Raw genomic sequence first — 266218 nt, forward strand, 5'->3', positions numbered from 1 at the left:
GGTGGAGGGGGCCGACCTGCACCCCACGGACACCCTGGGGGCTCCCCCCCCCCCGCCCCACGGCCCCCTGGCAGGTGCCGGGGCCACGGCAATGTCACTCGGCAGCCGGCTCAGGGGGGAACCCGGCTGCTCCCGGATCCCCGGGGCAGGCGGATGCAGGAGCCAGGGAGGGAGGCGGGAGAACCCCCGGGACAAGCGAGGCGGGTGCTTCACCCGTGGGTCATTGTCCGGCCAGGCTGGACTGTGACATCAGGGGACCCCGCGACACCAGGCAGCTGGCACAGGGCGTCCGGCGCAGGGTGCACAGCACAGGGCGTCCAGCTCGGGGTGTGCAGCACAGGGTGCGTGGCACAGGGTCCTGGCTCGGGGTGCACGGCTTGGGGTGCGTGGCACAGGGTCCCAGCTTGGGGTGCACGGCGCGGGGTCCCAGCTCGGAGTGCATGGCACGGGGTGCACGGCACAGGGCGTCTGGCTCAGGGTGCACGGCGCGGGGCACCGGCATCGGGCATGTGTCACCCCGCTGCGGCACAGGGCTCCCGGCACGCCACCCTGCCCCGTGGCCCCAGCGCCCAGACGCCGGTGAACGGCAGCGGGGTCCTTCCCTGCCGCAGCGGCGCTGCAGGCCAGGGTGACACAAACCCGCGGTGCACCTCGCGCCGTGCCCCGCACGAGGCGCAGGGGCTCACCCGCGCCTCCCCTCCGCACCCTCGCAGGCACGGACGGCACCATGGTCCGGCTGCCGCGGGCACCCGCCGGCACGGCCCTCCGGGAGGCCGGGGGGTCGCTGTGGGCCTGCAGGATGGTGCAGGGCGTCCTCGACGGCGCCGGCATGGTGCTGTGCCTCGCGCTGGCCCTGGCGCTCTGCGCGCTCGCCGCCTACGCCGGGCTCCTCTGCTCGACGCTGCTGGCGGCGGCGGCGCGCGTCCTCGCCGGCAGCCCGCTGCCCTCGCTGCTGCTGCTGGGCCGGTGCCTGCTGGCCGCCCTGCTGCTGCTCTCCTGCCCGCAGGCGCTGCGGCAGCTGCTGCGCCGGGAGCCGAGCCGCCCCTGACGCCGCCGGCGCAATACAGGGCTGCGGCTGCCCCGCTGCCTCCGTCCCGCTGCCTCCCTGCGCCGCTGCCTCCGTCCCGCGCATCCCGCAGAGGCTCTGGATGCTGGCCGGAGTGGGGAGCAGGGTGGTGGGATCCTGTGCGCCCTGGCCAGCCGGGCTGAGCCCTGCAGAGCTCGGGTCCACCCGGGGGGTGCTGCCGGGGGGGGGGGGCTCTGCCAGGCCCTGGGGGGGTCTCGGCCTGGGGGGCTTCAGCCCTGGGGAGTCTCTGCCTGGGGGGAGGTCGTGCCGGGGGGGGTTCATAACTGGGGAGGGGGTCCCTACCTAGGGGGTTCATCCCTGGGGGGTTCATCCTTGGTGGGGGGCTTCATCCCTGAGGAGTCTCTGCCTTGGGGGATCCATGCCAGGGGGGTTCATAACTAGGGGGGGTCCCTACCTAGGGGGTTCATCCCTGGGGGGGTCATCCTTGGGAGGAGGGTTATCCCTGGGAGGGGGTCTTCATCCCTGGGGGGTTCCTATATGGGGGAGATGATCCCTTGGGGGGGGGTCCTGCACGGTGGAGGGCCTTCATTTCTGGGGGGGTTCTTATATGGGGGGTTCATCCCCAGGGGGTTCATCCCTGGGGGGGGTCAGTCCCTGGGGGGGTTCCTATATGGGGGGGTTCATTCCTGGGATGTTCATCCCTGGGGGGGGTCCCATATGGGGGGTTCATCCCCAGGAGTTTCATCCCCGGGGGGGTCCATCCCCAGGGGGGGTTCATCCCGGCCCCCCCAAGTCGTGTCCCCCCCCCGGCAGCCCGTTGCCGTGTCATTGTGACGCGGGGGGGCCCCGGCTCAGACCCCTGCCCCAGCGCTGCCGCCCCAGCGCAGCCCCTGGTGCCATGGTCCACTACATCTGCTACCTGAGCCGGGGCTGCCGGCCGAGGCCTCGGCAGCACCGGGCGCCCTGTGGCTGCCGCCGGAGCTGCCCCCAGCACCGGAGACGCTGGCGCGGCCCGCGAGGTGAGACGTGGGGCCGTGCCGTGCCGGAGCATGCCAGAGCGTGCTGGAGCATGCCAGAGTGTGCCGGAGCACCCCAGAGTGTGCTGGAGCATGCCGGAGCATGCCGGAGCGTGCTGGAGCATGCTGGAGTGTGCCAGAGCGTGCCGGAGCGTGCCGAGGCGCGCTGGCACTGCTGACCCTCTGCCCTCTCTCCTAGCCCGGCGCCGCTACCACTACCGCCGCAGCGTGATCTTCTAGCGCCGCGGGAGCCCCGGCGCCGCGGCAGGGACCCGGCGAGGGCCGGCGCGAGCCTGGCACCAATAAACCCGTCTGCAGCGCCGGGCCGGGCGGAGGCGCGGGAGCGAGTGCGGAGGCGTTTAATGGCAGAGCATCCCGGCGCCCGGGGGGTCTCCGAGTTCGGCGGCGGCTGGTCTTGGCCAGGTCACTTTTTTCTCCTGTAGTAATACACGGTGCGGACGCAGAAAGCTGCGGGGAGAGAGGGGAGCGTGAGGATCCGGGGCTCCCATGGCTGCACCGGCCGCCCCCGGCACGCGCTGCCCGCCCCGCTGCCGCCGCCGCCGCCGTCACCTCTCCTCCCCGCCGTCCTGCAGCCGCTGCGGCGCCTCGGGCGCCTGCGGCAGGGGCAGCGGCTCCTCGGGCGGTTCCTGCGCGTGGGGGGGGGGGCAAGCAGACGCGGCGGCTCATGGTGGCGGCGACGCGGGGCCGCGGCGCTGGAGCTGCCTGCCGCGCGGCACGCCGCTGTCTGCCGGCCTCGGGGACAGGGACGGGGACGGCGCGGCCCCGGCTTCGTGTTCCCCGGGGCGTCACCGCGTAGCCGTGGGGACGCTGCGGGGCTCTGTGAGGTCAGATGGGCTGGTGGCACCCATGGGGGGGCCCCATCCCATGTCCGCATCCCGTTTCCCCATGGAACCCCGCGGGTGCTGGGGGGATCTCACCCCAGGCCAGGTGGCACCAGGGGTCAGGTGTCCCCAGGGCTCAGAAATGCTCCCCGTGGGAGTTTTATGGCAGTTTGGCACATGGGGCCTCCCTGCTGCATGAGGGTCCCGGCCGCAGCCGTGCATCCCGCACCGACCCTGCATCCCACACAGACCTTGCATCCTGCATGGCTCATGCATACCGCACCAACCCTGCATCCCGCACCAACCCTGCATCCCGTACAGACCTTGCATCCCACACAGACCTTGCATCCCACACAGCTTGTGCATCCCGCAGAGACCCTGCATCCCACACAGACCCTGCATCCCGCACAGACCTTGCATCCTACATAGCTCATGCATCCCGCACAGCTCATGCATCCCGCACAGCTCATGCATCCCACACAGACCCTGCATCCCGCACAGTTCGTGCATCCCGCACAGCTCATGCATCCCACACAGACCCTGCATCCCGCACAGACCTTGCATCCTACATAGCTCATGCATCCCGCACAGCTCATGCATCCCACACAGACCCTGCATCCCGCACAGTTCGTGCATCCCGGCCAGCAGAGCTTAGCAAGGACATTGCAAACACAGTGGGGTGCAGGGACACAGCAGGGACATGGTGGTGTGGACCGGGATGTGTGGGGACACCCGGCAGCAAGCCAGGCATGAGCTGCGCCTGCTCCAGCAGCGCTTCCCAGGGGGAAACATGCCCAGGAGCGGAGCGTCCCGGCCCCTCCTGCTGCCCCATGCACAGGTGCCGCCACTGCGCCAGAGCAAGGCAGGGCGAGACAGGTTTCCCTGCAACAGAGGGGGACGTCTGCCGAAAAACACTCGTGCGACAGCACATTGCATCCGGCAGGAAAAGCCCACGGGGGCAGCGGCTTGGCAAAGCCTCCAAACGAAGCAGCGCGTCCCCAAACCGCACACGCAGCCGCCTGCGAAGCGTTCGGATTTGAGAAGCGGCCGCTCTGGTTTCTAGGAAACACAGTGTTCTGGGGCGGGGGGCGCCGGGGCGACGGGCGCCCGTCACAAAGGGCCTCGCCCCGGCAGCCCCCCATAAAGGCGGCGTGGTGGCGGCGGTGGCGGCAGAGACCCGCCGGCAGCCCAGGGCGCCCATCGCATCCCGTCGCATCCCGTCGCGCCCCGCTCGCCCGGCCCCCGCCATGGCCCGCTACCGGCGCAGCAGGACCCGCAGCAGGAGCCACCGCCGCCGCCGCCGCCACCACCGGCGGGACCACGGCCAGCAGCACCGCAGGCGCCGCCGGCACGGGCGCAGCCGCCGCCGCCGCCCCCTCCGCCACCAGCACCAGCAGTCGCGGCGCCGGCGCGGCAGGCGCAGCCGCCACTGAGCCGTCCCGCCGAGCGAGCGAGCGAGCGAGCGACCGGCCAACTGCCGCGGAGCCGCCGGCCACCACCGCCGCTGCCACCAGCAGCTGCCAATAAAGCTGGAAATGTCCCCGTGGCTCCGTGTCTGCGTCTCTGGGGATGGGGCTGCGTGTCTGGGGATGAGGCTTTGTGTCCTGGGATGGGGCTGCGTGTCCAGGGATGGGGCTGCATGTCCTGGGATGGGGCTGCGTGTCCAGGGATGGGGCTGCGTGTCCGGGGATGGGGCTGCGTGTCCTGGGATGGGGCTTCGTGTCTGGGGATGGGGCTGCATGTCCAGGGCTGCGTGTCCGGGCTCGGGGGGCTGCGTGTCTGGGGATGGGGCACTCCGGTTCCCCTTTGCACCCGTCCCATCGGCAGTGCGGCAAAGAGGTCCCACGGTTCCCCTTTGCAGGGAATGACCCCAGCACCCTTTCGGGGCGCAGGGCAGGGGTCCCCGGTTCGTGGCAGGCGCAGGGTGGGCACTGCTCGGAGCAGCGCACGGTCGAGACGCGGCTCCTGTCCCCTCCAGCCCCACAGCCTCCCCGCAGCGGGACCCACTCACGCGCACAGCACCCGGGGGAGCAGGAGCCGCAGGAGGTCGGGTCCGTGTTTGCTCAGGGCCGGGACCGGGCCAGGACGCAGAGGGCGGGCAGGAGGTAGACGAGGTGCCCGAAGAGCAGCCCGCCGCGCAGCAGCAGGTAGCCGGTCCCCAGGGACACCAGCAGGTCCAGGAGGCCGCGCAGGCACTGCAGCACGTCGCTCCGCAGCGGCACCGCGCCGGCCTCCAGCTCCTGCCCGGCCGCCGGCCACGTGCCCCCCTCAGCCGTGCCGCTCGTCCTGCGGGCACGGGGTGCTGAGCGGCACGGCCGGGGGGCGGCGTTGGGCCGGCGCGGGGCCCTGTCCCGTCCTACCTGCTGGCTGCGCCAGAGGCAGCGGAGGCGAGGGGCAGGGCAAGCAAGAGGCTGGAGATGCTGGCCGCGGCCAGGAGGCGCAGGGCGGCTGCCGGGGGCCCCCGCTGCCACGGCATCGCCGGGGCGCAGCGAGCCGGACCGCAGGCCGAGGGATGGAGCCTGGCTCTGTGCCTGCCTCGGCACACCGGGGTGCAGCCCCCCTGCAGCCCCCGGGACGCCCACACTGCCTGCCGCCTGCGCCGGCGTGCCCCAGCCCAGCCCTGTCCGCGGCCGATGTCACAAACGCGGCTGGCACGGCATGGCATGGTGCAGCACGGTGCAGCACGGCATGGCATGGTGCAGCACGGCATGATGCAGCAGGACATAGTGCAGTGCGGCATGGTGCAGCACGGCGTGGTGCAATACGGCATGGTGCAACAAGGCATGGTGCAGCATGGCATGGTGCAGCATGGCATGGTGCAACACAGCATGGTGCAGCATGGCATGGCACAGCACGGCGTGGTGCAGCGCGGCATGGTGCAACACAGCGTGGTGCAGCATGGCATGGCACAGCACGGCGTGGTGCAGCGCGGCATGGTGCAACACAGCGTGGTGCAGCATGGCATGGTGCAGCACGGCATGGTGCAGCACAGCATGGTGCAGCATGGTATGGCAAGGCACAGCACAGCACAGTGCAGCACAGCGCAGCACGGCACAGCAGGCAGGATGGCGGCCCTTCCCCCAGTGTCCCCGCATGCACTGGGGGCACTCGGCTCCAGATGGGATTGCTCTCGGAGAGCGCCGTGCTGGGACACCCCTTGCACCCCACCACGCACGACGGCCCTTGTCGGGATGCTGCCCATGGCGATTGCTGGAGACCCCGATGCCGGAGCTGGCCCCGCTCACAGCCTCCCCCGCCAGGACCCCAAGCTGGCCTCCGTCGTGCTGCCGCGCAGCGGCCGGGGACCCGCACCCAGCAAAGACACCGCACCAGCAAGGGAAGGGCTCTGTGTTGAGCAGGACAAGCAAGATTCGGTGCCATCCTCATCCTCCGATGGGCTCGTCGAAGAGGAAGATGAGGGGCAGGAGCAGCAGCAGGTAGAAGAGGAAGAGAGTTTCTTGGAGGAAGAAGTAGATGAGGACTAGGCACGCCAGCGTGTCCAGGAGCGCCTGGCTCTCGCGGCGCCGGTCCATGGCCCGTGCGCAGCCCCGCAGTCGTGGTGTCTGCCCTGCAGGGACACGAAGCCGACGAGGCATCGCCCGTGGGAGACCCCCCCGTGGGAGACCCCTGGCACCCGCAGCCCGCGCCGGCTCAGCCCGGTGCTCGCACGGGGCTGGCGCTGACGCTTGGCCACGCTCCCGTCGGGGTCCTGGCTGGCGACGTTCCCCCGGCTCAGTGCTGGCAAGGCCGCGGCGGAGCCCCGCATGGGGCGATGTCACAACCGGGGAGCCGGGGGTGACGCCAGGGGGTGCCGGAGCCGGGGGGCCGGGGCCGTGGCGGGAGCTGGGACTGGAGGCCAGGCGGCGCCGAGGTTCCCCGGCGCAGCCGCCAGCCGAGGGTGCCGGCACGTTGTGCAAGGAAGCCCTCGCTGAAGCACCAAGGAGCCCCTTGCTCGGGTACTCGCCCAGCGCTTGAGCCTGGAAGGGACCTTTAGGGATGGTCCAGTCCAACCCCCTGCTCAAGCAGGGTCACCTGGAGCAGGCTGCCCGGGACCGTGTCCGCACGGCTTTTGGATATCTCCAAGGATGGAGACTCCACAACCTCCCTGGGCAGCCTGCTCCAGGGCTCCGTCGCCCTCACGGGAAAGAAGTGTTTCCTGAGATTCAGACAGCTCTGCCTGCATTTCAGTTTGTGCCTCGTGTCCTGTCGCTGGGCACCACTGAGAAGAGCCTGGCCCCATCCTCTTGACACCCTCCCTTAAGATACTTATACGCATTGATAAGATCCCCTGAGCTGTCTCTTCTCCAGGTTGAACAGCCCCAGCTCTCTCAGCCTTTCCTCGCATGAGAGGTGCTCCAGGCCCTTCATCATCTCAGCAGCCCTTCACTGCACTCATGGTCAACTTGGTGTCCACCAGCACTCCCAGGTCCTTCTCCGCAGAGCTGCTCTCCAGCAGGTCAGCCCCAGCCTGTCCTGGTGCACGGGGTGATTCCTCCCTAGGTGCAGGACCCTGCGCTCCCCTTCGTTCATGAGGCTCCTCTCTGTCCATCTCTCCAGCCTGTCAAGGTCCCTCTGGATGGGGCACAGCCCTCAGGTCCGTCGGCCACTCCTCCAGCTTTGCATCATCAGCGAACGTGCTGAGGGCATTCGGTGCCTTCACCCCGGTCACTGTGAATGAGCCGATCAGGATCAGGCCCAACGTTGACCCCTGGGTTCCCGAACCCGAATGACCCTGCACCAGCCCTGCACTGGCTCCATCCCAGCCGGAGGCCCAGCTCTCCCTGCCTTCTTCCCTCGGTCCTGGTGGGGACAGGCTGGGCGCCTGGGAGGGCGAAGCCCACCCGCCCCTGCGTTGCGCCGCACTGCGTCCCCCCGCCCCAGCGAGCGCGAGCCCGGCTCCGCCACGCGGCTTGGCACAGAGCCTCGCGGCCGGCCGGGCTGCGCCCGCGTTTGCCTTGGCAGCCGGCCACGGCCACGGCGGCCGCCTGCGGTCCCGGAGCCGGGGCAGCCCGGGGCAGCGAGCCAGCTGGCCCTGGGGCGCCGGGCACCGGCACAGCCCTGTGGAGCTGGGGCACAGGAGCTGCCAGCAACCCGGCGCCGACGGCACGGGGCTGCCGGCCGGCCCAATGTGCCGGGGCACCGCGGCACCTGGCATCCCCGGGGGCCTCTCCGGACCCACGATCCGGCTGCGAGGTGCGGTGGGGGCCACAGCAGCTGCCCGGTGGGATCCCGTGCTGGGACAGCGCGGTGCCTTTAAGGCGCCGGGGCGGCAGGAGGGGACGCTGGCAGCCGGCCGGGCGCGCAGCTGCGGCCGGCTTGGCTCCGCTCCAGGCTGCATGTGGAAATTCATGGAATCCCTGGAAGTGCTGACTGGGGCTGAATCAGAGCGCCGGAGCCTGCCGAGCCTTGTGCCCGGAGCGGCCGCGGAGCGGGGCCGCCCGCAGCCCTGCCACTGGCGCCCGGAGCGTGCCGAGGGCTGCAAAGCCCGAGAGCCCCAGGCCACGGGGGCTGAGCTGCGGCACCGGCAGCACCGTACGGGCCAGGAGCGGCGGGTTCATCCTCCCTGGAGGCCGCAGCTCGGCTGGGATCGGCCTGCCCGGCCAGGCGGCAACACCGGGCTCCTCGGTGGCGGCGAGGGCGCAGGGGACCACTGCCGACGCCGAGGGGACCAGGAGGGCGAGCCGGGCGCAGGGACGCCAGGGCCCCATCGGCGCCGTGAGCGGTGCCGGCGCAGGGCCCAGCCCGCTGCCTCCCCCCTCGGCCCAAACCCCGCCGCAGGAGGCTATAAAAAGTCCTAATAAAAAGAATTAAAAGTCAGGCCCGGGAAGGCCCTTTTGGGGTGGAAAATGAGGTCATGGGCGGCTGGCGGGAGCGCCGGGAACGGCCGTGCCGGCCTGCGTGCGTGGCGGGGGGGCGAGAAGGGCAGAGGGCGCGGGAGCTTCCCACCGCCCCGGGGGCTCGCAGCGCCCGGGCGCTGCGGAAGGAGGCAGAGACACGTGTGCGCCTGGCCGGGGCGGGAAGGAGAGTGGGAAAAGCCTGCGGCACGAAAGCCCGGCGGGCACCGGGACCCGGCCGCGTGCCGGAGGCTGCACAGGGGGTCTCAGTGCAGCCGCTCCCCTCCCCGCGCGCCAGGATTTACAGCTTCCTCTGATGGGAGATTCCCGTGTTTCTCAGCCCCCCGCGGGATGCGCCGTCCCATCCCGCTGGCCCCAGGATCCTCGTCAGCCCCCGGGGACGAGGCACTGCCCCCCCCCCGCCCCGCTCGCGGCAGGGCTGAGCTGGCTTGGCCGCGCTTTGCTGCCGGGGGCCCCGCGGCGGCGCCGGGGCAAGGGCGCACGTAGGGGCCAGGGAACACGGCGAGCGGATCGCTCCGGCCTGAGCAGGGCCGGTGCCCCAAGCGCCGTGTAGTCGGAGCTCCGGCGTTCCTGCAGGGAAGAGCAGCGATGAACCCCGTGTGCAAGCGGTGCTGCGGGAACGTCCCCGCGCTCCCCGCTGCGGCCCCGCGCACCGGCCCCGTCCCACGCGACCCCTCGGCGCCCGGCCTCGGTGCAGCGTCCCAGCACCGCGGCCCCGTCGTGCTGCCACATGGGAAGGGACCACATGCATCCGCCGGGACCAGGATCGGGGCCAGCGAGCTGCCGCGAGCCAGCCGGCCCCACAGTGCATCCTGTCCGGAGCCCAATCCCGGCACCGAGCACCGTGTATGTCCCCGAGGAGCAGACAGGGACACCCGGGCTGGCTGCCAGGCTGGTGCCAGGGGACAGGGGACGCTCCAGCCACCAGGCTGTCCGGGTGCAAACGTTTGCCAGCGCCGTCCAGGGAGCCCGGGCAGCGCTGGGGGTGGGGTGGGGTGGGGGGGTCGCGACGCCCCCAGCAGCCCGGGGAAACTGAGGCACGGCCGCGGCCCCCGCGTCGCGTCGCGTCGCTGCGCCGGGCCGGTGCTCGGCGCTGCAGGGCCGGGGGCGGGGGCCGGGGGAAGGCGGCGAGCGGGAAGGGGCGGCGAGAGCGGCGGGGGAGGGCCGCGGCGGCGGGGCGCGGGCAGGGGCGGCGGCAGCGCGGCGGCGGCGGCAGCGGCGGCAGCGGACGGCTCGGCTCGGCTCTGCTCGGCGCCGCGGCCCCGCCATGCTGCGGCTGCCCCTGGCCCTGCTCCTCCTGGCCGCGGCCGCCCCGGCCCGGGGGGGCGGCCCCGACGGCGCCCCGCGCCCCGCGCCGCCGCGCCGCTCCCAGCCCCCCCCGGCGGCGGGGCTCCCCGGGGGGGCCGCGGCGGGCACCGCGCAGAGCACGGGGGCGGGCACCCCGCCGGCCTCCACCGGCGCCCCCCGGGCCACGACGGCGAGCACCCCCCGGGGCACGGCGGGCCCCCCCCGGGCCACGACGGCGGGTCCCCCCCGGGCCACGACGGCGAGCACCCCCCGGGGCACGGCCGGCCCCCCCCGGGGCACGGCCAGCACCCCCCGGGCCACGACGGCGGGTCCCCCCCGGGGCACGACGGCGAGCACCCCCCGGGCCACGACGGCCAGCACCCCCCGGGGCACGGCGGGCCCCCCCCGGGGCACAGCGGGCACCCCGGCAGCGGGGCGCCCCAGCACCGCGGCGCCCACAGCCGCCGGCCCCGAGGGGGCGGCCCGGCGGCGGCAGGGGGGGGACCCGGGTACGAAAGGTAGGAGCCGCGGGGGGGGCCGGGATGGGGCTGCCGGGGGGGGGGTGTGTGTGCACGGGGGTGAGTGTGTGTGCACAAGTGTGTGTGCATGCACGGGGGGGTGAGTGTGTGCGTGTGCACACGTGTGCAAGTGTGTGTTTGCAAGACTTTGTGTGCACATTAGTGTGTGAGCACAAGGGGTGAGTGTGGGTGTGCACAATGTGTGTGCAAGTGTGTGTGTGTGTGTGTGTGCATGCACAGGGAGTGTGGTTGTGTATGCGCGTGTGTGTGTTTGCTTGCAAGACTCTGTGTGTGTGTGTGTGTGTGTGTGTGAGCACCCAGGGCACGTGTGTGTATGCACTAGTGTGTTTGCAAGACCCGGGGTGCGTGTGCGTGTGAGCACAAGGGGTGCGTGTGTGTGCACAGCTGCTGGGGGGGGTGAGTGGATGGGAGTGTGCTTGTGTGCACGAGTGTGTGAGTGTGCGTGAGTGCAGATGGAGGAGTGAGAGTGCTCGTCTGAGAGAGCCCGAGTTTGGGGCAGGTATGTGTGTGCGGTGTGTGCGTGTGTCTGTGTGTGCGCGTGTGGTTTATATGTGCGTCTGTGTGTGTTGGTGTGTCTGCGTGTGTCCTTTTTGTGAGCCTGTGGTGTGTGCGTCCGCATGTCTGTGGTTTGCATGAGTGTCTGTGTGTCTGCATTGTCTGTGTGATTCATACCCCTGTGCTGGCGGGGGTGTGTGTGTGTGTGTGTGTGCAGATTTCTGTGTGTGTGTGTGTGTGTGTGTGTGTGTGCATGCACACGCGTGTGCTTGGCATGTGCATGCAGCTCCCGCAGCACACTCCCCCGCAGCCGCCGTGCCCTGGCTGTGCCGGGCCGGATTGCCGGGTACCGCCAGGTTGCGGAGCCGGGGTGCTCGCGTGCACGCACCCGGGCTCTGCTATCGCCCAGCGTGTGGGCACCCCGGGGTGTCCCCACGCACGAGGGCAGCATGGGGTGCTGGGGGCCGCCCCCCCCCCGGCACGGTGCTACAGGGGCAGCTGCGAGTGCAGGCGCAGTTTGGGCAGTGGTTTGGGCAGCGCCCCAAGCCCCTGGTCTTGCAGGGTGAGCGCTTGCCTTGCACAGCACCCATCTGCACCGCACACACCTGCGCTGCACCCACAGCACCCGCATGCACTGCACCTGCACACACTGCACCCGCACACACTGCGCCCACATGCACTGCGCACAGAGAGCAACTGCACATGCAACACCTGCGCACAGAGCATGCACACACATTGCACACACACACATAGCCCCCACGTGCATTGCACCCGCACACACTGCACCCACCTGCACTGCACGCACGTGCCCAGCACCCGCACGCGTTGCACCCGCGCAGCACGGGGGAGAGGAGCCGGGGTGCGGAGCCGGGCGGGAGCACACAGGACCGAGCCGATGCAGCCAGCTCCCTCGGGGGGGACAGGGACCCCAGCCCCGCGCTGCTGCCGCGGGACCCCGCTGCCCACCGGCGTCCGCTTTGCCTCCCTCCAGCCCCGGTGCCCAGGAAAAAGATCGTGCGGGTTAAAGTGATAAAGAAAAAAGTCTTGAAGAAGAAGCCCAAGGCAGCGGCCAAGGAAGCGGCTGCCCAGCCGGAGCCGGGTAGGTGCCAGCAGCGTGTGGGGGGGGGGGAGGCGGCGCGGAGGGGCCCCGTGGAGCTGCCCCCGTCCCAGCACGGACTCGCACACGCGCATGCAACACCAGCCCCCAGCCCCGCGCAGCCGGCAGTGTCACCGCGCACCCGTGCTGGGCCCCACGCTGCACCGGGCGAGCGGCGGAGGCACGGTGCACGTTGCCTCCTCGGCACTGGCTCGCGGGCGCGTGGGGAACCGATCGCGCCCTTCCCGGCGCTCGGGAGGACGCGGCCCCCCACCCTGGGCAGGCACGTGCCGTCACGCGCCGCCGGCACACGCGCCCCAGATGCACGCGGCACCCTGCGCACGCGCCCTGCACGCATGCATGCATGCATGCGGCAGCACCCCCGTGCACGCTGCTGCCTGCACTCGTGTGCACACGCATCCTGTTCACCCGTGTGCACACGCACCACCATGGCCCCCTGGGATGGGGCCGCTTCCCTGGGCAGCGGATGCACCAGCCCCTGGGTGGATGCGCTGGGTCCGGGGGCAGCAGGGACCAGGAGCCCCCAAAGCCCCCCGAGGAGCGGGGCTGGCTGGGGCACCCAGGGCTCGTGGCCCCCGTCCTCCGCCTGCTCCCCATGCTCCCTGTCCGGGCGCTGCACCGGAGCGAGCGGGACGGGACGGGGAGCGCTGGCCCTCGCCGCGCGGGACCGGGAGCGGGAGCGGCCCCGCAGGGCCCTGCGGCCAGCACGGTGCTTGCGGCCGCAGGGCTGCCGTTCCTGGGCGGCCGCATTCCTGCGCCAGGGAGGAGGCTCCGCATCTCACCACGTGTTTCGGGTCTGGCCCCGCCGGGGCGCGCGGAGACGGGGCTGCTTCGCCCGGCCACCTTGGCACAGCACGGCACCCCGGGGGCTCCGCTGCTTCCGTGGGCATCCTGCTCCAGCGGGGGCCCCTGCGCGGGGGCGGCTGAGCCTGGCCCTCTGCTCTGTCGCCAGCGTGTCCCCCGCTGGGGCTGGAGTCCCTGCGCGTGCTGGATTCCCAGCTCCGCTCCTCCAGCGACAAGCGCTACGGCCTGGGCGCCCACCGCGGGCGGCTCAACATCCAGGTAGGGCGGGCAGCGCCCGTGTGGGGTGCGCGGGGCGCACAGGGGCTGTGCGTGGGGTGCACGGCGGCTTGCGCAGGGCACGTGGGGTGTATGGAGTGTACATGGGCCATGCACGGAGTACACGGGGCATGCACGGGCTATGCATGGGATGCATAGGGTGCACGGGGGCTGTGCACGGGGTGCATATGGGCCATGCACAGGGTGCGCGGGGCCCATGGGGCATACGTGAGCTGTGCACGGGGCACATGGGGTGCACATGGGCCATGCACGGGATGTGTGGGCCGTGCACAGGCTGTGCACAAGGTGCACAGGGTGCATGGGGCATGTGGGGTGCACTTGGGCTGTGCATGGGGTGCACATGGGCCGTGCACAGGCTGCGCACAAGGTGCACAGGGTGCATGGGGCATGTGGGGTGCACATGGGCCATGCACGGGGTGCATATGGGCCGTGCACAGGCTGCGCACAAGGTGCACAGGGTGCATGGGGCATGTGGGGTGCACATGGGCCGTGCACAGGGTGCATATGGGCCGTGCACAGGCTGCGCACAAGGTGCACAGGGTGCGCGGGGTGTGCGGGGTGCACATGGGCCGTGCATGGGGTGCACATGGGCCATGCATAGGCTGTGCACAAGGTGCACAGGGTGCATGGGGCATGTGGGGTGCACATGGGCCGTGTACGGGGTGCATATGGGCCGTGCACAGGCTGTGCACAAGGTGCACAGGGTGCATGGGGCATGTGGGGTGCACATGGGCCGTGCACGGGATGCATATGGGCCGTGCACAGGCTGCGCACAAGGTGCACAGGGTGTGCGGGGTGTGCGGGGTGCACATGGGCCGTGCATGGGGTGCACATGGGCCGTGCATAGGCTGTGCACAAGGTGCACAGGGTGCACGGGGCGTGTGGGGTGCACATAGGCCATGCATGGGGTGCACAGGGGCAGCCAGGGCTCTGCTCCCCGCCAGCCCCCACTGCGGCACGTCCCCTCGCCCCTGGCGCCGGGCAGGACAAGCCACGCTGCATTTTCACCTGCATTTGCACGGCAGCGGGGGGAACCCTGCCGCGGCCCCAAAAAGGGTCCCGTTAAACCCCCGTGGGGTCCCGTCCCCATCCCCGCGGGGTCCCCACGCCGCCGGCTGACCCCCTCCGTCCGCAGTCGGGGCTCTACGACGGGGACTTCTACGACGGCGGCTGGTGCGCAGGGCACGAGGACAAGGAGCAGTGGCTGGAGATCGACGCCCGGCGGCTCACCAACTTCACCGGCGTCATCACGCAGGGCCTCAACTCCATCTGGACGTAAGGGCGGGCGGCGCGGCGCGGCACCCGCGGGATGCACCCACGCCGGCGCCCCCCGACCCGCCGCCCCTGTGCCCCTCGCAGGTACGACTGGGTGACGTCCTACAAGGTGCAGGTCAGCAACGACAGCCGCGCCTGGCAGCCGTGCCGCAACGGGAGCCGGGAGGCGGTAGGTGCCGGCACGCGGGAGCTCCCGGCCCCGGCGCTGTTGCCTTTGGCCGCCTCTCGCGGACAGCGTCCTCCCACTCCCCCCGCAGCCCCGGCGCCGGCACAAAGGCGCCTTGTGCTTGCCGCTGGCCCGGCCCCCTGCGCGTGGGGGGCGCAGAGCGGGTGCACGGGGTGCACGGGGCTCAGCGAGTGCATGCGCGTGTGCACAGGGTGTGCACATGGGTGTGCATGGGGCTCAGTGCATGCGTGAGTGCGTGTGCACAGGGCGTGCACACGGATGTGCATGGGGCTCAGCAAGTGTGTGTGCGTGTGCACAGGGCGTGCACACAGGTGTGCACGGGGCTCAGTGCATGTGTGTGTGGGTGCACAGGGCATGCACATGGGTGTGCACGGGGCTCAGTGCATGTGTATGCATGTACACAGGGCATGCACACGGGGGTGCACGGGGCTCAGCAAGTGTGTGTGCATGTGCACAGGGCGTGCACATGGGTGTGCACGGGGCTCAGTGCATGCGTGTGTGCGTGTGCACCCTGCACACACACGTGTGAGCACAGGGGAGCGCAGGGCATGCACCCAGGTGTGCACAGGGCTCAGCGCGCACGTGCGTGCGTGTGAATACATGTTCTCTGGCATGTGCGTGCGTAAGCTCACGTGGGGGGGGGGCCGGCACGGAGGCGTGTGCATGGGCGAGGGTGCTGCTCTGGGGGCCGGCGCGGGGCTCAGCTCCCGGTGCCGGGACGCAGGGCGATGCAGCCTGGTGCCGCGTCCCCCCCGCTGGAGCCGGCTCCGGCACCACGCGGCTGCTTCTCACTGGGGGCTGGAGGGGAGCCGGGGGAGGCCGGGGCGAGGAGAGTGGGGGGCGGCCAGCGTGCAGGGGGGAACGGGGGGGCGTGCAGGCAGGGACGGGCTGCGGGGCACCCCCCGGCTGACGGGCTGCAGCCCCTCGTGCAACGGGCTGCAGAGTTGCAGCTGAGCCCCGACGCAGCTCGGCTTGGCTGCCTGTGCCTAGGGGCGGGCAGGATGCGGTCAGGGTGCAGGCAGGGTGCGGGCAGGGTGCGGGCAGGGGTGGGCAGCATGCGGGCAGGGGTGAGCAAGGGCAGGCAGGGTGCAGGCAGGGTGCGGGCAGGGGTGGGCAGCATGCGGGCAGGGGTGAGCAAGGGCAGGCAGGGTGCAGGCAGGGTGCGGGCAGGGGTGGGCAGCATGTGGGCAGGGGTGAGCAGCATGTGGGCAGGGTGCAGGCAGGGTACAGGCAGGGTGCAGGCAGGGTGCAGGCAGGGTGCAGGCGGGGGGGGCAGTGTGCGGGCAGGGTACAGGCAGGGTGCAGGCAGGGTGCAGGCGGGGGGGCAGTGTGCGGGCAGGGTACAGGCAGGGTACAGGCAGGGTGCAGGCAGGGTGCAGGCAGGGTGCAGGTGGGGGGGGCAGTGTGCGGGCAGGGTGCGGGCAGGGGTGAGCAGGGGCAGGCAGGGTGCAGGCAGGGGCGGGCAGCGCCGCGGCCCCCGGCAGCCCCTCTCCCCCCAGGTGTTCCCGGGCAACAAGGACCCCGAGACGCCGGTGCTCAACCTGCTGCCGGCCCCGGTGGTGGCGCGCTACATCCGCATCAACCCCCAGACCTGGTTCCCCAACGGCACCATCTGCCTCCGCGCCGAGATCCTGGGCTGCCCGGTGCCCGGTGGGTGCCCCTGGCGCGGCCCTGCGTTCCCACGTCCCCGCCGTTCCCGCGTCCCGGCCATTCTGCGTCCTTGCGTTCCCGCATCCCCACCGTTCCCACGTCCCAGCTGTTCCCACATCCCAGCCACTCCCGCATCCCTGCGTTCCCACGTCCCCGCCGTTCCCGCGTCCCGGCCATTCTGCGTCCTTGCGTTCCCGCATCCCCACCGTTCCCACGTCCCAGCTGTTCCCACATCCCAGCCACTCCCGCATCCCTGCGTTCCCGCGTTCCCACGTTCCCACGTCCCTGCCCTTCCTGCATCCTCATTATTCCCACATCCCCGTCATTCCCACATCCCTGCCATTCCCATGTTCCTGCTATTCCCATGTCCCTGCCATTCCCACATCCCTGCGTTCTTGCATCCCTGCATTCCCATGTCCCTGCCCTTCCCATGTCCCTGCCCTTCCCGCGTCCCAGCCATTCCTGCATCCCTGCCGTTCCCACGTCCCAGCTGTTCCCACATCCTGGCTGCTCCCGTGTCCCCACTGTTCCCACATCCTGGCCGTTCCTGTGCCCTGGCTATTCCTGCATCCCTGCCATTCCCACATCCTGGCTGTTCCCACACCCTGGCCGTTCCCACACCCCTGCATTCCCATGTCCCAGCTGTTCCCACGTCCCTGCTGTTCCCACATCCCTGCGTTCCCGTGTCCCTGCATTCCCATGTCCCAGCTGTTCCCACGTCCCTGCTGTTCCCACATCCCTGCGTTCCCGTGTCCCTGCATTCCCGTGTCCCTGACGTTCCCGTGTCCCTGTGTTCCCGTGTCCCAGCCATTCCCACATCCCAGCTGTTCCTGCATCCCTGCTGTTCCCATGTCCCTGCGTTCCTGTGTCCCTGCTGCTCCTGGGTCCCTGTGTTCCCCTGTCCCGGCCATTCCTGTGTCCAAGCTGTTCCCACGTCCCTGCTGTTCCCGCGTCCCTGCGTTCCCGCGTCCCGGCGTTGGCCCTGACTTCCCCCCATCCCCGCTCCCGCTCCCGCCCCGGCCCTCGGCTCCCTGCAGATCCCAACAACATCTACTACTGGCCCAGCGACCCCATCCCCACGGACGAGCTGGATTTCCGGCACCACAACTACGACGAGATGAGGAAGGTTCGTTCCCTTCTCGCCCCGGCCGTGGGGCAGGGGGTCCCGCACCCCTGGGACCATCCCGGCCGTGGGGCAGGGGGTCCCGCACCCCTGGGACCATCCCGGCCGTGGGGCAGGGGGTCCCGCACCCCTGGGACCATCCCGGCCGTGGGGCAGGGGGTCCCGCACCCCCGGGACCATCCCGGCCGTGGGGCAGGGGGTCCCGCACCCCCGGGACCATCCCGGCCGTGGGGCAGGGGGTCCCGCACCCCCGGGACCATCCCGGCCGTGGGGCAGGAGGTCCCGCACCCCTGGGACCATCCCGGCCGTGGGGCAGGGGGTCCCACACCCCCAGGACCATCCCGGCCGTGGGGCAGGGGGTCCCACACCCCCGGGACCATCCCGGCCGTGGGGCAGGGGATCCCGCACCCCCGGGACCATCCCGGCCGTGGGGCAGGGGGTCCCGCACCCCCGGGACCATCCCGGCCGTGGGGCAGGGGGTCCCGCACCCCCGGGACCTCCGGGCACCGCAGCGGTGATCCTGGTGGCACCACCACGGTGATCCTGGTGGCCCCCGCGGGGTGGCAGCCCCGGGGGGCAGGGGGTCCCCGCAGCCGTGGGGTGGCAGCCCGGGGTGTGGGGGGGGACGATGACGCGAGCGCGTCGCCCTGGCAGCTGATGCGGCGGGTGAGCCAGGAGTGCCCCGACATCACCCGCGTCTACAGCATCGGCCGGAGCTACCTGGGCCTCAAGATGTACGTCATGGAGATCTCCGACCACCCCGGGCGCCACGAAGTGGGTAGGTGCCCGCCGGGAGGAGGGATTTTATGGGGGGGGGGGGTGGCACGGCACCCACCCTCCGGCCGTGCCCGCAGGAGAGCCGGAGTTTCGCTACGTGGCCGGGATGCACGGCAACGAGGTGCTGGGTCGGGAGCTGCTCCTCAACCTCATGGAATACCTGTGCCGGGAATACCGGCGGGGCAACCCGCGCGTGGTGCGCCTGGTCACCGAGACCCGCATCCACCTGCTGCCCTCCATGAACCCCGACGGCTACGAGACCGCCTACAAGCTGGTACGGACGCGGGGCGCCCCATCCGGGACCCCCCCCCCCCCGCCTTGCTCCCGGTGCCACCTGCTCATCCCAGCCCCCCGCAGGGCTCGGAGCTGGCCGGATGGGCCATGGGGCGCTGGACCTACGAGGGCATCGACCTCAACCACAACTTCGCCGACCTCAACACGGCGCTGTGGGACGCTGAGGACAACGACCTGGTGCCCGACCGGTTCCCCAACCACTACATCCCCATCCCCGAGTACTACACCTTCGCCAACGCCACGGTGAGCCCGGTGGCACCACAGCGGTGAGCCTGGTGGTACACCACAGTGAGCCTGGTGGCACCACCATGATGAGCCTGGTGGCACCACCACAGTGAGCCTGGTGGCACTGCCGCGATGAGCCTGGTGGCACTGTCATGATGAGCCTGGTGGCACCACCATGGTGAGCTTGGTGGCACCACTGTGGTGAGCCTGGTGGCACTGCAGCGGTGAACCTGGTGTCACCACCACAGTGAGCCTGGTGGCACCACCATGATGAGCCTGGTGGCACTGCCACAGTGAGCCTGGTGGCACTGTCATGATGAGCCTGGTGGCACCACCACAGTGAGCCTGGTGGCACTGCCGCGATGAGCCTGGTGGCACTGTCATGATGAGCCTGGTGGCACCACCACAGTGAACCTGGTGGCACCACCATGATGAGCCTGGTGGCACCACCATGGTGAGCTTGGTGGCACCACTGTGGTGAGCCTGGTGGCACTGCAGCGGTGAACCTGGTGTCACCACCACAGTGAGCCTGGTGGCACCACCACGGTGAGCCTGGTAGAACCACTGTGATGAGCCTGGTGACACCACCGTGATGAGCCTGGTGGCACCACCATGGTGAGCCTGGTGGCACTGCCGTGGTGAGCCTAGTGGTACCACCATGATGAGCCTGGTGGCACTGCCACAATGAGCCTGGTGGCACCACCACGGTGAGCCCGGTGGCACCACCGCATGGGGACGCCCAGGGTTGTCCCGACCCCGCGGCCGCGGCGAGAGCCCCGGAGCCGGGTGCCCGTTCCCACGGCCGGCGCCGACGCGGTGCCCCCCCCCCCAACACAGGTGGCCCCCGAGACGCGCGCCGTGATCGACTGGATGCAGCGGTACCCCTTCGTGCTGAGCGCCAACCTGCACGGCGGCGAGCTGGTGGTCACCTACCCCTTCGACATGACGCGCACCTACTGGAAGGCGCAGGAGCTGACGCCCACCGCCGACGACGGCGTCTTCCGCTGGCTGGCCACCGTCTACGCCACCTCCAACCTGGCCATGGCCCGCGAGGAGCGGCGCCTCTGCCACTACGACGACTTCGCCCGCTCCGGCAACATCATCAACGGCGCCAACTGGCACACGGTGCCCGGCAGTGAGTGCACGCGGCGGTGACGGTGACGGCGGTGACGGTGGTGGCACCCGGCCCCTGACGCCCGTCCCCGCCGCCCGCGCAGGCATGAACGACTTCAGCTACCTGCACACCAACTGCTTCGAGATCACGGTGGAGCTGTCGTGCGACAAGTTCCCGCACGCCTCCGAGCTGCCCGGCGAGTGGGAGAACAACCGCGAGTCCCTGCTGCTCTACATGGAGCAGGTCGGGGGCACGGGATGGGGGACATGGGACTTGGGGTCCCGTGAACATGGGGCTCGGGGACATGGGGCGTGGGGACATGGGGCATGGCGATGGGGGACATGGGGCTGCGGGGATGGGGGACATGGGGCTCAGGGACACGGCGTGTGGGGACGCGGGGCGCGGGGATGGGGGACATGGGGCTCAGGGTCCCGTGAACATGGAGCTTGGGGACATGGGGCTTGGGGACACAGGGCGTGGGGATGGGGGACATGGGGCTCAGGGACACGGCGTGCGGGGACACGAGGCATGGGGATGGGGGACATGGGGCTCGGGGTCCCGTGAACATGGGGCTTGGGGACACGGGGCTCAGGGACGCAGGACTTGGGGACATGGGGATGTGGAGTTTGGGGACACAGGGCTCGGGGACATGGCACGTGGGGCTCAGGGATGTGGGGTCCAGGGATGTGGGACGTGGGGCTTAGGGATGTGGGGCTTGGGGATGTGGCACTCGGGGACATGTGACATGGGGCTCAGGAACACGGGGCTGAGGGATGTGGGGTCTGGGGACGTGTGCCTTGGGGACATGGGATGTGGGGCTCAGGGACACGGGACTTGGGGACGGAGGGCTCAGGGATGTGGGATGTGGGGCTGGGGGATGCAGGGTCTGGGGACACGGGGACACACAGCTCAGGGAGGCAGGGCTTGGGGACAGGGGGCTTGGGGATGTGGGGTTTGGGGACGGGGGCTCGGGGATGAGGGGTTTGGGGACAGGGGGCTCGGGGATGTGGGATTTGGGGACACGGGGCTCGGGGATGTGGAGTTTGGGGATGGGGGCTCGGGGATGAGGGGTTTGGGGACACGGGGCTCAGGGATGTGGGGTTTGGGGACAGGGGGCTCAGGGATGTGGGATTTGGGGACATGGGGCTCAGGGATGAGGGGTTTGGGGACACGGGGCTCAGGGATGTGGGGTTTGGGGACGGGGGCTCGGGGATGAGGGGTTTGGGGACACGGGGCTCGGGGATGTGGGGTTTGGGGACGGGGGCTCGAGGATGAGGGGTTTGGGGACACGGGGCTCAGGGATGTGGGGTTTGGGGACACGGGGCTCAGGGATGAGGGGTTTGGGGACGCAGGGCTCAGGGATGTGGGGTTTGGGGACACGGGGCTCAGGGATGAGGGGTTTGGGGACGCAGGGCGCAGGGATGTGGGGTTTGGGGACGCAGGGCGCAGGGATGTGGGGTTTGGGGACACGGGGCTCAGGGATGAGGGGTTTGGGGACACGGGGCTCAGGGATGTGGGATTTGGGGACGGGGGCTCGGGGATGAGGGGTTTGGGGACACGGGGCTCAGGGATGAGGGGTTTGGGGACGCAGGGTGCAGGGCTGGGCCGGCTCCCTCCGCTGCGCTGGGTCTCTGCCCGCCACGCGGGGCTGGGAGGGGGCCGGGGCGCAGCAGGGGAGGGGCAGAGCCGGGGGACCCAGGCGTCCGGGCCCCGCCGCTCCGGCCCCCAGTCCAGCCCCACTGCGGGGGGGTCAGCAGGTGCTGGGGCTGCACGTGCCGTGGGCGCCGTGCACGGTGTGCATGTGTGTGCGGGGGGGGGTGTGCATGGTCTGCATGTGCAGGGGATGTGCTGGGTGTGCACGGTGTGCGCGTGCAGGGGGTGTGCACCGTGCTCGGTGTGCACAGTGTGTGTGTGCAGGGTGTGTGCACTGTGTGCATAGTGTGCATGTGCAGGGTGCGTGTGCTGTGTGCACAGTGTGTGCATGCTGGGTGTGTGTGCTGGGTGTGCATCGTGCTCGGTATGCATGTGCTGGGGGTGTGTGCTGGGTGGGCACGGTGTGCACGTGCAGGTTGTGTGCACTGTGTGCACAGTGTGCATGTGCAGGGTGCATGTGCTGTGTGCACGGTGTGTGCACGCTGGGTGTGTATACTGCGGTCACAGTGTGCGTGTGCTGGGGGTGTGCACTGCGTGCACGGTGTGCATGTGCAGGGCGAGTGTGCAGGGTGCGTGTGCTGGGCGTGTGCACTGCGTGCATGGTGTGCGTGTGCAGGGTGAGTGTGCTGGTGGTGTGCACTGCGTGCATGGTGTGCATGTGCAGGGTGAGTGTGCAGGGTGCGTGTGCAGGGTGTGCGTGCACTGCGTGCACGGTGTGCGTGTGCAGGGTGAGTGTGCAGGGTGTGTGTGCAGGGTGCATGTGCACTGCATGCACGGTGTGCGTGTGCAGGGTGAGTGTGCAGGGTGCGTGTGCAGGGTGCGTGCACTGCATGCATGGCCTGCGCGCGATGGGGTGCCCGGTGTGCACCGTGTGTGGAAGGTGCGTGCGCTGTGCACTGTGTGCAGCCTGCAGCATCTCTGCCCCCCCCACGGTGTGTGCGTGTGCAAGGTGTGTGCATGCCAGGCAAAGCATGGGTGTGCAGGCGCTGGCGTGTGCGTGCCGTGCAGCCGTGCCACACTCTGAGCCCTGGTTTGGGCACAGACAGGGACTGCTGCTGCGTCCCAGCGCCCACGTGGCCTTCCCCGGTGCTGGGTCTGGTGGAGGGTGGCGCGCATGTGTGTGTGCGTGTGTGTGCATGCATATGTGCGTGCGTGTGTGCATGCATGTGTGCGCATGTGTGCGCATGCATGTGCATGTATGTGTGTGCAGGCATGTGCACACATGTGTGCATACATGTGCAAGCCAGGGTGGGCAGGCACGTGTGCATGTGTGTGCATGCATGTGGGTGTGTGTGCATGCGTGTGCATGTGTGTGCACGCGTGTGGCCACATGTGCACACACAGCAGCACCCCCCCTGCATGGCCCCAGCCTCACTGACGCCCGCGGCGGCTGGCGCTTCCCAGGTGCACCGCGGCATCAAGGGGGTGGTCCGCGACGCCGACACGGACCAGGGCATCGCCGACGCCATCATCTCGGTGGACGGCATCAACCACGACGTCCGCACGGGTAGGGCCCGGGGGACGGGATGGGACGGGACAGGACGGGGCCGAGCCGCGCACCACCAGCGCTGACCCCGCGCCGCCTCCTCCGCCAGCCTCTGACGGCGACTACTGGCGGCTGCTGAACCCGGGCGAGTACGAGGTGACGGCGCGGGCGGCGGGCTACGAGGAGGCGCGGCGGCCGTGCCGCGTGCCCTTCGAGAACGAGCCGGCGCCCTGCAGCTTCCGCCTGGCCAAGACGCCGCGGCAGCGCCGGCGCGAGCTGCTGGCCCGCGGCGCCCGCCCGCCCCCGGACCCGCCGCTGCGCCTGCGCCGCCGCCGCCTGCACCGCCTGCGCGCCCACCGCCGCCCGCCGCCCTGAGCCGCGGCGCCGCGGGGTGCGGGCCGGCTCCCGCGCCCACGGGGACGACGACGACGGCGGCGGCAGCGGTGGCGGCGGCGCCGTGGGGCGGGTTGGGGTTGGGCCCCCCCCCCCCACTCCATGTGCCTCCCAGTAAAGCGGCTGTGCTGCCCCCCGCCCCCACCCCGCGTCGCCTGCTGCCTCTGTCCGCCCTCCTGCCCCACGGCTGGGATGGGAGACGTGGGGGGGACACGGCCTGGATGGGGGGGGACGACACAGCCAGACCCTGCCCCACAGCTGGGATGGGGGCACGGGTGGACATGGCCGGGCCCTGCCCCATGGCCGGGATGGGAGACGTGGGGGGGACATGGCCTGGATGGGGGGGGACGACACAGCCAGACCCTGCCCCACAGCTGGGATGGGGACACGGGTGGACATGGCCGGGCCCTGCCCCATGGCCGGGATGGGAGACGTGGGGGGGACACGGCCGGCATGGGGGGACACGGCTGGGCCCTGCCCCACGGCCAGGACAGGGGGACACAGCCAGGCCCTGCCCCACAGCCAGGACTGGGGGACATGGCCGGGCCCTGCCCCATGGCCAGGATGGGGGGACATGGCTGGGCCCTGCCCCACGGCCAGGATGGGAGACATGGGGGGGACACGGCCGGCATGGGGGGACACGGCTGGGCCCTGCCCCACAGCCAGGACAGGGGGGACACGGCCAGGCCCTGTCCCACATCCAGGATGGGGGGACACAGCTGGGCCCCGCCCCACATCTGGCCTGGCCCAGGGTGAGCGGGACAGGGACGGATCCTGCCCCGCGCCCGGTCCAGTTTGGACTGCCCCGCCCCCGGACAAGCCCCGCCCCGAATTAAGCCCCGCCCACTGGCTATGCCCCGCCCCCTGTCCTGAAGGTCAACGCGCCCCTGCACGGGGATAACACGCCGCTGTTGCCCCGCCCCGCCCCTCCCCCCGGCGCGCCTTCCCCGTGGCCCCGCCCCCTTCCGCGTCGCTCCGTCCTCCCCGTGCTTCTTCCAGCCCCCTCCCGCCCTCCGCCGGGCGCCTATTGGCTGTTGCCGCGGGAGGGGCGGTCCCCCGGGAGGAGCGGCGGCCAATGGGCGGCGAGCCCTGCTGGCGTCAGGCGCCAGCAGTAGTGGCGGCGGCGGCGGCGGCGGCGGCGCGGGTGCCGGGCAGAGGGCGCGGTGAGCGGGGGGGAGGGGCGGGGCCACCGCGGGGGGGGGGTGAGGGGTGCGGGGGGGTCCCGAGGGGGGGGGGAACATGGGGGGCTGGGCAGGGCCCCGGGGGCCGTGGGGCAGCTGCGGGGCCCGCAGGGTGTGAGGGTCCCATGGGGGCAGGGGGCTCGGGGTGCCCACGGTCCCCGGGCTGCAGGTCTGTGGGGGGGTCGGTGAGGGGGGGCCCAAAGGTCAGGGGGGGTCGGTGGGGTGCGGGGCAGGCCCCTGGGGGGCTGGGGGTCCATGGGACATAAGGGGTCATCCCTAGGGGGTGAGGGGGGTCCATGGGGTAGGGCAGGTCCAGGGGGTGCAATGAGAGGTCCATGGGGCAGGGCAGGTCCATGGGATACAGGGAGCCATGGGGAGTTGGGGTGGGTCCATGGGGCAGGGCAGGTCCATGGGATACAGGGAGCCATGGGGAGTTGGGGTGGGTCCATGGGGCAGGGCAGGTCCATGGGATACAGGGGGGCCATGGGGAGTTGGGGTGGGTCCATGGGGGACAGGGCAGGTCCATGAGGTACAGGGGGGCCATGGGGAGTTGGGGTGGATCCATGGGGTGCAGGGGGGTCATGGGGTACAGGGGGGCCATGGGGATTTGGGGTGGGTCCATGGGGTACAGGGCAGGTCCATGGAGTACAGGGGGGTCATGGGGAGTGGGGATGGGTCCATGGGGTACAGGGCAGGTCCATGGGGTACAGGGGGGCCATGGGGATTTGGGGTGGGTCCATGGGGTGATGGCAGGTCTAGGGGATACAGGGGGGCCATGGGGAGTGGGGATGGGTCCATGGGGTGCAGGGCAGGTCCATGGGATACAGGGAGCCATGGGGAGTTGGGGCGGGTCCATGGGGTGCAGGGCAGGTCCATGGGGTACAGGGGGGCCATGGGGAGTGGGGATGGGTCCATGGGGTGCAGGGCAGGTCCGTGGGGTACAGGGGGGCCATGGGGAGTGGGGATGGGTCCATGGGGTGCAGGGCAGATCCATGGGGTACGGGGGGCCATGGGGAGTTGGGGTGGATCCATGGGGGACAGGGGGCCATGGGGAGTTGGGATGGGTCCGTGGGGTGCAGGGAGCCGGGATTCGGGCAGCGTGCGGGGGCCGCGCAGCCGCTGAGCCCTGCTCCCCCGTAGCCGGAGCGCACCATGGCGGATTACCGGATCCGGGCGTACCGCGACGAGGACTACGAGGCGGTGCGCGAGGTGTTCGCCGCCGGCATGAGCGAGTACGTGCCCTCCTTGTGCCTGCACGTGCTGAAGCAGCCGTGGGTGGTGCTGCTGCTGGCCTGCACCTTCTGCCTGCTGCTCGCCAGCTCCCGCTCCCTGCTGCTGCCCGTCCTCGCCCTCACGCTGCTCCTGGCCGTGGGCCGGCAGCTCCTGGGCTCCTGCTGGAGCGCCTACATCGAGCGCTGCCTCGCCGACGACCTGCGCGACATCCGCGCCACCTACATGCAGAGCGCCCGCTCCCGCTTCTGGGTGGCCGAGGCGGACGACCGCGTGGTGGGCACGGCGGCCGTGCTGCCGGCCCGCGCCGGCCGGCGGGAGCTGGCGCTGAAGCGCGTGTCGGTGCGGAAGGACTACCGGGGCCTGGGCATCGCCACGGCGCTGTGCCGCACCGCCGTCGCCTTCGCCCGCCAGCAGCAGGGCTGCGGCGCCCTGGTGCTCAACACGCTGATGGTGCAGCGCGAGGCCCGCGGCCTCTACGAGCGCCTGGGCTTCCGGCGCGACCGCCGCTACGTGCTGCCCACGCTCTACGGCCGCCTGGCCAACTGCACCGTCACCGAGTACCGCTACGAGCTGCCCGCGCCGCGCTGAGCCGCCCCGGCGCTGCCGCCGTGCAAAGGGGGACCCGCGGGGCGGCACGGCGGCCTCCTCGCCCCGGGGGGCGTGGGGCAGGCCCCCAGCCCCACGGCGCTGGCCCGCGGCCCCGGAGAGCCGAGCCGAGCCTGCTCCTGCCGCGGGGACGGGGGGGGTCGCGCCGGCCCGGTGCCTCGCTGCGGGGAGACGCCGGCGCCGTGTCTCAGGGAGGGCGTCTCGGGCGGGGGGTAGGGACCCTCGCGCCGGGGAGCCCTGGCGAACGCGGGGAGCCGTGCTCGCACCGGAGGCCTCGCGCTCCTCCTCGGGGACGCCCCGGACTCTTGGCTTCGGCCCCCCGGCGCCGTGCTCCGCTGCTCCGGGGCTGCCGCGGCCCCGCGCGGGGCGGCACGTCCCCCCGGCCCCTGCCCTCGTCCGCAGGTGCAGAAATAAACGCCCGTCCGTCCGCAGCGCTGGCCCGGCTCGTTCTTCCCGCGCTGGCGGGGGGGGGGAGCCGCGCGCGGAGCAGCCTGCGAGGGACCTGGCACGGGGCCGTGGAGCCGGCGGAGGGGACTAAAGCGAGTCCCAGCCCCCCTTGGGCCGGCGCCGCCGCCGCCGCAGCACCCGGAGGCGGCAGCAAACCCCGCGCAGCAGGCGCAGGGAGCCCGGAGCGGACGGAGCGACGCGGCAGCAGCGGCGGCGGCGGAGCACTTCCTTTGGCGCGCTTCCCGTGCCGACGTCGCAGGCCGTGCTGCGGGTGCCGAGGCCCAGGCCGCTCTGGGCGCAGGTAAGGGCCGCGGCGCCGGGAGCTGAAGGGCGTTGGCAGAGCGCTCGGCGCCAGCCCCTTTCCCGGCCCCGGCACAGCCAGAGGGGGCGGATGCTGCCAGCACAGCGCGGGGGCAGGAGGCCTGTGCAGCCGGGGCTCCCGGGTCCCTCATGGGGCAGCTCGGCCCGGTGCACCTGGGCTGCCTCCGTGCCCCTCACCCTGGCCTCCGGCTCCTTGCGCCGCGAAGGCTGCCAGCAGCGCAGGGGCAAAGGACGGGCTCCAAGGTCCAGGGTGGCCGCCAGCCTCTCCCTGGCCTTGGCTCCGCCGCATCCCGTGGCCACGGAGGCTCGTGCAGGGAGCTGGGACTGCCGCTGGCAGCAGGCACTGGTGAGTGCCGGGGCTCCTGGGACCCTACCGGGGGCTGCGGCGGGGTCGGGCACCCCCAGACCCTGCCCAGGACCCCACGGCACCTCCCGGGCTTCCCTCCGCCCCAGCGTGGTGCAGCCGTGAGAGGGGCATTTCGGCACCCTGCTCCCTCCCCCCCCCAGCACCACCGTTCCCAGCCCAAACCTGACTGCAGCGCATGCCGCAGCCCTGGGGAAAGGGGGTGAAACTGGGACGGAGCGGGTAAAATTGCAGTGCAGTGGGTAAAATTGTAATGCAGCAGGTAAAATTGCAAAGCAGTGGGTAAAATTGTAATGGACCAGGTAAAATTGCAGTGCAGTGAGTAACATTGCAATGGAGCGGGTGAAATTGCAGTGCAGTGGGTAAAATTGCAATGCATCAGGTAAAATGCAACGGAGTGGGCAAAACTGCAACGGAGCGGGGAGGTGGCTTAAGGAAAGCCAAGGGCGCGGGGCGAGGCGGTGCGGGGCGAGGGCGGAAGCGCGGTGAGCGGGATGCCGGGCGCCCGTCCCCGACGCCGCCTCGCCTCGCCCCGCGCCGCAGGTGCCGGCGGCCCATGGCGCAGTACCGCATCCGGCAGTACCGGGACGGCGACTACGAGGCGGTGCGGACCCTCTTTGCCCGCGGCATCCTGGAGCTCGCGCCGGCCGCCTACCGCCGCCTGCTGACGTGGGGGCGGGCGCAGCTGGGGCTGCTGGCGCTGGCGGCGGGGGTGCGGGCGGCGGCGGGCGGCTGGGCGCCGGCGCTGGCTGCCGCGGCGCTGGTCCTGCTGGCCGCCTGGCCCCTGGTGCGCTCGCTCACCACCTCCTACGTGCGGGACGCGCTGGGTGCCGACCTGCGGGACATCCGCGCCTCCTACCTGCAGGCGCCCGACTCCGGCTTCTGGGTGGCGGAGGCCGGCGGGGCGGTGGTGGGCATGGTGGCGGCGGTGCCGGCGGCGGAGCCGGCGGCGCTGGAGCTGAAGCGCATGTCGGTGCGGCGGGACCAGCGGGGCCGCGGCATCGCCCGGGCGCTGGCGCGCGAGGTGCTGCGCTTCGCCCAGGCACGGGGCTACGGCGCCGTGGTGCTCTACACCTCGGTGGTGCAGACGGCGGCGCAGCGGCTCTACGAGGGCCAGGGCTTCCGCAGGGTGGGAGCCTTCAGCCCCTCACTGCTCGCCAGCCTCCTGCACTTCCAGGTGCTGCACTACCGCTGCGAGCTGCCCGCCGCCCCGCCGCCAGCCCCCTGACGCGCAAACGGCGCTTTTGGTGCAAAATAAACACAGCCTCGTGGGACGGCAGCGTGTGCCTGCACTCCTTGGTGCGCCTGCACGGGCGTGTGCAGTCTGGGTTTGGGTGTGCGTGCGTGTGGGCGACTGCTGTGCATGTGCGTGCATGCAACTCTGCGTTTGTGTGTGTGCATGTGTGTGTGTGCCTGGGCCTGCTGCTGTGTGTATGCACGCGTGTGTGCAAGTCCGCACGTGCATGTGTGTGATTGTGTGTCTGGGCCTGTCACTGTGTGTGTGTGCGCACGTGTGTGCAAGTCCGTGTGTATGCATGTGTGTGATTGTGTGTGTGCATGTTGCTGTGCATGTGCATGCACATGTGTGTGCAAGGCTGTGTGCGTGTGCCTGCATACATGGGCATGTTGCTGTGCGTGTGCACACATGTGTGTGCAAGCCTGTGTGTGTGTGCATGTGTGTGATTGTATGTTGCCGTGCACATGCACACACGCGCGTGTGCAAGCCTGTGCATGCGTGTGTTGGTGTGTGCATGTCCCCTCGGCGCTGCCCCGCCGGGACGGGCCCTGCCCTGGCTCCGGCCGCCGCGGCCGCTGGGTCCCCTCGCGAGGGACCTTCCCGGCTGCCGGGCACGGAGGGGGCGCGCGGGGGCACAGGACGGGCCCGGCTCCGCCCCTGCCCTCACTGAACATGGCGGCGGCCATGGCGGCGTCACGGAACGGGCGGAAGCGAGGGGCGGGGCGGGCGGAAGCAGGAGGAAGCCGGGCGGAAGCGGGGGGAAGCCGGGCGGAAGCGGAGGGAGGCCGGGCGGAAGCGCGGGGCGGGCGGCCTGGAGGCCGGGCCCGAGGCGGAGCGGAGCGGGATCGCCGCCGCCGCCGCCATGGACTGCTACACGGCCAACTGGAACCCGCTGGGCGAGGAGGCCTTCTACCGGTGAGGGGCGGCACCGGCACCGGCCCTGGGGGCGCCTGTCCCCGTCCCCCGGCACCGGCCCGGTTGTGATCCCCGTCCCCTAGCACCGGCCGGGGGGGATCCTGTACCCTGCCCCTGGCCCGGGGGGGTCCCGTCCCCCGGTACCGGCCCCGTTGGGGTCCTCGGTCCTTGGTACCGGGCGGGGGGGGGAGTCCCCGTTCCCCGCCACAGGGGGGTCCCAGTCCCCGTCCCCCGGTACCGGCCCGGTTGTGATCTCCGTCCCCCGGTACTGACCCGGGCGGGGGGCGGGGTCTCGGTCCCCATACCCCGGTACCGGCCCAGGAGGAGTCCCAGTCCCCATCCCCCAGTGCCAGCCCAGTTGTGATCTCCATCCCCCGCTACTGACCCGAGGGTAGGGTCTCGGTCCCCGTCCCCCAGTACCGGCCCGGTTGTGATCTCCATCCCCCGGTACAGACCCAGGCGGAGGGGGGTCCCAGTCCCCGTCCCCCGGCACCGGCCCGGTTGTGATCTCCATCCCCCGGTACAGACCCAGGCGGGGGGGGGGTCCCAGTCTCTGTCCCCCGGTACTGGCCCAGGAGGAGCCCCAGTCCCCGTCCCCCAATACTGGCCTGGGAGGCTCCATCCCTGATCCCTAGTACCGGCCCAGGAGTGATCCCCCTCCTTCACAGGGCTTGGGGCCAGCCGTGGGGCTCGGGTCCAGCCACAGGGTTTGGGACTGGCCATACTTTTCGGGACTGTTTGTGGGGTTCGGGGCTGGCCGGGGGGCTTGGCGCCGTCCGCAGCCCCCCGCCCATGTCCGTGCGGCCGCAGGAAGTTCGAGCTGTACGCCATGGAGTGGAGCCTGAAGGAGGACCTGCGGGACTGCCTGGTGGCGGCCGCCCCGTACGGGGGGCCCATAGGTAGGGCAGGGCCCCCACACACCCCCCCCACGTCGCCGGGGGACCCTGATCGGGGGCCGGGGCCGCCCCCGCCGTGGGGGCTGCACGGGCAGCAGGTGCCACGGGCTCAGCTGGTCCCATCCCGCCTGCAGCTTTGCTGAAGAACAGCGGCAGGAAGGAGAAGTCTCCCAGCGCCCGCCCGTTGCTGGAGATCTACTCGGCCTCGGGGCTGCTCCTGGCCAGCATCCCGGTGCGTGTGCGGAGTGGTGCAGCGCGGTGAGCGGGCACCGTTAGCTCTCGGACCCAGCCACCCCCTTCGAGCTGCCCCCTGGGCCCTTCTTGGGGACTTGGTGACAGGCCGGAGAGCTTGGGACAATCCCAGCTGCATCCCGGGCAGGAGGCGCCGGCTGACGCGAGCCATCGGTGCCTGCGCCGCGTGTCCTGTGCCAGTGCAGGCTCAAGCTCGCTAGGCGGTTGCAGCTCTCGGACCCTTGCAGCAGCCTGGACGAGCCCCCAGGCAGCGGGGTGGCTGTGGAAGAGCTCGCAGAGCGCTAGGCACTGGCGGCACCGCGGGGGAGGCCCGGGCACCCTGCGGAGGAGGTGGCACCTGGGTGCTGCAGACGAAGCACTGGGCTGTGAGACCTGCGGTCGCTCCTGCCCGTGCCATGCGCTTATCACGCGCCCTTGGGCAGCTCCTCTAATCTCTGAGCGGGGAAGCAAGATGCTGCCCTGTGCCCTTAACACCCGAAGCTCTCTGGTGCGGAGACTGTGCAGCTCCTGCAGTCGCCGTTGGGCCCCCCGGCAGCTTCAGAGAAGCTGCTCAAAAGCAGCGGTGCACGCGAGGGGAGAGAGCTGTAGGGAGAGGGAAGCCACCCGGTCCCTGGGAGAAGGGGATAGCAGCAGCGCCAGGAGCGTTGCAGCCACAGGAGCAGCCTCCCTTCGCCGTTGTGCAGAGCTAAGGCGGACACGGAGCAGTGAGGGTGCAGAGGAAGAGCAGGAGGGGGAAAAGTTGCCAGGACCTGGCAGAGCCAGGACGGCCGGGGCGTGAGAGCTGCCAAAGCCAAGAGAAGGCCACTGGCTTCACAAACGTCTCCTGGCGAGAGGCTGCGGCTGGGACGCTGCCCTGCGAGGCGCGAAGCCCTGCTGCGCGCTCACGCATCCTCTCCCGCCTCCCGCAGTGGAAGAGCGGCCAGCTGGTGCACCTGGGCTGGACGGCCAGCGAGGACCTGCTGTGCATCCAGGAGGACGGCACCGTTCTCATCTACAACCTCTTCTGCGAGTTCAAGCGTCACTTCAGCATGGGCAACGTGAGCGGGGCCGTGCGGGCCGGGCCGAGCTGGGTGTCCGTCGCGCGGCGGCGTGGCCAGCGGGGCCCTCGGGCCGGGGCCAGGCGCTGGGAGCATGGTCCTGTCAGAGCAAGGAGGCCTTCAAGGGTGACACAGCCCTCGGGCCATGCTCCCGCTGCGCCTGCCCTGAGCTCTTCACGGGGAAACGCCTTGAGTTGGGTTTATGCAGCTGGGAGAAGCACGTGCTGCGCGGCCTCCGAGTGCTCCCCCAGCCCTTTTGGGGGCAGAGCTGAAAGCGCGGGGCTCTCCCAGCCTCGCTTCCTTTGAAAAATTGCTGACAGACGTCCCAGTGACGCATGGGGCCGGAACGATCCTTTGCTCCGCAGGAGCAAGGCCTGTCGGAGCAGGGACGCAGGGCAGTGCTGTGCAGGGCTGGACTCGGTATTTCTGTTGTTCCTCCCGGGGGCGGTTTCATTCCCAGAGCAGTGTTTCACCGACAGCACCATCCCTCCTGGCAGCCCGGTGCTGAGCTCCTTGCTGCGCCCGTCGCGGGCTGCCCCTGCGGCCCCGGCCTGCCCTCAGCTCTCTCTCTCCGTGGCCCAGGAGGTGCTGCAGAACCACGTGCTGGAGGCGAAGGTCTTCCACACGGAGTACGGCACCGGCGTGGCCATCCTCACCGGGGCGCACCGCTTCTCCCTGACCACCAACATCGATGACCTGAAGCTGCGCAGGATGCCCGAGGTGCCAGGTGCGTCCCCTTCGCCCTCCTCCCCGCTCCCGCCAGGCGCGGAGCCCTGATCCCTTGTGCCCGGCAGGTCTGCAGAAGCCGCCCTCCTGCTGGGCCGTGCTCTCCCAGGACAGGGTGACCATCGTCTTGCTGGCGGTCGGCCAGGATCTCTACCTGCTGGACAACACATCCTGCTCCGTGGTGGTGAGCAAGCCGCGGGCGGTCGTCGGTGGGGAACGGCGCCCGTCTCCAGCCTCCCGCCCTCGCTAGCAGGTCCTTCCTGTCCCCTGTCTGCTCCACGGGCATCCCCTCTTGCTGGGCAGGCGTGGGCAGCAGGGATGCTGGCCCCACACTGGCCGGGGCAGAGCGGGGAGGATTGAGCAGGCACGAGGTGGCCGGTGGAGTGGGAAGGGACGGTCCAGCTTGGCCCTGGGCTACTGCTCACCAGCTTCACACCCTCACCTGCAACCGGCTCTCAGCCCTTTAGGCAGCATCTGTGCCAGTGTGCGATACGTGTGGTATCCCCAGGTTGGCCCCCAGGTGTAACCGTCTCCTTTTTCCCGTCCCAGACCCCACCTGGCATGAGCCCCGCTGCTGGGGCCTATCTGCGGATGGCCGTGTCCTTCAACTACCGCTGCCTGGCGCTCTTCACCGACACGGGCTACATCTGGATGGGGCTGTCGACGCTGAAGGTGAGTGCTGGGCTCCGGGCTGGGCCTCGCCGCGCCGGGCAGAGCGGGCTCAGCCACGGAGGCGACTTGGGGCAATGCTGGTCTGACCCACGCTCTGGCGCAGGCTGGGTTGGAGGAGCTGAGGGCTGTTCATTATCACGTATAACTATAAAACTATCAATTATCAATCTTAAACCTTAAAAATCATGTATATTTACTACTGAGTTACATTTCTATTTCCCTTCCCTCCCCACTACTATTAGAGCGTAAGTCTATCCCTCCTTACTCTGCCCTCTCGCACCAAGTCTCCCAGACGCTGATGATGGAGAGCGCGGTGGGGTGTGAGCAGGTTCCCCCCGGGGTCCTGCTGGGCTGGGGTCTGCAGGTCAGCGTCGCCACCACCCGTAGGCATCTGTGCTTCTGCTGTCGGAAGACCCACCCTGTTTTGTTTTTTACTTGGTTTTATACCTTATTGCCCATTTTTTCTGTCTCTGGACCCACCTTTTTACTGCCCTTGCATGTCCCTTGTTCTGCCCAAACTCCTCACAAATAAACAACTTGTTCCTAATCACTTTTTCCCCACTGGTCCCAATTCTGTTACACCCGTACCCAAATTTGGTAGTTCTAATATCGTTTCCTCGGCAGTCTCAGCGTTATTACCATTACCGATGTGGTCACTTAGGTCTAGGTGGCCTCGTAAGATTCTGCACTCCCAAATTCCCCTCTGCTTATGTGGTTCATACTAGTGGCATATTGGTTACCTCTTGCACTCTTTGAAACAGATCTTTCTCCTTTAGCCTTGGTTCCCCCACCTGGTTTCAGTCAAGCACAAGCAGTTTCTTGCTCTTTGGGCAGACGGGTTGCGTACTATAGCAATGGAGGAACAGGCTTTTCACACTCCGTTTTTGTTCCCCGGTTCCCGGCAGAGGCCGGAGCTGGTGACGAGGTCGGGTGCTCCCAAGGGACCTCTTGCTCACAGGCTGGCACCAGCGCTCCCGGGGCCAGAGCGCTCTGCGCTGCTCGTCCCCTGCAGGCGCTGCCCTCAGCACGGGCTCCCGCCGCACGTGCCTTTCCCTGCGCTTCCTCCTCTGTAACTCTGCTCTTTCCCGCTCCAGGAGAAACTCTGCGAATTCAACAGCAGCATCCGATCTCCGCCCAAGCAGATGGTTTGGTGAGTGGTCTGTGGGTTGGCTCCCTCTGCCCCGGGCTGTGCCCATCCGGAGACCCCGGATCCTTGTACCCCGTGTTGGCCTGGCTCCGCTGGAGCATCCTCGTGCCCCTGCTTCAGCAGGGTCCGCTTGGCTCCGGGCTGCTCTGGCGCCTCCCTGGGATGAATGTGACCTTCTCTCGCGTTCCTGGTCCAGGAGCGTGGGGACAGGCCCCGCTCTGGGGGGCTGCGGGACCAGACCTGGCGCTGGAGCAGGGCCTCGGGGGTAAACGCTGCCCCTGACGGGGCTGGGGGTCCCCGGCAGGTGCATGCGTCCCCGGAGCCGGCAGCGTGCCGTGGTGGTGGCCTGGGATCATCAGCTCATGGTGGCAGGGAACTCCACGGAGTGCATCCAGTATCCTTTGGGGAGGAAGGACAGGTGTCATTGGTGTCATTTTGAAGGCCAGCCCAAACCGTGGGCCTCAGCTGGCCTCCCTCCGGCTGTCGCTGTCTCTGTCACAAGCATCGGTGGTTCTGCAGCCCTGGCTCTGCCTTTGCTGTCAGCGGCCCCCAGGATGGTCAGATAAGGCTGAATTTGTTCCTCTCCGCTGCAGTTCAGCCACAATTCCCCCTTTCCGGCCACGGTCAACTCAGTTTTGTGCAGCAGTGAAAGCACCTTCCCTCTCTGGACCCCCCAGGCCCTTGTTCCCCTTCTCCTAGTCTCCCAGCTCCCTAGGGACAGGACCCAGCCTTCCTCCTGGCTTGGAAAGGAGGCCGGTGCACCAAGCTGGGAGCTGCTCTGCCCTTCCATGATCCTCTCCTGATTCTCAGAGGACAAGGGCTGCCGTGAGCGGGAGGATTGCTCTCCCTTCCAAGGGCTGATCCTGTGCCCCGCTGTCTGCCTGGAAAGTGGGGTCACGAGCCGCAGCCCCGTGGGGATGGTTGCTGTCGGGGTTTCTCGGTGGCTTGGCTGTGGCTGGCCTGGCCCTGGGCAGAACTGGGCTTGCAGCCGGGAGCTGCCTTCTTCCCGTGAGTCCTTAGTGGGGAGCACAGATTTGTTCTGGATGAGGACTCCTACTTGGTGCCAGAGCTGGATGGGGTCCGGATCTTGTCCCGCACCTCCCACGAGTTCCTGCACGAGATCCCAGGTGAGATGTCCCCTGGGTGGCGAGGCCGCGGGTCTCTCCCTGCGGCTGGGGAGGCAGGTCACCCCTGCGGCGCTCGGTGCCCAGGCTGGGGCCCCCGGGGCTGCGGGAGGAGGGTGACGGATGGCAGCGCGGGTTGGCTCCCCCGGATCGTGCCCAGCCCTGGGGAGCTGTAGGGAGGGACAGCGTAAGAGCAGATGCCCAGCCGGGTGCGGGCGACTCGCTCCTGGGTTGGGGCAGCCTCTCACCCTCGCTTTTTCTTCCCTTCTCCGCAGAGGCCAGCCAGGAGATCTTTAAAATTGCCTCCATGGCCCCGGGGGCACTGCTGCTGGAGGCGCAGAAGGAGTACGAGGTACGGCACGCTGCCCTGCTCCGGCACACTGCCCTGCCTCCCCCCTGCCTTCCCTGGGGAGCACCGCACGGTCAGGGCGGCTCCGATGCGATGCAGACCGCTGCCAGTGTTATCCCTGCTCCGCGGTAACGGGAGGGAAGAGCCCGGAGGTGATGGGGACCCAGCCAGGGCCACTCGCTCTGAGGCTCTTTGCAGCAGCCGCGGCCCCGGGGTGTGAGCTGGGCTCTGCTGGAGCCCGGACGCCTGGAGCGGGTCTCCCAGCTTGGCGTGCAGTTCGGGGCGCCTGGGTGGGCACGAGAGGCAGCGCCGCCTGCCTGGCAGCACAGGGAGGGCAGGGAGCACAGCCCGGCTGGAGGAAGAGCCTCTTCCCTGGAGACCTCGGCAGCCGCTCGGCGGCGCGGGGTGTCTGAGCGGCTCATCAGTGCAGGATGCGCAGGCACATCGCTGTGACCCTGGGGCCACGCTCCACCGGCTCCCGAGAGGGTGACAGCCCTTGCCCGCACGCTGCTGTAGGGTGACGAGCTGGGCGGCGCAGTGTCATGCGGTTGTGTCCCTGCTGCTCCGAGCCCTGTTCGGAGGAGCCGGGCACCCAGGCTTCGTGCTCGCTGCTGCTCTCCGGTCTCCTGCGGGCTGTGCGCAGGGATCCAGTCCCAGGGACGCCGGGGTGAGGGCTCGCTGAGTGCTGCCCACTACCCAGCGCCCGCTGGGCAGAGCAGAGGGAGCGTGGGGAGCGAGGCGGTCCGTGCTCCTGCTGGGAGACATCAGCTCCCGGATCCTGAGGTCTCCCTGTGGGCTCTGCTTCCCTGTAGAAGGAGAGTCAGAAGGCAGACGAGTACCTGCGGGAGATCAAGGACCAGAAGTTGCTTCCGGAGGCAGTGAGCCAGTGCATCGAGGCAGCCGGCTACGAGCATGAGCCTGAAACCCAGAAGTCCCTGCTCAGGGTGAGTGTAGGAGGCGGTGGGAGAGTTTGGGACGAGGCTGACAGCTTTTCCCTGCTCTGCTCAAGGCCTCTCCCGTGACTCACTCCGCCCCAGAGACCGCACATCTCTCCTGCAGGCCGCCTCCTTTGGGAAGTGCTTCATCGACAAGTTTCCCCCGGAGAGCTTCGTGCGCATGTGCCAGGACCTGCGGGTGCTCAACGCCATCCGGGACTATCAGATCGGCATCCCCCTCACCTTCACCCAGTATCCTCTGTGGGACGGGCGCAGGAGCGAGGACTGCGGGCGGGGAACAGGATCTGGCTGCTAGCACACGAGGCCACTGGAATCGGTGCTGGTCTTGACCCGGGGATTTGGGGCTCCGGGCTGCTGCTGGGACTGCAGCAAGATGGGAGGAGTGGGATGCTCTGCCCCTTAGCAGCCAGCTCCCTGTCTTCCGGGCAGCAGCCGTCTCCTGGGCCCCAGAGCAGGGGTCTGTTGCTGAGACGCTCATGCTCATCACACGCTGCTGGGCCTGACCTGGCTCAGTGTCGCGTGCCGGGTTTCCCTCCGTGATCGCGAGCCGGCGGGCTCTGGCGGCCCGCAGAAATGGCCTGTGCTGCTTCCAGAGCTGAGCTGGCCCTGCCGCCACGTGCACCGGGGCGGGCTCAGCCCCGGGCACGCGTTGCCTGCGCTCTGCGGGGCTCGGTCCTGCTCGGCGAGCTGAGCTGTCCCTTGACTGTCCCCGCAGATACAAGCGGCTTACCATCGAAGTCCTGCTGGACAGGTGAGGATCCCCCCGCGAGCTGGACACGACAGCGCCTGTCCCCCGAGCCAACCTGGCTGGCGGGACTGAGGCCGTGGGTCCGGCTGCGCTGCGGTCTCTGCACAGTCCCGTACCTCCGCCCGGGGGCTGAGCAGGCTCCGAGCGCTCCGGGCCTCCCCGCGAGGCCGGCTGTGCTGCGCTCCCTCGCCGTGCTGCTGACCTTCCGTGTGCTCCCGTGCCAGGCTGGTTCTGCGGCGGCTCTACCCCCTGGCCATCAGGATCTGCGAGTACCTGCGCCTCTCGGAGATCCAGGGCGTCAGCCGGATCCTGGCGCACTGGGCCTGCTACAAGGTGAGGAGGCGCCTGCAGGGAGGCAGGTCCGAGGGCTCTGCCTGTCCTGGGGCCGTGCAGAGACCTCTCCGCTCCCGTCCAGGTGCAGCAGAAGGACAAGTCGGATGAGGAGGTGGCCCACGCCATCAACCAGAAGCTGGGTGACACGCCAGGCATCTCGTACTCCGAAATCGCCGCCCGGGCTTACGACTGCGGCAGGACGGAGCTGGCCATCAAGGTCTGCTGGGCCGGAGGCTGGGGCTGGGGAGGACCCGGCAGGGCAGCAGGGGAGGCGTCGTGGAGGCCCCCATCATCGGGGAAATGCACGGGGCGGCCGCGCACCGACGGCCTCTCTGCCTGTTGCAGCTGCTGGAGTACGAGCCACGCTCCGGGGAGCAGGTCCCGCTGCTGCTGAAGATGAAGCGGAGCAAGCTGGCCCTGAGCAAAGCCATCGAGAGCGGGGACACGGACCTGGGTAAGGGCGGGCAGCGTCAGGGCTCCCCACACGCGCCCAGGGAAGGGCTCTGCAGTGGGACAGGACCATGCAGCTCCCGGCACTGTGGCGTCTGGCCAGCCTCCGGGCTGCAAACCTCTCCTGGGAAGGACCTGGACTCTGGGGGAGCCCGTTCATGTCTTCAGGAAGCGCTGGGCTCTGCCCTGCGCTTCGCTGTCCCCTGCTTCCCTCCCCGTGCTTTGGGCTGGCTGCTCCCCCGGACCTGCCGTGTTGGAGGGAAGGGTCTCTGTCCCCCTGTCCTGAATCCTGTCCTCTCTCTGCCCCAGTCTACACTGTCGTGCTCCATCTGAAGAACGAACTGAACCGCGGCACTTTCTTCATGACGCTGCAGAACCAGCCGGTGGCCCTGAGCCTGTACCGCCAGGTGAGGGGCCGCCCCGGCCGCTCGGCCCCGCGTGCCCCGTGCCGCTGCCTCGGGCAGGCCGTGCAGACCCGTGAGCCGGCTTGGCAGCAGCAGGGTCTGAGCAAGCCGGGCGCGGTGCGACGGAGGCAGCTCGCCGTCCCCGTGTGCCCTAACCCCTGCCCCTTGCTCCCCAGTTCTGCAAGCACCAGGAGCGGAAGACGCTGAAGGACCTGTATAACCAGGACGATAATCACCAGGAACTCGGCAACTTCCACGTCCACTCCAGCTACTCGGAGCAGGTCTGTCCCCGGCAGCGGGAGGAGGAGTGCAAAGGGTGGATGGGTGCCTCCTCCTAGTCAGCTGATCTGTTTGGCCAGGGAAATCCAGCACACTGGGCTCCGCATGCCGCACGCATCCCCATGGCGCACGTGAACTGAGCGGGGAAGGGGCTGCTCGGTGGCTGTGTCTGTCCCCTGCAGCTCGACAGCATGAGCCAGGCATTTGCAGCCAGGGGAGTTTCCACCCTCCCCTTGCTCAGGGTGGGCTCCGGGTGCAGGAGGGAAACTCCCGGGCTCACAGCTCAGTGCCGTCGTCACCTGGGGGCTCCGCGACACCCAGCCCGTGCGCCCCATCCCCTGCAGCCTGGCGTGGGGTGACGTAGCTGTGCTCTCTGTCCCCAGCGCATCGAGGGGAGAGTAGGGGCTCTGCAGAACGCCGTGGACGCGTACTACAAAGCCAAGAACGAGTTTGCTGCCAAGGTGAGCACGGCTGGGGCCAGGCAGGGGCTGCTGGGACCCTCCTGTTCTCGGTGGGGCCGGCGCTGGGCAGGGAGCAGAGCTGGGCTTCGCTGGCTGGCCCCGGCGTTCGGCTGAGCCACGTCTGTTGGACACGGCGCTGCCAGCACGGGAGGGCGGCGTGCAGGTCCCCTGCCCCACTGCCGAAGCCAGGTGGACCATCGCCATCGCTCGCAGGGGCCGGGCTGGCGCAAGGACCCCTTTACCCTGGCGCTTTGCTCCGCAGGCCACAGAGGATCAGATCAAGCTCTTGCGGCTCCAGCGACATCTCCAGGAGGACTTCGACAAGCCCTACCTTGACCTCTCACTTCATGACACCGTCTCCAACCTGATCCTGGACGGCCACCACAAGCGGGCCGAGCAGCTGTACCGGGAGTTCAAGATCCCCGACAAGCGGTCGGTCCCACGGGGGAGCAGCCTGTGCCTGGGGGGGCTCCTGCAGCGGGGCAGGGGCAGAGCTGCCCCCCATCCCTGGCCGCGCACGTGCGGGCAGAGCTGATGCTGTCCTTGGCCAGCAGCACCCTCAGTGGTTCACCCTGAGCAGGAGATGTGAACCTCAGCTTGGCATCCCGAGCATCACCTTTTTGGGGTGCCAAGCATGAGCTTTGCTGGAGCAGGTGCTGGCCAGGGCTGGGCAGAGCTAGGAAGAGGAAGAGCAGTGCATGACCAGGAGCCTTCCTCTCCTGGTCCCCTTCTTTCCTGGGGTCCCTGTGCTGCGGGGCCAGGGCCCGGCCGTTGCTTGGGGGGCTGCAGGGCGCTGGCAGCTAAATGAGCTCTTTTGGTCTCTGTCCCCAGGTACTGGTGGCTGAAGATCAGCGCCCTGGCCACCCGCGGAGACTGGGAGGAAATGGAGAAGTTCTCCAAGAGCAAGAAGTCGCCCATCGGGTACCTGGTAAGAGGTTTCGCTGCTGGAGGGCACCTGGCCCTGCCCAGTGCCAGCAGTTTGCCCCATCCCAGGGCACGTGGCAGGGCCCCAGCAGCGTCACAGGGTGGGTGGCCGTGGGCTGCAGCCGGGTCTGGGCGCACAGCAGCACATTGGGGTGCACCGGAGCAGGAGGCTGCCCTGTCCCGGGAGCAGGCTGGCGTGGGGCAAAGGCTGAAGGATGGGGCTGGGAGGGAGCCAGCAGCGAGCCTGCCCCCCTCCTCTCCCAGCCCTTCGTGGAGATCTCTGTGAAGCACCACAACCGCTACGAGGCCAAGAAGTACGCTCCCCGTGTGACCCCGGAGCAGCGAGTCAAGGCCTTCATCCTGGTGGGGTGCGTCGGCTCTGCCCCAGCCCCGTGGGGAGGGTGGGGGGACGCGGGATCCCCCTCCCCGCGGAGGAGCTATGGGGCACAGCCCCCCCAGGCTCCAGGGAGGGAAGGGGAGGAACCCCGAGGTGTTACAGGATGGGGGGCCCCCAGGAGCATCCTTGCAGCTGGCTCCGGTGCCAGGCGGGCAACGTGCCGAAAAGGGGGCTGGGGGCGGCGCTGCCCCCTCCACCCCTCCCCGCGCCGCCCCCAGCTCCCTCCGCTCTCGCCGCAGGGACCTGGACCAAGCGGCCGACGCTGCCATCGAGCACAAGAACGAGAACGAGATGAACTTTGTCCTGTCCAAGTGCACCGCCAGCACCGACGTCGCCGTGGTGGAGAAGCTGAACCGGGCCAGAGCCCAGCTCCTGAAGAAGTGATCCCCACGCTGGGCGCTGCCCCCCCCGGCCCTGCCAGCACCGATGGTGCCTGGCCCCGGGCAGGGGACCTCCACCACCGGCACCGGGCTTGGCACAGGGCAAGGGCTCGTGCGGCCGTGATGCTGCCCTGGGGGCGACACGGTGGCCCCGGGCAGGGGCGGGGGGGGGGGTTGGCGCGCGCCGCTCCCCCTCCGCTCCCCGTTAATAAAGTGCAGAGCCGCTGCTTCGCTGTGTCCTGGTGCCAAACTGCCCCTGGCCCCCCCCGGCCACCGGAGCTGAACTGCGGGCCGGCTGGGTCTTGGGGGGTGGGGGGGGGCGGGCGGCAGCTTTGGGGTCAGGATTGCCCAGTTCGGGGGTCGGGCAGCCCGACAGGAGCACTGGGGTCTGGACATGGGCCTGCTGGAGGTGTCGCTGGGCCCAGTATGGGCACTGGGGGGGTCCTGGGGGGGGGGGGTCTCTGGGGGGTTGCTAGGAGGGGGCCCTGGGGGGGCCCCAAAGGGTCCCTGGGGGGTCCCTCAGGGGTCTCTGGAGGGTCCCGGGGGGGGATCCCGGGGGGGGTGTCGAGCGCTGCGCTGCCCCCGCCTGGCGGCTGGGGGGCGCTGCCGCGTGCGGGGGGGGGGGGGGAACTGCTCGGGGGCGGGGCCTGAGGGGGCCACGCCCCTTCCGCCTAACGCCCTTCCCCTCGCGCTGCCGCAGCCGCGGTGCATTGTGGGGCTGCGAGATGGCGGCTCTGAGCGCGGGACGGGCGGCGGCCAGGGTGAGGGGGCCGGGGGGGCCCGGGAGGGTGTTCTGGGGTGGGGGGGGGAGTCTGGGGGGTGACGAGGGTCATTCTGGGCTGGGGGGCCATTCTGGACTGGGGGGGCAGGCCGGGGCGTGGGGGTTGTTCTGGGTCGGGGGGGATGAAGGGTCGGTCTGGGCTGGGGGGGGGTCAGTCTGCGCCAGTGGGTAGGTGAGAGGTTGGTTGGGGGGGGGGTGCAGGGGTCAGTGTGGGCTGGGGGGGCTGGTCTGGGTTGTGGGGGTGTGGGAGGGTCAGTGTGGGCCGGGGAGGCTGGTCGGGGCTGGGGAGGGTGTTGGAGGGTCAGTGTGGCCCGGGGGGGTTGGTCGGGGCTGGGGAGGGGGTCGGAGGGTCAGTCTGGGCTGGGGGGGGTAATGTTGGGCTGGGGGCACCCTGCCAGCTCCCAGGGTCTCATCCTTCCCCCCTGCCACCTCCTGTCGCAGGGTCTCCTGTGTGCCCAGAGCATCGGCGCATGGAGGGGCCTGGGTGCCTCCGCTGCCCTCCAGCAGATCCCGCGGGCCAAGGTGAGAGAGGGGGGCTCGGTGCTCCCCCCCAGACCCACCCTGCAGGGCTGCCTCCCCCCGGCCCCGCAGTCAGGCCCCTGCGCTCAGTGCGGGATGCTGGGCATGTGCTGCCGTGCCGGCTCTGCAGCACCGAGCCAGAGCGGGTTGGTGGGTTAGAGCACATCTCTGCGGCCGGGTTTTGCACTACTGAGGCTTCAGGACTCGGAGAAAGCAGCACATCACCAGCACAGCAGTGGGAAGAGGGACACGATTCCCTGGCTACCTCTCCCTATCTGCCCGGCCCCCGGCACTCTGAGCGGGAGCCAGTGTGGGAATCGTGCAGGATCAAGGATGGGTGGCAGTGATGCCGCAGCCGGGAGGCGGTGTGGATGGAAGCGTGGTACTGCTTCGGCTTTATCGCTGTCTGGTGTGTGCCGTAACGTTTTGCACTTCCCCGTGAAGGTGCTGAGCTTGCTGTGGCAAAGAACCGAGTCACTGTTGCTTGGGAGTGTGGAGAAGAAGCTTATAACACATAAATGTTGAAGGCTAAGCAAGGCAAAGAAAAGCACTTCTAAGTTCTTTTTTGGGGTGGAAAAACTCTTGCTATTTTTAGGCTATGGCTGTGAGTGCTTGTGGCCTGCGAGGTTGAGGTCACGAGGAGGCCAGAGAAGATTCATCCTCAGAAGGACTTATGTGTAGACAGAGGACACAGAAAGCCATAGCAAGACCACTTTCACCACCTAAAATTACGGAGACACAGGACTGTGTCCGTGAGTGGGATTGGGCTTGCTTTGTTCAGGACTTTTCTGCATCTCATGGGTGTGCTTAGAAAGCAGCGTGCTTCCCCTCCCGGCCGTCTGCTCCCCCTGTAGGCTCCCAGCTTGGTGAAAGCAGCATTTCTCACTCTCTGACTAGCATGTTCTGAGACTTTGCTCCCTCATTCCTGGCAATTCTGGCTCTTCTCCCTCTCTGGCTCACCTGCACGTAAAGGTTTGCTGGCAGGATTATGCTGACAAGCATTTCTCTACTGGTATAGCTAAAACGACTAGCCCTGAGTGCAGTACTATGGTAGTGGAAGCCTTTTTGGTCTAGTTCTTACCATTTAATCCTAACTTTAATAGATTTAGATATAATAATTAACCTAAAAATAATATAGGAAATAATATATGATAATTATTAGAGATTGAATAAAGTAAAAGCAAGTAGTAGCTTAGCACATATGAACATCTTTTAGGCTTTATGATCAGGAAATGAGAACTGTGATGGAGAGACAAGGTGTTGCTTTCTACGGGTGTAAGGATAGAAGAAACAGCTGGAGTGCCACCTCCTGGATTAACGTAATGTTTATTCTGTTTAGACTGATGCATAGTGCTCATGTCTGGTTCCCTTATATAAGTTAAGATGTCTTATATTATTATTTAAGACACTAAAAGGAAGGGTTCAGCACTGAGATTGCATTCTTCTGACCCTGAACCTGGGCTCATGCAGAAATTCCCTCTGCAGATGCTTTGGCCCTTCTTGAAACTTAGTTGCTGAATAGTAGGTAAGTGTTTCTGCCCTGCAACTTAATTCCATGGTTGTGTTCAATGAAATACTCAAAATCAAAAGTGAAGACTAACTAGCCCTCCTTCTTACACTTGCTTTTTCATTTTACACCATTTGACCATTTGCCTACACTTCATATCACTGAAGTACATGCGTTTTCCATGTCATATGGCATTACTTTTAATTTACTCATTTTATTGCATGATTGAATTGTTAAGTGAAGTTCTTCTTGTCTCTCACTGTGAATACCCAGTCTCTGAGTCTGGTTCTGTGAAATCTGATGTCTGGAGGTCAATTTTGTCCAGGGAATTACTGGCTAGAGAAAAAGGGGATTAGTAAAAGAACTGTGTGAAAATAGGAGCCAGCTAAGATGGGAAAACAGGCAGTATCAAAAGACAAGCTATTGATTTGGCAGTGGATTGCTAGTAGAACGTCTCAAAGATTATCTTTGAGAATGATTTTGCTTAAGACTTCTATCCTCAAGAGAAAAATGTGGATATATCATGATAAAATACATATTTAATAAAAAGTTGCAAGACTGTGTCAGTACAGCAGAAGGATGAAACTGTCACACGGGGAGGACTTAGATGGCCCTGAGGACATGAAGTAGAAATGAGAGAAAATGTAATAATGCAAGATTCTGCACTTAGCTTCTAGTAACAAGAATTTCTGTTGTGCAGAGGGAGAGATCATAACTGGAAATGTTATGGAGGAAATGGCCTTTAGGTTACTACTGAATCACAGCATTTTGGGTTCCTCTCCTGTGCAGTGTGTTCACGACCAAACATCGTCCTCAGATCTGGGAAAGGAAGCAGTTCTAATGCCGTCGTGCAAGGTACTCGCAGGGCTTCGTCCGTAACGCAGGGTGCAGGTCTCATTCCCCGTGCTCGAGGCGGAGCAGGAGCAGAGACTATGAGAGAAGACTACGAGCGAGGCATGTTTAGCCTGGTAACGTGAAAGCTGGCAGGGGTTATGCTTGCTTTCAGCAGGTGCCCTGAAGCAGTAGACGTACATAGGAAAGAGGAACAGGAGGGCTCTCTAGGTTAAAGCTCAGCACTAGTACAGCAGTAAATGTGTGTTGTGGATGTGGATATTCTCCTTCCTGTAGTTTGCTGCTTGCAGGTTAGGGGACCTATCTGAATTATGAGTCTGGGCATGCCACCGAAGGTCTAACTGTTTTCTGTTTTCTGTGCAGTCAGAAAATGCGAAGTCTGAGGGCACGTTCCAAGTCACCATGCTGCCCGGAGATGGGGTGGGCCCAGAGCTCATGCACGCAGTCAAGGAAGTGTTCAAGGTAACGGCTCCTGCTTCCCCTTGAGACTGGATGAAGGATGGAGAATGGAGGAGTAGCAGTTGCAGAATTGCTTGAAAATGTTTTTCATTCTGAGACCCTCCAAAAACCAACTTGTGTGTTTCCTCTAGAGCACGAGAATGTTGAAGGTAACAGAAAATATGTCATTATTCAGTTAGAATTGTTAGAAGAAGCAACCCAGAGGTCCAGGTTCAGCATGTCATGAGTTCAGTACCCTGTTCTCCCTGAGGAGACAGTCTGGCTGGTTTAAGGTTTCGTGTCCCAACTCTCCGAGCCATTCAGTCAGTGAGCCCTTTGCCGGGCGTGTGTGTGTGTTAGTTATAAGTGAGTCTCTGATCTGACTGGACGATGATCCTTTTCTTGCATCTCTCATGCAGGCTGCCAGCGTGCCTGTGATCTTTGATGAGCATCACCTGAGTGAGGTGCAGAACATGGCATCAGAAGAAAAACTGGATGAGGTGGTTGATTCTATGAAGGAAAGTAAAGTGGCCCTTATCGGTAAGGAGTTACATTAGCTCTCTCTTCAGCAAAGCAGAACTCTTCACTCTGCCTGAAGGAAATGTTGCCTTATCTCAAACCCCGTTAGATGCTTTCAGAGTGCAGGAACTTCTGTGGTCTAGGTCCTGGAGAAGGAAATATGGTCTCTTTAAGCTAAGAGACAAATTGCCGCTGCTTAGTTTACTTAGCTTATCAGAGAGGAAGCTATTTCCAGTTTCTGCTTTTTGAAACAGGCTCTCATAGTAAGTGGCCCAGGGAAACCAAGGAACCCATCTGGGTCCCATGCAGTGAGAGATCAGTCCCCGTGCTTGGGTGAGGTTCTGCCAAAACAACCCATCTCTGATGCTGGCTGTCCTGTGATCTGGGTTCAGGCAATGTTCTTGGTAGCTGTTGGTGGGCTCTGTACTGTGCGCCTTACTCCTTCTGCTCAACCTCGTCCCTGCAGGGAAGATCCACACCCCCATGGATTACAAGGGAGAGCTGGCTTCTTACGACATGAGACTCAGGTAAGCTCAGTCCCCTGCTCAACTGTCAGTGCTGAGCACCGACACATCAGTCGCTGGAGAAACCATACTGCACTTAGTCGTGGTATTCTGCCGCTGAACCATGGGTTGAGGAAAGCAAGTCCAGGACAGGTGTGATAATCATGTGTCATGAGGAAGCAAAAGCTTCTGAGAAACTGTCAGTGGCCAGAATCTGCCTCTCTTAATTGCGATTGACTGTGTGTTTTCTTTGGGATCCTGGAGATCCAAAAGAGGGGTGTGGATGGATGGAAAATGGACAGTGGTGACCTGCCTTGACAGAGCATTGTAGAAGCCATGCTTGGAGGTGTGATTGGCTTATGGTCCATGAGAAAGTAGATAGATACGGGAGGACATCTTAAGAGGTGGAGAACTGTGCACCGTCATGTTACCCCAGCACTTGCAGTGAAGAGTATCTGCCCCAGAAATAGCTCATGATGAAATGCTGACCCTGCTGCTGCTTTTGCAGGCGCAAATTAGACTTGTTTGCCAATGTTGTCCATGTGAAGAGCTTACCAGGCTATAAAACACGCCACAACAACTTGGACCTCGTGATCATTCGTGAGCAGACGGAGGGGGAGTACAGCTCTCTGGAACACGAGGTAAGGGAGCCTCCCTCCAGCACGTGGGCGCTCTGGTGCAGGGTCACTGCTGAGCTCGGTGTCTGTATCAGAGCTCACTGTTGAAGGACAAGGAAACTCGCCCAGGATTTGGAGCTTCCTTGCTGTTGGGGGCCCTGTCCAGCGTTATGGCTGGAGCAGAACTTAGGTAGCAAGTGACAGTAACGGACATAGGAAACAGGATGAAGAGTGCTTACATGACCTGAATACACAGAGACCCCAAGGAGGGTGGTGAGGGGCTGCCTTAGGGGTGATGCCAGAAAAAGGCAAACGAGGACTGGGTGTTAAGGAACCTCTTGATGGGAGATGTTCCAGCATTAGGCAAAGACTCCTCGTCTCTGTCTCAAAGCACGTGAGCTGTCAGAGTGGTGTGGGGCAGCGAGGTAGAAAAACGGTGAGGCAGGGCACTGGGCTGCATGACGCATGCCGTGGCTGCTCACGCTCCCTTTTGTGTCCAGAGTGCAAAGGGAGTCATCGAGTGCCTGAAGATCATCACCCGGGCCAAGTCGCAGCGCATTGCCAAGTTTGCCTTCGACTACGCCACCAAAAAAGGGCGCTCCAAAGTCACAGCTGTGCACAAAGCCAACATTATGTGAGTGCCACAAGAGCGGGTTTTGGGGGGTATCTGCTGATTATGCTGAGACACACAGCTACTGTCACATCTCAGACCTTGTTGCGCTCTCAGCTTTTGATCCTGATCAGAGCAATACTAGCCTGATCCCAGACAGGCTGGAGTTTCCCGGGCACTAGTGTTATTTTTTTTTCCCTGTTTATGGTCTCATCTCTGGCGTGAGCATAGCTGAGGCCTGAAGGTCAGCTACATCGTGAAGGCTGTCAGCTGAGAAGGGGGAAAGCTCTGGCACTGAAAGCTGCTCCTTCATTGCTCCCCTTAGGCCCAGACTTCACTGTCTGTTTGGCTTTGGGTGTGCTGTGGTGTGAGGTGCTCTAGGCTTGCCTGCCTTTGTGGGCCCTGTGGTGGTGGGACACCAATTGCTATCGGATCACTTGGTTCTGTAGTGGTTCTGCTGCTGTCCTGGTGAGCAGACCTGTTAATGTGCTGCTTGTCTCTCAGGAAACTAGGCGACGGGCTGTTCCTGCAGTGCTGTGAGGAAGTGGCAGAACTGTATCCCAAGATCAAATTTGACACCATGATAATTGACAACTGCTGCATGCAGGTGAGGACCTGGTCTCCCTGCCTTACCCCTGTCCCAGATTCATGCTGTACCTGCTGCTGAGCCCTTTGAGTGAGGGGATAAAGAACGGTTTAAAACATGAAAAGCTACGGCTGCTCTAGAGCTTCCTGACAGCTCACAAAGTTCTTGTTGTTCATCCCTTTCTCCTAAGCTGGGGTTTGCTCCTTGAACAAACTGGAAACCATTGGCCTTCTCCCTGCTCTGCTCCAGCCAGAAGCAGGAGCTGCAGGTATTGAGGCCATCACGGACATTTAAAGCTGTCTGATTTGGGCTTGCAAAACTCCGCCAGGGAAGTTAGTCTGTGGCAGCTGCCCGTGATCCCCTTTTGAACAGGGCTCCCTGCTGTCACTTGAGTGCAGTCTGGGGATGTTTTCAGACATGGGACATTCTGCTGCTCCAGCTGGTTCACCTGGCACTGCCCTGTCCTGAAGGCTGTCGGGCTCCCTGCTGTGCGTGTGCCAGCCCGTGTTGGGCAGGACTGGTGCGCAAGGCCTCACTTCCTCCTGTTCCCTCTGCGCAGCTGGTGCAGAACCCCTACCAGTTTGATGTCCTGGTCATGCCGAACCTCTACGGGAACATCATTGATAACCTGGCGGCTGGCTTGGTGGGCGGCGCCGGCGTGGTTCCCGGCGAGAGCTACAGCGCGGAGTACGCCGTGTTCGAGATGGTGAGGAGTCTCCTCCCTGCTCTCGGCTCCCTGGAGTCTGTCGCTTTGCCCCTTATCGGCACGCTGGGTTATCCAGGGAGCTGCTCGGGACGGGAGCGTGGAACGCGGTCCCTCACTGTGGCTTCTCCTCCCGCAGGGTGCCCGCCACCCGTTTGCCCAGGCCGTGGGCAGGAACATTGCTAATCCCACCGCCATGCTGCTCTCGGCTGCCAACATGTTGCGACACCTCAAGTAGGTGCCTCCGGTGGGCGCGCGGTGGGATGAGGAGGGGATGCCCACCGCAGTGCCCGGAGGGCAGCGCTGCCTCGGCCTTGCTTTGGGCCGCAGACACGTCTGAGGGGCGGGCGGGGGGGGCTCGCAGGCTGCTGTATGGAGGAAGTGACCGTGGTGGCTTTCCTTTTTCTAGCTTAGAATTTCACTCCAATTTGATTGCGGATGCGGTGAAGAAGGTGATCAAAGTCGGAAAAGTGAGTACTGGGCAACCGGCCTTGTTGCTTCTCTGTAGCCTCTGTAGGAGCGTTCGTGGGTAGAAAAGCTCCGTGTTCTCCCTTACGGACAAGTGCGAGCCTCGGACACAGGTGCTGTCTCAGCACCTCCACACCTATTTCCAGCCCAGTGAACAGCTCAGGAACCTGTGCGCTTGCGGCTGTTGCTTTATTCAGTCCCTCTCTGCTTGTCTCAGGGGATTGCTGCTGCTGCTGCTGCTGCTGTTCTGAGTGGTGTTTGCTGGCTAGGGGAGGCCTGGCAGGGCTGGGGATGTCAGACGGCCTCTTTCTAGCTTGCAGCCCGGCTGGGGTCTTTGGCAGGGTGCGTAGAGGGAAGCTGCTCTCCTCTCCCTTCTCGTAATCATTTTGCTTGGTTCACGACCACCTTTCTCCCTTGTTTCTCCCCTTCCCTGTGTTGGATTTTTAGGTTCGGACACGGGACTTGGGCGGTTACTGCACCACTTCTGACTTCGTGAAGTCTGTGATTGACAACCTGCACCCCCACTATGGTGTCTAGGAACCCCGCTCGCCCGTGGGGAGTTCTGGGACTTCACTGCACCCTGCAGCACCTTTCTGTAGCTTAAAACCTGAAAGAGCTTCCTCCCCCCCTCCCCTTGCTGGCACAGCTCTGGGCTGCTGGGATCCCCTGGTGCCTCCAGGGAGGCTCTTCCTCTTCCCTGCCCCAGAGATCCCAGTAACCTTCCAGAGTCGTGGCCAGTGCGAATTGCCAGAGGCACAGAGACCAGGTCTCCCTCCAGGAGTGAGGACGCCTGGGTGCACCTCTGGTTCGTTTAGGTGGCGTTTCCACTTTGCCCTCCATGAGATGACTGTAGTGCTGGTCTCGGGCCGTGAGCGTCTGCTGGGATGACTCGGAGCTGAGCAGGCAGTGCTCAGAGCGTCCCCGGGCAGGCAGCTCCCAGGGATATCGAGGCCAGTGCGGTCCGTGGTTGCTGTAGGAGCCTTCCCTGACCACAGAGGCTTTAGCAATAGGACCGCAGGGCTGAGGACTTGCATCCAGAAATACTTGCTCAGAATGAGAGGCCCCTCTCTGGGAGCAGGAAAAGTCCACATAGCACAAGGAGGCTTTAAAACAACTCCTGCCCTGGGGGAGCTGGTGCAGGACAGGGGTTGCTCTGTTCCCCTCCCTAGTAGGAGTTTGTCCTGTGGCTTTCTGAGATCAGGAGCAAGGCTGGGGAGAGCTGAGCCCCGGCCTGAGCAGGCACCCTGGCACGCAACCTGCTCGCAGGGCCTTGCAGGCCCCCTGCGGCTTTGGGGACCAGTCTTGTGTGTCAGCGCGGCCCCGGGAGGTCTCTGGCTGTGCGGGGCCAGGCTGAGCCAGTGCCGTGCTCCCCGGGGGCAGAAAGGCCTGGCCCCAGAGCAGGGGGCTGCGGTGGGGCTGGCTGAACCTCTGCTCCCCTCCCCGCGGCACAGCTTGCTCCTTGCCCAATGCTGCAGCAGCCTGGAGGGCAGCGCGGGGGGTTGCAGACGTGCTGGTGGGACCACTAGAAGCTCTGCAGGTGCAGTGCCGCGGGCGCCTGCCCTGCTGTCGCAGGGTGCTGTGAGGGTTGGGGGACGATGAGGGGGGAAACATATTTATTACAGTATTTTGTATTTGTGTTTGCAAATAAAGGGTCCTGCATGCCCCCCACCCCCCCATCCTGGGCCTTGTTCTAGGGCTCTCAGCGGCTGCCTGTGCCCCACAGCGCGGTGGTGAGGGTCGGGCTAGGTCGAGGCTTGGCACTGTAGTGCGGCTGCACCAGCCCTGTGCCGCTGTGGCCAGCAGGACGGGCGCGTGGAGGCAGCTGCCGCTGGAGCTGTGGTGCTCGGTCTGGCCGTGCTGCTCCTGCCCTGCGCAGGGCCGGAAGAGGGGCTGTGTGTTACCGCGTCCCTCTGCAAGGCAAGGGCCGGGGCAGGGGTGCAGGGAGGGCGCGGGCTGGGGGCTCAGCACCGCTCCCGGGGTCACGCTCATCACAGGCAGCCGTCGCTGCGGCCAGGCCGTGCTCGCCGCCTTCAGCCTGCTGGGTCAGGAGAGCCCAGGGCGCTGCGCTGCCAGGGGAGGCAGCGGGCAGCTGTGATGTTACGGCACTGATCCCCTGCCGGCTTTTACCAAAACCTGCCGGGAAGCAGCAGCTGGCAGAGGGAGCCTGACTCGGCTACTGCAGCCCTTGTTCTTGCAGTTGCTAACAGCCCTTTGCTCTAGGGTTGGTTTGTTTTTTAATCTGCAGCCTCTGTCGTTGCTCAGTGGCACCACTTTAGCAGAGCACCACCGCACCCACGGTAGCTGTTTGCTGCCGGCGCTCCCACACTTGTGTGCATGTGCGCCCGGCCCTGCGAAGGGATGAGGCACATCCCGGGCAGGCAGCGGAGCTCGTGCTGGAAGCGGGGCAGGCGGCTGCACCAGCCCTGACCAGGCTGCTGAACCCAGAGCTGCCCCTGGCAGGGGCTGCCACCGCCAGCCTTCGCTTCAGAGGTGGCCGGGACTGCTGGAGGGGGCATAACCCACCTCCTCCCAGGGACCGGGGGGGGCCCCTGGAGTCTCCCACAACCTGGAGCAGCTGCTTGTGGCGGGGCGCCCTCTCCCCTCCCTGCGGCCCAGGGACACCGGAGCTGGGGACGCTCCAAGCAGGGGGCTGTGACAGGCCTCAGGGGGCCAGGTCCTGCTGCCACCCAGCCCCACAGCCCAGGTCCTGCCGCAGGGGCCGCTTTCCTGCCTTGCTAACGCTCCGCTCTTGTTGCAGGTGCGCACAGCGGACATGGGGGGCTACGCCACGTCCCTGGATTTCACCCAAGCCGTGATAGCTGCCCTGGATGCCTAAGGCCCCTCTTCTCTTCTCCGGCTCCGGCAGCCCAGGTGCTCTCGCTTTGCCTGCGTAGTAACTTATTGCTTCCCAGCAGCGCTGCTGCCCCCAGCCTGCCGTCGCGCCTAATAAAGCAGCCTCTGCCCCACCCCGGAGGTTTCTGCTGTGAGTACTTTGAACAGAGATGGGGGGTCCTGCACGTTCAGCCGCAGGCAGGGCTCAGTGCTCTGCGCTGCACCTCCCCAATCCTGCCTGCCCTATCCTGGTCCTCCCTCTGCCTCCGCTGCCCCTTCCCAGCGCAGCAGCACCTGCCTCACTTGTGTCCACGCTGTGAACCCACCTCCTTCCCGTGGCAGTGGGAGCCTCACTCACACAGCAGCTGGAGCACTGCTGCTGGCTCCACAGGAGGTGCCCCTGCCTCCCCCTCGGCACCCTGCGCCCCACCAGCGCTGCTGCCCCACGTCGCTGCCCCGCTCCCTGCGGGCAGCCAGCAGAGCTGGGCTGGGAGGATGGCGGTGGCAGAGCGAAGGTACCGCCATCGTGCTGCTCCGTGCAGCCCCAGGGCCAGAAGGGGGGGGACAGCACACGGTCACATCTTGTGCCTGCAGCAGAGGATGCAAAACTGGGGCCTCCTGGCCGCCAACCCCTCTCCCAGGCGGCTTCACGTGCTTTCACCCCCATCCGCTGCAGCAAAACACAAAACAGGAGAGGATCAACAACAGCCTCAACCATTTATTGAGGTTCAGTCACACTGTGAGCGGTGTCCTTGCCCCCTGCCCCGCTCTGAGCGGGGTCTGGAGCTCTGCCCGCACCGCGTGGGCTGCAGGCGTTGCCACAGCGGCAGACGTTCCCCCAGACTGCGGCAAAGCCACACCGCAACCCCAAGCCACCCCCACGGGGCCTCACAGGCAGCCCCGGGAGCCAACGCTGCGTCGAAGGTACAAGGAAGCTCAAGCATTCGAGCGCTGCCCCAGAGGACGTGTGTGGCCTGGCCTGGTCATGGGGCAAACGAACTCACCCGGGACACGAGGTACCAAAATTCATTTAATGGCGGCCGCCCCGCTGAGTTACATTCTAGGACATGCAGCTGCCATGAAATGCTGGACACAAGACGACGAGCCATCTACAAAGCTGCGCCGAGCGAACCACCACTGCTACGCGCAGGCCCTGCTCCAGCTCCTCCTCGCTTCCCTAATCCTCCTCCACATCCTTGGCCTTTTTCTTCTTCTTTTTGTCCAGTTGAACAATCTCTCCTGATAGTTTCCTCTTCTTCTTGGGCAAGGCCTCTTCCTCCAGGCCATTCTCCTCCGGCTCTGAGGCAGCCTCCAGCTGCTGCTTCTTTTTCTTCTTCTTTTTCTTGAGCTCTGTCTCATTTTCCTGAAGGAAATGGGAGCCCGTGAGAGCCCTACCCACCCCAGGAGGTGCTGAGTCCCCGTGCCGCGCTGACCAGACTGGGGCTGCCAGGGCCGCGCCTGGGAGCGAGCCGGAGTCACAGCACAGAACTGGGTGCTCTGCGCTAGGCCCGGAGCAGGGAAGCCCACAGACTGCAGCCGTCTGTAAGACGCAGCACCCAAAAGCAAAGCAGGCCGAGTCTCAGGGCTCGGCCAGACACCAGGTACCCATGCGAGTCCTGCCCCCTTAACGGCTGTTGCTGAAGCCATTTCAACCTCTCCAGCCTCAATTCTTCCTTCTGCCTGCCTCAATCCCAGGGCAGGGTCACCCCAAAAGCAAGGGGACACCAAGGCTGATCCCCTCCGTGCCACAACTGAACGCCAAGAGCTGGCAATGGGCGTTCAGCTGTGACGGGCTAGGAATGAGCCCCAGGACCGGCCAGCGCTGTCCCAGCCTGGCCCGGCCAGTCAGGAAAAGCGGGAACAGCGCCGGCCCCAGCACCGCTGCTTCGCCTGCGTCACCATCAGCCAAGCGCACAACGGGGCCAAGGCTGGGCATGGCCACCCCCGTCGCGGTGCCCCTTCCGCAGGGGTCTCCCACCCTGAGCGGCCCCTGCCCTCACCTCTGTCTCCAGCACCGAGTTCTCCATCTCCTCCGCAGCCGCGGCCAGCGCCTCCAGCCGCCGCTTCTCCCGCTTCTTCTTCTTCCTTTCTTTCTTCTCCTGCTTCTTCTTGACTTCAGCCACCACCTCGTTGGCCTGCCGAGGGACAGAGGCAGCTCCGTCAGCACCAAGGGAGGCGCCCAGCCCAGAACGCATCCCCGCTCCGCCCATCCCCACGGCACCCGTCGGATCAGCCTCATTAAATCAGTTTTTTTTTTGCCTCCAGCGGTGGGTCAGGATGGCAATTTTGCATCACGTCCGACAGCGGGGCCGAGCCCAGCCCCCCCCCCCCCTTGCCCAGCGCGCCTCACCTCCACCATGGCCTCCTTCATGACCTCCAGGTTCTTGCGTGGCGGCTCGCCGGTCTCGTAGAAGGCCAGCCGCTCCTCCACCTGCTCCCGGAGCTTGTCCCCAAAGACGCTCGTGGGGACTTCTGCAGAGACGGGACGGGCTCAGCACCGCTCAGCCCTGCCCGAACCACCACCCCACACACCTCCCCCGGCCCCGGCGCTCTGCTCAGATCACAGGAGTCACCATTCACCCAGTGAAATGCTGTTGACGAAAAATATTCCCATCATCGCAGACGCCGCCGGGCGCGGAGCACCGCAGCCGGCTGCCCCTTCCCGGGCCCCGCCGCACCCCGGCCCCGCCGGCACCTGAGAAGCAGTCGATCCTGGAGGCGATGGTGCACTTGTTGGCCAGGTAGCGGGAGATGCGCCCCTTGTTCTTGGCGGCCGCTCGCCCGATGAAGGTGGAGTGGAATATGAGCCCGTACTTCGGGGTGTTCCCGCGCGTCTTCAGAGCCCTGGAACCGGCCCCCGGCGCCGTCAGAGGGTGGCACAAGGCAGCCCCGGGGCCAAGGGCGTCCTCCGGACAGGAGTCACGCACGCAGAGGGCCGCGGGGACGCCCAGCACGAGGGGACAGGGCTTCCCCCAGCCGCTCCCCACCCCAGCTCGAGGCGGCGCTGACCTCCAGGGCGGCTCCCTGGGCACGGACCCGCCATCAGGCGCCCGCGGCACCCGCGAGGCAAGACGCGAAGCCACGGTGGTCGCTCAGAGGCTGGGGCTGGCTGATCACACGCGGCCGAGGCCCGGTGCGTCACACCCAGCGGCCCAGGGGCCTGCCATCACCGCAACCACCCTGCAGCGGTACCTGAAGAGGGCTTTCTCAGCCCCCAGGATCTGCACCGTCGAGGCCGGGTACTTGGCCAGGTTCGTCAGGCTGCCGGCGTGGGAGATGAGACGAGCGCCCACCTGCGAATGGACAGGGCTGGCGTTACCGCCGCCGCCGTCCCCAGGAGCGTACAGAGTCCGGCTCCGCCGGGAGCAGGTGGTGCAGCCCCCCCAGGCCACGGATCAGCAGTAAGAGGTGTCAGCAGGGCTACTCAGTGGATTGACAGATTCACTCAGACATCACCTCCGCGGCCTGGGCGAGCCCGGGACAGGCACTCACCACTTCTCCGATGAGGGCCGAGAGGCTGGGAGCCACCTGGCTCATCTTGGAGCGGAGATACTCCTGCAGGCCCTTGCGGTACTCGGACAGCGAGATCACGCGGCTGGAAAAACTCTCGATGTTGATGAGGTCGATGGGGGAGATGTCCATGCCTAGGAGAGAGGGGCGTCAGCAGCCAGGCCAGGCGGATCGCACGGCTGAGGGACGGCGCAATGGGGGCCCCGTCCTCAGCCAAAATGCTCCCTCTCGCCTCAGCTCATGCCCTAAAAAGGCCAGCGCTCCACCAGAGCCACCGCTGCCAGTCCCCACTCACCCATGGAGGAGCGGGAGGCTTCCAGGATCGCCTGCGCCTTGGCGCTGTCCATGACGATCTCCTCCAGCCCCTCCAAGCTCTCCTCGCTCAGCTCCTTACGGTTCCCGATGAACTTGGCGAGGCGGCAGTACGTGTAGTTCTCCGAGACGATCTTGATCAGCTCGGGGAAGTGGTAGCCGTACCACTCCCTGCGGGGAAGAGCGGTCAGGGAAGGAGCCCGCCCCCCGCGCGGAGCCCGAGCCCGCTCGCGCGCCGTGTCCCCCCGCTCACAATCCAGCCAGGGCACCATCTCCCAGGCCGGGGTGTATCGAGGCGATGCTCTGCCTCCCCGTTCTGTACAGGCAGCCGGGAGGGGCGGCTGCCTGCGGTAAGCGTGGGGAGGAGGTGGGACCGCGCCGCTCCGCCGTTGCCCCCAGCTCACCGCACGCGCATGGAGAAGGTGTTGATGTCCTTGTCCAGCTGGTCCAGCAGGCTGATAGACTGGATGATCATGTTGTCCACGCGGTTCACGTTGAACTTCACCTTGGCCCGGGAGTAGCTGTGGCCGAGGCCCAGCTGGGCCTTGGAGGCCGACTGAGCAGTGAGGCCCTTCACCAGGGCGTGGAAGTGCAGGCGGATCCCTGCATGGGGACGGTTCCGTCACCCCGTGCTGGAGCACGGCGCCAGGGCCCACGGAGCTGGGAAAGGCTCTGCTCCCAGCCCGCGGCACAGGCAGCCCAGCTCCGGCTATTCCCACTGCCAGGAGCCGACCCGCAGGGCTGGACCAGCTCCCAGGGAAGCTCCCAAAGGGATTCCCCGGCCCCAGCCCAGTCCCAGCCTGGCGGGAGCGGAGGCGCCGCGTGGAGCACCCGCGGTGCCGCCTCCCGCAGCCGCCTCGCGCTCACCCCGCAGGATCTCGGCCACGACGCCGCCCGTCTGGCACTGGTAGCCCAGCTCCTCCAGGATGGCGGCCCCGATCTTGGCATCGGCGACTCCCAGCAGCGCCTTCTTCTTCTTGGCGGGCATGTGGGTCTCGAGGAGCAGCCGCAGGTCCTCGTGGAGGACACCTGCGCGGGGAGATAGGTGAGCGGGGCCGGGCGGGGGGCAACGCGCGGCCGCGCCGGGGGCGCCCGGCTGCCACTCACCCTCCGAGACGGCATTGATGTTCTCCAGGGCGCTCTGGGCCGACTTGAAGGGTGAGAAGGCCACGAGCTTCACCACGTTGTGGAACTTGCCCACGTTGAGGACGCTCTCCTCCACCTGCCGGGGGGGGGGCGCCGTGAGGGAGAGGCACCGCGAGCCCCCCGGGCCCGGTACCGAACCACCCGCCCCGGTACCGGCCCAACCCCCGCCGACCCCTCCACCCGGTCCCTACCTGCTCCATCCCGATCCTAGCCTCCGTCCCGGCCCAGTCCTGGTCCCGGCCCAGGCCCCGCCATCCCGTCCCCCGCTTCCCCCCCGTCCCGGTCCCCGGATCCTCCCGCACCCGCGGCCCGGTCCCGTCCCCCGCTTCCCCCCAGCTCGGCCCGCTCCCGGTCCCGGTACCTGCGGCAGCAGCAGGCTGATCTCCTCCACCTCGCGCACGGCGAAGAGCGCGTACCCGGCCGCGTGCTCGAACAGCGCGTGCAGCAGCACCTGCACCGGCTCCGGTCACCGGGGAGGCCGCGGCTCCGGCGGCCGGGCCCCCCCCCACGCTCCTTCCTCCCTCCCTTCCTCCCGCGCCGCCATCGCCGCCCCAGCGCCGCCCCGGGGCTCCTGCCCCGCCGCCCCGGCCCCCCCCGGCCGCTCCCGCCCCCCGATGCCGCCGGATGCGACCCCGGCGCGGCCCGCGCTCACCATCCTGCCGCCCCGTCGCTGCTCCCGCCGGAACTGGGCAGAGCCCCGCCGGAAGCCCGCCCCTCCCGCCAGCGGCCAATCGGCGGCCGCGCCCCCGCGGCTTCCCGCCAATCACCGGAGGCCGCCGCCAACGAGGCTGCCCCTTCGGCCAATGAGAACGCGGACTAGGCGGAGCCCGTCTCCTGCCGCCGTCTCCGCCAGTGCGGCGCGGGGACGCCCGCGGACGCCCGCCCCTTCCCGCTCCCGGCCAATGAGAGCGGCGCCCCGCCCCCCTCGCGTCACGCGATTCGACGCGAGGTTTCGCGCCGCCGCGCGGGGCCGCACGTGGCTGCAGGGGCCGCACGTGGTCCGGGCCCCCGGGGCCGGTCCTGCAGCAGGCGCCGCCCCCGGCCCCCCTCCGCAGCAGCACCCCCAGTCCCGGCCCCCTGGTCCCCGGCTCCCCCGGCCCCGCTGCAGGAAAGGAAGGAGCACGGCCCGGCCGGGCGGGGTGAAGGGGCAGCTTTATTCTAGAGCTCGAGTGCAGAGAGGCCGCGAGTGCAGCCCGCGGGTCCGGCCGTGACGGGAGCCACCCCCCCGCCTGCGCGTCCAGCAGCGAGGGGGCCCCAGGCCCGGGCTGCCTGGCGCTGAGGAACGAACCCCGGGGCAGGGGGAGCCGAGCTCCCCACGCTCACGGGTCTGGACGGGCTGGGCTGGGAGGGAAGGGGCTGTAGTGTTGGGAGTGTGACCCCCGTGGCCCCCGGGCTGTGCCAGACGCAGCTCCCTGCTCAGGCCACGGCAGAGGAGCCCAGCAGCACACGGGGACATTGCCAGGGCCTGCTTTGGGCAGTTACCTGGACAGGCCAAGCTGGAACAGGTTTTGATGCCTCGTGCAAGGCACCAGCTCCCTCCTCAGCCTCCCTCTGCCCCATGGCCAGGCTGGTCACAAGCAGCAGAGGCCGCAGAGGAGGAGCAGCAACTGGCTCTAGTGTTAAACAGCATTTGCTTGGAAGGGGCCAGCAGCACGTGGTGCTCTGAGCTCTTGGTTAGCGTCCTGGTCGCTCACCCCAGGAGGAAAAGCAGCTCACACGCTCGCCCCCCAAGCAGGGCCAGGGGAGGAGAGGCGATGTGGCGAAAGCAGCCAGCGTTTCCTCTCCACGGCCAGGCCAGGCGAGGGAGAGGAGAGCAGTGGTTTCAGTAACGGGGACACAGCACCCGGCAGAGCAAGGCCGACGGGCGCTGCCGCGGCCCGGGGTACACACAGGTTAGCATCGCCGCCCCTAAGGGCTGCCTGGCACAGGGGACAATTCAGCAACAGCCTGGGGAGGGGATGTGCAATGAACCTCAGTCTGTACAGAGCTAGGTGGCTCCTGCCTTAGGAGATGAGGCGGCTGTGCAGCTTGTGGAGCTGCTCTGGGGTGAGGACGAGCTTGTGCACTTGGCCACGCCCAGGCTGGCAGGGGAAGGTCACTTTGCCGAAGTAAACCGTGTCCTCCTCCTTCTCCTCTTTGGCCTGGAAGAGCAGAGCAGCAGTGAGAGGGGCAGGTCGTCCCCGGCGCAAGTCAGGGCTCAGCACAGAGGCTGTGCGCAGGCACAGACCTGCTCCGGCAGCGCGGCTGCCCAGCGTGACTGTCCCCTCCGTATTCCAGCCAGGGGACGTCTCCACAGGGAACCCCTGAGACTGCTGCCGGGTGTCCTCCGGCACCAGCACGGCCCCAGAGCGAACGGGCTGGAGCACGGAGGCTCCTGATCCACCCTCTTTCAGTCAGTCCCACCAGTCTGGAGCGGGGCCCCGAGCAAACACCACCGGGAAAGTGGGTCTCACCTTTAGGAAGGAGGAGGAGGGGAAGGTGGCGAAGTCCGTGGGGACGTTGGCCCCCGGGTGCTGCAGAACCGTCTCTTTCATCACCTCATCCTGCAGGGGAAGACAGCGACAACGTCCCCTCCAGAACTGCGCCGCTCCCCGCTGCCCTCCGTTCGCTCATGCCCACGCAGCCGTACAGAGCAGCTCCCAGCGTGATGCCCAGTGGGGAGAAGCCAGAGGGGTCAAATCTGGCTTGGTTTCAGGGAGGTGGCAGTGTTTAGCCCCCCTCCGCTCCAGCCCGAGGTGCCCCGAGCTGGCAGCACCAGCGCAGCGAGAGCAGCTGGCTGGGCCTGCCCGTGTTGAGGGACACGTCCATCCATTTCTCCCCCCTTGGCCCCCTGCGAGGGCTGCGAGGTCCTGCCGCGGCCGGCGGGGAGCCTGCCAGGACCCCCATCCTCCCGCACCAGCACGTTCGCCCCAGCAGCAGCCGAAAAGCTGCCTGCACGGGTGTGGGAGGTGCGAAGCCACGCGGGAGAGCAGCAGCCTGCCTTACCCTCAGTTTGTCGATGCTGTCACTGAGGGACTTCAGGCGGGCCGTCTGCTCCAGCAGCCGGGCTGCTGGGCTCCCTGCTGCGGAAGACAGGAGGTGAGAAAAGCAGGAGCCCCACAGGGCTGTCGCAGCAGGAGAACAACGCTGCGGGGGGGGTCACGGCACCGCTGGCCTCTGCCCAGCGCTCTTCATCCCCGGACACCTATCAGGAGCACAAGGCCGTTCCCTGCCGCGCAGGAGGAAACCGGGCCAGCACGAGTAACCAGGGATTGCTGACTCCAGCCCAGATCCCTCACAGGGAACTCTCACACCGGGAAGAGGAGGAGCTGTACAGCCCTGAGCACCGATGTCTCGGACGCTGCCTATACGCTGAAGGAGCGCCTGGTGTGATACAAGTACGGGGAGCTTTATAAATGCAGAAGCTGCAGGAACAGGGTCTCAGCCTCCGAAAAGGGGTAGGTCAGAGCTCTGTCCTAGAGCAAACCCTGCTCCTGGATACTGGCTGGACAGAAAGGAGGTGCCTGCTCCTCCCCAGGACAAAGGGAAGATGCAGAAGTTGCTCACAGGCCTTGCACAAGCTCTCTCCAACTCACAAGTTGCTCATGACCAATCTCCTCCCCAGATGCTTCAACCAAGCAGTGTTTTGTGTAGGACCTACCTGACTTTTTCCGTGTAATGTCCACAACCTTGGCATTGGCACTCATCTGGTAGAGGGTCTCCAGGAGCTGGCTGGTCTTGCGGTAAAGGGTGCCTGAGGCCACATCTTCTCCCTGTCTATCCTTGGGGAGGGAGAGCTTGGGTACATGCAAAGGTGCCAGCCCTGCTAGCTCCATCTTCATCTGGGCTCCCTGGGACCAATGGGGAAAAAGCAATTAGGGGCAGGCTGTTTATTTGGGAGAAGTTTGAGTGCAGAAAAAGAGGTACAAGGGCAGAGGAAAAGAGGCCTCAAGCTCAAACAAAACAAAAAAAAAGGAAAATAAGGCATAAAATTAGTCTAAGAACAATAGAGGGTGGATCTTCCAACAGTGGGATCCCTACAGACAGAGGTGACATCCCCAACACTGGGCCCAAATGCACCAGGACACTGGAGGGAACCCCCTGGGAAACCTGCTAGACTCTCCATGCGGTCTGTGTCTGTAAGACTCGGCGTGGGGGGAACAGGCTTGCGCCTCAGTGCTTATACAACCGTAATTCAATAGCGGCCATGTTGGTGACTCATTAGATTTAAGAGCTATAATTAACAGCTTTGCAGTTGTGCATACTAGTCTGCATAATTATATAAGTGTGAGTTAATATTAGTGGAATATTAGTTAATTAGATTATTTTGCCGCTTTGCCAGTTTCCTTATAGCGCATTCCTTAATCAACAGACATCTTAGACTGCATCAGATAATGTCTGAAGTCACCGATGTAAAGAGGGAGTCCAGGCTCGGCAATAACGTGCCGTCAGTCCCACCACCTCGGCCGGCTGCTCCTGCTCTCAGCCACCTGGCTCTGAGCCTGGACTCAGACCAAGCAGGGACCTGGCCCCTTCTCCGGCCAGCACATCTCCTCGCATATTAGGAAAACAAGAGAAACCAAAGGAGCCCAAATCCACCACTCAAGGGAGAGCCAGCTGCACCACAGCCAAGCTGCGTTCTCGACCTCTTCTCGCCTGTGGTGCTCAAAACCTCTCCCTCCAGCTCATCCCACCTGAACTGCAGACCCCTGGGGCCCTTCCCTGTCCTCCTGGGACACTACTTTCCGCAAACACCGTCAGCTGAAGCAAGGTAACACAGTGTCCGACTCCACACAAAGCCACAGCCCAGAGGCTGCCGTCACAGGAATGCAAACGCCAAGGACAGTGTCCCAGTGGTGCAGGATGGCCCTTCCCAAGGGCTGATGTGCTCCTAGACCCAACGGCCTGCAGGGAAAAGCCCGAGCCATCAGCAGCAGGAACAGGAACTGTGTAATCCTGTCCTTGCCAGGGTTTTCACATAGCCCTTCTCGGTAAAGCTGTGTCCAACACCTCTGTCCGCACCGGTTCACTCTTTGCTTTCATGGGGAAACCCACAGCAACAAGCAGGGCTGGCCACAGCCACGGCACGAAGGTGCACAGGGTGCAAAGCTGCTCCCTGGTGCTGGCGGGAGCACAGCGCTGCAGGCAGCGCTGGGAGGACAGGGAGCCTAAGGCATCCTGCACGGCGCCACCGCAATCCCCCGGCACCGCACAGCGGCGTCACACTCCCCTCAGTCATCCTGGGCTCCTCTTTCACCTTCAGACCAGGCTGGCGTGCTCAGCTGTCCGAGGGTCACCCTCCCTCTCCTGCACGTCTCCTGTTCATCCTCCAAAGGTACGGCGCATCCAAGCTCCAGCCCGCGGGAACCCGCTGTGCTCAGCCCATTGCTGCGGACACCCACGAGACCCACGCAGGGCGAGGGAATTCCCTAAACCTCACCTTGAGCCGGTTGTTCTCGTTTTTGAGGTGCTTGATGGACAGCCGCATGGCATCGATCTGCTGGAGAAGAAGAGGCGAGTCCTTCACCTGGACCGGCCCTGAGCCTCCTCCCATCACCTGGCTGGCGCCGACACCTGCAAACAGGCAAGAACAGCAGCAACATGAAAGACCGTGATGTCCTGGCCCGCAGCAGCTTCGGACAGGATGGCTACGGCAGGCGCAAGACATGCAGACGGGGCTCAAAGGCACAAGAGGTGCAGTGTGCGCGACGCCGCAGGGAGCAGCGGCAGCGAGGTCTGCCCAGGCGTGCCAGGCACACACTGAGCCACCACGAACATGCAGCACCTCACATCTCGCTCAGAGAAAAAGGTTAAAGTGTCGCCTGTCCCGGGCCAGCATCTTACACCCACGCCTCCTACAACAGCCCCGGCCCCGGGGATTTCTCCTTCCTATTTCCTGAAGACACAGGATTTCTCCCTGGGCTCCGGGCACCTCCAGGGAACCATTTCCCCGTTGCTGGGGTGGCACCAGTCTGCATCGCCAGCAGTTTCATGCTCTTTACTCTCTTCCGGGACTCCCAGGCTGTCCAGAATGCCTTAGCTGCAGCTTCCCCTGCACCACAGGCCACTTGGCACCTGAGGTGAGAAGAGCTGCTCTCGGGCAGGACCTGCCACCCTTTCACTCCAGCCCTTACTCCCAAACCAAGCCTCGTCCCAGGGCCATGCTTGGATGCCTACGGGACACCAGTCCCTCCTTGCATGCACTTCTGGGGGCCGGACGAGGCGGGGAGCACTCGCATGCCGGGGTGCAGTACTGTACCTCTCTGCTGTTCCTCTGCAGTACAAGGAGAAGAGGCAGAGGAAAGACAAGAAGAAGCAGAGTTAAAGCTGAGGATCAAGTCTGAGAGGAGCCACGGCCAGAGGAGCTCTGGTCACCCGGAGCTGCTCCTGTGCCGACCCCTTTCCTCCGCCTTTTCACTCAGACGGGAGCGACCACCCGAGGCAGCCCTGGCTGTGGGAGTGGGGCCCCCCGTACCCGGCTGTGGGCCCTGGCCGGGGAGCCAGCACACCCACTCACCCCGACTGTGCGCGGCCGTAAGCAACCCAAGCAGGACACGTGCACCCCCACAGGCTGCTCCTCCAGAGCCTGCCCGGAGCGGCTGTTCCTCGGTCTGGATCTCGGGACATGCTGAGCATCTGCACTTCCCTCCGACTCCAAGATGCTCAGCCTGAGCCTCCAAATTCAGGGGGAGAGAAATTGCTCCCAGAGCCTCACTGCATCCAGGCTACACATCTGCAGGCTGGGCCCCCCCTCAGCCTTTGCTCCGCTTCCTTGTGATTTGGAGCTCTGACGCAGCCCCGGCTTCCCCGTTCTGGACACGAAGCGCTCATGAGCAGCCTGGCACTGGCACAGGGCTCAGAGCACAACTGCTGCATACGCTGTCCAGGACCAGGCACGCTGGACCCATCTCGGGGGACCTGGAGAGCACGAGTTCAAGGTCCCAATGGCTCAGGTAGAGCCTGTGGCTCCGCTGCAGGTCAGGAACTGCCACCTCCAGGAACCAGACTAGATCCTCACTGGGCATTTCAGGGGCAGACTCATACCAAAGGCACCTGCCTCACAGGGAAGACGGCGTTCATGGTACACCCAGAACAGACCCAAGACATGAACTGCCGCCCTCTTTGTGCAGAAGAGTTACCCACTCAGGACTGAGCCAAAAGGGTGAGGAATCTAGACCAAGCCATTACCACACTGGGGCCAGAGCACCAGGTTGCTCCACAGCCTCCCTGTCACAGTCCTAAAGGACACTTGAGCTCTCCAGTCACAAGGTCACACGTTGTCCTACAGCCCAAGCTCCTGACAAAGAGGCCAGCACATTTCCCTCACCCCACCAGTTCCCTGCCTCACCACTGCTCCCCTGACCAGGGATTTCTCGTAGGAAGTGTGACAGGAAGACCTGAACACCCAGACTAGCCAGCATGAGGACCTCCCTCTTCAGCAAGCACCTTTCCCTCACCATCACCCATCCCTTGCTGCTGGGCTTCAGAAAAGCCCGTGAGGTATGGAGAAGTTACATCTCCCATTCACTGAGCCAGCTAGAACAGAAGAGGCTCATCTGTGTCCTGGAGTGACAAGGGAGAGGAGGTAGGTGCTGCGCAGAGCAGCAAGGATATACCAGCAGGCAGCATGGACTGCTGTCTCCCCACTGGAATATCCCGGTGGGAGGAAGGGCCTGGCGGCACCGGCACTTGCCAGCCCCAGGGGGCCACAGCAGGTATGCTCCATCACCGAGGGGCAAGTTGCAGGGACCCCCCGGGCCGGCTCCACGAAGGTGCCCTCTGTTCTGCCTGCACAAGCACGGAGCTGCTGGACACTGCTCAGGGAGCTGCAAGCTCTCTGCACTCCCCACTCGTGGTTACAAGCCCAGAAGCCTCCTGCCCCCTCACAGATGTCCTGGCTCTCTGAAGGAAGGTCAGGCAGGCAGAAGGAGCAGGGTGTAGGAGCACCACTTCCCAGCGCTGCTCCCTCCAGCAGGCAGTCTCTGAGCTCCCACACTGCCTCCTGGGGTCACACCACACAGACACTCTGCTGGCATTCCCCTAAACAGCTCTTAGCCTCTGTGTCAGGGAGAGGGAGTGCGGAGAGGAGGCCCCAGGCTCCCTTTCCAGCCAGCAAATACCCTACCAGTTGCAGAAGCACTGAGCGCTTTGGGGGCACTGGTTACGCACCTCCTGCAATGCCAGACACAATGGAGGCGACTCCGGAGGCAGGGGCACCACGCAGACCCTCAATGGTTCTCTTTGACTGGTTGTTCAAGCGCTGCTTCAGCTCCACTTTTTCTGACTCCAGCTGGTCGATATCTGCCTGAAGAGCATCCATGGTCTCTTCAAACTCCCTGCGGAAGGGAACAGAGTCATGGGTCTAACTGGAGATGTTCCTCCCGAGGAAAGAGATAAACAGCTCAGGATGTGAGAGCTCCTAGCTTTGACACACGCCCTGCTACCACCAGTTGCCACCATTAAAAGCTCCAAGCACAAGCCTGCTGACTCAGGGTTTGGAGCCCCACCAGTTCCTGCTGCAGGTTACAATACCATGCACAAAGGAAGTATTTATCAGTACTGAGCCCACCACCTCCTCAGCTTTCCTATGTAGCCCAGCTTTTATCTTGCAAGACAATCCTCTCTCTCTCCCCCTTGTAGGTTTGCATTTCCCCGCTTGTCAGCAGGTTTGCTCTGCCAACAGACTACCTGTGGCAAGAGAAACTTGGAGCAAAGTGATGGTGGTAAAAACATGCAAAGAGAATAGACCTTTCCATAAAGAACATTGGAACAGGTCCTCTCCCAAGACTCGTGCTCCCATCCTGTGCTCTGCTGTGCACCATTAACACGTGTAGGTTCCCCTGCTCATCTTCCACTAACATCACTCTTCCAATAACCCGGAAATGCTCCCAGACCGTCCAGCCAACACAGGCAGTCTAGTTTTCATCAGGGACTCTCCAATAGCCAGCCCTGTTCTGCAGACCCCATCTCACACTTACTTCTCCTTCTTTTTGAGCAGTGTCTGGGTCTCATCCAGCTTTGTCTGTATCTTTTCCACTCGGTCATCTGCATCCTTGGATGCGCTGTCAAGCTTCTTCTCCAGGAGACTGAGACGCACATTTGCTTCGCTGAGCTCCTCGCCCTGGAGCAGCAGGAAAGAAAGCAGACTGCTCCAGGCCCCTGGGGATGGCATGCACTCCAGAAAGCCCCTTGCAGCGCTTGGGGAGAGCCTGCCCAGAAATCATAACCCCTACCCCGCTGTGCGTATGGTCGGTAGCCTGACACACACCCACTGCTGTCCCAGAACAGCAGGGGAGAAAGGCCAGGACAGTCCCTAGCAGGGAGTCACCAGGCTGTGGCCACATGGCAGCCCGCACCTCCACGGCAAGAGGAACAACATTTCCAGGAGCAGATCTGATTGGGACTTGAAGCCATCAGCTCCACAGACAGCAAGCCACCTGGTCCACAAACGCGACCACTCCAGTGGCACAAGGGCAGCTCTTCACTGACCAGCCAAGAGGGTTGAGATCGACTGAAGAACAGCTTACCTTGATCTTGAGAGATTTTTTCAGCTCTTTGATGACTGTCTCCCTGTCCTCCAGCTTAAGCCCCAGCCCCTCAGCATCAGTGATCTCTGCCCGAAGAGCTGCTGCCCTAAGGTCAGCAGGTGGGGTGGGCTGCAATGGAGACCAAAGGAACAAGACACAGAGTTGGTATTGTGAGAAGAATCCCAGTAACAGCAAAAGGGGTCACTCAGCAACTGGGGGACCATTCCCTGCCTCCCTGTATCCTGCAGGCATCTCCTGCACCTCCCCAAGCCTCGGGCCCCCACCGCACCCAGAAGACATAGTCTCCTGCTGGGGGAGGCAGCGGCAGGATTCCCAGGAGCACTGCCAGGTCAAGCAGGCAGCCAAGTACACCAGCAAGCCCAAGTCAGGCCTTCGGGCAGCTACCTCAGAAATCCCACTCCTCCCAAGCCAACAAGGGGTTCCCTCCTGGACCACCAGCCTCCAGTGAGCACTCACTCAGTGTGCTAGCACCACGTCCAGCACCAAACTCGAGGAGTCACACCTCAGTATTTATTCTCCTGAGAGTCACCATTTCCTATGTCTTCATCAATACTTTTGTCAGCCACCTGCCTATGGGGAAACCTAGCAGGCACCAAGACCATGCAAAGACCATCCTGTCTCTCTTAGCAGAGATCCTCAGGATTGTGGAGGATGACACAGCAATTCAAATGCTCTGGCTCTGCCTGAAACTCCTGCCATACCCAAAGCCCACCTTGGTCTGTGGCCTGTCAGCATCGTATTCTCCCTCCTGCATGGCCGTGGCCATCTTGTTCATGGTCGCAATGAGGATGCTGCAGGACTGGCGCAGACACTCGTACGGGTTGACGCCCTGGGTGCCGTAGATCTGCAAAGGACAGGAAGAAAGTTGCAGGTGCCCCCACAGCTGGGCTCAAAGCCACTGTTACAGCCCCTTCCTGCCTCCCCACAACATGCCACAGGCCTTCAGAGGCCGCAGGCCCTTTGACAAGGCAGCTGCAGAGCAAGGCCGGCTGCCGGGAAGGACAGCGCAGAACAGGAGACCACAAAACTCTCTGCATTTTGACATTCACTGGCCATATTCCCAGGAGTTCATTCCCAGTCTCCACAGGGGTGTCCTAGACTCCATCCAGAGCTGCCCCCAGGCAGGTCTGTAGCACTCAAGTTAGAGGATCTGTGAGGATAAGCCTATCCCAGACTTTATTTCACTGCAGCAGGCGATGAGGGGTGGCTGAGAACAGTTTCCCACCTGCTCGCTCGCTTTGAAGGCCAGATCCTCCAGCTTCACCGCCAGCAGTCCCTCATTCTCTGTCAGAGGGGCAATCATCTGGGCCCCAGCAGCGGCCACCTCCTGCAGCACGGCCACCACCCACGTCAGGTGCTTGCGGCAGTCCAGCAACGTGTCCGACACCTGGGAGTCGAGCAGACACGGGGTAGTTAGGAAAGGCCAGAGCCAGCCAGGAACACCGACAGAGGCAAACGAGCTACTTTCCCACTCGCCTCCCAGACATCACAGCTCCTGGCTGCACAACGCTTCCTTCGCCCTAGTCCAACGACTACTGAGATTTTAACATCCCTCTGAAGCATCATGGGAAGACAAGAAACATGAGAAAAGAAAGAAAAAAACTCAAGCTTGGAGAAATTAGGTTATAAAGTCCATCTGTCTCCATCCTGACTAGAAACATGCAGCCCAGAGACACTAGACCAAGTATCAGCTCACACTGTTTCCCTCTGCCTGAGCAGCAGGCTGCGGCTTGGCTTAAGCAGGGCGCTCCCTCCCTGCAGCCAGCGAGGAGGACAGCAGTGGTCTGCGTTTTATGCCAGCCCAGTACAGCCCCCTGCTCCCAGTATACTGCTCAGAAGGCCCTGCACAGGGCAGGGCGAGGGTGCCCTGGCCCTGTGGGAGCCTCCGTGCCGGCCAGCTCACCTGCTGCCCAAAGCCGAGCGCTGCAGGGATACCAGGAGCGTCTGTCCCCGGCATGCGGCGCCTGATCTTCTTGCAAAACTGGCGAATGTCACTGCACGAGGTCTCCAAGTCCTTGAGGAGGATGGCGAGGTCGGATGCCTCTTGCCCAGCCTAGGATTCAGAGATAGCACCTCAGAAAAACGGACAAATGGATCACCAGCAAAGGAATCTGGCACAGCTTCAGCAGAGCAACCCACAGAGCACGTCCTACCTGGAGGAAGGATCGCAGTCTGCCCACCTCCACGCCCATGCAGTCCAAGGCACTCTGGGTGAACTGCAGAGCACAAACACAGGCACCATGAGTTCAGGGCAAAGCAGAGACCAGGCAAGACAGCTGCCCTTTGTACACCATGCTGCCACAACTCCCGGCTTTACAGGAGCAGCAGAAATGGCTGAGGCATTCACTTGGCTTTTGTTTTACTCTGTGGGGCACAGGATGCAGTGCAGCCCCCTTAAAGGCTTAAGAAAGTACAACACGCCCTCTCAGGCACAAGGTTTTCAGCACTTTCCTTGCTGCTCTTCTCTTTCTTGCTTACCTGGATGTCTGCAGGGCAAATGGCCCACATCTTTTTCCCCTTTCCCTAACCGGGGAACCCACATAACTTATGTGCCACAACACCCAGTGGGTGCAGGAGAAAAGGTGACTGCAATACGGAGGCCAGAAGAGGTACTTCAACTCACAAAATTTCAGGGGAGCAAAAGACAAAAAGGCAGAAAACATGCAACAAAGAGCCAAATTATTTTGCTACACTTCACCTTAATGTGGTCGGCCAGCTGCATCGTGCAGTCTTCAGCCTGGTCAGCCAGGTGGATGCTATACAGGTGCTACACAAAAAGAGACATCAACACAGCAGAGATCAGCATCCTTCAAATGTTTCCACACATCCAAGCAAACAAACCAAACCAGGAAACACATAACAAAACAAACACTGAAAGTTCGGCCTAATTTTTTACTGGAAGTGAAAACTGTTGCGATGACATCCCAAACCAGATGCCCTGTGAACACCTCGCCCTCTAGAAGAGCATTGGTGGCCCTTAGTTCTACAAGGTCAACAGCCTCAACCCCCAGCACAGAGGTACGGGAATCTAGGACAGGAAAATCACATCCTTTCTGCCTTCGCCCTCCCTCTCTTCCTCCCAGGGACAGAGGACACAGCCTCTAAGTAACAGAGCCACAGGCGTAAGTCCTGCATGCTCAGAAGGTGAAAAACATACAAAGGGAATTGCTATCAGTAGGCTTATTGATGGTTTCTTAATGCGCCATGTGAACGATGTATCGAAGGGCAAGACTTCCAGCTGCTGCACATGCTGGAGAGATTCCGCCAGTTCCATGCCCTGCAGGTCAGAAACACCCTGAGCCCGGCCAAGAGCCTGACGCTCTTGGCTCCACAGATCCTACCTGATAGTATTTGATAGCTTTGGTCAGCGGCTCCACATTGACCGTCTCATCCAGCTGGTCCTTGTGCAGCAGCTCGATCAGGAAGTCCAGGGAGCGTTCATGGACACTCATCTCAGGGTACAGCATCCCCACCTTCTTATACACCTCAACGCTGCATTTGCTCAGGGCCCTGGTAAGGAAATGAAGACACAGTCAACTTGTCTGGGAACAGGCATATGGTCCAGACAGCATCAGTGCAGGGCCTTGCTTCTGGGTGCTGATCTCAGACCACTTGAATTGCCCGACCCTGTTGTCTGGACCCCGAGCAGCAGGATAGCTAGAGAGAGGTTGCTGAGGGTTAGAACATCTGCAGGAAACCAGGGCATGAAATTGGTTGGCTGCCTGGGAGCTACAGGAAAGGGAGCCTCAGAACAGAAAAACACTTCAAGTATCTACGCTATCATGAATTTCTGAACCAGAATCCAGTGCTGGAGGCAGAGGAAGATTTACCATCTAGCACCAACAGCATGTGATATGATTTAATGAGCTCATCAGTCATGTTGCTGTAGGAGCAAAGGGATCTTTCAGTGCTCTGCTCAAACTGAGCCACTTTCCTGGGAAGCAAAGCCTAGCAGGGGTCACAGTGATTATTCTCCCTAGTGCAGCTCCTTTGGTCTCCAAAGGAATTTCCAGTCTCTACAGAAAGCACTCTTTCCATGAGGTTGTCATGGCATTGGCCAGCGACTGGATCATATTAATCAAGCATTTAGATTCCTCGACACTCCATAAAACCTTCCGCACATGACTAAGCACTGGGCATTCACGAAAGAGGGAACTGGGCTGCAGGGGAGAGTCTGCTCTTTGGTCTGAAGCCCAGTATGAGTCCCAGGCACAATCAAACTTAGCAGGAAAGCGTGATGCATCTCCTGGCAGGATCAGATGGAAAATCAACGTGCCAGGGCTACTTCTGGCCTAAAGACATGGTCACAGCTGAAGAATGAGCAACTCATGCTAGAGAGCTGGATCCCTTTACAACCCAATTCTTGGGAGGAAAACAAGGAAGGAGTTACAAGAGAAGTGAACACTACCAGCACAAGGCAATAAAGGGAATCCCTCAGATTTTTTCCAGCCTAGCTGCCCAAGTATCTGCAACTCCAGCACAAACCGGGCCCTCCTTTGAGACTGCAGAGCTCAGCGCTTCTAGTCGGTGAAGCAGGTGAAAACCAAGGGTGACACGGTGATGGAGCAGAACGGTTAGATACTCACTGTTCGTATTTGTGCAGCGTAGCCTGCAGGAGACTTAGAGAATACACCAGGCCGGCAGCAAAGCTCAGCTGCTCTCCCTGAGCGCCCCTGAGGCCGGTGCGCTCTGCACAGTTTTCATTCAGATCAAACTTCTCCTGAGCCTGTTTGCTGATGAGCTCAGCCTGTCGTGGAAGAGGGCAAACAATCAAAGTCTTTCCACACTTGCTCTGATCCTTCCCCACTTAGCCACAGACCAGCCAAACCCAGGCGCAGCTTGCTTGCACAGCTTCATTAGCCCTTCCTGCACTGCTGCCACTTATTCAGGCTCAAGGTCCATTTCCATCAGCCTCACTGCCAAGTCACCTACGCTGTTCACACTGCTCAGCTCAGCTCCCAGCCCTCTCCAGGAAATCCTCCATGACTCAGCCCCAAGGTTTCCCTGACCAGCACTTTCCTGTGCTTCCCTTATCCTTGAAGCTCCGTGACTGGAGCAGGAACTTTTCAATGAAAAGCAGTGATTTGCTGAAACTAAAGTTTACAAGGAAATGAGTTGCGTGTGTGTGCGTGTGTGTGTGTGTATTTTATACATACATACACACATACATATGTATATATAAAAGGTTTTCCTGGGAAAGGTGTCGTGAGTCCAGAAGGGGTATAAGAGGGACAGCTGGCAGCGGGGTGCCAACCACCCCTGGGCAGTGCTGAAAGAAACCAAGGCTCATATGCCTGCCCCAAGGGGGCCTGAATCGGACCCTTGGGCTTGACCTACACATACCACAGCTGAGTACTCCAACCACTGATCTACCACTATCCGGACGCAGGTACCTCTGTTTCCTTCTCCCCTCCCGCTGCCCCAATAATTTTGAAAAATTTCAAACAAGTAAACATTAAAAATTCCAAATTCACCTGGGGCAGAAAAGAAAATATACGTTTCCCACAGAGCTGTGGCACAGCTCCTGGTTGGCCCAAATGGCACAGTGGGTTTGAAGATGACACTCCAAACCCCACGAGTCCAGCTCAGGAGATAAGGCCAGCTCTTCTTATGGGCCAGCTCAAAGCTTCAGTGGAAGAATTAACACAAGCTCTTCACATGGGTCCCTCTCTCCAGCCAGTGATCAAAGCCTAACACCCAAAGCCATGCAGGAGCCGAGGCACCCATCCCACCTTGCAGATGAGCCGGGGGATGAGCAGCAGCACAAGGATGCAGTCGTGGTCCCCTCCGTGGCGCAGAAAGCTATCTGGCATGAACGAAGTGAGGAGGGAGACATGCCGGTTGGCCTGCTGCACCTCCATCTGGCGCAGCTCCATCTCGATAGCCTGCGGGAGACATGCACAGTCAAAAGGAGCCCTGCTTGGTCCTCTCTCCAGGTCAGCACATCCTGTACAGGACAGGAGATGTGCTGTCAGGTCTGTTCAGTGTTAAGAGTCAGAAACTCTTTCCTCCTGGGGCACAGCTAACACCATGCTCCACAGCTGTTGCAGGGAACACTTCTTTATTATTACCATCTGGCTGCTCTGTGGATTGGTCTGGATCAGACCCTGAGCTCCGATCCAGCCACAGAGAGGTCAGAGCACACCATGTATCCATGCTCACAAGCATTCTTTCTTTCTAGCCAGCATTCGCAGCATGATAAAACAATGCTTCGATTGTCAGCTCTGAGAACACACTTCCATAAAAAACACCCATTTTTGCACAGCAGGGAGTATCCAAGTAAGTCTGATGTTTTTCTTAGCACAACGGTACACTGCTGCCCCCAGCACTAACAGCTCACAGTCCTGCACTGCTTCACATCTCACTTGCCTTCCCAGCTCCCCTGCCAACTAGCAAGCGCTCAGTTCCGCCGAGGCAATGAAAGTCTCATGGCCGCTGGGGTGCAGCAGAGCTAGGAACAGAGCAGGGGAGTCCTTGCACAGGCCCATGCCTACCCACTGGCACATGAACCACACTGAAACAGAGGCAGAGATGTTTTTCATCCCAATTAAACTGCTCTGCTTGATTAAGCCTTCCCCGCATGCCTTCGCAGACACAGTGGTGACCATTTCTTTGTGCACCACATGCTGGCATCTTCCTCCCTCCCATCACGTACCCTGTGTTCCTTCCAGCTCCCGACAGTTGTCTCAGTCTGTTTCTACTAGTGGCAAGAGCACCACAAGCCTAAAGCGAGAGCTGTGTCCCAGCATCAGCCTCACCACACGGCGACTGCAGTGCACTCAGGGCACCTCCCCAAGGCTGGCACCCCACGCACCTACGCCGTGTCTTAGTGCTACCACGTCAGCAGCCTCGCACACGGGAATAGATGCACGCACCCAGTACACGGCTCTCCTGCTAGCTCTACCTTAGCATGGGCTTTTGTCTCTGCAAATTTAATCTTGAAGTCAAACATTTCTGGAGGAGGCTGCTGCTGTTTCTCGGCAGAAGCTTCTTGCTGACTCATGAGTTCGCGGTTCACATCCTGAGCACAGAAAGAAGCTGCAATTAGAAGTATGGAAAAACACCACAAAAGAGAACTGTAAACCCACACCCTCTGCAGTACATCCACATCTAACGCCCGATGCCCCTTTTTTGGGAGGTGGGGTTGGGGGATCCTTGTGCTACAAGGGAATAATAGGATGAAAATGAGGAAGAGAAACACAAGCCTGTCCCAAACACTCAGCTGACAGCAAGTTGTATTAAAGCCAAGGAATCCTTGCAGGCTTATTACCAATTTATTTTCTACCGTCAGCAAAGCCAAGGAGAATCAAGAGCAGTGCTGGAACAATCCCATGCTACCCTGTCTTTTCCAGGGCACAGTTCCCAAGCCTGTAGCATAAGCAGCACAGCTGCATGAAAGGCTGAAACACCCATGTGTTCAGAAGCACTTTACAGCACTAATTTCAGCAGCCTTCAACTGATACTCTGCCAATGAGTCCCATCTGGACATAGGCAGGACAGCCAGGACTGACAGAGGTCATGAGAAGCATGAGCACTCTGGCATTGCTGGATGTCCTCAGAGAAATTCGGTTAGAAACCCACTCCCCAGGGCATCAGCCATCTGTTTTCTGCTGCATTTGCAGTGCCATCTCCACACAAGATTAGGAGACAACATGATGCCCCCACCCCCAGGCCCACTCCCTTTAAGAACACTCTTGCCTAAATATGCTCGGTCTCCTCATCATCAAGGTCTGCTCCCAAAGGAGCGCTGCTCCAGGGGGATCTGCAAGCCTGGCCGGAGGCATCTGCCTCCCGGCCCTGCCCTGCTGCAGTACACAACAGGGCTGAAGGACACTACCTGAAGGTGTGCAGTCAGCTCTCGGTATTTTTTGATGGTCTGCTGGTAGTCAGCCACGGTCTCCTGTGCAGCCTCCACACGCTTCTCCGCCTCGCGGACCCGTGCTGTTGCCATATCCAGCTGCTCCCGTAACTCCAGCTCAGTCTCCCGGGCATTTTCCTGCAGCTCGTCATTCATCTCATTCATGGCTTCCTAGAAACAAGGAGGTGGCATGGGATGCAGTTACCCCACGGCCTAGCAAGTGAGGACAGTTGGGCATTTTCAAAGCAGAGCAGAGAGCCACCCCTGGGTGTAAAGGGCATATTCTGCACAGATGAAGGACAAAACACTCGGAAGCAGGACCAAGTGCGATGGCTTTAGAGAGGTTCCCCAGTCCCCTCTGGCACTGTCACCAGTACATATTAGCACTGCTGCCTTGGACAGCCACAGTGTCGAGCAATCAGCCCAATCGGCCTCACGTCAGCCCAGCCACACACCAGGCATAAAGGAAGCAGCACAAGCACTCCAGTGCCACCCCTTACTCCACGGGAGCGCATCTTACCAGGTCTCCAACAGTCTCACGCAGCTCCCGGACCTTCTCTTCCAGGTCTAAGTTTCTCTCCGTCAGAGTCTCCACCATCTCTTCAGCACCCAAAGCAGCATCAACCTGCAAACACACATCACATCACAGTCCAACCCAACTCTCAAAGCACTGCTACCAGCAGCTTAAAGCAGGATCATTCTGGCGGGCTGTGGGACATGACTGACACATCTTTCTCCCCATCCTGAGGTGACTGCTTGGGCAGGAAGTGCATAGGCTCCCTCCCGATAGCAGAGGGCAATATCCATCAGGACAGCAAGCGACTCAAACCAGAATAGCCAGCAACATGTCCAGCAACTCAAGGGAAGGGCATGTTAAAAGAGAGGCTTGGCTTTGCCTCTTACAGTTGTTACTGAGTCTTTAGCTGCAGCATTAGGGAATGATGTTGAACTGTTTCAGGTCAGTGTAAATGATGTTGACCCTTGGGTCGAGTCTTTGCAGACTCATGACAGTGCCTTCCAGGCTCTCTGTCCTCCCCAAGGACCTAGGGGAGTGGTTATAAGCTCACAATATTAACAGAGTAATGGGCATTTCAGTCTTTGTGTTAACAGGTATCACTTCTGCTAACAGCCCACCTTTTATAAAACCCAGGCTAATGCTCAGATAGCGTGTAGCCTGCTTCCCTCCACAGCCGGAGTTCAAAGGAATTGCACACACTGCTCTGCAGTGAATAAAGATCCTTCCCAGGGACTTTCTAAGGACTGCTCCTCACCTGCAGCCTGGCTAGGAACAAGCCTCATGAAGACGGCTCAAGCAGCAAAATTAGAAGGAACAGAACTTAGCAAGCAGCAAACATGGATCGCCCCTACAAAGCACAACATACAGCACGTGCCTTATGTTCAAGACCCACCTTAGAACCACAGTTCTAGTGCTGGTACGGGGTTTGCTTTTGGACATGGGCCCAGTGGTATCAGTCCCTGCAGTAGTATCGCCAAGTGTGGCTCTCCAAGAGTGATTGCCATGATGAAACACCTCCATGCCAGAAGGTGACCCTGACCTGCCTGACAGCAGTTGCCCAAGGCCCAAAACAGCCCAAATCCACCCCCAGATGGACTCACCTGCTCCTTCAGCTCATCAACCGTTTTCTCCGCTTGCTTCACCTCCTCCTGCAGTTTCTCCCTCTGCTGACGCAGGGACTCTAGCTCCGTGTTTTTCTTCTCCATTTGCTTCTGAAGCTTCACGTGTTCCTGCTTCTCTGATGCAGACAAGTCCCGCATCCTTACAGAGAGCAACCAGACTCAGCACAGGCCAGTGGAGAGACAGGTACTACAGCAACGGAAGCCATTCCCTTCCCAGACATCGCTCTTTGCAGGCATCAGCAGTCCCTTCCCATCAGCAGGGCCAAGACCCCTCTCTTCGGTTGGCCCTGGCCACCCAGTGGTGGTACAAGCAGAGCTACCAGGCACTCCTGGAGAGCCCCAGTGGACTCTGCATGTGCCAGGCTGGCACAGAAGTGACTTTCAAAGCTTGGGAGTGGGAACACACAGATCTTTTTAAGGCACTCAAGCAGAGGTCACACATTTTAGGGACAAACTACTCCCACCTCTAAAAGTAAGTACACGGTCTGCAATTCAACTCACGAACTGCCCCCATCTCCACTTAAAGGAGAGCTGCCCAGTGAGACTGTGGTGTCTTTACAGTCTCCTACTTTGGTGCGCTCGGGCAGCCATTCCCCAGCCTTCCCCCCAGGAGATACAAGCAATGTCCCCAGAGAACAACTAATAAACAGTGAGGAATGGAGATGAATCAGTGCCTGAAACGGCATCTTCCTCTGAAAGAATCAGAGCTATTGGAGAGAATAGAGAAGGAGAAAATAGGAAAATGAACAACAGAGAGCATGGGTGGGACAGGCAGGAAAGAATAACTGTAAATGGAAGAGTCTAAAGCACAGAAAGGAGGAACTAAGGGATCAAAAAAAAATAACACATTCACAGTTTTTCACAGTGCAAGGAAGAGGGTCAACAGCAGAAAAAAAAGCACAGAGTACAGACAAGGTAAGGTGTTTCATCATGGCAGTGAGAACAGAGCTTTGCTTATGTGCATGCAGACCCTGGTCTGAACAGCTCTGTTTACAGACAGTAAAGTTCCTCTGCTCACTTAAATTTGAGGACTGGGAGTTTCTCTCACTTAGAATGGCTTCTTTATACTTCCTACCCCAAACATACGCTGGTTTGGAAATCCTCGCAAAGTAGTTTCTTATGTTTTGTATCAGTAGGGAATGCTTCCACAGTGAGGCCACCTCCTACATCTCCTTTCCTTTACCTGTTTGTGGCCTACAAATCATAAATGTCTTTGAGCAAGGACCATTCTCTGCACAAAGGGCAATATAGCACCCTGCATACACTGAATCATAGTCACAAAGGAATTAAGGTGTGACAGTGAGCAATGATACGGTTACCAGAGGGACCCAACTCAATCCTTTAGGCCAGAGGACATGCAGCTTTCGGAAAGAAAAGCCCCGACGCCCTGGCACATGGCCGTACACAGAGAAAGGCAACAACCAGCTTGGCCAGTGGGCTCAAGAAACCTCAAGCAGGACCTGGCTGGGATGTGCCTGGAGAACTATCCTATACAGGCTGCTTCAATAAACCTGCAGCACAAAAACCTGCTGCTGTTCTGGAGAAGCACAGTACTGCATACACAGAGAAATGAAATACAGCACAAACTTCCTGGAACGGCTCATTTTCTCCTTATATACATTATTCTCCAGTAACAAGGGACTCTTCTTTCTATCTTGTTTAAGCATCTGCAGGCTTAAAGGAGCACACAGAGCTCAAACAGCCCAGGAGCCTGTTAGCAGCTTTTACACCATCTGCCCTGGAGAATAAGCGTTTGGCTCAGTGCTCTGACACAAGCTGTCACTAGGCCAACAGAGCACGAGCTTTCATAGCAAGGATCTGCACAGGCAGTACCCCAGCCTTTCGTGAAGCCATAGGTGGTTTCCTACCTTACAAGAGCTTCCTTGAGTCTCGCGTTTTGCTCTTCTAGCTGTTTGACTTGGTAACTGGATGCTGCTCCATCTGAGCCTGGTGTGGAAAGGAAGCATCATTCAGCTTGTGCAGAAATGGCAGCTGCTAACCAGATACATCTCTCTCAGCACTAAGTGACATTACAAACACTATTAAGAGGATGGCTAAGTCCCAAAGGGAAACGGATCAGTCCCTCTGCTGCAACTGAGCCAAACACAAGGCTGGTGCATGATGCTGGTGCTCCTACGTTGAGAGATTAGTTCAGATGAAGAACCATTGTATCAACTTGCAGACCACATCCAAGCAGCAGCCGGGTTATGACAGAGCTACACTTAGCTGGATATAGCGCGCGTGCCTAGCTCCCTCCAGGCGCTCAGAATTCAGTGAAAACAAACTCAAATAAAAGATACCGCTCATCAGTAAGTTCCTCATCTCCCTGCAGACTATTCCTTTCCTCCCCACACTTTTTTCACTCCCTCAATATGCTATCTGTCTTTCTGTCACATCCCTCAGCCTGCCTACCTGATCATCTGCTCCTTCTATGGGCTTGGTTTCTTTCAGGTGAATGCTAACGCTACAAGGGTTTCATGGCTGCTCATTTCCTGCTGTGTGTAATTTGTAAAGCTCACCTTGAATACAAAGGGCTAAAAAGGCCACAGTGGAATCAAAAAAAGGGCAATAAACTGGTTTTGAAGATATGCTCAGTGCAAAGCTGAGCAGTTGGATCTAAAAAATCAGCAAGCAACAAAAGCAGTTTTATGACCTTCCACAAAGTCTGTCCCACTCAAATACCTTTTGGGGTGGGATCCACTGTCCCCAGTGAGAATGACAGGCATTAAAATTAAGCCTCTGGCATTAAATCCAAGCTCCTCCAAGCCTAGGACAAGAACACTCTTGTCCCCAGCCTCACAAGTGCAGCAGCCACATTTTTGTCTTCTCAGCGAGGCCTGGTACCTGACTGAACACAAAGCTAAGCTGCTGCCTCCTGCTGACCTGCCCCTGTAAAGGTCCTACCTGTGCCCTGGAAAGGTAGCAGAATGCCTCAGGGGCTGCCAGGTGGGAACTGCAGAGGCAAACCCTGAGTCCCACCACAATTAGCGGTAAGGACCCACCACTGCGGCTAAACAGTCAACCTCCTCCCCAGCGATAAGCTTCCCTGTGGAGTGGCCCTAGCTGAGACCACTCTAAAGCTGGCCCTTTCCCACATCCTCTCCCACCTTTCTCTTCTATCTCATGCTTCAGGATCTCCAGGTCCATTGTGAGATATTCCACCTTCTCTTTCAGGGAGTCCACCTCTTGCTGCAGGGATTCTGCTCGCTCTTCTGCCATCTCCTTGTCCAGGGTTGCCATTTCAATTGCATCAGCAGTGTCTGCCATCTCCTCCATGTAGCGCTCCTTGGCTTCCAAGGCATCTTTGGCTTCCTGCAGTCAAGCACAGACAGGTGAGAAGACCACGTCCTGGAAGCCCAAGACCAATCGTTAAGAGACCCATCTCACAAGCAGCGAGCCTCAGACAGTTATGACTGTCACAGCTCTGCCAAAGGAGAATCAAGTCCAATTAACAAAAGCTTATCCAGGCTTAGAGGGGAAGGCCCACTGCCAACGCTCCAGAATATCCATTTTCCCTCTCTTGGGAATCTCTCCTCTGCTTTGCAGCAGCTGCATTTCAAACCTCCTCCCATCGACAAGACGGCCCAGCAGAAACACCCAAATACAGAATGATCTGCAGGCGAAGGAGAGATGGATGCGAAGACAGAAGAGATGCAGGCTTGTCACTTGTACTGGAGCAGGTAAGCAAATAAAACACTGGGGAAACAAACCGAGAAGCCACCCTTGACAAAACGGGCCAGAGAGCAGAGAGAAGTGAAAGGTCACTGTCGGTGCTCCAAGTGTCCCGCTGTCTGCCTGAGAGCACTATGCGTGGGTGTGAAGAGCAGAGCACCTAACCTTGGCAGGGGGATAGAGAAAGAGCTAAATTGGTAAAGTGAAGCAGGCATTTTAAATGACATTCAAAGGCAGGACTTGGCAAGGAGAAATGGTACCATAACTCAGGTGAGGGAGGAGACAACGTGCAAACCAGCTCAAGGGAAGGCTGAGAGAAGACAGTTACCCAAGAAATACCATTAGAAGGACCATAAGCCTCAAGAGGAGGAACAGGAGGATTCAGAAATACCTTATGGAGGAGAATAAGACATCAAAGGACAGAACACCAGCTGTGAGCTGGCACAGCGGTTTGCTAGTACTGTGTAAATCCAGGGGACTCAAAGCGTTCCCCCGGTGAGCTAAGACAGCAATAGCAGAGCCACCACAGAAGTGCTTCTCTATACAATGTGCAACACTAGGATTCATTAGCTCCAAGGGCCAGTGGTTTTTACTGGCAGTGACTCATACTAACCAATCCTGCAGAGCAGCAGCTCAAAAAAATATATCAGTTTGTTAAAACTATTCTCCCTTTAGCTAAATTAGAATTAAAATCTACAGTGGAAAGTCATGATCAGAGCCCGCTGGGAAGCCACCGTGGAAAGAAACAATTCCAGACTAGGCCAGGAAAGAAAAAGGAGCAATGGGGACACCCATTTATGCCCTCCAGTCACTGAAGCAGGGAGGACAGTTCCCCCTTCTAACACAACCACAGCATAGGTGGGGTTGGAAGGCACCTCTGGAGACCATCTAGTCCAACCCCCGCTCAAGCAGGGTCAGCTACAGCAGGCTGCCCAGGACCTGTCCCGTCGGGTTTTGAACATCTCCAAGGATGGAGACTCCAGAACCTCTCTGGGCAACCTGCTCCAGTGTTTGATCATCTTTACGGTAAAACAGTTTTTGTTGTGTTTAAACAGCATTTTGTGTATTTCGGCTTGTGCCCACTGCCTCTCATCCTTTCACTGGGCATCACCGAGAAGAGCCTGGTTCCGTCCTCTTTTCTCCCCCCAACAGGAATTTATACACATTGATAAGATCCCCCAGGGCCTTCTCAGACACCTTTGAAGATGTGCTCAGCTCAGATTAGGCTCCAGAGGACTGTGTCATCTAATTGCCATTTAAGAACAGCCCCGAGATGTTCCAACTTGCTTCAGCTCAGTTCCTGAGCAGACTCAGTACAACAAAGCAGCAGCTTACATTAATGCTGTATTTAAAACAAAACATTGGGATGCAACTCCTTCAAGTGACGAATACTGTAAGTGAATATATTGGTCAGTTAAAGAGCATGTTGCTTTAACATTACACAGAAACAAGCAAGAAGAAAGACAAGCTGCTTCTTCACAAACCCTGGAGAGAAAAATAAGTGCACAGGAAAAAAAAAACAAAAAAAACCCAAAAAACCCACAACCTTCCTCCACACAGGAAATTAAGAGAAGCACAGTAGTTTAAAAAAATAAAATAAATAATAATCTTTCAAGACATCCAGTTCTTGGGACATCAAAAAAAACTTAGGCCTGCAAGGTCAGCATCAGCAAAGAGGAACAGACCCAGCAGTGTTAACACTGAGCATATTCCTCTGCTGCTGGCTCTTGCCATCATAGCAGAAGCTTCAAAGTGTGGCCCTGTTTTCAAAACCACAACTGCTGGGATACATTGATTTTTGAAGTAATTTGCAAGATTTCCAGGAACTTGACTCATGACTTTGAAGGTGGGACTGGCAGTCTATCAACAGCTCTGGAATTTAAAGAGCACCACTCCCACAGCGCTGGCAGATACGCAACCACAGATTAAACTAGAGAAATGGGGCTGCTGCCGTACTCAGATTTTTATCTTGCAAGCTGAGGAGACGTGTGACTTGTTCCTCAATTACCATATATTTCTCCATCTATTAAAGCAAACTATCCCTAGCTTTGACTCTTAATCAGCACAAGACTGAAAATTGCATCAATACAGAAATTAATTCATAGATAGATCAGATGTTCCTGCCTCAAAGGCCAAACTGTCTGTTTCAGGCAGCAGAAAGCACAGCAAATCCCAGGATGCATGAAGTCTCCGGTATCTTGACAGGATTGTGCAAAGTCCACCCAAAGGCTCTGTCTGCTCAGACATCTACTGCAGCTGAAGGAAGAAGCTGTAAATTCAGCTCCAGGACAAGCTGAATGTGCTACTGCCATGATGCACCAGATATAGTTGGAGCTCACGCTCGCACGGTGAATTAAACACGCGGCGTAGTCTGACTGTATTTGGCATTTGCACTGGCAGCTCAATAGCTAAATCAGTATTTACATTGGACAGAACAGAGCCATGTGAGGTCGGAGGACATTTTAGGACCTTTAGATATTAAAAAGACAAGATTCAGGAGAGTACAGAGTTTAATGCCAGCTGATGATATTTCAATCAAAAAAAGAAAAAAAAAGAAAGAACTATATAATTGGATTTTTAGCAACTGAATTAGGCCTGGCATCACTTCCTCCCTATGCAAGTCACAGTTTCTGATCTGCACAGCTCTCCAAGAACACTCACCTTTTTGGCCTCCTTTAAACGTTTTTGAAGATCAGCCTGTTGTTCCTGCATTTTGCTTTTCCATTCCTGCACCTGTTCCAGCTGGATCTTGTACTTCTCGAGCTCTTTAAGTTTTGCTTTGTCTTCATTTCTCTTTATCTTCAGAGTCTCTAATTTCTCCTCCAGGTCCCTGACTTGAGCACGCAAGTTTTCCTCCTCCTACAAAGTGATGTCAAGAATTACCAGCAGGAGTAGCAATATCCTTTGGAAAGAGCTCCAAAAATATTAATTTCATGTATAGTTAGCAAAACCTTAGAATCTGGCCCAATCAACTAGCCCTTCTTTTGGCATTATTATTGGAGGAGTTTTTGAAGAAAGTATCACCATATAGTTGCAGCTGCAGTCTGTCATTCTAATCTCTTGATTTTCACTACACACACAACATATAATAAGTGTTCCTTAACAGACTGAGAAAGCTGGCTTGCAAAAGGTGCTAAGCACCTTGCCACTGATTTCACTGGGATCTATGCATGCTTAAATAAAAAGAATTAAAAAAAAAAAAAAAATCAAACAAATAACACACCCAAATCCACCCTCCAATATTTTTTTTCCTCCTACTGTTAGGATCAGAATGGAGCAGTGGCATGCAAGAAACATTTTCTTAAAGAGAATCAGAGTTTATTAAAAAGAGTTTTAACAAAACAACCTACACAATGTTATAGACTTACAGCAACCAGGGTTTTATGTTATTAATGTGTAATTCAAAAACATGCAGATACACACAAACAGGGCACACCACAAACTGTGCATTCATGCTGCGAGTGTATCGTATCCTGGTCCAGCTACTCCCCCCTTTCATCCTTCCACAGTCCTCTCTTGATATTTACTCTTCTAGAGCAAGGCAGTTATTTGTAAAAAAGAGGGTTTTGACCACATTCGGGGCTGTGCATATTGCAACCCACAATGTGTCAGGCCTGGAGCAGCTCTACAAGGGAAAGCCCAGCAGAAGTCCAGAACCTGGAAATTCTTCAGTCTGACCAGGATAGCACATGACAAATCAAATCCTACAACTACCTCCGAAGTGAACCTCAGATTAGCTCGCAAGCGCAACTGCAAGACCCTCTTTAAGGTTTTTCCAGCCTGTTAACCGCACAGAGGCGGCTCCAGGCCCTTCCCGCAGACCTGCTAGGTAACCGGCACCAGCCTGAATTTGCTTCACTCTACTGTAGGTGAGTGAGGGCTGTAGTATTTGGGCTCCACTGTGAATCCAACTTCATCTTTAGTTAAAGATACAGCCTGAAGAGGATACTGATACCAGTATGCAATGCCCCACTTTAATTCAAAAAAGGCTGCACAAAGATACAGCACTGTAGCTGCGGCCTGCAGCAGCAGCTTAAGACCAAAGCCAAAGGTGACCAAAATTAGTGCTGGCGCATGAAAAAGGGACGCGGACTTAAGACTTCCAACAGGAGGCAAATGCACCCCCATGGGAGCATGCGAATACACCCCATCCCACCCAGCTATAACATTTCTCTTGGAAAAAGCCTCATATGTTCAAAGCGGGAAGATATGTCTGACTGTCCTTAAAATACAGACAAGGTTAGCACCATGTTTCTACACCAGACAGCTATGTTGCAACTGGTGAGCTGCCTATGCAGGAAGGAAAATATCACTCAAGCAGCACCAAGTCATAAAGGTATTGTGCAGCCACGCGTGAGTTTTTAACTGAAGGGTGAGTTAGAGATCTAGGCAAAACTCCCAGCTCCCAGTTACTGAGCTGACAAGGACGATTTCAACATGCACGCTCATCAAACCAGAACGCTGGGACAGCAGTCACCTGGCCTTCATGAACAAACTGAGATGCTGCTGAGCTGTTCTGGAGACAGAGAATACCTTCAGTTACAATTGCCTGCCTTGAACACAGATCGTACATCCAAAACACAGTATTTTTTCACAGAATCATACAATAACTGAGGTTGGAAAAGATAACTGGAGGTCTCTGGTCCACGTCCCTGCTCAAAGCACGTCCAACTAGATCAGGTTGCTCAGGGCCTTGTCCAGCCAAGGTCTGGATATCTCCAAGGACAAAGATCCCACAGCCCCTCTAGACTCATCCCAGCATCTGACCACCCTCACTGTGAAAATTTTTCCCAAATATCCCATTTCCTGTGTTGCAGCTTGTGTCCATCACCTCTTTCCCTGTCACCACACACCTTTGAGGAAAGCCTGGCTTCCATACCATTTAAAGATGACCCCAATTCCACCCAAAGTTCCATCTTTTTTTTATTTAACTTTGTAAATAAGTTGGTGCTCTGTAAAGGATCCCAAGCTCCACCCAGTACCTGGAGTTTCTGGTCACATTTTCCCACGCTCACACTCGCAGCTGCCTGCCTGTGCAGCTCATGTGAGAGCCCACGCAAAGAACAGGGCAACTGCCCGAGGCCGTGGTTATTCAGTCACGAAGGGGCACAAGTCTGGGGAGCTACCAGAGATGGTCCGGTGCTCCTTGCCAGTGCCCACTCGACCCCACAGTAGTGCTCACGTAACCTCATGGTAAGCCCTGGCCAGGGAAAACTGAACTTGTATTTGTCAGGCTCTTTTTTTGGCCAGATCCGTTCCCATGGCCAGACAAATGCTGATGCCAGCACAGAGGTACCTTGAATAAAGGGCTGGGAAAAAGGGTAGGAGGAGGGGAAAGGATCCCCCCTCGCCACCTTTTGGCAGTAGCACAACTTTAAAGCAGCCTCACGACTATAGGTTAAAATCATGAAGCTGAGGTGATATTAAAGACCAGATTTTGAAAAAACCCTACAGGTTGCCAAACAGCATAGGAAAACCAAACAGATTTCTCCTCTACTGCTTTCCCACCCCTGGACATACAGGTGTCACTAATACTATCTAGCAAGCAGATTTGCACACACTATATAAACCTGATTTCGCAGTCCTCAAAACGAGCCAGGACTCAGTGGGAAATGGGAATACCCTTTCCTCCCACCAGGTGGTGATTGCTCCAGCTCCTTCCCTAACACACAGCCTCCAATAGCAGGTTTTTTGTTCTCTTGTGCTATTATTTCTTTGCCCTCGTGCCCTAAATCTTTCACAAGCTCTAATTTTAACTAATTAATACAAAGCAGGACGGAAGTAATGAAAAACTATTTTAAAGAGCAAAAATGGATTAACTGTGCCAATATAATTATTAGAAACATCCAAGTTAGAGACAGACTGGATGGTTCTAAGGGGCCTGTGTATCTCAGGGCAGGAGCGTTTCCAAAGTGCACCTACTACATGTCTGTCCACTCTAATTCATCTAATACTAGTGGGCGGATAGGGATAACGTTTTTAAGTCCGTCCTTGGACTGAAGGCAGACACAGAGCCTTGATCTACTATCATGTTCACCTGTGAAATTGGTCTGATGCCACGCATATCTCATGGGGACCTGGGAAGGCAGAACATGCATCAAGTACGGACTTAAGCTACGGCATTCTTAGCATCTGAAGTGTCTTTGCATGTTTAGTGTTGACCCTTATATTAGTCCCTGGCCAATGACCTGCCAAGATATCTGCCTCCCTCTTCCAAGTCCCCAGTCATTTGGTTGCTCCGCTCTGTTTTCCTTCAGACCGTGGTAGCCAAATAAAGCACTCCCTTCTGGGTGCTCACACGAGCCCTGCGGAGTGACCACCACTGGGACCCATCAGCGGACTCCTCGCTCCCCTTTTCCTCATACATCTCCTACCAATGTTCGTGGCATGTTTCCTTTCCTTCTTTACTTAGGAGCTCGCTACCTTCCATACTTGCAAGAGCCTACGGCAACAGCTCACCTTTGTGGGTGACGGAACCGGAGGTGCCACCGGAGAGGTCAGGGAGGGAGTTGGAATAACCGGGGCCACCAGCGGCGTCTGAGCCGGCGTGCTGGGCTCGCTGCTGCTCATCTCCCCCCCGGAGGCCGAGGCTGAGCCGGAGGGCCCGGCCGTACCGCTGGACGCTGCAGAATTGGTGGTCCGGGTGGGCTGCAAAACAACACGTTCAAGGGAGGAAGTTAGATGGGCATGTTTTGAGACACATGACGCTGCCCAGGCTGGTCCATCCCCCCGCACGCTCTCTCTGAGATCACTTCGGTCCTCTGTCTTCCTTCTACCATGATTTTTGTCCACTGACAACTACTGTCTCTCAGAGATTCACATTTCCATCACAGATAAAATCCAGGGAGTAAAATTCCAGAGGTGCCTCTGGCTCCTCTGGAACACGTGGAGTTTGTACCTACCTGCTGGGCTAAGAACCGAGAGTGGGAATTTGAATTGAACACACTAACCAGGGGCGGAGGGGACTGCAGTCGGAAACAACTCACCCAGGAGACAAAAAGGGGTTTGTTTCACCAAGGAGAGAGCAGTGACATCAGGGAGAACAATCTGGCTAAACTGAGCATATATCTATGCCCACATGTTACTGAGATTCGCAATAAGCAGAGGACAAAACAGTCCTCCAAAGGCCTTCCAGCGGTGTGAACTCTGTGGATTTTATGCTGCTCTGGGAGGAGTCTGGCTTGGCCAGAATTCAGATAAAATTTTACCTTTCCCTAGAATAATTGATTACTACCCACTGACATAGCTAAGAAAACCAAATCAGACCTTTTTCCGAGCACACAAGCTCTTCCTCAGACCTGAAACAGCAGCAGAAGTTTGCCCATTTCCTCCCTACCCCAATAACGGGGAGGATAAAAGATTGCCTCTCCCTGCGGACTGCGCCACCTTTACCTCCTTACACTATCGCATCCGCAATACTGCCGTGATTACGGACTAATCGCCTTGTTCTTAACGGTTCCTGGAGTCCCAGGACACGAGAGCAGCGCTGTCCATCAGGCTGTGCCTGCCAAGCGGGCTGCTGGCTGGATCAAGGACAGGACTAACCAGGGTCCTTCCAGAGCGTTCACAGAGCGCAAACACGTGCCTGGAGGTTTCATGGCCCAGCTCCAGAGGATGAGACAGCAAGATCGACAAGCAAGCAAAGACAAGAGCCGGAAGGGTTTCACCACTGTCCGTTTTCCACATCGGATGAGCCTACGAGCCATCCTCGCTGTTTCCGCATTTGGAGGAGCTGCACTGGCCGTGCACCCGAATTCGGGTGCTGCTGTGCCTGCACTGCCAACGCACGCGCGCTAGTGGCACCGGCGGCTTGTCGGGGACACTGCGGGCAGCGGCAGGCTGGAGCTCGGGAGAGCTTGGAAGGCTCCGGGTCTTCATGCTCTGTTTGCAATTACACAGTTGTGGGGATGAAGCACTGAGTTTTAGGGGAACAGGGAGAAAATAAAAGAGTAGCAAAAGAGTTCATCAGAGTCCAGGGGGAAAAAAAAAAAAAATCAGTGGAGCTTGAAAGTAAAAAAAAAACTTTACAGCTGTGAAGACAAACAGAATGGCTCTAAGCCCATAAAATTTGTGAAGTCATCCAGACTTCTGCTTGAGACATAAAAAAAAATACAGGGAATTAAGACATGCAAGTCTAAGGACTTCTGGAACTAGTCAACAGAAGACAAAAATTTGTATAGGTTTTTTTCTTTAATTATTATTCCATGTAATCTGTGGAAATTTTAGGAAACAGCTAGATACCTGTTAATTTTAGTCTGTATATTTTCTCATTTTAGTTTTGTTTTTCCCTGCATACCATTACAAATTTGGTTCCTCCTTCTCAGAAACAAACCTGTCCCTTTTACTATATGGCAATTTGTTTCCAGATTTTACGGTATAAGGGTTTGTAGCCTTTCTCTCAAATGAACTGCTGAAGTACTGGTTCTTTTGGCAAGGAATCCCCCAAAAGGCCACACTGAATAATAAAGGAATGCTATGTGTATTTTGACAGATGCTAACATAAACCAAGGGACTCAACCCTCGGCAGAGATGCGTTCATCAGTGCTTACGGAGCAGTTAACTGCTGCCGACGAGAGGCCACAAGCAACGAGACCAAGGGAACCTGCTGTCTGAAGGAAAGTGCCAGGTTCATCAGAACCTCCGTTGTTCACCCGAGCAGCCCTTCCCCGACCTGTATTTCTGAAGCACCGTCTCCGTGGAATCTAACGCCGTGCAAATTAATTTCCTGACTCTATTTTATTCCTCAAGATCGGCTTTTTGGTGCGTTGCAGAGTCTAGCACGGCCCATCCTCGAGCCGCCAGGCAGGGACTAGGCGGGACAGCGCTTGGCACGTGCAGGGGCACCGCTGGGGCAGGCGCAGCACTCGCACTGCTGCACCCACCCGCCTGAGCGCAAACAGCACGCGGCAATCGGGCGATCCCTCGCCACGCTGCAGAGACAGATCTTCTGCCGAGTCCTAGGCGTGTTTTGGACAAATCTGACCTAAAGTGACTGCAACAGCTGAAGTGCAGTACGGACAAGCAGGCAGCTCAGCCTTCCCCCCGAAGCGAGATCAGCAGCTCTCCTAGGACTGTGCAAGCCCCTGCCTGGGAACAGTCTCTGTGGCACCATCCCCAAGGAGCACGCCACTCGAAACAAGGAAGTTCTTGTTCCTATCGCTTTAGGGATTTAAAAACCCTTACAGAGTGTTCAGCTTCTGTGGGAACGGAGCAGCATCACCAGGGGACATACCTGGTACGGCTGCACCACACACCACACCTGAAGTGTCAGAAATGTTTGGGGATTCCTCTGATAGCCACCTGCAACGTGACCTTGGCGGCCAGGCTCAGGGAAGGCCTGGAGGACGCGCTGTGCCCACGGCCAGTTGAACTGCAAGCCCCGTTCAGAGGGTCAGATGCCACCTTTCCGACACAAGTCCCGGGGGAGTCCTGCTCCAGGATACCGGCATGCCAAAGTGACTGACAGCATCTCCTCCTTTTTCAGAAAGGGACAAGACGCAGCATGCTCTGGCATTTCCTAGAGCCCTCTGCATAGCTACCGGGCAAACTGCATTAACGGTTCCTACTGAAAATCCATTCCCAGTAACGCAGGAAGGTCAAGCCCCCAGAGAAAGAGATCTGCCAGCTGACCATACCTGTTGTGAAGACATTTGTGAGCCCTATCAAAATAGGCTGCAATGGCTGGAGAGGGGCCCTCGTCCCTGCAGAGCGCCAGACTGGCTCGTCAATATGGGCAGCAGCTCTGATCCCAGCACACGTGCACGGATGCCTTCGACTCCTAACTTCCTGCTGAGCGCATATGTAAGGTCAAAGGAGCAGAAGAAAGTCAGGTAGGACATCCACTCCTCGTCACCAGCACAGGTGGAAGGGAAGACAAGAGCAGCACTGGCACCGAGGCAATGAAAGGAGCAAGGACCCCCGACCAGCCGAGAGCGCGCTGGGGTTTGCCCCGCAAGGGGAAGGCTCCAGGTGGAACTGCAAACTTTGGCTCCGGATCCACACCAGCGAGCGAAAGCTGCCGAACTTGAACTCACTGCTCTGCCTCACTGCTAGCAGCCAAACGTGTCATACGGACTCGCAGCAAAACCCATACCACGTCTCAAGCATTCGGGGAGGAGACATTTCAAGGAGATTTTTACCTAGCCTCAGAGCACTAAGGTCAGTGAGAGCGTGAGTGGCGAATTCTCCTCCTTATATTGCAGACTATGTTCACGTACTTCTGCCATATTTTTTTTTTTTCCACGAGGCCCTAACTCAGACTGGGCTCTGGCCTTACAATGCCAAAATGACAGCAAAAGAGATTTTTCACGGGGCAAAGCTGGGTGCCTGGCAGCTGGAATCCCAGTTGCCTTGGGACAGAATAAATCAGTCGCTGCCCTGGTTGGAGTTCCTTGAACAAGCCACGGAAAATAAAGCCCTCCCTGCAGTGTGCCCCTCCATAAAAGAGGGAAAATTATTCCCCATTTACAAACCATAACTTGTCTATTATAGAGATTTTAGATGATTTATCTCCCTGCTTTGTTCTCCTCAAACCATGTCCTCCTTTGCAAGGGAAGTCCCACTTGCTAGGGGCAGACCTCAAAACACAAAAGAATCAAAATGCTGGAATGAGTACAGTCCTAAATGACATCTCTTAACTCTTACCTCTCTCCTCCAACAGCTAATCTCAAGTCCCTGCTGAAAAGTATCCCATATAAGAAAGCAAACAGCAGCTGGTGAGAAGCAAGTAATGCCATTAAGAGGGACACCAAGAGGAGTGTTCTGCCAGCGAGATGGACTTGGCATTACTGCATCACTTTTATGCTCTACTCTGTTAGATGAGCTCTGGCTAAGAGCATAAAGTTTTATATATACATTTTGCCCAAGTAGATTCTCACCAGTGATTTAGACACATTCTAGAGAAACACACCAGTCTTGCGAACTCCTTCGGATTCTACACGAAGAGATGGGAGGAGAACAGAAAATGCACTTTGGGATTAGCACTCAATTAGTTCATATTAAAAAAAACAAACAAACAGACAAAAAAAAAAAAATCAGGTGATCAGTGCCCACTGATCACAGCTGCTGGTTCTCACCTTGGGCCGCCGGGTGGTGGTCTGGAGGGCAACAGGAGTAGAAGGCAGAGGAGGAGAAACATTCATACAGGGAAAGACAGGAGCAGAGATACAGACCGCAGCAGCACAGCAGCAGATGCAGCAGAGAACAAGGTAAAGGAAACAAAAGACATCACTGCAATTAGTGTGCACAGCATCAGGTGTACGTGCTCATTAACCCGCGCTCCCGGGACAGCTCCAGGTGAAGCCCCGCGGCAGGCAGAGCTCCTAAGGAAACGGAGCCCTGCAGCAGCTCAGCCCCCATCCAGGTTTCCTCGCTCAGGCCAAGGAGCACTGGCAGCGCTCGAGCCCATTTCCACCCCCTTGATCACGGGGCCAGGACCACAGAGCTGTCTGCGGCCTGGGGTCTTCCGCCGCGAGCAAGGCGGCTTGCCTGCATCCGTCACAGGGAGCCAAGCCCCAGCCGACACCGCGGGGGCAGATGCTCCATTTGCTTCTTAAGAGACCTTTGAGCTTCAAAGGCGAAATCTGGGCTGCCCTGGGTCAGCCTGGAACCACCCAGCTACGTTACCGCTGTCTGTGCTGGTCAGGGTCCGCAAGGGTTCTGCTTGCAAAAAGCTGGGTTTAATTCAACACACCTGTTTTCCTAGAGAGGTCACTGAAGTATGAGATTGACTTCTCCCCCCACGGCACCCCCCTTTTTTTTTTTGCAGGAACTGGAGCATCACCAAACCAGCTGCCCGCAGAGACACTAGAGTCCCCGGGCTCTGTTTCTTTAGCCACAAAACTCACAAGGCAGCATCTTGTGAAGCTTCTTCTCAAGCACATTTTCTTCTCATTTCTGGAACAAATGTGTCTGCAGACTTTGAGGCAGGAGTCCCCCCAAAACACACCCACCGTTTGCACAAGCATCATAGCAGTAAAACAACCGTCGCCGACTTAGTGATCTCCTGCTGAAGGCTGGGGAGGTCACACCGTGTATCTCGGCATATCCTTGCTGCGAGGTTAAACATCAGTGGGGCAATTTTCTCATTAACAGATATTCCAACCATAACTGACACTGTAACAGATAAAAGTGAACTTGGAAGCGCTCCTCCGTCAGCCTGCAGCGAGCGGGGAGAGCCCGAGGGGCACTGGAAGCTCATGAACCCAGGCGAAGGGAACCACTTGCAGGGGCTGCAGTTCTAGAGTCTAGGCAGGGTCACCGGAGCCTATTTTAAGGCTTTTCACTCTGCTTCATGTTTTACTCTGTTAAACGCAGCTTAACGTAACCACAGCTCCACAGCTTAAAGTAACCAAGAACAGAAGCGATCAATAAAAATGCTGCCAGGCGATACGATGCAAGGAAGCTGTCATGAACAGGACATCTGATCATACAAAGCCCATTAGCAAACATCTCAGAGGCAGACCAGCCCCAGGCCAACGCAGCATTGCACCCAGCAGAGCAGCTTCTCTTTCAGCTGGATCTCAGAAATAGCAGTACCGAAAGCACTGCTGTTCACAAACTAGCGCTCTACTGATGTATCGCAAGCAATGGTGGCACTTGCACACAAGGCCTTGATTAACCAGCCAACACAGATCTTATAGCTACTCTTCTCTTAAAAATTTGAATTTGACAGATCGTCACTTCAAAACAGCCGATACCTATTGTATTATTTAGGCTAAATCCTGTTTTGCTCGCTTCCAGTGTTTTTAGAAGACTGAACTCAATAGCAGGCCCATTTCAACACTGAGTGAAAGATTTACATCTTCCAGAACTTCTTCTGCCTTGCAAAATATTAGCCAGGAAAGCATAACAAAAATAGTAAAAGCTTAAAACCCTCAGATAAATGCAGTGCTGATTTAGGAGCAGTAGTGTAAGCTCCTCCAAAGTACTTCAGCATCTTTCAAAAGTTCTACTAAAAAAAAAGATTAAATCAAGCAACACTCGGAATATCTGAAAAACACTCTGAAAAATCCCCTCCCTCAGGGACTTAGCAAGCCATGCGCGTTAAGATGCTCTGACTCCTTGCCAAACATGTGACTCCCAATACAGCATGTAAAAGAGGAACTCCACAAAGTCCTTATTGTCAGAGAACAGTGCTTCCAACGTGGTTCCTGCTGTCCTATTATGAAGTGTTTAGCACCAAAAGCACCACAGCAGCGATGGAAACGCCAGCTGCATGGGCTTGTTGGCTCACAGGCGAGCACTTACAGAGAGCCCTTGGTGCTTGGCAAACTTTAGTAACCAAGGGCTAGGACATTTTAAACTAGCAACCAATTTTCTGCATTTGAAATACAGCTTAGCACTGCCCATTCCAGCAGATGGATGTCAAGAGAAACAGTCAACAAGCAATTATTAAGCCTTTCTCATCTCATACCAAGCAGCCCTTGACTAAGAGCTTCTGGTCTATGCGGGGTGGGGGAGAAGCTAACATCTTCCCTAACTCAAAACATACCAAACCCTTAATAGAAGGGGAAATCTGGTAACATTCACCAAAAGCTGTCCACGTTAAATGAGACAGACAGGCAGGTGGGATTAATCCTGGTTACATGCCTCCTCTATTAAGGTCTAGCGTGATGTGGAAGGTCATTTTGCTCCCAATCCACGCAACACTGTGTAAAGATTATAAAAAGCTGAAGTGTCAGCTCTGAGATTCACTGGGTGAACGGCTCATTGGCGAGGGAAGGTCAAGAGAACGGTCTGCTGATCTCTGGAAGGGCCTGAAGGCCACCAGGCTCCCTGCTCTTTCAGCTGTCCTTCTCTCCATCTGTCCCTCTGTCTGTACAACGTGCCTCATTTCTCCTAATGAAAGTGTCATAAAACGCGTAAGTGCTCCCCTCCCTGGAGGAAACTGGAAGGTGCTCTGGAGCCTCGGGGATTCCGAATGGAAAGGCCACTCGGAATAAACCTAACAGACCATTTCGTCTCCTTAGGGAAAGGCAGGTGTTTAACTTTAGAGCAGCAATTCACCAGCTGTGGTCTATAAGCCATATATAACTGGCTCCCAGAAAGGTGGCTAGACCGAGATGCTCGTTTCTCCTCACTTCTAGCCATTAAGGCCATTAAAGAGATAAGGTATGTCAAATACTTTTCTCAGCACCCACTTCCCGAGCAGTCAAGCGCACCAGATGGCAAGGACGCTCAGCTGGCCGAGGAGATAGCTGTGGGAGAGAGGCAGCGGGGCTCTACCGATAAAGCAGCTCACCGCCATGAAGTCGTCTAGGAATCTCTGCTCTGGAGCCGGGATCAGAGACTCCAACTTTTACAAGGCTCCAGAACAGACTGATTATATAGGCAGTAGCTTAATACAAAAACTTTGGGACCTCCTGGATCCCAGAATGCTCCGCATCAGCCAATTATGGCCATGAATATTTTATTATTTGGTGGTTCTGAACTGTTCTGCAGAATGCTGCTGCATAAATATTTGATAATATTATGTAACTTTCGTTCCTTCCAAAGGACCCACACTCAATAGCAAGAAGAGTGTCCACGGTTCAAAATAGACTCGCTCATATTAAAACTTCACCTCTAGCAGTAAGAAACCTGGCAAAACACCTTCTGGCTACCTACAACTGCTGCATGGCTGGCAGAGAGAGCTGGCATTGCCTGTCTCTAACACGAAGTTCCCACCAAAACTGGTTCCACCTTGAGTGGAAAAACCTCGATCCAGACTGAGCTGACAGCGTTAAACATTGGCGCTGTCACGTATATAGTGCAACTTGGCACTCAGGACAAGCACACTTGTATTAACTTTGTTTTATACCGCGTAGGGTTGGTACTGTATCGCTAAATTCTTCTGTTGGACAAAGTTTGAAGGTTTCTAAACCAAAAGAGGAGAAGTCATTCTCAGGCTACATTTTTTTTAGCAATTTTTTCTACAAAGATTTCCCACATAGTTTATGCGAGGATTTCTAGTACAGAATGAACAAGCCCAGTCTGCATCTCCTCATGACAGGAGCTGGCAGCTGCTGAAGATATGTGCATTAACTAAGCAAATGCTACAGTTCAAGGCTGTTAATCCCTGGGAGCTAGGACCCAATTCCAGTTACAGTTAGAGAACTCAGGCTTTCGAAAGAATTGAGCCTTCTCCAGAGGATGCTCAGTCAGACAAAACCTGTTGGCATTAATAATGTTACTACCTACATAGCTTCCATCTACAGAATTACAAGCTCCCTATTTTTTTTTCCGGTAGGCATATCATGTACATTATTCCTGGATATATTTACAAGAAATTTCACAATATATTTTAAACAAGTGGTAACACCTTGTGCATGAACTTTCTCGCAGCAGTAATCACACACAGAGAAAGTATATGCAAGGAAAAGTAATGACAACAGAAAAATCAAGATTAAGTCAGGTGATGTCAGATTTATAAAATTCCTTGAAAGAAATGGAGGCTGCCCTATCAAAAAGCCTATCACCAGCAGAAACCGATGTGTACCCAGGTTGGTTCGCAGACCCAGTCAGAGCTTCACCTTTCTGCTGGAGGCAGAAAATTAGCATTTGTAAAACTTTTAATTTGGAAGCGGATTAAACAGAAGCTTTTTAAGTAATCACACATAACCAAGTATTTCACTATATTTGGTCAGCTTAAGAAACCATATACATAAATCATGTGCGTTTACTGTAACACAACACTACAAAGTCTTCTAGCCGCTGCAGCATGGTCAGAGTTGTACATTTGTGCCTTTGGTTATTTTTATTTTCACTTCTCCGAGATCAGGCAAAAATTTTCAGGATTTCTCTTTAAGCTGAACAGTGATATCCTGGTTATGCTAAAAATAAACATATAGGACACTACAAGAGCACAAATCAGAGTCCATGCTGTAACCTAGAGAAGACGTTAGCTCGGCAGCACATCCATGTAAGACATCCATTCGGAGATTTTAAAGGCAGGCAAAACTCAAGCTGCGTAAGCTTGCACGGCCGAAGCAGGTAGAAGGGAGGCTCTTATTAACATGCAACTTTCATCGAACGAGCACCATCATCCGCGAGCAGCGGCGAGCCCCCGAGCCCCGCTCTCGGGGGCGAGCTGCAGAGACACCGCATGCAACACAAACGCCAGGCGGCCGGGCGAGATGGAAAAACGACTCCGACGGAACTCGAAAGGAGAGGCTAGAAATTAAAAGACACCGCTTCCTCGCTGAACGGTCTCCTCCCCACCCTGCCTGTACCCCCGCGCACCTGAAACCGAGTCAAACTCAAAATTAAAGCTCAGCGGCATTAAACGCGCAGAAAGGGAGAAGAGCAAAACAAGGCAGGCTCGGCAGCAGCGCTAGGAACGGCGGCGGGGGGAGCGCAGCGGGTTGTACCTTGCGTGTCGCCGGGGCCTGCCTCATCATTGCAGAAAAGACAGACGGAGGGAGAGAGAAAGAGAGAATAGGGAGGCAGAGAGACTGTTAGCACACTTGGTCGCACAACGCAGCCCTCCGCCGCGCTGCAGATGGCCGCGGCTCTCCTCTAGCCGCTCTCCATGGACCCGGCGATCCGGCGCGCGCCGCTCCCGCAGCACCGGCCGCCGATCACAGGGGCTGCCGCCGGCCGGGGCCCATCGCCGCCGGAGCCGCTGCGCCGTTCTCCGCCGGCGTCGCCAACCACCGCCCCGGCTCCTCATTACATCACCGCGCACGGGCTTCGTTCGCCCTCCCTCCCGGCGCGCCGGGCGGGCGGGCGGGCAGGCGGCGGAGCGGGCACCGAACCCGCGGTCCGGCGCCGCTTGCTCGCTCGGGGGGACCGGGAGCTGCTCCACCGTAGCCTAGCAACGTCCTGGGCTCAGCTGCCTCCCGGGATAATCGGAGGCTTCTCCATCCCCGCGCGGCGGTGGCGGATCTACGCATGCACGCCGAGCCCGCGAGCCGCCGGAGCGTCCGGGGCGCCCGCCGCGGGGCCAACTCGCTCCCAGGGCGAGGCGATGTCGCCCAGTCGAGACGTCGGGGTGGATTTCTGCGGATTCCCCTGGATTCACCGCCCGGAACGACTCCGGCTGCCCGGCCGGCTCCCGCTGCTGCGAAGGCGGCGGGCGCTCGGGGAGCCTAGCGAACGCCCGCTGCCCAGGGAAGGCGGCGAGGCTGGCGCGGAGGGACCGGCCGCAGAGGGTCTCCTGCCCCCCGACGCGAGAGCTAACGCCCCGCGCGGCGGCAGCGGCCCCCCGGCCGTTTCTGGGGCTCGTTACGCTGCCAGACCTAAACCTGAATTTCCCAGGATCTTGTTTGCTCCTGGACTAAGTTTGCTGAGCGTGCGTACCCCTTGATGAGAGAGGCAACCCTCCGTCAGAACTGCAAAACATGAGTTTAAAATGTCACAGCAACCGGGAAAATTTATAGTAAGATCTTATCACAAATTCTGTCCTTCTTTATGAACCTCAATGTCCTAATCCCACCATACACTGAAAACCCCATGCATTCAGATTTATTTATTTTTTAAACATACACGCATCTTCTACTCCGCAGATTTGTACTATATAATAGCGCATATATGTGTGCATGGACCTTCTAACACAGACAATTTACATTTTGATTCTATTATTTGCCAATACTTCAAAACTAGGGAACAATGAAGGCCAGGAGCTCGCACTGACCAGGAGTTGCTTATACTGGTACGTGTCCTTCTCAAGTAGCATGTGTATACGCAAACATCTGCATGTAAGGTGGCTGCTTGGTGCAACGCTTGGGATCTCTTAGAAAGAGCATCCTTAAGGGCCACTTCCATCACCGGGTTAAAACTCCCCGGAGACTTGAGGTATGTCCCTCACAGTTTACCGTGCCATGGATAGCTCGCATCCAACTGCAGGAGCCATCATCTGCAGTAGATTTAGATCACTGCATAACTTCTACACTAGGGAAAATGAACTCTGTCCAAGGTACCTTGCACACTTGCTTTCCTCCAGGACTTCCACTCTGCACTGAGTTTTTGAAAGTTGAGAGCATTAAAAAAAAAAATAGCATTTTCTGAAATCGAAATCTGCATTTTTATGAGACTCTCTTAGAAGTCTTTTAACAACAGAGCAGCCACCCCCTTGCAGGGCCAGTTAACATCATTTCTTCCAGAGACAAAAGATGGGATTTTCAGACTACAAAGTAGCATTTGAGAAAGAGAAGTTGGAGTTGATGAGAAAGTGGTAAAAAAGGAAACTATCACCCTTAAGGTGCCTGTACCCATGTTCCAGGCACCAGAATATGTTTCAGCACCACCACCCGTGCTCAACAGGCAGCGGGGGAGCAGCTGGACACGTCTTCTCCCAGGCCCCCACGCCGCAGCGGCGCCCAGCCCTTCTGCCGTGAGAAACACCGACACGAACCACCTGCGGCGGCAGCTCCCGCGTGCTCCGACCGGTGTCCCAGCAGACACCTCCGGCACAGGACGGTTACCGGAGGGACATGGTGCCCTTCCCACTCCAGCAATATCTGGGTGAGGAAAGGGAAGATCTGCAGCTCCTTTAACCTGCACGCAGGGGAACACCACCGGTTTGCTTAACCTTGCCCTGGACCGCGGGGATAGACGAGACCTTCTGCAGTTCCTCTCGGCCCCACGTTGCCATGATGCTGTAGAAAGCCACCAGGATGACCCTGCGAGAGCACGTCAAGCACTTAGCCTGCCCGAGCCACCCAAGGAAGGGCTGAGCAGAGATTCGATGGCTTTGTAATTACATCTGGGGGCAGACATCAACAAAGGGGAAGCTACTCAAGCTAAAGGGCAATTTGGCATACAAACAACGGATAATAACTGGCCATGAGCAATTAGGCTGGGAAATAGAAAATTTCTTAACATCCACGCAGCTCCGAGACAGCCTTGCGGTAGCAGTCACAGGGACTAGACGCCCTGGCTTCAGGAGGGAGGCCGGTACCTTTACGAGAGGACCTGCAGGAGACGGGGTCTGCGTGCCACAACCACATCCTTCCCACGAAGCAACCCGACAGGCAAGAGCGAACCCTGGGGCACGAAGGTCTGGCTACGGGGGTTTGGGGAAGCGTGGGGGGAGAGGGGTTGAGTAAATCAAAGCTCCCCCTTGATTCTTCCACCCTCTCCCTGTGGCCAAAGTTCAGAAATCAGGAATATCTTCAAAAAAAAAAGTCTCAGTGGACACTCCCGAGTCCAAAATTCAGTAATTAAGTATACATTTAGTATTTCCTACCCTGTAAGGCTCACATTCAAAACATACATATCAGGGTTTTATCGTCTGATGCACTAAGAACACTTACAGCATTTTCTCTCTGAAAGCTATTTAAATACTTGTCAGTGCAAACAGCACATCCAAACTCTACGTCAATACTTCTGAAAATACACCCCTCCGGGGTCCAGCACCATCATAGCAGGTGGTCCGCATCTGTGTTATAGAAATATAGGCTAGAGTAGACTTTTCAGTTAAACTCTGCAAAGATTTCACAGCAGTTCACAAAAAAAAAAAAAAAAAAATCTGGGAGTTGACTATCACCCATTTGCCCAAAATAGTTCAGGCACTGCTGCTCCGTAATGCCTTGAAGGCCAAAAAGGAGACTGTTTGCAACGGCACTGCACAAAGTGCACAGCCAAAAGCTGAATCAGACACCACTCAGCCCACATTCTCATTTTATTATCTGACTTAACCCAAAGTCCTTGGGGTAACTTAAAAGCACTGAGTCGTGCGATGAGTTCAGATTACATACTCCGATCGATGGTCTAAAAAGGATAGCAGAGTCCGGATTCTGTTACATACTAAAACTGATTAGTGCTAGCTGGAGATGAGCTGCACACCAGCACCCTCAAATCCCGAAGTACAGCCCTCACGTCTTCGGGTCTGATGAGGCAGATTGCTGAAGACCGCTCCTGTTAATTAGGGTGAAAGCTTTTTTCTCGCTAGATTTTACCCAGTCAAAAGAAAGGGGGACAATTTCCTGTATCCAAAACGCCTTCCAACCCAACTAGAACTTTTAACCTGAGGCCAGATTCAGCCTCACTTTGTCCCTTCCATCCCAAGGCAAGGCAGTCCTTGTCTGTATATGTGAAATGTATACTTATTTTTAAATATAAAATGTATATTTTATATATGTGTGTGTGCATACATCTATTTTATATATAGATATATATAGATATATATAGATATGTAAAATGTGTGTGTCATTTACTATTTCAAACATTTTCTCTACTAGCAGTTAAGATCACCGGTATCTTCAGTGACACATCCATTCCTGATCTATGACCTGGAAGTCAGACCCTCTAGGACTACTGGTCCTGGGATCCAAATTGCCCATATTTTAAAGTCAAGATCTTTTATAACACGCATGGTCTGTAGTTTCCATGGGTGACACTCTTACCCAGGATGAAGGCTGCTGTCCTCTGCCTTGGGCAATTTAGACGTGGCCATCTGCCTCCTGGCAGGCGGCCAGAGCATCCACCAGGCCACTTATCCAACCTTACTGGTGAGCAAGTCAGAACTTCAGCACTGTGAAGGGAATGATTTGAGAAGCCCCGTGCAGACGACACAAAGCTGGGCCAGGGGTGAGGATCCTTCTCCATTTCTTTTGCTGCTGCAGCACCTCAAAGAAGGGTGAATGGCTGAACTGGTAGATCTGAAGTGAGTAAATATAAGTTTTGGCTCATGTGCAAGTTACTTTTATCCCCATCAATAAAAGCACAGGCGGGCTTTCACCAGCCTCCGACCATTTAAGATGGTATCTCCTCAGTAAAATAACCAGTGTCAAGAATTTTCGGACTTCTGGCAAATCTGGAAGCATCCTTCTTGGCATTTCTCCTTTAGGCAGCATCCCTCCCACACCAGTGAGGAGCACAGATTTAAGGTTGGGCTGCGCCTTTGGTATGTAGGTATCTCTTGGAAATGCTGAAGAAACAGTCAGGTAAGTAACCTCCCAACCCCTTCTGCTGCAGAACATAGTCAAAAAACTATCCAGCATTCACTCACGATCCTGGCAACAGCAAATCCATACATGCTGAGGCACTCTTACCCCAATCACTGCTGTCTCAGACATCAGGCTCTCCTAGGGGAGCCAGGAGAGAAAGCAACAGTATCCACATAAAGAGATATGCTTTTTCCCTACCTGGAGCAGGGACAAAAGGCACCTTCTACAGTTTTACCTGCACAGCAAATATTTGCAAATTTTGCAAAACATGTTCTGTTGCAAAAAATACATGACAACTGTATTCTAGATGCATTGTAGAAGCCACTTTATACACAGGGTGCTCTTGGCCAACACACACGGCTACATCGACCTTGGAAAATTCCTAAAGTACTGAAAAAAAAAAAAAAAAAAAAAAAAAACTAAACAGTTACAGTAGTTAAACTGCAGAAAGACTGGTGCCTCCAGCATGGAGTCACTTCCTGCTAGGGAAATACCAGCCTCTAAGACCTTCCGTATAAGACAGGCAAAAAACAATGATAGTTCGCAAGAAAGTGTCTCTGCTCCCACAGCAATTTACTAAAGCAAGTCAGAAAATATTCTAATGAGCTGAGAGATGGCTAAATACGCAGATCAGGAAAGAATCAAAAAGAAAGTGCTTAGGCAAGCTCTCAAGAGCTGAAGCACTGAGACAAAACAGCAGATTTCAAAAGTTAACTGAGAGCGGTAATTTCAAGAGTTAAGGCCATTGCAAGGCTACAGGAAACTACAGCGCTCCATACTGCACCACTGCAGGTACAGCTAGTGACAGCAGAGACCTGTACCATACCCAGCGTGAGGAAGAGAATTAAGATATTTCTGCCTGTGTCAAAAAACAGGTGACTGAAAGCCAGGAAGGGATAGATGCAGGCTGTGGCAAAGCCACCACTGAGTTCCCAATCAGTGGAGTATCCTCAGGTCGCTGCCCCAGCCCCGGAGCTTACTAGCGACGTCCTAGAGGCGAGAACCCTTTGGTGGGGGGGAACTCCACCCCTCTCTCCGGGGAGCGAACGTCCTGTGCAAATGTCTAGGGAAGAGCTAAGCACCCTACCTCTCAGGTTAGCAGGATGGGCATATTACACATCTTCTTCACCGGCAAACAAGAAATTGCTCCTATTTGCAGGAAGTTGAATAAGAACAAAATTATATTTATCCAGACAGTGCTACTGTAAAAACTAGGCTAACTTGGTAGGTATAACTTTCACATAAGCCTAGATTAAAATCTTCCCTTTTCAGGCAAACAGCAATTTTCTGTTGTTCTAAGGAAAATGGCAGGCTGCACTGAGTGACCTCAAAGGAAATTGCTGCTGCAGAATTGATGAGGTGTCCCCAGAGAGATCCAGAGATATGTCATGCCCTCTACACACACACAGCACCACAGAGTCGCTCTGCAGCACAGCCCTGCTCCCAAAAGACATTCGCAGCAAAGGGCAACAGGGACCCTCCCGTTCCTGTCTGCCTCCAGGCAGACCCAAGAGCTTAGGCACACGAATGCTGTCTCCCTGACTTCCACTTCCCCAGAAGCAGACTGAACACAGCGCCAAACTGGATTTGTCCTTCTGAAGCACAGAACTCAACAAGACTTTGACCACAGTCCACGTTAGAAAAGTCAACAAATACTCCACGAACCATCGAACTTGCAGAATCCTTTAGCTATGTCAAGGACTCAGGATAGTTACCCATCCACATAATACCTTAGGACTCGCTTTTATCACCAGTCTAACCACAGAGTATTCTAAATCCCAGCGGAGCCCTTCTATCTCACTGTGCCAGGCAGTTTTTCCTGTTGTCGATAGTCTGAGGAAATGACAGACACTCACGAATTTGGGGCACTGAAGTAGAAAGCATCTGTCTCAAGCTCTCTGCTCTCACGTGGGCTACACAGTCACCTCTCTCTTGGCTTGCACTTGGTTTTTCACTCTCAGGTCCATTCCTAGCTTGCAGCTGCCAAACCTGCAGTTGGTGGGTATACCTTAGTGTGGCAAACCGTTGTGCGAGACATCTCCTGCTGTGATAGTATTGTGCAAGGATCTGCTTGTTATCAGGTTTAATTCTTCTCCTCAAAGATGCTCAGAGCTCAGTTTGGGGAACTTCATCAGCTTTCTGAACCCTTCTATGCTTGGGCTGATTAGTCTGCTAATTTTGGTCACACATCCCCAACAACAAAGAAGCTGGAGGCCAAGTTACACTCCCAACCAGTCCACACCAGGCTTGCTCACTGGCCCCATCACTAGTGACCTCCTTCCTCCTCCACTTTGATGATACTTCAGGGCTAGCAGAGAAAGAGCTTATTTTGGATCAGTCAGCCAATTAGTCCACGAAGGATGGAACTGTCAGATAAGACGGTGCCATTTCCACAGAAACAACACTCAGGATAAGGCACATCTATTATTCAAACCTAACTACTTTTTAGTTTCTCCTAACTGGCTAGGACTCCTATGGGCAGTAATAAGTTGTAAACAAATCTATTCATCCTCAAGAGCTAAAATCCAGGATCCCACCACATTCCCCCCCAACAGGTCTTCCAGTGGGCGCAGACGAGCTACTGGTGCTAGCAGCGGAAGGGTTTTCAAACGGCATTTTTAAAAGAGCTAATGCTAAGAGGTTAATGAAGAACCACTGAGTCTGAGCATGTCACAGTAAAGTCAGTTTGTATCAAGAGCTAATTTTATGCGCAGATGTGGCTTTCAAGTTATCTGAAGGCATTAATAGTTCCAGGAGAGTATCTCTTTATATCGGTCCTTTGCCACCCCCCTGGATTGGTCTAGAGGACAGAGGCTTTCCTCCATTTTGCAATTTCAATCAACCGTTACCCAAATTCTTCAAGAAAAAGACCCATCTAGATATTAAATATTCTCAGACAAAAGCAACCTTGATTTATGGCTGTAAGCCCCTTAGCGAACAAAGTGCTATATATATATTGCTAAAGGAGTCGCATGAAAGCTTACGCAGATTTAATATTCAGTTAAGAGAATTAAGAATATTACAGTAAGAGGGGTGAGGCAGTAGCTGTTCTAATGAACCAACACCTCTCCTAGCCCAAATCTTAAATTTTCTAAAACTGGAATATATGCATTTTTTCCAACAACCAAGATTCTATAGGTATCAACAAGGAACTGGCTGCACCTTCTGAAGTTGCACTGTTAAGCAGAAGGAGCAGATGAGAAAAACACAACTTTATAACTGAAAAAACAGATGTTAGATGTTTTAGCCCTGTCCTTTTTAAAAGTTCAGTGATATGCAAGAAAGTGTACTTGACTTAAAGTAACAAGGTGCTGTTAAGACCAACACAGATGAGATTGCTAAAGCTTATCTCAGTTCAGGAACAAGACCAGCTCACGATGGTGCCAGGGTTAACTTCCTCTCTTATACGCGGTACGACCAGCTTGTGGCACCAGACGCTGCCCTGCTGCAACTCAGTGGGTACACTGGCCTCTCCCTTGATTAACAGCAAAGCAACCACCATTCTGCACCACAGACCTTGCCACAAGCACCCATGCTTGTCCCTTAGAGGAACTGCCATTGCAATTTGCCAGCTGGCCAAGAGGACTAAAAGCCATGTAAAAATTAGTGCCCAGGTTCATTTCGACCCTTTTGTAAGACATGTCTTCTGCAGTTATTTGAGGCACGTTTTATGAGATAATCGGATTACTCCTTCCTTTAAAGGATTAATAGGGCTTGGGTTGGCCCCTTTTCTTTAAAAAGAAACCATCTGGAATCGGATAGCCCCATGCCCTCATCAAGCTGAAAGAGGCCATCTGCTCCACAAATGGAGACACTGGTGCTGAACACACCACTCTAGAAAGAAGCTTAAGAACTGACACGGTGATAAGCAAGAGGACAAGAGAGGGACAAAACAAGATCAGCTGCACAACAGAGGGGGAGATGAAGAAGCCACATTTGTTACAGATCTGTTATACTTAGGCTCAAAACAAAACACTTAAAAATCAGCTCCAGCGCACTGAATGCCAGCTGGAATGATAAAAGGAATGGGAACGTTACCGAATTTGGGACAGAGCCAATCCGTTAGAAAAACCCAGGCATCAAACTGGCTTTAAGCTTATGCTGTTACAGGACAAGTGAACTGTGGTAAGAGACCCTTCATTCAGCATCCTTGAAAAAGGAAGTTATCATCATCTTCATACAGATCAGGCTTAAGGGGGACAGCATCAATGGATGTTCCCGCTCCGTAAGGGGGCTCGTTTCCATTCACGCTTGCAGCTTCCTGCAAACACCATCAACAAAGTGGCTATGGGACTAATCCAATCTACGATCCGTTGAGAAATAAGTCCCTATTTTAACTAATCTGGGTTTCTCCACATTCCGTGTATCAGCAGGGCCTCCAGAAAAACCACACCGTTCAGCTCGCCCAGCTGCATTTTAAAGGCTCTGCCCCACAAGAACTGCGGAGTACAACAGGGACCTCACGGATGAGCCCGCTTTACCTGTAAGCGGCTCCCTGTTCTAGCACAGAAACGTGCATGGCAGGTTTCAGTTCCAGCTGAAGTTTTCCAGGATCCCTGGAAGCAAGTGTGCAAACGGTGCCAGTCAGTACTGGACAGTAGAGGCCAAGCCATGCAGCTGGCACAGCTATGTAAGACAGAGACAAGGTAAGACCAGACCAGGTAAAGCAGATGGACAATTCCCAGGACTCAGGCAGCAAGACAAGGCAGAAGCATGTCCAGACACTGGTCTCCTACTCCCAATATCCTCACAAGTAAGGCAGAGCTCATGGTATAGGAAGCCGTGAAACAAGGCATTCCAGCAGGGTCTTCTGGGCAGAAGACACAGCTAGCTCTTGACCATATTCCCACCAAAACGACTGTGCTACAGCTGATCAGCTGAAACGCCTCCAGATTCCTGCCTCCAACCCCACCAAGCCACAGCTCCCGGGGTTTTGGGGCTGTGCTGCCAATCCCTGCGCAAACGAGCGGCCACCCCATCCTTCGCGGAGGGCCTGCGGCACCAGCCAGAGCCAACGGCACCGCTGCACCCGGGGCTGAAGCTGGAGGCTTTCACCAGGAACACAGTGGCCAGGCTATACTAAACCAAAGGCCAGAGCAAGACACCTAGGGAAGAAAAACACAAGTAATTTTTTACTCCAACTATTCTCCCAGGCTCCAAGCACTTGTAGTTCAAGGACTCCCTGGGTCAACTGTAATTTCTGTGCATTTCTGTGCATTTCATATTCCATCATGGGTTTCTCTTCAGAGAGTACATCCAGCCTTTCTTCGCATCCCTTAAAATACTTACCAACCCCAACATCCCATGGCAGGAGTTCCACAGCTTCATTACACATCGTATGACAAACTACTTCCTTCTGTCTGCTCTGAGCCCACCCAGGGAGCTCTTTTATTTAACAGCCTGGGGGAACAGATCAAGTGCCCCTGTTCCACTGAAAGGTGCCACTGCGGTGACAGAATATAATCCCAGGTATCTCAGCAAGACAGAAGACACATTGACTGCACAGTTGGTGAAACATGGAACCAGGTAGCACTGGGGAGATAAAGGAGCACAGAACTGTAATTTCACTCCAGATTTTAGGAGAGAAACTCTCCCTTACTGCTATTTTTCTTCATCCGGTGTAACAGCAGTTTCAGCACTGTGCTGCTATACTCGTCCGAGACAAACCAGAAATTCCCTCATTCTTCACTTGTGCCAGAGGAGCACAGCCTGGACCACCAGCATCCGACCTGCTGCTGGTACCCTTAGAGAGAAGCTGAGGAAGATGTGCAGGGTGGATGCACAGGGGAGAAGGAGGACATCCCCTGATACCATATACCCTTGTGCTACTGTGCAGCTTCGCAGATAATGATCAGAACCTCCCTGCTTCTTTCAACCCCAGAGGTGAAGCAACAGGGATCTGGCCAGCGGCAGCTGTACAAAACCACCCACGATGGTCAGGAGCCCCGACGAGCTGCCTACCAGGGGCGACAGCACAGCCCATGCCACCAACCAGCGAAGGCCACCGAGCAGCCGTGACCTCAAGGGCAAGGGGCCGCCTATTCCGCTGCTCTTGCTGAATGTCAGGGCCAGGGGGGCAGAAGAGACTCAAAGACAGTAGCCAAACCAAGGCAAAGAGCACAAACAGAGCGGGGCACAATAGCTCAGAGGACAAGGACCATCTGGCACAAAAAAGCAGCAAGAGGAAGCAGCTTTTAACCCGATTAAAGCCTATATTTAACTTGCAAAGAGCTACCTTAATCTCATGAATAAGGATTTACCTGCTAATAGTGTTAGTTATTTTGCGATCATACCAACTGGATCGCAATTTTCACACACTTGTACAAAGTCAAGAGTTGTAGAGAAGGAAGGTGGAGAGCTGGCAGGTTTATTAAAGGCTTCCACCTGAAAAATTAAATTCTGAGGTGACATCGGAAAATCCGTGGCACAAGACTGTCGTTCTGAGAAAAGCTATGACGTACCTGTCTGAGCTTCATCTCCACGCAACACCAGTCAGGAATATTCTTTTGTGATATAGGTCCTCTGGACAGCTATTACCATACGACCACTTCTTTTAAAAGCAATAGACAACTAAAGCTCTGAACAGATGGTAGCATATGTACCATGACCTGCAATCAACCTAACCCCCGGGAATCACAATGAATGGGAGACTGGAGAGTTAAAAAAAAAAAAAACCCACAACATTCAAAACCAGAAGTTCTTCCCGTCAACATAACAGAGCCATGAAAAAGATGGATATAAGTAAGAGTTGCATGCAAAACAGCAAGGGTAATAGCTAGCAGGAGTGAAAAAGCAGGGCAAAATGCATGCACACAAGTTAAGTATCAGACGCATGCAGAGACTTTAGTCTAGAGAGAGGTTGTAGAAGAGGTTAGAAGAGAAAAATAGTCCAGTAGTATTTGTTCCCGGCCATCCTTCTAGTGTCTCTGCAGATCAAGTTTTAAATGGAACATATAGCTTTTCCTTCTGCTTCTTCACTGCTCCTCATCTGTGGGCTTTCTGAGGAAGGACAAACGCTGTTCTTTGGATTATCTCTCCACCCAAAAATCGAAACAAAAGTGGCTGGAAATAAAAGATCCATCGCAGATACCACTAACTGGCATCTTGTATATAAAGGACTAAGCAGGTACTGTCTCACTTTTTTTTTAGTGCTTGTATTGTGCCTATTCCAAGCATTTGAGTGGCCATGTTTGCTTTTTTCTTGGCAGGATTTCCATGTCAAAATAATATTCCCCAAACAGTCTGTAAGAAACTATTATTCTTTGCCAAGACCTATGAGTTTTAGTTCATTTTGGTAATAGATCATACAATTTTTTTGCTTTGATACGTATTAATTATGAACAAGCTAGCTGTGGGGTGTTTTTACCTTTCTTTCTGATGTTATCTGGAGGAAACACAGGAAGCAGTATTCCAAGGAGAAGGCGACTATTACATACACGCAAAACAGTGACTTGTCTCCAAGACACAGAAGCACGTTTCTTAGCAGCACTGTACCTTTTTCCAAACCCTTGGGTTTTGTTCTTTTACTACAGCTGCTCCCTGTTTTACCACTGCTCAATGCTAAATTAAAACTGCTCATAAGAAAACTCATAATGTAACACTACCTTGTGTCTTTTAGAAAACTGCTATATATTGATCAAACAAGGGCTACACAGTGGCCCAGTAAGAGCATACCTGGTTACCAAGACAAATCTATACATTTCTAAATGTTGCCCGTTAAGACAGTAAGCGTGAAGGAACATAGCTCATATTTCCCACAGTGAGTAACTTACTTAGCATTTAGCTGGTACTTACACAACCCATATATAGGAGAATGCACACTGTATAAAAAGGTAGTTAAAGGAAAGAGAAGGCACAAGAACCTGAAAGCCGAGCTGAAGAGTCAGTCAAGCATTCGTGTGGATACCTGTGCAATACCTGTGTTGTCTCTTTGGTGCTCAGGATTTAAACTAAGTTGATGTAAAAACTTTCCATACACATGTCGAGAGAGACACTGGGCGCGTTCCACAAGTGGCACCAAATGCCGACATGAAAGCTCGACTGTGATTAACTGGAACAGCAGAAAACTCTCAGAATTGTGCCTAAAGCAAGAAAACCTTGGCTGCTGAACCTCTGCACCTCCCTGGAGCAGCGTCAGGGCAGAGACACAGTAATGTAAACCCTTTCCAAGTCTAGCTCAGAAGCAATCGTTTTTACTGCATTTACCTCGCATCCTTTGAGCGAGCCGGGTCAGGCTGGGGCTGGAGAGGGGAACACATGCAACGAGCAAACATGCAACCGTACTATGAGGGCACAGCAGCAATGAGTGACAATGAACTGGGATGCACTGGAAGGCATTTCATGCGGCCGGGAGACTCTGCAACATACAGATTAATTGCCAAAAAAATGCACCACCTTTTTAGGTTTCACTCCACGCTGCATGAGGAGGGAATAAAAGGTTAGAAAATTAGAGCTTGCATCATACGGACAATGATGATAAAATTGCTATCAGTTCAAACAACACTGAGAAATGTACTCTTTCATGAATAGCTCTAAAAATCGGTGAAGTCATTGGCCTGCAGTAAAATAAGTACAATCAGAGAGGAAAATACATCCAGGCAAATTTAAACAAGCGTAAAATGGCTTAACAGAGGAAAGCAGACAACAGAGCTTATTTTCAATCCTGTGATGTACTAGCTTTACTCCCAGCGGGGTTAATCCAGTGCTATTCTTCCAGCACCAAGATCTTTTGAGGTTCCAGGGCATTTTGGCAGGAGAATGATTTCACTTAACGGTTGTCATTAGCACTTGAAAAGAAGAGTTAACCAACCTACTTAGCTGACTGAAACCCGGAATCCCAGGGAACTAGCTCCATCCCAAATCAGCTTTCACAGATCCTGCTCCCCTCCCACACCGCCCCTGCCTTGGATAAGGCACTGCAAAGGGAAGAAGTCATTGCATCCATATATTTCTTTCCACCTTTTCTGTTAACGCATTTCCAGCTATTAAGAGCGAGTGAAACGAGCAGCCATGCCTCAGGTAGCAAAGGCTGCTTACAGCTGACAGTAAGACAATATTTCACTTTTAAAATGCAGCTCTTGACTACACAAAGGCAAAGCCCTGCCCGGGCTGCTCTCCCCATGGATGATTTTCCCTGGCTGCTGAACGTTTACATAATCATGTTGGGAAGAGATATATTTGATCTGAAGCGTGCAGGAAATCTGTTCCAATTTCTCTCCATTCTCACAAACCAGGGTCCCCTCCGCATAGAGGGGAGAAGGTCTTTTCTCTGTATCAGAACTCACAGTGCCACAATCATTCGATAAAGTGGATTTAACAGCTTCCCAGATAAAATCTGCAAATGCGGAGCATCATGCTTTTGACGGCAGCATCTCCCAGGCCATGAATGAAGAAAGGGGGAAGGGGGAACCGCAGGGACGAAAGGCCTCGAAGGGGCTGGGGACACATAACCGGGAGATGCCGCGATTCGGGGCCGGTCCCCAGCTCTCGGGAGCCGCACCGTGGTCCCTAGGAGGGGGACAGCAGCGCTGCCGCTCGCGGCGTTTCCCCGGCCTGCACTGACATCTACCGGCAAAGCCACCGCCAACCCGCGCCAACCCCGCGTGCCCAGCAGCACCCGGAGCGGCACCCAGCACCCCGCGGCCTCCCGCAGGGTCTCGGTCCCCTCTCGCGACCGAGCAGCACCGGCGCTGCTCGCGGCAAGCCCACCGCCGAGCGGAGCGGCTCCGGGCGCGAGACAACCGAGGCAGAGCTTCGCCTCTCCGCCCAGGGCCGTTGGCGAGCGCGGACAGACTTCGGCTTCCTCGCAGGAAGGACCGACTCCTCGCTCCGGTGCTTCGTGGGCCCGATTCCCCTCAACGTAGATGGGGCACGAAGCGATCCTCGAAGAGCGAGAGACTTGGGTTCGGATTTGGTGAATCTTCCTGCAAGTGTTTTATCATTTCCATGCTCCAGCACTAAGGGGACTCCCCCGCTGCCTCGCTGCTGAACACCCTCCGCAGCCAGCTCACACCCCGACAGAGCCAATTTCGACTTCCCTCGTTTTTTTCCAGACGCCGCCCCAAGACCCGCTTTAGATAACGTCGCAACCCAGGACACAAACATATTACTCAGAGCACCGTAAAGGTGATCTGACTAAACGCAGTGTGCTGCTGGGCTAACCACGGGTATAAATTATCAACAGCCTGTGGTTTTGCCCTCACTAGTCCCTTTCTTAAAGGGCTCGGAAGATGCCAACAGAGCTGGGAAGTCCTGGTGTCTCAGAGCTCCATAAAGGCCCCACCTGGACTCGATTCCCTACCCCAGGGCGCAGAGGTGGGAACGCCAATGAGCGATGCAAGAGCCAGCGGAGGCCAAGGGCTGTAGCTCCAGAGGGATGTCCCAGTTCCCTAGGGATTTACACCCAGAACACCAGCAGCCTGCCAGTGACCAGCAGCAGCTTGCGGAAGGCCGTACTCCCGCCCTGCAACGCAGCGGTGCCCGAAGCCGCGCACTGGACCCGCTCTAAACAGCGGGCCCTCAAGAACCTCTAGTGCGGAAGGAAATCAAGAGCTCTTGGTTAATTCTCTAGTTTCAGAGAATAGGATAAGGTACCACAGAAAACACACCCTTTGCTGCAGTGTTAAGTACGCAGTCAAGATAGAAAACACCCAAAATACTGCACGGCAAAGGTTTTGCTCTCAGAAAATATCAGTTCTCACAACCGTCACAATTTAGTCAAGCCCGCACGCGCAAGGATAGGCAAAAGAAGAATTGAGAGGACTGCAACCAGCCGCAGCGCTCTCAGGCACCAGGGTCTCCGGAGCTCTGCCGGTTTTAGAGGGGCAGCAGCCAGCCCTTCTTGGCAAGGGACAGGTTGCTGCCGCTCATTGCTGTGAAGTTCTCTACTCGTGACTGCTCAGCTTTAGCTAATGCCACAACTCGCTCCCTTCTTCCCCACCACTTCCCAGAGCAAAGCGTGCACAGGTAGCAAACAGAAGGGCTTGCCCACCACGAGACGGGACTCTTACTGGAGTCCTCACTCACACTAACCTCCCCTAACTCTCAATGCTCGGACTACAACAATTTCAGTATCGTTTTCAACAAACTGCAACACCATGCAAGAGTCAGGACAAGAAGTGGTGCTGGAGAATGCTTATCCTAAAGCTCAGGCTTTGCAGGGGGTGAAATTTTAATCTCAGGTATTTGTTTGCCTAGAATCACTGCAACATCTCTGGAAGGAGCATGCTCCCTTCCTCTTGGAGACGTGTGCAGTCTCTCAAGAACCAGCATCGCTTTTGTTCCTTTTGCCAGTGTGCTATTACGTTGGCGTGAAGCCAAACCGTTAAGCGTTTGATCAGACTTGCCACATACAGAAAGAGGGAAGATTTATGCTGTCAGCATATAACACAAAGGACTAACCTGAACCCATTCCGCGGATCTCAGATTTGACAGGCAACTAGCCTGTGAGCCAAACGTTCAATAGAGTAAAGATATCTATTTGTGTTAAAATCCTAGACTGTAGCTCAAAGCACTTCTCCAGCACCTAATTTCCATGTTTCTGTCTGGCAGCTGTAGCAGTTCCTGGGAAAAGCTGTGTAATCAATGCAGACAAACAGCAGAGCCCTAATTCTCTTTTTCAAAGCCGGTTTCTAACATGGAAGGCAAAAGACAAATCTGCGTGTATCCTGATCTCTCTCTGATGCATCGCTCAGAATACTGCTGGGAGTCTATCACACTAGCGATAGCATTTAAAATGTAGCAGAACGTAAACTTTGAACTCTAGCTTTTCAATCCAGAAAATGGTAGACAGAGTGCCCCCACAGCACAGCAGCACAGCACAGCAGCAGCATCTCCAGCCCAGAACGGGACACTGCTCCATCTACCAAAATAGTTTGCTTCCAACAACGGCCAGCACCAAATTCTTTGTAAAACAGCAGATGCAATCTCTTATGCAGAGAAAGTGTGTTGTGCTTATGACCAGAAGGTACCATTAGATATTTAATCTGGTGTTCCTTAATCCTTTTGGGTGCAACCCCTTTTGGTTCATCTGCCTTCCTACAACCTTCTTGGAATCTGAACAGCATAAAGCATTTAAAGAAAAAAATACTTCTTTTAGCATCCTGATTTCATGAATGCTAAGATTTTTTCCCCTTCACAAACATTGTATTTGTCTTTTATTACATATGTTTTGAAACAATTTTAAAAGTTTTCTTCTAACGCTTCATGGCTCCCTTTTGCACTGCACATTTTCAGAAATGGTAGTCTAGCGTGACTGCCTTTACAACACACACTGTTGAGTTTCACCTAGCAACTCATGTCTTAATTCCAGTGTATAATTAAACCAGGAGACTAAAATGTTATTCATTACAGGCAGAAAACACAAGGGGAAAAGATGCCACCAGTGCCGGAGGCGCTGCAATGGAGGAGACCAGTCAGGCAAGACAAGCCAGTAGGTAAGTCATGCCCATTCAGCAGAGAAATGCAACCCCTGCAAAGTCACTATAAATATTACGGGGTGCAGGAGCGGGGATTTCTTCCCCAACCTCTGCTCTGGCAGTCAGCTTGACTCAGAGCGCAGGCAAGGCGCACCCGCTGGGCATCCGGGAACGATGTGCCTCAGGACCAACTCAGAGCACTGGTCCATCGCCCCATTTCCAGCTGGGCCAAACTCTGATGCTGCACAGGCAGAGCAGGACTCAGAATAGAGCTGTGCATCACGGGGGAAAACCATCTTTCCTGCTCCTGGCAATTATCTGAAACCTCAAAGCATGAGATTCGACTCGGTAACTGTCCTAGTGCAGAACTGCAGGTGCTAAGTGCACAAGAGGGCAACATGGAGCCTCCTGTGCGTTTCAAGTCCATAAACAAAGAGAATAAATAGCAGTGCTCAGGTTCAGCAGTTTCAAGCCTAGAAAGTACCACTCAGAACCAAGCAGTCAGAGAGAGTCAAGCTTAAGCTACCTCGGACTGACCAGTCAATCAGTGCAAAGATATTAAACAAAGGCAAGTTTATCATCTTTCTTCAGAAAAAGGTTTCAAGATTAAATTGCTTTCACTGAAATAAAAAACAACTTCCACGCAAAGGTGAAATTATAAGTTGAGATTGCTGCACTGTCAACAAGAGTGAAAACACCCTTATCCATAGATAGGCCACAACTGCCTACCCAGAACAAGGACTAGTCCATCCCTGAGAAACATCCAGCTTCTGTCCTAAAGCGTGCACAAACCAGACTCACCGTATCATCCAGTATCACCACAGATGTTGACAGTATCCACATAGAAATTTGGCCATTTTTGTGTTTTTAATCTTAATTAGCTATTTAATTGAGCCTGTTTGGGGGTCAAAAGTACCTGAAAATACAGCTCCTCCTGCTATATACCTGTTCCAATGTTTTGTTACTCATGAAATACACATCGTATACTTGGATACAAACATGTACCCATTTATGTATCAAGAGTCATAGGGATTCCTAAATAATGATACTCAAAGAAGCACACACACAGTTTATCTGTAAGCCATACATATAAGCCAGAGAATGATTGTTTCAAATTTCCTGAAAAGTACACTCTTCCTGCGGGATGTAAAGGTCAGGATTTTTAAGGAACACCGCCAAGAAGCACGCAGGGCTCACACTTTGCAGTATCGACTGAACTTATGATAAAAATCTGTAATACAGCTACTGCATTGGGATTTGATTCCTTAACTGCAGAAAGGTAGGTGGCAGATCATATCTGTAACTTACTGGTTTCTGGTCATTAGCTGAAGAAGTTACTTTTTATGTGGCCTTGTTTCCCACGTGTTTCAGAAGAAATGTATTTTACCACTGGCTTTATTATTACAGAGTACAGAACTGAAAAAGCAAAATAAGAGACAGGCTGGCAAAACGCTGTCCTTTCTGCATGTTGTGTGTGTGTGTGTGTGTGTGTGTGTCCATGCAGTTTTTCTGTAGGGTTGAAAAATGAAGCTTTTAGAGAGGTGATAGAAGTTAATGAAGAAAAACCAATAGAATAGCGTGTGTGAGCCTGCCTCTTCCACTAATCATATGCAGCAAAGTAAATTTATTTCAACGGCCTGCAGTTACAGGCTCAGCACTCACCAGTTTGCTGGCTTTGGCAGCTTCCAGGGAATCTGCAAAGAAAAAGAGAAACAGAACCATAAGCCTTGGCCCAAAGGACCCCTCTGCCCTAACGTGCGTACCAAGAGCCTCTGCAACCCAGCAAGAGTTGAGGCATATTGAAAGGACCATTTACACATGTTCTTAAAGGAGTGGGAGTGAAGCAGAGATGATGGAGAACCGGATAAATCAGGAGATGGTGGCACAACAGGGTACAGATGAGGTAAGGTTTGTAGGAAGCAGCGCTCCCTTATTAGACCAGATGGCACAGCTGGAAAAAAACAGACAAACATTCAGACATATGCCCTTTAGAGGAAGGTCACGATACCTGTCTTGTCTTTAGTTAAATAGCTGCAAAACTTCAGAGCGCCTTGAGTCACCTTCAAAACATCCTCTTTATCAGAAATGCATGGCAATCTAGCTGCCCATATGACCACACCTAATCACCTGGATGCCAGGTGAGAATCAAATGTGATTGTGAATAGAAATATAGGTCCAGAGATCATTTACTTCACTCAGGAAACAAAAATACGTTTCCATCTGGGACTGTATGCAGCCAGGAATCTGAACACCCATAAGGAAAACGTACACACACAAGAGACCAACTCTCTGAGCAACCGAGACAGCTGCTCAGAAATACTTCCAAACTAACCAACGACAGTTCTGCTCTACCTCTACTAAATAGCTACCTCAGCTCAGCAAACTGCGCACGTGTCACTTGTTAAAAAGGGGCATCAGCAGTCCTAGAACCACAGTGCTGCCAGGTCTCAGCCTAAGAACATGGGTCCTTTCCATTTCTCAGAAAGATCTCCTGCGGTGTGCAAGGTCCCCGTCAGAAACATCCACCAACTCCTCAGCTGCTGGCCTTCCTCCAGGTCACTAAGCTCGCAGGGCTCCAGCTGCTGCGAGCTGCTCCCGTTTTGTCATCCTAACAGGGCACCCACAAAACAGAGGGGGAACTAAGCACGTTGCCACGGAATTCTGACCACGAGAGCAGGATGGCAAACATCAGCAGGGAGCTAAAATCCGCTTCTCGGGTAAACCCGCCTCCCTTGCACTCAGGATTCCTCCCTCGCTCTCTGGGTTGTTGGTGTGCAGTTAAACAGTGGAGCGAAGGGCATGGATGCGAGTGTGGAGGCACCATCAAATTGCACAGTCGTGGAACACATGCATCGAAGATGCAGGCAACCAAAGCAGGTTTTGCTAAATTACGTCCTTTGTTCCATTTCCGGATGTGTGATGGGTCCAAGAGAGCAGCTCACAGCCACAGCGGCCGTTTGCCCATCTCTTCTCACGGCTGGAATTCTGGAGTTCGGTACTTTGCACAGTGGCACCAGCTGCCCCAGCGAGACGCGCTGCAGAAGCGTCTCGTAAATGAGAGATCCGAGCTGCCTCCGCTGCGCATCTTGCACCTGCGCTAGTTTGGGAGGGAAGGTGCCGCGTTCCCGGGAGCCTCGGCGTCGCGCACTGCAGTCAGCCTGCAGCAGCCGGTGCTGCGGTTTCCATGGAAACCCCTGGCACGAAGCCCCGCTTCCCAGCGCCGGTACTTCATCACGCCAAGGAGCGCCGAAGCCAGCAGCGAACCTGCCTGCTCACCTTCCCCCGCGCCAGGCGGCACGGCGGCCCTTCCACCACGCGGCTCCCGACCTCGCCTGCGGAGCCCCCTTCCCTGGGAGCCGGTTCATGTCCCCCGCGTGCAGCTCCGGCGCTGCCCCTCGCTCCCGCAGCGTTCGCTCCCTGGCCAAAGCCCCAGGCCGGCCATCAGCCGTCACTCTAGACCAGGTGCGTGTCTTGCCTCTCCACGCAACGCCCCTACCCCACGGCACGGGCGCCACGTCACGGTGCTCAAGGCCAGCTATACTGCTACCTGCACGTAGCGGAAACGACCGGCTACACCCCTCTTGCAACCTCCAAACTTCCACCTGAGCTAAAAAGACCGGTTTCTCCTCCTCTATGGAATTTGTGGGCTCCTTCCCGGAAATAAGCACAGAGCAGCAAGGGGCAGATGAAGCAATGCTGACACTTACTACGCACTGGGAGGGAAAACTCGAACTGCTTGTGTTTTATTCTTTTCTGTATTTGAGTGCAAGAACTCAGGAGCTGGGGAAAAAGGCCAGCACATCACCATGGGAAGTTCAGCGAACACTGCTGGGCAGCAACAATAAACCTCAGAGCGGGTCAAAAAGGGAGAGACCGTGCTGAAAATATCACGGTGGCATGATTCGAGTAAGCAGGCCATGCACTTCTGGATGCCACCGTCACTTCTGGTGATCCCAAGACAAAGAGGTTTTAGAAGAAACGAGACAACTCTGCAGAAGACAGTGGTGATTACAGCCTTGGAAAGTCTTTCACATAATGAGGGGGGAGACATAGCATGCGATGTAAAGCATCATCATACTGACACACACAGATCTAGTGAAATTAAAAAGCAGCAACATTTGCTAGAGAGACATGATAAACCTGGAGGCTTGATTCGTTCCTTTTTCCAAGGCTACCGTATCTCCATGTAGCTACATTTCTTGCCTCTATTTATGCATCTGTCAGCCTGCTTAAGAAAGCATAAGCCTACTGCTGAATTCTCAGGACTTTATGTGATGGTCTAAAGAGCATTTGTCTTCTCTTTCTGCTTAGCTCCTAGTAACTGAGTGATAAGAAAAGCGACAGCAGATTCCCAGCTCTAGAAGGCTTGTAGCTTTTGCCTACATCAGCACTCAAATGGCTCATGTCCATTAACATACATTCAGAAAGCCAGAAGCAGTGAAAAAATGCTTGCATGCTTCCGTGCAAGCTCCTTCTCCTAAACGAGTACAGAAATGTAACACGAAAAACTGAAGCTTCTGTTGGAAAGTCTGAACTTCAAGAGCTACAAGAAAGAATGAAAGAAGTCATAACAACACTAAAGAATATTTTCATTTACTATTAATATCAAGCACATAAAAAAGAGCAGATTGAAGTTGCACGTGAAAAGCTGGGCTTTTTAGCACTCTGAGGTAAAAAAAAACCCTCTAAGTTCTTCAGTTAAGAAAACCCTTAAGTTTCTACCTCTTTTAATAAAAAAAAAAAAAAGAGAGAGAGAGAAAGAAAGAGAGAGAGAGAGAGAAAACAAATCAGCTAAACTCAAACTGGCTTGCTTTAAGTGTTTTTCTGTTCAATTGCACATGCTAATTGGGCAATTCAAACCAAAGATGAATTAAAGCGGTTGGGATTATACCAAACCCAAGTCTCTGCAGTGACAGCGAGCTGCTAAGAGTTCAGAATCCTCTTAAGGACAAGGTGAAGGCAGAACGCCAAGAGACACGAATGCCAATTCAAATTTCCCTTCCACTCATAGGATGGACAAAATGAATGCCTCATGGGAACATCCCACTTCTGAGCCTAACCATCACCCCATTCCGGTGCCTCCGGGCATGCTTTATGCAGTCAAAGGGGAGGTTGCACTTTGCCAGGTAAAGGGGAATTTTAGCTTCTACTGGCCAGAAATAACAAGTATTATTCTGAAATGTCAAGCGTGCATTCAACAAACAGTTCATAAACAAGAATTCCTCAGTTTGGCACATATTGTCTGCAAACGGTCCAGGACAGGAAACTATCAGCATTTTTTCCTAAAGCTCCTATCATCCCTAGATTACCACAAAATAATTCCTTAACAAAAACAAACCCCAGTGGGAGGCAAGCATGTCAAATGAAAGAAAAGCACAACCCAAGAGGTAGCGAAACACAGAAAGCTATTACAAATTGGCCTGACAAAGGAAAAAAATGCAAAGAACACTCGCACTACTGAACAGGAAGCATTCTCTACCAAAGAGGTGAGAATCACACGCAGCATCTAGCAGCTACTGACCTATAAGCTGTAATTTCACAACTTCAGAGCAGTTCAAGTCTTTCTTCCACATGCCCCACACTTTGAAGAAGGATTTCTCACTTTGTTTTTAGCTTAACTCTGCTTCCTGCTAGGCAGATTTCGTGGTAAAGACAGAACTGCCTGGAGCAACTTTTGTTCGAGGTGCTTCCTTCTGCGATTCACGGTGACCACAACCCACCGAACGATGACCACGACCTACCGACCTACCGTGCAGAGAGGACGACAGGAAACGCGGGATCAGCCCGGGGGAGACTAAGGTGTACCTGAACCAGAGACGCAGCGTTAGGAGCTCCCGGGCAGCAGGAGCCTGCTTCCCCAGGGCCGGGACTCCCCGCAGCGCTGGATGTTTGGCCGTGAAATCCTTGTCTGGTCTAGACCGAGGGAGAGACGAGGGTTCACAGCCCAAACGCACCAGACATACCTCTTTTCGGGACTTTCAAGGCAGAAGACTCCGGTGTTTCTGGGGATGTTGTATCAGCTCCATCTTCAAAAACCTGGATCTGAAAAAAGTTTAACAACTCTTATTACAAGAAAGGAAGAGAGTGATTATGTAGCAGGTCCATTTCTGCAGCAGATTTAAACAGAGTAGACTACATTTTTTGATGTAGATTTTTAATTCACTTATTCAAGCTCAAATATCTGACCATCCTCCTTTCCCAGGCTTCCTGAAAAGAGCCACATATTCAAGTAGGGAATAAGGAAAGCAAAAACTCAGGATTCAACAGCCCAGAAAATCTTTAACAGATTTACAATCACTCTACACAGCAATCAGTTTATGAACTTTGGTCTGTCAATTAATTTAAGTTACTGACACTTGAAGGAAAGCTAGAATTTTTAAAAATGTTTTTATCTTAGAAAAAGTGAATTAAAAAATTTATTCCCCCTTTTAAGGAAAATTGCTTTTCTCTGGAATACAGTAACTATAGCAATTCAGAATGCCAACACAGTCAGGTAGTTTCCTTGTCCCCCGTCCCCCCCCTTTTCTTAACTGAATGCTGCCAAGCTCTCTGGGGAATCCCAGTAGGCATAAACAGAAACACTTTCAGGTTCGAGCTAAGTTATTTAAGGGCTGGGGGGTTAGGTTTTGTTTCTGTCCACTATTTTTGGACATACTTTTGCTTGATAATGTAGAAAACAGGATTGAAAAGGATGAGATCACTTCTTGAAAACCATCCCTTCACCCCAGAAAGTCAGCACTACCTGAATTGCTCCTGACAGGTACTTGCCCTATTCATTGTCTAAAAACCTTGAGTATGGGAGTTCAGTTAAAAAATAAATAAATAAAATCTGTACACCTGTCAGTCACGGATTCTATTCCGCAAAGATGCCCAAGTACCAGGAACAAATTCTTAAATGAAAAGGAACAAGGAGACGGAATGAAATTATGCCACAGAAATCACGACAACTGCACCAGTGTGACAGCATTCCGACCACAGTTTAAAAAAGGAGGAAAAGGAAAGTGTCCCTTAGATCATGCCGAAAGTGCATCTCCAACGGAGCCAAGTACACCTGACCTTTTAGGTGACTTCAGCAACGCAGAGATTTTCATAGCAATTCACTGAGTCAGGACAACAGCATGCAAAAATATTGACAAAAACACATCTGAGGACTAAAGAAACGCGATGCTGGGGGAATTGCTACACCACGCCACACAGAGGAGTTCATCCAAACCGAGCATAAGATTTTGAGCGATCTTGTGGTTCTCTGCCAGGTACAACTCGGGGCAATATCAGATTTACTGGGAGATGGAATCACAAGCACCAACATCAAGATTACAGGGTTTATTTTATCCTGAAATGTCTCTCCAAAGAGACAAAACAGGCGACAAGTATTTCATTATCCCACGGCACTTCCCACTGCAGTCCCAGATCCAACACATCAGCTTTCCTTCCTAAATTCCCTCTTCGACCTCAATTAAATGCAACGATCTTCACTCCTCCTTCAACACCGCCACTGTATAATGATGCCGTAACAGAAGGATTGCTATGTTCCAGTCCCAGGGAGGTGCATTGGCTGTTAAACGCCATATGTAGCCTATAGCACATTTTGGGGTCTATCAATAGTCCAAGACTAATGACACAGAGAAGAAAAGCAGGAATTAGAATAGGGCTTGCTTTTGGTTTAGCTTGGAGAAATGCAACAACATACAAGTCATGCTGCAGAGGCAGAATTAACCTGATGAGCTCTTCCGCCAAGCAAGAGCAGGAAAGCAGCCCCACTTGACGTCGAAATGAATGCTAAGGTTTCCACGTGGCATATGGGAATACTCCTATTCAAAACTAGCGGCCCAAATGGAAGCCCTAGGCAGGCAAAATTTTAAAGTTGCCAAAAGATGATGAGTAAACACTTGGTTGGAAATGCCTGTCCATATTGACACAGCTGCATGAAGCAATATTCCCGTCCTCTGCTAACTGGAGAAGAAATAGGGAAGGAATGGTCAAACAGAGAGAGCTATAACAGCTTCTCCCCATCCTGTTTCCATGTTTGGCTTGGTATCTGCAGTCCTCAAGGCAAACGGAAACACTCAAGGCTCGTTTGTACAACCTAAGGCAGTTTCCATCACTGCTGCATCGAACTCCAAACTCCCTGCAGTCTCCTTCTCTTCATGCCGGCTGGGAGGCATGAGGACGCTGCTCCCACGGGGAGAAAGCGACGCAGCTCATTTGGGACAACAGCCCCGCCAAGAAACGTTAAAAATGGATATACACTCCTCAGAGCTATTGCACTTCGAGTCTGCCTGCTCCACTGCGTCCACAAATGCTTTATCAACCCTCACCTAGAGATACCTATCCACGGGAAGCTGTTATAGGCTGCTTTAAGTATGGGCATAACAACGGGAAACGATTTGGCAATTATCTTAATTCTTTTGGATTTCTGCTTCCCTTTGAACAAGGCCAGGAACTGGTAGGACGCACGCTTCAGCAGACAGCACACGAGGTCCGTTCCTTCCTTAAGGGATTAGAACTTTCTTATAGACATAAGCATGGCATCACACCCTGCCTGGGATCCAGTTTCCTGAATGATTGTATGAAACAGGAAAAAAAAAAAAAAAACCTCTAAAATCTTTAAAGTTTCCCTGCCAGTATATTTTTAAGGCTAAAATTCCACAATAAATTAAAGAGCCCTAGAATTCTGCTAAGTTTTATTGATGCTGCTATTACTGGTGCTCATTTTTGGAGATATATCTTTGGGTGGAGGGGAGAATAGAAAGTTACTTGATCCTATGGAAATTCCTACATAGATTTAATGAGATGTGCTTGTAGGGATGCAGTCAATCTGCTTCAAAAGCAATGCGTGCCATAAATTGTTTTCAGGACAAATGATTTATTATTCAGTTCATATTCAGTGGTCTAACACCACGTGTAACCACAGGAAAGCCACCCACCATGTTACAGAGACCCAGAAATGAAATATGGGAGGAAGCTGCAGACAGATTTACAGCCGAGAGCACAAGCAGAACATTAACTCTGCTAAAAGGGAATCTTGCCATTTCCCATTTATTTCTTAGAACCAGATCTTGAAAAATTAATCCCCAGACGCTAATGGTCACTTTGGTTTAAGCCAAAGGCCGGCATTTCAGTTTACTGCGAAGAGCCTTGGCAACTCCGTCCGACCGGGCGGCAGAACAACCAGCCCGAAGCAGCGCGCGGGGCAGAGCGGCAGCGCCAGCGCGCCGCGTCTCGCCTCTTCCCGGCGAGCGGACACCTAAGCCGCAGCAAACCGCCGCTCGCCGACAACAGCATTGCTATAGCAACGGTGCTCCGCTCCCTAGCAGCCTCGGAAAAACGTCCCTATTGAAAACCGGGAACAGGAAGTTCAGCCACCCGGACTCCGGCAGCCCCCTTTGTGCCAGATCCCCCCCCAAGACGGGGGCACGCGCACGACCAGCGCTCTTAACCAGCTCGCTGCCGGACGGGCCAGGCCGATGCCACGGCCAGCTTTCGCCTCCACCACCGCCGCCGCTCCTTAGCCTCTGCCGCAGGCTGATTCACCGGCCTTCGGAGCCCTCACGCTGGAATCCTTCTGGGAAGCCGCGCTCCACAAATCAGAGCTTTATGAAAAAGGCAGAGCAGAGCAGAATTACAGTCCTGCACCTTTTCTTACAGCAGCGAGCTGCCGCTGCACGAGGCAGACACTAAAAACTGCTGATTTGCAACTCCAACTTCCATTTTAGTCAGGCTCCTCAAACACCTCCTTTTTTTTTTTCCCTGCTGAGAAACTCTGCAGTGCTGTTTTCATAAGCAATTATGCTCCCTTCTGCTTGTCAAATTCACTTTCCCATATAAATCAAAGATTCAGATCTAGAGGGACAGTCAGCACCGCTAGTGCTAGTTCATCTCCGCACACGTATCCAAGGGATTTGCTCTTTCACAGGTGAGAGCAGGCAGAGACAAACTACTTGTACTGCGGAGAAGCACCTCATTTTTAAGAATGCGTTGTGTACCTCGGCTGAGGGTAAGGCGAGACAAAGACCTAAAACATTCCAGAGGAGAAGGAAGAAAGGTGGGAGAGCAGTGACAGATGGCCGTGACTCCTGGAGCGAGGCTCAGCCATACCTGCGCAGAGCTCCTGAACGGACCGTTTCCTGGAACGGAGCAGAACGTTAAAGTCCCAGGGGAAGACACTGTTAGTGGATCCCTCATTTGAGCCACAAACATCCCAATGCAAAGCTGTATATAGGATAGGAACCTCTTCATCACCACTCGTGCTACCATCGGTAGGTGACACGGAAGCTCCTCTGCAAACCTCAGGGTAGATGCAGCAACGCTAATTGGTTCACGCCAGCGCCGCCAGTCCGACCGCACGCCACGTTTCCACCACTGCATTCACCAGCAGGCACAGTGCAGTCCTCTGCGCTCGCTCTGACCGCAGCGCAGTAACGGCCCTTGTCCTCCCTCCCAGGCTGACGGCACTGGTATCGCACGCCTGCTCGAGGAGCGGAGACCTACCAACAGACTGCTTTGTGTGCCAAACTTGTTTCCATCCCCCTGGTCTAGGGGCCACTCTTCCTGGACCCGTAGACTAAAATTTTTAATTGTAAACTGCTGTATTTTCTTTTCCAGCTGGTAGGCTAGGCTGAGACACAGACCTGGTAAGTCAGCTCTGTAAGTGCCAGTAAAACAGCCACAAGAGAATATTCAACTGATTGTCAAGGAAATATACTCTCGTATTCACTGATCGTACGTGGATTGACGCCCTTCTCGTCACTGGGACAGAGGAGGCTGGAATCCACCTCACAACTCCTGCTCCCAAAAACATTTATTCGGTGTTCGGCTTCTCTGTACTTCCTCAGTCACACACTGTCAACATCCTGGACGCGAGTCACCATGTCTAGGGCAGCAGGGTTTGTGGAAACGGAAACAAGCTTCTGCTTCTCAGATCCTACAAGGTCAAATTTAAAAAAAAAATCATTTGCTATTAAGGGAAGGAGGAAAGGAGCCAAACATCTCTCACTGTGCCATCACACTTGGAGCATACCTACCTGCGGGACTAAAGAACACTGTGTCTTTGCTGTGCTTGTACCTTTTGAAGGTTACACAGAAGAAATTAAAATTGAACAGACTTGTTTATGCATAAGCGAGATCCTTGCTCCTGCCTATGGTACATGAATAACAAAAGCTCAATAACTAAACCCAAGTCAAAATTATATACACTTTTAAGGTAAACGTTATCTAATTAAAATTCTCTGACTTTACTTCCAGACTTCAGTCCCAAACTTTATTTGCTGCAGATAATGTAGTTAATAATTCCCTGAGGCAGCATATAAAAGCCAGACTTGTACAATTCATTTTGGAGGCAAAATAAAACCATTTCATGCTCTCTGCAATGCATTTTATTGCACCCAATTCATCTGAAAATATTTCATGACAACCCCATAAACTGGGCTAATCGAGACACTTGATGAAGCACGCAAAGACGACAAGACTGTCAGATTAAAATTAACTAAGCTTCTGACATGGGCACTGCCTTCTGCAGAGGCTTCTGTGTTTGGAGCTGTTCTGTTTCCTTGTGCAATGGAAGATGAAGAAACACCATTGTCTCTGGGAGCGAAGGAAATGCATTTTCTCTCTCCCCCATCGGTAGGTACCGAGAGTCATTTTCCTGTATTTAACTACGCACCTTTCGCAGTCCATGAGCTACACACACCCAGGACAAGCCTGGCAAGCAGAGGCCACCCCAGAGCACATTCATACGGGGGAAGCGTACCTGCGACTGCCGCACAAAGATGCCGTGGTTCTCTTCGCAGGTGAAGTATTTTCTGCCCTGCACAGTCCCGTCGTTCTTGCCCTTTGCTTCATCCAAGATGACACCAACCCACTTTCCGGTGGCAAACAGGGTGGCACCAACATAAGCCACCGTTCCACGGTGCCCTTTCCCGATGACTTCTACTCTGGAGCCCACCTTCAGGGGCTTGCCACTCGCTTCCACACTCATCCTGGTTCCGGTGCTGGATGCCTGAAGACAGAGAGGAAAAGAAAGGCAAGTTAAAGTTGGTGCAAACAGATGGAAAAACGGTTTAGAAGTCTGACGTCTTATTCCCTGCAGAGCTGGCAAGAGCAGCACACGGTGTGACTTCCAGTGCCCTTCATCTCCGGATCCCGCGCTGGGCCACGTGAAGTCCGAAGGGGTCAGTCCCAATGCAACTCTACCATTCTTTCAAGAGCTAACAAAATATAACTCCTTCCATTGCAGCTGTCAAACAGTAATCACAGACAATAGCAAAACACCATTAACTACTGTTCTTCAGCTTGACAGACACACTGGACTCACAAACCCAACTTATATATTTTTAGAAGATTATGGAGCAGCTTTGGAAAAGATTAACTGTTAAGAGGCAGATGTTAGGGAAATTCATATTTGTCTTAAATATATTTGCTCTGTTCTTTTTCCATTATATCAGAAACTGCCTACAGCTTTCTAGTCTCTTGCATTACATGCTCAGGGACAGAAAGACCTTTTCCACTAGAGTTTGCTTTCCTGTTCCTTTTTATTGCCATATTTTAGGAGGAATTGGTGGAGGAATTAGACGGCCCACCTCCATCAACCTCTCCTTGCATTTATGAGACCACCTCTGAGCCAGGAACTCCTAGGTACAAATTTTAATAGAGCTTCCTATCAGGATGTTGATGAGCAGAAAATATTGATGGTAAATTTATTAGGCTTTCAAGGCATTAACATCCTAAATATTTATCCAAAATTAAAGTTCAGTGTGCATCATTAGATCTCAAGCATGCCATCCTAAATAAGTACCTCTCTGTTTAGGTAAAACTAACAACATTGATGAGGTGACGGGTGTAAGGAACTCTATTAAAGCATTTCAGATGCCCAGTTTTACTTAAATTGCATAATCTTAGTGCAGTTTTGTGGCACATTTCTCCCTTTTATAAGGGGGCAGGCAAGTCAGTGGTTGGTTCCTCTCTGCCCCAGCACCAATGCCTCCTCTTTTAAAATAAATTCAAGAAAAACAGATGAAATTTATACTAAATTGCCATAGATCTAAATTAACCATATATTTTAATTGTTTCAAAAAGTAATGCTATACTAATATTCCCTCCTCAAATTTTAATGCCTTTAAAATATTTATATTTAAACATATATTTAAATATAAATAAGATGGGAAAGGGATATATGACTCTTGGTCAATTTAAGTTTCATAATTCAGCATAATACTGTGGTGTTGTCCTCATGCCAGTCTTTAAAATGAAGCAAATCTTGGCATTTACATCATCCCATTTGTCAGTAGGCTCTGTTTATTGTGTAGAAAATATTTTGTTTTGATTACTGCTGGGTTTGGCTTAAGTGAAAGAATATACTCTTTATTCAGACAAGTACACTGAGAGATGCAAGCTGGGGGATGAAAGGATACAAGGCTTCTTTCACTCTTGCAAGCTATGAAATAGAAAATAGACGAGAAAGGGCGATCGAAATCTGACGGATGTGAGGACAAATTTCAGAAGCACCCAGACACCAAGCAAGAGCTTCAGTGGCAAGGAGGCTTCAGCCCACACAGGGAACCAAGGGTATTTTGAAAGCTTCCAGTTGCCACGTGCAGAAATCCCTATCACCACTGCCAGCAGACAAGCTAACCAATCATCACCCTTTTTTGAGTACTAAATGTATTGTTCTTAAATGAAGAATGCATCCATCATGTTTATGTTTTGCTACATAAAATTGTGACACTGCTTCTCTAGACTTAACTGAATTCCACTTTTCATCCAAATACAATTGGCAGAAATCAAAAGCACAAAAAAAATCTTTTTATCAAAACCAAATCAATCCCCATTTTCTAGCAAATAATCAAAAAAAAAGATCCCAAATCAAAACTCTTAAGCTGTGTATTCAAACAGAAGTCCACCAAAATACTGGATCACTGCAGTTGTCAGAAGGACTACTCTCCAGAATCCTTGCAATTGTAAAATCGATGCATCCCACTGGTTATAAAAAATGAGAGCAAAACTTCAAGAAAATAACAAGTCTAAAAGAAAATCAGGATTCAGCATTTAAACAGAAAGCTTCCTGCTCAGTGATTTTAAATCACTTTCCCTTATATGCATCCTGTTTTATATTTGCCAGTTTACTCTTCCAGCGGCCGTGGGCCAGCTTCAATCTAGGTGAGATCTATCGTTCTGCGAAACGTCACTTGCTGCAAACCGAACTCCACCTCCGTCCGAACCGCCTGCCCGCATTAAAATACAGCTGTACTATTTACCGGCCCCTTTAGGCACACGTGCTGCGTTCGGGATAAGGAGTCTTACACTTTTAATAGCAGTTAAATGATCATGGAAAACACGTAATATGAGTCTTCACATGCTACTTCTGCATATGTTGCCTAAGAAAATTTCTAAACCACAGCATACATTTACAGAGAAAATACAAAAGCGAGATTGTAAAACGGAGATGTTAGACTTGAACACCACAGCGTTATCTCCAGCCAATTTGATAAATGATGCAACTATTTAACAAGAATCTTGTAAGTTTACTTCCAAGGCAAAAAAGTCATGCTTTCATCATTATACTGCAGATAAACCGAGACTGCAGATCCTTTTTCATATCCCAACATTTAGATTTTTGTTATTCTAATTACGCCACATCCTAGTTTAGGCTCCGCTTGCAATAGTGAATTGTCCAAACTGCAAGACTATCGCCCTTCTCACATAACTGCTGCAGATACCCACAGGCTCCAAACGTTTTGCATCGTACTGTGGCCCTGATACTTACTGCCTCAAATCCCTGCATGCAAGCCCCCAGCATTTTACCAGTGATCGAAGCGACCAGAGCCCTGGATGCTCTCACTAGCTTTTCACTTTCTCAGCTGAATAAATTTGGTTAAATGGAACTGCAGAACTGAAATATTCTGCTGTTCCATTTCCCCCACCCCTAACTGCCTCTCATGGAAGAAGAGCCCGTGTAATTTCCAGGTCTGAACGAGAAGCCTTCAGTGGCCTCCGGGGGACTCCTCCGCACGTGAAGGTCTGCGAGGAAGAGGCGCCCGGCCCTCGGTGGCACCGCGGTCCCGCGCCGCGGAGCTGCCCGGCACGCACCTCTCGCGGCTACGCTGCTAGGACAAGACGCAAGCACCGAGCACGCAGCAAAACGAACCCAAAGCATGTCCTCCAGAAAGGACACGCAGGCAAGACACCGAGACAAAGCAGACAGTCGGGGGCCGGAACCAGCAAACAAAAGTCCAAGGAGATGTTCCAGGAGGAACAGAAAAAGAAAAATAAAACAAAAAAAACAAAAAAACACACAGTAAGAGCAAGACAACTTACAGGAACCGAGTTGCCAGCCGAATTGAGCGGGTCACGACAAGAGCCACGGAGCCCAGAGAAAGAAACTCGCCAAGCTTTTACCTAACAATCCTACGAACTCTTTAATTTTGATTCTTCTACAGCATCAGTCTGCACAGAGATAGCCAAATAAACTGGCCTCAAAAAATCAAATATTTTAGTGCTTCTGCTGCAGCAGCATCACATTTGGTTTTGTGGGCTGAACGTGGGTGTCTGGGGAATGTTTTCTGCAGAGCACTCGCATGAGAACTAAGGGAGAACTCTGTCGCTTCCTTTCCAAAGTGCAATCGGAGTAAAAGCAGGTATCGACAGTAACCAGAAAACCTAGATTTTTAAGCAGTCTGATGTGGCATGGTTCCACATTTCAGATTTTCTGACAACAGAGTCAGCAGAGGGGGAGGGAAGGAATCTCGTAAGTCAGATTTGCCAATTTGGAGACACTGGTGGAGCCACACCAGTCAAGCAGGGGCTGCGTTTTACTCCTCGTCAGCCACCATATAAATCCTCCAGGGAAGAAAAATTGGGACTTCATATGGAAAAAGAATTTTCCTGATGTTTTTTTAAATCGCGAAAGCTCTTCAGGGCCTGTTTTACAAATCATGAAGCAGAGATGCACACCAAAAGAGCAGCATATCTTTGCTCTTTGCAAAACCATCTCTAGAGACCAGCCCTTGAGAATTAGCAGCACAGTCAAATGAGTGAATCGCCTTATCAGTCTGTTTGGAAATTCCCTCACATTCACGTGGAAGATGCTTCAGTGCTGCCTTTTCTGCCACAGCGACTCCTTTCCGTGACTACAGAAGAGCGGCAGTCACCTAAGAGAAAGAAAACGACCTTTTCCCAAATTCAAACCATCTTGAAACTGCAGCTAACCACTGAATTAGTGCAACAGAAATGAACTAATGCCAGGCTTCACCGGGAAGGAACACAGAAGATTTCATGCAGACCGGTGCCTGGCAAGCTCTTCACGCCATACTCATTCTGGCATGGAAAGCCTGCTTTGCAGTGATGCAACCGGAAAAAATCGAAACGCAGGTAAAAGCCTCCAAGATGTGCGATTTTCCTGACTATACGAATAGATATTCGACACAAGATTCTCTTCTGTTGCAGGATAAAACAGTAGACCAAAATAATTTACATTACCATAGCAAAACACAAAAATATGTAAATCTATTGTTAGTCTGTTGACTAGTTTAAAAAACATTGCCAAGTCAGGTAGCATTCTTTACCCTTTTAAAGATTTGTTTCATGCAAGTTCTAGTATTTTCATTAGTAAGGAGATAGAGAGCTTTATATCTCTTCTCTATGAACCTAATCACACAGGTAAAGCATCTGAAGGTTATTTTTTAAAAGGTAAAATATAGCTGAAAATCTCCTAGGAACCATAAAAAAAAATTCTCTCTGGAGGTTCCCAAGGATAGGTGGGAGAATAGGACTGTGGATATTTTCTTGCCCCTAATTTTTGGAAGCCATTCCCTCCCATAGGATTTAACCTCTTCCTGACACCAGAGGCTGTACCACTATACACGGATAAGTACGGCCATAATACATCAGAAGATGAGCTCAGCCTTCCAAACCATCTCAACTGACAGACACGCGAACGGGATAAATGAATAGCTTTCTAAAATCCCTGGCAGGTAATTTATTGCTGCAGCATTAGGTTCAGATTAAGCATCCAAGTCCATAAACATAAAAAGGCTTTAAATTACTAGCGGTGTTGGCCTAAAAAATACATATATACGTATATAGATGTCTAGCTCAGCTGCTGTGTTCCAATAAATCTCAGCAAGTACTTCATCCCAATAAGCGCAATGCTTCAGACCTCACATGAAGGACACTTTCTTCCAGCCTGTTACTTATCCCTGCAGTCTGACTGCTGACTTTCAGAGCGGCCTCCAGCACATCACCGTATTTCAACAACACAACTTTAAGCCCAAAGATCAGTAAAATCAAGGAAAGAATTTAGCCTTTGGCATCAGTTCCCATCTCCAACATCTGCATATTTCAAAGGAGAGAATTAAAATCTGCAAAGCAGCATTACACTGCTAAAATAAATAAATAAATAACAGATTCTAGGGCTGTAGTACTGAGTCAGTAAAAAAGAAACAAAAAAAAAGAAACCCCAGCCAAACAAACTTGCATTAGCCCTTTTGTAGCTCCTTTCCTCTCACTACCTAAGTCTCTCCCAGCAAAGCCCTGCCCAAAAGAGCAGCATCTCTCCCTGCACATTCTCCCCATATCGCGGTCGATGGGATCGGAGCACATGTGCGGCAGCGCCAGCTCGCATCCATCCAAGCGGGGCGGGCAGGGAAAACGGCACGGGAAGGATCCGAGCCAAGGCTGGGTAAGCCCGGCCGGGAGCACGGCTGCTCGGCAGCCCGCGCTCGACGCCCGGCTGCTAACGGCGCCCGGGCGAGCAGCGGAGGCAGGGCAGGGCGGCGCGGCGGTCGCAGCGGAGCCGCACGCTCTCCCGATCCGAGCGCGGAGCAAGGGCCGCTTGTACTGCGCCATCAGCTGCAGAGCCCAGAGGGGAGGCCTCGAGGAGGCTCGCTGCAGAAATTAAGCTGACGGTTCCCCGGATATTTCTGTATTTTATACAATTCGCAAGGATAACACCTGCAATCCAAAAACCCATTTACGCTCCAGATACCAGATGTAACAAACACTTCATTTAAGAGACGGCTGCAGGACCTGTAGTTCTGCGTTTCTGCATATGATGCACCCTTCACTCCATAAACTGAATTCTCTTTCCAAATAAAATATTTAGCTAATGCAGCCACATCTGAAAACACGCTTTGTTTTCATTTACTTCACGACTCCCCTCAGTCTGTACAAATGCAAGCTAGTTTCATGGTTTATTCTTCTCAAGTCATTAGTTATATGTTATAATTAACACAGCAGCCAACTAATGACATATGGGTACGCATCACTTCAAGAAAGTAATAAACCAAATCAGTAACATCTTTCTCTCATACCTGTGATCTTATTAATGCTGAATGAGAAAGTTAATCCAACTAAATCTGGCAAAAGTAGGTATACATTTTTCAGTCTCAGATATGAAATTACTATAATTTTGTAAATCTATCAAAAAAGGTTTTGTTTTTAAATAAGACAAAGTTTATTAATTTTATGGTATTCTCATGCTGAGTGTCCTCCCCTCCCAAAAACATCTGTAATTTGTAAAATCAGCAAAAAATATTTCAGAGTAACTTTTTTCCAAGCACACTTTGCATGCAGTGTCTTGCCCAGGGGCTTTCAGAATGGTTTCCTGGCCCAGACGGACGTCCCACCCTGGCTATATTCTAGCAGCTCTTTTTCTATAGTGAACTTTCATTATTTACAAAAGTTAGAGGGTACAAACGACTATTTAGAGAGTTCAAAATCCAGAAGCTCCTTTTCCACTGCCACATTATGACTTTGGGAATGTAGAAGACAACTTCTACCTGTACAAAATCCGTTCTGAATAAGGCTGATTAAATAGGAAAATCCATAAGCTATGGATCCTTTCTAGAGCAAGGAACTCCCAACACGCAAAACACCTAAGAAACTGTTTTGCATAGATGGATTTGGTATAAATACAACCCAGAGACTAACACATTGAGGTAAATGCTACTGTTCAGCCCCACTTAAAAAAAAAGGAACAACAAAAAAAAGGTTTGCTAAGAATGGTTAAAGAAGAGAAATTAAGGGTGGTCCCAGGAGTTTGAGAGCAGAGTAAAATAAACATTTATCTGTAAAATAAGGCGTAATCATCACTGAGGAGAACGAAGTCACAGATGAGCACAAGCAAGGCGCACGTTCTGGCTCCTATAAAAGCACGTACACACAGCACACGAATCGGTGCACGTCTCCAAAGTCATTTGCAGGTAACGCTGGCCAGGTAGAGCAGGTTTCCAGCTCTGTTGCTCAGAAAGCTCCTTCTATTTCCCATACGAACGACCGGTTTGAGCCGCTGCCTTGGAAGGCAGTTTGAGGCGGCCCAGGAGAAGCCAAGCAACGCTGACCAAAACACGCACCTTCACTAACGGCACGGCGCCTGCCTGCAGCGAGCGTCACCTCCTTCAGCAGGAGCAAGGAAGCTTGGGAACCCGCAGGGCTGTTCGTCAGCTGGAATTTAACAAGCGGTGCCTGCAGAAGAGGGGCTCAGGCCCTCCGCTGCCTACTAGCCGTCTGTTAAAACTTTTACCACGTTCTCCAAATTGCCTGGTGGCTACCTAGGGTGCAGAGCCTGCGCTTGAGAATCCTTGTGAAGTCAATTTGATGCAGCGATGAAAAACCTTTTCATAAACCTGTTGTCGTGCAAAAGACCCTTCTGGAGTAACTGAAGGTGTTCTGGTGTTGTTAAAAGACTGGATTTGATGCTAACTGGAAAAAAAGAGTTCTGTTTCTTCACTTTGTAACATCTGTGAAAGTAAATAAGAATTCTGTACTCCCTAAACCTACGGGGACACAGCAAGCGGAGCAGAAAAGGACATCTCAAAGGGCTAAATAAAGTCCACCTGAGGAATCTCCGCACCTGTTCCGCAGCTTCCCAGGACCCACAAACTGCAGACAGGGCTGAGCCCTAGAAATACTCTTGCATACTTGTCAGACAGAGGACACCACCAAAACCGGACTGTCCCACGATCTCTGTCTTGATGAGATGGGTAGACTGCAGTCCGTCCATTCAGGACCAGAGGTTCAGATACTTTGGTGAAGGGACAGCTACTTTCAGACATGACAAACAGAACATGTTCCCCCATTGACATTAACACCAAAACGCCTTCTGCTCCTGAGAAGGGTTTTTTTTTTGCCTGACCACAGAGCTCCAGTAAAAAAGCCAAGTCTACAGAGTATAATTTTATTATACCATGCTCAAAGGAAAGGAAATGTTCACAGATCTTCACCCCGAAGCCTTTTTTTTAAAATGGCAGAATCTTAATCATTATTCCACAAGATCATATTAATGTGATACTAGAAACTTCATCCTGCTTCTTCCAACACTGCTTGTGGAAGTTCAAACTGGGAAGCGCCACACTGTCTCGACATTAAAGCAAACCTCACACCAACTACTCCCCACGCGGGTATTCTGATAAATAGGCATGTGATTGCTGTAGCATCCATTTTCAAATTCAGGAAATATTCTCGAGTTTAACTCCAAATTATATCTCTGAAGAGTACATGTAACATCAGGGCAGTGCTGTATCTTCTACAACTAAATCCATAAGGAGAATATCTGGCCAACACAGAAATCCATCACAACTTTGTACACTGAATGTCCATTCTTGAATCAGCACAAATTCCAAAAGAATTGTTTTCCAAATCCTTACCATTCAGGAAAGAATGGAGAACACAGAATAAGCCCGTTACCATATTCATGCTCTTAAGACAAGACAAATAGCTTTCTGCCTTTTGTTTCTAACTAATTAAAGATAAACCAGTGCACTAAGTTGTACTGCTCCAACATGACGATGACAGTGCACGGGTTTCATTCATTCACGGCTTTTTCAATGGGCTTCCTGAGTTCAGAAGACTGCCAAGCTCTTCTTCCAAACGCTGGAGAGCGCAGTCTAGACAACGTACAACAGCTTTGTTCTGACCAAAGCCGTAAGTCACAACTTAGGCCTAAAACCCCACGGAGTCAGTTCAGCCACGTAGCTAGTTCCCATGTCAAGGATTGCCATTGCTCTTGCCACAGAACAACACACAAGTTAAAATATTTCCTTTTTCTCTTGCGCTTCAATTTGTTGCATTGCCTTCCATTATACCAGACTGAAGCAAAGAGCAAGCTGACTTCTCCGATGACTCAGTACTGCCTCAGCTTTCCATAGTGTTTCCTGAGATACCGCTAAGAGCAAGGGACTCATCTGCCCGACTCTCCAAGGCCAGAAACAACCAAGAGGCAGGGCCCAATAAATAAATAAATAAATAAATAAATAAATAAATACTGAGACTTGCATTCTCATGAAGATCCCAAACAGGGAGATTACCACAATTTCAGATTTAAATAAGAGGAAAAATTGTCTAAGGTGGAAATACTGAGTCCCCACCCGCAGGGAAGGACAGTCACATCTACCTTCCCAGTTGGATTATTGCATACTCGGCATCTAATGGCCGTACAAAGCGGAGGTGGAGGGACAGGCTCTGGTCAGCGGCAAGCCAAGACGACCCGTGTCCATCTGCTGCTGTTCATCTTGGCTGCTGTCACTCTCGCATTCCCTAGTCATCTGTTGGAGGACGGAGGCAGGGAGGTGAGAAATACAACAAAGCTTGGAAACGGTCACTTGCACATTAGGGCATAACAGTCCAAAACAGCAGCTGGTGACATAGCCCCAAACTCCCCCAGGTTTTTAGGTATTGTACAACATCCCTGCTCTTCTCTGATGTCTTCCCCAAAAAACATACAGCTAGAGCTTTTGTGGACAGTGGCATTTCATACACTGTCCCACACACCGCGCAGAAGGGTTTGTTCTCTAGTTTTGCAGGTTATTATCTGAACCCGTAACCGATGCAGGCAGCCAGTCCCCTTCCAGTGCGGGGGAAGGATTCCCGATTTGTGCGTCCACGCGGGTTCTGTGCTGCCAGCCCGGGCTATTCAGCACTGATCTGCCCCATTACACTTTCACAAAGCTTCCCTGCTATCTGCAAGGACCAGACGGGATCACCTTCTGGTTTCAACTCACTCACCTAGACAGAAGCTATTGCTCTTAAGCTAGCTCATTCTTAAATATGTTGAGATCCTTTCAGGGTTGCCTTAGCCCAGACAGACAGGAAGAGTCTGAGCCAAGGGGGGAAAACCAGCAGGGATCTGCATATTTGCACGGGGAGCTGGCAGAGGTCCCCAAAGCGGCGTCTGATAAGGGTGACAGAGGGATCCCGGAAGCCAGTCAAGCACTTCTGGGAACTCTTCTCCTGCCACCAGTAACCAAAAGGTCTCGTTCTGCCCCCAGGCTAGGACCCCGTCGGTACCCACTGTACAAGGCATGCAGACCTCAGCGTGACAGAGGATCGTCTTTGGTAACCCCAACCTTTCCAGCAGGCTAGCACTAGTGTTCCAGATATCTGAATTTTTGGCACAGAGAGCAAGATGGCGATATGCTGATCACTGGGCGAGTGGAGTGGATGGAGGACCACACAGACCTCGAGGAAGCTCTGATAAAGCCAAGAGCAAAGGAAGATAGGAGCTGCACACCTACAAGGTGAGAAACACTCCCAGGAATAACTCGCACGCACTGACAGACTCCGAATTAGTCCGAATCCCTCAGGAAATCTATTTAAGCATCAGCGTAGACAGTTCATAACAGCTCATAATCAGCACTGCCGTGTACCAAGGGCCAAAAGGGTGAATAAGTTAATAAGTTGTATTAAAAGAAATGATACCACAGATAAGTGTACTATGATAGCAGAGCCAGCATTCCTCCCCCACCAATCTCCTAAAGCCAACTTTTACCTGGACTGCAGGATGCCAACAGCCAACTCGGGAATCCCAAGAACAGGCTGCAGTGGAATGTAACGGGGATTGGGCAGCTAGAAAAGCAACACAGAATATCTCATTCCCTCTGTATCCGACCAAAACAGTTATCACCGACTGTAGTGCCAACCTTGTCTCCTGCAGGACAGTCTCTGCACAGGTGGCTCAGACAAAGTCACTCATCCCAGTACCAGCATTCCTAGTCCACCCATCGGAAAGGCCAGCGAATAAGTCTGGAGAATGAATCTCCTCTCACCTTCTAGGTAAGGAATGAGCCATATGTGCCGGGCAGCGTGGGCTACAACTTTAACTGCCTACCTATTCTATTAATAGGAGACTTCGCTTCTCAAAACTGCCTATCTGGCACCTTTCAGAAATACTACATTTTCACATTTTTATCCCCTGTTTAAAAAATTACACACATTTACACACAATTTCCTCAGTTACTTAAACATACTGATTTTTAGTCACTGAAAAATGGATGTATAGTTCAAGTGAGTTAACTTGTGATTTAAGCACGTATTTGGGTCATTACTGTGTTTCATCTGAACATGACCATTTTTGTGCTTTGTTCCCTCATAGCAGATAACCCAAGGAATATTTACTGTATTCCTTCCAGAAGCCAGAATCACATCATTATGCAGGCACACAGGGACGTCTCCTCCGTGCAGATATGACTAATTGAACCTTACGCCGTCATTCAAAGTACAGATCAAAAGTTTCAGGCAATCCTTGAACACAGCAACCACCTCTGAAAAGCTCCCGCGATGAGATTCATGACTGCAGGTTAAAGTCCTTTTAGCCTCGAATTCAAGATGTGACCAAACACAGCTGGAATAAGGAAAGACTTAGAAATAATTCTAGCCTAGTTACTTTAAGTCTAGTTATTACCAAATACATAATGTATGGTGCTGCCATAGTGGCCTGATTCAAAGGAGGAGATTACTCAAGGATTAATAACAGACCCGTCACCCAGCGACACAACGGGGGCGGCTGCCGTCTCGGCTAACCGAATCTTAAGCAGTGCGGATCTGTTGCTGTTAGACTTGTAGATGAACGAGCAAGGTGGTGTTATGATGAAGCTCCCACTGTGCAAACACCACTATATAGCGCCGGATTTATTGTGGACAAGGCTCGATGCAAACGGTTTAGGCAGTTCTGCATTTCCCGATACGATGGTACCAGACCACGCAATTAACGTAAGAGCACACGTCGCTAGTAAAGTCATATACATCACTGAACGCTGACAGGAGCCGGTCAGTCAAGGCTATCCGGAAGGGCTGGCACAGTTTCGGCCCTCTTGATACCGACTTCAGAATGCAATTTGAGTAAAACACAGATAACGCTGCTCGCATTCAGGACATACAATTGCCACCCTACCTGAATGAAATTCAATGCAGTTATCAGGATAGGAATGGGCAAGATTCAGGTTGAAATTTCACCTTCTTAAGCCCATGCCCCCCCGCCACTGAAAACAGCAGCATTTAGAAAACCCAAAGCCCTGGAAGCGGGAGCAGTTCACACTCAGGTGCCTGAAGGCATCCGGCCCCTTGGAGCGCTCTGCAGCGGCATCGCGACATGCAAACACGCTCCCATCGTTTGCAGGGTGGTCAGCACAACTTTCAATCCCACGCCGCAACTGGCGTCCCTTAGCCTGTTCTGAACGGCCCCTGCTCCCTCCGCCACCCCACCACGCAGCTCAAACAGCAAAGCGAGCAAACCGTTTCGACCAGAGGGGCTAAAGGACGCCCGCGGCGCGGCGGGCCAGGACACCTTGGGGCAGGCGGCTCTCCCGGCAAGGCCCATTCCGGGGAGCCACGTGGTTGCACATCCCGCTCTTTTGCGGCCTTCCCCCCCCGCTCCGAGGGGCTGGAAACGGACCCGGCGTAACGTGAGGTGGTGGGAAAGGCGCCTCTCCTCCCGCGGCTCTGAAAAAACGAAGGAGGCCAGAAACAAGGCCCTTCAGTGCTTGCAATCAGCCCCGGAGTTACAAAGCACTTTGCCAAGTTGGCAAGCGCCAAGTAACGGAGACGCCTGAACACGCACGCTCCAGTCCCCCCAACACCTAGTGACTCAGACACGGTGTCACTGCACAGAAGAGAAGGGACAAAATGACAAAGAGAGAAACTCCAGAGAAAGGCCTCATTGTAAGGCTGCCGCTCGGCTCAAGTTCTGCTGCCCGCGACACAGCCCGAGATTAACTGCAATATGGTAAAACCTTGAGCTTCCCAGCGCCTGAAAATCATTTCGGCATCTCACAATGCGACCTGGAAAATAATCAGGGAGGGGAAGGAAATACACGATGCAGCGAGGAAAACAACCCAGAATCTTTGTGCTGAGAAGCCCTAGAAAGATTCTGTCATCACCGGAGGCTCAGCTGACACCTCATCGCATTATCAGTAACAATTAACAGGAAAGAAGGACTAATTTAAATCTAAAGGACAGAGCCACTAATATAATTCAGACAATTTAACCACCCACCATGTATCTTAACAGATATTGTTAATGATGAAGATACCAAATTCAGGAAACAAGAAAGCACAGGAAACACAATCTGGATTTCACTACAGAAATACATATATTTTTCATTGCAACAGATAGCATTAAGATATAGCATAATACATCTAACAACATAGCCAAGAGTTTGTAAATAAGTTTCCCTCCCCCCAACTTACCCGACTGTACGTGTGTCTCTTGCTCTGGGCCATGCTGCCGCTGGCTTTTCTCTTTATTTTAATGATTTATTATTTTTAAATAATGGCCTCAGTTCATGGCTGGCAGGAATTCACCAGGGATTCTTCACGTTTCAGCGGGCCCAGGCATCCCTACGTCCCCCCAGGCACGCTCTGCCGGGTCGCACAGAAAGGGGAAAAAGCCCTTTTCTGGCAGAGGATCCTTCAGCACAGGCATACACAGAAATCCAGCCCAGCTGATGGAGACTACTCTGCGCTAGTGCTGCTCCAGACTCTTGTCACAGGTTCTGCCAGCGCGCTGGGTCCTAATGCTCCCCCGTCCTGCCGAAACGGGAGACGGGGGCGAGCCACCCCGGCAAGGGCAGAGCTTCCCCCCGCTCCCACGACGCGCCAGCGGCGGCCCCGCGGCACCCGCTCGGGCGCTCGCCGCGCCGGGGCCGTCGCCGTTTCCTCCTGCCTGGGGGTGCCCAAAACACCCCCCCGCCCGGACAAAGGCACGGCGGCGTCCCCCCGACTCGCGCACCTCCTCCTGGGCCAGGGCTGAGGTCCGCCATCCTCCAGCCCTGCCCTCCCGTGCACTGGATAGCTCCATAGCGAAGTTGAGGGACGCATCGCACCATCTCCCAAACCACCCCGCCGTTCACGGCGGTCCATCGTCTCGGGCACCCCGAACGCCACCCGACAGGTAAAGGTGTTTATGCAGCTTGCCACGACGCGGCCTAAAGACAAGAGGGGAGGCACGGTGACCAAACAGTTAATCATGGGGCATTTTTTAAATCAATAATTGTTCTTTCTATGGTTGGTCTGAATAGATGTCTAATTAAAGTCATCAGCCTCTCTTCTCAAAGCTGTCTGCAGCATTAATTGCTGCCTGCGAAGCAGCAAGCAGGGGCTGAGGGAGGGGGCATGCTAAACAGGAGGCTTTGGCAAACAGAATGCTTAAACACGCTGTACGGCGGTTTCCTCCACGATTTCAAGGCATCAAACCCCCAGGAGCAAGGCAGGAACGACCTTCCAGCTTTCCTCCCCCAGGATTTCAACGCCCATGGCCATCTTCGAAACGGGGGTCAGAGCGTACATTTTTAAGGCCAAGCACTGACAAACTTGCACCAAAGTCTACCTCCACTTTACCCCATTCCTGTATTCAGATCTGTGACTATCCAAGTCAAAAAGATCTGTTTAATTCCTATTTTAGCACCTGATTGCAGAGAACCAAGAAGGCAACAAACTACCCGAAGGGGAAACTAATGACACCAGCAAGTTTTAAAAAAGGGGAAAAGGAACCTACTAGTGAAGTTCTTTATAGGTCAACTTTGGGACTGAATTTTTTTTTAAATACTTGTATTAATGAACTAGACCAACATTTGCATCCTGCATGGCTGTGCAGTAGTCACTTCCAAATATTCTATAAAAGGCAACCAAGAAAATGCAAGCTCCATGTCAGCAATCTCCAGTCAGCAATCTTACCTAAGCTGAGATATTTTTTTAGGATCTATAAGTCGGGGGGGAAAAGTTTGAAAACCATTGATGCAGGCCAAAAAGCAGAGCACGGCACTGAACAGGCAGGTGGCACCTTCCAAGACAGGAAGCCTGGGACATCTGACAGCGAACTGGGTGGCCTCAAAGGCTACAGCAATCACATTCAAGGGAACAGACTCTAAAGACATGCACTCGGAGACGAACAACAACAACAAAAACTAACTAGCAACCAGGCGTTCATCGCACTCAAAGAACAATTTCAAAACCCTAGAGATCTACAAACTGCCCAGGACCGGCAAATGAAACGCAGTCGCACCCACAGGGCATACCCGGAGAGGCATTGCCAGCAGGACAGAAAAATCGCTGCCGTTGTTCAGGGAGCATGATGAGACTGCTTTAAAAAGCTAGTAGCTTTTGTCGGAGCACAATTATATTCCTTTATACAAAGAAAAGGTTAAATTATCTATTAGATAAGCACACTGCAGGCAATCCTCTGCCATTCAACAGACCTGCACCACATTACTCTAGAAAGCTAGCACAACGGAAAGTTAAAACCTGTCAATCACTTCCTAAACAGGCTTTTAAAAGAATGCAAAGGTCCGAGTTAAAATAATTTTTCTTCTTCTCTATTCTATTCTAAAGGAAATAATTACACATACAGAAATCCAAAGCAAAAACGCCTGAGAAAGTTACAAAAAGGCACGAGTATCTTCCCATTTTCCTCAATTCGCTCCACACTAGGAGATATCAAGGACATTAGATGCAAAAACCTGCATTAGTTGAACAAAATCCAAGTTGAATACAATCAAAAGTAGTCGAACACATCAAAGTTAGGAAAGTGAGATAAACGCAACAAAATTAGCTGAAACCAGCATCAACTCAACTAGACCGCACGCACCACATGACTGTGCCAGGGCAACCGCAGCTGGGCCAGTGCAACACGGGAACCTGATCTCCAGGGTCTCAGGAGCACTCAGCCTTCGCATGCATTATAAATACTTTTCATGTCTATGCAACCTGTCAATTTAAGGTTCCCAAAGCACCTCATAAACACTTCAGTCTGGAGAAGAATAGAAATAACCACGGTGATTACTGGAAGAGAGAAATCACAAAGCAATATCAAAAGAGAACTGAAATTACCAGAAAGTGATGTGTGGCTTAATCAGAAACACGCTGTCTGTATGTCCTAGATCAGGTCACACTATCTTTCTCTACCTATTGTAATAAGAATAAAGATGTTTATTTTGTGAGGAGGGTCATAATACTTAACAGACATCGTGACCTATAAATGAAGAGGACTGGAGAGGTTGAGGCATTCTGCTGCAGCCCTTGGCAGGGAAGATGGTTTCGGAGCATGAGAGGTCTCTTATTCACATCGCTGACAATTTCAAGAGTTGTGGGCCAAAGAAATCCCCACGCTAAAAATACTACTTCTCTCAACTCTCCCTCATTCTTCCACAAGGATTTTGCATTCCTTGGGGCTCCCTATTCTGCTCAGGCTCGTAAGACTTGACTCTTTTCTTTCCCCTCTAAGAAATATTAAATCAAAATTTTCCCCATATGGAAAATCAATCAAGTGCTTTTTAACAGAGATGGAAATACCACCTCTGGCTTAGGAAGCCCCAGGCACACATCGCCAGGAGCTGGGAGGTGACACTGGAGGAAATATCACTGTCTTTTACCTTGCTCTAATACTCTTCTTCTCAGCAGCCACTACAGGCCGCTGTTAGGACAGACTCCTGGCCAAGAGGACAGACACTCCCGTGTTCTGCACTGTGCTCTCTTCCAGCATGAACAACATTCGCTCAACTTAAGTTTTTTTCTTTTTAACCAAGGTCCACTGGATGTCACCAACAAGGAAGCCGTCTACAAGGCTCCACCTCTGCAGGACCGACCAGGCAAGCCCTGACCACTTCCTTGAGAACTGGGAAAAGCAGCAGCGCACTTTAAAATCTCCGGGAGCCTGGAGGAATGGTAAGTGCCTGCTCGCAGGGACCTGAGCGCAGCTTAGTCTCAGTCCCATCCAGAACTGGAGGCTGCCAATTATCCGCCCTGGAGCAGCAGCAGCAAACGAGCCAGAGGGAGCTCCGTCCCACTAGCCGTCGCACAGCCCGGCGTCCCTCCTGCTCACCCAGAGCTGCGAGGCAAGAAGCCCTCCCACCGGGGCAGGAGAACGGCTGGTCTAACTCCCGAAGCGCCCGCTCCCAACAGTTGCGCAGGTGCTTCTGTAACTCGCGAGTTCTCCACCACGGGGCTCAACCACCCCAAACGCACGTGGCCTCAGAAGGCTGCGAAGCGACTCGGAGAACTGGGCACCGAGTAACGAGAAACCACCAACAGCGTCAGGGCGCGGGAGGAAGCCCAGGGAGAAGTACTGACCGAGGCTGCTTCCACAAATTTAGTTTCATACAGGAGGAAAAAAAGATTCTCATGATTAAAGGACAGGACAGATTCACGAGACCTGGCTTCTAAACACCAAAGCTTTTCTTCCGTGTAACCTCTAGGCCTCAGAGTGGGGCAAAGCCACAGAAACAGCTGGTTGCCACAAGAAACCATCAGCACAACCCTTAACTGAACAGAGGGCAAAGTCATCTAGCACAAATATTTGAAGGGCGCTAACCTCAACATAGCGAGGGCGTTATTTAGATTAGTAGGAGAGGCTAGAATGATAAGCAAAGAAATCAAATAATAATAATAAAAAAAACCAGTGTAAATAAAAAGAAAACTGTCTCCCTGGGAAGTGGATCTGGCCACAGAATTTCACGAGGACTTCAGAAAACCCAAAAGGGTGATCGGTTCTGCAGCAGCCACTGGGAACGGGCGACACGAGACATTCTCCTTCTCAAAGGATGGGAACTTATGACTCTGTTCTCCCTACAGAGCTCTAGGAATAACAGGATATATCCCGAAACAGAAAGCAGTAAATACCGGGATGGCTTTCCTCTTAGCAAGATCAGCTGTAGCTAGAAGAGTATTTTTTCATTTAAAAAGAAAATTAGAAATGATACCGCTACATTCTCCCTCTTCCCCAGTCCCGAAGTTTTCCAAAATAAGCCTCAAGTGCGAGGGGATTTTTTTCCCCTGAAGTCTCCCCGCAAAGCCGGTTCTACTGATCCGCCAAGCAGCTGGTACCGTAGCAGTGAACGCTGTCCGACAACCAGCCGGCAAGCGATCCGGGCACTGCAGCCACCCGAGCCCCTACTGCCAGCACCAACGAAAGGACTTGCGTTAAACCAACTGGTTTCCCCTTGGAGTCACCCACAAATACAGCGGCGGTGGAGACCAAACCTGGCGAGCGAATCACCATGAAGCAGTACGCAATGGAGATATTTCCAGTAAGAATATATGTCGAATTTTTAATATCTGCTTAGGGACTAGTCATCGTTTCACTGGAAAGCTAAAAATACTTATACAAAATGTGGAAACATTTTATATTTGGAACAAGACTATGATTAACCCCAAGGACCGAACGACAATAACTCAGTAGAAATTTTAAGCCTCTACAGTCTATATAAAAGCTGCAAAATAACTTACAAAGGAAAGGGAAGAGGCCTCGATTTCAGGTCACTTAGAGCTAAATTAATGCGTTAGGGAACATGGAAGTGACTTGCCCTGACGCAAACAGCCTCACAACAACCGAAGGACGCTTCCCCCTCACGACGACGACGCCACGACTGGAACCTGCCACCACCTCCCAAAGGGCCTCTGAAAACAAGCAATATTGCAGAAAGAGGGCAGGAAGACAGGCGACGCGTGGAGTCCGCTCTGCTGTGGGGTCGGGCAGCTTAAGTTCTCTAAAGCCACAGACCACGACAAGTATTTAAAACATATAAATGCAAAGAGTTGATATTTCCTGAACTTGTAGTTAATTAGTTAAAAGTATGAACCAAAAAGCAAGAACCTTTGAAAATGAGTTTGTGAATAAACATGCCCTGAACTTTAAAATATTTTTTTTTGCTAACCAGGGGCTATATTATCTACATGCTTGATAAGATACTGTTTCTTAAAGTAATAAAATCATGTAGCACCATTAATCATTTTCTGTTTTCATTTCTGATTTACTATGTGAATTTTGGATGGAAGTTAAAACTCCATCAAAATACAAGCAGCCAATATTTGACAGTATTTTTATTTGTTAATTGAAACTGTATTACCTGGGAATATATCAAGCTTTCTGTAATTAAAGCATTTTGAAGAAGTCTTAAGCAGTCAATGCAAACAAGAAAAACATCCAAATATGGAGCCAATTTTTTGCTATTGCGTCCCTGAAAACTTTAGAACTAGCAGATTTCAGCCTAAGACCTACTGTATTTCCCATAGAGAAGAAAACTTTTTTCCAGCTCCCATTCTGACATTATAATTTTTTAATGAAATGCTGTTTCAACTGAACAAAGAATCAAAAATGAATAAATTTTCCTGCTTTTCCAGAAGCAGCCACAGCTATCAAACTAGAGCATCCAATTTCCACAAAGCAGCACCCAAATATATGATTCATGTTAAAGCTTTGAAATGAATTGTTTACTGGTTTAATAACCTTTGCTTAATTTAATTTAAGAAATCATAGGAAATATTAGCCTTAATAAAGGCTATTGTTTGAAATATTTTTAAACAAATATAAAAATATATAAATGTTTGTTTACCCTGCTCTGCTAAGGTCTTGGCTGTCCAGGTGATGCAGAATTAGGAGGCTGCAAACCCTGCTGCCCCCTCCAAAAAGATAACTCTTAGTTCCCAGCCCAATTTTCCCAGCTTATGTTCCTGAAAATGGTGCAGTAGTCTTATGTTTCCTCATCATTCACTTGGGCTTGAAAAAGATACAAACGCCTTTTGCTCATTCGAGCACTGCCACAATTCACCATGTCAGCATCTCCTGAAGGTATTTCTGCTGTAACCTGCCAACGTCGGCAACAGTTTGGGACCAAGCGTGGCCTAAAGCCATCGTGACATCCTGCTGCTTGCTCAAGCCACAGAGAGGTCAGGATGAGATCACGTTATCTGGCCGCTGCTCGACAGACCACACCAGGTCGCTTTTGGATTGACATGGGCTGTCCGAAGAGCAGGTCACGAAATCTAAGAGACGCGGTTGCTCTGCAATCAGGAGAGGGGTCCAAGCTCGCCACCCCCCTGGTCCTGAGGAAGGCCGATTCCCGGAGTCCCTCCTGCCTCCTGCTGCCTCTTCCCCAGCCGTCTCAACTGCATTAAACCACCATGCCTATGATAGACTACTGGCCTAATTTACTCCCAAGCAACATCAACAGTTCGGCGAGCAGACTACCTGCTTCCTGATGCAACCTCGCTTTTTAAGAGCGCCCACAAGAAAATTTCTGCAGGGTCACTTTGTTGTAAAAGGGCACTGCGAGTCCCAAGCAGGAACGTTTTGGTGGGTCCTCCTTGCAGCCTTTGTATTGAAGAGAAAGACCCAAGAGCAAAGACAAGGATAATAAGCAAATGCAGTCAGTGGAGCAGGACCTGGACACCAGCGAAGGGACCGCTACGCTGAGCAGCAATCCCTGCACGCTCTGCTGCTGCTGCAGCACAGCCGCTTCTCAGACACTTATGAAGATCTTTATTTGGCAATAACATATACCATAAAAGTTAAAGCTGCCTGCGTATTTGTTCACAAATCCAATTCATATTTCAGGAGGCACGTGTTAGCACGGGAGACCAAACTAGACCAGCTTGGGGCAAAAGTCGCACAGCAAAGCCATCCTTGCCCAAGTTTGGGGCAACCTCCTTTCATCTACAAAAAAGCAGTGAATGTTACAGAACCTCCGCACATCATCTTTAATGGGCAGGTAACCAGGGCCACACCGTCCCCTTCCCCTCCAGGGGCACAGACCGTCTCGCAGGCCATTTTTAGTCACATTTTCAGGACCCACAATAATTGTCTGGTAGCTGCCCAAACTTTATACATAATACTCATCACTAGAGAAAAACCATGATTAAAAGCCCAAAGAATATTTCGTTTATAACCTTCAGACTTTTTGCTGAAATCTAGGATAAGAGACAGTCCCTGTGCAGAGTAGTTTGGACACTCTAACAAAGTGGCGATTCAGTTTAAGTGAGCTGAGCAGGAAATTTAAAAACCTTCAGAAGCCTCTGCATAATTTATTTAGGAAGAGCAAAATTCTATCTTGTTGTATTATATATATTGCTCCTGGGGTCCCTTGAAATAGCTTCAGCAAAACTTCTTTCCAATTTATAAGCAGCTTAGTCTCCCAGCAAGAGAAGAAATCAGAAAAGAAATTCTAAAAATTGCACTTCAGGTTCTATCCTTATTGTGTCAATATAAATCCAGATCAAGTTTGCCGAGTTTAAGACTTTTTTAATTAAACTATAAGCTTTGCTAACTCCCTCAGGTGACCTGAAAGTCAGCCCTGGTTCTTTTCTATTCTTGCCTCGGAAGTGGAAATTTTGCAAGTAGAACTTGATCTGCACAATTATATGCATACCAGTTTCTTCCTCTTTGAAGTTTGTTCTCAGTTATGTAATTCAGCCTCATTCAACACTACGTGCAGGTACAGGAAAGGCAAATTTTGGCCCTGTAATTGTTGCAAGAGCCAGAGCATATCTCAACTCCAGCTCCTGTTCCAGCGTTGCTAGTAGAAGCACCATCTTATTTCTGCCTCCCAAGAGCCATATACATGTGCCCAATCGTACAGAGAAAATCTGCTGAGCCATTAAAACCCTTTATTAGAGTTCTCATTTGCCGTGACATCTGTAACGGATGATAACAGATCCTGTGCTGAAATACTGAGACTAAAGCCCACGACACCGACAAGTGCTGCCCCATAAATTCTTCGTGCTTTCCATGTGTCTATATCCCAGCTTGTCCCCTATTTATATTTATATTTAGACTGCGATCTTTTTGAAGCACGGTGCATCTTTTGCTTTGTTTCCGCACACCCTGCGGCATGGCCAGGTTCTGATCCACGACTCGGGCTGCTGCCGACCACAGCAATGCACTCGCTTGACCAGTCACGCACCCCTTCTTTCGTTAGGGTCACCCAATAAAGCACCTGAACCTGTGCTACGTGTTAACACCATCAATACAAAAAAAGCATCGTTCTAGCCATGACTGTCTGAGGATAAAAAACAAGGAGGAACAAGCCTTGCAGGGACAGGTAACATTGTTTATAAGAATGCAGAAAACATACAAGCCTCACCCTGCCAAACCAAAATTACTGCTTGATTCTCATCAAAGACACAAGGGCAGGTGTTAAAAGCTCATTAAGCTAAGGCCTCATTGCCATCAAAGTACCAGAAGTGAAGTTTTTATGACCGATCATATATTTAAAAATAAGTTGACAGAAAGGGGTGTCCAACGAGTACTACCAAAGAAAAAGCCAATTCCGCCTGCAACCAGAACTCGGGAGGGCAGGACGCAGCTATCGCCCAAGTCCCGTATTCTGCTCTCTGCTGGATAACCCAACCCAATTTTCAGACGAGAACTGATCCACATGGCACTAGGACCCCGCAGATGGCAATCGCTGCGAGCCTGCGCCGTGCAAAACTGCACCATTTCACAACTTCAGCAATAGCGAGAGCAGCATTGCAACAAAGCCAGGCGACAACCACTCAAGGGCAACGCTTTATTTGTTTTGTGTTTCTTACACCACAGATTTAATGATTTTCTTTTCAGCTAAAACAGAAACTATCACGATTACAATCGATATATTAGAAGTCCTTCATCGGAAAGGTTACCATAGCAACGGACTGAAAAGCAAAGGATGCTGCGTCCAAGCTACATCTCTCTGGTAGCAGGAGGAGGTTAGTCAATTTTAGCTCATCTCTATCAAAACTATTCATTCATTATTTCACAGCTGAACACCTTGCCAGAGTCATCGAGTTCCAGTCATTAGCTTGTATTTATCATTTAGCCTTCATTGCTTTTAATTATATTAAGAAAAAGCCAATTTAAAAACATGTCTGCTTTATTGCTCAAAGATTTAGAGCATCCAGAACTGTTTATTCCTTCTGTTTCTTGTTATGTGACTTTTACCAAATTGTTGGAAAAGCAGTTATTGCATTTTGGTATTTATACAACTGTCTTTGCTCTCTTTTCTGAGCAATTATCATTCTAACGAACTTCTCTCCTTCACTGTATTATGGAATTCCTGACCAGCAGGACTCCTTATCTTCTAAAGAGCACATAACTAAAGTTATTCCTCCTATACAAAAGGGCATCCCTAGCAAGGCATACACAGTCTTCACCACTATGTGGTAGCATTATCTGTGGGTCCAAATCCAAAAAAAACACCCAAACAATCAAAAACCCAGCAGAACGTTCCTCAGTATGCCAAGACCACCTAGCTAGAGAGTTTTATACCTAGCTACAACATAGCCCCTGACTTTATTGTCAGTCTTCTTTCTTACTTTCTTTCTTTATTCCAAAAAAAAAAAAAAAAATCCTTTGCAAGCCCTTTAGGGATGGGTGCAAAAGCCCCTGCAATTCAGCTTCCACAAGTTCCACTTGGGATTTGGGCCTTTATGTTGCAGTAGTGCAAGACAACCACCAAAAGGAGATTTCCAACACTGTAGCTCCCGAAACCTCCCTCCCATTCAAAAAGGAAGAAAAAAAAAATGTTGCCCGCCCTTCCCAAATCATTTCATCAGAGGAACTTAGAAGTGCCTTGCATTTAATTTAGCAAGAAACCCTCCTGAGCTGCTGTGAAGTAGGTCACAATTACTGTCTGAGTTTTAGGTTTGAAAATTAAGGAAGAGAGAAAGAAAAGAATAAATTTGTCCAAGGTCACACGGCAAGACCTTGACAGCATCTTAAAAAAAACCACACATACACACAACACCCACATCCTATTTTAAGACCAACCCTTTCTGGTGAAATCAATGGCTAATGTTAGAGAACTCCCCTAAGCAGGCTCGGCGAATCTACTATGCTGAGCCTGAATGAACTGGGAAAACACAATGAGTTTTTGTTAACAACATGGAAAAAAAAGAAAGAACTCAGCTGAGTTTCTTGAATTAGCCTGTGCAATATTAAAAAATGCAACTAGTCTAAAAATATAGACGTTTAGATTGATGCACAGTGGAGGAGCTTATCATAACTGTGAAACAACCCACATTTCACTGAAGGTTTCTTGTCAGCAAACCCACCTAGACGGATTTAATTTATAAGGGAGAGATTTAGAATGCATAAAGGCACTTGTCTAGCACAACTGCTGCATGCAGTAAACAGAGGACGACCGCTAGGCAGTTCAGCTTTGTGTCACGGAACCACCGTGCGCCATCACGCTGTTTTGCATTCTGACCCAAGACTTCCCCCTCAGCACAGGCAAATGCTTCATTTAATAGCGCAAACGCTGCACAGGCTCGCAGCTCGCAAGCACACCCGGCCAGCGTTGCGCGGACACCTATCTGAGGGAGGCTGACGCACTGGATGGCGGAGGGCACGCAAGTGGAGAAGAGGGTGTACGCTGGTATGTCTAAGAAGGAAAAGCGAGAACAGCGGAGGCAGCCTCCTCTCCGAGGGCGAGCGCTGCCTTGGAGCACGGCGAAGGAGCAAAGGAGCGGTTTGGGGGTGGAGGAGAGGACAGGCCGCCCCGCTGCAGCCGGGGCGCGGGCTCTCCTCCCTCGTGCTGCGCCACAGCGGCGCGCGGAGGCCGGGGCTCGCGGCTCCCCCGCGAAGCGCTGGACAGCCCCAACGGGGAGCAGCAAGGTCACCCACCACCAGCAGCCTCTGCCGAAGCTCTCCAGCCGCAGACCCTGGGGCGGACGCACCGCGTCAGAGGCGCCTTGGTAACTCCTAGCTCCTGCTAAAAAACACTGCATCACAAGTTTCGCACGCTCGAGGTAACTTTCCAGCGAGGATGCGAGAGCAAAGACAGCTCTCTCCTTTCACATATTCACCTCTCTGCATTACTAGCGCACAGGATCTGCTGCCTTACTGCCTCCACCTTTTGTCTCCAGCAGACACACCACGTGACACGCGGGGGTCCCACCAACTTACAACGCAAACAGCAAAGAACAAGGCTGCAGAGCTGCCGGGTTTGTGCTATTAATGCAGCAGAGGCACATGTGGGACAAGGATGAAGGAAGCCCTGTAACACAGTTCAGATTTGGGGGTTGTATCCTTCACGTTTACTAGAGACAATTATTTCCTTCGAGTACAAAAATGAACGCAGTGATCAGAAGAATCAGCAGATGCCCCAGGCAGAGGACATGCTTGCCCAAGATAAGGAATAAACACAGCAATACTCAGTATCACTGTTACATCGCATTACAAAGCTAGGCAGACACAGCTTTTAACACATATCCTGCGACCTCATAGCCTACAAACTGAAGTATGTGGCACAAACAGCCTTAATTTGATCAGACAATTGTTCAAACGTGCCTCTGGCTCACTAGTGCTCCAATTTGTACTTCTATGTACCCAACAAAATTCTTCGGCAGAAGAGCTATACTGTACCTTTACTAGCTGATAGCAAAGGAAATATTCAGCTAGGAAAATTCCTATCTTTTTCTTGTCTATCAAATATCCATAATACACACATGCAAATTATCCAAGTTATTAATTATCCAGCAGCTGAGTTGTTCCTGCCCCTCCTCCAAATCCCATTTTTGCCAATCAAAAAGCTGATCCCTTCAGCTTCCGCTTGTACAATTTATGTTCCTACTCAGATGTTATTTCTTAAAATCTTCTTTTCTAATAACATTCTGACTCAAACTTTAATTTAGATCCAAAACTTTGATGGCAAAAACGCAGGGCAAGGGATTTGCCTTACAGGTTATCTACATAAATTTTCCATTCCCCCACCATGAAAGGCAAGATAGTTGTGGAAGCAGTAACAGTGAACCAAAGCGACACTGTGGAGGTTTCGAAACCACTCTCCATTTGCAAGCAAGTTTTACCCACATTTCACAAACAAGAAGCTACAGCTCGATATAAAGTTAAAGGTTATTAGTGTAAAATGAGTTATATCTTTACTATAGTAAAAAGTGAGATTTTACAGGTTATGCATAGTGATTGTTTTTACTTTTTTCATACGGTGCAGATCTCTTCATCATCCCATACGAGTCTGTCATGAAACTATTTCACCACAGTCAGCATAATGAAGCCAGCTACCATTTCTTAGATGGACTGAAGGCTTCCAGCACCACACTGAGGAAAAAGGTGAATTACACTGAAAACAAACCCCAAAACCTGTAGCTACAAAGAGCATCTGATTAAAGTGAAAGACGACACTTTCTTTTTCCAAAGAAGTTTAATGCAAGGGTCTCTGAACACAGAGCGCTCTGCGTCTGTAACATCTTCGAGGCACACTGGCCTCTCGGACCAGCTCTCACCTGGTTTTTTGTTTGCTGCTGGAAATACCTGCGTAAAACAGAATCTTTGTTTCTGCACATACTTCACATGCTTAGTTACTGGTCTGGCAGCGACTGCCGCAGTTATCTGTGAGTTTCCATCTTCCGAATGGCCAAGCTGCCTTCTGCAGCTGGCCGATACTGCCACGGCCTCCGCAGCTGAGCGCCTCGCACGAGCGCTGGGGCGCACTGACGCGGCCCCAGCCGGGCTCCAAGGCAGAGCTGAACAAAGATTCCGGTTTACGGCAGGCGCTGCCCGCGGCGCGGCTGTGCTCAACCCGCACGGGAATGTGTGAGCAGCGGGCGGGGGGGGACCCCGGCTACGCCGGCAGGGCTCAGCACCCCCATGAGGGGGGCTGCTCTCCACCCGGGCAGGGGGCTGGGTGTGTGGGAGAGCCTCTACCCCAGCACTGACCCCACGCGGGCACCACCGGCCCCCTACCCCCACCCCATGGCGGGTGCCCCCCGACACTGACCCCACACACACCCCATGAAGGGGGGGAGGGAAATGCCCTCCCCCTCAGCACTGACCCCACACACACTCCATGGGGGGGGGAAGGGAGATGCCCCCCCCAGAACTGACCCCATACACAGCCCATGGGGGGGGGGGGGAAGGGAGATGCCCCCCCAGCACTGACCCCATACACACCCCGTGGGGGGGGGGGAGGGAAATGCCCCCCCCAGCACTGACCCCATACACACCCCGTGGGGGGGGGGAGGGAAATGCCCCCCCCGGCACTGACCCCACACACACCCCGTGGGGGGCAATACCGCCCCCGGCACTGACTCCACCCACAGAGGATCATCGGCCCCACGGAGGGGACCCCCAGGAGCCCCCGCCCCGCGCAGACCGCGCCCGGTACCTGCCGCCGCCGCTCCCCAGCGCCACTCGCCGGCTCCCGCTCCCGGAAGCCGCCGGCCGCCGCCCGCGCCGCCAGGCCCCGCCGAGCTGCCCGCGGCAACGCCAGGCCGCCCGACCCCTGGGCAGCCACAGCCGGGCGTCAGGCAGCGCGCGGGGCAGCCCGCGGGGGGCGGAAGGGGCCTGGCGGGCGGCGCGCAGGCGCACTGCGGCGCGGCGAAGCCGGCCGGGCGCGGGCACCGTATGGCGAGAGCAGAGGGACAGAAGAGGCAGGATGGCGCGGCGCCGCCGGGTGCGGCCTGCGCGGCGGGGCCGGATCCCGATCCCTATCGCGATCCCTCCCGGGGGTGGGGCCGCCCGGGAGGAGGAAGCGGGGCCGGGACGGGCCGGGACGGGCCGGATCGGGACGAGGAAGCGCCGGTAAGCGGGGCCCGGGGGGCTCAGCCCCGGTTGCCATGGGGACGGGGGGGGGCAGCGGCGGGGCCTTGTCCGGGCGGTGCCCGAGGCGGGACGGGGCCCCGCGGCGGTCGGGACGGGCCCGGGGGCCTGCGCTGCCCTGGAAAAGGCAGCAAACGGTGCCGACGCCGGTACTGATCCCCGAGGAGAGCCGGCAACCGGCTGCACTTCGCGCCCTCGTTCCACGCTGGAGCGTCGCTCTGCCGTTGGACGTCGCGACGCCCGTCCTGGCGGCTCATCCAATTTCCTGCCCCTCTCGTCATCCCTCATCCAGCCTCTCTCCCCTCAGCCGGGCCGCAAGGACGCTGCGGGAGGCCGCTGGCGCCCTGCTAAAGCCAAGGCGCGCGACGTCCCCGCATCCCGCCGTCAAAGTCGGCCAAGTTGCCCCTGCTAAACCCGCCCTGGCGGCTCCCGGGTGCGTTTATGCCCTCCGTGCGCCTGCAAGGGGCTTCCGGGAGGATTCGCTCCGATGCCTTCCTGGGGCCTCGGGTGGGGCTGCCCTGCCGCAGGTCCCCAGACCCTGCTTGCAGGCGGGGGTGACGTTCGCCTTGTCCCGGTGAGCGGGAACCTCCCCAGCTGCCATGACCTTTGAGGCTCCTCTTCATCCCATTTAATTCTCCCCAGCCTGCTGGCTGCGCTGAGATGTCTCCCTAATACATGGATCCAGGAATCAGAATTCGGTGTGAGCCTACTTCATGCCTTAATAGTCTCATCAAGATGTGTTTTGTTGTGTGGTTACAGAAACACTGATGCTCAGAGCGCAATTGTTGCTAGTTCCAATTAACAACGCAATTAACGCTATTATACCCCCCCTTCCCAGCGCCTGCCCCTTTCCTGGTGTCACGCTTGCCCGTCCTCGGCGCTGTCACGACCGGCTGCCGCTGCCCCGACTTCCTCGCCGGGAGGAGAGTGCTGCGGTGAGGTTTGGCTCTTCCCCTCGGACTGGGGGCTGCCCGGGGTTATTTCTGTACGTCTCTGCTAGTGGGTTCCCCCCTTCCCTCGCTTGTTGCTCCGTGGGTCCGTGCACTGTAGCTAACCTTGCTCGTTAGCCCTTCTCTGGGTAGGGTGCGATTTCCTTTAGGGGTGAACCACGCAGCTGCACAAAGCTAAGCAAAACCGAAGCTAAACAACAGTTTACTTCACGATATCACTAAAACAGGCTCCGAACAGACAACAGGCGCCTGAACATGGGTCGTGTGGTGGCACCCAGGAGGGATGAGACAGCAGGTTCCTGGGTGGAAGTTTCTTACACAATTTTGTAGAAACAGCTAAAATCCAGCTAAAATAAACTCAGCCCTGGACTATGGCTCGTTATGGCTCTGAAGCCGGGGGCCCGTTGCCAGCACGGTAGCACCAGTTTGGCTATCGGGGAGCGTGCTGTGCCAGCAGGGTCATGGATCATCACGCCTGACCGGCCCTTTTCCCTGCCAGGAGCCCGATGCCCAGGCGGAAGGAGGTGCCGGCGCTGAGCAGCCTCTGCCTGCAGAGCCTGGTGGGGCACATGCAGAGCGTGTGGGTGAAGGACTACAGCGAGAACTACCTCGACGAGTACCACTTCCGCTACGTCATGGGCCCCTTTAACGAGCTGGGTGAGGCGCAGCGTCCGGGGACGCAGCTCCACGCGGGGCGAGGAGGAGGAGGAGGAGGAAGGGCGAGCGGTGCCGGGGCTCAGCTGCAGCACGACTGAGCCCCGGTAACAGCCTCCTCCTGTCCCCCCCGGCGGCCCCGCTGCAGCCGGCGGCTTGGTGCAGGACCTCATCCGGCTCCTGGGCGAGAGCCGGCGCCTGACGCGCGCCGCGCTCCACCTGCTCCTGGTGCCTCACCTCCAGGAGCTGAGCCTGCGCTCCTGCCCCGGCCTCGTCAGCAACGCCATCGGCCAGCTCGTCGCCGTGCGCTGCAAGGTGAGCGGGGCCGGGGTCCCCCGCCCGCCGCGGGGCTGCCGTGGGGGGCTCCAATTCCTCCCGGCTCTCGGAGCAAGTCTGGGGGCTCAGAGCAGGGGTTGGGAGCAGGCACTCCTGGGTTCCCTCCCGGTGTTAGGGTCTGGGGGATTAGCACGGGGCGAAGGGGGCTCTCCCCGCTCTTCCCTCGGCCGCTGCCTGGCTTTGCGAGCCCCGGATCTCCCTGAGCCCACACCGCGGGGCGAGTGCCGCCTGGCTCGGGCCGGGTGCGAGACCACCCGGGGGAGCGGGGTGGCTCCTGGCCCGCATGAGCTGGGCTGGGGACGGCTGCCCAGGCTTCTCCCGGCTCAACGTGCCATGGGGCCGGGAGGACGCCTGGGGGTGCCAGGGGAGCAGAGGGGCCGGCAGGGTGCCCGCTGCACCGGGCCCCGGCCCCACTCAGGAGGCTCTGTGGGGTCGCGGGCAGAGCCTGAGCTCTCTGGACCTGCACGGCTGCAGCCGGGTCTCGGCGGACGTGCTGGTGGACCTGCTGGAGGGACTGCCGCTGCTGAGCAAGCTGGGGCTGGCCGAGACGCAGGCCAACGTGCAGGTGCTCTCGGCCGTGGGCTCCTGCTGCAAGCGCCTGCAGGAGCTGGACGTGTCCCACTGCAAGAAGGTGTCTCCGCGTGCCCTGCTGCACCTGGCCTATGACCCGCTCGCGGGCGCCCTGTGCTGCCCCGCGCTCCGCGTCCTCCTGGCCCGCGACCTCGACGCCGCGGAGGGCTGCGACATGACCGCGGCCCTGGCCTTCCTGCTGCTGGCCCTGCCTCGCCTGGAGTTCCTGGCGCACGGCGCCGTGCCGGACGCGCTGTGCCTCATCCACACGCGGCAGCTGGGCGGCACGGAGAGCGCCCCGGGCTTCCCCTCGCTGGAGGAGCTGGCGCAGCGGCGGTGGCGGGGGGCCGCCGACAGGCCCTGGCTCACCCTGCCCCTGCGGCGGGTGGAGGAGGTGGGCGAGCCCTTCCTCGCCACGCTCTGCGCTGTGTGCCCGGATGCCGAGGAGGTCAGCGTGTGGCTGGGCACCGGTGCCGGCCCCGCTGCCACCACCGCCGCCTGGGACGGGCTGTGCTGGAGCCGCCTGGCCCACCTCACGCTCACCTGCGCGGGGCAGCGGGGCTGGGCGCTGGGCCTGGTGCTGCCGCTGGCGCGGAGCCTGGGGCCGCGGCTGCGCACCCTCGCCCTGCACGGCTTCTGCTGCGAGGACGAGCTCTCCCTCGGCGCCCTGCTCGGCAGCTGCCCCGACCTGCACGCCTTCAGCGCCGACCTGCACCCGCCGCCCGCGCCGCCGCCCGCCGGCCCCGCCGGGGACCCCCCCGCCGAGCCGCTCCGCTGGGACGCCGACCTGCTCCCGCACGGCTTCCCCCAGCTCCGGCGCTTCTCCCTGGCGCTGGCCGGCGCCTCCAGCCCCTTCCCGGCGCAGCACAGCCTGGTGCTGCGGGCCACGCTGGCCTCGCTGCTGTGCCGCTCCCCGCGCCTGCAGAGCCTCAGCCTCCTCTGCGTGCCCTTCCCGCTGGACGCCGTGTTCGAGGCGGCGCTGGCGGCCCCCGGGCCGCCCCTGCTCGAGCTGCGGGAGCTCTCGCTGGCCGGGAGCCAGGTGTCCGGCCGGACCGTGTGGCTGCTGCTGGCCGCCGACAGCCGCCTGCGCTCCCTGGACCTGTCCCACTGCCAGGACATCCACCGCCGGGACTACGACTGCTTCCTGCAGGCCGTGCGGAAGCAGCGGCTGGATCTGGACATCACCTGGGAATAGCCGCGCGTCCCCACGCTGCCGCGGAGCCCGGGCTGGCTGCACAGAGCAGTTTAATAAAGGAGTTTGCACCGCGGGTGTCTCCGAGTGCCTGAGGACGGTGCGGCCGGCCGTGCCCCTGCGCTGGCCGGGGCCGCCCCGTGGTTTGCCGCGTGTTACGCCGGACGCAGCCTGATGGCCCCAAAAAGAGGGAGTCTCCAGCCCGCATCCAGCACGGAGGTTGGGGGCGGCCGTCCAGGATGTGCCGGAGCTGGACCCGATCCTGGAGGGGGGTCCCTTGGCACGCGGGTCCGCGGGGCGGCAATGCTGGGGGCCGGGGGGCAGCCCCCTCTCTGCTGCGCTGCGGGCCGGGCTGGGCCAGCTCCGTGCCCCCCTGGTACCGGCGGGCCCACACGCGGCTCTGGGGCTGCGAGACGCCCCGTGAGCCGGGGGCTCCCCCGGGTAGCGGCCGGCCCGGCGTCCTCGGGTGCAGCGGGGGCCCCTGCACCCGCTCAGTGCTCCCGGCCCGCGGCGAGGCCCGTGAGCCGCTCCGACTCCTCCCAGAGCTTGCGGGCCAGGCCGGCGTCGCGGGCGGCCGCGGAGGGCAGCGCCAGCCTGCAGTCGCTGCCGAAGTACTTGCCCGTGACGCCCGCAGCCTCCTCCGAGACGGCGCAGTAGATGGTGCTGGCGGCCCCTTCCTCCGCGGACTGCGGGGCGAAGCGCGGGTGAGGACGGGCTGCCGCGGCCCCCGGCGCCGGCCCGCGGGGCCCCGCTCACCTTCATGAAGGGGCCGGCGAGGGCGAAGAGCGCGCGGAGCGGCCAGCCGGAGTGGCGCATGATGCCCGTCCTCACCACGCCGGGGCTCAGGGCGTTGACGGTCACCCCTGCGGCGTGGCACCGTCAGCGGCAGCGGCCGGGCGGCTCCGGGCACCCCGGCGGAGGGGCCGCGCCACAGGAGCAGCCCCGGCTCCTCTGTCTTTTCCATCCCTGCCGGCGCGTCCGGCAGCTTCACCCTCGCAGCAGAAACGGCAGCCCCGAATCCTGCCCTGGAGCGGGGGCGTCGTGGCCGCCCTGACCAGACGAGCTGGCACGGACACGGTCGCCCCTGACCCAGGCTTGCCCGTCCCGGGGGGGGGTTTCTCGCAGGGGCCAGCGTCCGGCAGGGCTGAGCCCTTCGGCTCCCCATGGGCAGCTGCCGAGTCGCTGCACAGTGCGACGGGACAGGCCAGCGGCCCTGGGGTGCTGCCTGTGCTGATGGCACCTGATGGCACGTGCGTGACACAGCGTGGCATGGCACGGTATGGCACAGCACGGCATGCGCGTGGCTTGGCATGGCACAGCGTGCACAGCACGGCATGGCACGATGCAGCACAGCATGACGCAGCGTTGCACGGCACAGGCCAGCATAGCACAGCATCGAATGGCATGATATGCCGTGGCAGGGAATGGCACGGCACGGCACGGCTAAGCACAGCACATGGCGTGGCATTGCATGGCATGGCATTGCATGGCACAACATAGCACGGCACGACACGGCACGGCACCCACCTGTGCCCTGCAGGCGCCGCGCCAGCTCGGCGGTGAAGAGGACGTTCATGAGCTTGGTGCTGCTGTAGATCTGGTGTCTCTTGGGGCGCTCCTGCCCCGTGAGGTGCCGCAGGTTGACGGTGCCAGCGCTGTGCCGGAAGGACGAGACGTTGACGACGCGGGCAGGCGCCGAGGCCTTCAGGAGGTCTGCGCGGAGCAGGGGGTGAGCGGGGCGGCGGTGGCAGTGGGGGCGGGTGCAGGTCCCGGCTCCCCCCCGGCAGCCCCCTCACCCAGCAGCAGGTTGGTGAGCAGGAACGGCCCCAGGTAGTTGGTGGCGAAGGTCTGCTCCAGCCCCTCCGGCGTGACGGCGAAGGGCAGCCCTGGCGGAAGAGGCGCGTGGGGCCGGCGGTGCCACCGTGGGCAGCCGGCTCCGCAGCCCAGCACACAGACCCCCGGCCCGGCGCCTACCGGAGAGGCCGGCGTTGTTCACCAGCACGTCCAGCCGCTTCTCCTCGCGCAGCACCTGGCGGGCGAAGGCGCGCACGGAGGCCAGCGAGCCGGTGTCCAGCAGCCGCAGCAGCACCGCCGGGTTCCCCGTGGCCGCCCGGATCTCCTCCGCCGCCGCCTGGCCCCTCTCCCTGCTCCGGCACGCCAGGATGGTGCGGGCGTTCCTGCGGGCCAGGTCCAGCGCCACGCGCTTGCCGATCCCTGCGGCAGGGGAGCGTGGCACCAGCCGGCCCCGTGGCACGGGGGATCTGGGGGCCCCGGCACCGGACCCCTGCCCCGGGGAGCCCTGGGAGTGGGGCAGGGTGGCAAAGGGGGACCCGGCTCCTCGGGGCCGGCTTGGCGCCTGCATCGCGGCTGCCGGGCAGAGCTCAGCTGCTGCAAGAAAAAACTGGGAATCCCCCAAATCCCCATCCAGCTGCTGCTTGTGTGTCCGGGAGCTGGATGGTGGCGGGATTCTGGGGTGTTGCGCCAGGTGATTTCCCAGCCTGTGCTCAGGACAGGATGGTCCTTGGGAAGGGCTGGGGCGCCCCGGGGGCTGGAGGCGGCCGCCCGCCCCCGCTGCCCCGACGGGGGGACGGAGCGGGGCACAGAAACGGGGTCTGCCCCACGGGCGAGGATGCAGCGCGGGGCCGAGCGTTGCAGCACGGCATGGTGCAGCACGGCACAGGCGGCCGACCCCGCGCCGGGCAGGAGAGCCGGGGACGTGCACCGCGGGGGCAGCGTGGCTCTGGGCACCGAGGGCCATGGAGCCGTTCTGGCCCCGCTGCACCAGCCCCGCGCTTTGCAAAGGGGCCACGCGCAGCTCCGGCTTGGGGCAAAGCGGGTCCGGGGGCAGCTCGCAGCGCAGAAATGTGCTGGGACGCAGCCAGCCCGCGGCGGCCTTGGCCATCGGTCGTTAACCCGGCCGGGGCAGAGTCCGGCCGCAGCTCACGGCGGGGGCTGGAGCTAGCGCAGGAACCTGCGGGCACGCGGCTGCCGAGAGCCTGGCCGAGCCCAGCAACCCCGGGAGCGCGTCGTGCCCACCCCGGGCACCGGCCCCCTCCCGCGGGCGCTCGGAGCAGGGCGACCCGCGGCCCCACACACCGCCCCGCAGCACCGCGCGGTCACGCCTGCCGGCGTGCGGCTGCCCCCAGCCCCCTCCCCAGCCGAGGGGAGCAGGGAGCTGCCGCCTCCCACAGCTCCGGCTGTGAAATGCGGCGGTTGAGCCATGCAGACAGGTGGGACCTGCAGCCCTGCACCCAAGTCCTCCATCCCTGCACCCCTGCGCCCTGCACCCGTGTCCTGCACCCTGCACCCCGGTGCCCTGCACCTGTGTTCTGCATCTGTGCGCCCTGCACCCGTGTCCTGCATCTCTGCAGCCCCGCAGCTGTGTCCCGCAGCCCCGCAGCCCTTCATGCCCACACCCTGCATCCCCACTGCCCCACACCCCCGCAACCCCGCCAGGCCCCTCGCGACACCGGCCCCGCGCACCGCTGTTGGCTCCGGTGACGATCACCGTCTTGCCGGTGAGGTCGGTGGGACACCTGCGAGGGAGCCAGGCGCCGCTGCGCCTCGTGGCCCAGAGCAGCAGCAGCAGCAGCAGCGCGAGCACGAACCAGCACGGGTGGCTGCAGGCGCTCGGCAGCTCCATGGTGGGCGACGGGACCCGGCCGTGCACTGAGGTCTGGCTGGGCGACGGGACCCGGATGGGGCACCGAGGTCCGGCTGGGGACAGAGGTCAGCTGGGTGACAGGACCTTGACCCCGGCCCTTGGCACAGCGCCGTCCCCTCCTGCTCCCGAGCCGCAGGTGGGAGCTGCTCCCGGGCAGCGGAGCCGGAAGAGTGACAGTGAGCAGGGACGTGTTTTGCTGTGCTCGTACGCAGGGAGGGGCAAAGCGGGCAGGAGGCCAGGCCAGGCCAGGCCGGTGCCGCGGCTCACCCGCACCGGCTGCGGAGCCCCGAGGTGCTCCCTGCCCCGGCGGGGTCACCTCTGCAGGGTGCAGCCTTCGAGCACCCACAGCATCCTGCAGCGACGGGTTGCACAGGTGACCGCTGCGGGCCGGCCAAGCCACCTCCCGCGCCGTGCCGGGATGGACCTGGGCAGCCCCGGGCTGCTCCCAGCTCTCGCCTGGAGGAGCATCACTGATGCCACTGCCGCCAGTCCCTGCCACACCGGCTGCGAAAGCCTCCGGCTTTTCCCCGGCCCTGGTTTCCCTCCCAGGCTGAGCCATCCCGCCAGCTCGGCTGTCCATTAGTGCAGATCCAGACCTGCCTGTGGCGCGAGCCTGGGGACACGGGTGGACGCCGCGGCCCTGTGGATGCGGGGAGGCGGCAGCTGCCTTTTGCAAAGCCAGGGAGGGCGCACGCAGTAGAGCTGCGCAGACATTTCACTCCGTTCAGTACCTCTCATTTCTTGTTTGGCAGCAGATGGACCGTCCCACGCGGCGCAATGACAACGCGCCAGAGGAGAGACCGCGCGAGCACGCAGGGACCTGCCTCCGAAAAGCCAGCTGCACCGGCGGGACCTGCCTGCCGCGGAGAGCAGCAGCTCGGGATGAACGTGGGGTTTCACGTCCCTGCTAGCGCAGCCAGGCTGCAGGGCAGAGGCGAGGGCGCTGCCCGGCCCGAGCGAGAGGGCAACGCGCTGGGCGCTGCACGGGCCACGCTGCTCAGCCCAGACGTTAGGCCATAGCGGTAACAGTCTCGTATCAGGATACTTAACCAGGCACAGATTGTGGCAAAATACTGATTGCAACTAAACAGACCCCTCCTCGCATCCGGGGAACTGGAAAGGCCAATTGCACATTAGCCCGACCAATTGCTTCCAGCCCGGCCTTCCTGAGCAGGCTCTTTGCTGAGCTCTTAGCGCGACAGCCGCTGCCTTCATCCTGCGCCGGGGGGGCCTGAGGCGACAAAGCCGAGCCACAGAAACCTCTTCGTTTCCGTTTTCTTTGTTAGAGCTTGTGAAGGGCCCAGAGCTCCCCTCCCCTCGCTGTGCAACCCGGAGAAGCCACCAGAGTTGCACGGCCTCGGCCTCATTAGCGCCTGCTCATAATTGCCTTCCCAGAGTACCTGAGCAGGGAGGCTCGCGCCCCAGCCCGGCGCACTCGGCCTCACCACTCGTTCGGCTAAACTTGCAAGGATTTGGCAAGTCAGGTAAAAACTTGCAGCCCCAAAGTCACTGTTTGCGTTGCCGTCCGATCCTCGACCGTGCCCGTGGTGCGACGGCACGCACCGCAGCGAGCGCGGGAGTCGGGGCACGGCGCTGCGGGTCGCTCTCGCCCGCGGAGGCCACGGCCTTCCCGGCTACGCGGGCAAGGACGAAGCAGGAGCTCTGCTCCCGCTGGGCAGAGCAGCAGCCGGGAAAGGACTGCTGAACTCTGCAGCTGTGACCGACAGAAAACCTCGCACCCGAGGGGAAGAGCAAGTGGAGACGCTGCGGAGCGACGTGTCCCGAGTGCGCTCAGCACCCAGGAGGGAGGAGGCAGGAAGGACTGAATAAAACAGGGTGCGGCGCACTTGTGCCGCAAACTCGCAAGAAAATCCACATAAAGCAGGGGGCAGAGGAGCCTGCACAGGACAGAGTATTTCTCTTAGAGCAGATACCTCACCCAGGGCGTCAGGCTGCCCAGGAGAGCTCGGCGGCAGCTGCGGTCAGGCAGGGCACGGGGAACCACCAGCCGCCGGCCCGGGCAGCGGCAGGCGTTCTCGGGCAACGCGGTAGCTTCTGCCCGGGGAGAAGCCGCTCTGCCGGCGCGGAGACGCGGGGCATCAAGGCACGGGGGAGCCCAGGCGAGAGGCAGGAGCCGAACCAGGTCCTGGCCTTGCCCTGCCCGCTGCCACTCAGCACAAGGACGGCTGCGATTAGCAGGGCCGGGCTTGGGAAATGCCCCCAGCAAGGAGGGGAGCAAATGGTTTTCCACCGAAGAGTCAAGCTGCCGGGGGGAGCTGGAGGCATTAGGAGCAGCTGGGGGGCAGGAAGCTGCGTGTCTCCCACCGCAAGGGGGTTGGTCCGGGCGGGAGAAGACCTGGCCCCAAGGGAAGCAGCCCAGGGTCTCGTTGGTGTCGCTCGGAGAAGAGGAAGAAGAGCGGACTGACGCAGGGTCGGCTTTGAGGAGGTCTTAGCCCCGGTCCCCAGTTACACACGGCACCGAAGCAGCGTGCAGGACACGGAGAAGCGAGGTCCGGCCGCGCGGCTTGGCCGGGAGACGGGGAAGCGGCTGGTGCGGCCCCGAGGCGAGGGCTCGCCCCGCGCGCCGCTCACTGATCCCACGGCCTCGCGGACGCGGGCGACACGTGCCGGATCTGGGGGCCGCGACTGCACGTGACCTGCTTCACCGCGAGGGCCGGGATGGGCACAGTGAGGCAGATGGGTCTCAGGTCCCTCTCGGCCATCTCCTCCTCCTCCTTCTCCTCCTCCTCAGCGGGAAGGCAGGGCCCTCGCTTCTCGCTGCCGCCACCCCTGACGGTCACACCTGGGGCCGGCTCAATGGAGTCCAGCAAGGCACCCGGCTGCCAGGGCACAGGGCTGCTGATCTTCTTCGGAGGCGGCGGGAGATGTTCTCCTCTTGCGGCTCCCACCTCTCGGAGGAGCTTTGAGCCGCTGAGCTCTGATCCCCGGCTGCCAAATTTCTGACTCTCCTGACTGCGCCCGGGGGCAGCCTGGGGACCTTCGCGCCTCCTGGCTCCCACGTCCGGGTCCAGCACCTCCACCTGGGGCCTGATCCAGTGCTTGGGCAGGCAGGCTCGGTCCAGCCTGGAGATTCCTGGGACAGTCCCAAACTTCTCGTATTTTCCCTCCTTGCTGCATGAGGGCCTCCCAGTCTGGATCTTTATCACGTTGTTGGAAGATGGAGGCTTGGGACTGCTAACCTTCCCCACGGAGCTCTCCTCCAAGTCCACGTGGGAGAGCTGCTGCTGAAGCCGTTCCTCCTCCGACCCCTGCAGGGGCTCGTCCACGCTCTCGAGGCTGGGCAAGCGCTGCGGCCCCTCGTGGGGCTCGTGAGAAGGCCTTGCCCTGGCTGGGCAGAGAGAGCACGGCTGAGGAAGCAGGACACGGCGATCCGGGGGAGATTGTCTCCTCGAAAGCCGGGGAACGGGCAGCTGCTCGTACTGCAGCAGAGGCAGGCAGGAAAGCGATGGCACTCCGTGGGGCTCCAAGCAGAGCTCAGCCTCTTCAGGCAGGAGACCGTCGGTGCCCGAGGCCGGTTCAGAGCACAGGGTCCTTATGGCAGAGGGGGGGCTCCGGACTCGTGCAGCCGGAGAGGGATTGCTGCTTTTGGCGCTGACCGCAGCCCCCCAGCCGCAGGACCTGCACGCTTGTACCTGCCCCGGGAAGGGACGGAGCGGGAGAGGGGGAGAGACTGAGTGTCTGGGGTCGGTTACATTAAAGTCTTCACTCCGAGGTGACTCGGTTTCAAAGGTCCCGTCGCCGCTCCCTCCCGGAGAGCGCAGCGCGCTGCGAACGGGCTGTCCTTGGCGCCCAGGCGCTGCCGTTTGCCTGCGCGTGCTGACGCCTCGAGCGCTCGGAGAGCCGCCACGGCGCCGCTGGGGAGGAGGATGCACAGGGAGCAGTGACCCGGCAACCAGAGCCGCAGCAAAGGGGCCAAACCTCCTTCGCTCCTATTCCTCACCCGCCTGCAATCCCCCCTTTTCTCACGTTAGCAAGGATCCACTGGCTCTCCAGGAGGGCATATTTGGAGAAGGCTGTGGCCTTAACCAGGGACCTCGTAAAGACATCGGGAGGACGCATGCCACCAGGGCCAGTGGGTTCAGCCGGGCCAGGAAGAGGCGTCCCTCACCCTCACTCACAGGCCTTGCTGATGGATGTCCCACAACAGCGAAGCCGGCCGGGCTCAGCCCACCTCAGCGGGGACTCACCCACTCACACCGACCCCACGGTCAGTGCAAGGGGAAAGCTCAGGGGCTTGGGGATCACAGGAGAGGGCTTGGGGCACGTCATACCTCTGTCTCATCCGGGCTTGGCGACAGATGCTCTTGCACGACAGGAACGGAGCCCTGCGCCCAGGAATCCGTGACGTGGGGCTCGGGCTCGTCATCCTCTTGCCAGGTGGCATCTTCCTCCACGTTCAGCTCCCCCTCGTCCCGCGTCAGGAAGCGCCACTCGGTGATCTGCAGGAAGGCATCCTTCGCCTGGCTGACGGTGAAGGGCACACGCTGCGGAGCACAGGCCAGAGACGGAGGCGGCTTGGCATCCAGCAACGAGCAAGGCCAGGACAAAGCAGAAGAGTAGCTAGAGCGGAGACTCCCGCCCTGCCCCGCTTGCCCTACGGGGATCTACAGCCCTCATCCTCATCACAACACCGCTAGTTCAAACCGCTGGCACGGCCAGTCGCCCCGGCTCGGAGGAGAGGTCGCCACCTCTCCAGGAGGAAGGCAAGAGCGGAGGGCACATCCAAGCGCATCTCAGAGTTACGGTATCCACTTCAATTCTCACCCACGGGAGCAGGAAGGACTTTTCAGGCACAGCGAGCTTCCCCGGAGCGCTCCCTGGCCTGCGGGAGCAGCGGGGAAGCCCAGGGAGGACGATGTGGGGACGACTCTTCGGCTGCAGGATGGAAGGACCCTGCTCTTCCCTCCCCGCTGCCGTCAGCAGGACTCTGCTTGGAGCCAGGCAGCCACGTCTTCCCTGGCCTCCCCTGCTCACCTCCCACCCGGCTGCTGAGCACCGTCCTTCAGGATTCACCCACCGGCCACACACGGAGCAGGGACAAAGGCACAGAGCAGGGCCTGGAAGGGACCTGGTCTCGCCCCGGGGCCCGCAGCGGGGAAGCGGGTGGCACCAGCTGTCCCCAAGCAGCACCTGGGCTTCTCCTGGGTGGGACCGGGCTTGTTCACCTGCCGAGCTAGGTAGACTTTGTAGCACTCGTCCATCACGTGGTCCAAGAACTCCGCAAAAATGTCGCCGGCTTCCTCCTCCCCTTCCTCAGCCGCGACCAGGGAGAGCCACTCGCTCTCCGTCAGGCGCCCGGGGACGATTTCCACTTGGGGAGCGACGGCTGTCAGCGGTCGTGACTTCTCCACTCGCGACCTGGAGGACGTTCGCTCCCGGGAGGACATTTTCTGCACGGAGAGATAACAACCCTCTCAGCCCCACGTTCTCTTTGTAAAGCCCCGGGGACTGGGGCACCAGCAGCAGGGCAGGATGAGGCCCCAAGGCTGGGCAGGGGGCAGAGGCAAGGTCCTGCCCATGCGGTGCCGCAGGAGACTCCGCTTTCCCGGGTCCCCAGACAGCCAGGTCAGCGCGGCTCCTACCAGAGACACGAGCGGAGCAGGGCCAGCGAGGGCCAGCGCAGGGGGTCGGGGACGAAGAGGCTGCGGGCACGAGCGGGGGCCTCCGGCTGCGGGTCTCCTCTCCCGGGCTCCCTCCTGCGGCGGGGTCCGGCCAGAGCCCGGTGCGGAGCCGCGAGGCGGATTCTGCAGAGCCACGACCGTTCGGGAGCGGATCGCAGGGCGGAAGAGCGGCCTCGCTCCAGCGGTGACACCGGGGCCACCCCGTCACCCCACAGCCACCCTGCGTGCCCCCCCCCGGCCCTCGTCCCGGCCCCCCCGGCCAGCTGAGCCCCGTCCTGCCGCCCAAAGCGCCCCCCCGGCCCTGCCCCTGCCCCCCAGCAGCGCCCAGCCCTCCCGCCACCGTTCCCCAGGCCTCACCCCCCCTCCGCAGCCCCTTCCCCGGGGCCCCAAACCTGCCCCTCGCAGCCCCTTCCCCACCCACGGCCCCCGAGGCTCTGCCGCCCCCCACGTCCTGGTCCCAGGGCTCCCAGGCTGCCCCCCGCCACGCTGCGTCCCCCCCCCAAACACCCAGCTCCACCAAACACGCTCCGGCTCGTCCCAACTCTCCCAGTGCCCCCAGGACACCCCAGCACCCTCCAGCACCCCCAATACACCCCAGCACCCCCCAATACACCCCAGGACCCCCCAATACACCCCAGCACCCTCCAGCACACCCAGTACACCTCAGCACCCCCCAATACACCCACAACACCTCAATACACCCCATGACACCCCAGTACCCTCCAGCACCCCCCAATACACCCCAGCACCCCCCGATACCCCCCAGGACAGCCCAGCACACTCCAGCACCCTTCCATACACCCAAGCACCCCCCAAAACACCCCAATACTCCCCAGCACCATCCAGCACCCCCCCAATACACCCCAGATCCCTCCAATACACCCCGGAACCTTCCAGCATCCCCAAATACACCCTAAGACCTCTCAATACACCCCAGGACACCCCAGCACCCTTCAGCACCCCCAAAACACCCCAATACACCCCAGCACCCTCCAGCACCCCTTAATATACTCCATCACCCCCAAAACACCCCAATACACCCCAACATCCTCCAGCACCCCCAATACACCCCAGGACACCCCAGCACCCTGCAGGACCCACCAATACACCCCAGCACCCTCCAGCACCTCCAATTCCCCCCAGGGCCCCCCAGTACACCCCAGGACACCCCAGCACCTTCCAGCATCCCCAAATACACCCTAAGACCTCTCAATACACCCTAGGACACCTCAGCACCCTCCAGGACCCCCCAATACACCCCATGCCCCCCAAACACACCCCAGCACCCTCCAGCCGGCACCGCCCCAGCCCCCACCAGGCCCCGACTCAGCCTCCCCCGGGCCCCCCCGGCCCCCTCCGGTCCCCCCTCGTCGCCCCCCCGTCCCACCTCGGCCCCCCTCGGCCCCGCCGGCCGCGCCCCCCCCTTGGCGGGCGGCGTCCCGGTCCCCACGGCAACGCCGGCCCCGCCCCCGGCGCGCCGCCCGATGACGTCATCACGCCGCGACGTCGTCTCCATGGCTGCGGCCGACACGGAGTGAGCGTCGGGGGGCGCCGGGACCGGGGCCGTCCCGGGGGGCAGGAGCGGGTCCATGAGGGGGACGGGGGCGTCCCGGGGGGGGGGGCGAGGGGACCGTACCGGCGGGCCGGGGGGGGCCTAGAGGGGGCAGGAGGGCATGGAGCAGTCCGTGGGGGGCGATGGCGGCGTCCCGGGGGGGTGGGAGGCCGAACCGGGGGGATGGGGTTGTTCCTGGGGGGGGGGAAGAGGGTGTCCCGGGGGGCAGGAGGGGACGGAGGGGGTGTCCCGGGGGGACGGGAGCATCCATGGGGGGCACGGGGGTGTCCCGGGGGGCAGGAGGGGACGGAGCGGGTGTTCCGGGGGGACGGGAGCATCCATGGGGTGCACGGGGGTGTCCCGGGGGGCAGGAGGGGACGGAGCGGGTGTCTCGGGGGGATGGGGGCATCCTTGGGGGGCACGGGGGTGTCCCGGGGGGCAGGAGGGGATGGAGCGGGTGTCTCGGGGGGATGGGGGCATCCTTGGGGGGCATGAGGGCATCTATAGGGGAGATGGGGGAGGCCATTCCAGCAGGACGGGGTGTCCCTGGGGGGCAGGAGGGGATGGAGCTGTCCATGGCAGGGGGATGGGGGTGTCCCTGGGGGGTGGGAGGAGATGGGGGGGGCTTTTCGAGGGGAGGGGGCATCCCTGGATGGCATCCATGGGGGGGGTCAGAGGGCCTGTACCGTGGGGACAGGGGTGTCCTTGGGGGAAGAAGGAGTTGGTCCCAAGGGGTTTTCCTTGTCAGGGAGGGCATCGAGGACAGGGGGTGTCCCTGGGAGAGGGAGGCCATGGGGATGGGGTGTCCCTGGGAGACGGAGGCCATGGGGACGGGGTGTCCCTGGGTAGGGGGAGGCCGCCCAGGGTCCCCCGATGAGGTGGACTCGCATGTCAGCGTCGCTGACGCTCCCCCTCGCTCCGGCCCCGGCCCCCAGCAGGATGTACCGCAAGGAGAAGAGCATCCCGCTGAAGAGCAGCAGCTCGGCGCTGTACAACAACCTGAGCGTGCTGCGCCTGCCCGACAAGCAGCTCGCCTACTTCACCACCGTGCACAGCACCGCCGTGAACATGGTCAGCGCCTCCGGCGACGGGCTCAGCTTCTCTCACCGCCTGCTCCAGGTGAAGGAGGGCGGGCCGGCTATCAGCGCCTCCATCGTCACCCAGGTAAAGGCTCGGCGGCTGCCGGAATGGCAGCACCCCTTTTGGGGCAGCGGGGTCCAGCCGCCTGGGTCGCGCTGCTCGGGCAGATCCTCCTGCGGTGAGGGCGAGCGAGCGCGCAGGCTTGCCGACTGGTGCCTTTGCGCTGCTGGCCTTCCGGCGCCCGGAGCACCAGGAGAGCTGTGAAACGTAGCAGTGTGCCTGCCCCTCTCCTGCCGTCAGCTCTGCTCCCCTAGCGCTCAGTAGGAAGCTGGTTCTGTAGCCTGGGGCATAAAAAATGCCCCACTGCCTCCAAGTAGAGCTGGGCAACCCGATAAACTGCTCCCAGCTCGACTGCAGAGGAGCTGGGGTGGCAGGCAGGGCTGCAGGGAGCCCAGGCATTCAGTGAGAGGAGCGCGGTGCCTCCGACAGGATTCAGCCGAACCGACGGGAGCGGGGCTGGGGGGCAGCGCTGTGCGGTGATGCTCGCGGGCGGCCTGAGAAGGGGCATCTGGCACTTGCCATGCAGTTGTCTCAGTCTTTGCTTCAGTTTCCCTTACTGTACCACTGATGTTCACCTGCTTCTTGGCAGAGGTCTAAGCTTTAATGCCACGCTGCTCTAACCCACGTAGATAAGACTCGTCAGCCACAAGACCCACCAACCTCATGGCCCAGATAGGCCTTCCACAGTAGCCCACAGTGTCCTAATTACAGGGAGGGGCAGGGCTGGGAGGGAAGGACCCTCCTGGAAAGGTTTGGGAAAGCTTGGAGAGGTCTGTGAGGACTGTATGTGCTGACCTCCCCTGCCTTGTGACAGGAGCCGGACACACATGCGTGTCCTTGTGGGTGACTGCAGACTGTCCCGCCTTGAAAAGCGATATGGGCTTTTTGCCCCTTTCTTTTCCCTCCCTGGGCTGTTACTGAGTTGTCTTTCTTCCCAGGCTGCTTGGTGTGTCCTGCCGTCTCGAGTTCTTCTAGTTCTGACTTCTCAGAAAGGTATCCAGGTAAGATTGTTTTCCATGGAGGACAAGAAACAGAGTCATGGTGCTGGGAGGATGAGCTCTGTGAAGAAAGCTGGGCTCCTGGGCTACAGGACGATGCTGGGGTACGTTCTGGAGATCCTGCCTGAAAGAGATTGGCGATCTCTTAGGGAAGCAGTTGAGCCCAAAGCTGTAGAAGCTTTTCCCACCATCTTGGATCTTACCCTGTTGTTTTCTCTCTCCAGATGTACGAGTCAGATGGCTCCGTCATGGTTTACTGGCATGCACTGGATGTCATGGAGCGTCCACCAGGTAAATCCCGCAGCAGGAGCAGAACAAGGAGTGCTCTGGACCCTCTGCCCACTGCCCTGCCCTGGTGTGTGTGATCGCACGTTCCTGTAGTGCAGCTCAGTTCCTTCTGGCCTCCAGCCCCCCAGCAGCATTGCTTTGGGAGTCCAGTTAGGATTTAGTCCTGCACAGGAGGCTGGTAGAAGGGCCCAGAAGAGGTTAATGTGTCTTCCTGACTCCTCTGCCCAGCTTTGATGGGGGCCTAGCGGGCATATAAAGAGCTCAGAAGGGACCCGGTATGGCAGCTATGGCACTAGCATTAAAGATGAAACTCAAACAGGAGTCTTGGTCTCTCACGCTGTCACACTGGTCTCCTGGCTCCCGTGAGCTGCTGCATGTTGTGACCCGCTCTTGGTTTCATTTCAGCACAAGCAGTGTTTGCTCGAGGGATCGCAGCAGCTAGTGGACGCTTCATCTGCGTGGGTGAGCAAAGCATGGGAATGTGGGGAAGGAAGAGAAGGGAGGGCCCCGCTGGGAGGTGTTTCTGTCAGCTCCAGGTAAAATACAGTGGTCTGAGGACCCCCCCACCGCTGAGGGGCTTGTACCTGTGTTGCAGCTCTCCTAGAGAGCTGGTCTGTGGAGCATCTGTGTGTTCAGCAGAGAGGCAGATCTGCAAACAGGCGTGCGTGAGGAGCAGGCTAGTGTAGGCAAAGGGGCCTGGAGGGAGCACGGAGTCAGGCTGCAGGCACGGCGACAGCTGGAGGCTCGGTCCTAGCACAGGCAGGGACGGGTCCCCGCTGATGCCTCCTCTGGTCCGTCTGCAGGGATGTCCTCCGGGCTGGTGCTGGTGTTTGACATCCCCCCCAAAGGGACGAACATCACGGTGAGCGAGGTCCTGGAGGAGCACCGCGATGCCATCACCGATATCGCGGCAGAGCTGGGCCGGCCTCCGGTAGGGCTCCCTGCCGGCTGCACGCCGGGAAGCGCGGGTGAAGTCAGCGCTGCCAGCAGCCCGTCGAGCTGAGCTGCCCGGAGCCAGAGGAGTTGGTGGGGTCCCTGGACTGGGAGGGACGGGGGGACTCCCGCTGTCCCCTGGGCACAACGACTGACTCGCGCATGCTTCTCAGATGGTTGGGCAGGACAGCAGGCAGCTCTAAGATCCCCTTCCTTCACCGAGGTTGTTAGCTTTCATGGCTGTCTCTGCACGAGGGCGATCTCCTCGGTCAGGGTAGGCTCAGACAGACCTGGGGGAAGAGGTGGCTTGGGATGCCCACATCCTCAGCCCCTGCTGCAAAAAGCATGTAAGCCATGTTGCCGTGGCTTGTAGCCTGTCATCCTGAGGCCAAGGTGAGGCAAACTGGAATCAGGCGTTGTTTAAAACACTGCATCGTAAATTGTGGTATTTCAGAGCAGTTCCCTGAGCTACTCAGACGCTCATGCAGCAGTGAGGAGAGACAGCTGGGAGCAGCCGTCTCATCGGCTACCCCAACCATCCCAATTCGTCATCAGTTTGACCCATCCCTCCATCTTAGGGTCTTGGTCTCCACATTTCTCAGCTAAATGAAATCTCAGCTCGATCACCCATCTTCTGGGAACACAAACTCTGCTGAAAGCCAACAGAGATGGCCAAGGAACCAAGATCCTCTTGCACAAAGAGTGACTGTATGAGTATGACTAATTATTAGACCAAAGAGAATATCCTGTGATACATCTGGGTGGGTGCTAGGAACACAGAAGAGCTATTTACGCTGAAGGGCAGTTTTGGTACAAGAACAAATGAGCAAAACTGGCCATGAATAAACCCGTGCTAAAATTAAAGTTCCCACCATTAGAGCTGCGAGTTACTCCAGGATTCTCTCCTCCTGGGAGTAGCAGAAACCCACTTGATTATACAAAGCACAATCTGGAATCAGGGTGGGGGTTCCCTGCATTCAATTCATCCTGTCCCAGGGTGACATCTCTGCAGACACACTAATTGGCTTCCTCATTATTGGTTGCCTCCTTCCCAATGAGGGCACTCTTCATATACTTTCTCTAATTGGTTACATTAAACTTTCTCTGCTTTTGGGACTCCCTTGAACAATTAATCGCTTAGAACTGGTTCCCAATTAGCCTGGATATTTAGCTTGTTTACGTGGAAGCTGTTCTCTCATCCGTCTCTGTCTCAGGCTGCCTGTCCCCTAATATGCTTCTCTTGGACTTTGCACTGTGATTTATTCAAAAAGCTTTTCAGCAAGCAGAGAGACAGCATTTTCCTTGTGAAATCCCAGGTGCTTGATAAGGTGAAGTATGTTGAGACTCGAAGGGGAGGGAGGAGATGTAGTAATTGTTTTCAGAAATTTATCTTGTATGTAATTAGTGTTGCCAAATATTAACGTGTTTAAACTGAAATGCCCATGTACAATCACTGTCAAGCCTTGTTCTTTGACAAAACGTGTCAGCAGTTTCTCTGAGCGGTTAAACTTTAAGCTTGTCCTGCTGCAGGCAGCTTTTCTTTGTTGCAATTTAGTGGCACAGGCAATTGGGTCAGCAAATAACTCATCTGGTGTGAATCAGCTGCTGCCTCCTGTCCGTGCTGATGGCTGAGCTAGCTGTGCTGGGAGCGATCCCAGGGGATGATGCTGACTGCTGTCTGTGTTCCTGCAGGATGGGGCTGGTGACCTGGTGACCGCAGATGACTCTGGGACCCTGTGTACCTGGAGCTCTGGAGAAGAGTTCACCTTGCTCCACAAAATCCCTGCTTTTGGGTAAGTGTGGGAGGCGGATGGAGCTCAAACGGAGCTTGGGCCATACAACGGGATCCCGTCATCAGTGAGGGGGTCTGAGACACCCCCTGCCCGACCACTTGTGGGTCTCTCTAGGGGTGGGAGGGCAGCTGGCAGTGGTGGCAGGGGAAGCCCAGCGCTAACCCCTGGCATGTAGGTCTGCAGCCCAGAGGGAAGGAGGCTGAAGTGTATCCTTGTGCCCAGCTGCACCTGCTCCTCCGTGAAGCTGTGGAATGGAATCGTTGCTGCGGGCTATGGAAACGGGCAAATCCGGCTGTACGAGGCAGCGACTGGTGTCCTGCGGGCCGAGGTCAACGCTCACGCTCGCTGGATCTACGCCCTGGACCTGGCGCCCCTGACCGGGAAGGTAAGGCCGTCTGCAATGTGGCACCCGGCCTGCCGAGGGGCCCGGCCGCGGGGATCTGTGGGCCTGGAGCGTGGCACCCCGCAGGCTGCCGGACAGGCTGCTCCCTCACCGTGGCACACCAGGCCGCCTGCCCAGGGCCGAGCCGCAGGGCCTGCAGCACTGCAGCCTTCGCCGCAGCACCGCAGCTCGTAGCCAGGGCTCTTCTGGAAGACTCTGGGCGCTCCAATCCCCAGCTCCAAAGCATCCCCACCGCCTCTGTCCCGCTTCCCGTTGCAGCTGCTGTCGGGGGCGGAGGACTCCTTTGTTCACATCTGGAAGCTCAGCAAGAACCTGGACACTGAGGACATCGAGGTGAGTCTGGGGGCAGTGACAGGCCCCTGCGGGCAGGGCGAGCTCCTGTGGCATTAGCGCGGGGCTGGGAGCAAGCCTGTGTCACTCAGAGCTGTCACTGCCCTGGTGGGACCACGGGGCCAGCTGCTGCTCTGTCGTGCCGTCCCCTGTGAGATACTGTTGTCACTGAGAGGGGCTGGGGAAAACCCTGCCAGGCGCAGTCTGAGCTCCCGTGTGGCTGCACAGCTCTCCTCTTTCATCCTGGGGTAATCCCCAGCCCGGGCCTGGACTGAGGGTGGTCCGAGGACGGCACGCTGCTCTATCTTATCAGGATACAGATCTCAGGCCCCTGAAACGGCAGGGCATCGCCATATCCGCTGGCCTGGCCGCATTCCCGTGTTGCCCAGCCTGCGTGTTGTTCAGACGTAATGCTGCTGCCTCTCGTGCTCGCGCTAGCGCCGTGCCCACCCCTTTGTAAGAGCGCACAGATCTGGCGGAGGTGGCTGGGCTCGGTTGTGGCAGGCTGTACTTATTTTACTCGGGTCTGTGTCGCTCCTCCTCGCTGCCCTTCCCCCTGCAGATTGAGCACTGCCACTCAGAGTGTGTGACTGACACCCAGATCTGCGGCGCCCGTTTCTGCGACCCCGAGGGAAACTCCTTCGCCGTGACCGGCTACGACCTCAGCGAGATCTTCCGCTACAGCCAGGTGTAGGCTCTGAGCTGCAGGGTCTGTCCAGGGCAGTGCAGGGGCTGCGGTGAGGCAGAGCGGGGCGGTGGCAGGCTTCCCTACCACCCGCATCGCTGCGTGGCGTGGCAGCATGCCCAGACCCCGAGCACGGAAGCACTGTGAGCAAGGAGGTTTCAGCACCGACTCCCAACTGCTGCTGCTGCAGCTCTGGCACAGTGATGCACCCCGGCAGGGTGGAAACCTGTGCGAGTGTGGAGCTCAGCTCTGATCCCAGTCATTCCCAAAGCAAACCCTGCCCTGGTGTGTCCATGCACAGGGAACAGGGGCTTGGAGCCGTTCTGTCTAAAGGGGATGCAGCTCTATCCCGTCCCACCGGTTCCTAGGCCGAAAGCTCCTTTCCTACACCTGCTCCCTGCACCAGGGACAGCCCTCTCCCACACCCTTCCTGGAGGGAAGGAGGCAGTGGAGATGCTGGGTGTGGAGCAGCTGCTTCCTCGCCGCGGGCCCTGCGGGTGGTGATTTGTTCCGCTTTCCGTGCAGAGGTGCAGAACTGACTTCCCTCTTCCCAACGGCAGCTCTAGTTCAAACTCCAACGGATCCAGGGCAGACCTAAAACCTGTGTTACACGCTGCTCCGGCTGGAGGGCCCCGGGGAGCCTCTTCCGCCCTGGGCTGCCGCTCCCCGTGGGTGCAGCGGCCGCGGGGCCGCCCTCCCTCTGGGTGGCACAGTTCACTTGGGAGGAGGAGAGGAATCTTCTCCCTCTGCGGGGGCTGTGGGGACGCACAGATCCCTGTGGGGCCCAGCTCCAGATGTGCGGGGGTGCAGCTGTGCTCCTGCTCTGGAAAAAGCCGAGGAAGCTGCGCTGTGCTCCCTTCCAGGCCAGCAGCGTGCCTAGGGACAGTCTTTTAGGTCACCGCGAGCGGAGCTGCGGTGTGGCCGTGCCAGCAGGCTGTCCCCGTGCTGTCCCCTCCGTTCCCACCCCAGGTCCCAGCGACCAAACAGCCACCTGCCTTTGACCCTGCATCCTGCCCCCTCCCTGTGGGGCAGGGGACCGTGCTGGAAGGGGTAGGTGCACGCTGTGCCCTGCGCTGTGCCCTGCTCACCCCTCTCCCTTCGCTCCCCTGGCAGGACTCGGCTGTAATTCCCCTCGGGGCCAGCCTGTTCCAGCAGTCCCCTTCCCAGCTCCTTCCTCCGCTGGCGCTGCTGTGCTGCAAGGAGCTCACGCGGCCCCAGGGAAGAGCCAAGCATCCTGCTTCGTTCCCAGGGCCCTGCGGGGCAGCAGTGCATGAGGATGGCCCCAGCCCCAGGGCCGGCCCCGCTCTCCTGCGCCCAAAGGGGGAGAGCTGCCCCCAGCTCCCGGCTAAGGCCGGCTCCGGTGTAGCCCGGCTCAGCCGCTCGGCTCCAGGAGAGCTGCCCCCAGCTCCCAGTTGGAGGCCAGCTCCGGCGTAGCCCGGCTCAGCCACGCGGCTCTGGGAGAGCTGCCCACAGCCCCTCCATGCCGCTATGGGGCCAGAGCTGCGTCCTGGTCCCTGCTGCCCCATGTGTTGTACCCCCGCCCCCGCTATGGGTCAGTTCCCCCTCATGCCATGTTCCCCCCCCCTCCCAAATCTGCTCCCCCATTTGAACTATGGGCTTTGCCCCCCCAATACCATGTCCCCCCCCATGTGCTGTGCCCCCCCCCCCCAAGCTATGTGTCAAGGCCTCGCTCCCCTGGCCTGTGCCCCCCATGTGCCGTGTCCCCCGTGATAAATGCACGCGAATCGATCCCCCCCTCCCGTGTCGCTCCTTCCTGCGTGCCTGGGGCGGGGGGGGGGGCTGCAGGCGTGCGGGCGCGCAGGGGTTAACCCGCGGCGCGGGTGACTGACTGACAGGCCCCCGGGCCAATGGGCGGCGGCGCCGGGCGGCGGTTGCGCGGCGCGACACGTCCCGCCCCCGCCGGCACGGGCAGGGCGGGGGGGAGGGGGGGGAGCGCGCAGCCCTGCGCAGCGCCGAGCACCACGGGCACGTTACAAAAGGCTTTATTAAAGGTTAAAACAGTCAATACTGAGAGGTGTGGGGCGGCCCCGCTCACAGTGGTTAGGAAGGAGATACAAAGAGCCCTTGAGGCGGGCGAGCGGCGCTCAGCCCGGGAACGTTGTGCTCGGTCGGGGCAGAAGGGGACTAGAAAAGTGTAAAAACGTTTGTGCAGTCGAGGCCCGCCCGCCCGGGCGCGAAGCCCCTCGCCGCTGCGGGGCCGGGGGGCGCCGGGTCCCCGCGGCCCGGGTGTCGCGTGCAAGGCACAGAGATGAGCGCTGGGCGAGGCGGGCCGTCCCTCCGCTGGGGCAGGCAGCGCGCCCGCGGGAGCAGCGCCTACAGCTACCGCACGCACAGGGGCACCGCAGCCCCCCCGCTCGGGGCGCCCCACTGGGCCCTCCCGCCCCTGCCCCGCTTGGCCCCCGCGCACCGGCCGGGGCAGAGATGGGGGGGGGAAATACAGCACCAGAGAGCCCGGGGGGGCCCCGGGCAGCGCCCAGGCGCGGGGGCCGCAGCGGCTCCCTCCCCCCGGGAGCAGCACCCTTTCCAGGGCCCCCGGGAGGAAGAGGAGGAGGAGGAGGATGCCGGTGCCGCGCAGGCGGGCGGCGGGCTGGCCCCCTGCTCGCGGCGGCCCCGCAATACTGCACGGTCAGAGGTAGCACCAGCGATGGCCGGGCAGAGGGGGCCGCCAGCCCGGCCCGGCACGGCCCAGCCCCCGCTCGGCGGAAAGGCACTGCGAGGCAGCAGGGAAGGAGGAAGGGCCGCGAGCCGGAGAGCAGTGGCGGCAGGAAGCGCCTGTAAACGAGCTGGGGGGCCGAGGGGGGTGTAAACAGGGCAGCGGCCCCCCGAGGGGCCCCGCCGCCACCAGGGCAGCTGCAGCCTTGGAGGGGAGGAGAGGCGCCGGCAGCAGCACCCATGCGGCCCAGCACGGGGGGCACGGCTGCGCCCCATGGCTCAGTGCAGCCCTGCCCCATGGAGCAGCGCCCATGTGGTACGGCCATGCCATGGGGCTCAGGGCAGCCCTGCCCCATGGAGCAGTGCCCATGCAGTATGGCCATGCCGTGGGGCTCAGTGCAGCCCTGCCCTATAGAGCAGTGCCCATGCGATATTGCTGTGCCCCATGGCTCAGTGCAGCCCTGCCCCATGGAGCAGTGCCCATGCAGTATGGCCATGCCGTGGGGCTCAGCGCAGCCCTGCCCCATGGAGCAGTGCCCATGCAGTATGGCCATGCCGTGGGGCTCAGCGCAGCCCTGCCCCATGGAGCAGTGTCCATGCGGTATGGCCATGCCGTGGGGCTCAGCGCAGCCCTGCCCCATGGAGCAGTGCCCATGCGGTATGGCCATGCCGTGGGGCTCAGCGCAGCCCTGCCCCATGGAGCAGTGCCCATGCGGTATGGCCATGCTGTGGGGCTCAGCGCAGCCCTGCCCCATGGAGCAGTGCCCATGCGGTATGGCCGTGCCATAGGGCTCAGTGCAGCCCTGCCCCATGGAGCAGTGCCCATGCGGTATGGCCATGCCGTGGGGCTCAGCGCAGCCCTGCCCCATGGAGCAGTGCCCATGCGGTATGGCCATGCCGTGGGGCTCAGCGCAGCCCTGCCCCATGGAGCAGTGCCCATGCAGTATGGCCATGCCGTGGGGCTCAGCGCAGCCCTGCCCCATGGAGCAGTGCCCATGCGGTATGGCCATGCCGTGGGGCTCAGTGCAGCCCTGCCCCATGGAGCAGCACCCATGCAGTATAACTGTGCTGGGGGGCTTGGCCAGATTGGCACAGCCATGCCCGCGGCCCAGCGCACATGTTGCACGGCTGTGCCCCATGGCTCAGTGCAGCTGTGCCCCACGGCATGGCACACGTGCAGCCCGGCCATGCTGTGGGGCTCAGGGCCGTGCCGCGGGGCTCAGCCGGAGTCCGGCACGGCCATGCCCCACGGCACGGCACACGTGCAGCACAGCCGTGCCGCGGGGCTCAGGGCCGTGCCGCGGGGCTCAGGACACGTGGGGCGAGGGGCGCCAGAAGCACCACTTGCTGCGGTTGTGCTGCTTGCGCTGCAGCTGCTCCTCGCGCTCCCGCTCCTTCTTGGAGCGCAGGTACAGATCCTCCTCCTTGAGGTACCACACCGGCGGCCAGCGGTGCCGCTCGAAGTGCGCCCGGTTCTCTGCGGGGAGCCGGCGCGTCAGACCCACTGGGGCCCGCGGCCAGGGCCGCCCGTGCGCCCCGCACCGCCGCGCGTGCCGCAGCCCTACCTGGGGACATGAACTTCATCTCCCGGGGGAAGCGGCGGCACACGCTGTTGTAGTTGGTGCAGATGTAGTGCAGGCACCAGGCGGCCAGCTGCTGGGCGTTGTGGAACTGCGGGGACGGCAGGGTGAGCCGGGGACGGAGGGGACGCCGCGGCCGGACGCCGCCACCGCCACCCTCCTGCCCACCTGCGTCATCTCCAGGTAGATGATGACCTGCTCGTCGATCTCCACCTGCTGCATGAAGGCGCGGAGCAGCTCGTCCACGGCGTACTGCTCTGCGGGGGCGGAGGAGAGGGTCCGTGAGCGCCCCGTGTGCCCCAGGCTGGCCGGGCCACGTGCCAGGGGCGACATCAATGCCCGGCGGCGCGGGGGGCCTCACCTGTGAGCGCCTGGAGCCGGGGCAGGCAGAGGCGGTTGGTGAGGATGAGGAGCTCCATGGCGTCCAGGTCGGGCGTGGGGGTGAAGACGCCGGTGTAGAGGAAGTCGAGGACGGCCCGCAGGCAGGCGCAGTTGGTGCCGGGCAGGGAGACCTGGGGGACGGGCAGTTCAGGGCGGCCGGACCCCAGCCGGCGTCGCCACCGCCGCCCCGGGGTGCAGCTCCCTCCCGCAGCCCAGCGGGGCCGGGGACGCCGCGGGACGAGGGTCCCTCCCGCTCAGCCCGGCCGGCGCCCACGGGAACAGCCCGGGGACGCCCCCGCCACCCCGCGGCGGAGCCCTCACCTCGGCGGCGTAGCTCTCCCGGAAAGCCCCCCGGAACATGGCCATCATCCAGTCGCAGCCGGCGATGAGCAGCGGCTTGTGTGCCGGCACGGCCCCGTCGTCCACGCGGAAAACCACGTCTGGGACGGCGAGGCACGGCCTCAGCGCGGGGGCGCGGACACCCCGGTGTCCCCAGCCCCGTGCCGCGGGGACACGAACCCCCCCGCCACGTGGGCGGCCCGGACCCCGCGTACCTGCGAAGACGCCCTTGCCCAGGCACTCCTTGATGCGGTTGGCGCGGCGGACGTGGAAGGCCTTGGTGATCTCCTGGTTCATGAAGCTCTCCTTGTTCAGCACGTTGGCCACCATCATGCGCAGGTCGAAGACCTCCAGCAGCTCGGCGATGGTGGCCACCTGCATGAGGTCGCCGCGGGCCTGGTCCAGCCGCCCCGTGTACAGGTATTCCAGCACGGCCCGGAAGGGCTCGGCCGGCACCAGGCAGTCCATGCACACCACCGTCATCCGCTTCTCCCGCCCCGCCACCGGGTCCGGCACCAGCTCCCAGCGCATGCTGACGAAGCCGCGGCCCCAGGCGGAGAGGTCGCGGGCGCCGGGCGCCGAGCCGTCCCCCGCCGCCGGCCGCAGGGCATCGTCGCTCTGCGAAGTCCGCAGCGGGGCGCGCGCCCCCTCGCCCAGGGCGCCCCGCTCGCCGTCCAGGCTCTTGGCGCGGGCGGCCGGCTCCTTGGCCGCCCCGCGGGGCCCCTCCAGCGTGAAGAGGTCGTAGAACTTGGAGCAGGAGGTGGCCAGGTAGACGCGGTGGGCGAAGACCCGGTGGCCGCCCTGCAGCTGGAAGACGACGTCGGCGCAGAGCGGGGTGCAGAAGAGGGCGGCGGGGCCCCAGCCGCGGCTGGCCGGCGGGTCGGGCACCTGGATGACGGGCGGCGGCGGCTTGGGGGGCAGGAAGGGCGCCTGCAGCAGCGGCCGCTGCATCTTCTTCAGGTGGGACTTCCAGAACTGGAGGTGCCGGCGGGAGATGAGGGCGGCCCGGATGGCGTTGTCGAAGACGTCCTTGATGCCGAACTGCGCCACCACGCTGGTCTCGTAGTAGGGCACCCCCAGCTCCTTGGCCACCTCGTGGCCCCGCTCCGGCGGCAGGATGTCCGTGGGCTTGATGGGCCTGGGGGGGGGGGGGGGGGAGCAGAGCGGGGCTGCGTCACCGCGCGCGGAGGCCCCGTGTGCCACCCCGGCAGCCCTGCCCGCCCGGCGCCGTCGGGTCTCACTTGGCCAAGGGGCGCCGGGCACGGTTCACCGCCTCCAGGTCCGCGTAGCGCAGGTCCAGCTGGCAGCCCACCAGGACGATGGGGGTGCGGGGGCAGAAGTGCTTGATCTCGGGGTACCACATGGTCTTCACGTGCCGCAGGGAGTTGGGGTTGGCCAGCGAGAAGCAGAGCACGACCACGTCCGACCTGCGGGGAGGACGAGGAGGAGGAGGAGGAGGAGGAGGAAGGTGAGCGCAGCCCTCGCTGTGACGCTGCCTCGCCGGGCCATTCGGAGGGACGGGACCGGGATCCCCGGCAGCTCCCCGTCCCGGCAGCCCCCCAAGGCGCAGGGGATCGAACCGGCGCCGGCAGCGATCCCAGCCCCACGGCACGGCGGGACCCGCTCCCGGGCAAGGCGAAAGGGGACACGCGCGAGGTGCCCCAGGCAGCCCCTGGGGTCCCCTTATAAGGAGGCCGGGAGCCGCCACGTGGCCGACAGACCTGGTTTGTTTTTAGTCCGCGCCTCGCCGAGACGTGACCAGGAGGCACATTTGGAGCCGGGCCCGTGTCAGGGACCAAGATAGACTCCGTCCTCCCTCCTCCCCGCGGGATCCCCGCCAGGACGGGGGCGCCCGGCCGGGGCGACGCCAGCCCGGGAGCGGGTCCCGCCGGCAGTGGCGGTGGCGAGGGGGGCTGCGGCCCCGGCTGGGGCGGCACCGAGCGGCTCCAGCCCCCCCAGACCCCCCCCCGCTGGCCGGGGACCCGCCGGGCACTGCCCCGGCCCTCTCCCGGCTCCACGTGGCCGGAGGGGAGATTAGAGCATGCCAAGCTGCGCTGGCACGGTGCGGCAGGGCGATAAGAGCCCGGATGCGCCGGAGCCCGCAGGGAAGGGGGGGGGGGTTTACAGCCCGGACAGGGCAGCACCCGCCAGGGAAGGGCTCCGACCGTGGGACGCAGCCCTGCGGGGCCGGATAGCGCCCGGCTCTGCCCCCGGCTCCGCTCGGGGATGGGGACTCCCAGGGCTCAGCAAGACCAGGGTCAGGGTGCCCCCAGCCCCGAAACCAGGCACCCAGTGGGAGGAGGAGGAGGAGGAGGGGGCGTTCCCGGCCCCCCAAGGGTTGCACGTGTCGGAGCTGCTCCCTCCGCGCTGGCAGCAGCCCAAGAGGCTCCTCCGGCTCCGGTGTCTCCCCCCCCAGGCCAGAGCCACCGGGAGAGGGAAGGGAGCAGCGGCAGGAGCCGCCAGCCCTGGGCAGGCTGCCGTGGCTCTCCGGGCCCCCGGGCACGGCTGGAGCCCCGCGGAGGAGCGGGGACGGGAGGTTCCCAGCACCCCACGGCACGGAGCACCCCGCGGCCGGGCTGCCGGCTCTCACCTGCCGTAGGCGAAGCGCCGGTCCTTGTGGTGGTCTCCGAAGGTGTCCCAGAGGCGCAGGGAGACGCTGACCTCGTCCACCACATCCCGGGAGCGCTCCAGCACCTGCGTGGGCAGGGAGGGCGGCAGGGTCGCGCAGCCCCCCCCGGCACCGGGACCGGCCCCCCCCCCCAGTAACCCCCTCCCAGCACCCTGCACCCCCCCGGAGCTCCCCCCTCGGGTGCTCTGCGCCCCTCGGCAATGCACCCCCAGAACCCTCCCATAAGGGTGCGCGGCACCAAACCCTGCCCCCTCTGTGCAACCCAGCCCTGCTCCAGCACCTCCCCAAGCCCCCCAGCGCTGCCCCCTGCACCCTGGGCACCCCCCGGCATTGCACCCTGCCCCACAGGCCTGGGGCCGGCACCCCTCCGCACACCCCCAGCCTGGTGCACAGCCCGGGCCCACGGCCTGCGGCCCCCAGCCCTGCACCCTGCAACCCACCCTGCACCCCCGGCCCCATGCACCCTGCAGCCCCACACCCACCCCGTGTTGTACCCCCAGCCCCACAGCCCTGATCCCCTCCCAGCACCCCCAGCCCCATGCAACCCCAGCCCCACATCCACCCCACACTGCACCCCCAGCCCCACGCACCCTGCAGCCCCACACCCACCCCGTATTGTACCCCCAGCCCCACAGCCCTGATCCCCTCCCAGCACCCCCAGCCCCATGCACCCTGCAGCCCCACACCCACCACCACAACGTATCCCCAGCCCTACACCCTGCTCCTCTCAATGCACCCACGGCGCTGTGCACCCCCCTGTCCCGAGCCCTGCAGCCCTCCCTGCACCCCGTGCACCCCGCAGCCCTGTGCCCTGCCCTCCTCAGTGCACCCCCAGCCCCGAGTGCTGCACCCCCCCCAGCACCCCCGGCCCCGTGCACCCCCAGCCCCGAGTGCTGCTCCCCCCCCAGCACCCCCGGCCCCGTGCACCCCCAGCCCTGAGTGCTGCACCCCTCCTGGCACCCCCGGCCCCGTGCACCCCCAGCCCTGAGTGCTGCACCCCTCCTGGCACCCCCGGCCCCGTGCACCCCCGGCCCCGAGTGCTGCTCCCCCCCCAGCACCCCCGGCCCCGTGCACCCCCGGCCCCGAGTGCTGCTCCCCCCCCCAGCACCCCCGGCCCCGTGCACCCCCAGCCCCGAGTGCTGCTCCCCCCCCAGCACCCCCGGCCCCGTGCACCCCCAGCCCCGAGTGCTGCTCCCCCCCCAGCACCCCCGGCCCCGTGCACCCCCAGCCCCGAGTGCTGCACCCCTCCCTGCACCCCCGGCCCCGTGCACCCCCAGCCCCGAGTGCTGCTCCCCCCCCAGCACCCCCGGCCCCGTGCACCCCCAGCCCCGAGTGCTGCTCCCCCCCCAGCACCCCCGGCCCCGTGCACCCCCAGCCCCGAGTGCTGCTCCCCCCCCAGCACCCCTGGCCCCGTGCACCCCCAGCCCCGAGTGCTGCACCCCTCCTGGCGCCCCCGGCCCCGTGCACCCCCAGCCCCGAGTGCTGTGCCCCTCCCGGCACCCCTGGCCCCGTGCACCCCCAGCCCCGAGTGCTGCTCCCCCCCCAGCACCCCCGGCCCCGTGCACCCCCAGCCCCGAGTGCTGCTCCCCCCCCGGCACCCCTGGCCCCGTGCACCCCCAGCCCTGAGTGCTGCACCCCTCCTGGCAACCCCGGCCCCGTGCACCCCCAGCCCTGAGTGCTGCACCCTCCCGGCACCCCTGGCCCCGTGCACCCCCAGCCCCGAGTGCTGCTCCCCCCCCAGCACCCCCGGCCCCGTGCACCCCCAGCCCCGAGTGCTGCTCCCCCCCCAGCACCCCCGGCCCCGTGCACCCCCAGCCCCGAGTGCTGCTCCCCCCCCGGCACCCCTGGCCCCGTGCACCCCCAGCCCTGAGTGCTGCACCCCTCCTGGCAACCCCGGCCCCGTGCACCCCCAGCCCTGAGTGCTGCACCCCTCCTGGCACCCCCGGCCCCGTGCACCCCCAGCCCTGAGTGCTGCTCCCCCCCCCAGCACCCCCGGCCCCGTGCACCCCCAGCCCCGAGTGCTGCTCCCCCCCCAGCACCCCCGGCCCCGTGCACCCCCAGCCCCGAGTGCTGCACCCCTCCCGGCACCCCCGGTCCCGTGCACCCCCGGCCCCGAGTGCTGCAGCCCTCCCGGCACCGGCAGCCCTGCGCCCCGCTCCCCTCCCTGCACCCCCAGCCCCACGCCCACATGCACAATGCACCCCCAGCCCCAAATCCCGCAGCCCTCCCTGCACCCCCGGCCGCAGCCCCGACCCGCCCCCCCCGCACCCGCGGCCCCGTCACCGCCCAGCCCCAGCGCCGCTCCCCTCCGTGCGCCCCCCGGCCGCGCCCCCCGCGCCCCGGCACCTCCTGGCAGACGCGGTACTGGTCGATGGCCCAGACGGTGGGCACGTGCGTGGCGAGCAGCTGGTACTGCGAGAGCGTGGCGTTGCAGGCGCGGGCGCAGATCAGCCGCGTCTTGCCCACCGCGTTGTCCCCCACCACCACGCACTTGATCGTCTCGACGTTGGGGCGCTCGTAGTCCACGTCCAGGTCCATGGGGCCGGGCGGCGCCGGGCACCGGCACCGGGCAGCGCGCCCGCCCCCAGGCACCGGGCACCGGGCACCGAGCCCGCCCGCCGCGCTCAGCGCCGCGCCCCGCGCCGCCGCCCCCCGCCCATGCCCGCCGCCGCCACCGCCCGCGCCGCCGCCGCCCCGCGGCCCGTTATCCCCCGCCCCGCCGCCAATCCGCGCCCGCCCCGCCGCCCGCCCGCCCCGCCCCTCCGCCCCCGGCCCCCGCCCCGCCGCCAATCCGCGCCCGCCCCGCCCCGCCCCTCCCCGCTGCCCCCCCCGCCGCCGCCAATCCGCGCCCGCCTCGCCGCCGGCCCCGCCCCGCCCCGCCGCCCCGCCCCCGCCCCCGCCCCCGCCCGCGCGCGGACAAAGGAGCCCCGCCAGGGGGCGCCGCGCGCACGTGACCGCCGGCGCCCCCACCGCCCCGCCCCGCCCCGCCCCGCCGGCAAAGGGCCGTGGCCACGCCCCCTAACTCGGGGGGCGTGACATCGGGGGGACACGCCCCTCCGGCCCTGAGCCACGCCCACCCCGCGCTGGGGGCACCGGGAGCACGAGTACCAGGGACACCAGGGGCACTGGGGGCACTGGGGCCACCAGGAACACAGCCCAGCATGCTGCACTGCACATGGCATGCTGCACTGCACGTGGCATGCTGCACTGCACCCGGCATGCTGCACTGCACATGGCACGCTGCACTGCACCCAGCACGCTGCACTGCGCCCGGCATGCTGCACGCCTGGCATGCTGCCCTGCACCCAGCGTGCTGCGCGCCTGGCATGCTGCACTGCACGTGGCATGCTGCACTGAGCCTGACATGCTGCACTGCACGTGGCATGCTGCACTGCGCCCGGCATGCTGCACTGCACATGGCACGCTGCACTGCACCCAGCATGCTGCACTGCGCCCGGCATGCTGCACGCCTGGCATGCTGCCCTGCACCCAGCGTGCTGCGCGCCTGGCATGCTGCACTGCATGTGGCATGCTGCACTGAGCCTGACATGCTGCACTGCACGTGGCATGCTGCCCTGCACGTGGCATGCTGCACTGCACATGGCACACTGCACTGCGCCCGGCATGCTGCACTGAACCCAGCATGCTGCACTGCACATGTCACACTGCACTGCACCCAGCATGCTACACTCTACCCGGCGTGCTGCACTGCACATGGCATGCACATGGCACGCCGCATCATGCCTGGCATGCTGCACTGCACGTGGCATGCTGCACTGCACCCTGCACACTGCACACGATGCTCTGCACTGCCCAAAGCGAAGCGGACGTTGCAGTGCACACAGTGCAGGGCGCACCGCACTGCGCAGCACCCTCACACCGTGTGTGGCCCACTGCGCTGGGCTGCCCGCACTGCACACTGTGAGGCCTGCGGAGGCCGGGCTCAGCGCTGGGAGACACAGCCCCAGGCAGGGCGCAGGCTTCACCCCGCGGGGGCGGCACTCTGGGGCGGCGCTGGGGGAACCAGCCCGGGTGGCCGTGGGCCACGTCCCCGCTGCGCAGCGGTGCCGACTGCCTCGGGGCATCGCAGCTCGGCACCAGCCCCGGCCGGTTCAGCGGGTGCCGCGCGGCTGGCGCATCTCTCCCGGGAGCCGGGCTCTGCTGCTGCAGGGCCAGCCCGGCCCTTGCCATCAGGATGTGCCGGCCCCGCGGGTGGTCCTGGCTCTGCCCCAGGGCTCTCAGCGCCCCGCGCTTGTCCCGGGAGCCCCCAGCCCCGCGCTGTGCCCGAGGGGGGCAACATCCCATGGGAGGGCCGTGCACGAGGGCTGCAATGCTCCATGCAAGGGCTGTGCACAGGGGTTGCAACGTCCTGCACAAGGGCCGTGCACGAGGGCTGCGACACCCCCTGCAAGGGCCGTGCACGATGCTTGTGACACCCTGTGCAGGCACCGCGCAGGGGGTTTGCAGCGCCCCGTGTCAGAGCCGCAGAAAGCCAGGAGCAGGGAAGAAGCAGCTCCGCGACTCCTGGCCTTGCCCAAAGGGGGCCCCGGCAGGGTGGGACAGGGCGTCCGTGGCCCCGCGGATCCCCCCCTCCTGCCCCGGCAGAGCAGTTCTGGGCGTCCGCAGGCGCCGGCCACAGCAGGTCCCGGGGCCCCACGGGGACGGCAGTGGTGCAGCCAGGCCCTGCCGTGCCGTGGGGAGCCCGGCGCAGCGCGGCAGCCCCGTCCCAGCCGCCCCGCGTGCCGCGGCGGGCGCTGACCCTGCATTTTTCCAGCTGGCCACTGCTGCTCCGCTCCGCGAATATTTTCCCTCTCTGGGGCTTTGGGTTTTGGAGGCTGCAGTTACCAAATAAGGGAACAGGCTGCTCGGCGGCTCCGGCGGGGCCGGGGGAAGCGCTGGCACCCGCTGGGGCACACGGCTCCCGCGCCAGCCCCAGACCCAAGCTGCTCCAGCCCCCTGGCCTGCACTGTTCCTGGGGATGCCCACCTGGAGCTGGGTGTCCCGGCCTGCACTGCACCCAGGGATGCCCACCCGGAGCCGGGCATCCCGGCCTGCCCATGCCCCCCAGGGATGCCCACCCGGAGCTGGGTGTCCCAACTTGCCCTTGCACTGGGGATGCCCACCCGGAGCCAGGCGTCCCGACCTGCACTGTGCACCAGGAATGCCCACCCGGAGCTGGGCGTCCCGACCTGCACCACGCCCCGGGGATGCCCACCTGGTGCCAGGCATCCCGACCTGCACCGTGCACCGGGGATGCCCACCTGGAGCCGGGCATCTCGACCTGCACCGTGCACCAGGAATGCCCACCCGGAGCCAGGCGTCCCGACCTGCACCGTGCACCAGGAATGCCCACCCGGAGCCAGGCGTCCTGGCCTGCACCACACCCTGGGGAATGCCCACCCGGAGCTGGGCGTCTCAGCCTGCACTGCTCCCAGGGATGCCCACCCGGAGCCGGGCGTCCCGACCTGCACCGTGCCCTGGGATGCCCACCCGGAGCCGGGCGTCCTGACCTGCACCGTGCACCGGGGATGCCCACCCGGTGCCAGGCGTCCCGACCTGCACCGTGCACCGGGGATGCCCACCTGGTGCCAGGCATCCCGACCTGCACCGTGCACCGGGGATGCCCACCCGGAGCCGGGCGTCCCGACCTGCACCGTGCACCGGGGCTGCCCACCTGGAGCCAAGTGTCTCAGCCTGCACCGTGCACCGGGGATGCCCACCCAGAGCCGGGCGTCCGGCCTGCACCGTGCCCTGGGATGCCCACCCGGAGCTGGGCATCCCGACCTGCACCGTGCACCGGGGATGCCCACCCAGTCCCGGCCCGCTCGCAGCCCCACGCGCCGTCGCGCCGGGCCCCGCTCCTCGCCCGCCCCCCCCGGACGCGGGACCCAGGCGCCCGAGCGCCCCGGAGGCGGCGGCGGCGGCGCGGGGCTGGCGCGGCTCCCGGTCCCGCCCGGTCCCTCCCCGCCCCTCCCGGCGGCGGCGGCGGAGGCGAAGGCGGGGCCGGGCCGGGCCGGGGCGCAGGAGCTCGCCGGGCTGCAGCGGCGCCGCGCAGGGCGCAGCCATGGGGGCCCCGGGGCTGGACCGGCACCGGCTGGCGCTGCTGGCCGCCAAGGAGGACGTGAGCAACCCGCGGGCGGCCACCAACTGGTGAGGGCACCGGGGGCACCGGGGGGGCTCCGGGCACCGGGGCCGGCAGGCGCGGGGCACCGGGGCATGGACGGGGGTGGGGGCCCGGGACGGCGGGGTCGGGACGCACTGGGGGCACCGGCACACGGACGGGGGGCACCGGGAAACGGGCAGGGGGGTCCCGGGCCAGCAGGGCTGAGACGCACGAGGGGACCGGCACTGGATGGGGGGGGGGATCCTGGGACGCTCCGGGGGGGCTGGGACGCGTACGGGGGGGGTTGGAAGACACCGGGAGGGCCGGGGAACCGGGGTCGGGACGCGCGGGTGGACAGGGACATGGACGGGGGGGGCCTGGGAGGCTCCGGGGGTCCCAGATCGCCGGGGCTGGGACGCACCGGGGGCCCGGCAGTGGGTCCCGGCAGTGGGTCCCCGGGCGGCGGGGCCGGGGCGCACGGGAGCAGCGGCACATGGCCGGGGCGGCGGGACCCCACCCGGCGCTGCGCCCCGCGCCCCGGGGGAGGGGGCCCAGGCGTCCGGCGCCGCCCCGCCGCCGCCCCGGGGCTGGGAGCGCCGCCGCCCGGGGCTCGGGGCGCAGCCGGGGCCGCGCCGGGGCGGGGGAGAGCCGGCGGGACCGGGCTGGGGAAGGGGCCGCTGCCCCGGCCCCCTGCTCCTGCCTGGGCTCCCGCAGCCCTCGGCGCCCCGAGGGCATCCCAGGGGGGTTCGGGACGCCCAGCCCGGTGCCTGCAGGGGCTGGGTGTGCAGCTGTGCCCAGCTGTGCCCCCCGCCTGCCCCACATGTGCCCAGCTGTGCCCCCCACCTGCCCTGCTGCTGCACCCCAGACGTGTAGGGAAAGCAGCTCTCCAGCCTCCCCCGGAGCCCCGGCTGCCTTGGGAGCCCCCCGGGAGCAGCCGGCAGGGCTGAGCCCCGGCCCCCCCGTGCCGCCAGCCGGGTGCAGGGCCCGTCCCGGCGGCTCCTGCCCGGCGCTGCTCCTCCCTGCCGGGAGCAGGGCTGGCACCCGGCTTCCTCCCGAAACCACACGCCGCTCTGCGGTTTGGGCCGAGTTTCGCGTCGGGCCCCACCAGGGTGACATCACCGGGGCGGCGTGGGGCCGGAGACGGCACCGGGGCCAGGGGGCATTGCACGGCCGGGCCCGGCTGTGGCACCCCGCACCAGGCCTGCCCGCGTGCAGCCAGCACGCCGTGCCGTGCCGTGCCGTGCCGCACCGTGCACACGCTCCTGGAGCCGGGCCGCGCCGTGTCCCCGGCCGGGCGCGGAGCAGCCGAGCGTGCCGTCGCACGCGGCGGTAATCGGAGCCCTGCAGAGACAAAGGCGGCGCGGCGGAGGGGCCGCCGGGGAACAGCCCCCGAGGCTGCCTGACGCCAGCGCCTCGGCTGGCCCCCGGGCACCCGTCCCCCCCAGCGAGCCGGCCGGCACGGGGAGGGGTCCCGGGCACCGACACAGGCCCGTCGTCCCCCAGCCCCGTTGTCCCCCAGCCCCGCATCCCCATTGTCCCAAAGCCCCATTGTCCCCAGCCCCATTGTCCCCAGCCCGCAGCCCCATTGTCCCTGGGGCGGATGCTGCTGGCACTTCCACGAATTGAGGGCCGGCGGGCAGCGGGGTCCCACCGCGCTCGTTCCTGCTCGGCTCCCTCCTTCGGAGCAGGGCGACAGCTCACTTCCTCCGGGAAAACCACTTCCTTGCTGGCCCCGCAGCTGCTGGCGCCGCCAGGACGGCTCCCGCCGCGGGGTGGCCTGGCGGGGACAGGCTGAGCGTGCCGGCCACAGCCCCCGGCGCCGCGCAGCCGTTGCCCCCACGGGGGTCTGGCTGCTCCGGTTGCCCCCGCCCTGACCCCCCTCTCCGTCAGGGCCGTCTTCGCCTACGAGAAGCACCGGGACCTCAAGCTGCTGGACTCCGGAGGTAGGGGTGGCCGGGGGGGCAGCCGGGGGGTTGGGGGGTCCCCGCCACCCCTCTGAGCACACCATCCTCGCAGCCGGGGGCCCGGACGAGCTGGCCGGGAAGTTCTCCGTCAGCAGCATCATGTACGGGCTGTGCCGCGTGCCGGACCCCAGCACCGGCGCGCCCCGCGTCGTCCTCATCAGCTGGGTGAGCGCGGGGCTGCTGCCGGCCGCAGGGGCATGGGGGGGACGGGGGCGAGGGGGGGATGCAGGGGGGGACGGGATGAGGGGGGGACAGGGACGGGGGCAAGGTGGGGACAGGGATGGGGGTGAGGGAGGGTGTGGGGGGGAGGATGGGGCAAAGGGGGAACATGGGGCAGGGTCGGGGCAAGGGGGGGATGCGGGGCAGGGGGCAGGGGCAAGGGGATGATATGGGGCGAGGGGACAGGGGACAAGGGGACGATGTGGAATGGGGGACAGGGAGCAATGTGGGGCAAGGGGACAACATGGGGCGGGGGGACGGGGGCAAGGGGACAATGAAGGGTGGGGGACAGGGGCAAGGGGATGACATGGGGCAAGGGGACGGGGGCGAGGCAGGATGGGGAGACAGGGAACAAAGTGGGGCAAGGGGACAACATGGGATGGGGGACGGGGGCAAGGGGACAATGAAGGGTGGGCGACGGGGACAAGGGGATGACATGGGGCAAGGGGACGGGGGTGAGGCGGGATGGGGAGACAGGGAGCAACGTGGGGCAAGGGGCTGGGGGTCTCCCGGGGCAGGGGGCTGGGGGGCAAGAGGACAATGCAGGATAGGGGGACAGGGGACAACATGGAGCAGGGGTCCAGGGGCGAGGGGACGAGCAGGGGTGGGGGCACAGGGGACAACGTGGGGCTGGGGGCTCCCGGGGGCAGGGGGCTGGGGGGCAAGGGGACAACACGGGGCAGGGTCTGGGGGCGAGGGGACGAGGCGGGATGGGGGCACAGCGGCACGCGCCCGCGGCAGGTCGGGGAGAAGGCGCCCGAGCCGCAGCGGCAGGCGTGTGCGGGGCACCTGCCGGCCATCAGAGCCTTCTTCAGGGTGAGTCGGCGCGGCCCCTCGGCCCCCCCCGGCCCGGCCTTGGCTGCCTTTGCTCCGTGCATTCCTGGCGCTGCTGACTCAGGCGCTGCCGTTCCCAGTCCCCATTCCCAGCTTGGCCGCCGACCCGGGGCTGTGGCTGGGCTCCCTGCCCCGGCTGGATCCTGCCGTGCCCGGCGGGAGCGGGGCTGGTGGTGCCCAGCCCCCGCCATCCTCCGCCAGGGACACCGTGCTGGGCCCTGCACCCGGATCCTGGGAATGGTGTCTCCGGGAGAGATGGGGGGCGGCAAGGGAGAGGGGCCGTGCGCCGCATCCCGGGGCTGACGCCGTGTCCGTCCCCGCGGGCAGGAGGCCAGCGCAGTGCTGAGCGCCCGACGCGCCGACGAGGTGACGCAGGAGGGGCTGCGGCGCGCGCTGGCCCAGCTGGCCCCCGCCGGAGCCCCCGCCGCCCGCAGGGACCCCCCGCCGGACGCCGAGGAGCTGGTGGTGAGCGGGGCCGGGATTGCGGGATGGGAAGAGCTGGGGTCGGGAGGCGGCAGCCCCGGCGGGTTGGGATGCACCCAGCAGGATGCACCCCCGGGGGGGGGGGGGGTCCGGGGCTGCCCTGAGCCCCCGTGCTCATCCCCGCAGGGCACCAACTACCGGAAGACCAACCCTGCCCTGGAGATCCTCCGGACCAAGCGGGACTCCTTCTGGGCCCAGGCCGAGGTGAGGGGCGCCGGGGGGGTGGGGGGTCAGGCCGAGGGGACGCTCAGCACTGTGGCTCGTGCCCCCCCGGCCCCGCTGAGCCCCGGTGCCGCAGCGCGAGGAGCAGCAGCGCAAGGAGGCCGAGCGGCGGCGGGCGCTGGAGGAGCGCAAGCGCTGGGAGCGGGAGCGCATGGAGGAGGAGCGGCGGGAGGCGGCCGAGCGCGAGCTGCGCTGCAAGGAGAAGGAGCAGGCGATCGAGGAGCGGCGGTGAGCGACGGGGCGCACGGGGCTGGCACCCCCCCCCCCCCCCCGGCACCGCGCGGGGCCTGACGCTGCCGCTCCTTGCAGGAAGGAGCAAGTGCGCCGGGAGGCGGAGGAGCGCAGGAGGGAGCGGGCCCGATGGGTGAGCGGGGCGGCACGCGCTGGGAACGGGGCGGACGTGGGCGCTCGGCCGCGGGGCGCCCGGTGCCGGCACGGCCTCCCCACCGCCCCGTCTCCGCAGGAGCAGCAGCAGCGGGAGCTCGAGGAGGCGGCGCGGGACCGCTTCCGGCGCAGCGAGTCCATCGAGAAGGCGGCCGTGAGTGCCCGGGCCGCGGGAGGTGGCATGCTGCGGGCAGAGCACCCGGGGCTGCGGGACCGGCCGTGCCGGGGCTGAGCATCGCGGCCGGTGCTGGGGCCGCACCGCCCGGCTGTGCAGGGGCCGAGCATCGTGGCTGGTGCCAGGGCAGCGCCGTCCAGCCGTGCCCAAGCTGAGCGTCGTGGCCAGTGCTGGGGCCATGTTGCTTGGCCGTGCGGGGGCTGAGCATCGCAGCCGGTGCTGGGGCAGCGCCGCCCAGCTGTGCCCAGGCTGAGCATCGCGGCCGGTGCCGGGGCTGCACCGCCTGGCTGTGCTGGGGCTGAGCATCGCGGCCAGTGCCGAGCATCGCGGCTGGTGCCAGGGCAGCGTCGCCCAGCCGTGCTGGGGCTGACCATTGGTGCCGGTGCCGGGGCAGCGCTGCCTGGCCATGCCCAGGCTGAGCATTGGAGCCGGGGCCGTGCCACCCAGCCGTGCCGGGGCTGATCATCGCAGCCGGTGCCGGTGCTGGCGCCGTGCTACCTGGCTGTGCCCGCTGCCTGTCGTGGCTGGTGCCGGGGCCACGCCGCCTGGCCGTGCCGGGGCTGAGCATCCTGGCCGGTGCTGGTGCCGAGCATCCCGGCCGGTGCCCACAGGCCATTGCAGCCGGTGCCGGGTGTGTGCTGGCCCCGCCGACGCCGTCTCTCCCCTGCGGCAGGAGGCGGCCGTGCTGGTGTCGCAGCGTGCGCAGAACCCGCGGGATTTCTTCCGGCAGCGGGAGCGCTCGGGGTCGGCCTCCGGCAGCCCGGTGCCCGGCTCCCCCCTCGGCCCCAGGCCGGGTAGGTGCCCCCGTCCCTATGGGGGGGGGGGGGGGGCAGCGGTGTGGGGCCGGGGGGCCGCTGACCCTCTCCCTCCCCCCCCCCCGCAGGCGCCCGGCGGCCCTTCCTGCGGTACCAGCGCAGCCTGACTGAGTCGGCCTTCATCTTCCGCCGGCCGGACTCCCCTGCCTCGCCCGGCCCCCTCGACCCCGGCGCTTTCAGGGCTGCGGCCCCCCCCAGCCCCCCCACACCCCACCCCCTGCCCCCCACCAGCCCCATGGGAACAGGGGCTCCCCTGCCCTGCGCCTCCATGGGACCCCCGTCCAGCCCAGCTGGGGCAGGGACCCCCCCTCTGACCAGCCCCATGGGGACAGGGCCCCCCCCTCCCCGTGCTGCCATGGGACCCTCGTCCAGCCCGGCTGGGGCAGGGACCCCCCCTCCGACCAGCCCCATGGGGACAGGGCCCCCCCCCTCCCTGTGCCACCTCAGGGACCCCCAGCTCGGCTGGGGCAGGGACCCCCCCTCCTACCAGCCCCATGGGAACAGGGGCTCCCCTGCCCTGCACCCCCATGGGACCCCCGTCCAGCCCAGTCGGGGCAGGGACCCCCCCTCTGACCAGCCCCATGGGGACAGGGCCCCCCCCTCCGTGTGCCACCTCGGGGACCCCCAGCCCGGCTGGGGCAGGGCCCCCCCCCACCCTTGCCAGCCCCCCTAGGAGGGGGCGCCCCCCCAGCCTCCCCGGGCCAGGGTCCCCAGACAGCACTTGTGGGGCAGAGCCCCTGCCCCCCCGCAGCGCCCCCCGGCTGGGGTCCCCCGGCAGCACCTCGAATGGGGGGCTGCTGCCCCCCGGCAGCCCCCCCGGGCCAGCGTCGCCTCCGCCGGGGGCCGCCCCGCCGCCCCCTGCCAGCCCCCCCCGCAGTGGGGACGGCTCCCCCCCGCGCCCCGGCCCCCCTGCCAGCCCCCCGGCGTGGGGGGCCACGGGGCTGCCGGCAGGGCTGGGCGAGGGGTCCCCAGCGCCCCGGACCCCCCCGGGCAGCCCTGGAGCCCCGGGGGGGGGCACGGAGCCCGCCGGGGGCAGCGCGGGGCACGACGGCGGCCAGCCAGAGGGCTGGGAGCCCGAGTCTGATGGGGAGGTGGGCACGGCACGGCGGGGGGCGACGGGGCTGGGGGGGGGCGACGGGGCTGGGGGCAGGTGGGGGGGCATGATGGGGCTGGGGGGGTGATGGGGGCAACGGGGCTGGGGCTTTGGGATGGAGCTGGGGGCTGAGGCTGGGCTGGGCGACACGGGGGGTGTTTTGGGGCTGGGGGACATGGTTTGGGGGGGTGGGTTTCGGGCTGGGGACCGGGGCAGAATGGGGGGCACAGGGCTGGGCTGGGGTAGTTTTGGGGCTGGGGGCGCAGGGACGGGGTGGGACGGGGCAGAGCAGGGGCACAGGTCTGTGGGGGGGGGTGGTTTTGGGGCTGGGGGCTGGGGCAGAGGGGGGGCACAGGTCTGCGTGGGAGGGGGGGGTGGTTTTGGGGCTGGGGGCCGCTCACAGCCCGCTCGCGCAGGGGGAGCAGCCGGACGACACCATCCTGCTGCCGCAGCCCCCGCTCAAAGCCACGCCAGGTACCTCCCCCCCCCCCCCCCCCCGGGCCCCTTGCAGCCGGGACGCCGCGGGGATGGGCTCAGCGCCGCTCACCGCCGCTCTCTGCCAGGCTTCGCCCTGCTGCTCTGCCGCGACACCAACCACCAGCAGCTGCCCGGCGGCTCCGGCGCCCCCGAGGACGAGGCCTTCTCCCCCCACGCCGTGTAACGGGGGGGGGGCCTGACCCCCCGGCCGGGCACCGCAGCGGGGACCCGTGCAGCGAGAGCCGGCTGCCGCGGCCCCCCCGTACAGCACCCCCCACTGCACCCCCCCGGCCCCCCGTGCAACGAGACCCCCCCCCGTCCCCGGGACCCCCCCCCACAGCGAGCTCAGGCCCCCCCATGGGGACCCGCCCCCCACCGGCCACACTCACCTGCACCCCCGGGGCTGCCCTGCTGCCCCCCCCCCCATTGCACCCCAATGCAGCAGCTTTGGGAAGGAGCTGGGCGCCCCCCCAGCCCCCCGCCAGCCAGAGGGACACTGCCCCCCCCCCCCAATAAAACACAGCGGCTGTTAAATAAGTTTTAATGCATATTAATGAGGTGGTAGCTTTGGCTCCCCGGCCCTGGGGCCAGGGCTGGTCCCTGCTGCAGGTCACGTCGCCCCCCCCCACACACACCCCGAGCCCCCCGCTGCGGAGGGGGGACAGGGGGGGCCGGGGCAGGCGGCCCCAGGGTTAGAAATGGTGAAGGAAAGCAGAGCTGGAGGGTGCGTCCCGAGCCCCCCGGCCGTGGGGTGCACCCCCAAACCCCGGCCGTGGGGTGAGCCTGAGCACCCCGGCCGTGGGGTGCACCCCCAAACCACGGCCGTGGGGTGAGCCTGAGCACCCATCCTGTGCGTGTGCGTGTGCTGGGGGGTGGGGGGGGCTCATCCCCATAACCACCCCGGATGGGGGTCAGCCCCAAGCACCCATCCGACGGGGGGGAGGGGGGGGTCAGCCCCACAACCACCCTGCGGCAAAGGACCCCGCAGCCCCGTGCTCAGGCACAGGGTTGCCATAAATTCCAGTTTCTCCCCCAAAAAAAGAAGCTCTGAGCCCCAGCCCAGCAGGGCCAGGCCCCCCCCATCCCACCCCACCCCCCCCCCCCGGGCCAGCGTCCCACCCTACTGCCCTGGGGTGGGCACGGGGCTGCCCCCAACCCCCCTGGGGGGCAGGACCCCCCCACGGCAGCCCGGGGAGGGCGGGGAGGGGTGGTCCGTCCCCCATCCCTCTGTCCCCCCCCCCCCGCGGTCCCGTGGGTCCCCGGCTCAGACGCGGGACTGGAGGCAGCCGGGGGGCGACGGCGGCGCGGGGCGGGGGGCGACGGCGCGCTCCGTGTCCGGGGTGGTGCTGCCGCTGCTGGAGGAGCCGGAGGCGGGCGCGGGGTGCGGGGAGGGGGCTCCCCGCCGGCCCCCCCGCCCCTTCAGGGTGCCGAGCTTGGCGTCGAGGGAGAGGGTGCGGGGGCGGGCGCGGGGAGCCCCGGGGCTGCGGCCGCCGGCGCTGTCCGAGTCGGAAGCGGCGCCGGCGGCGGATCCCGGCGCCGACCCCTCGAAGAGGGTCAGCCAGGGCGGGCAGCCCAGCGCCGGGCGCAGCTCCAGCCCCGCCACGCGCCGCGCCAGGATGTCCGTGACCGCCTCGATGTCGTCCGCCGGATCAATAGCTGCGGGCAAGAGCGGGCGTCAGGCGGCGTCCCCCCCCCGCCGCTCCGTCCTCCGCGCCGGCACCGTGGGGCCAGGCACCGGGCGGCTTCCGTGGCCGCTGGGATGTGGTCCGTGGCTGGGGCAGCCGGGACACAAAGTGGCCAGGGTGCCCGGGACAGCCCCATGGCCAGGACGTGCCCTGCAGCCAGGACATCTCCATGGCTGGGACATTCCCATAGCCAGGATGTGCCCTGCAGCAGGGACATCTCCATGGCCAGGACATCCCCGTAGCCAGGACATCCCTGTGGCCAGGACGTGCCCTGCAGCCAGGACATCCTCATGGCCAGAACGCGCCCTGCAACCAGGACATCTCCATGGCCGGGACATCCCCATAGCCAGGACATGCCCTGCAGCTGGGACATTTCCATGGCCAGGACATCCCCATGGCCAGGACATGCCCTGCAGCAGGGATGTGCCCTGCAGCCAGGACATCTCTACAGCCAGGATGTGCCCTGCAGCAGGGACATCCCCATGGCTAGGACATTCCCATGGCCAGGACGTGCCCTGCAGCCGGGATGTGCCCTGCAGCCGGGACATCCCCATGGCCAGGACGTGCCCTGCAGCCGGGACATCCCCAAGGCCAGGACGTGCCCTGCAGCTGGGTCACTCCCCCAGCCAGGACGTGCCCTGCAGCCAGGATGTGCCCTGCAGCCGGGACATCCCCATGACCGGGATGTGCCCTGCAGCTGGGATGTCCCCTTGGCCAGGACGTGGCCTGCAGCCGGAACATGCCCTGCAGCCAGGATATCCCCTTGGCTGGGAGGTGGCCTGCAGCCGGGATGCACGCCGCAGCTGGGGCAGAGCAGAAACGCCTCGCAGCCGATGCCGTTAGGAGACCTCCCGCAGCCGCGACGTCGCCGCAGCCAGCCCCGGGGCGGTCCGGGCGCAGCCGGCGCCCCGGTACGTCACCTGTCGCTGTAATAGGAGGAGAGGAGAGCGCGGATCTCCGCCGAGACGGCGTTATCCTGCAGCAGGAGCCCTTCGCAGGCGGAGGGCGGCACAGCGGGGCCAGGCAGCGCTGGAGCCGCGGCGGCAGGGCAGAGCCAGAGGGACAGAGAGAGGCAGGAGGGAGGCGGCAGCAGGAGAGAAAGGAAGCGGTTACGGAGACGCGCCGGGGCGGCGGAGGACAGGGCCGCCCCGGGCTGGCGGGTTAGCGGAGAGCGGTCGAGCGCCGCGGAGAGGAAGGCGACAGAGCGAGCGCGGCCCCGCGGCCCCGGCCCCGCGCTCACCCATCTCGTGGTACAGCGAGCCCTGCTTGGGCAGCAGCGCCGGCGGCCGGCGCGGCGACGGCACCTCGATCTTCATCAGCTCGTCGCAGCACTGCTTCCACTGGCCTGCGGGGGAGCGGGGCTCAGCGCCGCGCCGGGACCCTGCCGGGGTGCCGCCCGCGGAGCCCCGTCCCGCACGCACTCATGTCGTAGAAGTGCTGCCAGAAGGCCTCCATCCAGCGCTGCATGTCGGCGCGGCTCTCGGCCAGCAGCGTGTGGGTCACCTCCTCGCCCCCGTAGCGGTTGGTCACGGACATGCTGTGCAGCTTGCTGCGCGCGTCCTTCTCGGCGGCGCGGATCCGCGTCTCCTGCCGGCGCACGGCGCGCTCAGCCCCCCGCTGCAACCCCGTCCCCGTCCCCATCCCCGTCCCCGTCCCCCACCTTGTTGATGGCGATGGTGAGCGCCGGCTCCACCTTGGCCTCGGCCTCCTGCGGGCGCCGGTAGCAGAAGAGGTTGGTGCCTGCCGCGCAGGACGCAGTACAGCCGTGCCCAGCTCTGCAGCTCCCCGGCCTGCTGCTGCGGGAGCGGGGCGAGGAGGGGGTCAGCGCGCCCCAACCCCGGCCCCGCTCGCCGCGGGCTGAGACCCGGCACGCTCGTGCCGCGGGCCCCGCGCTCACCTGCAGCCTGAGGAAGCCGCACATCATCTGGGCGGCCATGCAGCGGGGCTGGGCGGCCAGGCGGCAGCACATGCTGCCGTAGAGCGGCAGCCAGAAGGAGCTCTCCTCTGCGGGGAGCCGGGGACCCGCTCAGCCGGAGCCCCCGGGACGGGGACCCCCTGCCCTGCCCTGCCCTGCCCAAACTGCCCCCAGACCCCCTGCCCTGCCCTGCCCAGACCCCCTGTCCCTGCCCAAACTGCCCCCAGACCCCCTGCCCTGCCCTGCCCAGACCCCCTGTACCTGCCCAAACTGCCCCCAGACCCCCTGCCCTGCCGGCTCCCCCCTCTGCTGCCCTCCCCTGCCCAGACCCCCCAACCCAGCCCAAACTGCCCCCAGACACTCCTCCCCCTGCCCAAACTGACCCCAGATCCCCCCGTCTCAGCCCAAACTGCCCCCAGACACCCCTCCCCCTGCCCAAACTGACCCCGGACTCCCTTGTCCCTGCCCAAACTGACCCCAGACTCAGCTTTCCCCTCCCTGCCCTGCCCAGACCCCAGACCCATCTCTCCCCCAAAACAGCCAGGACCCCAGACCCATCTCTCCTACCTCTCTGGACCCCAGACCCATCTCCCCCACCCCGCTGGACCCCAGACCCACCTCTCCCCCGAAGCAGGGCGGACCGCAGCCCCCCCCTGCCGCTGACCCCCCCCCGGCCCACCCGCCCCGCGCTCACCGCTGCAGGCGACGGCGAGGTCATGGGTGCGGAAGCCGTCCTGCACGTCGGCCAGCGACAGCACGGCGCGCGCCAGCAAGTGGTACTTGGGGCCGCTGCGGGGAGAGGGCGGTGAGGGGCGGTGAGGGGCGCGGGGGGGCGCGGGGGGGGCGCGGGGGGCCGGGGCTACTCACGGCACGCTGGGCGCCGGCAGCAGCAGGGGGCTGCTGCCCCCGTTGCTCACGGGGCTCCCGGGGCTCCCGTCCAGGGCGGCTCGCACCCGCTTGCCGGCGGAGCGGCCCAGGGAGCTGCTCAGCTTGCTGGCCAGCTTCTTGGGCGCGCTGCCCAGCGCCGCGTCCTCCTCCAGCCCCGCGCTGTACAGCTCCACCTTCAGCTCGAAGTCCGGCCCGGCTTCCGTGCTGCGGGCGACGCCGGCTCAGCGGGGCTGCCGGGGGCAGCTCCTGCCCCCCGCGGCCGCCGCACCGTGCCGCCCCATCCCGGGAACGGGGCGATGCCCCCCTCGCCCGGCTCACAAGAGCACGGCGTTCTCGAAGCAGATGTCGGTGAGCGTCCGGTCCACCAGCACCATCTCGGTGTCGTAGATCTCCACGCCGATCTGCAGCAGGCAGAAGACGGCGCAGCGGGTGCAGCTCTGCGCGGGGCAGAGCCGCGGTCAGCGCCGGCCGGGGGGAGCCGCGCCGCCCCGCTCCGCTCGCTGCCCCACTCACCGCCCTTGTTCTTGAAGTACTCCGTGTCCTTCCACATGAGCGGGATGCGGAGGTCTGGGCGGGAGAGGAGGCCGGCGGTGAGACGGGGGCGGCGAGGCTCCCCGCTCCCGCGGACGAGGCTCCCCACGCCCCCCTTCGCTGCCGCCTGCGCCCGCGGGACGTCCGGGGCCCCCCGGGCAGCCCGCGGGAGGCTGCACAGCACCCTGACCCCGTCCCCTACCTGACACGCAGACTCTGCCCCGGCAGGGCAAGCGCTCATCCGTGGGGCCGGCGTCCGAGGGGCTGCGGGGAGGAGGCGCAGCGCTGTGACGGCGGCCCGCGGCGGCAGCCCCCCACCCGCCCGCGCCGCCCGCCGCCCCGCGGCGCGGGGTCCTCACCGCCTGGCCATTCCGCTGCATCACCTGCACCTCCTTCATGCGCTGCAGCTCCGACATGTAGGCCAGGATGCGGCTGTTGCAGACCAGCAGGCTCTTGGTGGCCTCCAGCGCCTGCTCCCGCTGCGTGCAGGCAGCCAGCAGCTTGCAGGCTCCCTCCCGCATCCGGATCTCGTGGTCGATTTTCTTCTGGATGTCCGTGTCCTGGAGGAGAGGGGGGCAGAGTGGGGGCAGGAACCGGGGGGCACTGCCTGGGGGCTGCAGTGGGGCACCCGGGGGAGCAGGGCGTTGTACGGGGCAGCCCGGGGGCAGGAGCACGGGCCTTGCACCGGGATCACAGCCCTCCAGGGGGGCAACAACCAGGGCCCCCCACAGCAGGCCGGTGCCGTCCCCTCCACGCCTTGGTGTCTCCGGAGAGTCCCTGGAGAGGGGTAGCCACGTCCCTCCGGGGGACGAGGGGCTGCAGCACCGTGCCGCTGCACCGGAGCCCCTGCCGGCCGAGGGGCCGCACCGGCACTTGGGGGGCAGGGGGACACCAGGGCACGCAGGGATCTGCCACCCCAGCTGTGCACATCTGGCTCCCAGGGAGCCCCAGCCTGGGCAGGGATCACAGGCGGGACGCCGGCCTCGGGCACAGCCCCGCTGCCCACCCGCCGGGGCCGGCCCGCAGCCGGGCCCCCCTCCCCAAAACAGCCTTTGCTGCAGCCGACGGATAAATAACCAGTTTGCCCCCCCCCCAAGTTGCCAAGCAACTGCCGGCTCTGGCAGGACTCGTCTCCCCACCGCCCACCCGGGGCCCCTCCGGCCCCACGGTCCCCACCAGCGCCCTGCAACATCCCCTGCCCCAAATCCAGCCCCCGGATCAGCCCCGTGGACGTGTCACGTGCCCCACGGATGTGCCACGCTACCCACACATGTGCCACGCGCCCCACGGATGCGTCATGCACATTGCAGATGTGTCGTGCAGCCTGTGGATGCGTCATGCGCCCCATGGATGTGCCAGGTGCCCCACGGACGTGCATGCGCCCCACAGATGTGTCATGAGCATCACAGATGTACCATGCGCCCCACAGATGTGTCATGCACCCCCCCACAGATGTGTCACGCACCCTATGGATGCATCATGCACCCTGCAGACATGCCAGTCGCCTCCCACGGATGTGCCAGGCCACCCCCCGGCATGGACCCACGGCACTGCCCATCCTTTCCCCGGAGCCAGGGGCTGCGGTGCTGCTCCATGGTGCCCCCGGGCCCAGCAGCTCCCAGCCCCCCTGGTGACGGGAGCTGCCCCCCAGCCCCGAGGGGTGCTCAGCCCCCAACAGGAACGCGTCTCACCCCACGGCTCCCCCGCAGTAGGCAGGGGGCTGTGGGAGGAGGGGACCCCACATCAGAGCCCGGGTGTGAAGGGGGCTGCCCCATATCCCACCTGCAGGACGCAGGGGCCCCCCCACCCCGGGGCGCTCAGCACCCACCTCTGCCCCCCCCCCACTGCACCGGGACCCGGGGTCACCCCCGGGGGTGCCAAAACCTCTGCAGCCCCCTCCAGCGCCCCGCTGCCGCGGCCCCCCCGGCGACGCACAGCCCCGCGGAGGGGGACCCGGGCGGGGGGGGGGGAGCAGAGCCCCCTCCCCAGCCCACCACCGCACCCCCCGCCCCCCGAGGACTCACGGCGCCGGTGCCGCAGCCGTCCATGCCGGCGGGAGCGGGGCGGCCCCGCTGCTACCCGAGCGGCCCCCGCGCCCCGCGGCCGCTGCCCATGGCCGGCGCCGGGGGGGGGGCTGCCGAGAGCGCCGGGGGCCGGGGGGCCGGTGCGGCGGGCGGGCGGGCGGGGGGGCCGCGGCTGGCGGCGGCGGCGGCGCGGAGCCGCAGCGCCCGGCCCTCGCCGGGGAAGCGCCAGGCGGCGGTGACATCACCGGCAGCTATAAATAGCCATAAATAACCACCGGGGCCGCGGCGGGAGCGCGCGGGGGCCGCGGGCACGGCCGGGCCTGGGGTGGGGGCCCCCCCCCCCTCCCCCGGAGCACCCCCCCCCGCCGCAGAGGAGGTGGGGTCCCCGGGCAATGCAGAGGGGATCCCCGCACCCCAGTCGGGGGTTCCGCACCCCCGGGGGAGCCCGGAGCGTTCCGGGGTGCAGAGAGCGCCCCGGCCGCGGGCAGGGGGGCCGGGACCCCCGCCCGGCTCCCCCTCCTCGCCCCGAGGTGATTAGCACCAGATTTCCTCCTCCTGGCGGCTAAGCGGATCGGCGGGCAAATCCGCCCCACGGCCTGGCCGCGGCCGCCCGGGGGTGGCAGCTCGCCCCCCAACCCACCCCACCCCACCCCGGGGGACGCAGCCCCGCTCGACGCCGCGGCCCCGGAGCGGAGCGGCCCCGGCTCGGCGCCCGCAGACGGCGCTGCCGGCGGCGCCGCGGGGCAGCTCGGCGCACGGGCGGCTCCAGACACGCCGGCCCGGGGCGGCGGGCGGCGCGCCCGGCCCCTACCTCCAGGCTGAGGGCGATCTGGCGGATGTAGAGCATGTTGAGGTCCTCCAGGATCCGCAGCTTGTCCTGCATCTCGGGGCAGCGCTCCCGCGCCGCCACCTCCATGGGCCCGGCGGCAGCCCCCCGGCACGGCCGCCCGCTCGCCTGCGCCCGGGGGGGCCCCGCATCCGCGCCGGGCCGCCGGCGCCCGCTGCCGCCGGCTCGCCGCGCTCAGCCCCCGCCGGGCGGGCGAGCCCCCGCCGCGCCGCCGTGTCCAGCGCCGAGCGCGGGCCGCCGGCGTCAGCGGCCTCCCCCGCCCGGCCCCGGCCCCCGCCGCCGGCCCCGGCCCGGCTCGGCCCGGCCCAGCTGCGGAGAGAAAGGCCCTTTCATCGCCGCCCCGGGGACGCGCTCCTTCCTCCCGCCGAACAAGCGCCCACTGTGCCGCGAAAGGGCAGCGCGGGCGGCCGGGGCAGCGCGGGGGCCCTGCGCCGGGGGGGCGCCCGGGGCAGCCCGTGCCAGGCACGGCGGGGGGTGCAGGGCGTGGGGGGCCGGGGAGCCCCCCAGCAGGGACGGCAGCCGCCTCGCACGGGGGGGGGGGGCAGGCAGCACCCCCGGAGCCTGCACGGGGTGGGGGGCAAGGGGCCCCCCGGTACTGCGAGGGGGTGTGGGGAGAGGCCAGAGCCTGCAGGTGCAGGAACACCCCTCACTGGGACGGGGTGCCGGGACCCCCCAGTCCTCTAAGGGGTGTGGGGAGAGCCCGGAGCCTGCAGGGTGCAGGGACACCCCCTCACTGGGATGGGGTGCCGGGACCCCCCCAGTCCTCTAAGGGGTGTGGGGAGAGCCCGGAGCCTGCAGGGTGCAGGGACACCCCTCACTGGGATGGGGTGCCGGGACCCCCCAGTCCTGCAAGGGTGCGGGGAGAGCCCGGAACCTGCAGGGTGCAGGAACACCCCTCACTGGGACGGGGTGCCGGGACCCCCCAGTCCTGTAATGGTGTGGGGAGAGCCCGGAACCTGCAGGGTGCAGGAACACCCCTCACTGGGACGGGGTGCTGGGACCCCCCCAGTCCTCTAAGGGGTGTGGGGACAGCCCGGAGCCTGCAGGGTGCAGGGACACCCCTCACCGGGACGAGGTGCCGGGGCCAGGGGGCAGGGGACGGGGGTGCAGGGGAGGGGACGGGGCTTGGGGATGGGACAAGGGGTGCAGGGGAAGGGGACAGGGATAGGGACAGGGTGCTGGGGATGGGACAGGGCATGCAGGCAACAGGGGTGCAGGGGAGCAGACTAGGGGGTAGGACAGGAGTGCAGGGGAGGGGACAGGGATAGGAACAGGGTGCTAGGGACGGCCAAGGTGCTGGGGACGGGGGGGCAGGAGAACAGGGGGTGCAGGGTAAGGGCTGGGGCTCAGGGACGGCACAAGGGGTGCTGGGGACAGGGTGCTGGCGCTGGGGGACGGGAGTGCTGGGTGAGTTTCGGGGGGGGGGGTGCGGGGAGCAGGACTCGGGGTGCCGGTGCCGCCGGGGGGGGGGGGTGGGGGGAGGGGGGGCAGGACCGCGCCGCGCCCCCGCAGCCCCCCCGCCGCCCCCTGCCCGGCCCCGGTGGGCGCTGCAGCGCGGGGGCGCCCCCGCGCCGCCCGGTACCTGCCGCTGCCGCCGCCGCCGCCGCCGCTCCCGGCCCGCAGCTCCGGCGCGGCGCGGCGCGCACAGGAAGGCGGCGGCGGCCGCCCGCCCCCGGCCCGGCGCAGCGCGGCCCGCCCTCCCCCGGCATTCCTCCGGCGGCTCCGGTTACAGGGGCCGCCCCCGGCCCGGCCCGGCCCGGCCCGCGCCCCCGGCGGCACCGGCACCGGCACCCGGGGGCGGGGGGGGCGGGGGGGGGGCTCCCCCCGCCGGGGCGCCCCCTGCCGGAACGGGGCGGCACCGCCGGCGGCCGGGACCGGAGCCGGGACCCCCCCGCACGGGGGAACCGGGACATTGGGATCCCCCCCCCTGCACAGCGGGACCGGGACACCAGGATCCACTCTGCACAGCGGGACCGGGACACCGGGACCCCCACCCTGCACCAGGGGACCAGGACACCGGGACCCCCCCCCGCACAGCGAGACCAGGACACCAGGATCCACTCTGCACAGGGGGACTGGGATACCGGGATCCACTCTGCACAGGAGGACCGGGACACCGGGACCCCCCCGCACGGGGAACCGGGACACCAGGACCCCACCCTGCATAGCGAGACCAGGACACCAGGATCCACTCTGCACAGGGGGACCGGGACACCGGGACCCCACCCCTGCACCAGGGGACCAGGACACCGGGACCCCCCCCCCCGCACAGCGAGACCAGGACACCAGGATCCACTCTGCACAGGGGGACTGGGATACCGGATCCACTCTGCACAGGAGGACCGGGACACCGGGACCCCCCCGCACGGGGAACCGGGACATTGGGATCCCCCACTGCACAGCGAGACCAGGACACCAGGATCCACTCTGCACAGGGGGACTGGATACCGGGATCCACTCTGCACAGGAGGACCGGGACACCGGGACCCCCCGCACGGGGGAACCGGGACACCAGGACCCCCACCCTGCATAGCGAGACCAGGACACCAGGATCCACTCTGCACAGGGGGACCGGGACACCGGGACCCCACCCTGCACCAGGGGACCAGGACACGGGACCCCCCCCCCGCACAGCGAGACCAGGACACCAGGATCCACTCTGCACAGGGGGACTGGGATACCGGGATCCACTCTGCACAGGAGGACCGGGACACCGGGACCCCCCCCGCACGGGGGAACCGGGACATTGGGATCCCCCCCTGCACAGCGAGACCAGGACACCAGGATCCACTCTGCACAGGGGGACTGGATACCGGGATCCACTCTGCACAGGAGGACCGGGACACCGGGACTCCACCCTGCATAGCGAGACCAGGACACCAGGATCCACTCTGCACAGGGGGACCAGGACACCAGGATCCACTCTGCACAGCGGGACCGGGACACCGGGACCCCACCCTGCACCAGGGGACCAGGACAACCGGGACCCCCCCCCTGCACAGCAAGACCAGGACACCAGGATCCACTCTGCGCAGGAGGACTGGGATACCGGGATCCACTCTGCACAGGAGGAGCAGCAGACCAGGGAGACTGGACCCCCCTGCGCATTGGGACTGACAGGACCGGGACCCCCCCCCTCCCCTTGCACAGCAAGTCCAGGGGGCCAGATAGATCAGGACCCTTCACTGCAGAGCAGGACTGGGGGTCCTTGACCCCCCCTTGTGCTGCTGGGACCCAGGCCTCGGGGGGCTGGGACCCCCCTCCTCACTCCTTGCACAACGGGGACACGGGGGGGTCGGCGGGGGGTGCGTCCCTGGGGGGCTGCGGGGGGCGACCTGCCCCCACTCCTTGTGCAGCCAGCAGCCAGCGGGAGTTTGTGCCCCGCTCCATTACCTGTCCCCCCCTCCCCACTCTGCACCGCAGGGACCCAGGAGTCCGGGGGAGCTCAGGCGCACACGATGCTTGGGATCCCCCTTCCCCACTCCTTGCACCACAGCGCCCCGGGGGGCAGAGTCGAACCCCCACCCCAGCGCAGCGGGGGGGATGATGCCCCACAGCACCCCAGGAGCCTGACACCCCCAGCCCCAGGCAGCGGCGGCAGAGCCCGGCGTGGCGGGGACCCCACCCAGGCCCCCCCCAGACAGGTCTTTCTCGCCAGCCCCACACCCAGAGCCAGTCGGGGCAGAGCCGCCAGCTCTGGCACCGCCTGCCCCCGGCCGTGGCAGCGCCTGCGGCCCTGGGCAGGATGCAACCGCAGCCGGCGGGACGAGGTGCGGGGCTCCCAGCAGCCAGGCTGTGAGAGCCGCCCGGGGCATCACCCCACGGTGCCAGGCGGCCGCAGAGCGAGCGCGACAGCAAGGCCCGGGAATGTCTGAGCGCAGCCGGAGACCCCCCCAGGGCTGGCACCCGGCCGGGCCACCACGCGGGTCCCGCTCTGCCCTCGCAGGCCTCGCACCCGGCTGGCTCCCAGCACTCACATGCTCAGCAGGGATGTGGCAGCACCCTCCAGCCGAGCGGAGCCTGGGCTCAGTGCCTGCAGGTGAGGATCCGGCTGGGGACCCTCCTCCTCCCGGCAGCCGGCCACTGTCTGCTCCGCAGTCGGGGCGCCTGAGCGGGTCCGGGGATGAGAGGGTGCAGCCTCTCCGGTGCGTCCCCATCTCCCTGCCCAGCCATGCCCGGACTCCCGGCTGTCCCTCACCCTGGCTCTTTGCTGACCCTCGCCCTGGCCCTTCACAGACCCCTTGGGCAGGCAGGGCAGTCACATCCTCCCCAAGCGCCGTCACGTCCCCCACCAATGGCAGAGCCCGGCGCCCCATGGCACCGCTCCCAGAGCCCCGTCCTATGCCCCATGCCGCGGAGCCACGACACGGCCGGAAACACATCCCGAGCGCCCCGAGCCCCTGCCCCGCCGTCACCGGCCAGCCCCGGCCCGCGGCACGGCTCCTGCACCAAGCGGCTGCCGCGACGCCCCACAGTGCCCCCGCTGACACACCCCGTCTCCCCCAGCAAGAGGTCACACGTGGATCACCGGCCTGCCCGGCCCCTCCAGCCCGGCCCTTTGTGGCCCTTCTCCTGGTGCATCCCACACTGTGCACAGCCCCAAAGCCAGCACCTCGCACCATGCACGGCCCTGACACCAGCACGCTGCACATGGCACAGCCTGGCATGTGCTCCCCGGCCATGCCGGGGTGGCCTGGGCCCCGCCGACCCCAGTTATCCCGGCGCTTTGGGGCAGGGGCCCAGGCTGGCACGGCAGCGCGGAGCCCTGGCAAACGCGGGAGAGCCTGGCCAGGCTGCGGCCGTCCCCGTCCCACCTGTGGGACAGGACGGTGCCGGAACTGGAGCAGCTGCCGTTTACCCTTCCAGGCGCTGGGGCAGAGCCGGGCCGGGCTGGCTCCCGCGACCCCTCCGGGCGCCCCCACCGGGGCCGGCTCGGGCTCGGGGCACCCGGTGCAGCGGGGCAGCGCGCCAGGAGCCCCCCGACGGCCCGCGGGGGCCCGCCGCCCCCCCCGCCGCGGGGACCCCCGTGGGAGACCCCCGTGGGAGACCCCCGCGCGACGCCGCCCGCCGCCGGACGGCACCGGGAGGCGCCGCCGCGGGCACCGGGAGAGCGGGGGGAGCGGGAGCCCGGCGCCGCGGGGACTCCCGGGCCGGGGAAGCTCCTTCCGCCGCCCGGGGCGCGGGCGGGCGGCGGCGGCGGGGCCGGGCCGGTCCTACCTGCGCGGGGCCGCCGAGGAGGCTGAGGCGGCAGCGGCCGCGGCGGAGCTCCATCTCCAGGGCCGAGCCGCGGGCCACGGTCACGCGGCTCCGCTGGTGGCGGCGGAACATCGCGCCGGGCCGCTCCGCGCCGCGCCGGTCCCGCGGGAAGTTTCGCTGGGCGCCGCGCTCGGCGCAAACCCCTCCCCGGGCCGGCGGCACCTGGCGCGGCGGGGCGGGGGCGGACCGAGCCGCGGCGGGGCGGGCGGCGGGCGGCGGCGGCGGCGGCTCCGGGGGGCCCTGGCACCGGCGGCGGGTGGCACCGCCGGGCGGGGACGGTGCGCGGCGGCGGGACAATGGCCCGAGTGAGCCGGGACAGCTGGGCGCGGGGGGGGCGGAGCGCGGGGGGGGCGCGTGTGCGTGTGTGTGCGCGCCGCGGCGGGGCACGGGGTGCCCGCGCGTACGTGTTTGCACGCACCTGCCCGTGTGCATGTGTGCACAGCGTGGCTGCACGGGTGTGTGTGCACAAGCATTTCACGGCACACGGGTGCCGTGTGTGACCGGGCCCGTGTGTGTGCACGTGTGCGCCCCGTGGGAGTGTGTCTGTGCATGCACAGGTGTGCACACCGCGAGTGTGTGTTGTTATATGCACGTGTGCGCCCTGTGGGAGTGTGTCTGTGTGTGCACAGGTGTGCAAACCATGAGCGTGTGTTGGTGCATGTACGTGTGCGCCCTGTGGGAGTGTGTCTGTGCATGCACAGGTGTGCGCAGCGTGAGCGTGTGCTGGTGTATGCACGTGTGCACCCCGTGGGAGTGTGTCTGTGCATGCACAGGTGTGCACACCGCAAGTGTGTGTTGGTGCATGCACGTGTGTGCCCTGTGGGAGTGTGTCTGTGTGTGCACAGGTGTGCACACCTTGAGCGTGTGTTGGTGCATGCACATGTGCACCCCATGGGAACGTGTCTGTGCGTGCATCCAACAGAAGTGTGCCCACGTGTGCATGCAGTGTGTGCCCCATGGTACATGTCTGTGCATGCACGCGTGTGTGCCCGTGGGAGTATGTCTGTGTGTGCACATGTGCACGTGCACCATGGGAGTGTGTACGCAGAGCCCGTGAGCCGTAAGGTTGCGTGTCCCTGTGAGTGGGGCACGTGTGCCCTTCGCCTGAATGGGGGCACATCGGTACCCCACGGGTGCACGTGTCTGTTTGGGAGTGAGTGTGCATCGTGCACACATGTCTGTGTGTGCAGGATCCTGCATGCCCGGGGCTGCGTGCGCCTGTGCGTGCCGGACTGCGTGTGCCCCACGGTGGTGTGCCCGCGTGGCGGGGGCACCCCATGTGTGCACAGGGATGTGCGTGCCCCACGGGGGTCCCTGCGCGTGTCAGCGAGCCATGTCCCCGACCCAGCGTGCACACATTCCCTGGCACGTCCCCGCACACGCGTGTGCCCGTGGCTCGCCCCACGCTCCGCCTGCGCTGGTGCCTCTCCCCATGGGCCTCCTCGTGCAAGGCCTGTGCGCGGCACACGTGACATGCTGGCACGCAGACACCTCCCGCCCCGTGCGCCCGGCGCCTGCTCCCGGGCTGCGGCCGTGCCCCCCTTTGCTGCCGCCTGGCCCCAGGCAGATTTAGCCCGTGAGCCCGTCCCTGCGGCACGACGCAGCCTCACCTCTGCCTGGCGCATCCCCTCGGCTGCCCTCGGCCCCCCGGGGCTGCACGGGGCGTCCCCTGCCTCCGGCCTGTCCCCCCCCCCCAGGCAGTGCCATGGGGCAGCCTCACTGCCCCCCCAACAGGCCCAGCCCCATGGGACAGCTGAGGCCAGGGGACCCGGGGACGAGGGAGCAAGGGCCACGGGCAGGGGCTGGGGCAGGGGGATGTGGGCAGGGGTAGGAAGAGGTGCACAGGGGGCTGTGGATATGGGGCTGTGGGCAGTGGACATGGGCAGGGGGATAAGGGCAGGGGCTGTGGGTATGGGGCTACGGGCAGGAGATGTGGGTATAGGGCTATGGGCAGGGACTGCGGGCAGGGGCTGTGGGTATGGGGCTATGGGTACAGGGCTGTGGGCAGGGGATATTGGCAGGGGCTGTGGGTACAGGGCTGTGGGCAGGGGCACACGGGGCGGTGGGTATGGGGCTGTGGATATGGGGCTGTGGGCAGGGGGCTGCGGACAGGGGCCTGCGGGCAGGGGCACACAGGGGGCTGTGGGTATGGGGCTGTGGGCAGGGGGCTGCGGGCAGGGGCGCACAGGGGGCGGCGGGCAGCAGCGGGGCAGCCCGGGCAGCCTCGGCCCAAGGAGCCGTCGGGTGCAGTTTCCCCACCGGAAGCCTTTCCCTGAGGGACTGCGCCCGCCTCAAAGATGGCGGCGGCGGCGTCCCGCCCCCTTTGCCCGGCGCGCCGAGCCCTTTCCGCCGCGCCGGGCGGAAGCGGGTCCGCGCGGAATCCGTTCCCCCACGCGGCGGCCAGCAGCAGCGTCGCCAGCGGGGCGGCGGGCGGCCGGGGCGGATGAGCAAAGCGTGGCGGCGGGGCAGGATGGAGGGCGGCGAGGCCGGTGAGCGCGGGGCGCGGCGGGGCGCGGCGGGGCGGGCGGCGGGGGCCCCTCGGGGCGGCGCTGACGGCTCTCCCCGGCAGGCGAGGAGGAGGAGGCGGCGGGCGGCCACGGCGCGCACAAGAAGAAGCACAAGAAGCACAAGAAGAAGCACAAGAAGAAGCACCACCACGAGCCGGCGGGGCCGCCCGAGGGCCCCGAGCCCCCCGCCGCCCTGCGCAAGCCCCAGCTCAAGCTCAAGATCAAGCTCGGGGGGCAGATCCTGGGCACCAAGAGGTGAGGGAGGGCGGGCGGCTGTGCTGTGGGCCTGCGGGGGGGCCCCGCCGTCGGCCCGGCCCCACGGCCCCGGGGGGGGGCGCACGCAGCCTCGCCGGGGCCTGGCCGGCGGCCCCCGGTGCAGTGCGGCGCCTGCGCTGGGCCGGTTCCCCTTCGCGGACACGTGCGTCGCTGTCTCTGCAGCGTGCCGACCTTCACGGTGGTGCCCGAGGTGCCGCGCTCGCCCTCCCCGCTGATGGTCGTGGACGAGGAGGACGAGCCCACGGAGGGGGTGCCCATCGAGCAGTATCGGGCCTGGCTGGGTGAGTGCGAGGCGAGGCGCTCTGGGGCCGTCGCTGACGCAAAAGCAATGCGGGGGGGACGCTGGGACGGGGGGACCTCGGGGAAGGGTCTCACTTTAGGGGAAGGGTCTGGGGGCTGGAGCAAGAGGGACCCTGCCCGGCTGCTCTGGGCCCCCTCTGGCTGTGGGTGCCCCCCGCGTTCAGACGTGCTGAGCAGTGCCAGGCGCCTTGCCAGGGGGGACAGAGGTGGGTCCTGCAGCCCGACCCTGTTGCGTGGGGCAATGGGAATCCCCTGTTGTGGCTCTGGGGACGCTGTGACCCTGCCATGGGGTGAGTGGTCCCAGCGGCTGCTTGGGGAGAGCACCCCATGGTGACTTCTCTCTTCCTGACTGCATGGCCTAGATGAGGACAGTAACCTGGACCCCTCGCCTCTGCCGGACTTGGACTCGGAGAGCTGCTTCCCTGCTCGCGAGGAGGAAGAGGAGGAGGAAGAGCGCTGGCTGGATGCCCTGGAGAAGGGTGAGCTGGACGACAACGGGGAGCTCAAGAAGGAGGTGGACGAGTCCTTGCTCACGGCCAGACAGGTGAGGACAGCGTGCCGGGGCCGAGGTGCTGCCTGGGGCAGTGCCGAGCGAGCCTTCCCGCCGCGGGGCTGGGGGCCATGGGCCCGGGGTGCGGCCCAGCGCTGACAAGGCTGGCTCGGCTGCCTGCCCCGGCCCCGCAGCGATCCCGGAGCTGGCAGGAGCCTGGTCAGAGCCTCCGTGCCCTTGGGCTCCCGGGAGCGGCGGGGAGGGCTCCAAGTTCCGCGCCTTCCCCCCAGCCCCGGCCGGGGGGCACCCGGCTCCCGGGGGCCTCGGAGTGGCCTGACGGAGCCCTTGCTGCCCCCGCAGAAAGCGCTCCTGCACAAGCAGCAGAGCCAGCCGCTGCTGGAGCTGCCCATGGGCTACAAGACGAAGGAGATGACGGAGGAGATGCTGGTGAAGCGGGAGGAGCGTGCCCGCAAGCGGCGCCTGCAGGCGGCCAAGAAGGCGGAGGAGAACAAGAACCAGACCATCGAGCGCCTCACCAAGACCAACAAGGCCAAGGTGAAGACGCTGCGGGAGCGCAAGGCCAAGCAGGCGCCCTGCCCCGTCGTCCACTACTGCAACGCCACCGACCGCATCACCGTGTCCTTCCCCGCCGGCATGGCCCTGCCGCTGCTGCCCGCGCCTGCCCCTGCGGTGCCCGCGCCTGCCCTCTGCGGGGTGAGCGGCTGCCCCAACCGCAAGCGCTACTCCTGCTCGCGCACCGGCCTGCCCCTCTGCAGCCTCGCCTGCTACAAGAAGAACTTGCAGCTGCAGGAGGCCGCGGCCTAGGCCCGCGCGGCCCCGGGGCCAGGCTGTTTTCGGGGGACGTGGCAGAGGCCCTCGTGCTGGTGCGCGCTGGGTGCTCGGCTGGCTCGGGGCGCGGTGCGGCTCCGGATGGACTGTGTGCCAGGGCCTGCCAGGTCCCAGCGCGGTTGTGGAGCCGTCCCCGGGCCTGCTCCGCAGCTGGCCCCGCGGAGGGTGCGGGGCTGCGCTGCCCGCCCTGCCAGCCTGGGGCTGCGATGCAGCGGCGGCCACGCCGGGCGAGATTCGTGCTGGTGCTGCACCAATCAGGCTGTCGCTTCGCGTCTCCGAACACTGCTGCGGGGTGGCCCGGCCCTTCCAAGCGGATCTCCCTGCCTGGATGTGCTGCTGGGACAGCGAGGAGCCTCCTGGAGCAGCTGTGTCCTGCTGGACCTGCTGAGGGGCTCGGGGGGGACAGGCTCAGGGCCGTTCCCCTCGCGTGGGCTGGTCCTGGCTGCTGGTGCCGGGGTGCCGGCCCTGCACACGCCTTCGCTCTGGTTATTTGGGCCGGGAGCTTTGGCTGTGCCCAGAAGGACAAGTGAGGCCAGAGCTGGCAGGGGAAGCCTGGGCCAGGCTGGGCACAGCTGCAGCGGAGGTGGGAGCTGTGCTGGGTGCCTCTGGCTCCATCCACCCCGTCTCCCCGATGCTCCGGGGATCACACTGCCTGCTGGGCCCGGGCTCGCGAGCGGCAGCCCCAGCTGCCCTGCTCCTGTGAAGCTCAATAAATTCTGGTGGTGAAGAAGGGGCTGTTGCCTGGATCCGTTGGCGCCTGTGCGGGAGCTTCCTGGGGTGCCAGGGGTCCTGCTGGGAGCATCTGCTCCCCACGGGGGCTGGCAGAGCCTCACTGCTTCCAAGAGGGGTGGGCACCAGCTGCCAGCATCTGCCTGGCTGCCCGCTGCGGGGCTCCACTTGCTCTGAGGTACGAGGGGCTGAGTCCCCACACCCTCACTGCGGTGGTGCCCGGTGCAGATACAGGACTGGGGCTGAGTCCCCACAGGCTCGCTGCACTGGTGCCTGGTGCAGATTCAGGACTGGGGCTAAGTCCTCACGAGCTCACTGCACTGATGACCTGTGGCTGCGGCCCGGTCCCCCCCCCCCGTGGGTGGAACAGCCCAACTCTCCCCACCCACCGGCAGCTCCCAATGGCACGGTCCGCACCCCCCTCCCCCAGGACCGGCTGCACCCGGGGGTGGGGCCGGGAAGTTCCGCCAGGGGCTGGGCTTTTGTCGCCCATTGGCTGGCGGCCTTGTCAGTCAAAGGGACTAGCGGTGACCTGCGGTGCTCGTTGGTTGGCCTTTCCGCCAATCGTGCGCCCAACTCGTATTTTCACCCCACATTGGCCAAACGCCTTCAAGTACCCGCCCCAGGGGCGGGCTCAGGCTCGCCATTGGCGGCTGCGCCTGTCGGTCACGCGCTGTGGCTGAGCGCGGGGTTGCCTTTGGCTAAGGCTCCCGTCAGTTGTACCCGCAGAGGCGGAGCTCTGCCTTCGATTGGCCGAGGCTGCCGCCAGCCCGCCCCGGAGGCGGGATTCGGTCCCTTTGTCTCTGTTGTTGGGCGTGAGGTCCGGGCAGACGGCCGCTGATTGGCAGAGGCAGGGCGGCGGCGGCGGCGCTGGTTGGCGGGCGGCGGCTCGGCGGGCGCCGATTGGCCGGCGGCGGCGGCAGGGGGCGGGAGCGGCGGCCCGGGAGTGATGGCGGCGGCGGAGGCTGCGGCCCGGGCGGCGGCGACGGGCCGGGCGGCCGGGATGGGGGCGGCGGCGGCGGCGGCGGGGGAGCGGCTGCTGCTGCGGGCGGCGGGGGCCGGGGCGGCGGAGCGGGCGGTGCCGGCGCGGGGCCGCGGCGGGCTGTAGGCGGCGCCATGGAGCGGCCCGGGAGCGGCGGCGCCGAGGGGGCCTGGGCCGCGCTGCTGGGCCGGCAGCACCAGCAGGTACCGCCGCCTGTCGCGACAGGCGCTGCCGCGCGAGCCGTGTCGCGATACCCGCCGCTGCCCCCGTGGGCTGCCTGTCGCCATAGCGCCGGGGCCGCGCCGGCGCGGGGAGCCGTGTCGCGATAGCCCCGCGGCCTGTCGCGACACCCGCGCAGCGACGCGCTCCCCGGCGGTGCGCGGCCGGGGGCGGCTCGCGGCTGGGGGCCGGGGGCTGTCGGGGTGGCCGGGGCGGCGCAGCGCACCCGGGGGAGCGTCGTCTGTCGCGACAGAGGGAGCGGGGACCGGCCAGAGCTGGTGGGGGGGGCAGCGCCGCGTCCCCGCGGGGCTCCTGGCCCGTGACCGTGGGAACCGGGGGCTGCCCCGTGGTGCCGGCTGGCGGCGCGGGTGTCCCAGAAGGTGCTGTCCCCGCAGGCTCGGGAGTACTGCCCGGGGGTGAACAACCAGCCCTACGTGTGCGAGACGGGCCACTGCTGCGGAGAGACCGGCTGCTGCACCTATTACTACGAGCTCTGGTGTGAGTGCGGGCCGGGGGGGCGGCGCGGTGCTGGGGGAGCCCACGGAGGTGGAGACGGGGCACCCGTGTCCGGGGCAAGGTGGTAGGGCCGGAGGTGCGAGGAGAGGGTCACCCCTGTGTCCTCCCCACAGGGTTCTGGCTCCTCTGGACCATCCTCATCCTCTTCAGCTGCTGCTGTGCCTACCGGCACCGCCGGGCCAAACTGCGCCTGCAGCAGCAGCAGCGGCAGCGGGAGATCAACCTCATCGCCTACCACGGTGCCTGCAACTACCCCACCTCCATGATGGATCTCAGTGAGTGGCGGCGGGGCCCCCCGCGCCCCCACCCCGGGCTCCCGCTCGCTCCCCTGGCGCTTGGCTCTCCCCCAGGGCCTTGCTTAGCCGCGTGGTCCGGAGTTGTCCTCATCCGGGGGTGCCTCACGGGTGAAGCTGGCTGGGTTCAGGGCCATAAAGCTGGCGCGGGGGCCCTGTGGCACTTTGCGAGCCACGTGGCTGCAGGCAGCCGTGCCCCGGCGGGGGCTGCATGGGGAAACACGGCAGGAGGGGGTGCCGCCCCACTGGCGGGCAGGGGTCTGTGGGGATGCTGGTGTGGTGTGGCACGGCGGGGGCCCGTCCCGCCCTCACCCGCACCCCCCGTTCCACAGGGATGCTGGCTTCCTTTAAGCTGCCTGCCTACGAGGAGGTGGCGCACCGCCCCAGCACCCCGCCGCCGCCCTACAGCGCCATCCTGGCCCAGCTGAGCGGGCCGCACAGCCGCCTGGGCTCCAGCACCCTCACCCTCTCGCCCAGCTCGGAGAATTACACCAGCTGCTCGTGCGAGTCGAGCTGCGTGACGTCCCCCAGCAGCACGTCGCTGTCGGTGCAGGTGACGGACGAGACGGAGCGCAGCCGGGCCAGCACGCCCAGCGAGGAGGGCGGCACCAGCAGCACCGGCACCGGCGGCAGCTGGGAGCTGCCCGAGGAGCCGCCCACCCGCGAGGCCCTGCACAAGCACACCCTCTTCTCCTCCAACGTGGACTTCTTCGAGGCCGACTGCCACCACTGCTCCGACATCGAGGAAGGCGAGGAGGAGGAGGAGGAGGAGGAGGGCGGTGCGGCGCAGGGCGAAGGCGGCGAGCACTTCCGGCACCGGCGCCTCACGGGCGACTCGGGTATCGAGGTGGGGCGCTGCCAGGAGGAGGAGGGCGGCGAGGAGAGCGAGGGCGAGGGCGCCCACCTGCTCAGCAAGGCCGGCCCCGAGTCGCCCCAGCACGCCGAGCGCAAGAGCCTCTGCGGGCTCCCGAGCGAGGCGGGCGGCGAGGAGCCGGGCTCACCCGCTCTCCCCGTCTGAGCGGGGCCCCCGGGCGGCGTCCACTGCTCCCTGCCCTGCCCTGCCCTCCCCGCTGCCCGCTAGCTTGCCTGGCCCCGCTGCCCCGCTCCGTCCCGGCAGGTGCGTGGGGGGCAGCGGCGGCCGCTTCCTCAGACCCTGCCGCCCCCCGGCCCTGCTCGCTCCGCCACACCCCTGCCTTGGAGCAGCGAGGCCGGGGGCACGCGTGTTGCCCGAAGCCGCCCCTGCTCAGAGGGCCCTGCGGGTGCGTGGTGGAGAGGGCCAGGGCCGCCTCCGGAGCGGGAGCAGGGCTCCGCGCGACGCCCTCCCTCCCTCCCCGGGCCGCGAGCGGGGCCCGGCGCTGCTCGGCGTCTGCGCGAACGCCGCTGTTACCAGCAGGCAGGCTCTGGTGGCGGGGCAGGGGCGGGGGGGGGGGCCTTCGCCTGCCCCTCGCTGTGCCGCACGCTCCCCGCCGCCGCTGCGGGGCTCGGCGCCGTGCCGCAGGGCTCGGCAGGCCCCTCTCTGGGGTGTGGACTCTGTCGCCGCGGAGCCCCCCGGGAAGGGCTGCCCTCCCGGACTGCCTCGTCCAGGCGATGTGTGTGTTCCTCGCTGCGCTCTGTAATGTTCGGTACGTCGTGTAGCGCGGCCGAGCCCGCGCCTGCCAGGCCTCCCGCGCCCCGCAGCGCCCCCGGGACGGGGCTGCAGCGGCGGTGGCGTTTCGGCGTGTTCCCAGCTGGTGCCCCTTCCCCTCTGAACTGCTTCCAGGAGCTGCCTGGGCAGGAGCAGCAGCCCGGAGCCCCCAGGCCTTCCTCGGAGGGGGCTGCCTTCCTGCTCCCTGGAAGCCAACTCTTTCCATCCCGCGCCGGCGGCTGGTGTGCGCCTCCCCCCCCCGCTGCCAGCGCACCCGCTCCCAGGCCCCATGGCCTGGCTCCGCTGCCTTTGGGCCGGAGGGATGGTCTCTGCCTCAGCCTGCAGGTCTGTGCTCTGGGTGACAGTAATTCAAGTAGCGTTCTCTCACCATTAAAGAGATGTGGAATTACAGCCCTGCCGCGCTCATCTCTGGGGCGCTGGGGGCCGCGTGGCTGCAGGGGCTGGAGCTGGAGCCGGCCGGAGGGCAGGCAGCATGCTGGCAGGGTGCGGAGCAGGGGCTGTCTGCCGGGGAACGGCGAGGAGCTGCGGCTGAGCCGGCCCCTGGGGAGGCTCCCTGTTCCCAGCCTTTCCCTGCCCAGGGATGGGCTCCAGCCCCTCGCCCTCCTCGGAGACGCGGGCAGGAAGCCCCTGCAGCGAGGGGGCTCTCGGAGCGCTGCTTGGGAAGTGGGGGGCTGCCAGCAAACTGCTGCCCCCGACGCACAGAGGCAGCAGGCAGGCAGGGGCTGGCCAGGGCTCTCCCGGGCTGTCGGGGCCCAGCCGGCCACGGGCAGGGTCAGCCTCGCTCCCTGCAGGCAGCCGAGCCCCGGGGAGCAGCCCAAGCCGGAGACCCCCCCCCCCCTCGCTCCTTCCAGGGGGGGACATCGCCCCTCGGGGTGTCGTTAGCATCCCCATCCACCCCGCTCCTCCCAGGGCCGCTGCCCCGCACACACGCAGCGACGCAAGCTTAAAGCTTGATCTTTATTACACTAGTTTGTCAAGGAAGTAGATCCTAAGTCTGGAGCACCGCGGCCCAGAGCACGTTTATCTACTGACACCTGAGAAAGAGGGGCAGGTGGGGGCGCACCCAGCGCCCGCCCGCGGCACCCCTCGGCTGCCGCACGGCTCCGCTAGTACTCCTCGGCCATCACCAGCACCACCAGCGCCGACCAGCCCGTGAAGGGGTAGCAGCCCTGGCCCTTGCCGGTGCTGTCGCTGTACTGCTCCCAGAGGTAGCCGCTCGCCGCGTACTGCCGGTACAGGTTGGCGATGAGGTTGGCGCGCAGCTCCCGGTACAGCTGCACCGCCTGCTCCCGGTGGGGCCCCTCGCGCCCGCTGTAGTGGTGCAGCGCCCGCACCGCCAGGTAGTTGATGTTGACCCAGACGGGCCCCCGCCAGTACGGCGGGTCGTGCTCCGTGTTGCGCCTCATGTAGAGGGGGCTGGCGCGGGAGAGCGAGCGGAGGCCGTAGGGCGTCCAGAGGTGCTGCTCGCTGCGCAGGGCGGCCAGCACGCGGGGCAGGCGGGGCGAGTCGGGGCGCAGCAGCTGCAGCAGGAAGGGGAAGAGGCTCACGTAGCCCAGGGCGCCCACGAACTGCAGCTCGGGCGCCTTGCGGACCACGCGCACCAGCCGGGGCGCCGGCGGCACCTGCCCCGGGGCCGCCCTCACTTTCTCCCGCTCCAGCCCCACCGCCTGGCTGTGGTTCCCGTAGTCGGCGAACATGCCCAGGTGCTCGGCCCAGTGGAGCCGGTCCAGCAGGCCGTTGTCGCTCAGCTCCCGCTGCATGTGCCGGTAGGGCTCCGCCGGCTCACCCAGCCGCTCCGCCATGTCCCCCATGACGGCGGAGGCCAGCGCCATCCAGCAGCGGAGGTCGAGGTGCCGCTCGTCCGCCGAGGGGTGCGAGGCGCGGGGGTAGTCGTCCAGCCCCGACGTCAGCGTCTTGGGGTTGAGGAAGAGCTCGGGGTCGCGGTCCCGGCCGCGCCAGCGGAAGGTGTAGGGCAGCGGCCCCGCCTGCGTGGTGTTGTACCAGTCGTACCAGGTGCGCAGGCGGGGGAAGAGGCGCTGCAGGTAGGGCAGCGGGGCCGCCCCCAGCAGCTGCTGCAGCGCCAGGAAGAGCGTGGGCGGGTTGGCGTTCTCGCTGTGCTGCACGATGAACTCGGGCGGCACCTTGGCGCGCGCCTCGTCGTCCAGGATCTGCTCCCGCGGGATCCAGCCCTCTGCGTTCATGAGGTCGAGCCAGTGCGCGATCACCTCGCGGCTCAGCGCAGGGTCCCAGCGCGCCAGCAGCAGCTGGTGGAAGCCCTCGTCCCAGAGGAAGCCGCGGGGGAAGAAGGAGCGGGAAGGCACAGCGGTGAAGAGGGAGCCCTCGGGGTAGGGCACGGGCTGCTCGGTGTGCGCCGACTGCACGATGGAGCGCCCGTGGAAGTAGCCCATCCCGCCCAGCATGTTGCTGAGGGCGGCCTGGGCGAAGCGCTGCTGGGCGGGCGTGAAGCCTTTGCGGCCCAGCGAGAAGGTCTCCTCGAAGCGCCGCTCGAAGGCGGCCACGTGCTCGGCCAGCTCCTCGGTCAGCGCGGGCCCCGCCAGCGGGCCGGGCCGGCCCGCGACGCTGCCCGACTCGAACGTCACCTCCACGCGGCAGGGCAGCCGCAGCGTCACTTGGTGCAGCAGCAGGTGGCTGCGGGGGCCCTGCTCCGCGGTGCCCGGCAGCCCCCGGAACGTGTCCACGGCGAAGAAGCGCTGCCTGGCCCCCCCTGGCGGAGCGAAGACGAAGCGGTTGCTCAAGCTGCTCTTCACCACGTCCGTGAGGCGGTGCAGCCCCGGGCTCACGGCCTGCAGGTAGTTATAGCTGCAACCAAGGAGAGGAGACGCTCGTGCCCGGAAGCTCCCAGCCACCGAGGCGCCAGCGGCTGGGGGAGACGCGGGCAGCCGTTACCGCGAAGTACCTGGCGTATTTGGGGGCCGTCCCGCTCTCTGCCGTGGGCTTCAGGAAGGAGATCTTGAAGTGACCCAGCTCTTCGGTTGTCCCCGTCACAGAGGCCAGCCGGGTTTTGTCCTCCACGTGCGGCTGCAGCGTCCCCTGCCCATCAGTGGCTACGTAGAAGAACAGGGAGATGAGGGAGGCCTGGGTGCCTGCGCCCTGCAGAGACGAAGGAGGTGTGTCCGGATCACAGGATTTCTGGAGTTGCCCGTGTTCCCCTACCGGAGACCAGGCCGCAGCCCCACAACACACGCTCGCAGGGCAGCGGGAAAGGGGCCAGGGCAGCCCAAGCCGCTGGGAAAAGGATCCCGCAGCCAGGCGTGCCCTCCAGCTGGCTGGCTGTGGAAGAAAGCCCGGGTCTAGCCGCACCCCCGGGGTCTCGGAGCCTGGCAGCCTGTGGGAAGGGGCTAGAGGCCAGGGCTCGGGGCGCTGTGCCCAGCTGGGCGAGCGCAGCGCAGCGCTGGTCGTGCTCTGGGTGCCCGGCCCCCGGCTGCACCGCCGGCCCCGCGCACGCCCCCACCTCCGGCCGGGCCGTGACGCGCCAGCTCCAATCCCCGCCATGCTCCCCGCCCGGCCTCTTCACGAACTCGGTGCGCAGCAGCAGCCCGTGGTCGTGGATGTCCTGCACGCCGAAGTTCTCGCCGTCGTGCTGCAGCCAGCCGTAGCGGGACAGCCCGTCGCCCTGCTCACACGTGTGCCGCAGCCTCGCCTCTGCCTCCCGCTGCTGCATCCACATCAGCCCTGGGGGAGGCGGCACGTGGCGCTGAGCCGCCAGCCCGGGCCCTGCCCCGGCACCCAACCCCTCTCCCGGGCCAGGGACAGCCAAACCAAGCCAAATCCCCCCAGTCCCACCCTGGCCCGGCTCCGGTCCGGGCCCCGCACGTGCCTCCACCCCAGCCCCAAACCAGCTTCGGGTCGGGCCCTGCCCAGCCACTGCCCGGTCCGGGCTCAGCCCCGGCTGCGGGCATCGCCCTGCCCCACTGCCAGCCCCAACCCGGGCCCAGTCCGGCCTCCTCCCAGCCCCGGCCTGGTCCCCTCCGGTCCCGGCCCCGCTCCCGCTCCCGGCCCCGCTCCCGCTCCCGATCCCAGCCCCGGCCCCGCTCCCGGCCGCGGCGCCCACCGGTGACGAGGGCGCGGGGGCTGCGGGTCTTCATGCCGAAGTAGATGTGGGGCCGGTAGGAGCCCCAGAAGCGGCGGGGGGAGGCGGCGGCGCCGGGGGGCAGCGCGGGCGGCGCGGGGTGCGGGGTGACGAGGCGGGCGGCGGCGCGGGCCTGGCCCCAGCGCGCCAGCGCCACGGCCGCGCCGCCCAGCGCCAGCGCCGCCGCCAGCGCCAGCAGCGCCCAGCCGCGGCCCGACAGCCGGCCCCGCCCGCGCTCCCGCTCCCGCTCGCGCTCCCGCCGCGGCGGCGACCCCCGCGCCCGCCCCCTCCCGCGCGGTCCCTCGGCGCCGCGCCGCCGCCGCTCCCCCGCCATCCGCGCCGCCGTCCGTCGCGCCGCGCGCGTCACCGCCGCGCGTCACCGCCCCCTGCGTCATCGCCACGCGCCGCGCCGAAGCCGCGGGGGCTGCCGGGAGCGGCGGCGCGCGCAGCCCCCCTGCCACGCGGGCGGCGGCGGCGGCGGCGCCCCCTGGCGGCGCGGGGTGGGAGGGGGGAGCGGCACCGGGCGGGGCCGCGCCCGGGACACGGGGGGACACGGGGGGACACGGCGGGGGGGGACGACACAGGACCCGTGGGGCAACATCCCAGGACACAGGGGGACACGGCGGCGGGGGGGGGGAAACAGGGGACACAGCACCCAATCCTGGGACACGAGCGGAGACGGGACCGCACAGGGCCTCCCTCTGGGACACAGGGGGACACGAGGGGACACGGGACCCCATCCCAGGACAGGGGACGGGGGGGGACACGGGACCCAATCTGGGGAGATGGGGGGACACAGGACCCCATCCCAGGACAGGGGACGGGGGGGACACGGGACCCAATCCCGGGACACGAGGGGACACAGGACCCCATCCCAGGACAGGGGACGGGGGGGGACATGGGACCCCATCCCAGGACAGGGGACGGGGGGGACACGGGACCCAATCCCGGGAGATGGGGGGACACGGGACCCCATCCCAGGACAGGGGACGGGGGGCACAGGACACCCCGGGGCTGCACCCCAGGAGAGGGGGACGGGGGGGGACACGGGACCCCCCAGGGCCACATCCCGCCCCCCCTGCCCCACAGAGGCCGACGCAGTGGGTCCTTGGGGAGCCTCTTTATTGTGTCCGTCCGTCTGTCCACCCACGCGGCCCCCTGCCCTGGGGGGGCCCTGGGGGGTGCCGTGGGGGGAGGTCGCCGGGGGCCCCGCGCCGGCCCCGTCACTGCTTGATCTGGCCCCCGTCGCCCTCGCTCACGAAGCGCTTCCGGCCCCTGCGGAGGAGGAGGAGGAGGAGGAGGAGGAGGAAGGGGTTGGGGTGGCCCCCCCCCCATGCCCCCCGCGCCCCCCCGCGCCCCGGCCCTACCTGGCGGGGCAGGCGTCGCGCAGCGCCCGGGTGATGACGCCCGCCTCGAAGCAGCGCTCCACCAGGCGCTCCAGGACCCCCTGCGCCTGCGGCACGTCCAGGCTGATGTCCCCCAGCTCCTCGTAGACCCGCTGGAAGCCCTGGGCGGCGGCGGGGACGGCGTTGGCCCCCGCGCCCCCCGCCTGCCCCAGACCCCCGTGCCGAGGGGCTCGTCCCCATACCCCGGGGCTTGTCCCTGTGTCCCCCAGACCCCTGCACCGAGGGGCTCATCCCCATGCCCCGGGGCTCGTCCCATGTCCCCTGCACCCCCATACCAAGGGGCTCGCCCCCGCGCCCCCCACAGCCCCCCATGCAGAAGGGCTTGTCCCCATGCCCCGGGGTTGGCCCCAGACCCCTGCACCGAGGGGCTCGTCCCCGTGCCCCCCGCCCACCCCAGACCCCCACGCTGAGGGGCTCGTCCCCAGACCCCCATGCCGTGGGGCTCGTCCCCCGCCCCGCGTCTGCTCCCGCGCCCCCCGCGGCCCCGCTCACCCGGTTCATCTGGTCCAGCGTCACCAGCCCCGTCTCCCACAGCACCTTCAGCAGCGTCACCATCATGGTGACGGGCGCCTCGCCGGAGCCCTCCAGCACCATGAGCAGGGCCTGCGGCGGCGGGCGTCAGCGAGCCGCGGTGCTGCCGGCCCCCACCGGCCCCCACCAGCCCCCGCCGCCCCCGCCTCACCTCGTACACCAGCTCGTGGTGGAAGTGCGGCACCTCCAGCTCCCGCAGGCAGTGCTCGGCCTCCGCCACCTCCCCGGACAGCAGGTACTCGCGCAGCAGCAGGTTCATCTGCGGAGAGGCGGCGTGGGGATGCCGGCATGTGCAGCATGGGACGGCACGGCAAGAGCACCACGGGGACACGGCGCGGGGACACGGTGCGGGGACGCCGGCACATGCAGCATGGGACGGCACGGCAGGAGCACCACGGGGACATGGCACGGGGACACGGCGCGGGGACGCCGGCACATGCAGCGTGGGACGGCACGGCAGGAGCACCACGGGGACACGGCACGGGGACACGGCGCGGGGACGCCGGCACGTGCAGCATGGGACGGCACGGCAGGAGCACCACGGGGACATGGCACGGGGACACGGCGTGGGGACGCCGGCACATGCAGCGTGGGACGGCACGGCAGGAGCACCACGGGGACAGTGCGGGGACAGTGCAGAGGGCGCAGCGGGGGGGTTACACTGGCAGCGGTGTGGGGACAGCTGGGGACGCAGGCAGAAGGACAGGGCAGGCATAGAGACGCGTCTGCAGGGACACCGTGGGGACATGGCATGGGGACGTCCAGGGTCACCTCCGGGTGACGGGGCACAGGGAGGGCCACCGGGCCAAGGCACGGAGACACGGCGACGCATCCCAAGGGATGGGACAGGGGTACAGCCAGGCTGCGCGGCGTGGGATGGCCAAGGGGATGCATCCCGGGGGACGGAGCGGGGGCACGGCCGGGGGACGCGGCGCAGGACGGCCGCGGGGACGCGTCCCGGGGCGCAGGCGCTGACCTCCTTGATGAGGTGCTTGACGGGGCGCTGGCCGCCCCCCACGCCCCAAACGTTGTCCAGCCGGTTGACGTCGCGCTTGATGCGGAGCAGCACGGCGGCGCGGTCCAGGGCGGCCCTGCGGGGAGGCGGGTGAGCGAGGGCGGCGGCGCGGGGTGGCACGGGGTGGCACGGGGTGGCGCGGGGCGGCACGGCGCTTACCTGGCGTGCTCGCAGTCCACCCGGCCCTTGTAGCGCTCCAGGAAGTCGAGGGGCAGCGCGTGGTCGGCCACCGCCCGGGCGATGAACTGTCCCAGCATCTGGGCAGAGACGGCGTCGGCTCCCGGCCCTGCGCGTCCCCGCGTCCCTCCGGCGCCCCCTCCTCGGCGCGTCCCCCCCCCCCCCCCCCGAGCATCCCGCCTCGGCGCGGCCGCGTCCCCTCCTGCGCGCACCTGCGGGGCCTCGGGGGTGTCGAGGATGAGGTCGGGCAGGTCCCGCAGCATCTTGTCGAAGGCCCAGGCGATGTCCTCGGCGGTCACCACGCGGCCCACCAGGTCGGAGAGCAGGCGGGACGTCAGCTCCCGGTGGCTGGCCTTGCCCTCCAGCGCCAGGGCCACCGCCAGCGAGGGCACCGCGTGCTTCCGGCTGCCCAGGTTCAGCCCCCGCAGCAGCTCCTGCGCCCGCCCGCCGCGCGTTACCCGCCCGCCGCGGCGCCCGACGGCGGCTCCCCGTCCCCCGCGGTCCCCGTCCCCAAAAGGGTCCTCATCCACGAGGGTCTCCATCCCTGAGGGACCCCGTCCCCAAGGGTCGCCCATGCCCAAGGGACCCCTGCTCCCTCCCCGAGGGACCCCATTGGAGCTCTGCCTCATCCCCAAAGAGCCCCTGCTTCCTCCATGAGCATCCCCAAGGGACCCCCCCCCCCAAGGGACTCCTGCCTCTCCTTGAGGGTCCCCATCCCTGAAGGACCCTGTTCCCTCCTGGAGGAACCCTTACTCCCTCCCCAAGGGTCCCATCCCCAAGGAAGCCCTGACTCCTCCCCAAGGGACCTGTGTCCCCGAGGGGCCCCCATCCCCTCCCCAGGAGACCTCTGCCCCTGCATGAGGGTCCCCATCCCCAAGGGACCCCCATCCCCAAGGGACCCCCATCCCCTCCCCAAGGAACACCATCTCCTCCGCAAGGGATCCCCATCCCCTCCCCAGGGGACCCCTGCTCCTCCATGAGGGTCCCGTCCCCGAGGGACCCCCATCCGCTCCCCAGGGGACCCCCGCCCCACGGCAGCCTGCCCGGTGCCCGAGGCGCCCGGCTCACCATGACCTCGCTGGTGTCCCCGTGCTCAAAGTACTCCAGCACCATGGGCTGCACGTTCTTCTCCAGCTCGCCCTCCTCCAGCTCGGGCACCACGGTGGCGTAGACCGTGTCCCCCTGCGGGGACGGGACGCGGCGGCCCGCGGGGTCGAGTCGGGCACCGGCACCGTGGCCGGGCGGCCCCGGGGCTGGGGGGGGGGTCGCGCACGTTGGGTGCGGGGGGGCCCTACCTGCGCCACCTCGTCGTAGTTGGGGTCGCGGGCGTCGGGCTCCTGGTAGCCGTACACCACGCCGGGGGCGCCCCACACGCCCTTGCCCCCCGCGCCGCCTGCGCCGGCACGCACCGGGTGAGCGTGGGGTGCTGCCGCCGCCCGGCTGCGACCCCCCCGGGCTGGGACCGCCAGGGTGGGGGCTGGCTCGGGGGACCCTGCCCCACGGCGGGATGCGAGAGGGGTCCCAGCCTCACGGGGCAGCAATGGGGCCATGCAGGGGTCCCACCCCACAGGGATGCAGAAGGGATCCCAGCCCCACGGGGATGCAGGAGGGGTCCCAGCCCCACGGGGCAGTGATGGGGCCACGCAGGGGTCCCAGCCCCACGGGGGATGCAGGAGGGGTCCCAGCCCCACGGGGCAGCGATGGGGCCATACAGCGGTCCCACCCCACGGGGATGCAAGAGGGGTCCCAGCCCTGCAGGGCAGCGATGGGGCCATGGAGGGGTCCCAGCACCACGGGGATGCAGGAGGGGTCCCAGCCCCACGGGGCAGCGATGGGGCCATGGAGGGGTCCCAGCCCCATGGGGATGCAGGAGGGGTCCCAGCCCCACGGGGCAGCGATGGGGCCATACAGCGGTCCCACCCCACGGGGATGCAAGAGGGGTCCCAGCCCCACGAGGATGCAGAAGGGTTCCCAGCCCCACGGGGCAGTGATGGGGCCATGCAGGGGTCCCACACCACGGGGATGCAGGAGGGGTCCCAGCCCCACGGGGATGCAGGAGGGGTCCCAGCCCCATAGGGCAGTGATGGGGCCATGCAGGGGTCCCACCCCATGGGGATGCAGGAGGGGTCCCAGCCCCACGGGGATGCAGGAGGGGTCCCAGCCCCACAGGGCAGTGATGGGGCCATGCAGGGGTCCCACCCCACGGGGATGCAGGAGGGGTCCCACCCCACGGGGATGCAAGAGGGGTCCCAGCCCACGGGGCAGCGATGGGGCCACGCAGGGGTCCCAGCCCCACGGGGATGCAGAAGGGGTCCCAGCCCCACGGGGATGCAGAAGGGGTCCCAGCCCCACGGAGCAGCGAGGGCCCCCGCGGGGCTGCCGGCCCCACGGCGCAGCCCGCCGCCCCTCACCTTTCTTGGGCAGCCCGCGGCCCTTGCCCATGCGGGACTTGCGGTCGTGGGCTTTGCCCTTGGGGCTGCCGGGCTCGGCGCCGGGCTCGGCGCCCTCGGAGAGCGACTCGCGGGCCGAGTCCCGGGACGAGGTGCGCCGCAGCCGCCGCTTGGCCTTCGCCTTCAGCCGCGCCTCGTGCAGCAGCTTCTCCTGGGGGGTCCAGGCGCGGGGCCCCCCGCCGCCCAGCAGCGCCTCGTCCCCGTCCTCCTCCTCCTCCTCCTCCGCGCCCCCCGGGCACGGCCCCTGCGGCGCCACCGCCACCGTCACCCGACGGGACCCCCCCCCGACGGGACCCCCCCCACGGGTCTCAGCCCCCCCCCACCAAGGACCCCTCTGCGGACCCCCCCTCTCGCAGCTGCCCCTTCACGGACCTCCCCGGACCCTCCCAGGGGCCCCCACTTGGCCACGGACACCCCCCCCCCGGGACCCCGCCTCTGCCACGGACACCCCCACGGGCCCCTCCGCCGGACTCGGGACCCCCCTGGAGCTCCCCACGGACCCCCCCATGAGCCCCCACCCTGCCACGGACACCCCCCCCCCCACGGACGCCCCGACGGGTCTCAGCCCCCCGGCTGCCGCTGCCCCCCCGCGGGCCCCGCCGTGCGCACGTGGCAGCGCGGCCCCGTCGGGGCGGCCCGCGGCTCGGTGCCGGGTCCGGCCGCAGTCGGTGGTGAGCCCGGGGGTCCGGTGCCGGGGGCGGTCAGGTGCGGGGGAGCCCGGTGCCGGGGGAGGGCTCGACCCGGGGGGGGGTGCGGCCCGGTGCCGGTACCGGTGCCGGTGCCGGTACCGGGGGGGCAGATCGGGGCCGGGGTCGGTACTTGCCGTGGCGAAGGGGGCGCGGTCGGCGGCGCCCAGCTCGGCCGCGCTGGCGGCGGGGACGGCGGAGGCGGACATGCCGGGCGGCACCGCGACCGGGACCGCGACCGGGGCGGCACCGCGACCGGGACGGGACGGGGACGGGGACGGGGACGGGGACCGGGAAGGGGCGCGCGGCTCGGCCCGACCCCGCCCCACCGCGCCGCGCGGAGGAAGTGACCGGGCGACGGCGGCGGCATCATGGGAGCCGTAGTCCCCCCGGCACCGGCACCGGGCACCGGGCACCGGGCACCGGGATGGGGACGGGACGCGGCGGGCAGAGCTCGGCTCTCGGGGAGAGCTCGGTGCACCGGCTGCGGCAGCTCTGCTGCGCTTCGCGGAGCGATTCGGGGGCTGCGGGCGCGGGAACGGCACCGACACCGGCCGGTGCCCCGAGCCCAGGCGGGGAGCGCCACGTCGCCGCGGGGCCGAGCGGCTGCCCGGGGCTGGGGACGGAGGCGAAGCTCGGCCCCGGCATCCGGATCCGCTTCCCGGCGCGGCGGGGCGAGACCCCCGTTCGGCTGGCGGCGGGGACGCGTCGCTGCTCGGCGCCGGGGCTTCTCGCCCGTGCCAGGGGGCCCCGGGGAGGCGGCGGGGGACAGGAGGCAGCCTGGGCTCGGGACCCTCCGGGTGCTTTATTCCCGCCTCCGCAGGGCTCAGGATTCGGGGGCGCGGGTGCCGCAGGGCAGCCCCGGCACGCGCCAGCGCCGGCGGCCGTGCAGGCGCAGCGCCAGCCACTGCTGCTGGCTGCCGCTCAGGTAGGACTCGGGGACGCCGCTCCGCAGCCTGCCGGGGCGCTCGGCCCCCCCCGCGGCCCCCGGCGCCTCCAGGCTCTCCAGGCTGTTGAGGCTGCCGGCGCCCAGCTCCCGCCTGCGGACGCCGTTGCTGGAGCCTGGCCGGGGAGGAGAGACGGGAGTCACGCGAGGGGCTTGGGGCGTCCCCGGTCCCCCCCCGGGCTGGGGACCCGCCTCGGGGATCCCGGCTCCCTCCCGCACGCTCCGAGGGCTGCTCCGGGAGGAGCCGGCCCGGGCTGTGCTGCCAGGCTCACCGGGGCTGATCCCTTCGCCCCCCTCCGGTCCCCCCCGACAGCCGGCGCTGGGGATGGCTGCACCCGGCAGCGCCCAGAGAAGGGCCGAGCCGAAGCTCCCGGCGGAGCAGCCCCAGGCCGCTCCGAGCACGGGCAGCGGGGCTTCCCAAACCGCTCGCGCGTCCCGGCACCGTCCCCTGCAGCAGCGTGCACAGCACACATGGAGCTGCACGGGCGCTGCGGGAGAACCGAGCCGACCCTGCGGCACCCCTCGGAGACCCGCAGCCATTCCCAGGGCAAGGGCACCCCTGAGTTAGGGAGAGTGCGAAAGGACAGAGACGGCTCCTCTGCGTGCAGCGGGGCTCGAGCCGGGGGAGCAGGCGGGGGGAGTGCTGCAGGCTGCCACCATGGGGACCGCGAGCGCGGGCTGGCAGCGGGCCCCTGGGCGTCCCCCGGTCCCCAACCGCCCCGTGGCCGCACTCACAGCACCGGCGCAGGGACTGCCAGGCGTGCGAGGGCAGGCAGGCCTTGCCGCTGGGCTGCTGCAGGAGGCAGAGGATGGCAGCGTCCATCTGCTGGAAGACGCGCAGGGAGAGCAGGGACTGCCGGACCTCCGGCGCCAGGCCGTAGTGCTCCGACTGCACCAGCTCCCGCACCAGGTCGAAGTCCTGCTTCAGCTGCAAGGCACCCTGGAGGCTGGGGACGCCGGGCAGGGGCTCAGCCCGGGCCGTCCCAGCTCCCCGTCCCGGCTCGGCCCCCGCGCAGCCCCAGCCCTGCCCGGTACCTGAATTTGATCTTCCGGGCGAGGATGTGATCCATCCAGGCCTCCACGAAGGCCGTCACGACCCGGGCGAGGGTGGGCGCCTGGCAGTCCCGCGGCAGCAGCTGGACGCCCTGCAGCACCTGGCCCAGCACGGTCTGGGCGGCGGCGGCGGCGTACTCACCGGGGCAGCTGGGCAGCTCTGCGAGGACAGGCGGGACCCCCCCCCCGCCGCCGTGAGCCCCGCGCCGCTCCAGAGCCCAGCCGGCACCGCGGCCAGCCGGGCCGGGGGCCTCCCCGCCAGCCCAGCCCACGGGCAGCGCGCACGGCTTGCTCGGGGGTGGCGGTCCCGGCTCGCGGCCAGCAGCACGCGAGGCGCAACGCCGCCGAGCTGTGCCTGCAGCTCCGCGGGAGCGGGGAGGGCCGGCGGCCAGCGCGGGCACCGAGACGCCCGTTACCTACCGGGGCGGAGGCCGAGTCTCCAGTGCTTGCCCAGCGGCATGGTCCGGTCAAAGATCTCCGCCGACATCCGCTTGCAGTCGGTGGAGAACAACCTCATCACGTCCTCCGAGAAGAGCTGGGGAGCAGATTGCGGAGCTGCTGGTGGCACATCCTTGGAGAGGGTGGCTGCGGTGCTCTGCGGTGCCAGCGGCCGATACAGCCATGCCCAGCTGGAGCAGACCCGCTCCAGCGCCTCTCCCAGCACGGCACGGCTGCGGCTGGCTGCCGGGGGCGGCCGAGGAGGGCAGAGAGGCGAAGGGCTGAGCTGAGCGCCGGTCCGGCCGTACCTGGATGCTGGCAGCCGTCGAGCGGATCTGCCGGCACAGCTGCTGCTCCTGGTGGGAGAGGAGGGTCGAGGGCGGCCGCTCGGCGCCGTCCCCCGGCTCTGGGAAGGCCACGTTCACCAGCACCATCAGCTTCTCTGTCTCAGCCCTCAGCAGCTGGAGGCACAAGAGGGAAGAGGGGTGAGGGCAGATCCTGCCTGCAGCCAGGCCCCAGCCCCACCGCGGGGAGAGGAACGGCGCTGCCGGAGCCCTTCCCTGCCCCACGCCAGCGGGCCCCGCGCTTGCCTGCAGATCTGCCTGGGCGACGAGCAGGAACTGGCGGAGGGACCAGGACGCCAGGTACCGGTAGGCTTTGCTCATGAGCCAGGAGCCGGCGGCCTGCGCCGTGGCCACGCACCGGCCCAGCAGCTGCAGGCGCAGGTCGGGCGAGCCGGGGCGGCCGCCTGCGCGGGGAGAGAGCGCGGAGACGTGGCGGCCGGGGCTGCGCCGCAGAGCCCAGCGGAGGTGGGAGCACGGGGCCGGGCAGCGCACGACGAGTGGCAAACGCTCCCAAACTGGGGGGGGCAGGCAAGGCGGGGGGGGGCGCAGGGGGTCCAAGCACGGAGGGGATCCCGGGGGCAGGAGCTCGGCCCAGCAGGACACCCGCGAACGTGCCCCGGGCGCGATGACGCCCCGCTCACCCGCTCGCCCGGCGGGACGGGGCTCCAGGCGGCGCAGGGCGAAGGCCAGCGCGGGGTAGAGCTGCTGCAGGAGCCGCGCCGTCCTGCTCTGCGCCGCTCCTGCCGCCTGCTCCGGCTCCGCGCAGCACTTGTCGGAGAGCCCCGAGCCCAGGGCACGGGCGAAGCCTGGGGGGGGGAAGGCGGACGCCGGGGTGAGCAGTGCCGTGCCCCCAGGGCGATGCGCCGCGGGGAAGCGCTCCCCCGTGCCGGCCCCTTCGCCCGCTCACCTCGGTCCCAGCTCTGGAAGACGCCGTGGCAGAGCAGGCGCAGGCAGAGGCGCCTCAGCTCCTCCTCGCACTCCGGGGGGAGGCAGGCTGCAAGGGGACGCGGGGCTGAGGGCGAGCACAGCCCGCGCCGGCCGGGCCCGGCGGCGCTGGGGAACCGGCGCCCCCGCGTCGCCCTCCCGCGGGCCCCGCGCTTACCCTGCCCGAGAGCCCGGCTCAGCTCCCGCGCCAGCGCCGCGGCCGCGCCGGCCCCGCACAGCGGCCGCCCTTCCCGCGGCACCTCCAGGCGATGGGCCAGCGCGGCGCCGGCCGCCTCCCAGCAGAGCGGGGAGTAGCGGGCGTGCAGCGCCTCCGCCGCCTCCGCGCGGGACGCGTCCAGCCACCGCGCCGACCGCCAGCCGGGGGAGCCGGGCCTCGAGGCGGCGCCAGGGCCGGCCGCCGGCAGCGCCGGGGCCTCGGGGCGCTCCGCCGCCGGCACCGTCTCCTGCTTGGGCCGGTTGAGCACGCGGTGCCGGAGGCTGTCAGTGGAGGCCACCAGCACCCCCAGGACGAGGCCCACGAGCTCCTTGTCCTCCCTGCACAGCGCCTGCAGCTCTTCGGGGAGCCTCGTCAGCTCCTCCCGTCCGGGGCGCCCCGGGGATCCCGCGTCCGCATCGACGGAGCGGCAGTCCGGAGGCACCACGGCATCTTCCCGGCGGACGCGTTCCGGCTTGTCGCCCCGGCCCCGCTGCCGGAGGAGGAGCTGGTGGAGCCGCTCGGCGGCCAGCCCGCCCCGCTCGGCCGCCAGTATCGCCAGCACCCTGTCCACGGGGAAGGGCTGGGAGCAATCCCCGGCAGTCCCCGCGGCGCCGTGCCGGGCGGCGAGGCTGCCGGAGCCCAGCTCCAGGGCCAGGTCGCCCACCACGCGGTTGTAGATCTCCAGGCCTTGGAAGAGGTCGGCGAGAAGGGCCGGGGTGGCCGCGGCGGGGCCGGCGCGCGCCAAGCCGCGCAGCAGCGCCTCCGCGTAGCTCTCCACCAGGCGCGCCGCGTGCAGCGCCAGCAGCGCCAGCGCCTGCTTCATGTGCCGCACCGACTCGTGCCCGTGCAGCAGCAGCAGCGGGCGCAGCCACGGGTCGCCGCGCATCCGCCGCTGCAGCCCGCTCCAGTGGCTGGCGTGCGTCCGCAGCTCCTCGCAGAGCCCCCGCAGCGGCCGGGCTGCCCCCGGCTCTCCGGCCAGCACCCGCAGTCCCGGCTGCTCCACAAGGAGCAGCAGCCGGCGGACGAAGTCGGAGGCACCCTTGAGCCGGCGGCAGTACTCGCGGGAGAGGCGGAGGTGGTGGCGGTGCTGGAGCAGGGCGTGCAGCGCGGCGCAGTGCTTGGCCATGCGGGGGTGGACGGGGTGGTAGGAGAAGGCCGCGTGCGCCGCGTCACCGGGCTGGGGCCGGACGTGGCCCCGGAAGGTCTCGGTGCGGGGATCCTCCCAGACGCAGAAGCACCGGCGCAGCCCCAGGAAGCTCTGCTCCACCTGGGCCAGCGCGTCCGGAGAGTCCTCGTCGTCGCTGTCATAGGAGCGCTCGCCGGGGCACGGGAACGGCGGGCGCTGCGGGCCGGGGTTCGCACAGCTCCGCAGCACGGCCTCCGCCTCCTGCGGCGAGCGCGCCACGCGGGCCGGGGAGCCGCCGCCTGCGGAGAGGCGGCAGCGCTGGGGCCGGCGGCCGGCGCGGGAGGCAGCCCTGCCCACGCTGCCCGCGGCCGCCCAGTCCCGTGGGACGACCGCGCTGCCCCGACCCCGGCTCTGCCCCCTCTCACCCTGGCGGGGCGGCTCCTCCGGCTCGCCGCCGGCAGCCCCATCGCTCGGCGGCGCTCGCGGGGGCCCCGGCGCGGTCCTCAGGGGCGGCAGCACCCCGGAGCCCGGGGCCTGCGGCAGGCGGGACATGAGGAGGAGGAGGATGGCGGCGTCCGGGCCGATGCCCCCCGCCGCGACCAACTGCAAGGAGGAGCCGCGGCGGGTCAGAGCGGGCTGCGTCCCCCCGGGCCCTGGGGCCCCCCAGCTGGAGGGCAGCGACAGCCCCCCATAGGGCCCCCCTTAGAGTCCCCAGCCCCCCAGCACCCCACTCCCTGCCCAGAGCCCCCCCCCCAGAGCCCCCTGACCGTGCCCCTCAGCCCTCCATAGAGCCCCCCATAGCCCCCTGCCCAGTGCCCCCCCCCTTGGACGCCCCCCCGGAGCCCCCCCCCCGACGGTGCCCCCCAATCCCCGCACTGCCGCGGGGGGGTCACGGGCCCTCGGAGTGGGGGGGGGGAGAGGGGAGGGGCCTATGCAAGAGGGCGGGGCCTCTCGCTGGGGGCGGGGCCTCTCGCTGGGGGGCGGGGCCGACCTCCGAGAGGGTCATCGGCCGGCGCGGCAGACCCGCGCGGCGGGTGGGGCTCCTGGCCGGCCCCGCCTCCCTCCCGGCCCGCGACTCCGCTACGGCGGCTCGCGGGTCGCGGCGGCCTCGCGCCCTTGCCCGCGCCGGGACCCCGCTCCCTACCTGCCCCCGCGCCGCCCGGCCGCGCCCCCACGTGGCCCCGCCGCCGCCAATCGGCGCCCGCGGAGCGGACGCGTCACCGGTCACGCGGCGGAGGCGGGGGCGGGCCCCCGAGCTGGGAGTCCCCGCCCCTCGGATGGGCCACGCCCCCTCGTGACAGGGAGGGGCGGGGCTTGTGTGACGAGGGGCCGCCGGGGGCGGGGCCCGCCGTTGCTAGGGAGCCGCCGCGGCCCGGGGCCGTCGCTAGGCCGCGGCCCGCCGCGCCGGGCCCGTGTCCCGCCCTTTGCTGCCCGGCAGGCGGCCGCCGCCCCGCCGAGCCTCCGTGCCCGGGGCCATCCGAGGCGCTGCCTGGCCCGACCGGGGTGCTGCCATGAGAGCGGCCCCGTCCCCGCTGCTGCGCGCCCAGTCCGCACGCCTGGGCCCCCGTCACCTCCCCGCCCGGCCGCGGCCCTCGGGGTTCGGCCCCCGGCGCCTCGCCCAGCTGCGGCCTCAGCTGGGTCCTGCCCCCGAGACAGGACAGCCCCCCCGTGCCCGTCTGTCACTGCCGTACCACCAAGGTCCCCTCTGCAGGGCTCTTTATGGACTAACCGATCCTGGTTAACGCGTTTCTGTGACCACCCGCAGCGCTGCCTCGGGGGGAAGCTGAGGCAGCGGGCAGGGACTGCGGGGTCCGGCAGGGGACCCTGCCCGGGCATGGCTGCATGGCCTGGGGTGCTGGCTGCTCCCCTCCCCAGGTCCCTGGTCCTTGGCGGAGGAGGGCCGTGCTCTGCTCCCTGAGCTCCTTCCAGCTGGAGGGTGAGGGCAGAGCTGGCCCTGGTGCCCTCCCTGGGAGCGTTTGCAGTGGGAAGGGCTCGGGGAAGGCATGGAGCCATAGAGGAGGAAAAAGATGCTGGAGGCAGCGTTGTGCTGATCCCGCTCCCCCTGCCCGCGGTGGGTAAAGGGGGATTGTGGCTCGGCTCGGCCTCGGGGCAACTCCCTGCATGACTCAGCTGCCAGCGTCACTGCTGAGGCTTTGCCAGGGATTTTCACCCTCGACCTCAGGACCGCAGGGGCAGAAACACCCGAAACATTCCCGGATCAGCTCCTGCGGGAACACCCCCTCCGTCCCTGGCCCTCCCTGGCCCATCTGGTGGCTGCCATCCCCTGCCCCTTGCAGGGTCCCACCATGGGGATGGGGCCACCATGCCACCCTCTCCCAGGAGCAGGGTCCCTGGCAGTGTCCCTGTCTGCCAGGGACGTGGCACCGTCCCCTCGGGGCACGGTGCTCCCCCAGCCTCACCTCGAGGGAGGGCTTCCCACAGCTCTTCTCAAGGCCACCATCCCCCATGCTGGATCATCCCCTGTGCCAGGGCCAGGCAGCTGCCCACGGGCAGGGCTGGAGGGAAATGAGCTTAGACCTCATCCGCACGCTAATCCAGGCAGCCGAGGAGAGGGGGACTCGCGCTGATCCCAGGGCGGATGCGCACCTGCCCGCGCCTCCCTCCCATGGCGCTGCCACCAATCCCCTCCACAAACATGGCGCCTTTGGCTGTCTCGCCGGGCAGAACGACACCAACACCCGCAATGCCATGTATGGGAAACAGCAACCGCTCTATTGCGTTACAGCTGCAATTTCATTATGCTGGTACGCTAATTCAAGGTATCATGTAAGAATCTTCTTTAACATGTTACTGGTCTCTATTACTCACTGTCCCCGCAGGGGGACACAGGGCCCCGTCCCTGTCCCGGTGTGGCCATGCCCGGTGCGAGGACGCTGCGAGGGGACATGGGGTCCTGCCAGCCCAGACGTGCCCCATGTGGGGATGGCGTGAGGGGACGCAGGGCCCTGGCCCGGGCCTGGTGTGGCCATGCCCGGTGCAGGGATGCCATGAGGGGACGCAGGGACCCGGCCCAGCACAGCCATGCCCAGCACAGGGATGCCATGAGGGGACGTGGGGCCATGCCCTGCAAGGGGACGGTTTGGGGGGACGCGGGCCATGCCCCGCGAGGGGACGGTGCTTGGGGACGCGGGCCTGGCTGCGCGCCGCCCCCCGCCATGTCTTGAGCCTCGCGGGCCGCCGTCGCGCACGGCTTGCCCTCAGCCAACATGGCGGCCGGGCGGCCTCGCCCTCCCGCGGCGGCGGCGGCGTGCCGCGCTTCCGGTCAGCGCGCAGGCAGAGCTTCCGCGGCGGGCGGAAGCGCTTCCGGCGGCGGCGCGCCGCGGCCATGCTGGGGGCGGGCGGGCTGCGGGGTCCCGCCGGGGCCGCCCTCGGCGACTGCCCCTGGGGCTGCGTGCTGGGCGCGGGCGGCTGGAGCGGCAGTACGGCGGGGGGGAGACCTGTGCGGGGGTCCCGGGGCAGAGCCCAGTGCGGGGGGGCCCCGAGGCGGGGGGCCGGGGCAGGGGGGGCGGTGTGGGGACGCCTGTGGGGGGGGACCGGGCAGGGCAGGGCCGGGCCGGGCCGGGCGGGGATACCGGTGCGGGGCAGGCCTGGTGCGGGGGGGACCCGGTGCGGGGGGGGCCCGGGGCAGAGCCGGTGCGGGGGGCCCGGTGGGGGGGGGACCCGGTGGGGGGGGGGCCCGGGGCAGAGCCGGGGCGGGGGGGGCCCGGTGGGGGGGGGGACCCGGGGCAGAGCCGGGGCGGGGGGTCCCGGGGCGGGGGTCCCGGTGGGGGTCCCCGGGGCAGAGCCGGTGCGGGGGTCACGGCGGCGACAGGAGCCGGGTCCTGCGGCGCCGGTGTCCGGAGGCAGCTGGGCGGCGGGGGCAGCCCCGGGCGGCGCCGGGCGGGACGGGGCGGTGAGGGCCGCCCCCGCCCTGCCCCGTGGCCTCTCGCTGCCGCCGCAGCGTTTCGGTTTCGATTCCGCCGGCGGCTGAGGCTCCGCCGCCTTCTCCCGCAGGACCCTACTGCCCGCTGCACCCCGCGCCCGGCGCCCCGGAGCCCGGCTGGAGGCAGCGGCAGGTGGGTGGCGGGGGCCTCCCGGGGACCCCGCGGGGCAGAGCCGGTGCCCGTCTCGCCGGGAGGGCGGCTGGGGAGAGAGGCCGTGGGGAAGCGCCCTCCTGTCGCCTCCGCCCGGCTCCTGGCCGTGGCGCGGGCGCTCCTGGAGCGCAGGAGCTGGCAGGAGCCCGAACGGAGCGGGGAGCGCGGTGGGGACCGCTCATTCTCTCCGAGCCGGGGCGGCGGGGCTGGCGCGTAGAGAAGCCGCTCCACCTCCTGGTCTCCGCAGACTGCCTTGAACATGCTGCATCGCACTGTGATGGGGGACGTGTTTGGGGCGCAGGATGCGTTCGACCAGGGCGAAGCCAGAAGAGCCGCTGGCCAGAGATGCTCAGGTGATAGCGCTGGGGGAGCAGGCTGAGCTCAGGAGCTGTCTGGAGTGCTCGGTGCTTGGGAACAGCAAGTCTCTTGCTTGCGCTGTTGTGGGGAAGCGACTCCTGTGCTGACTTGTGCCGTCGCCTCCCGGGGCCTGGGATGGTGCCACAGACTGCGGGCAGCGGAAGCTGGCAGAGGTGGGGCACCCACCTCTTCGTTTCCACCCAGCCTGGGAGCTGCTCTTTCTGAAAGACTGGCGGAGCATTTTTCACGCTGGGGCTGCGCTGCTGGGAAGCGCCGGTTTGCCAGCCCTGGAGGGCAGCTCTGGGTGTGGAAGCTGCGGGTTGCTGCGTGCTCCCGGCCCGGCTGGGCCAAGGCTCTGCGTTGCTCACGGCTTCCAGGGTGCCTGGTTAGACACCGCGGCCTTGGCTGAAGAGACTCTCCAGCCTGTGAGGCCGCTGTGTCTCATCCGCGTTGTTTGACCTGCGTGACGGGAGCGCCCGGGTTCTCCCCAGAACCAGGACCCGGCTGGGGGAACACGTGGGCGCAAGCTCGGGGGGAGCTGCGGTCTCCTGCGGGGAGCTCACCTGCTGCGAGCCGCAGACCCGCCTGGCCAACGCGGAGCCTGAACGAGTGCAGCGATGAGCAGAGCAGCTGCTCTCACTTCCCCGCCGAGCTCGGCAGGAGGAAACGCACCCACCTCCCCGGGGACGTATTACAGCCCTGTCTGGGCAGGTCTCTGCTTGGCTCTGCCTTGCCCCTGCACCCTCAGACCCTGCCAGCTCTGATCCCATTTTTTGAGTGCAACCTGCAGTTGCTGCTTGCTGTTGTTTCTAGGCTGTGCTTGGTCTTGTCCGTCTGTTTTGTTGAGCTTGGGGGTGTAACTAGCTGCCTGTTCTTCCTGGGTCTGGGCAGTTGTTGCATCTCAGAACAGCAGGTGAAGCTCGGAGCATCTGTGGCACCTCCGATTCCTCTGCACGCCTGCGGAGACCGTTTGCTGTTTCAGTGATGGCGCGGGAGGAGGTGTCAGGATAGAGACAGCTGTTTCTAGTGTCATGCGGTTGCAGGAGGAGAGCAGCGGGACGTGTCCGGCTCTGACGCGTGCGGCAGTGCCCCTCTCTTCTCTCTCCTGAGCGCGGCCGTTCTCCCTGCACAGACTGGGAATTCCGCTACAACCCCGGCAACCTGGAGCCCTCCAGTGAGGAGGAGGACGAGGAGGAGGAGTGGATTGATTACAGCCAGGACTGTAACATGTGTGATGAGGACAGCAATCCCCACTACAACTTCTGCGGGTTCAAGAAGTCTTTCTTGTGCAAGGACCCTCTGTCTGCTCGCTCACCCCAGCGCTTCTTAGACACAAGAATGCACGTCGCGAACCCGCCCTGGAAGCAGCAGGTTACACCTGAGGTAACTGAGATCAGAGAGGTACTCTCCCGGGCTCAGTGCGCCCTGTCTCTTCTCCATAGGTGCTCTGTGTCCTCGCTTGTCACCTCCCCGCCCGCGCAATGTCATGTCACCTGGTGCCTCTCGTCCTACCTGCTCGCAAGGCCCGGAGGGGCGAGGAGCTGGTGGTGGTGCAGGGCGCAGGCTCTGCTGTCCCCTCGTGCTGGGGGAGCCGTCCCTGCCGCCCCCCCTCAGGCGTGCTCGACCCACAGGCTCCGGCCGCTGCGGAGCGGGGTCCTGCGGCTGTTGGGGGTGACCCACAGCAGGGCGATTCCCTCGGGCACAGGGACTCTCGCGGGCATTTCCCGTGCCCAGCCCACGACCTCCAGCTCTAGGAGGGGCAACACAGTGCTGTGGGGAAGCCACCTCGGGTCTGTTGAGTGGTTGCTTTGCCTCCTGGCTGGAATAAGGCACGGCTTTTCCGAGTGAGCTGCTCCCCTGCAAGCACCAGTGTTGGCTACTGCAGAGCCACCTTGGGCCGACGACACTTTTGCACAGTGGCTCTTAGGCATGAGTGGCCGAGCTGCATTTTCACTTCTGTGTGAGCATGCAGCTGCTGAGCTGCTGCAGTCTCCTGCCCGCAAACTGGCTTCTAGAGGCTGTGGCTCTTCTGTGAGCTGTCTCCAGTTCCTGGGTGTTGCTGTCAGCCAGGCTGCATGCCCTGCAGCAGCTCTGTGCCACGCACAGAGGCAGCTGAGGCCCTGCTGTCTGTGCATCCCGGGGCTCTGCTGCTTGTGGCATGGTGTTGGGAGCTCATACTTGGTCCAGGGCTTGTGGGGTCACTGGCACCTCTCTTTTCCCAGGAAGCAGAGAAAAATGCAAAGGAGCTGGTGGCAGAGGAAGAGCGAATGAAAAAGAAAGCCGAGAAGAAGAAACTCAAGAAGAAGGTGGGTGTGCCCTGCTGCTGGGCTTTGCGTGCTTGCCCTGCGGTGTGGATACCACTGGCCAGGTTTTCTCTTCTTCCAAACCTTGCTGGTAGCTCTGGGGGGTGAAACATGCCTCATGGGAGAGGACTGGTGCTCACGCTCCTCTCCCTAAGCAGGAGCTGAGGCAAAAAGCTGTAGTTTGGGCTCAGGTTTGGGTCTGTGCTGCTTTGCCTGGCACCAGCTCATGGCTTTCTCTCTGGTTTCCAGAAGCAGAAAGACCGGAAGAGACAAGAAAAATTATGTCGAGAGCTAAAAAACAAGGAGGAGGCTGAACTGGTGAGTGGCTGTGTACCCTCCTCTTGGGCCAGCCAGCCTTGCCCCTGCCTGTCTGTGGGCGTGGAGCTGGGCTCTGCTGCGGCCTGGCACGTGGTGCCTTCTGAGGGGGCCTGTAAATGTCCGAACGTGAGAAGTTGTGGCTGCAAGAGCTGCTGGAGGCTGTCTCCGCAAAGGGTGCCCTAGCCAAGAGGAGAGGTGCGGGCTGGCAGAGCCCTGCTGCCCGCGCAGCAGTACCCACGCAGCTGCCGTCTCACTTCTGCGCTCTCTTTCCAGGGTTCGTCATCTCTGAACGACGCCGCGGGCGCTGGTAGCAGCGACAACAGCAGTGCTGAGGAGGCGAAGGACTGCCCAGAGTCCAGCCCCTCTCGGCGCCCTGGCGAGAGGGCAGCCTGCCCTGGAGAGGAGGGAGCAGGAGGCCCAAAGGCCAGCGCGGAGGAGGTGATGGAGGTGAGGCGCTCCCAGGGTGGGCTGGGCTGAGCTGCATTTCGCTCTGGGCCAGCGTGGTCAGCCCGAGCACTGCGCAGCATCCGCTGTGCTCCCGGCCTGGGTGCCTGCCCCGCGGTCAGGAGCACGTGGCTTTGCGCGCCTCCCTGAGCTGCTCTCCTCTCTCAGGACGAGCTGGACTTGAGCTGCACCTTCGTCTCCAAAGCGTGGCAGAAAGCAGGTGTGAAGCTGCCAGCGCCTGGGAAGGAGAAACCGGCCAAAACTGATGATGCAGAGCCAGACAAGAGGCCCCAGGAGAAAGTGAGTTGGTTCCCACAGCGGCCTCTCCTCAAGGGGGACCTTCCCTGCTGCCCAGGGCGCAGGCTTTCCTGAAGCTGCGGGGTGGGTGGCCTAGGCTGCTCGCAGGCTGAGGCCTTGTGAGCTGGCTGAGTGCAGCTGCAGCGGCTCCGAATAAGATATATAGGAAGCCATGAGTACTTTCAGCCCTGACTGGCTTCTCTCCTCCCATCATGTGGCTGGCCTGACTTGTGAGTTAGGGTTGGGGGGTCCTGTGTAGGCAGAGGGAGCCCCCAGGACTGGAAAGTGCCAGTCACTGGCTTCTCGAGGGGCTGGCTGAGCGTGCAGATCCCCAGGGCCGTACCCCCAGCTGAGAACGGTGCTGTGGTCTGGGCCGCGTGGGTGCTGGCGGGGACGCTGTGCCTGCAGGAGGTTGTGCGGGCAGCTCTGGGCCTGCCTTGCCTGCCCAGTTATGCGGGCTGGGAGCTGCGGTGCCCTCTCTCCCACCGAGGCCGAGCGGTGCGGGGGGGGTGTAGGGCTGTGCGTCCTGCAGTGAGCCCTGTTCCCCCACCAGCAGCTGGGGGGTGAGCTGGGGGGGTGGATGCCCTCCTGCCCCAGCTCTTTGGGGGAGGCTGGACGGGACTGGCAGCAGTGCAAGCGGTTCCCCGTTTGCCTCTGCCTGCTGCCCGGCTCTGCCAGCCCGCAGGTCTCGGCGCTGGGGAGCTGCGGCAAGCAGCGGGCACTTGCCTGCCCTCCCGAGGGATGGGGCAGCTCTCACGGGTCGTCCTGCCTCATCGCCTGGGCTGGGGGGCAGGCCAGGCCCCGCGTCTTGCGGAGCCCTCACCCTCGCCGCCGTCCTTGGCCGCCCTGCAGGCACCCAAGCCCTCGCCGCCATCCTTGGCCGCCCTGCAGGCGCCTGAGCCCTCGCCGCCATCCTTGGCCGCCCTGCAGGCGCCTGAGCCCTCGCCGCCGTCCTTGGCTGCCCCACAGGCACCCGAACCCTCGCCGCCGTCCTTGGCTGCCCCACAGGCGCCCGAGCCTGTACCCCTGGACACAAGCGTGGTGGAGCAGAGCCTGATTCTAGCAGGTCAGTGCCTCAGGCCTCCCAGGGCAGCAAGAGCGTAAGGACGGGCACGTGGGGGCTCTACCCTGCTTCCCCCAGGCTCTGTGGGTAGGTTTGCCCTCAGGAGGGTTTCTTCTCGGCATGCATTCCCATGCCGCTCGCTGGCATGGCAGTTTTTGTGGCTCTGGGCTGTCCCTGACATGACCCAGACGGCTTCTGTCTCCTTCGCCCTGGTCTCCTGCACTCCTCCCAGAAGATGTACGTGTCCCCTGCCGCATGCTGGGGATGCGGCTCTGCTCTCCCAGCTGGGCCGCCTGGAGGGCTGGAGGGTCCGTAGCGGGGTGATGCTCTCCCTGCAGGCTGCGGGAACGAGGCTGCCCAGAACGGTCGCTACGCGGAGGCGGTGCAGGCCTTCACGGAGGCTGTGAAGCTGAATCCCAGGGAGCACCGGTGAGTAACGGGGCAGGGGAGGCAGGCGTCTTCTGGCCCTGGCGCTGCGGATCCCAGCCCTGGTGCGCTCTGGCCAGCTGCGTGCGTAGCGGCCGTGGAGGCCTGGCTGACCTCGGCCTCCCCGCAGGCTCTTCGGGAACCGCTCGTACTGCTACGAGAAACTGCAGCAATACGAGGAGGCTCTCAGGGACGCGCAGGTGTCTCTCGGTCTCCAGCCCAAATGGCCCAAAGGCTTCTTCCGCATGGGCAAAGCCCTGAGGGGGCTGAAGGTACCAGGGCTGGGAGGGGTAGGTGGGGGAAGGGGGTATCAGTGGGGCCGGGCACAGCCCTTTGGGGGGGGCGGAGGAGGGAGACCTGGCCCAGGAGGGGTGCTGGGTGCTGAGGCCCAGGCCCTCTCGTTGGCCCCAGCGCTACGCCGAGGCTGTGAGCACGTTCGAGGAGCTGCTGCGCCTGGATGGCTCCTACGCGGACGCAGCTGCCCAGCTGGAGGACTGCCGGGCCCTGCTGCGGGTGAGCCCCTGCCTGCGCCGGCAGTGCTGCTCGTGCTCGGCTGGCAGCGCGGCAGGGCCTGATCTCCTCTCCTCTCTGCTGCAGACCAGCCCTGGGGGTGTCCCGGTACAGTCCCTGCTGGAAACCGCGGAGCTTCTGCTGCCCCTGTCTGGTAAGGGACCCTGGGCACTGAGGTCCGGTTTTGCTTTGGACCCGTTAGCGGAGCTGGCAGCTGGGATGGTGCTGGGGCACCTTGGGCTGGCGATCTGGGGGGGTGCCGCAGAGCTGGTGGGGAGCAGGGGGGACCTTGGGGCTGAGGGCAGCCTGCGGTCTGTAACACGCTGCCCGGTCTGGCCCGTGGAGCCTGCTGAGCCCTGGCCTCCCTTTCGGCAGGGGAGCGGACGAGTGGAAGCTGCAGTGACACGGACAAGAATGGGTTTGTCACTGTCACGAACTCGAGGAGCCATTCGAAAGGCCTGGCCCGGGCAGCAGTCGCAGCTAGCAGCAAGCAGACCTTGCCCCCGCAGCATCCGGCCAGGTAGGAGGAAGGGCTGGGTGGGAGGCACAGAGAGCGGGCTGGTGGGGACTGCGCAGCGCTGGGCTTGGCCGCCGAGGGTGCCCCCTGCTCGCGGGGGGGGGGCAGCGGGCGGGAATGGGTGAATCCCATAGCTTGCACACGGAGCTGGTGATGCTGGGGAGTCCTCCAGCTGGTGCACAGGAGGGAGCCGGCTACCGGTGATGCTGATGTGGTTGGCAGGGACTGCTATCCTTTGTGGGTCGGGAACATCACCGCCAGGATCACCGAGAAGGTGCTTCAGAGCTCCTTTAGCCGGTGAGTGTCTCCCCAGGCCTGGAGACCCTGCGTCTGTCCTGCTCCGTGAAACCCTCCCTGTGCTGAGACCCTGTGGCTGCGGTGCCCTGCCAGTCCCATGTCTGTGCTCTCCCATGTAACCGTCATTGAGCTGAGACCCTGTGCCCACAGTGCCCCGCTAGCCCCACATCTGTCCTGTCCCACGTGACTGTCCCTCGGCTGTGTCCCCGTTCCCTGGTGCTCCTGGCCTGCAGGCGCTCGGCTTGTGAGTCCCCAGACTGCCTGGTGGTTCACTGCCTCCGGGAGCTGACGCCAGTCTGTCATGTCGCATCTTGGCTCTGTCTCTGGGCTGTGTTTCGCGTTCCCCAAAGAGCGAGAGCAAAATGTAGGTGCCGGGGCACCTCTGGGGCAGAGTTAGTTGCTAAGACCCTCTCTACCCCGCAGGTTTGGGCAGATCCGCTTTATCCGGATGCTCCCAGAGAGACATTGTGCCTTTATCAACTTCACGCAGAAAGCAGCAGCAGAAGCGGCCTACAGGACCATGCTGGTGAGCTCCGGGGTGGGGGACAACGCCATGGGGACCCTGCAGCCCCTTGGATGCGGGGGGAGCACAGGATACACCAGGAGCGGGAGCCTGCAGCGAGGTGGGGGCTGTCCGTGGCTCTGCACTGCAGCCCTGCTCCTGTCCTTCCTCTGCGTGGGGAGCACCTAGGCCTGGGGTGGGGGCCAGCGCTGACGGCTCTCCCTCCCCAGGGTGCTGATGTGGAAGGGACCAAGCTGGTGCTGCAGCTCAAACACCCTTCCCACGCAACGCCGCCCCCCGGCAGCACCCAGAGACCTGCCGTGAGGTAGGTGCCTCCGCGGCGGCTCCCCTAGCCAGGACGTCTCGTGCGCTTGCGGCGAGCGGAGCTGAGCCCTGTACGTCTTGCACCACTGGGACGACGCGGAGGAGCCGGGCCCTTGGTGCTGCCCCGTGTCCTCGGCAGCTGGCCCCAATGGACTGCCAGGACGCGACAGTGTGTGGCTCTGGGCCGCGTCCTGTCCTGTCCTGTCCTGGGAGGGTGCACAGCTCCGAGTCCCTGCTCCCCAGGGAGCCGGCTCGAGTGCCTGCTGGCTTGGAGAGCCCTTCCTGGTGAAGCTGCAGCAGTGAAGGCAACAGCCCCTTGTGACGCTTGCCCCCGAGCTGCAGACTGGCGAAGAAGCGAGCGCAGCGGCGTTAAGACCTTCCCATTGCCTTTCTGCGGGAGCCTGGGGCTTTCCGCTCGGCTCCCCCCCGGCTGGGCGGCTGCGCGTTCCCTGGGAGCCCGGTGCTGGTGGCATTTGGGTTATCCTGCACCGGGCAGGGTCCACCCTTGCAGCGGTGGCTTGTGGCCCTGCGTTGGGGTGTTGGAGCAGGCAGCGCCCAGCCCAGGGAGGAGCTGGGGCACCTGCTCCAAGGGGCCCCCTGCTCTCTCATAGCCCGGCACTACGTGGAGCCCACGGCTCTGGGGGTGCAGTGCAGGGGGCTGTGGCCCTCTCTGCAGGCAGCAGGACCTGCCCCTGCCCTGGCGCTTTTGGGAGCCAGGCTTCACCCCGGCCCCGTGGCTGGGGCACGCTCTACCTCGTGCCACCTTGAGTGGTTGTGCCTTGTGGGGTCATGCCTCGTGTGGGGTCTGCAGCCCCCGGCAGGGAGGGGGGGGTCTGTATGCAGCCCCCTCTGCTCCTGTCTGGGTGTTTTGGCAGTATCAGCACACCGTGGTGTGGCCCCCCGCCCCCCCCCCCCCCCAGCTGGGTGCCAGGGCCCTGCTGCGGGCGCAGGGCTCGCTCACTGCACACGTAACCCGGGGGCTGCTCTGCCCTGGGGCTGTTGTCCCGGCTGCCTGTGCTCCGGGTCCTGCAGGGGCAGGAGGCCGTGGTGGGGCTGTGCTCACCTCGGGGCTCCTCGCGGCTCCCTGCGCGCCAGGGGCCTGGGAGAACCGGCTGCGTGCAGTGGGGAAGGGCACTGCGTTGCAGGGACGGCTGCTACCTTCAGCTCTTTCAGGGATTTGTACCTGCTTTGGGTTTCTTAATAAAACCGAGATCCAGCACTGAGTTTGCGCGTATCCTTCCCCGCCTGCTCTCAGCCCTGCGCCAGGCTGTGCCTCCAGGTCACAGCGCCTGGCCCCGGCCCCCAGCCCTCGCTGCTGTCCCTTTTGCAGGTCCTGGCAGCGTTCCCTTCCTCTCCCAGCTCTGCTGTGGCCCCAGCGTGGCCCTGGGCAGGCGGCGGCTGCCAGCCGGGCAGGGTGGGCGCAGACGGGGTCCCAAGCCTGAGGATGCACCACGCCAGGCCTGGGCGCAGGCTGGCGGGGCAGGAGGCAGAGCTGGCCTTCTTCACCCTGCGGTGCCTGCAGCACGCTTCGCATCTGGGCGCTCTGCCCATCCCCAGCCCTTCTCTGGGGCGCTGGGAGCCGCCCGGGCAAGGTCCCGGCTCCCTCCCTGTTTGCAGACGGCTGGTCCGGAGGAAGAGGGTAGCACTGGGGTGGTGGCGGGTGGGAGGAGAGGGTGCTGCTGGCTCTAGGATGGGTTCAGTCCGCGTGGCATGGTGCTGCCGGGCGCTGTGGCTGCGCTCCGGGCGCTGTGGCTGCGCTCCGGGCGCTGGCGGGGGCTCAGGCTGCCTGCGGTGTCCCTGGGCCAGCGCTCAGAGCGAGGGCTGCTGGTCCAGCCTCGGGGGGCTCTGGGGAGGCAGCGCTCGCCCCGGCCCTGGGTCTCTCCAGGCAGCAGTCGTCCCCATTTCTCGTGTCAACGTGCAGCTGCTCATTCCTGCCCGCGGCGCTGGATCCGCGTCCGCCAACACAAGGAGCCCCGAGCAACCGGCGTTCGCTCCCGGGAGGCGACCAAAATCCCTCTCGGCCTTCTCTGATCGCTCCGTGTGCTGGGTGCTTGCTCGCTCCCCCGGTTTTCTCCAGCCCCGGGCAGCGCGGCTGCCTCCTCCCGGCTCTGGCTGCCTCCGCGCGCTGCGTGAGCCCTCGCGGGCCGCGTCATGCAGGGACCCGCGAGTGGCTTTGCCCCCTTGTGTGGCTGAGCCCTCCCCGGCGAGCGGTCCCGGTCCTGCCTGGCCGCGGTGCTGCCGTTGGGGACGACTTGAGTTTGCGGCATGTCTCCCCATGCCCAGAGACGGCTCCGACCCCGGCGTCCGCTCTGGGCCGGGCCGGGCCCCCGGGGTCTGCGGCGGCCCCGGGGGGAGCGGAGGGCTGGCCCGCAGCCCCCACGCGGGCTCAATCATCGCCCCGGATCCGTCTCGCTGCGGAAAGACTCGGTTTCCCTGAACGCGCGGAAACCCTACACCGGGAACCAGCCTCCCCTCGTCTGGCACGGGGGATGTGAGCGACAGCAGCGAGCGGCTCCCAGGGGGGAAGGGGTGTTTCATTTCAAAGCTGGAAGCTTTCCCAGAGAAGATGCATGGTGCAATGGATGTATTTTGTCTCTCAGTCCCTTCAAGACTAAAAAGCGATTGATTGTCTGGGACTAACTTGCTGCCTTTGAAGCATTTGGGGTTGCTGTTAAGCTCTATTAAAGTTCACTTTGCAGCAGCACCCGCGGCACAAGGGGAGGCCGAGTTTCCCATCGAACATCTGTGGGTTTTTAGCAGGATTATCTCTAATGGAGCTGCCCTTTGAGCCATCTGAGGGCTTCGCATGATTTACTGAGGGAAGCTGCGCTCAGCGGCTCTCACGTGGGAGAGGAATGAGCGTTAGCCAGGCTCCTCGCCAGGCTCTTGGGCTGCAGCGCCCGCCCCAGCCCTCCCCGAGCCCTCGCCACGGTGCCGCTGGGGTGTCGCGACAGCCGATGCACAAGTCATTTCTGCTCACCTGCAGGCGTGGGAAAGGCTCGGCTGCGGGTCGGCTCCAGCACCGCGGAGGCACAGATCCGGCCAACCCGACCCGACCCGACCTGACCCGACCCGACCCGGGCGGGCAGGGGCCGAGCTCCCGCAGCCCCCGGGCCGAGCTGCCAGTACAGCCAGGGGCTGGCAGAGCCGCGGTGCCGCTCTTCCCTCGGCTTTTGCTTCCTCTTTGCACCGGCTTGGCTTTGCGCAGGGACTTTCTCCGCTAAGCGCAGGGCTGTTTCTTCGCTCGGTCGCCTGCAGCTCCCTAACCTGACCGCAGGCATTTACCGCTCCTGCCTGTTGCAAATCTCGCGGTCGCTGCCCAGCCGTGGGAACTGCCGTCTGTGGTGCAGCGCTGGTGTCTGGCATTTCTCCTCGCTTGTCCGTAGTGAACGAGATCCAACCGATCGCTCGTAGCGCTTAGGTCAGTGCCGCTCCAGGTCTGCGCGGGCCAAGGAAACGCCGGCTGGGGCAGGAGCGTTTGGTTATTCATGGAGCGGTTTCGGCGTGGGAGCTTCTGCCACAGCTGCTGTGCGGGAGGCTCGGCTCGGCTCGGCTCGGCGCTCCCCAGCCCGGCGCTCCTCCCCGTGCCGCCGGCCGCGGTGCGGAAAGGGCAGCGGCGCCGTGGGGAAATGCCGTGGCACCGGTGCCAACAGCAGCCCCGCTCCCTTCCAGCTCCGGCGCGGCAGCGGTGACGCAGGTACAGCCGGGCGCTGCTGGGCCGCGAGGCCGGGGAAGGCGCACGCTTGGATGAGCCGTGGACCGTGGCCAAGGGCCGGGGCCGGGCACGAAGGTCCTGCTGCAGCTTGGGATGGGCACGAGGGCGCCCTGGGCAGCAGCAGCCATCGCGGGGCTTACGGCGGGCACGGGGCGCTCAGACGGGGCAGGGTTTTCTTTCCTAGGAGCAGGGACCCGAGGGCGGCCAGGGAGAACGTGCCCGACGTCCCCGCGGGAAGGCCGGCCCTGGCATTCACCACGGCTCATGCCGGGAGGATGCTCTGCATCCCGCCTGGTGCCGTTGGCTCCTTGTCCCATCAGCGATGGGGAAATGGGAGGAGGGACGTCGCTCTGGGATGCCGCTGCGTCCTCTCGGCTGTGCTGTGCTGGAGCCTGGGAAGGGCAGAGCCCTGCCGGGGGAAAGCTCCTGCTTTGCCCGCGTGGGGCCTCCCCGCCCGCCCCATCCCACGTCTCGGAGACGGCCCCGGGGAGCCGGCGGCGCTTGGCCGGGGTCTGCGACGACCCCGACCCGTCCGCGAAAGCGGTCGCAGCGGCAGGGAGCGCAGAGCAGCGAACGGACCGGCGGTTGAGGTAAATAACTGAGGTTTATACAGGTTTCCTGCTGTTTGTAAGAGGACTTAACAGGACTGAACAATTCTAATAGGTATTTTTCAATCTTTGGGTAACATAATTGTATGTTTTTGCATCACATATTTTGGAGGTTTTATTTCATTGGGGCATTTAAACGCAAGCAGCCGCCTCCCGGCCACGGCGCTGCCGGGCTGCGCTGGGCTGAGCGGGGGCCCGACGTGTCTTCTGCTCCTGATGGTTCTGCCAAAGGTCACTGAGGTTTTTATTAAAGAACCACAATATTGACGGCACTGACGATGCCCCTGGGACTCGTGTTTGTATTGTCACGACTGCTCCGCGCTGCAGGGCAGAGCTCGCCCCGAAGAGATCACCGGAGAGTAAACCGCTCGACCGGCCGAGGAATGCGGGCAGCTGCCCCGGGCTCGGGCAGGCACCAGGGGCTGGGGCTGCCCCTGCCCGTCTTCCCACGTCGGGGAAGGATGGTGGCCCCTGTAAGACACGAGTTTGGAGGGTCTCAGCGCTGGCCCATCGCAGCCGGACCTTGCGCAGCCTGGACAATTCAGCAGCACCGAGGCCGGGGAGGGCTGTGCCGCACGGGGCCTGTCCGGCTGCCTGCGGGGCTCCCTGCGGGAAGCTGCTCCGGCCGCTGCCCCGCAGACGCAGAGGGCTCCAGACATCGCCGCAGGCCTGCGCGATGGTCAGGACTCGGTGCAATTGCTTGTCCATTTACTATTAAGTAACACACACAAACCCTGCAAGACAGCAGCGAGACCCTGCCCTCCCCTGCTGCACCCTTGTGAACCGGCCCCCAACTCCCCCCGGGGGAGGCTTGGGGCCGTGGGGATGGGTCGTGCTCTGGGCACCCAGGACGGGCGGGAAGAGCATCTGCATTTTTTGTGTGTGTTTTTGCCCGCTGGCCCATCGTTCAGGCGGGGTGGGGAGGGGAAACTGCTCCGCACCATCTCCCGTCCCCACTTACCGCTCTCCCTCCTTGCCGTGGGACTGGCCCTGCTCAGCTTTCCCTTCTTCCCTGCGTAGCTGCAAACTCGGAGCCCTGCTCGCAGCCAGGGAGGACTGAGGACCTGGGGCCTTCCCCAGCAGCCGACGCTCCTCCAGCACGGCTGCCCCAGCCCCAGCATGCACCCCCGACCCCCTGGCCCCACAGCTTGTGCCCCTCTCCAGGCTGGTGCCCCCGGCACCGGGGGGCTGCTGGCACCTGCAGCTGAGCAGAGCTGGATGGATGGTAACCCCCATGCAGCCGGGGCTGGCGGATGCAGAGAGGGCCACAGCACGGCCACCAGCACCAGAGGGGAGAGGGGCACGCGGCCGGGCGGGCTGAGTGTGTGTTTGGGGAGCAGGGTGCAATGCCCTGGAGAGCAGGACGTGCATGACCTGGGGAGCAGGATGAACATGACCTGGAGAGCAGGATGTGCATGACCTGGGGAGCAGGATGAGCATGACCTGGGGAGCAGGATGAGCATGACCTGGGGAGCAGGACGTGCATGACCTGGGGAGCAGGACATACATGACCTGGGGAGCAGGACGTGCATGACCTGGGGAGCAGGATGTGCATGACCTGGGGAGCAGGACATACATGACCTGGGGAGCAGGATGAGCATGACCTGGGGAGCAGGACATACATGACCTGGGGAGCAGGATGAGCATGACCTGGGGAGCAGGACATACATGACCTGGGGAGCAGGATGAGCATGACCTGGGGAGCAGGACATACATGACCTGGGGAGCAGGATGAGCATGACCTGGGGAGCAGGATGTGCATGACCTGGAGAGCAGGATGAGCATGACCTGGGGAGCAGGACATACATGACCTGGGGAGCAGGATGAGCATGACCTGGGGAGCAGGACATACATGACCTGGGGAGCAGGATGAGCATGACCTGGGGAGCAGGACATACATGACCTGGGGAGCAGGATGAGCATGACCTGGGGAGCAGGACATACATGACCTGGGGAGCAGGATGAGCATGACCTGGGGAGCAGGATGTGCATGACCTGGAGAGCAGGATGAGCATGACCTGGGGAGCAGGATGAGCATGACCTGGAGAGCAGGATGAGCATGACCTGGGGAGCAGGATGTGCATGACCTGGAGAGCAGGACGTGCATGACCTGGGGAGCAGGATGAGCATGACCTGGAGAGCAGGATGAGCATGACCTGGGGAGCAGGACGTGCATGACCTGGGGAGCAGGACGTGCATGACCTGGGGAGCAGGATGAGCATGACCTGGAGAGCAGGGTGAGCATGACCTGGAGAGCAGGATGAGCATGACCTGGGGAGCAGGATGTGCATGACCTGGGGAGCAGGATGTGCATGACCTGGGGAGCAGGATGAGCATGACCTGGAGAGCAGGATGAGCATGACCTGGGGAGCAGGATGAGCATGACCTGGGGAGCAGGACATGCATGACCTGGGGAGCAGGACGTGCATGACCTGGGGAGCAGGACGTACATGACCTGGGGAGCAGGATGAGCGTGACCTGGGGAGCAGGGCGCAGTGCCTGGGACAGGGGGATGGAGATGGGGAACTGGGGGGGGGCGGGGGAGGCGACCACGGGGGAGATTAGCTGGAAACGAGCTGGGTCACCATCCTCCCTGGCCTGGGGCAAGAGCACCGTGTGTGTGCGTGTGTGTGTGCGTGCGCGTGCATGTGTGTGCGTGCATGTGTGTGTGTCCCAGGCAGGCTGGCATGTCCCAGGCTCCCAGGCTTTGGCCATCCCGTGTCCGGCGCAGGGCAGGGGAGCTCCCGCCTGCGGGGGCAGCGCGGCCCCGCTGTCCCGGCGCCCCGGGCGCTGCGTGCGGTGCGCGGCGGCGGCACCAGGGGGCGGCGGCGGCCCGCGCGGCGGTGGCGCTGCCGGTGCCGCTGCTGCTGCCGGTGCCGGGCTCCGCTCCCACCGGCCCCGGGACGCGGCACCGCCGGGCTGTGCAGCCACCGGAGCCCGGCCCGGGGCGCTGGGGGTCCGGGGTGTGCGGGGCTCGGTGTGGGTCGGGGATGGGGCAGGGTCGCGGTTGGGGGTCCGGGGTGTGGGGGGCTCGGTGTGGGTCGGGGATGGGGCAGGGTCGCGGTTGGGGGTCCGGGGTGTGGGGGGCTCGGTGTGGGTCGGGGATGGGGCAGGGTCGGGGTTGGGGGTCCGGGGTGTGGGGGGCTCGGTGTGGGTCGGGGATGGGGCAGGGTCGCGGTTGGGGGTCCGGGGGGTGCGGGGCTCGGTGCGGGTCGGGGATGGGGCAGGGTCGGGGTTGGGGGTCCGGGGTGTGGGGGGCTCGGTGTGGGTCGGGGATGGGGCAGGGTCGGGGTTGGGGGTCCGGGGTGTGGGGGGCTCGGTGTGGGTCGGGGATGGGGCAGGGTCGGGGTTGGGGGTCCGGGGTGTGGGGGGCTCGGTGTGGGTCGGGGATGGGGCAGGGTCGGGGTTGGGGGTCCGGGGTGTGGGGGGCTCGGTGTGGGTCGGGGATGGGGCAGGGTCGGGGTTGGGGGTCCGGGGTGTGGGGGGCTCGGTGTGGGTCGGGGATGGGGCAGGGTCGGGGTTGGGGGTCCGGGGTGTGGGGGGCTCGGTGTGGGTCGGGGATGGGGCAGGGTCGGGGTTGGGGGTCCGGGGTGTGGGGGGCTCGGTGTGGGTCGGGGATGGGGCCGGGTTGGGGTTGGGGGTCCGGGGTGTGGGGGGCTCGGTGTGGGTCAGGGATGGGGCAGGGTCGGGGTTGGGGGTCCGGGGTGTGGGGGGCTCGGTGTGGGTCGGGGATGGGGCCGGGTTGGGGTTGGGGGTCCGGGGTGTGGGGGGCTCGGTGTGGGTCGGGGATGGGGCAGGGTCGGGGTTGGGGGTCCGGGGTGTGGGGGGCTCGGTGTGGGTCGGGGATGGGGCAGGGTCGGGGTTGGGGGTCCGGGGTGTGGGGGGCTCGGTGTGGGTCGGGGATGGGGCAGGGTCGGGGTTGGGGGTCCGGGGTGTGGGGGGCTCGGTGTGGGTCGGGGATGGGGCAGGGTCGGGGTTGGGGGTCCGGGGTGTGGGGGGCTCGGTGTGGGTCGGGGATGGGGCAGGGTCGGGGTTGGGGGTCCGGGGTGTGGGGGGCTCGGTGTGGGTCGGGGATGGGGCAGGGTCGGGGTTGGGGGTCCGGGGTGTGGGGGGCTCAGTGTGGGTCGGGGATGGGGCAGGGCCGGGGTTGGGGGTCCGGGGTGTGGGGGGCTTGGTGCGGGTCGGGGATGGGGCTGGGTCACGGTTGGGGGTCCGGGGTTTCCCATCCGCGGTCCCGACGAGGGCCAGGCCCCGGGGCGCACTGGCCTCCTGCTTCCCCACGCGTGTGGGGCAGACGTGGGGCGGCGTTGCGGCCCGGCCCCGCTGCGTGCAGCGCGCGGTGCTGTAATGTCATTTGCGGGTGACGGGAGTCGCGGGGCCTGGCAGGAAGGTAACAGGCAGCCCATCAAGTAGAATTTGATTAATATGCAAATAGGCGACAGGGAGAAGGAGTGCGGGAGACAGCGAGTAATTAATCACTAGTTAAAAGAAATTAATACCAACAGCAGAGGTTGTCAGGAAACAGCAGTAGAGTTAATCATCCAGAAAATTGGAAGAGGAAAAAGATGAGGGCGCGTGGGGAGGAGTGAAGTGTGGGGCTGCGCCTGACGAATCCCCCCCGACAGCAGCGTCCGCCTGCCCGCGGCGCGGGAGCTGCCCCGAGGCCCGGGTGATGGGCGCCTGCCCCGTGCCCTGGCGGGTCGGCGGGGTTTAAGCCGTGCTCTAAGCCGGGTCCCAGCTCCTGCGGGGAAGGAGCACGGCGGGAGCATGGCACCCCCGGGGCTGTGCGGAAACGGACGGGCTTTCCGCCTCCCTCCGGACACCGGGCCCAGGAGCGGAGGGTCCCTGGTGAGACGCGGAGGGAGCCGGCTGGGGGAGCCACGCGGTGGGAGCCCGCGTGTCCACACCATGCGTGTTCACGTGTGCGCACACGGTGTTTCAGGTTGTGGGGGACAGGTCTCTGCTTTGGGCCGTTGTTTGGCGGTGCGTGTCCGTGCCGAGCGCTGGGACGTGTGTGCACTGCTGTGGTGCGCATGCCGCTGCAGCGTGTGCCGCTGGGTGTGCGTGTGATAACGCTGTGCAGGTACCTCCGTGTGTGCGTGCTGCGTACACACCTGTATGTATCCCTCTGGGTACGTGTGTGTGTGTGTGCACAAGTGTGCGTGTGCCAGTGTGTGTGTGTGTATCCCTGTGTGCGCTCGGTGGGTGTGCTTGGATAGCTGTGCTGTATCTACGCTGCGCTGGTACCCACGTTTGCACCCCTGGAGCCTGCACACGCCTGTGTCCGCCTGTACGTGCGCGCACGTCCGCCTGTGCCTCCATGTGCGCGGTGTCCGTGTGTGCGTCGGTGCGGCATGGAGCCATGCAGAGGAGCGTCCTGTGTGTATGCGCGTGTGCCCGCGTGTGCCGGTGCCGGTGCCCGTGTGTTGCACCATGGGGCGGCCGTTCCTGCATGTTGCACCATGGGGCGGCCGTTCCCGCGTGTTGCACCGTGGGGCGGCCGTTCCCACGTGCCGGTGGGTCCCGCTGTGTGGCCGCGCGGCGGCGGTGGGAACTGGCACGGCGCGGCGTTGCTGATGGCAGCGTGCCCAGCGCCTGCGCCGTCTCCCAGAGCAGAATCGCACGCGGGGCGGCCGGGGGCGACTCCAGACGCTGCCCAGCCTGGCAGACGCTTCCTCCCCGCGATTAGCGGCACCCGGGGGACGGCCTGGCATGGGGCAGGAGAGGGGGCGGCGAGGCTGGGGCCGGGACGGGGGCTCAGCAAGCCGCAGCCCAGAGGCCACGGTGAGGGGCGCTGGTGGGGTGAGCCGTGCTGGGGCCGCTCGACGTCCCAAAGCCGCGCTGCATGGAGAGGGGACGGGGCACATGGAGGTGCCGGGACAAGCTCACACTGCGGGGGTGAGATGAGATTCCAGGCATCTGAGCCATCTCCTTAGAGCCATCCCTCCCCCGGTTGCCTGTGGGGCGCAGGGGTGTCGGGCTGGGGGCAGAGCCGGGGGGCTGCGAGGTCCCAAGGGGAGAGGGATAAACGGGGGATTGCTGGGGCCAGGCTGTTCGGCTCCGGATACCAGCTGGAGCAAAGGGGAGGCTGACGCGGCGGGCGCGGGGCGCAGGGCCGGTGGGTCCCGCCGGCAGCGGAGGTGTGATCCTGCCAGCTGCTCCCTTGTATCAGCATGATGCAAACAAGCCCCGGAGCTGGGAGCTCGTCCCTGGGGCTGGCTTCCTCCTCCGCCGACTTCCCGTGCAGGCACATGTGCACAAGCCTGGGCATGCGTACACACTCATGCACACACACACACATGCACGTGCATGCAGACATGCGTGCACACACATGCACGGGGTCAGCAGGCCCCGCACAGTGCTCCGACAGAGACAGCTGGGCTGGTGCCCGTCTGCGTGCGTGCAGCGGGGTGGCTGCGGTGCTGCTTTTGCCTGTTTGTGCGCCCGTGTGCACGCGTGTGAGGAGGTGTGTGCACACGTGTGCTTATATGTGCGCACATGTGTCTGTGCATGCACACCGCGTTTGGGCACGTGCCTGTGTGCACAGCGGGGACTGCAGGAGCAGAGTATCTGTACGTCTATGTCACACCGAGGTGCGAGCAGGGCCAAGTCCTGCTCCCCAGGCTTCCCGCAGCCCCGCTGTGCACAGCCTTGGCTGGTCACGGGCCGGTCGATGGGCTCATGATGCTGCTGAACCTCAGCCCTTTGCCTCGGCATCCCCGTGCCGCGAGCTCGCCAAACGCTGGACATCTGGCAGCGGTTTCAGTTCAGCTCAAGCCAGCGGGTCTTTTCTGAGTGGGAAGGGTTGTTGCCGATGGGAAGGACATTGCTTCGGCCGTGCGGGAAGGCCTGCACCCCCGTGCTTGGAGAGGCACCGGAGGAATCGCCTCCAGAGCACCGCAGACAGGAACTGTGCACAGAGCGGCCAGCTCCGACCTTCCTCCTGCTGTTCCTCGGCTCCCCGTCGGCACAGCGGTGCGGCCCCGCATGCCGCCTGCCGTCTGCGCGGGTCCGGCGGCCCCAGCAGCCCCCCGAGTGCCGCGGGGTGCAATAGCTGCATGTCCATGCTGCCTTGAGGGCCGTGGGCAGCTCGGCTCCGCCACGGAGGTCAGAGCATCTCCCAGCGCTGCCGCCCCCAGGAAGAGGGGGCTGCTCTGCCATGGCCCCCGGAGCAGGCTCCTGCCCCCAGACAGGGGCTGCGGGGGCAGCGAACACGGCGGCTGCTCGTCTCCATCTCGCTCGCTCGGCTGCAGCTGCACCGCAGCCGGGGACGCGGCGTGTTAACGCAGGAGCTGCTGGGGCCTGGGGTGAAACCTTCGCTTCAGGTGACCGAAGGAGTGACCGAGGCTGCGGGCAGTGCTGCCCCAGTGCCCGGCGGCACCCGGCTCTCACCTGGGAAGCGGGGCGGCATCCAGCCTGCTCCCACCCGTGGTGGGTCTCCGGGAGGGATGCTCCCGTGGGGCAGGGGCGGCTGGTCCTCCCCTTCCACCAGGCAATTTCCCCCAGGCAGAGCTCAGCCCTTCCCGGCTCCCCCTCCTTTCTGCTGCTGACAAAGCCCCCGCGCTCTCCCAAAGCGATGGGGAGTGCAGCCGTGACAGCCATCACGCCTGTCCCCGCCTGACGCTGCTCCTCTGCCTTCGGTGGGGGGGTGTGTGTGTGTGTGCTCCGACTGCTGCGCTGTCAGCAGGGCTGCTGCTCGCCCTGCGTGTGTGAACCCCACTGCTGCGTGCGCAAACCCCACCGCAGTGTGTGCTACCCCCCTCCGCAGTGTGCACAAGCCCCACTGCCACGTGCACAAACCCCAATTCTGTGTGCGCAAACCCCACTGCGGCACGTGCAAACCCCACCGAGACATGTGCCGCCCCCCCCCCCCCCCCCCCCCCCCCCCCGTGGCACGTACAAGCCCTGCTTGCACGTGTGCAGATCCTGTCGCGGCGTGTGCAACCTCCCCTGCTGCATGTGCAAACCCCACAGCGGTGTGTGCGGATCCCGCTGGCCTGGGCCGGTCTTGGGGCCTCTGGGGGACCGCAGGGAGCGGGGAGGGAAGGGGCAGCTCTGGACTGGCCCTGGGGAGCTGGATGGGTGCAGGGTGGGGGCTCCTGAAGCCGGAGACGTTGCTGGAGGCGGGTGGTCCCTGGCGGTCTCTGAGCAGATCTGCCTGGTGCAAATTGGGAAGGGATGGGAGAAGGGAGGGACCGTTTGGGATCCTTTCCCCGTGTCTCTTGCCCTCTGCCCTGCTCTTTCGGAGAGCACTGGCCAGGGGCGTCTCTCCCGGTTTGCGGGGTTTTTGCATCCACGGATGTGCCTGCAAACAGCTCCCAGCCGCCCCGCTGCGCCCTCGACGTGCCGCCCCGAACGAATCCCTGTGCGTTTCCCCCGGAGGGACGCGCTGCCCCGGGCAGCCGACCTGCTTCGGCCCCCTCCCGCGAGGCTCCAGGCCCAGCCCCGGCCTGCTGCCGGGGTCGCTCGGCACAAGCCCCGCTCCCCCCGCTCCCCCCGCTCCGGGGAAGGTTTGCAGCGCAGCCGTGCGCATGCACCAAGTATGCCTTTCTGAGGCCTCCTACCTGTCAAATTAAAAGCAATTCCCCATGGGGGGATGCTCAAAGGCACTTTCAGGGCTAAATCTCATTTCTCCCCCCCTCCCCCTCGGCCAGTTCTGCTGCAGTGCTGGGGGGAAGGGAAGGACAATGCAATTAAAAACTGAGTAAATAATGGAAGAAGCGGGTCTCCGTTCGGAAGTTTGCACCAGCGTAATTAGATCAGCAAGGCCTCATATGGATTCTGGTGGGACTCGCAGCCAAGAGACACACATAGCTGTAGAGAGGCAGGCTCCGGGGACTTCTCGCAAGGGCACGGAGGCGGCGGTGCCCGAGACCTCCCCACAGCTGCCCATCCCTGCGGCGTCTGGGCACCTTGCTTGCAGCACTGGCTGTGTCCCACCACGAGCGCAGGGGATGGCGGCTTGCCCCGTCTCCAGGCCTGTTTGCAAAGGAAATGCTGCACATTCGGGGTGGCAGGAGGGAGGGGGGGCTGGAGACCGCCGCATGCACCCCAATGCACACCGCCATGCGCAGGCCCCCAGCGCCTCCCCGCCTTCCCTGCTCCTCCGCGGACAAAGCCAGAGCCTCTCCAGCTCCCAGAGGGTGACATCATTGCCCGACACAGTGACGTCACCGGAGCATGATGTCACGGGCAGCTGGCGTGGACCCAAAGGCCGTCTGAGCAGGTGTCTCCGTGGCCGGGGTGCGCGGGAAGGGCCTGAGATGCTCGACACGCACATGTGCGCTTCACCCGGGCTCCGCAGCCTCCCAGCCCGGCTGGAATCACTTTCTTGGCATGCTGTGCTGGAAACGCTGCCAGACCGAATCCGTCACGGCGGGGCTGGGCTCTGCCCTCCACCCCGCGGCCATGTGCTTATCCCAGCTCTCCAAGCCGTGTCCCTCCAGCCGCCCTCCTCCCCCCACAGCCAGACACGAGACGGTGCGCGCGTGCAACCGGAGACAGTCGCACGCAGGCACGCACAAGTGTGCGCACGCAGACAGCCCTGCCGCTGCCGCCGCAATGTGCATGTGCACACGCAGGCGCGTTGGCGAGGCGGCATGCTCCCACGCGGGAGGTGTTTGCAGACACTCACGCAAGCACACGGGTGCCCTGGCAGCGCTTACCCACTGGCACGTCAGCCCGGCAGGCAGGGGGGGTGGGACGGGGCCCAGAGGGTGGTTTGGGGGCTGCAACCCCACAGCACCCCCCCCCCCCCGCTCACCCCTGCCCAGGCGCTGGTGGGTGCCTGGGACCGCAGCACGGTGCAGCCCATCTCTGACGCTGGTGCATCGCTCAATGGTGCTCAGTTTCCTGCACCATGTCACTGGGCATGGGCTGCCCCCAGATCCCCCTCCCCAGGCGTCCGGGCAGGGTGGTCCCCGAGCCAGGCTGGCCACGGCCCCGCGCCTCCGGCCGTGCTGGGCTCCCAGATTGGCTACTTCTGTCCTCAGCGTGGCTGTGCCTGTGGGAGTTGGGACTGTGCGACGTGGGACCATGGGACATGGCACCGCGTGGGGACGTGGCGTGGGGACCCACGGCCTGGGCTGCTGGCCACTGCCCAGACCCGAGGCAACCAGCCTGCTCGCAGCAGCACCCCGACAGGCCGGGGGGCACGGGGAGGGGGCGCAGCCGGGCCAGGGCAGCAGTGCTGCCTGGGGAAAGGAGCCCAATGGGGCCGGCATGGGGCAGGGGGGAGCATGGGCTGGGGGCCCCGGTGCTCCAGCAGGGCCTGGGCTGGGTCAGGTGCTGGGACGGCTCCTCCATCAGCTCCCGCTGCCAGATGTGGCACTGTGCGGTGCCGCGGCCCGGACCGAACTGCTTGGACTGGCCCAGCCCAGAGAGGGGGGACCAGGGCACCCGCACGGGGACCTGAAGCGGGCACCAGGGACACCCCTGTCCCGATATGGGAGTGTGTGCATGCATCAGGCACAGCTCAGGGTGCAGGGGACAGTGTGTGTGTGTGTGTGCGCATGCGTGTGTGTGTGTGCATGTGTGTGTGCGCATGTGTGTGTGTGCGCGCACCCCCCCCGCCCTTGTTCGGTGTCCGCATTGTCCGTCTGTCCGTCCCTTGCTTGTCTCATGCCCCGTGCCAGCCGGCCCCCCCCACCTCAGCGAGCCCCTCCGCTCCTCGTTAATAAGGTGTCTCATTTATTCAAAATATATACACATGGGCCGGATGGGCCCCTGCCATCCTGGCTCCCCCCGCCCCGGGCCCGGCCCTTCGCGGGGCGGCCGGGGGCGACGGGGCTGGCACAGACGGACCGACAGGACAGACACGATAGAAAATAAAATAAAATAAAAAAAGAAGAAGAAACAAAGACAAAAAGAGAAAATTGCACCAATTCCCCCCGGCGCGGGGGGCGGGGAGGCGGGGGCGGGGGCGGCCCGGGGGCAGCGCGGCCGCCCCGTCCAGCTGAGGTGTGCTCGGTCAGTCCGGGGGCCGCCGGCCCGGCTCGCCCCGGCGCCGCCGCCGCCTCAGTCCGCCACGTCGATCTCCTCCTCGGAGAGCTCGTCCGTGGGCGGCGGCGGCGGCGGCGGCGGCGGCGGGGGGCCGGTGGCGGCGGCGGGGCCGGGCCCCGGGGAGCGCGGCGGCTCGGGCAGGGCCGCCAGCTGCTCGAGGGCGGCGGGCGGCAGCGCCTGCAGCGAGGCCACGTCGGCGCGCATCTCCTCCAGGTCGCGCTTGAGCTTGGCGCGGCGGTTCTGGAACCAGGTGATGACTTGCGCCGTGCTCAGCGCCAGCCGCTGCGCCAGCTGGTCCCGGTCCGCCGGCGACAGGTACTTCTGGTAGAGGAACCGCTTCTCCAGCTCGTAGATCTGCTGGTTGGTGAACGCCGTCCGCGACTTCCGCCGCTTCTTGGAGGCCTGGCGCTGCCCGAAGGCTCCCAGCGGCTCCCGACCTGCGGGGACACGGCGAGCTCAGCGCGGCGGCGCCCGGCCCCGCGGCTCCCCGGCCCGGCCCGGCCCGGCCCGGCCCGGTGCGCCGCCGACGGCCCCCCGGCGGCGAGCGGCGGCCGAGCCGGGCCGGGCCGTACTGAGCCGAGCCGAGCCGAGCCGAGCCCTGCCCGGCCGTGCAGTGCCGAACCGGGCCGGGCCGCCCCCTGCGGAGCCCTGCCCAGCCATACATTGCCGAGCCGGACCGGGTTAAGCCGAGCCGTGCCGTGCCGTGCCGTGCCGTGCCGATCCGCGCCGTTCAACGCCGCGCCCTGCCCAGCCATGCAGTGCCGAACCGGGCCGAGCCGGTCCCCGCAGTGCCGCGCCGAGCCGTCCCCTGCCTACCCAGGCAATGCCGAACCGGCCCCGGCAGAGCCAAGCCGAGGCGACCGTTGCCGAGCCGAGCCGTTCAGCGCCGACCCGTGCCCAGCCGTGCGAACCGAACCGACCCGAGCCGAGTCCGGCCGTGCAAAGCTGACCCGTGCAGCGCCGTGCCCAGCCGAGCCGAGCCGGGCGTGCCCGTGCCCCGGCGCTGCCCGCGGCGCCGCACGGAGCCCCGGCTTCCCCGCGGGCTCCCGGGGCTCGGCCGAGCGCCGCTCCCGGTCCGCCGCTCCCGCCGCCGCCTCGCCGCGGCCCCGCTCCCGCCTGAGCAGCTCCGCGGCGCGGGCCGAGCCCACCCGTGTCCCGCCACGCGCGGGCCCGGCCGGCCGCTCCGTGTCCCCGCCGGCAGCTCCGGGGCTCCGATCCCGTTCGCGCCCGCCGGCAGCGAGAGCGGCGCCGCCGCCGGCTCTCGCCGACCCCGGAGCGGCCTCGCCGGGAGCCGCTGCGGCCGGTGGCCGCTCCCCGCCGGGCTCGCACCGGCGCTGGGCCCGGGCCGTCCGCACTGCGTGCGAGGGGCCCGATCCGCTCGCGCTCTGTCCCTGCCTCCTTTCGTTTAAACGATTTTTAAGGTCCCGGTCCGCCCGTTAGAGGGTTTCGGTTACCGACGGGGCCGGTCCGTCCGCCCGCACTCGGTAACGGACGCGCGGTAGCTTCCAGCCCGCGATCCGGCCGCGGTCCCACGGCTCGGTAACGGATTGCTTTGAAATACGTGGATCGTCCCTGCCCGCGGCCGATCTGCCCCTGCGCTCGGTAACGGATTTGCACTGACGACGGGGTCCCGGTCCGCCCGCGGGGCCGTCCCGGCCTCTCTCCGTTAACGGCTTCCCGTCGCCTGTGGGACCGATCCGCCCGCGGTCGCTGCCTCCGTGCGCGCTCGGTAAAGCTCTACCGGAGCGCCGAGCCCGGAGCTGCCGGTGGCCCGTCCCCGGGTCCGCCGTTACCGGGTCCGCCTGGTACCGGGTCCGCTGTGCCCCGCGGCGCCAGTGTGGCTGGGCCGGTGCGGCCGCCCGCGGCGCCGTTCAGCCCGTGAGGGATTTACTGCGGGATCTCGCTCCCTCCGGCCCCGTAACGGGCTTGTCCCCGCGTGTCCCCTCGCCGGGAGCGCCCCGCCGCCACCGGGTCTGCGCTTCGAGGCCGCTCCGCTCGCGGCTCCCCCCGGAGAAAGGGTTTGATCGATAACTGAGGGAACGATCGGCCCGTCCGTGTGTCCGTCCGGGGAAAGCGTTTGATCGATAAATATGGGAACGGCGATTGGCCCCGTCGGTGTCCGTGTGTCCGTCCAAGTAAAGTTTTTTTTTTGGTAGCTACGGGGGCGCCGATCGGCCCGTTCGCGTCCGTGTGTCCGTCCCGATAAACGTTTTTTCGTTAGCTACGGGAACGGCGATAGGCCCGGCACTCTCTGTGTGTCCGTCCAAGGAAACGTTTTTTTTCGTTAGCTATGGCAGCGCCGATCGGCCCTGCCTTGTCCGTGTATCCGTCCGGGGAAACGTTTTTTTCTTTAGCTACAGGAATAGCGATCGGCCCGGCCCTGTCCGTGTGCCAGTCCGGGAAAACGTTTTTTTTTTCGTTAGCTACAGGAACGGCGATCGGCCCAGCCCTGTCCGTGTGTCCTCCCGGGTGAAGATTTTTTTTCTTTAGCTACAGGAACGGCGATCGGCCCGTTCGTGTCCGTGTGCAAGTCCGGGAAAATGCTTTTTTTTCGTTAGGTACATGAAGGGCGTTCGGCCCGTTCGTGTCCGTGTGTCCGCCCGGGTGAAGGTTTATTTCGCCAGCTCGGGGATCGCCGATGGGCCCGGCCCGCGCGAGGTGTCCGCTCGATAAAGGATTTGTTTATACAGCGGCCGCAAGAGCCCGTTTGCGCTCGGTCTGCCCGGGGTCCGGTGACACACAGGGTTTTTCTGCCCCGCTCCGCCCGGCCCGGCCCCGGCTCCGCAGCGGCTGGGGAAGGCCGGCGGGCCCGGCTCCGCGGGGCTCCGGGCGCCGGTACCGGCCGCGGGCGCCGCTGCCCTCGGCCCGCTGCGGGAATCGCGGCGAATCGCGGCCGATCCCGCGGCCCCCGGTCCCCCGCGAGCCGCGTCCCTGAGCGCCGCGGGCTCCCTTAGCCCGTTTCCCCCGGGAAGCAGGCGGGGATTCACGGCGGCCGCGGGACGCCTCTCCGCCGCCGCCGGTAACGGGAGCGCGGGGCCGCCGGGAGCGGGGCCGGCCCGGACCCGTGTCCCTGCAAACGGGATTTCGGCACTCTACGCGGAGCCCGGCCCGGGGACGGTCCGTCCGTGTGCTTCCGATACAACGAATTCACGTTAAACTCCGAGATCCCGAAAAACGACGGGCCAGCGGCTCTTTTCGTTAAAGGCTTGCTGTTACCGACGGGACCGATCCGTCCGCGGCCGCTCTGCTTCTCCGCGCTCGGTAACGGATTCGCACTGACGACGGGGTCCCGGTCCGCCCGCGGGGCCGTCCCGGCCTCCCTACGTTAACGGCTTCCCGTCGCCTGCGGGACCGATCCGCCCGCGGTCGCTGCCTCCGTGCGCGCTCGGTAAAGCTCTACCGGAGCGCCGAGCCCGGAGCTGCCGGCGGCCCGTCCCCGGGTCCGCCCGGGGCCGGGTCCGCCGCGCCTCGCGGCGCCGTTCGTTAAAACACTCGCGCTGCCCGCGATCCCGTTGTGCTCCCGGGCTGCCCCGTCGCTCTCCGCCGAGCCGCTGTCGCGGTCGCTGTGTCCGCGCCTCCGTCTCCGGCGTCTCGGCGGCGGCCCGAGCCCGGGACCGCTCCGCCGAGGGCTCCCGCGGTTTGTCCCCGGCACCGGGCCGCTTCCTGCCCTCCGGGCCGCGGCGCAGCGTTGCGCGGTGCCCGGCGCCGGGGCTCGGTGCCCGGCCGGCTCCCCGGGCCGGTGCCCGCGTCCTCGCCGCGGCGCCGACCGTGACCCTGCCCCGCCGGCGGGGCCCGAGCCGCGGGTCTCGCTGCCGCCGCGGTGCTGCACGGGGCCGGCACGGTGCGGACACGAACCAGACTTACCGGGGCCGCCGAACCGCGGCCGCGCTGGGGGCGAGGAGAGACCCCGGCCCCGGTCAGAGCTCGGCGGCGGCACAGGCCCGGCCCCGCGCCCGCCGCCGGCCGGGACAGGCAGCTCGGCGGCCGCGGCGCCCCGCAGGCACCTGCCCCTTCCCCGCCCGGGCCCACGCCGGCCACCCGCCACCGGGCCCCGGTCCCGGCCCCGGCCCCGCGGGCGCCCCGAGGCCTGGCGGCCGCGGCGGCCCCGAGCTCCCGGCCGCCGCTCGGCCCCCCGAGCGCCCCGGTACCTTCTGCCGCCTGCAGCACGTTCAGCTCCAGCCCCTTGAAAGTTTTGCTGGCGAGCTCCTCCAGGGCGCACAGCGGCGAGGACGGGGCGCACACGCCGTTGCGGGGCGCGCCGGCCCCCGCCGCCTTGTCCGGCAGCCGCGGCGGGGGGGCGCCGTGCCCGGCGGGGGCCTTGCGCCCCGAGGGCTTGCTGAGGATGTCCTCGATGCTGAAGGGCGTCAGCGGCTTGTTGGAGTTGGCGGGCGGCGGGAGCTGGTCCAGGGCGCCGCGGCGGCGCTCCTCGGCGGCGGCGTGCAGCGGGGGGGTCCCCGCCGCCGCCTCCCGCGCCGAGGTCATGGCGCGTCCCCGCGCCGCCTCCGCACCGGGGCGGCTCAGCGGCGCGCCCGCCTCATGGTGCCGGGGGCGCGGCGGCGGCGGCGGCGGCGGATCCCCCCTCGCAGCCGCTGTCCCGGGCGCCCCGCCCGCGCATGAAGCTCCTCCGCGCCCGCCGCGGCCGCACTTAAACCCGCGGGCGCAGCCCGCCCCCTCGGCAGGGGCCCGCCGGCGGCGGAGCGCACGGTGCCGGCGCCGGGAGCCGCTGGGCCAGCTCCGCGCCCGCCGCCGCCGCCGCTCCCCCGCGGCCCCGGTGCCGCAGCCTTAAAGGCACGGGGCCGGGGCGGCTAATTGGGCACCGGAGGAGGAGCCTCCGCCGCCGCGCGCCGAGCCGCGCCGAGCCGAGCCGCGCCGAGCCGCGCCGAGCCGCGGGGGCGGGGAGGGGGTCGCCGCCGCTCGGGGGCCGCGGGGGGGCCCGGCCCGGCCCGGCCCGGGGGCGGCGGGGCGGGGCGGGGCGGGGCGGGCGGGGGCCGCCGCTCCGGGCCCGGGGCGGCCCGCGCCGCCGCCGCCGCCGCTAGCGCGAGGCAGACGGGGCACCGAGCAGCCGCCGCCGCCGCCCCGCTGTACCGCGCTTCAGCAGCTCCTCGGGGCCGGCCGTGCGCGGCGCGGCGGGGCCCCGCGGCCGCCGGGTGCCCGGTGCCTCCCGCCGAGCCCCCGCCCGGCCGCCCCCGCCCCCCGGCGGGGCTTTTGCCGTCCCAGAAATTTATTAGCTCCCCTGCTCTAAATGCCCCATAAAAGCGCAGAGGCCGCCGCGTCTGGGAGTGATTAGGCCGCCGGGGCCGGCGCTTCGGGCGGGTTTTGGGTTTCAGAGCGCGGCCCGGCCGTAAACCCCCGTTACAAATAGCTCCGTGATCCCGCCCGCTCGTAAAGGTCCGCGCCGGGGCCGCCCGCACACGCCGAGCCCGCAGGTGAGCCCGGCCGCGCCGCCGGGGCACGGGGCACGGGGCACGGGGACACGCGCACCGGGGGGGCGGACACCGGGGAACCGGACACGGGGCGCGGAGCACCCGTGCACACCGGGATGGGAGGACACAGGGCACCCGCACACGGGGCATGGGGACGTGCGCGCACCGGGAGGGGCAGGTATGGGGACATCCGCACATATGTGCACGGATGCAGGGGACGGGAGGGCGTGGGGACACCAGCACGCGTGTGCATGCACAGAGGGGACGGGCGGGCATGGGGACACCTGCATGCGTGTGCATGCACACAGGGGACAGGTGGGAATGGGGACTTGCACACATGTGCATGCACACGCGGAGCAGGTGGGCACTGGGATACCCGTACGCATGTGCATGCACACAGGGGACAGGCGGGCATGGGGACACCTGCACGTGTGTGCATGCACAGAGGGGACGGGTGGGCATGGGGATGCCTGCACGCGTGTGCTTGCACATGGGGGATGAACAGACATGGGGACACCTGCACGCGTGTGCTTGCACACAGGGGACGAACGGACATGGGGATCACCTCTTACATGTGTGCATGCACCCAGGGGACAGGCAGACGTGGGGAGACCTGCATGCACGGGCATGCACACAGGGGACAGGTGGGTGTGGGGACACCAGCGTGCATGTGCTTGCACTCAGGCGGAAATGGGGACTCCCACACGTGTTCATGCACACGCGGGGCAGGTGGGCACTGAGACACCCATACGTGTGTGCATGCACACAGGGGATGGGCGGGCACAGGGACAAACATGCACAGGGAGCAGGCAGGGACAGACAGACAGCGGGACACCAACGCGCACAGGCAGACATGCACAGGGGCTAGACAGGCAGACTCAGGGACACCAACACACACGTTCATGCACACATGTAGGGGTCAGCCGCACACGGAGGGCAGGGACAGCCACGGGGACACGGGGGACACGGGGGCTCACGCTCACACACCCTCATACACAGAGGCAGCAGGAAGGCGGCGGCAGGCCCCAGCGCTGGTATCACAGGCAGTGTGCGTGTGTGTGCATGTGTGTGCGTGTGTGTGCATGTGTGTGCGTGTGTGTGCACCCCCCTGGCAGCGCCTGTGTGCATGGGGAGTGGGGGTGCAGGCGGGCGCTGTGGCTGTGAGCCGGGGGTGTTACACCCAGTACGTGTGTGTGCGCGCACTCTGGGCCCTCCCAGGCAGTGTGTGTGTGTGTGTGTGTGTGTGCGTGTGTGTGTGTGTGTGTGTGCATGCCGGGATCCCTCCGTTTTTGTGTGCTTCTGCACCCCAGCCCCGTGATAGATTCCCCCCCCAAAGCCTTCAGGCTCCTCCTGCCTGTGCTCAGCACAGCAGGGGTTAGACCCCAGTCGTGTCTCTATCCCCCCAGACAGGGCTTTTGCACAAGCCCTCAGGAGCAGGGAAGTGGGAGGGGACACAACCGAGAGTGTCACACGTGTGGAAACAAGGGACATGTGCACATCTCAGTGCGGAGATGCTCACACACACGCACAGCCACAGGCGCGTGCTGGGACATCGCGTGGTGCCACGGCCGGCGAACCGAGGTGCATAGATACTGATGTGTGCACACAAACACACACACACTGACATGCGTGCACACACACACACACACACACCGACATGTGCACACCGCGGTGCATAGATCCTGATGTGCACACACACACACACACACACACACTGACATGTGCACACCACGGTGCATAGATTCTGATGTGCACACACACACACGCACACACACGTGCACACCATGGTGCATAGATACTGGTGCGCACACACACACACACACACACACACACACTGACATGTGCACACCGCGGTGCATAGACCCTGATGTGCGCACACATACACACACACACACACACACACACAGTGACACAGCTCCCGCGGGGGCGGGGGCGCCCAGTCCGGCTGTGGGGGGTTGGAGGACCCAGCTCGGCACAGGGCACAGGGCACAGGAGACGGGGACAGGGGATGGGGACAGGACACAGGGAACAGGGGAACGGGACACAGGGCACAAGGCACAGGGACAGGGCACAGGGGATAGGGACAGGGCACAGGGGACAGGGCACAGGGACAGGGCACAGGGTGTTCGCACCGTTGCCCCAGGGAGGCGCGTGGGGCACCAGCAGAGCCGGGGCTGCGGCCGAGGAGGTGACACGCGCGTCGCGCCCGGGACAGAGCGCGAGGCGTCGCGCGGGCGCAGCCCCGTCCCGGCGCCCGGTACCCGGGGCGCTGCCGCCACCGGTGCGGGGACAGGCGAGGGCTGGGCGGCGGCGCGGAAGCGGCAGAAGGACGCGGCTGCGGGCCGGCACCGGCACCGGCACGGGCACCGGGGGGCAGCAGGTGCGGGGACCCGGCCGCCGTTGCAGACGGAGGCGGAACGCGGCTCCCGCGGCC

At 62.5% G+C, this 266218-nt stretch overlaps 20 protein-coding genes, 1 long non-coding RNA gene and 3 other non-coding genes across 35 annotated transcripts; 11 read left to right on the forward strand and 13 right to left on the reverse strand.

Moving 5' to 3' along the window:
• The first annotated feature begins 9978 nt into the window (after positions 1–9978).
• Positions 9979–23579, forward strand: CPXM1 (carboxypeptidase X, M14 family member 1). Its single transcript, XM_067298425.1, has 14 exons — positions 9979–10545; positions 12053–12160; positions 13131–13240; positions 14394–14533; positions 14618–14702; positions 16220–16370; positions 17408–17496; positions 18148–18271; positions 18348–18544; positions 18628–18807; positions 19627–19924; positions 20007–20146; positions 22961–23063; positions 23152–23579. The coding sequence occupies exons 1-14, from the start codon at positions 10008–10010 to the stop codon at positions 23415–23417; spliced, it is 2529 nt and encodes an 842-aa protein (XP_067154526.1). The 5' UTR covers positions 9979–10007; the 3' UTR covers positions 23418–23579.
• Positions 23580–24369: 790 nt separating this feature from the next.
• LOC136992214 (probable N-acetyltransferase camello) lies at positions 24370–26891 on the forward strand. Its single transcript, XM_067297244.1, has 2 exons — positions 24370–24598; positions 25757–26891. The coding sequence occupies exon 2, from the start codon at positions 25769–25771 to the stop codon at positions 26435–26437; it is 669 nt and encodes a 222-aa protein (XP_067153345.1). The 5' UTR covers positions 24370–24598; positions 25757–25768; the 3' UTR covers positions 26438–26891.
• Positions 26892–26945: 54 nt separating this feature from the next.
• LOC106485319 (N-acetyltransferase 8-like) lies at positions 26946–28861 on the forward strand. 2 transcript variants are annotated; one of them, XM_067297241.1, is made up of 2 exons: positions 26946–27203; positions 28131–28861. In XM_067297241.1, exon 2 carries the CDS (start codon positions 28144–28146, stop codon positions 28813–28815), a length of 672 nt encoding a protein of 223 aa, XP_067153342.1. In that variant the 5' UTR covers positions 26946–27203; positions 28131–28143; the 3' UTR covers positions 28816–28861. The 2 variants fall into 2 exon arrangements, with proteins under 2 accessions (XP_067153342.1, XP_067153343.1); XM_067297242.1 differs by lacking the exon at positions 26946–27203 and adding an exon at positions 27235–27569.
• Positions 28862–29620: 759 nt separating this feature from the next.
• Positions 29621–41440, forward strand: VPS16 (VPS16 core subunit of CORVET and HOPS complexes). Its single transcript, XM_067298426.1, has 24 exons — positions 29621–29739; positions 30550–30638; positions 30770–30867; positions 31796–31924; positions 32507–32651; positions 32719–32834; positions 33200–33322; positions 34417–34472; positions 34774–34863; positions 35502–35596; positions 35869–35945; positions 36755–36886; positions 37002–37129; positions 37614–37649; positions 37871–37979; positions 38062–38196; positions 38325–38433; positions 38739–38836; positions 39010–39114; positions 39496–39573; positions 39836–40005; positions 40405–40501; positions 40762–40865; positions 41134–41440. The coding sequence occupies exons 1-24, from the start codon at positions 29687–29689 to the stop codon at positions 41276–41278; spliced, it is 2517 nt and encodes an 838-aa protein (XP_067154527.1). The 5' UTR covers positions 29621–29686; the 3' UTR covers positions 41279–41440.
• Positions 41441–41969: 529 nt separating this feature from the next.
• Positions 41970–52364, forward strand: IDH3B (isocitrate dehydrogenase (NAD(+)) 3 non-catalytic subunit beta). Of its 2 annotated transcripts, none has more exons than XM_067298429.1 (12): positions 41970–42035; positions 42497–42577; positions 45297–45395; positions 45791–45911; positions 46357–46417; positions 46902–47034; positions 47511–47644; positions 48125–48227; positions 48766–48912; positions 49049–49143; positions 49319–49379; positions 52136–52364. In XM_067298429.1, exons 1-12 carry the CDS (start codon positions 42000–42002, stop codon positions 52211–52213), a joined length of 1149 nt encoding a protein of 382 aa, XP_067154530.1. In that variant the 5' UTR covers positions 41970–41999; the 3' UTR covers positions 52214–52364. The 2 variants fall into 2 exon arrangements, with proteins under 2 accessions (XP_067154530.1, XP_067154529.1); XM_067298428.1 differs by having other exon boundaries at positions 49825–52221.
• Positions 52365–52907: 543 nt separating this feature from the next.
• NOP56 (NOP56 ribonucleoprotein) lies at positions 52908–57859 on the reverse strand. The gene is made up of 12 exons (XM_067298427.1): positions 57830–57859; positions 57539–57628; positions 57139–57253; positions 56899–57060; positions 56436–56634; positions 56015–56202; positions 55702–55853; positions 55402–55502; positions 54905–55053; positions 54560–54681; positions 54210–54344; positions 52908–53572 (listed from the first exon to the last, which is right to left on the reverse strand). The coding sequence occupies exons 1-12, from the start codon at positions 57830–57832 to the stop codon at positions 53387–53389; spliced, it is 1602 nt and encodes a 533-aa protein (XP_067154528.1). The 5' UTR covers positions 57833–57859; the 3' UTR covers positions 52908–53386.
• On the reverse strand, positions 54436–54509 carry LOC136992294 (small nucleolar RNA SNORD57). The gene has a single exon (XR_010884486.1). It is a non-coding gene; the product is annotated as a small nucleolar RNA SNORD57 (small nucleolar RNA).
• Positions 54761–54831, reverse strand: LOC136992295 (small nucleolar RNA SNORD56). The gene has a single exon (XR_010884487.1). It is a non-coding gene; the product is annotated as a small nucleolar RNA SNORD56 (small nucleolar RNA).
• On the reverse strand, positions 56267–56398 carry LOC136992289 (small nucleolar RNA SNORA51). Its single transcript, XR_010884482.1, has one exon. It is a non-coding gene; the product is annotated as a small nucleolar RNA SNORA51 (small nucleolar RNA).
• A 451-nt stretch (positions 57860–58310) lies between the features above and the next one.
• On the reverse strand, positions 58311–152348 carry DCTN1 (dynactin subunit 1). 5 transcript variants are annotated; one of them, XM_067298435.1, is made up of 29 exons: positions 152296–152348; positions 124908–125156; positions 119122–119200; positions 114821–114852; positions 86332–86520; positions 82534–82731; positions 79308–79512; positions 78069–78147; positions 76180–76339; positions 75083–75187; positions 74542–74733; positions 73609–73725; positions 72437–72589; positions 71291–71451; positions 70046–70214; positions 69403–69471; positions 68858–68920; positions 68608–68757; positions 67930–68091; positions 67417–67548; positions 66684–66812; positions 66135–66277; positions 65326–65492; positions 63416–63430; positions 62597–62730; positions 60818–61007; positions 60163–60239; positions 59631–59720; positions 58311–59318 (listed from the first exon to the last, which is right to left on the reverse strand). In XM_067298435.1, the coding sequence occupies exons 2-29, from the start codon at positions 125133–125135 to the stop codon at positions 59181–59183; spliced, it is 3726 nt and encodes a 1241-aa protein (XP_067154536.1). In that variant the 5' UTR covers positions 125136–125156; positions 152296–152348; the 3' UTR covers positions 58311–59180. The 5 variants fall into 5 exon arrangements, with proteins under 5 accessions (XP_067154536.1, XP_067154533.1, XP_067154531.1 ...); XM_067298432.1 differs by lacking the exon at positions 152296–152348 and adding an exon at positions 138614–138746 and having other exon boundaries at positions 60163–60236; XM_067298430.1 differs by lacking the exon at positions 152296–152348 and adding an exon at positions 138614–138746.
• Positions 152349–152510: 162 nt separating this feature from the next.
• On the forward strand, positions 152511–156505 carry LOC106485294 (uncharacterized). Of its 2 annotated transcripts, XM_067297245.1 has the most exons (5): positions 152511–152711; positions 153568–153669; positions 154179–154336; positions 154482–154648; positions 155112–156505. In XM_067297245.1, the coding sequence occupies exons 1-5, from the start codon at positions 152566–152568 to the stop codon at positions 156432–156434; spliced, it is 1896 nt and encodes a 631-aa protein (XP_067153346.1). In that variant the 5' UTR covers positions 152511–152565; the 3' UTR covers positions 156435–156505. The 2 variants fall into 2 exon arrangements, with proteins under 2 accessions (XP_067153346.1, XP_067153347.1); XM_067297246.1 differs by lacking the exon at positions 153568–153669.
• A 347-nt stretch (positions 156506–156852) lies between these two features.
• Positions 156853–160247, reverse strand: LOC136992279 (retinol dehydrogenase 13-like). The gene is made up of 6 exons (XM_067298438.1): positions 159915–160247; positions 158406–158645; positions 158228–158317; positions 157959–158144; positions 157188–157294; positions 156853–157117 (listed from the first exon to the last, which is right to left on the reverse strand). The coding sequence occupies exons 1-6, from the start codon at positions 160072–160074 to the stop codon at positions 156923–156925; spliced, it is 978 nt and encodes a 325-aa protein (XP_067154539.1). The 5' UTR covers positions 160075–160247; the 3' UTR covers positions 156853–156922.
• A 2021-nt stretch (positions 160248–162268) lies between these two features.
• Positions 162269–167166, reverse strand: C5H2orf81 (chromosome 5 C2orf81 homolog). Its single transcript, XM_067297268.1, has 5 exons — positions 167125–167166; positions 165699–165860; positions 165282–165506; positions 164388–164600; positions 162269–163748 (listed from the first exon to the last, which is right to left on the reverse strand). The coding sequence occupies exons 3-5, from the start codon at positions 165501–165503 to the stop codon at positions 162684–162686; spliced, it is 1500 nt and encodes a 499-aa protein (XP_067153369.1). The 5' UTR covers positions 165504–165506; positions 165699–165860; positions 167125–167166; the 3' UTR covers positions 162269–162683.
• Positions 167167–167248: 82 nt separating this feature from the next.
• WDR54 (WD repeat domain 54) lies at positions 167249–174835 on the forward strand. Of its 2 annotated transcripts, none has more exons than XM_067298436.1 (10): positions 167249–167271; positions 168225–168453; positions 169368–169430; positions 169652–169718; positions 170121–170177; positions 170519–170646; positions 172341–172441; positions 172664–172826; positions 173103–173177; positions 173737–174835. In XM_067298436.1, exons 1-10 carry the CDS (start codon positions 167252–167254, stop codon positions 173866–173868), a joined length of 1035 nt encoding a protein of 344 aa, XP_067154537.1. In that variant the 5' UTR covers positions 167249–167251; the 3' UTR covers positions 173869–174835. The 2 variants fall into 2 exon arrangements, with proteins under 2 accessions (XP_067154537.1, XP_067154538.1); XM_067298437.1 differs by having other exon boundaries at positions 168225–168408.
• A 2951-nt stretch (positions 174836–177786) lies between these two features.
• On the reverse strand, positions 177787–184059 carry LOC106485298 (rho-related BTB domain-containing protein 2-like). 2 transcript variants are annotated; one of them, XM_067298439.1, is made up of 9 exons: positions 183808–184059; positions 181423–181526; positions 180074–180259; positions 179048–179970; positions 178815–178933; positions 178474–178624; positions 178281–178364; positions 178098–178203; positions 177787–178009 (listed from the first exon to the last, which is right to left on the reverse strand). In XM_067298439.1, exons 1-9 carry the CDS (start codon positions 183997–183999, stop codon positions 177820–177822), a joined length of 2055 nt encoding a protein of 684 aa, XP_067154540.1. In that variant the 5' UTR covers positions 184000–184059; the 3' UTR covers positions 177787–177819. The 2 variants fall into 2 exon arrangements, with proteins under 2 accessions (XP_067154540.1, XP_067154541.1); XM_067298440.1 differs by having other exon boundaries at positions 178281–178369.
• Positions 184060–193672: 9613 nt separating this feature from the next.
• LOC136992215 (uncharacterized) lies at positions 193673–194552 on the forward strand. The gene is made up of 3 exons (XR_010884299.1): positions 193673–193751; positions 194170–194227; positions 194317–194552. It is a non-coding gene; the product is annotated as an uncharacterized lncRNA (long non-coding RNA).
• Positions 194553–195468: 916 nt separating this feature from the next.
• RTKN (rhotekin) lies at positions 195469–207487 on the reverse strand. Its single transcript, XM_067298444.1, is given in 13 exon segments — positions 195469–195886; positions 197156–197260; positions 197337–197502; positions 197576–197656; positions 197658–197711; positions 197813–197919; positions 198525–198619; positions 198698–198922; positions 199037–199153; positions 199228–199285; positions 199452–199523; positions 199620–199809; positions 207338–207487. Coding segments are annotated over 13 exon segments (1773 nt in total). The 5' UTR covers positions 207449–207487; the 3' UTR covers positions 195469–195494.
• INO80B (INO80 complex subunit B) lies at positions 206043–211811 on the forward strand. Of its 2 annotated transcripts, none has more exons than XM_067298442.1 (5): positions 206043–206159; positions 209946–210138; positions 210322–210440; positions 210822–211003; positions 211310–211811. In XM_067298442.1, the coding sequence occupies exons 1-5, from the start codon at positions 206111–206113 to the stop codon at positions 211772–211774; spliced, it is 1008 nt and encodes a 335-aa protein (XP_067154543.1). In that variant the 5' UTR covers positions 206043–206110; the 3' UTR covers positions 211775–211811. The 2 variants fall into 2 exon arrangements, with proteins under 2 accessions (XP_067154543.1, XP_067154544.1); XM_067298443.1 differs by lacking the exon at positions 206043–206159 and adding an exon at positions 209748–209865.
• A 1780-nt stretch (positions 211812–213591) lies between these two features.
• WBP1 (WW domain binding protein 1) lies at positions 213592–216572 on the forward strand. Its single transcript, XM_067298448.1, has 4 exons — positions 213592–213712; positions 214124–214226; positions 214358–214519; positions 214870–216572. The coding sequence occupies exons 1-4, from the start codon at positions 213644–213646 to the stop codon at positions 215553–215555; spliced, it is 1020 nt and encodes a 339-aa protein (XP_067154549.1). The 5' UTR covers positions 213592–213643; the 3' UTR covers positions 215556–216572.
• A 500-nt stretch (positions 216573–217072) lies between these two features.
• MOGS (mannosyl-oligosaccharide glucosidase) lies at positions 217073–220606 on the reverse strand. Its single transcript, XM_067298447.1, has 4 exons — positions 220255–220606; positions 219655–219875; positions 219100–219293; positions 217073–219002 (listed from the first exon to the last, which is right to left on the reverse strand). The coding sequence occupies exons 1-4, from the start codon at positions 220604–220606 to the stop codon at positions 217289–217291; spliced, it is 2481 nt and encodes an 826-aa protein (XP_067154548.1). The 3' UTR covers positions 217073–217288.
• Positions 220607–221377: 771 nt separating this feature from the next.
• LOC136992284 (programmed cell death protein 4-like) lies at positions 221378–226852 on the reverse strand. The gene is made up of 11 exons (XM_067298450.1): positions 226675–226852; positions 225813–226095; positions 224697–224794; positions 224470–224583; positions 223614–223835; positions 223384–223481; positions 223186–223300; positions 222361–222468; positions 222171–222281; positions 221640–221779; positions 221378–221547 (listed from the first exon to the last, which is right to left on the reverse strand). The coding sequence occupies exons 1-11, from the start codon at positions 226744–226746 to the stop codon at positions 221496–221498; spliced, it is 1413 nt and encodes a 470-aa protein (XP_067154551.1). The 5' UTR covers positions 226747–226852; the 3' UTR covers positions 221378–221495.
• Positions 226853–227323: 471 nt separating this feature from the next.
• Positions 227324–232625, reverse strand: CCDC142 (coiled-coil domain containing 142). 2 transcript variants are annotated; one of them, XM_067298446.1, is made up of 11 exons: positions 232577–232625; positions 232011–232188; positions 230421–231884; positions 230226–230312; positions 229960–230124; positions 229565–229722; positions 229283–229435; positions 228957–229071; positions 228519–228696; positions 228219–228430; positions 227324–227599 (listed from the first exon to the last, which is right to left on the reverse strand). In XM_067298446.1, exons 1-11 carry the CDS (start codon positions 232589–232591, stop codon positions 227364–227366), a joined length of 2961 nt encoding a protein of 986 aa, XP_067154547.1. In that variant the 5' UTR covers positions 232592–232625; the 3' UTR covers positions 227324–227363. The 2 variants fall into 2 exon arrangements, with proteins under 2 accessions (XP_067154547.1, XP_067154546.1); XM_067298445.1 differs by having other exon boundaries at positions 230421–232188.
• Positions 232626–234944: 2319 nt separating this feature from the next.
• On the forward strand, positions 234945–243547 carry TTC31 (tetratricopeptide repeat domain 31). Its single transcript, XM_067298451.1, has 17 exons — positions 234945–235025; positions 235600–235661; positions 235927–236032; positions 237169–237419; positions 238259–238342; positions 238589–238657; positions 238931–239104; positions 239270–239401; positions 240251–240464; positions 240800–240890; positions 241018–241159; positions 241299–241400; positions 241485–241551; positions 241773–241917; positions 242137–242211; positions 242635–242737; positions 242944–243547. The coding sequence occupies exons 3-17, from the start codon at positions 235939–235941 to the stop codon at positions 243040–243042; spliced, it is 1842 nt and encodes a 613-aa protein (XP_067154552.1). The 5' UTR covers positions 234945–235025; positions 235600–235661; positions 235927–235938; the 3' UTR covers positions 243043–243547.
• A 14829-nt stretch (positions 243548–258376) lies between these two features.
• On the reverse strand, positions 258377–262843 carry LBX2 (ladybird homeobox 2). The gene is made up of 3 exons (XM_067297269.1): positions 262510–262843; positions 258461–258798; positions 258377–258409 (listed from the first exon to the last, which is right to left on the reverse strand). The coding sequence occupies exons 1-3, from the start codon at positions 262841–262843 to the stop codon at positions 258377–258379; spliced, it is 705 nt and encodes a 234-aa protein (XP_067153370.1).
• Positions 262844–266218: the final 3375 nt, after the last annotated feature.

This window comes from Apteryx mantelli, chromosome 5 (genome assembly GCF_036417845.1).
Source record: "Apteryx mantelli isolate bAptMan1 chromosome 5, bAptMan1.hap1, whole genome shotgun sequence".
Classification (NCBI taxonomy): Eukaryota; Metazoa; Chordata; class Aves; order Apterygiformes; family Apterygidae; genus Apteryx; species Apteryx mantelli.

What these genes read in the sequence shown, in the direction of transcription:
- CPXM1 (XM_067298425.1), top strand. Translation starts at nt 10,008, where the DNA reads ATGCTGCGGCTGCCCCTGGCCCTGCTCCTCCTGGCCGCGGCCGCCCCG. An exon ending in GGCCTCAACTCCATCTGGAC is followed by an intron (nt 14,534 to 14,617) that starts GTAAGGGCGGGC and finishes TGCCCCTCGCAG; the next exon opens with GTACGACTGGGTGACGTCCT. An exon ending in GCAACGGGAGCCGGGAGGCG is followed by an intron (nt 14,703 to 16,219) that starts GTAGGTGCCGGC and finishes CTCTCCCCCCAG; the next exon opens with GTGTTCCCGGGCAACAAGGA.
- LOC136992214 (XM_067297244.1), top strand. Translation starts at nt 25,769, where the DNA reads ATGGCGGATTACCGGATCCGGGCGTACCGCGACGAGGACTACGAGGCG.
- LOC106485319 (XM_067297241.1), top strand. Translation starts at nt 28,144, where the DNA reads ATGGCGCAGTACCGCATCCGGCAGTACCGGGACGGCGACTACGAGGCG.
- VPS16 (XM_067298426.1), top strand. Translation starts at nt 29,687, where the DNA reads ATGGACTGCTACACGGCCAACTGGAACCCGCTGGGCGAGGAGGCCTTC. An exon ending in CAGGATGCCCGAGGTGCCAG is followed by an intron (nt 32,652 to 32,718) that starts GTGCGTCCCCTT and finishes TGTGCCCGGCAG; the next exon opens with GTCTGCAGAAGCCGCCCTCC. An exon ending in AGGCGCAGAAGGAGTACGAG is followed by an intron (nt 35,946 to 36,754) that starts GTACGGCACGCT and finishes GCTTCCCTGTAG; the next exon opens with AAGGAGAGTCAGAAGGCAGA.
- IDH3B (XM_067298428.1), top strand. Translation starts at nt 42,000, where the DNA reads ATGGCGGCTCTGAGCGCGGGACGGGCGGCGGCCAGG. An exon ending in TCTTACGACATGAGACTCAG is followed by an intron (nt 46,418 to 46,901) that starts GTAAGCTCAGTC and finishes CTGCTTTTGCAG; the next exon opens with GCGCAAATTAGACTTGTTTG. An exon ending in AACATGTTGCGACACCTCAA is followed by an intron (nt 49,144 to 49,318) that starts GTAGGTGCCTCC and finishes TCCTTTTTCTAG; the next exon opens with CTTAGAATTTCACTCCAATT.
- NOP56 (XM_067298427.1), bottom strand. An exon ending in CGGCCCTCATCGGAGAAGTG is followed by an intron (nt 55,503 to 55,701) that starts GTGAGTGCCTGT and finishes GTCCATTCGCAG; the next exon opens with GTGGGCGCTCGTCTCATCTC. An exon ending in CAGGATCGACTGCTTCTCAG is followed by an intron (nt 54,682 to 54,904) that starts GTGCCGGCGGGG and finishes CCGTCTCTGCAG; the next exon opens with AAGTCCCCACGAGCGTCTTT.
- DCTN1 (XM_067298430.1), bottom strand. Translation starts at nt 138,646, where the DNA reads ATGGCCCAGAGCAAGAGACACACGTACAGTCGG. An exon ending in TCTTTGTGCGGCAGTCGCAG is followed by an intron (nt 119,201 to 124,907) that starts GTACGCTTCCCC and finishes AACTTTTTTCAG; the next exon opens with ATCCAGGTTTTTGAAGATGG. An exon ending in GTTTAAAGGAGGCCAAAAAG is followed by an intron (nt 79,513 to 82,533) that starts GTGAGTGTTCTT and finishes GCTTGACTGCAG; the next exon opens with GAAGCCAAAGATGCCTTGGA.
- LOC106485294 (XM_067297245.1), top strand. Translation starts at nt 152,566, where the DNA reads ATGGCGCGGCGCCGCCGGGTGCGGCCTGCGCGGCGGGGCCGGATCCCG. An exon ending in ATCGGGACGAGGAAGCGCCG is followed by an intron (nt 152,712 to 153,567) that starts GTAAGCGGGGCC and finishes CCCCCTTCCCAG; the next exon opens with CGCCTGCCCCTTTCCTGGTG. An exon ending in GAGGAGAGTGCTGCGGTGAG is followed by an intron (nt 153,670 to 154,178) that starts GTTTGGCTCTTC and finishes TTTCCCTGCCAG; the next exon opens with GAGCCCGATGCCCAGGCGGA.
- LOC136992279 (XM_067298438.1), bottom strand. Translation starts at nt 160,074, where the DNA reads ATGGAGCTGCCGAGCGCCTGCAGCCACCCGTGCTGGTTCGTGCTCGCG. An exon ending in CGTCACCGGAGCCAACAGCG is followed by an intron (nt 158,646 to 159,914) that starts GTGCGCGGGGCC and finishes CCCCTGCCGCAG; the next exon opens with GGATCGGCAAGCGCGTGGCG. An exon ending in TCGCCGGCCCCTTCATGAAG is followed by an intron (nt 157,118 to 157,187) that starts GTGAGCGGGGCC and finishes TTCGCCCCGCAG; the next exon opens with TCCGCGGAGGAAGGGGCCGC.
- C5H2orf81 (XM_067297268.1), bottom strand. Translation starts at nt 165,503, where the DNA reads ATGTCCTCCCGGGAGCGAACGTCCTCCAGGTCGCGAGTGGAGAAGTCA. An exon ending in AAGTCTACCTAGCTCGGCAG is followed by an intron (nt 164,601 to 165,281) that starts GTGAACAAGCCC and finishes TGTGCTCCGCAG; the next exon opens with CGTGTGCCCTTCACCGTCAG. An exon ending in CAAGCCCGGATGAGACAGAG is followed by an intron (nt 163,749 to 164,387) that starts GTATGACGTGCC and finishes TTCCCGGGGCAG; the next exon opens with GTACAAGCGTGCAGGTCCTG.
- WDR54 (XM_067298436.1), top strand. Translation starts at nt 167,252, where the DNA reads ATGGCTGCGGCCGACACGGA. An exon ending in GCGCCTCCATCGTCACCCAG is followed by an intron (nt 168,454 to 169,367) that starts GTAAAGGCTCGG and finishes CTTTCTTCCCAG; the next exon opens with GCTGCTTGGTGTGTCCTGCC. An exon ending in TGTCATGGAGCGTCCACCAG is followed by an intron (nt 169,719 to 170,120) that starts GTAAATCCCGCA and finishes GTTTCATTTCAG; the next exon opens with CACAAGCAGTGTTTGCTCGA.
- LOC106485298 (XM_067298439.1), bottom strand. Translation starts at nt 183,999, where the DNA reads ATGGACCTGGACGTGGACTACGAGCGCCCCAACGTCGAGACGATCAAG. An exon ending in CGGCGCTTCGCCTACGGCAG is followed by an intron (nt 180,260 to 181,422) that starts GTGAGAGCCGGC and finishes TCCTCCCCGCAG; the next exon opens with GTCGGACGTGGTCGTGCTCT. An exon ending in CCGGCTCCAGGCGCTCACAG is followed by an intron (nt 178,365 to 178,473) that starts GTGAGGCCCCCC and finishes CCCGCAGAGCAG; the next exon opens with TACGCCGTGGACGAGCTGCT.
- INO80B (XM_067298442.1), top strand. Translation starts at nt 206,111, where the DNA reads ATGTGGCAGCACCCTCCAGCCGAGCGGAGCCTGGGCTCAGTGCCTGCA. An exon ending in CAGATCCTGGGCACCAAGAG is followed by an intron (nt 210,139 to 210,321) that starts GTGAGGGAGGGC and finishes CTGTCTCTGCAG; the next exon opens with CGTGCCGACCTTCACGGTGG. An exon ending in GCAGTATCGGGCCTGGCTGG is followed by an intron (nt 210,441 to 210,821) that starts GTGAGTGCGAGG and finishes TGCATGGCCTAG; the next exon opens with ATGAGGACAGTAACCTGGAC.
- WBP1 (XM_067298448.1), top strand. Translation starts at nt 213,644, where the DNA reads ATGGAGCGGCCCGGGAGCGGCGGCGCCGAGGGGGCCTGGGCCGCGCTG. An exon ending in CTATTACTACGAGCTCTGGT is followed by an intron (nt 214,227 to 214,357) that starts GTGAGTGCGGGC and finishes TCCTCCCCACAG; the next exon opens with GGTTCTGGCTCCTCTGGACC. An exon ending in CACCTCCATGATGGATCTCA is followed by an intron (nt 214,520 to 214,869) that starts GTGAGTGGCGGC and finishes CCCGTTCCACAG; the next exon opens with GGATGCTGGCTTCCTTTAAG.
- MOGS (XM_067298447.1), bottom strand. Translation starts at nt 220,606, where the DNA reads ATGGCGGGGGAGCGGCGGCGGCGCGGCGCCGAGGGACCGCGCGGGAGG. An exon ending in CCCCCGCGCCCTCGTCACCG is followed by an intron (nt 219,876 to 220,254) that starts GTGGGCGCCGCG and finishes CGCCTCCCCCAG; the next exon opens with GGCTGATGTGGATGCAGCAG. An exon ending in GCGTCACGGCCCGGCCGGAG is followed by an intron (nt 219,294 to 219,654) that starts GTGGGGGCGTGC and finishes TCGTCTCTGCAG; the next exon opens with GGCGCAGGCACCCAGGCCTC.
- LOC136992284 (XM_067298450.1), bottom strand. Translation starts at nt 226,746, where the DNA reads ATGTCCGCCTCCGCCGTCCCCGCCGCCAGCGCGGCCGAGCTGGGCGCC. An exon ending in GTGGACTGCGAGCACGCCAG is followed by an intron (nt 223,301 to 223,383) that starts GTAAGCGCCGTG and finishes GCCTCCCCGCAG; the next exon opens with GGCCGCCCTGGACCGCGCCG. An exon ending in ACCACGAGCTGGTGTACGAG is followed by an intron (nt 222,282 to 222,360) that starts GTGAGGCGGGGG and finishes CCGCCGCCGCAG; the next exon opens with GCCCTGCTCATGGTGCTGGA.
- CCDC142 (XM_067298445.1), bottom strand. An exon ending in GAGCCGGGCTCTCGGGCAGG is followed by an intron (nt 230,313 to 230,420) that starts GTAAGCGCGGGG and finishes GTCCCCTTGCAG; the next exon opens with CCTGCCTCCCCCCGGAGTGC. An exon ending in GCAGTCCCTGCGCCGGTGCT is followed by an intron (nt 227,600 to 228,218) that starts GTGAGTGCGGCC and finishes CTCCCCGGCCAG; the next exon opens with GCTCCAGCAACGGCGTCCGC.
- TTC31 (XM_067298451.1), top strand. Translation starts at nt 235,939, where the DNA reads ATGCTGCATCGCACTGTGATGGGGGACGTGTTTGGGGCGCAGGATGCG. An exon ending in ACAAGGAGGAGGCTGAACTG is followed by an intron (nt 238,658 to 238,930) that starts GTGAGTGGCTGT and finishes CTCTCTTTCCAG; the next exon opens with GGTTCGTCATCTCTGAACGA. An exon ending in CTGAATCCCAGGGAGCACCG is followed by an intron (nt 240,891 to 241,017) that starts GTGAGTAACGGG and finishes GCCTCCCCGCAG; the next exon opens with GCTCTTCGGGAACCGCTCGT.
- LBX2 (XM_067297269.1), bottom strand. Translation starts at nt 262,843, where the DNA reads ATGACCTCGGCGCGGGAGGCGGCGGCGGGGACCCCCCCGCTGCACGCC. An exon ending in CGTGCTGCAGGCGGCAGAAG is followed by an intron (nt 258,799 to 262,509) that starts GTACCGGGGCGC and finishes GTGTCCCCGCAG; the next exon opens with GTCGGGAGCCGCTGGGAGCC. An exon ending in CGGGGCCCGGCCCCGCCGCC is followed by an intron (nt 258,410 to 258,460) that starts GCCACCGGCCCC and finishes CCCACGGACGAG; the next exon opens with CTCTCCGAGGAGGAGATCGA.